We start from the raw sequence: 229,318 nt of genomic DNA on the forward strand, positions 1-229,318 counted from the left end.
TTCCTACTCACAGTAATTTATTTCTGTATTCATTTGGATTGTCAAAGCACCCAATCACATCACTTGAAAATATTGAGTTTTGTTCCTTTATTCCTAATTTATTTACTTTTCCTTCTAACTCTGCTATATGGCTAGTACTCCAGATCAGTGTTGGAAAAGAAGTAGTATTAGCAGGCTTACTGTCCTGTTCCCAGTCTCAAAATAAGGACTTTCTATGTTTCACCACTATATGTAGTGTTTATGACAGATATTTTTGTTTCTTATACTGTTTACTTGCTCATAATATCCTCTTGTGTTTTTAATGTATGTCAGATTTGTACTGCTGATTCTCCTTTCATTCTTGATTTCAATTATTCGTACCTTCTCTCTTTTTTAGATCAGACCTCACCAGAGTATTTTATCAATTACATTAGACCTTTTAAAGGACAAATATTAGTTTTATTCTTAGTTTCTATTATATTTTTTTCTATTTCTTTTTTTATTATTTCCTTCTTTTTTATTTTGCTGTTTTACTAACTTCTTTACAAAAAAGGGAATTAGAACCTGTATATTTCCTTATGGATACTGTTTTGCCTGCACCCACAAGTCTTAATATGTGTTATTCTTATTATCATTGAGGTCAAAATATTATCTAAATTCCCTCAGGATTATTATTGATGCATAATTATTTAGGTGTCCATTTCTTAATTTTCAAATATATGCAGATGATCTGTTACCCTTATTGATTTCCAACAGATTTGCTCTGTTGTTACAGAAATATATATTTAAATCCTTTAAAATTTACTGAGGTTTGCTTTTGAGCGAAGAACATGTTTGATTTTCATTTTAAAGAAAGGGGATACATGTGCGAGCTGAGAAAGGGGCAAAGGGAGAGAGAATCTCAAACAGATTACTGCCAAGCATGGAGCAGGAGGAGGGGCTTGATCTCACGACCCTGACACCATGACCTGAGTCCAGTGCTTAACTGACTGAGCCACCCAGGTGCCCCTAACATGGTTGATTTTGAAAAATATTCTATGTTTAAAAACAGTTCATATTCTCCTTTTAGGTTAGTATTCTATTTATGTATATTGGGTCCTATTAACTGTGCTGTTCACATTTATGTATCTTCACAGACTTTTTGTCTGCATGTTAAGTTAAAATATCCTACACAGGCTTATAAATTTGTTTATTTCTCCTTTTCATTCTGTCCATTTTTGCTTTACATACGTTGAGACCATGTTATTTAGTTGACACAAATTTAGAATTGTTATATGAACCGGGAACTGAATATTTCAGCGTTCTGAAATGACCTTCTTTATCTCTGTAATGGTTTTAGCCTTAAATTCTATTTTGTCTGGCTGGTATTAATATAGTTACACCACCTGCTTTTTACTTAGTGTTTGCATGATATTCAACTGGCCCTTAAACAATTGTGGGCTTTAGGCGTACCATACCCCCCATGCAGTCAAAAAGCCAGGTATAACTTTTGACTCCCCCAAAACTTTACCTTATCAGTAACATAAACAACTGATTAATGCATATTTTGTATGTTATATATGCTATACAGGGTATTCTTACAGTAGAGTAAACTGAAGAAAAAAATGTTACTAAGAAAATTATAAAGAAGAAAAAATACATTTACAGTACTATACTGTAAAAAAAAAGTCTCCATATAATTGGACCTGTGAAGTTCAAACCCATGTTGTTCAAGGATCAACCAAATTTTTCCATCTTTTTACTCTCAGCCTTTCTGTATTTTGATAACTTAAAAGTGTCTGTAGGACACATGATTTTGCATTAAAAAAAATCTAGTCTAGTAATCTTTGTGTCTTAACTAGGACATTTTGTCTATTTCTAGTTATGAATTACTAATATACTTGGGTTTAAACCTACTATTCATAATCTTTTGTGCTTTCTATTTTTTGTACCTACACTGTTTGTTTTATTTTCCTTTTAGGGTATTTTAAAATAGTTCAGTTTCCTTGAAATTAGTTTGGAAGTTATAAATTCTTTTTCTATTCTTCTGATCCTAAAATGTATAACATACATCCTTACTTTTTTAAAGTCCAATATTAATCTTTACTTTACTTTGCTGTTCTTTAATTAATTAATTAGTCTTTACTTTTCTTTCCACAAAGTACAAGATTCTTTTGAGGGTGATGTCTTCCCCCAGCTTCTTTTAAGTTTTTCTCTTGGATTTTCTGTGGTTTCACTTCAGTAATATACTTTTTATTTTAGAAGAATCCTGTTGTACTTCACTAGGCTTCTCAAATTATAGATGAATATTTTAATCACTTTTCAGAAATTCTCAGCCATTATCTCTTCACACATAATTTCTGTTCTCATGGCATTTCTGGAAATCCAATATATATTAAGCCATCCCACTGTATCCTCTATGTCTCTTGCTTTGTCTTCAATATTTTTTATTTTACTTTTCCTTCCCTCATTGGGGACTGTTTCTTTTAGCCTACCTTCTCTTTAGGTATGCCAAATCTGCTCTAGGATTCACCCATAATTTTTATACTTTTAGTTATCCTCTTCATTTTATAATTTATCTTTGCTTAAAATGTATCACTTTCTGTAGTTTCTAGTTCCTTGACAGAATTTATAAGCCTGACTCTTACTTCCATGACCATAGCAAACAGAGTGATTTTTAGATTATGTTTGTCTTTTGTCTGGTGTTTCTACTGGTGTTGGCTCATACTCGATTCTTCTTGCATTGTATTATCTTTGATTGTTTGCTCTGGATGTTATTTTAAAAATTAATGATAGAAATAATATGAAGCATTGGATACTGTTAGATCCCTCCAGAGAAGAGTTTCATTTCCTTCTCTCATCTCCATAAAAAGGGTGCCAGTAGTCCCAAATCAATGCTGGAGGATTTCTGATCCAACCAAATGATTCCAGTCCATATCCTCACTTTTGGGCTGTTTCTTAGGGTCCTGTCGCAGGGTGGGAGTGTTTCACTAGGGTTAATACATCCTGGACTCCAGCCCTATGTCCAACTGACTGCCAAATGCTCAGTTTTTCCTCTCACCTTTGTTAAGTTGCCTGGTTATAACTAATACTGTTTATGTTAAAATAACATTCACATTCTGATACTGTCTGGAGTGTAATATTTTGGTTGTCATATCTCTGCTTCTTCCACTGTGATTTTCCTCTCATCAGAATGTGAAGCATATAAAAATCAATGTAGTACCCAGAAAATGCTGGAGCTTGCTCTGAGTAGAAAACTATCTGTGGCTGATCACCAAGATGCAATGATATTAACCATCAAAAAGAATCTGAACATAGCTTTAAATCCCCAGGATCAGAAAAGCATTCTTGGGACATCCCCTCATCCATAATCCAATAAGATCCTCTCAAATGTTCCTGTACAATGTTTTAGTTGTGTGGGTTCAGGAAGAATAGTTCACTAAAAATTCTCTTTTAAACATAGCAGAAGAAAGTGCTGCTTCTCTCTGAGCTGCTTCCATTAAATTTTTTTTTCTTCATTGTATGCCTCAGATGTTTTTTCATTAAAACTACTTTGTTGCATTACTTCTGTACATAATCTTAATGTCATAGCAGATGTGAACATCTAAATAATCAGCTCAATTTGGCTACTGACAACTATAAAATTTTGTTCATTATCTGAAGCCAGTAATCTTTCAGAGAATTTCTTCATATCTTTTGGAAACGTGGGAGAAAAATTAAGTATATTAGCATTCTGTAAGAATACAGGGTCTGTTTAGTCCTAAACTTTTTCATTCATTTTCCATTGACTGATTGAGAGCAAAAAGGAGAATGGAAATAAATTCAAAGAAACTGTATTTTCAGCAAGCAGTTGACTAAGAAAATCCCCCAAACTCCAAAATCACATGTGAGTGCTACAGTAGGCAACTGAGACCAGAAGCACTGGGCAGGAAGCCCATACTGGAAATCAAGAGAACATTTTGAGAAAGAACGGAGACTGCACAGAGTCCAAACACTGACAAGGGAGAGAGAGAGAAGGATAGAAAGTGACTAATCAGAGATAGCAGACCTTAGAATGCACCAGAGTAAAGTAACTTTCTAAAAGAAATAGTATCTTTGAAGGCAAATTGTGTCTCCCTGTGGCCTGTGCATAAATCAGGAAGTCCAGGATGCTGTGTATAATCTCTTCAGAACTAGGTTAGGTAATGAGAAGCAGAGTAAGTGTGGCTTCATAGAGTTGCCATATTTTAAAGAAGTAATCTTTTGCTATAGCAACAGAGGAGAACCCATGAGAGATGAATTCTGTAAAGCTACCCTGGCCTTTCTACTCCTGGTCCTAGTCCAGGAAAATTCAACTCATTCAAATATGAAGATTAGAAAGTCATATGTACAACGTCCACTCAAAAATATAGTGAGAAAACTGAAATTGGGTAGATAATATTCCTATGGAAGATGAAAAAAAATTTTTTTAAAGATTCCATTCATTTATTTGAAGAGATCATAAGTAGGCAGAGAGGCAGGCAGAGAGAGAGAGGAGGAAGCACACTCTCTGCTGAGCAGAGAGCCCGATGCGGAGCTTGATCCCAGGACCCTTGGATCATGACCCGAGCTGAAGGCAGAGACTAACTCACTGAGCCACCCAGGCACCCCTGGAAGATAAAAATTTAACAAAAAATTGTTATCATAAATGAAACTTGTGATTCTGCATCCCAACATGAATTTGAGAAACTTAACTGAAGCAATCATCCCATGAATTAAAAATCAAAAAAGTAGTATAAGAGGTAGCAGGGAGCCAGAAAACAAGTTATTAATGTTTACCTTTCATAAGAATGCAATCAGAGAATTGATGATTGTGACATTTTAGGAATGCACGGTAAAGAATTAACCTTACCCAAAGAGAGGTCTGGTCTTTGCCTTCACGTTCTAGGAGGTGATCTCCAAGAGGGTGGCTTTATTTACTTGGAGGCTTTGGGCCACACTGGACAGTCTAACAATGTGATCCAAGACCACATGGATTCATCTCTACTCACAGATGGGTTGGGTGCTAAAACCGCCAGAAGGGCAGCCAACCATGCCTACATAGTTGGGTCCCAATAAAAACTCTGGAAACCAAGGCTCAGATAAGCTTCCCTCGTTAGCAGTGTTTCTTGTGTATTGTTGCACATAAGTTCTGGGATGGTAACAATGTCCACAACTGGACAAGGACATGACAACTGGAAGCTCCGTGTATGGAACTTTCCCGGACTCTACCCTGTGCACCAATTCCCTTGGCTGATTTTATCTGTATTCTTTTGCTATAACCATAACTGTGAGTATAACAGCCTTCAGTGAACCCTTTGAGTAAATTATTAAATCTAAGGGTGATCCTGGGAACCTTTAAACTGTGAAGTTGGTGTCAAAGTGAGGTTGATCTCATAAGGACTGCTTCCCTAATTTTGCAGGAAAGCTTTGAAGTTTGGCCATAAAACACATTAGATATTGTAAGTCATGCCTAGCGATGGGGTATATTTTGTGTTTATACAGAAAAACCCTGTTGGAGTGCCTGGATGGATCAGTCAGTTAAGCATCTGCCTTCGGCTCAGGTAATGATCCCAGGGTCCTGGGATCGAGTCCTGCATTGGCCTCCCTGCTCAGTGGGGAGTCTTCTTCTCCCTCTCCTGGTCATCCTGCTTGTGCTCTCTCTCTCTCTGTCAAGTGAATAAATAAAATCATAAAAAGAAAAAAAAACCCTGATGGGTTTATGTGTGGACTATTTGTGTACCTCTGTGAATTTCTGCTTGTAATACCTATAGTTCTTGCTCCATTTATTTTAATCCTATATTATATTTAATTTAGGTAATATATTTGGTCCATAGAAAAGCCTCTTTTCCTGTTTTAAAAAAAATGAGGGCAAATTGATACTATTTTGATAAGTGAAAGACAAAATAATTATGTCTGTTTTTGCCATTAGTATGTAAAATATACAATTCAGAACAACTAGAGAAAGTTATTCCTATACCTAGCAACAGTGATTTCGGGATATGGACATAATGAGAAAGTAACATTCTTCAGGTTTTTCTCCTATTCTTACCCTGTGTTCTCTCACTTTAGCCACTTTCAGTATCTTCAGTTCCCTTGAAAACTTCCCTTCTCACCTGCTAAGCAAAAATCAACCCTATTTCCATCTAATCTTAGTTGACTGCAGAGTCCTTCCCCCAGAGTGCTTCACTGTAGGTCCTTCTTCTGCCCATCTCTAGTTAATACTGAATTGACAGTACTTTATCTGACCTCCCATCCCACCATCTCCCCTCTTATTTTAACCCAAAGACCAGTCTGCTATTTTACAAAGAAAAATGATGCTGTCAGAAATTCCCTAGTTGTCTTGTGCCTACCAACAAAACAATCTGCATTCTCAACAAAACTCACAAAGACTTCTTTGTTTTATTTTATTTTGTTTATTACCTCTTGTCTCCCAAATTTTTTTGTTCCATTAATTATCTTTCCCTCCTTCCTATATCTTCAGCCTCTTTCTACAAGCTGCAAGTTTCTCCCTTATTAAAACAAACACCTCATACAAGACAATACCCTCCTTTAACTCTAGATACTTATCTAAGCTCTGATTTCCTTAATAGTCAAGCTCCTTAAAGAGTGGTGTATGTACACTTACTATATCCACATCTTTGCCTTCGATCACTTCCCATGCTTCAAACTCTTCTCCCCACCCCCATTATTTCCCATGACCTACAGCATAAAGTCTGAACCCTTTATATACTCGCCCCTGTCTCTGTAGCTTCTTTGATACCATTTCTCACATTACACAATGTTTCTATATTGGCCAGCCACCCAGAACAAATCATACTGTTTAAAGCATCTGTGCTGTTCACCTACCATATCCATCTTATGTCTGAAACCATCCTTTTAGAATTTGAGGGACCTAAGAAAACAGTGCTAGGGCTCCTCACTATGAAACCCTGCTGGGAATTATATTGCCATTGTGTTGAATCTACAAATCAATTTGGATTTTTTTAAGGTTTTATTTATTTATTTGACAGAGAGACCACAAGTAGGCAGAGAGGCAGGTAGAGAGAGAGAGAGAGAGAGGAGAAAGCAGGCTCCCTACCAAGCAGAGAGCATGATGCAGGACTCAATCCCAGGACCCTGAGATCATGACCTGAGCTGAAGGCAGAGGTTTAACCCACTGAGCCACCCAGGCGCCCTCAATTTGGATTTTTAAACAATATTTAAAATTATTTTATACATTACATGTTAGATTTGTTTCTAGTTCTTTTACTTTTTTTTTTTTCCAACATTAAACTCATCTTGTATTTGTGGAAGAATGCCAAATTGATCAGGACATGGTCCTTTTTATGTGTTGCTAGATTTAATTTGTCAGTATTTTGTTTAGGATTGCTGCCTGTATATTCATGAGATACTGACCTATAATTTACTTTTCTTGGAAAGCCCTTATCAAGTACTGTTACCAATAGAGTTGCCAGATTTAGCAAATAAAATATGGGACATTCAGTTAAATTTGAATTTCAAATAAACAATATATATTTTTTTAGTTTGTGTATATCCTGTGCAATATTTTACACTAAAACATCATTCATTGTTTATCTGAAATTTGGATTAACTCGGGAGCCCTAGCTATCAAGGTTTTGTTTACTTCACAAGTTCAAAAATGTTTCCTCTTTTTGTATTCTTTGGAGGAATTTGTGAACTTCCTAAATGCCTGATAAACTTTACTGGTGAAACAATATGTGCCAGGAGTTTTCTTCATGGGAAGGTTAAATACAGACTAAGGTTATTTAATAGATAAACGTTTGGATATTCTATTTCTTCTCCTGTCAGTTTTGTTAGGATGTTTACAAAGAATGTGTCCATTTCATATAAATTTTCAAGTTGATTGGCCATGCAGTTTCTCTTTCTTTCTTTCTTTCTTTTTTTTTTTTTTTTTAAGATTTTACTTATTTATTTTACAGAGAGAGAGAGAGAGAGAACATGAGCAGGGAGTTGGGGGAGCAAGGGGAGAGAGAGGGAGAGGGAGGCTCCCCACAGAGCAAGGAGGCTGATGCAGGACTCCATCCTAGGACCCCGGGATCATGACCTGAGTGCAAGGCAGATGCTTAATGGATCCACGTGCCCTGGCCATCTGTTTCTTATATTTTAATATGTAGGATCATTATAATCTCTTGATAAGGCAATTCTTATGTTCTTTTTACTTCTAGTAATATTAACACAAATTTGACTTTTGGCATTTGAGTAGCTATACTAGATTTCTTTGGTTAATGTTTTTATGATATATCTTTTTCCATCCTTTTACTTTCATTTTTTATGTGCCATACTTACGGTGTCTGTTTAAGCTATATGATTAGGTTTTGCTTTTGTAATCAGTCTGACAATCTTTGTGTTGTAACTGAAACATTTAGTACATTTCCTAAGTGTTTCTGAGTTTAAAACTACCATCTTATCTTTATTTATATTTGTTCCATCTGTTCTATGCTACCATTCTTCTTTCTTGCCTTTTTCTAACCAATTTAATATTTATAATTCCATTTCCCCCTCCATTAGCTTATTATAGCTTTTAAAATGAAGTTGTTTTATTTTGAGGTAATTTTAGATTGTGGTACAGTTGTAAGATCTATCACAGAGAGATTCTGTGTGCCCTTTACCCAGTTTCCTCTTGCAAAACTGTAGTACAACCTTGCCACTGGAATTGACATTGTTGCAGTCAGATTCAGAATGTTTCCATCACCATTACCACAGGAATCTCTCATCTTGTCCTTTATAACCACATACTTCTTGACCCCTGGCAACCACCAAGCTTTTCCCCATTTCTATAATTTTATCTTTTCAAAACAAAATATACAAAAATACATGGAAGTATACAGATGTGACACTTGGAATTTTTTTTTTTAAGATTTTATTTATTTGACAGAGATCACAAGTAGGCAGAGAGGCAGACAGAGAGAGAGGGGGAAACAGGCTCCTTGCTGAGCAGAGAGCCTGATCCCAGGTCCCTGTGATCATGACCTGAGCCGAAGGCAGAGGCCCAACCCACTGAGCCACCCAGGTGCCCCCGAATTTTTTTTTTTTAATTCAACACGATACTCTGGAAATTCATTCAGGTTGTTGCATATATCAATAATTTGTTCCCCTTTTTTGCTGAGTACTATAGTATGGATGTAGAACAGTTTGTTTAGCCCTTCACCAGATGAGGGACCTCTGGGTTCTTTATAGTTTGGGGCTATTATAAATAAAGCTGCTATAAACGTTTGTGTATAGGTTTTTTGTGAACACAAGTCATTTTTCTGGGCCAAAGTCATTTCTGTGTAATAGGCTGTATGTAGTTTCATATTTAGGTTTTTAACAACTACAGCTGTTTTTCAGAGTGGCTGTACGATTTTACATTGTCACCAACAATGTGTGAGTGATCCAGCTTCTCCATATTCTTATGAACATTGGGTGTTTTCACAATTTTTATATTAGCCATTCTGATAGGTGTGTAGTGTGATCTGTCATTATGGTTTTAATTTGCATTTCCCTAATGGCTAATCATGTTGAACATCTCTTTTCATTTGCTTGTACACCATCCAAATACCTGCTTTGATGAGTTCCTGTTCATCTTTCATTTTCTACCTGGATTTTTAAAAAAAAATTGGTGGGGTTTGAGAGGTCTTTATGTGATATAGATATTAGTCTTTTGTCAGATACATGGTTTGCAGATATTTTCTCCCAGTGTGTAACTTGCCTTTCATCCTGTCTTTATGTTCTCCACTGAGTAAATTTTTTAGTTTTGATGAGGTTCAGTTGATCTTTTTTTTTTTTTTAAGATTTTATTTATTTATTTGGCAGACAGAGATCACAAGTAGACAGAGAGGCAGCAAGAGAGAGAGGAAGAAGCAGGTTCCCTGCCGAGCAGAGAGCCTGATACAGGGCTGGATTCCAGGACCCTGGGATTATGACCTTAGCCAAAGGCAGAGGCTTTGAACCACTGAGCCACCCAGGCGCCTGATCAGGTTATCCTTTAATGGATTGTGCTTTTGGTGTTAACTCTAAGAACATTTAGCTTTAGATCCCAAAGATTTTCTTGTGCCTTTTTTTTTTTTTTCTTAAGTTTTATGGTTTCACATTTTGCATTTAATTCTGTTATCCAAAATGAATTAATTTTTCTGTAAGGGTGTAAGGTGGGGCACTTAGGTTGAAGTTCATTCTTTTTCTTAAACCTATATGGGTGTCTTTTATCAGTTGTGCAAATTCTTGACTACTATGTCTTTAGATGTACCTTTCCCCCATTTTCTGTCTTCACCTTCCAAGACTAGAGTTATATGAATGTTAGCTTTTTCACTTTGTTACATTTATCTCTCATGCTCTTTTCTGTTTTACATTTTCCCTTGTTTCTCTCTGTGCTCCCAACTGGTTATTTTCTTCTTATCTTCCTTTTCTCATACTGGCAACTCTGTTCATCCCCCTTTTTTTAATTCTCATTATATTTTCTTGTATTCATACTGTATCTTTGGGATTATTTTCCTTCTTCTTATGGTAGATACTTTAGAAGTCCATTTAGAGCTAGTCTACTGATTCCACAATTTTCTTTAACCTTAAAATATTTTTATTTGCCCTTATCTTGAAACTTAAGTTGCTGGTTGTGCAGTTCTAGGATGAGTCATTCTCTGAGCACTTGACAGGTGTTAGTTCACTGTCTTCCATTGTTATTATTGAGAACTGCTATCAGTCTTTGTAGGTAAGCTGTCTTTCCTCTCTTGTTTCTTTCAAAATTTTTAATCTTTGATATTATACAGTATCTTTTTATTAAACTACTTGAGTTACCTTATGCTTCCTAATTTTAAGTTCATGTCATTTATTGTTTAAAACTTCAGCCACTAAATTAAAATAATACCATTCTGTGATTTACTCTCCCTCCCCTACCCAGGACTAACCATATTGGAATATTGATGAGCACTGTTATATTTTCAAACTTTATCAGTTTCGTAATTTATATTTTCCTCTCATTCTTCTGTGCTTCATTCTAAGTAATTTCAATAATAACTTCCAGTTTGTTAATTTTGTTTTCAGCTCTCTCTAATCTGTTTAGCCCGATGTGGGACTCAATCCCAGGGTCTGGGGATCATGGCCCAAGCTGAAGGCAGACGCTTAACTGAGCCACCCAGGTGCCTGGGCAGTGACTTTATATTGAAGCTTAAACCAGCTATGATGAAAAAAAAGGTCAGGACATTCTAGACAGAAAGAACAGCTTGTGCATGGGCCTTGAGGCAAAAAATACTTTGTTATGTTTGAGGAACTGAAAGATTGTCTATACAGCTATAGCATAGTGAGTGAGAGGGAGCGTGGTAGTAGCTGAAGGTAAAGAGATGGGGAGAGGGCCAATCATACAGAACAATGTGTGCAATGATAAGCTGTTAGATTTTCTCTTATGTAAATGATAAGTCATCAAAAGGTTTTATGCTGGGAAGTAATTGATCTGATTTATATTTTGAGAAGATCATTCTTACAATTCCATGGAGGATCGGTTGTTAAGGGCAAGAATTCCTGGAATTGGGAACACTAATTCAGAGTCTGTTGCTATATTCTAGGTAAGAAATTACTTTGTTTGAACTTGAACTTGTGAACTTGTGTGATGATAATAGAGGTAGAAATAGAGAGATTCAGAATATATTCTGAAGGGAGAAAAGCGAATGTGTTTTTTTTAAATATAGCTGAGCAAGCAACGTCGCTGTGTAGGAGGAGATCATGCATAAATGGTTATGCTATATTACGTCATATCTGAAAGGCCATCATCTCATGACAACTTTCTCAGTGATACAGCCCTCCTGAGCTTCTTTAAATGTAAGCTTTAAAACATCAAAGTTAATATTGAAGGGTAGAGCTCAGGTAGAGAGCTGTGAGGAATACCAAGATCCTTCCTTAGAGGGGAATCCAGAAGAATTAAAACTAGTGTGCCCAAATACCTGCTGCTCTTTTGGGTTTTCTGATGAGTTACTATCTTAAATAATTTACTCAAGAAATAAAATGACTTTGTCTTGGGGTTGCTATGCAAAAGGGAAAAAAATTGCTATTTAAACAGTTATGAATCACTAGCTATGTGTAACAGATTGCCGGTTTAGCAGTATTTTTTAAAATATATTTTTAAAGATTTTATTTATTTATTTGACAGAGAGAGACAAAACAAGAGAGGGAACACAGCAGAGGAGTGGGAGAGGGAGAAGCAGGCTTCCCACTGAGCAGGGAGCCTGATGCGGGGCTCGATCCTAGGACTCCGGGATCATGACCTTAGCTGAAGGCAGACGCTTAAGGACTGAGCCACCCAGGCACCCCTGTTTAACATTATTAATAGGAGTTTATTTTTCTGATGTAATAAGAAAGGCTGAAGGAAGATTGCTGTTGGTATCACTTCAGTAGTTCAACAGTGTCAGGGTTGGCATCTCTGGTTTTCTTGCCTTTCGTCATACTAATCAGAGTAGCTTTCTCATGATTGGTTTGAACCAGCAATATCAATACCCTTTTTGTAATCAAGATATTTTTTTAAAGGAAGATGGAAGAAGAAAATGGTTATTGGGTAGACAATTAACAGATTATCTACAATGGTCTAGACTTAAGAAGAATGATAGAAGAAGGAACAGAACAAATTCTTGAAACAGACGAAAATGTGACTTTTTGATCATAATGACAGTTTAAAAATAATTCTACCTTCGTAAACCTACAAAGTAATATGTTCAGGTAGTAATTAAATTGACAAATCCATTCAGTGACTATTTAAGCCTAGGACATATATATAGCAGTGTGCTAGGTTCTATGAGAGCTATAAAACATGATACCCATTCCCAGTCTTCAGGAAACTTCTAAACAATAATTCTTGGTATTATACTTTCTTCATTATAACTCTTGCACAGGCATTATTTCTTTTGAAGTCAGAACTACTATGTACAAGGAAAATTTTTATCTGATGAAAAAATGAAGAGTAGTAGGCCTTGTAGACTCCCACCTATACCTCTCTGGCTTTTACCACTACAGCATTCACAGGCAGATTTCTAGCTACCAGTACTTGCACCTCTTTTCTCCCAAGCATGGGAGGCAGCTCTGGCCCTGTGTAGTCAGCGCAATTTACAAATGCCTGAGAATTATTAACTTCCCATCTCAACAGCACTCACCAAAGGACTGATGGGATTTATTATATAGATACCCCAGCCCTCTTGACCCTCGGGTGGTTAACTTTGGGGTATGTGTTTCATATCATCTCCTAAAGTTTTCCCATGGGATTATGCTCCAGTCATTACCAGTGTGGTTGCTGGCTTGATAAGGCACCTTTTATTTACTGCCTTCCCTTCTTTGTCTTACTTTCCCACCTCTTACCGATGTTTCCTGAATCCTCCAGATAAACTACCTGCACTCAAATCCTTGTCTCAGGATTATAGTGGGCATTTCCACCCCGTTATTTCCCCAATACCCACGCCTCAGCTAAAATGCTTAGTTCAATGCATGGGCACATGATTCAAGCCAAGCCAGTTGGAATCCTTCCCAGGGAATTTCGTTCAGTCTGAAACAGGGAGAAAGGAGCTTTCTTCCCCCTTTTCTTTCTTTCTTTTTTTTGTCCTCTCCATCATTGTATTTTCAGAATAGTGCCTGGCATAAAGTAGGATCTTGCTAAATATTTGTTGAATATTTAATAAATAAAATTCCTATAACTTCTTTGCTGCCAACTGTATTTATGAGCAGATCTTAATTTTAAGACATATAAAATACTCTTAGTATAGTAGATCACAGTGCTACAGCATGGTATAGCAGTTGAGAGCATGGACTCAGAAGCCAGACTACCTGAGATTTAAGCTCTGCCAGTTGCCAATTGTTTGACTATGCTAATTATGTCCACTGCCTCCCAGCTCCTTCTACCCTCTCCTCTGTATCATAAGGGTTCTGGAGTCATAAAAATCATTTCCTAGATTCACTTGCCAAGTGGTCACCAGTTCCTAATGGGAAATTAAAAAGAAAGAAGGGGATGGGAGGCATTTTTCCTTTCTTTAGGCTCCAGTGGCCTGGGCACACTGTGCTCCTCTACTCAGGCTCCAGGAGTAGGGGGGAGGGGGGCCTCTGAAGGCTGCTGGCTTCTTGCAAAACAGGTAGCAGTAATAGTTCTAATAATGCAATAGTTAAGTTCCAAAAGCTTCTGATGCACAGTGTTTGTGGGTTTTGGATAACACTGCTTTCTCTTTTGTTCCTCCAGTGCTAGGACGCTGGCTCTGCTTGCAGTTCCCTTTGGATTATACCTTCCTCCTTTTTGCTCCTCCAGATAAGGATTCCCTCAGCAATAGAGGTGATACATTATCTCTGAAATACCCAAAGTGGTTTTCTTTTCCTGACTGGACACTGACTAATAATAATGTGACCTTGAGCAAGTAATTTTTGCATCAGTAACTTCCTCTATAAAATGAAGATAGATGAAAATAGTAATCTGTCTCATTGGCATTATTAAGATTAAATGAGCTAATGTTTTTAGAGTACTTAGAACAGTGCCTGGCACAAAGCAGACACTATGTTTGCTGAGTAAGTGGTATCATGTATCATATTCTGTTGTTAAATACATATGGTGTTAGCCATTAAGTTTATAAAATCTGATGTCCCTCTCCATACATCTGTCACATTCTGTTACCTGCCTCCCCCACCATTTCTTGTCCTTACTGCTTATTGCTATCATTTCTCTGCCTGTGACCTCTATGCCGTATCTTCTTTTGCATCTCTTCTGTCATTAAATCAGCATGTATGTTTTTCAGTGTCCTTTTCTCTCGTTTGTTTTAGACACAGACATTTTGGAGACCCAAAGGTTTCAATGTTTTTATGAAGTTTTGTATTGTAGGATGTGCAGTGGTGAGTGTGGGTATGCAGGGTAGGAAGCAGCACTGGCAGTGGAAGACTAGCATGAGAACCTGAAGACAAATCCTGAATCTACAGAGTGGGATGTCAGGGACCTTGTATACCAGAAATGTTGAGAAATACAGATTCTTTTGGCTAAATCTTGTCCACAGTAAGATTATTTTACATTTGTATGGAATTCTTTCATTGGTTACAATTTAGGGATTTGAGAACAGTGTTGTTTTTTATTTCATACTCAATAAGGAAAGCCGATTCAGATTTTCGGGTTACAGTTACTCCATTCCCAAGATCCTAGAGACCAAAACCTTGCAGAAAACAAAACAAAACAAAAAATGTAGGAATGAGTTAGACCTGGAATACTGAATAAATTATTCAGTTTACTGAAAAAAGAGAATACTGTGGTGTCTATATAAGTGTTGGATCATTGTTCAGAGAACTGGTCACAGAAACTCCTAGAATGATTGTTGAAGTTCTCCACAAACTAAGATCATGTCAATTTTTACAGTCCTGTACACTTTCAGCTTGTCCTACTAGGCACATGTTATATACAGGTATCCCTCAGTTTCCAAAAAGTTGGTTACACGACTTTGCTTTTAGGAAAGAACTGGATCAGTACCTGTTTTCACTGAGCAAAAGAAACCCAAAGAGGATTTTTGCTTCACAAAAAAGCCATTACTATACCATAGGCCTTTCATAAAAGTGAAGTGTAACTTGAATTTTCAGAAAGTCAGGGATACTCTTCCCAGTATGCCTTTTCAACTTATGTAAGGTCTTATAGAAATGTTTTACTTTTGGACAATAGGGAAATCTGTACTTCTTTTTCTTTATAAGTCCAACTTTCAACTATGCGTAAGTGCATTTTTTAGCCTAATTAGAATTCTAGGCTTTAAATTTAGATGGGTATTTGTAAAAGTCCATCTGAAAATCTCATATTGCTTTTGAATATCTTTCCCTCCTCCCTCCCTTCTTTCCTTCCTTCCTTTCTTATCTGTCTCTCTGTCTATCTAAAGTAGGCTCCATGCCCAGCATGAAGCTCAGTGTGGGCCTTGAACTCACAACACAAGACCTGAGCCGAAATCAAGAAATGGACACTTAACTGCCTGAGCTTCCCAGGTGTCCCTCGAATTTTTTTTTTTAAATACAAACTACTAAGCATAATAACAAAATTATTTAGAGGACAAAGTTATGTCACCTTTATATTCATATTAATATTTACATCAGAGTTTGAAATTTTTAGTCATTACCAAAATTAAAACTATCTTTGGCTATATATAAGATCAGTATAGTATTAATATACCACGGATTTACTCTAAGTGGAAAAACCTACAAAAAAATTGGATAATTTGAAAAGAATCTACAAAAGGATTATTTTTTTACTGCATGAGAACAATAGATACTCAACCAAATATGGTTCAAGCAATGTGATTACAATTCAAGAGCTGCTTAACTACCATTTCCTAAAATAGAAAAGTCATACTCACTTCCTCTCAAGTGATCCCTATATTTTCATATCGTATTCTGCAGCTCTCACTGTTAAAGTCTAATTTGTTGACCATTTTGATACAGTGCTCTCCAACTGGAAAAATAAGTCACTGGCTTTAGAACATTTCCATTACCTGAAGACTTTCCATCATGCTTCTATACAGTCAGTCCTGCTCCCACCTCTAGCCCTAGAGCAAAACACTTCTGCTTTGATTCTATATATTTGCTTTTTCTAGAAATGTCATATAGATAGAATCATAAAATATGTTGTCTTCTGTGTCTGGCTTCTTTTACTTAGCATGCTTTTAAGGTTCATCTGTATTATAGCTTGTATCAGTGTTCATTTCTTTTTTTCTCCCTACACTCCTTTTTATTAATAGATGGCATTCTAATATATGGGTATATCCACATTTTTGTTTATTGATTCATCAGCCAGTGGACATTTAGTTTGTTTCTAGTTTTTGGCTATTAGAAATAAAACTCCTGTAAAACCTCACATACAAGTTTTTTGGTTTTTTTTGTTTTATGCTTTTTTGTGGACATAGGTATTCATCTCTCTTGGGAAGATGCCTAGGGGTAGAATTGCTGGGTAAATACATGTTTCAATTTTTTAAAAAAAGATTTTATTTATTTGACAGACAGAGATCACAAGTAGGCAGAGAGGCAGGGGGGAAGCAGGCTCCCTGCTGAGCAGAGAGCCCAATTCGGGGCTTGATCCTAGGATCCTGAGATCATGACCTGAGCCAAAGGCAGAGGCTTAACCCACTGAGTCACATAGGCACCCCTATATGTTTCAGTTTTAGAAACTGCCAAACTATTTTATATAGTGACTTTACTATTTTATATTCCCATCAGTAATGAATGAATGTTCCACTTTTTCCACATCTTCAACACTTGCTATTTTCTTTTTAAATTATAGCCATCCTAATGAGTATGAAATGGTAATCTTATTGTGGTTTTAGTTTGCATTTTCTTAATGATTAATGATGTTAAATATATTTCATATGCTTAGTAGCCATTCATCATTGAGTTTTTTATCATAGACTAATTTAAGAACTGGTAGCCTATGTGCAGAAGGGTGAGTTTTTGCACACACACACATACGTACATATCTCATATGTAGGTATATATATAAACATACCTATAAAACTAGCACCCCAAAATATAGCATGCAAGGCATACAGTTTAATACATATTATTAACTTTTATCACTTTCTGAACAATGAACTTTCTCAACAATCACTTTCTTACCATTTGCTGTTGTTATATATTCTACTTATACATTATAAAAACCCACAAGACAGTATTATTATTGTAATTTTAAACAAATAATAGTCATTTTAAATGTACATAATTACCCTGGCTTTTATTCTTTTTTCCTTCTGCAGATTTAGGATCATTTTCCTTTATCAGGACTGCCGACCATGACTTCATTCAGCTTTTGTTTGTCCAAAAACATCTTTATTTTACCTTGATCCTGAAAGCTTTTCCCCTGGATATAAAACTCAAGGTTAGCAGTTTTGTTTTTGTTTTTTCTTTAGCAATTTAAAGATGTCATTCTTGGGATGCTTGGGTGGCTCAGTGGGTTAAGGCCTCTGCCTTCAGCTTGGGTCATAATCCCAGAGTCCTGGGATCCAGCCCTGCATGGACTCTCTGCTCAGCAGGGAGCCTGCTTCCAACTCTCTCTGCCTGTTGAATAAATAAATAAAATCTTAAAAAAAAAAAAAAAAGATGTCATTCTTTGGCCTTCTGGATTTCATATTTCTATTGAAGGGTCAGCATTCACTTACTGCTTTTTAAAATTTACCATGTCTTTTTTCTCTGGTCCTTTTATGATTTTCTTTATCTTTAGTTTTCAAATTTTTGTATTATGATGTGTTCCAGATGATATATTATACCAGAGAGGACTTGACCTTTCCTCTATTAGGCAGAATCAACCCCTTTTTAATAGGTAGAAGGATAAGGACTTATCTTAATCCAATGAAGGAGTGAGCTGTGTGTATACAGGCTGGGCTGTAAAATTTCAGTAAGACCCAGTTCACCTCTGGCTCATTCCTGTTCTTCAGAGACTGTTTGATGGGTTTTTGATTGAGGGCTTGATGGTCTGTCTCTGTCTCCTTAGACCAGAAAGATTATAGAAGATTCATTTCAGCGTTTTGATCGTTTTGAGCTCGTTTCTCTACATTTCCATCTACACAGCTTCAAAAAATGGGAAATATCTTCAGGAAGCGATCAGTCTTATGTTTGTGACAGACCCTCTCCCTCCAGCCAGACTTTGTCCACTCAGCACCATGAAACCCTGGGAGATTTCACTTTGTTTTTAGACTTTTCTGGCACAATTTTCTGTCCTTTTATACCATCTCAGAATTCAGTCCATGTAGGTGGAAAATAGATCATTATGTATATCTAGTGGGTCCCCTAGTTTCCAACTGGTTGTTTTAACCCCGCACAATTACCAAAAGCTTGCTGATTCTCTTTCCCTTAGTGAAGGTCCTTTTACCTGGGACAAAACTGATCCTCCATTCCTCACCTAAAATCTATAAATTCTTCTCAAATATCATCAGCACACCTAGGGTAGACAGCACACCTGTCCAGAATTTCAGTTTGAATTATTTTGATTGCTTTAATAGAACTATAGTGTATTTAAAAACATGATTTTTGCAGTTTGTCATTTTCTTAATCCTGATTGTGGCAGTGGAGGCTTTTAAAAAGTAAATAACTTTTTGGTGGACATTTAGTTCAAATTGAGTCACAAAAATAGTTTTTTTGAAGAAAAACAGAATAACTTTTTCTTACTATTTTTCATTGGAATTGCTAGCAGTAGAATGAAAGGTTTTTGTTTTTTCTTAATCTGCATTTTCATTTCTTCAGAAACATATTGTTGAGGGGTGCCTGGGTGGCTCAGTTGGTTAAGTATCTACCTTTGGTTCAGGTCATGATCCTAGGATCCTGGGATCCAGCCCCTCATCCAGCTTCCTGCACAAGGAGCCTACTTCTCCCCTCCCTGCCAATCCCCCTGCGTGTGCCCTCTCTCTGTCAAATGAATAAAATCCTAAAAAAGAAAAGAAATGTACTGTTGAACTATATCACTAATTATATCACTAAGTACAATACTACTACACCACATTGAATCTCTGGAGTTAGTATATAGTTAGGCCTCAGAACCAGTGGTCTCCCCACAAGTGGATGTGCCTATTTGATAATGCTCTAGTATGGTTATCCTTCCCCTCCTACGCCTTTAAAAACAACCTAAAAATATTAAATCTCAATATAAGACTAATATTTGAGAAACTAATATGTGTGTAGGGTAGTGGTTTTCAGTTTTTAATTTATTTTTTACAGATTTTATTTATTTGACAGATAGAGATCACAAGTAGGCAGAGAGGCAGGCAAAGACAGGAAGGGAAGCAGGCTTCCCGATCCCGGGACCCTGAGATCATGACCTGAGCCGAAGGCGGAAGCTTTAACCCACTGAGTCACCCGGGTGCCCCGGTTTTCAGTTTTTTACATTAACTAGGCAACTTGAAAGAAAAAGAATGATCTTATATGTACCTAATCTTATGTAGAGTATCTTAGCTAACTATAGGAGTTAATCAAGAAATTAAAAAAAAATTACTGAGTTTATTATTTATTGCTTTGTGTGTGGGGGGGTAGTTTACCAAAAAAAGGATATATAATATACTCTTTCATCAGGATTTTCCAATGTGGTTTGATGATCAGATTACAAAAAGTCCAAATTTTTAGGATAACTGAATGAAAAAAATAATAAGAATTGCATTAGTTGATACAACTAAGATCATTTCTACCCAATCCTGCCAGATTGACATTATAAATTCCAGTTTATCTGCAGAATAACTATTCATACATGTAGGATGAGGACCTACTTTGGAAACAACTTCAGTCCTAACCCAGAATTAGCTTATTGCTAAATATTTGCATTGCTACAATTTGTGAGAAGCTGAATTTAGGCAAAGTTTGACAAATCAAATTTTATTTTGATATCATCTAGGGGGAATCCCCTGATTAAATCATTTTATTAGAAGACTAAGATTGAGTAATATTGTGTAATCTAAAGTTTGGTCTATATAATTTATTACATGTGAACCGCTATAAACTCTTACTTCAACAAATACTATTTGAAACAAGTAGGCTCACAACTAATTGGTATTCTTAAAACCAAAGGATTTCCTAGATCTTGAAATATTTATCTTTTAAAATTTTAATTATAATCTCTTGACCACCTAACAATAGCAAAAGTTAACATTTATTTTCTCACATTATGAACAAATATTCACAGAATTATAAAATCATACAGTTTAAGAGCTGAATGTTACCTTAGAGATTGTCCCCCAAATCTCATTTTATAGTTTGTCAGTCAAAAGCCTAGAAATAAATATTAAGTGTACTGTTCAAAACCACAAGCCCTTGCTGGATTATAATTTATATATTCTTTTCTTTTTTAAAGACTAATTTATTTATTTTAGAGAGAGTGTGAAGGAGTAGGGGGAGGGACAGAGGGAGAGAATCCTCAAGTGGACTCCCCAAGTGCAGGGCCAAACACAGGGCTGGATCCCTGAGATCATGATTAGAGCCAAAACTAAGAAGTCTGATGTTCAAGAGATTGGGCCACCCAGGTGCCCCTCAATTTATACATTCTTTATGAAGAACATAAACACTTTATTTTTCATCATCTTTTAGGAAGATACATCGTATTAGTAATAAATTTGGATAATCATTTTTAGAATATATGAAATTGATGTGTTCCTGAAAAGGTTAAGTTTTAGAAAACAATCATATTTTCCCATTTAAAACCATAACAATAGTAGACACAAGAGAAACAGCTTTAGGGATACCTGGGTGGCTCAGTCAGTTGAGCATCCATCTCTTGAGCATTTGATGCTTGATTTTGGCTCAGGTCTTGATCTCAGGGTCTTTGGGATTGGCACTCGGGCCCAGGACCGTGCTCAGCAGAGAATGTGCTTGAGGATTCTCTCTCTCTTCCTTTCCCTCTACCCCCCCCCCCACCGTCTCTTTCTCAAATAAATAAATAATGTGGTGTTTTTTTTTTTTTAAGTGTCCTATTCTTTTTTTTTTTTTTAATTTTTAATTTTTTATAAACATATATTTTTATCCCCAGGGGTACAGGTCTGTGAATCACCAGGTTTACACACTTCACAGCACTCACCAAAGCACATACCCTCCCCAATGTCCATAATCCCACCCCCTTCTCCCAAACCCCCTCCCCCCAGCAACCCTCAGTTTGTTTTGTGAGATTAAGAGTCACTTATAGGACATTTTAGTTTTCTGATAAACTTATAACAGTATGCCAGGTAATTTATAATAGTGAACCAAACCTCTTCTGTATTTAACCCATCTTTACAGAACCAGATTTGGTACTAGATTTTTTATGTGTGCTACCAGATTCTGCGTATGGTTTTTATTCCCAAAAGGAAAAAACGTGGTACTATAACCAACAATTGCCTAGATCTCATTTAAATTTTATCACTTCACTGTGCTTTTTTTTTTTAAGATTTTATTTTATTTATTTGACAGACAGAGATCACAAGTAGGCAGAGAAACAGGCAGAGAGAGGAGGAAGCAGGCTCCCTGCTGAGCAGAGAGCCCGATGTGGGGCTCCATGCGGGGCTTGATCCCAGGACACTGGGATCATGACTTGAGCCGAGGGCAGAGGCTTTAACCCACTAAGCCACCCAGGCGCCCCTTCACTGTGCTTTTTGATGTTACTTCTAGGCCAGGAATTACAGCCTAAGAGTGAAGTCTTAGCATCCATGGTAAAAGCAGATTAAATACAGAAATGTATTCCTATTCACTGTGATGCAGTAAAGAATGGAAATTGAAATGGAAAGGGTTGGTTTCTTCTGAGGGCTATGAGAGAAGATTCCAGGCCTCTCTCCTTACCCTGTAGATGGCTGACTTCTCTGTGTGTCTTTTCATTGTCTAACCTCTGTGCCTTTCTCTGTGTCCAAATTCCCCTATTAATTTTGTAAGGACACCAATCATTGGATTGGGGGCCTACCCAACTCCATATGAGCTCATCCTAACTGATTACATCTGTAATGACCCTATTTTCAAATAAGGTCACAGTTGTAACTGTGCTATAAACAGCATATTAAAAACCCAAATTGACAAATCATACTATATTATTGAAATAGCAATAAACCTACTTTTAAAATTTATTATTAAATTCAGTGGCATTAGTATATGCACAATTTGGGCAGCCAATATCCATTTCCAAAAAAAATCATTATTATTATTATTATTTTTAAAGATTTTATTTATTTATTTGACAGACAAAGATCATAAGTAGGCAGAGAGAGAGAGGAAGAGGCAGGCTTCCTGCCAAGCAGAGAGCCCAATTTGGGGACCATCCCAGGACTCTGGGATCATGACCTGAGCCGAAGGCAGAGGCTTTAATCCACTGAGCCACCCAGGCGGCCCAGAAAGATTTTTTTTTTTTTTTAAAGATTTTTATTTATTTATTTGACAGAGAGAGAGAGCTCAAGTAGGCAGAGAAGCAGGTGTGGGGTGGGGGCGCAGCGGGGAGAAGCAGGCTCCCGGCTGAACAGAGAGCCCAATGCGGGGGCGGGGGGGCTGGATCCCAGGAGCCTGGGATCATGACCCTAACCGAAGGCAGAGGCTTAACCCACTGAGCCACCCAGGCGCCCCACCAGAAAGATCATTTTTAAAAATCTTGCTTTTATTAGTAAATCTAGATAAAGAGCTGCCGGTTTGAGTTATTATTGGTCAGGGTTACTGAATACAAACCAAACAGGCACACACAGTCGAACAAATGCTGAGAAAATAAGACAATATTAAATTTACTGAGAAAATAAGACAATATTAAAATCTGTTGACGCTGTAAGCGCAATACATGGAAAAAACAGACCTTAAAACTAAATACAACAACACAGAAATAGCATAATAAGATGTCAGTGAAAGTCCTTCTACTTTGGGAAAAGCAGCCTGCGATGCTAGTAAGCAGTTAAGGTAGCTTTGGTGTGCTCTTACTAAACACTAAAATGAAGGTTCTTAACTTGGGTCTGGAGGGGTGTGTAAATGCAATATGCACTTGGCGAATATAAGCAGCTGGGGGGTGCGAAGCATTCATTCCTTTTATGGGGGTCTCAGAAAGATCTTTGATTTAAAAGTTTTTACATTATGATGTAAGGGAGACGAGACAGTAAATAGATAAGATAGCCAAAGGTGGGCGGTGGCGGGAAATCCTACTTTTCGCGCAGCAGCTGTTCGAGGGTGAGCCAGAGCCCAGCCAGGAGGTCGCAACCAGGAATCCGGAGCCGGGGGAGGGGGCGGAGCCAGGGAAGACAACACCCGCCCCCCCCCCCTTCGGGACCCCAGGGGCGCCCTTGTTTACCTCGCGACATTGGACACCCGAGACAAAGAGGGAAGGGAGGGAGGGGACCTTCTGAGGGAAACTCCACGGGCGGGAAACGCCTTACTGAAATATCGTTTGGTAACACCACCCGAAAGGCGGGAACAATCGCCCTCCCGCGCCCCCCCGCGCCCCTTCCCAGGTTCCCCGCCACCTCCAGTCTTCCTGAGCTTCTGTCCTAGCCCCAGCGACAGCGGGCGGAGCGGGGCAATCGGCCCGCAGGGCAAGCTCCTTAGCTTCTATTTGTTATTCTTCGGACCGGACAGAGGACGCCCTGTAGGGTTACACGGCCGAACGACTACAGCTTCCAGGAGACAAGCCTGTGGGGCCGAATTGGGGCGGAAGAGAGACACGACCCGGACAGTGGTCAGAGAGAGGGTAGGGCAGTCTGCTTGTAACCTCAGTACCTGTAAACTGCCGCCGCCGACCCCCCAACAACCTTGTTTGTCGACTCAGTATTTTTAAATCTGGCGGGGCTTTCCCTTTCAGGCCAACCACTCCCCCCGTTTACCGCCCCAGCCAGTCAGCGCCAGGCCCGCCATTTTTCAAACCCTTTTCCTGCCGCCAATCAGGATCGAGCAGTACATTCCTCTCCTGACCGGTTCTAACGGGTCTGGGAGTTAACGACCTGGGCGACCCACCGAACCTGCTAGGCTGGGGCTGGAGGGACGGGCCTGGCGAGACACCGACCAATCGGAGGGCTTCGTGGTGGTAGGGCGTGGCCTACGGGAGTTTGAATAATCATCAGACCCAATCAGAGAGGCGGGGGTGTGGCCTGTGGCCAGGCTCGTCAAGTTGCCGTGGCGCGGAGAACTCTGCAAAACAAGAGGCTGAGGATTGCGTTAGCGATAAACCAGTTCACGCCGGAGCCCTGGGAAGGAAGCGCCTCTGTTAGATCCGGCCTCTTCGCGGGACTCTCAGAAAAGCTACCACCAGGCAAGAATCCCCTTTAGCCCCTTCGAGTTCGTGGGCCTGTCGTTCCCCCTTTCCTCATAGCCTTCTAGCCGGGCCTGGCACTATGGCTCTCGGGGTTCGACCTGGCGAGCGGAATCTGGGGTGCGGGCCGGTGAGGGCCGGGGGCTGTGGCGGGAGGGCGGTCGGGGCCGGCGGGAGGGCGGGAAGCTCGTCCGGGCCCGGTTTCAGTCGTTTTTTGAATGTCGGTCGCGAAGCGACAACTCTTTGAGTGCGGCCAGCGGCGTGGAAGCCGGGGAAGCATTTCTGTCAGGAAAAAGGTTTCGACGGCGCGCCCGGCGTTCCCTTCCCCAGCCCGGGCCTAGGCGGAGGGCGGGCGGCGGGTGGCGGCCTCTCGGGCCTTCGGGAGCGACGTGGTGATCGCGCGTGAGTCGGCTCGGCCGCGGCTCTTCTGCTGGGTGCCGGGAGGAGGGTGTGTGAGCGGAGGCGGCCGCCCGGGGCGGGCTGGCGGGGGAGCCTGGCGCGGGCCGCCTTCCTTCCGAGAGGGGGCGGGCGTGTATTTGGGCGGGAAGCTGAGCCCAGCCAGCGTCCACCCACCGCTTCTCTCCCCGCTACGTAGACGCCGCCTGTCACCATGGGTAAAGGAGACCCCAACAAGCCGCGGGGCAAGATGTCCTCGTACGCCTTCTTCGTGCAGACCTGCCGGGAAGAGCACAAGAAGAAACACCCGGACTCTTCCGTCAATTTCGCCGAATTTTCCAAGAAATGTTCGGAGAGATGGAAGGTGAGACCGGAATTCGGACAGAGCTAAGGGTTTTTTCAGGTGTTGTTTGTTTGTTTGTTTTTGGCTAGAACCTTAAACGGGTAGGTGACTTGTAACCTTCAACTTGGTTACGGTCGTGACTCGTCCACATATTTTATTTTGAGTTTGGGGCAGACGACCTTAGGTTTTCGTTTACTTCCATACTAAAGGTAAAATGCTGCTAACCACGGAAAATGTAGCCCTTAAGGATGACCATGATCTTTTGGATGCGTGTAGCTTATAGTTTTGCTGTACTTTATTCCTTATTTCATACCCATAGACCATGTCTGCAAAGGAGAAGTCGAAATTTGAAGATATGGCAAAAAGTGACAAAGCTCGGTATGACAGGGAGATGAAAAATTATGTGCCTCCCAAAGGTGACAAGAAAGGAAAGAAAAAAGATCCCAATGCTCCTAAAAGGCCTCCGTAAGTTGATTTTCAAATCAGTCAAATTGCCCCATAATTTTCCACACAGTTGATTAACTCCGTTGCTTCCTTTCAGGTCTGCTTTCTTCCTGTTTTGCTCTGAACATCGCCCAAAGATCAAAAGTGAACACCCTGGTTTATCCATTGGGGATACTGCAAAAAAATTGGGTGAAATGTGGTCTGAACAGTCAGCCAAAGATAAACAACCGTATGAACAGAAAGCAGCAAAGCTAAAGGAGAAGTATGAAAAGGTACATTGTCTTTTTTAAGCCCAAGATATTTTCTAAATAAAGATGTTAGAAATAGGTATGAACTGTAGAGTTGGAAAGTTTAGTTCCTCTTGAATTATGGTTGTCAGCTGTATTTGGAGAAGATCTAGTGAAAACTGTACATTTAAGACTTAGCTATTTGAAACTTCCTTCTTTTGACTGAAACCAGTGTTGGTAGCATTGGTAGATTCCTGCATAGAGACTCATTTGCAGTTCTGAGTCTCTTAGTTTTAAGAAATGGAGGGCTAAATACTTTGTTTTATGTAGATGTACCTAAAATAAGTGGGGGTGGGCAATATGAGGTAAATTGGACAGTGATAGTGAAAGTTTTGACATTTCCAACCCCCTCATTTTACATCATTAGCTTTCTAAATCCTCTGAAAGCTGGGTTATTAGACTTTGAATACCTCTTTGGATAGTCATCAGGGTTATTGGTCAATAAGCTTAGAATGTTTACAGCTTAGTGGTTTTCACAGTTGAGTAATGACACCGGATGCTGATTTTATTTTTTGACCATATTTCAGGATATTGCTGCATATCGCGCCAAGGGCAAAAGTGAAGCTGGAAAGAAGGGCCCTGGCAGGCCAACAGGTTCAAAGAAGAAGAATGAACCAGAGGATGAAGAGGAAGAGGAAGAGGAGGAAGAAGATGAAGATGATGAGGAAGAAGAGGAAGATGAAGAATAAATGGCTATCCTGTAATGATATGTGTGGAGTGTGTGTGTGTGCTCAGGCAATTGTTTTGCTAAGAATGTGAATTCAAGTGCAGCTCAATATTAGCTTCAGTATAAAAACTGTACAGATTTTTGTATAGCTGATAAGATTCTTTGTAGAGAAAATACTTTTTTAAAAATGCAGGTTGTAGCTTTTTGAGGGGCTACTACATACAGTTAGATTTTAAAGCTTCTGATGTTGAATGTTTCTAAATATTTAATGGTTTTCTTAATTTCTTGACTTGTGTATTGTAGCACAGCAAACTTGTAGGAATTAGTATCAATAGTAAATTTTGGGTTTTTTAGAATGTTGCATTTTTTTTTTAATTTTTGTAATAAAATTATGTATATTATTTCTTTTGTCTTTGTCTTAATCTGCTACGTTAATTTTCACTTTAAAAATGCTCCAGGTCTGGAACCACATCAGCTTTTTCTTGTATTTGTGCCTAATTCTCAGACACAGTTGATTTAGTAAAATGTTTGGTTAAAAAACTTAAAACATGCCCATATTCTGAATTACAAGTATTTAAAAAATAGATCTGAAATTTAATGAACTTCTAAAATTGGTGCTGTTTTGACAAAATGAGTGTTTTTTTCTTTTTTCTTGATGCTGTTTATTACTAACTTGTCCCTTGACACTATCTTTAGGGAAACTTTCTCTTTAATATGAGGCAGAGGAGCTAATACAGTGAGTACATCCCTGAAAACCTAAACCTTTAAAAACATCATTAGTAAGAGGTTAAATTTTCTTTTCTTTCTTTCTTTTCTTTTCTTTTTTTTTTTAAGATTTTATTTATTTATTTATTTGACAGAGAGAGAGATCACAAGTAGGCAGAGAGGCAGGCAGAGAGAGAGGAGGAAGCAGGCTCCCTGCCGAGCAGAGAGCCCGATGTGGTACTCGATCCCAGGACCTGAGATCATGACCTGAGCCGAAGGCAGCGGCTTAACCCACTGAGCCACCCAGGCGCCCCTAAATTTTCTTTTGATTATAAACTAGTTCCAAGTAGAATAGCAGAATGAATTTTCAGTTATATCTTTAAAAATTTATGGTTTTAAGCTTTAGAATTTTGGTAACCTTAAAAAACCATTTGAGGTTCACAATAACTTGTGATCCTGCCATGACTAAATTTCACTAGGAATTTTATTGGGGGAAAGCAGTTGAGAAATGCTCCTTTGAGGGAGCAATTTCTTCTGAGTTAAGATTACTATTTTGAACTGTTACCAGAGGCTTCTAGTGAAAGTCAACCTGTTTGGCCAAGTTAGAAATAGGTATGAATGTGTAGAGTTGGTGAGAGAACAAACCCGTTTGTTAGTTGATTGTTTCCTTATTACCTACCAAGTTTTAAAATAGTCAAAATTCTTACTACCCAACCATGGGAGTTTTGGTTGTCTGTCTTATGCCATATTTGAGTAAGTATCTGGTAAGGATTATATCTTTAAATAGGAAACACTGAAGTTTTGTTAAATGGAAAGTGAGGTATTAGCATAATTACCAAAATTTGCAGACCTTTGATTGCCTTCTTAATCTTAACCTCAGTAGTTGCACATTTAAATTTGGAGCTTTTGCTGATGAAAATGAAAACATTGATAATTAAAAAAAATAATTACTGATGTTAAGTGGCTTAATAGTGCCTGAAATTAGTGTAATGTATTTTATTAATTTATTTATTTTTTTAGTGTAATGTATTTTAGAGATACAACTTAGGTCTGGATCCCAGTTTCCCTGCTGTATAAATACTAGCTTTATGAACTTAATTTTTGACCTTCTGTCTCCCCATTTGTAATATGGGGTCAGTACTCAGTTCACAGTGCTTTCATGTTAAAGGAGAAAGTTAAAATTACCCGAAATACTTCCTAGTGCTTAAGAGATTTTATTTTAAAAAGGAGTTTCTAAAACTGAAATAGGGTAAAAGTCTTGTTTCTTTCAGGATATTTCTAAATTTTAAGACCCGTGAGGCAGACGTGTCCGATTTCTTGTCATCTTTTTGGAAGTTTTTGTGACTACTTTACTTCTGTTTTTTTATATAAAACTTTACATGTCTAAGCTAAGAGCGACTCATTCTTTTAATTAGAAGCTGCTCTAGAATAAGTTCAGGATTTAGGGTGAGTCATCATCCATTAAGTGTGGATCAAGATTTCAAATCTCTGAAAGATTCAGTAAATTTTCAAGATTAGGTTACTTCAAGGAGTGGTTCTGTTGGAAACTGAAATAGGGATAAGAATTAGGTTTCATTCCAGATCAGGTGGTATATGGAGGTGTTTATGAAAAGTCCCTTTTTTTTCTTTTAAGCAATAAGTTATATCTCAGTGATACAAAATGTAGAAGAGCCATGTAGTGAGTAGTCTATATCCTTGATTCCCAACTACCTGGTTCTCCCATGAGACAACCACAATAATTCATCCTTCAAGAAAGGCAAAGCATCATATATATTTATATATATGTATTTATGTTTATATATTCATATGTATTTATATATATGTTGTAAGTATATATAAATATATGATGCTTTCTGCTTAAATACACATTTATACATATGCATATATATATATATATACACACATATATATAAACATTAAACCAATGGAAGCTTTCTATATGTACGCTTTGCCCCTTGTTCTCATTTTAGGGAATGTTCTATCAGTACAAGAGCTAACGCTTCAATTTGAGTAGCTAGCTGCATAGTATCCCATTGGATAGATCATAATTTAGTTCATATTTATGAACAGTATTGCCATGACTACCCTTGTATGTGGTTTCAAAAAAATAGTAACAAAAATTTTAAGTTTGTACATTTTAAGATTTGATGATTATAATCACTAAAACCTGTATAGTTGACCCTTGACCCTTGAAACAACATGGGGGTTATGGGAGCTAAACTGCCCCTCACACTGTTGAAAATCTGCGTGTAACTTCTGACTTTCTCAAAAACTTTACTAGCCTTTAATAGCCTGTTGATGAGAACCTGTACTGGTAATATGGTCAGTCAACACATACTTTTCATGTTATATTTTATACTGTATTTTTAAAGTAAGTTGGAGAAAACATGTTAGTAGAAAATCATAAGAGGAAATACATTTACAGTACTGTACTGTAAAAAATCCACATCTCGGACCTATTATTAATCTGGATTTGCATTGACTATGTTTTAGTGTATTTATAAATGGTGAACACAGTTTCTGAAATTAAACTTTTTATTTGCAATTTTCAAAAAAAAAAAATCCACATCTAAGTCGACAGTGCACAGTTCAAACCTGCTTTGTTCAAGGGTCAACTGTACCTGGTATATGGTGGAAACCTCTTGTTTTAACTTAGTAAAGGCTGCCAAAATTGTTCTCAGTAGTTGTACTAATACATAGTCCATAGCAATGAATGTTTTAGAGTGTCTATTTCCTCATCTCAGCAACATAATAGTTATCAAACTTTTAATCTTTGCTATTTTGATTTAGAAAAAGTGGTTCCTCTTGCTAAAAGTTGAGCATGTTTTTATGTTTCACAGCCATTTGTTTCCTGTGGTCTTCTGTCTCATGGGTCTCTGTATTAGTAATCTGTGGAGATTAAGGAAAGTGACCCTTTATGACTTGAATTGTAAATGTTTTTCTCCTTATCAATTTCCTTTTGACTTGATGCTGTTTTCTTTATGCAAAGATTTATGTAGGCAATTTTATTAAATCTTCAGTGGTTTTGGGAGGTCTTTCCCACTCAAAGATTATATAAAATTATCTGTTTTATTATTTAATTCTTTAATCCTTCTGGAATTTATTTTGGTCAAGGACTCAGGTAGGGGGTTAAATTTCTTTCTTTCCAGATGGCAGCTACTAATTTGGGTCTTTTTATTTGTAAAAGCTGGGTTAGAAGATCCTATGGAGCAGTCAATTGCAAACTTGCCCAATAGATGACAGTATGCCTTTTTGTAAGTATTTTTTTAACAGCAGTATTTACTGTAAGTAGTAAATCATAAGCTTGTCTTAGACTAGTACAAATATAGCATTATCTTAAACCTATTACTACATATGCCACTAAAAATGTCTTACAAAACAGCAATGATTTTATTTCTTGGGGTGCTGAAGAACGATAAAGGAGCTGTTAGGCCACCACATAAGATCCAGTCCTTTTTAAAATAAAACATCTCTAGAAATAAGTTTTTTGGACTCATTCTCATGAGATTCCTATTGAGAATTGTGGCATTTTCAGAGAAAGGTAAGATATAGGGCAGAAAATAGAGTGCAGACAGGAAAAAGGGCTGTATGTGGTAAAGTGATGAGCATACAAGAAAGTAAGCTCTATGAGAGCAATGATTTTTTTTAAGGATTTTATTTATTTATTTGACAGAGATCACAAGTAGGCAGAGAATGAGGAAGGGAAGTAGGCTCCCTGCCAAGCAGAGAGCCCAACTCAGGACTCGATCCCAGAATCCTGGGATCACAACCTGAGCCGAAGGCAGAGGCCCTAACCCACAGAGCCACCCAGGTGCCCCATTTTTAAAAAATTTTTGTATAATTCTCTATACCTTGTGCCAGAAATTTAGTAGGTGCTCTATAAACAAATATGCTGAGGATAAAGAGGGCAGCTCCTACTTAGCTCAGTCCTGTTGTTGGATGGAAATGTGGGTCCAGGATCTCCAAATATCCCAAATTTTCAAGAATCAGAAATCTAGATATTTTTTTAAAAAGTGAAATCTGGGGGCACCTGGGTGGCTCAGTGGATTAAGCCTCTGCCTTTGGCTCAGGTCATTGTCTAGGGTTCTGGGATCGAGCCCCGCATCAGGCTCCCTGCTCAGTGGGGAGCCTGCTTCCCTCCTCTCTCTCTGCCTACTTGTGATCTCTCTTTCTGTCAAATAAATAAATAAAAGCTTAAAAAAAAAGTGAAATCTGAATCATAAATGTTGGCAATGAATTCAAATGTCGGGTTCAAAGGAAATGTCTACAGGTAAGGTTCTACCCAAGGGTTACCAATTTGCCAATTCTGTAAATTAAATAGGTAAATATAAGATTATTAACAATATTTGAGTTAGGACTGTTAAGTTTATGTACGCTTTCCAGTTGAGCATTGTTTTTACAGTTGTATAAGCAACTTTTCACTCTGACTGGAAACTCCTCTGACTTCTTATCCTGTAGTAAATGTACAGATAGACATTGTTTCTGAGGTCTGAGGTCTTAATGGAATTTCACTTAATGGAATTTCCTAGGCTTCTTTTCAGGATTTACAGTGCTAACTTTTCCCTCAGTGAGCTTCATCCTAACAGTTACCATATCTGTAGAATAATGGACTCAGAAGCACAGTTAGAGTGTCACATTTAAAGAAAAGTAAAATAACTTTCAAGCAATGTGGAACAGCAAACTTCAGAACTGGAAATGGTCTTTATATCAACGGATCCAGTTTCCTCCCTTCAGGAAGACATGGCAGTTCAACTCAGACAATATTCTAGGGCAGCAGGTAAGATAATAAAACACTAATTCATTTACATTTGTTATGTTATTCTTTGATTCTTTACATTATTCTAATAAAGAGGAGATGGCTTATGCAAGGGATTTATTAAAGTAATGGGTACTTGGCTGGCTCAGTTGGTAGAGCATGAGGCGCTTGATTCTGGGGTCATGAGTTTGAGCCCCATGTTGGCATAGAGATCACTTAAGATAAAATACAAACAGACAAAGGAAGAAGCAAGGTTATGAAGGAGATTAAGGGTGAGGAGATGAGCTTACACTTGGAACTTGGAACTTGGAGTTTGAATAGGTCTCTTTCTTACTGATTTGGTAACCTCAGACAAGTTAAATAACCTTTCAATTTCCTCACCTATAAAATTAAGAAATTTTGAGGATTAAATGAGGCAATATATTTAAGACACTTTTCTGGGGGGCAAGTGATAGTAAATAACATTAGCTAAAGATATATGGGTTATATTGGTAACCCAATATATATGGGTTAAGATAGTTGCTATGGTAAGAGTATCAGATTCAGTTCTGAGATTTTTTTAAATCATCCTCATCTCATATCATCCATCCCTCTACCCATCTCCCCTCTGGTAACCTTTAGTTTGTTTCTTGGTTTGTCTCTCATTTTTTTTTTTTTTTGGTTGTTGTTGTTTGTTTGTTTCCTTAGCTCATTAGTTTAAGTTCCACATACAAGTGAGATCATATGGTATGTATCTTTCTCTGACTTATTTTGCTTAGCATTATATTCTCTAGTTCTGTCCATGTTGTTGCAAATGGCAAGATTTCTTTTCTTTTTTTTTTTTTTTTTTTTTTTTAATGGCTGTGTGCTCATTGCTGTGTAATATTGATGAGTATTTAGGTTCTTGGGGGTTTTGCTATTGTAAATGGCAGTGCTATAAAAATTCCTGTACCAATTTCCTGGTATTCAGGTACACTCCCCTCCAGTATCCTTCCCTATAAAGTCCAGCTGTCTCAGAAGTACCAAACTCTATTCTCGTTCTCCATAGCTCACCAATATCATCATTGAGCTTCATTTTCCTGTACCATGATCATGAAAGTTCTCCCAGACAGACATGGTAAACCTGAGGTTTACCTGCATGTTTCCTTTTTTTCAAGTATCACAGTCTGCTTTGCCTATTATCCATTTCCTCAAAACAGCCCATATATTTTATCCAGGTTATAGTTGTTTAAGAACAGCAGCCTAAGTCCAATACCAACTACTATGTCATGGCCAGACATGGAAGTCAATTCAGTTCAATTTTCTACTAAAAGTTCTAGTTTTCTTTGTACATTTAGACATTAATACAGTTGGAATTTATTTGTCCGTATTAAAAACCTACGAAATTTCATTTAGAAATAACTTAAAGACATTATCTTAAACATCTGTTAAGATGTGCTTGGTTCTATCCAAGCGTTAAATTAGACCACTAAAAACTATTTTACACATGCTATAAATGATGTGAGGTAGAAATTATTTATTCTCTTATGGATAAACATTTCACCTCCAATTTAAGAAGCATCATTACTTCTGAGTTTCATTTCTCCATTTGTAAAGTGTGGGTAATGTTATCTTGTATATGAAACATAGGTACACACACATAACCTTTATATAGGGCTTCCAGTGTAGGTGTCTTCTGATTAAAAACGAATTTTTTAAAATATTTTTATTTATTTATTTGACAGAGAAAGAGATCACAAGCAGGCAGAGGGAGAAGCAGACTCTCTGATGAGCAGAGAGCCCACTGTGGAGCTCCATCCCATGACCCTGAGATCATGATCTGAGTCAAAGGCAGACGTTTTAACCGACTGAGCCACCCATCACCATGATTAAAAACAAATTTAAAGTCTCTGAAACCAGAGAATCATAGCTAATACTTATATTATCCTGACTATATGCCAGCTAATACTTATATTATCCTGACTATATGCCTGGCTATATATATATATATATATATATATCCTGACTATATGACATATGACTATATATCAGGAGCTATAGTACTTCATGTATATTCATACAATCCTAATACAATCTGTGAAATAGGCACTATTACTTTTCCTAATTTACAAATGGGAAAATTGAGGCACAGAGTTTAAATAACTTCCCAGGGTTATATGAGTAATTTGTAGTGGAACAGAGATTCAAAACAGATTGGTCCACCATACTATATTCATTCAGATGAGTAGACTATAACATTTTATTAGGAAAATAAGGAGCCCTCCCCATCCCACCTCTGCTCAGACTCAATTATGGGCATTTCAAAATCTTAAATATGAGAATTGCTATACAATTATTGGATTTAGCTTAGAATCCGTCCTTCCTTTAATCTCAATTCCAGGGAATAGTGGTCCACAAAAACCATTCTCTGTCCATTTTCCTGCAACTCACTGATTCTAATGAATGATACGCATTTTCATAATGCTTGGTACTTTTTAAACTCTGCTTTCACATGGATTAATTTTCATGTCCCCAAATGACTGGCCTACTGGGGCTCTGGCTCAGATCAAGTACTTACCATGTTTTCCACTGAATTATAAGTGGATTTTTAAAAAAAAAGATAGATTCCATCCAGAAATGAAGTATATTCCAAGATCCCTGTGAGACTGTATCTTAAGAAATAAGTGAGCCCCCGTTTACTCCAGTCTGGTCCTAGATGACTTTTTCAAATTTCTTTGATACAGTAGCTGAGAATTAGCGGATGTGACAATAGCCAAGTCAACTGAAAGTTTCCCAAATCAACACTGCCATGTATTGGAGTGTTGGTAGCTGTATCTTCTCTTGAGATGTCGCACATTGTGCCACAAGGTCCTATGGCCTGTTTCTCTTTTTTTTGGTAGGCTTCCTTTCTCTCTACTCACTTGACCTCAGGTTGTAAAGAGTTTTGACTTAAAGAAATTTTTGCTTTCAATAGGCAATTCTATAGTAGAATACACTGCCAAGAAAAATATATGTTGCTGGGGTGGTTTTTTATACTTGGATAAGTTACTTCAAAAAAAATTGCTATATATAAGGAACTAGACACCAAAATAAAACTTTTATGTTTCCTTCCTACAGATACGCTCCAAGTATTCCAAGCATATTCTAAGCATAATTATAACCAATATTCAAGCACATACTCAACATATAACTATAGTATATGATATTTTAGCTATTATGTTAGTGTATCTTATAGACGAAATTCAAGCATGCAGTGTTTGGATTTAGAAATGATTACAAGTACTGAAAAAACCCATGGATTAAAATATTTTATTTTTTTCTCACCTAAAAAACAAGCAACCCAGAATTAAGATATACATAAACTTCTCAAATTTATCCCTAATAAAATTTGAATATTTATACAATTTCTACAGAAACATACAGTGTATCAAAATCTGCATAAATCAAATTTATAAAATATGTAGAAATGCATAGTGATATTATCAACTTACAAAGCAAGGATATGGGAATTATTTCCAAAGCAGCCTACAGTAGAAAATAGTCATATGGCAGCAGCTTCTGATGTTTTTCTTGTTTGGTAAGGTTTCTGATTTCAATATATAGAATCATTTTCATAGAGTATCAACGAATTGCACAAAATACCCATTTAAAATTTACATGCACAGTTTATGTGCCACCTTTCTTAGGCCTATGCATAGTTAACAAGGTTATAAGCTATTCAACAAGGAAAATGGAGCCTATTTGCAAAGACACAAGTAATTAATGTACCAATTCTCTTAGTTTCCTTTTTATAGATGATTTATTTTGCAGTGGTATAAGCATATATAAATGTATTCCTTTTAAACATCCCTAGAGATGAATGAAAGTTAAAATGGTTGATCACAGATCAGTAGCAAAATATAAATTGACAATTCAAAATTATAAATAAGACTCTGTTCAGGATGTTTAACTCTGACTCTCCAAATTTAAGAGCTAAGCTTGGAAGAAACAAATTTGTAGGCTTTTCTTCTAAACAAATGTAGATTTTTTTCTTTCCTTTTTTAAGCTTTAATTAAAAATAGTTCCCTGTGGCAGTAGTTTGTGAAATTCCTTTCATTGTAATGATATCATGATTACAGGATCAAAAATGCATCATTTACTTGCCATTCCCCACTTCATCAGTTTTTTCCTTTTTTTTTTTTTTCCCACTCAGTGTAGCATTTTAATCTTTTGGGTAACAAAAGACTCTTATTTAGAAATTAGAATTTAATTCACTATTTGCACTATTTGGTTTTCCTCTAGTAGGTACCATCTTAATAAATGTTAAATCCAAACACGTCTTCTTTTCACTGGAAAAATACTAATAGAAATATGCTTCCTAAAACAAAACAAAACAGAAACACTAGGGAACTAACACCTAACCTAACAGAAGTTCATATTTGTTAATGAACTGTATTTTTAAATAGTCTTTTTTTTTTTTTTTTAATTTAAAACAATGTGCAGGGGATTTCATTTGGATGAAGACATACATGAAACATCCGTTCACTCTTGGCTTCCGGGTTCCACAGCTTAGGGTTGTAACACACATGGGTTTTGTAAGGCTTAGTCTAACAAGGGCTTGGAAATTTTTAACATGGTCAGAATGAGCCCTGGACGTTTTGACAGTGGTATTTTGTTGTTTTTGTTACTCCCACACTTCAGGGTTTCAAAACAGAATTAATTTTCTGTAGTGATAGGTATTGGGGAAAAGTGAATACCAGATGTCAGTGGACAACTTTTCCCTAGTTGGTAGACCCCCTCTGTTATCTTCGGAGTCACTATCAGCGGAGAACGTTGGGCATGCCAGGGAGTGAGGGAGTTAATGTCACAGTCTTCAACCCTATGAAATAGCGTTGGATGTTCTATACTGTCTTTTCTTTTTCAAACCATACACCATTCCATTTCAGAGCAAATGCTAGCACATAAATTCATTTTTGAGTAGTGAAAGTATTTCTCATCCAGATGACAATTCCATCACTACCATCCTATAAATTTCATCAAAAGCTCTTGAAATATATACTGAGAAATGAAAGAGGCACTAAATGTGTTGAAATTCACCTTTCAATAAAGCAGCATGACTGTGAAGGAAGGCCACCTTGGCTAAGAACCTGTGGCAGTGCTTCATAAAGATGTAAAATTAAATAAAGACACAATAGGTTGATAATCACCAAGTTATATATGAAAGTCTGGTTACTCCAACCTTGTTTTCAAGTGTGTTTAAAAAAAAAAAAAAATCAAACTGCCTTTCAGACCCCTGAGTGTAATCCCAAAGAAGACAATGATGCTTTTAACTCTGTTCTAAATAAAACAGAGCTAAATGCACAAATTACCAACATCATCTTGAAACAAAACAAAAAAGATGTAAACATCTACAAAGTTTAAGGTAAAAGCAGTTTTGTAAACAGTAACTGCAGATGATAATGTTATTGTAAAATCACAGTTTATCAACGTCCTTCAAACTGATCAGGAGGTTCTGGGTTTGGAGCTGTACAGAGTTAACAATAGTTGCAGCAGGTTTCAGGCGGTTTTCAGTCCTAGATAAGTTTATGTGTCAGTAGGTAGGTTATTGGTTTCTTTCATTCTTTCTAAACACTATGGATGTTGTTCATTTCCCACTTTTGAGTCATTTTACTGGAGTCACAGTCGGAGATGAACACTTGGTGGAGGACATCTGAACGATCTAAGCACTTTCCTGAAGGAATATGAGTAAATCTGTACAGGCTCTGGAAAACAAGAGGACAAGGGAACTTTAAATTTGTACTTCTTTTGGTATCATTGACATTCGAAGTCATTATCTGGCTTTCGCAAGAAGAGAATTCCAGCAAACCGGACAGGCTTAAATCAACCATACCTCGGACTTTGGATTTTTCGCAATTGTCAGTCTTCTAAGTCCTTTTATTGTTAAGTCACAATGTACAAATGCAATGGTATACAAACTTCAATTCACTGTCTTCCCCTCCCAACCTACTTCTTCAGTTCCCATCCTGGCTAATGGCAGTACCATCCTTCCAGGGCCCAAGACAGGCCTTTCATGCTCCACGTTCCTTCCTTCCCTTCAAACTGTCGCAATCACTGAGGACTGATGTTTGCAATTTCTCTGATCTGAATCCTTTCCCAGACCCACTGCATGTACCTGTTTAGCACTCGTCCTCTGTTGTAAATTTCCTCAAGAGAGCTCACGGCTTCTCATACTGTAGTTCTCGGACTATCTGAGATTGGGTCTGTAAGGCCAAAACTACCTTTGTAATAATACAAAGACCCTATTTGCCTTTTTCATTGCATGGACATTTATACTGATGGTGCAAAAGCAATGGAAGGTCAAAATGCTGGGGCCTTTGCATAAATCAAACAGTGATGTAATTGGGCTAGTCTCAGTATTCGTGGCTATATACCCACAGCTAAAAAAGAAAACACTGGTTTTACTCAAAGGTGTCTGTGATGAAACCATAAAACTTACTGGTTTTATTAGGTCTTGACCCTTGAGTATACTTTTTTCTTAAAGATTTATTTATTTTAGAGACGGAGAGAGAGAGAGCAAGAAACAGTGTTCAAGTGCGGGGTTGGGGGTGGGAGGGCAGAGGGACTCTCCCAACTCCCTGCTGAATGTGGAGCCCTATGCGGGGCTTGGTCCGACAACCCATGAGAACATGACTTGAGCTGAAACCAAGACCAGACACTTAATCAACTGAGCCATCCAGGTGTCCCTACCCTTTTAAAAATATTCTGAGATGAGATGGATAGTATGGATAAAGCACTTCCATATAGTGAAGTACAGTGGCTATCCAGAAGGAAAACACGTGTACATTTGTTTGACCTGAGAGTCCAACTAGCTTCTTTTTTCAAGTAATGTCATTTTGACTTCAAAGGATAACTCTAGACAAACTATGATTATTCCAGCTTGGGACTGGGCATACTTTTTCTAGAAAATGAAGTAAGTCCGTCACTTACAAAACCAGCAATGATAATCTGACAGTATTGTTTGCCACTGATAGATAGAATCTGACTTTTCAAGCAAAAACTAGAGTGGTGGAAAACTTGTACCCACCACCATGAACCTGACAGCTTTACCATGAAATCAGTGCTTATATTTGTGATTTTTGGACACTGTTTAATGAAATGTGTCAACATTTGGAAGACCTACTTCACTGAGTGAGCCAATATTTTCCAAACAACCAACGCATGATGTTACAAAAGCAGACATGAGTAAAAGATCCTTTCAGAGTATAAGACAGACCAATGGATTTTAATGTAACATAGGACCAAATGCTCACTGATATGGTTTCAGATTCTACACTGCAAATAACTTTTAAGAAACTACCATTTACTTAGCTGTGGTGTAGCATCAAAGAAGAATACAATTATCTGAAAAGGCTATTGAATTAATCCTCTCTTTTTTAACTGCATGTTTGAGGCTAGATTTTCCTCATATACTTCAACTAAAACAACATATTGCATCAAATTGAATGTAGAAGCAGTATGAGAATCCAGCTGTCTTCCATTAAACCATGCATTTAAAGGGATTTGAAAAATCATGAAACAATGCCATTCTTCTCACTTTTTTTTTTAAAAATAGTAATTTGTTATTAAAAATGTTATTTTTATTAACATGTAGAAGGGTTATTAACTTTTAACATGAATTAATATATAAATACAAATATAAAACAACACAAATACATGCTTACAAAACTTCTCAGGTTTAATTTGCAACTCAGAAAACATTTTTAGCTCTGACGTAGATAAACAAAATCTGTCGTTGTGGGGAGGTTCTCAGTAATTTTCAAGAGTGCAGAGAGAATCTAGAGACCGGAAGTTTGAGAACTGTAGACTGAACTGATCTGCTCATCAGTCCGTACTTCACAATATTCCTGGAGTTACTTTCCTGAAGTATCCACTGTTCCCTCTCACTGGGTTCCTCACTTGCAAAATGAAGTTCAATGTTCTTCCACGTGGACTACAACTTAAGGACACCAAACTCAACAAGAGTCCTAGACTCTACTACACACTTTTACTCCATGTCTTTGCTCCTCCAGTTTTCTTATTTACCCTCTACAAAAAGCCTTTTTCTACCTCAAGATCTGGTACGATGATACTTCCTCTATGAAACTCATGATAAACAATTCCTCCTATTAATCGATCCTTTGTTAACCTATTGCATTTTACTTACTTGCATTTCTGCAGTTTTTTCTTTTCTGCCATTAGAGTATGATGTGCTTTGGCTTCTTTTTGAAGTTACCACGTCATCGGGCCCCAAGGAATATTTAGTAATGTCTGATGCACAAATGCATATTCAATGCTGTGGCCTTTAAAATAGCTAAAATATGTATATTCCATTTTTTGTCCATTAAACTAATTCTGGATGGTAGTTTCTGGTCTGCCTTAGCTGCCTTTTAATATTTTTAGTTACTAATACTGTTCTCACTGAACCCATCATTTATTGCTATTACTCATCTTTCTTTGTAGAAACAAAGGCTCTGTTCTTCAAGGTTTATATTAACCTTCTCCTAACTTGTTACAGGAAAAAAAATAGGCAACTGACACATACCACTTGATAGTAATTATTCATGAATGATGATAACTGGGAATATTAAGCTGGGTCATAACGATGTCACTACATAGCAAGTAAGTGCTGGTGTGACAGACATGGTATGATCATGACCACTAGATGCATAAATAAAGGGGAGGACTGCCAAGTTCTTTCAGTTTGGGGCAGCTTTCCCAACTTCGTGTTTCACAATAAATTGATTTAGTCAAGTCTAGACACAGAAAATTATACATAAATACATTAATATGTTGGGATCTTCAACTTGGCAAAGAACCTGGAAGAGTCACATCTGGGGGAAAAACAAACAAACAAACAAACAAACACCCATTCCTGTGGTGTCAAGTGATTAACTAAACATGACTTTTAAAGTAGTATTTCTCCCATTGTTAATAATAAGTCGTGAAGACCCAGACTTCTAAGTGTTATTTGTTTGTCTATAGCTCCACCTGCTGGACAACATGAACTATAAATGCAATTTATGCATCTTGAAACTTGATATATATGTACGTATATAAACACACACATATATATTTTAAGATTTATATATCTTAATTCCAGATGGTAGGTATTATTAAAGTGAAATAGCAAATAATATTATTTTACAATAATGCACAAAAATGTTGAAATGCTTAATACCTTGAAGTATTGCCATTCCTTGAATTCATTTAGATTACAGTGTGTAATCATAACTTTGGATCCATCAGGCCCTTTTGTCAAACACTGGTCATACTGCATGAGCTGATTAGCTTCATTGATTCGAAAAAGCTATTAAAAAAAAAAAAAGAAAGTATCAAGGCACCTTCTCTGCTGATCTGCATTATTTAAAAAAAAGAAAAAAGAAACTTAACTCATAATCTCAATGACTTTATTTTTCTATAACTTTTCTGTATGTTCAGAGTTCTATGTCCAAAGATAGAAACTATATTCATTTTTATATTAGTGAAGACTCCTGCTAACACTTTAAGGATTGTGTTCTTTAGCCTTTTAGGCACAGAATGGATCATCAACACATATTTCTTATGCACCAACAGTGTGAGAAGATGAAAAAGTGGAAACAGAGCTGATGATATCTGACAATCTAAATTAGAGGCAAGAAAAACACCCACATAAGGAAGTAAGAAAATATATTAGTGAAATGTTATCTTACTGGCAGTAACATCCTAGCTAATTTATTAGTGGGAAATGAGGAATAATGAACACAATTTACAAATAAAATTACTACAGAGCTAGGCTTACATGGCTAGATACTCACATAGGAACATATTCTAATCTCTCATATCAGACATAAACTCTAGATTCGGATTGCTTGTGTGAAAACTCAACACCGTTCTCATCCCCTTCATCTAAGTAAATGCTTTAATGCTGTCAGTTTTTTCACAGAATGTTTTATTTTACCCAAACAAAATTATCAAATTAAAAAGTAAATGAAACCCCATGATCAGTAAGACTAGCTGCCGCAATGCAGCCGAATATGAAAACATGCAAGTATGGTTATTTACCTGATTCCCTCCCAACCTGTGGCAGGGCCCTAGTTCAACAAAGCCTCCGTTTGTCTTCCCCATGCTATCAATGCAGTAAACAGTCTCAAGGCCTCTGATCTATAAAAATGAACAAAGAACCAAAAAGCAGGCAACAGTTTAGTTTCGATGAGCTCTAGCATCAGGTTAAGAGAGTTTCATGCTAAATACTGCAGTTCACAGTAGAAATCTGGGTGTGTAATGTTAGGTGATGACGGTCTTGTCTGTCTTGGAGTAGCTCAGGGAATACCAGTCACCTCTGAAATCATTTACAGTCTTGAAGCCCACACTGGAATGGGCTTATTACTCCAACTGAGGGCACTGGTCCATAGATTTTTATAAAATACCACAGAAGAAAAAAACAAGATACCATGAAATACAATTCCAGGTTCATGAGAATTCATGCGGATGAGAAGCAAACAGAGCACAGCTACCCAGTGCTAACAGACACTGGCCCTAGATGTCTAAACCAGAATTAAAGACAAAAGAGAACTCCTCCAAATGGCTGTGCGACCATTTTGGCAGATGTCTCTAAGAGGCTTGGGAGGCAAAAGTCATGGCAAATGGGCCAGGCAGTGAGATTTTTCTCTGAGCATGAATAATGTAGGAGAGAAGCAACCACAGGGTTTCATCTTTGGAATGCCCATTTTGTATAAAGCTCACCTTTTCCCTTCTCTGGAAATACTATATATTTGTATTGCAATTATGAATTTTACAGTATTTGGATAAAATGTTTATCCTTTCATTTGGTCAGCAAATACTGATTGAGCACCTACAATGATTAATGCTTTAGAAGATACAATGAGAATCAAGTCACGTGCTGGGGCCCTTGTGTCCGTGACGTCCAGCAGGATGGAGGGACAGGCATGTGGAGAAAGGAGCCTCTTGTCCTGCTTGGAGGGACGCTGAAGACTGTCCTCAGGGAGACATGGGGCTCAAACTGATAGGGGTTCCCCGCAATGTGCAAGGGAACACTGAGGAGTGAGGCTTAATGTATAGGAGCCAAAGCGGGGACAGAGCTTAAAGTGAGGATATATTCAGGGGTGGCTTAAAAAGGGAGAACAGAAAATTCCACCTATTCACTCATTCACGACTTTATTTATTCATCAAATATTTGGTGAGTAAATACTGTGTCAGGCATGTTGTAAGGCTCTGTTATGCTAGGGAACAAAATGGATAAAAGATCCTTGCCCCAGCAAGCTTACATTCTAGGGAGGGAAAGACAGAAAATAAGCAGAAAACATAACAAACATGTTTGAAGTGGTAAGCGCCATGGAGAAAAGAAAAAGAAGAGCAAGTTCAAGGTGGGGACTGAGAGGGTTAGGGGACAGCAGGGCAGATTCTCACTGAGAAGGTAACATCTGAGCAGTCTTGACCGGATATACAATTGACCCTTGAACAACGCAGGGATTAGGGGAGACAACCTCCTGCACAGTCAAAAATCTGCGTATATATAGCTTTTGGTTTCGCCAAAACTTCACTACTAACAGCCTACTGTTGACCGGAAGCCTTACCAGTAACAAACAGTCACTTAACACATACTCTGCATGTTATATGTATTATGTACTGTGTTATTACAATAAAGCCAGCAAGAGAAAAGAAAAATCATAAAGAAGAGGGGGCGCCTGGGTGGCTCAGTTGGTTAAGGGTCTGCCTTCGGCTCAGGTCATGATCCCAGAGTCCTGGGATGGAGCCCCGCATTAGGGACCCTGTTCAGCAGGGAGCCTGCTTCTGCTTCTCCTTCTCCCTCTGCTCCCCCCCCAGGCCCCACTCCGGCCCAAGCTCTCTCTCTCAAATAAAATCTTAGAAAGAAAGAAAGAAAGAAAGAAAGAAAGAAAGAAAGAAAGAAAGAAAGAAAGAAAGAAAGAAAGAAAAAGAAAAAATTGTAAGGAAGAAAAAATACATTCCCTATATTAAAAAAAAAAAAAAAAATGCTTGTGTAAGTGGACCTGGGCAGTTCAAACCTGTGTTGTTCAAGGGTCAACTGTATAAACGTCAGGCCTGCGTGAAGAGGCAGGCTTTGTTTTCGGGCAGAGGGAACAGCAAAGGCAGGTGCATGCCTGCCCCCCACTGAACACCAGGAGGGACGGCGGCGGAGCTGACCCGGAACGGAGAGAGTAGCGGCAGGAGAGGCACGAGAACAGTGGGGCCAGACTGCATATTGGCCTCGAGCCCACTAGGAGGGCCTCTGCCTTCACTCCACTGCAGGTTTCTAACGGAAGAGCTCTGTGACGGGACTCACATTTTCAAAAGAGCACTCGGCCTGCTGGCTGAGAACAGGCCACACGAAGGCAAAGTTAATCTCAGAGATATAGTGGCTTAAAGCACAGTAAGAAAGGCTCAGACTTGGGAACTGGATGTGACGTATGAGAGAAGAGATTTCAAAGGAGAAGCCGAAGTTTTGTCCTGAGCAATCAGCAAAGACAGGCTGGGGAGGGGACACAAGGAGTTCAGTTTTGAATACATTGAGTTTGACGTGTCTGTTAGATAATCTGCTGGAGATTGCAAGCAGCATGTTGGAAGGACTTGTCTGGGCTCTGGGAGAGAGATTTGGGCTAGAGATATAAAGCCAGAGTCATCAGCGTGTAGATGGTTTCAGAGTCAGGAGACCCAACGAGATCACCAAGAGGATTCATTCCTTTTATGAAGAAGGCACTATATTAATCAGGTGTTCCTGGAGATTAAAAGAGAACCGAAATCTGGTCTGGACTTCCAGCGGCTCACGGTCTAGCTGGGAGTCAAACCCAGTTTGCTATAATAGAACATGGGGTACGGGAGGGTGGGGGGAAAGGTATTACACCAAGAGGTGGACAGCATAAGTTTTGGCTTCTTTTATTTCCAAACTCTATGTGCTGGAATCCCTCAGGGCTGGATCCCAACTTCTTTTATCTATCTCTATATTCTCCCTACGTGAGTTCACGCTGTGTCATGAAACAATCTACCTGCCGATGGCTCCAAATGCACATCGCTCTTTTCTGGCCTTCAATTTCCCGGCTGCACCTGGCTGTCTAACGTCCAGGCGCTTCACCCAACCAGAACGCCAATAAAGAACCTGCCATTCCCAACCCTTCCCCTGCTTCCCCTCCACCAACCTCCCCATCTCAGCTGCCACCTCAGCGGCTACTCAGAGAAAAAACAGAACTAGTCATCTTGGCCCATATCCTTCACATCCCCATCCATCGGCGACCTGCCTCCAGATAAAATACGTATCTCACATTGGTCTGCTCACCTCCATTCCATTTTTGACTTCCTGGTCTCCGCTACCATCGCTTCTCACCGGAACTACCCTACCAGGCTTCCTAACTGGCATCCCTGTTTCCACTCTAAACCTTCACAGCAGGGTGACTAAAAAGCAAAGCTTAAATCATTTTTGTTACCTCCTTAAAACCCTCCCATGGCCTCCTACCCCCACAGGATAAAGGCCTCCCTCCTCATTAATTTCCTCTCTTCTCAGTATCACAAAGGCAAAGCACTTCCTGACTCAGAGCCTCCAACCTCACCATTTTCTTCTTGGAACACTCTCTCCTGGCTCTCTGGTATATCACTGACATCTCAGATTAAATGTCACCTCTTCCAAGAAAGCTTCCATAATCTGTCCCTCTGTCCTCCTGAACATCACCTGTTTAGTTCCTTTGTAGGCCCCACCACCATCTGCCATTACCTTCCTCGTCTTCCCTTTTGTTGTCTCTTTCCCCCACTAACCCCAGGGGAGAGCCTTTCCCTGATGAAAAGGGCCTGCCTGTCTTATTTCATGTATAGGAAAGTGACTGGGACATAGCAAATCCTTGACCAGTAGTTGCTGAATACGTAACTAAGCAACACTACCCAGGTTTAAAAGTTCATGGCACATTTAATACACCCATGAGGTAGCAGCATGAAGGCTCACGTGTGCACAAAATCAGAAATGAGGTTACAAAGGGAAGTCTGAAAAAAACAAATGACAACACCAATCAATGCCTTGGCCTGCTTTACTTGTTTTCAGTTATCATTCATTCGTTTGACAAGCACTGTTTGAGTGCCTATTGTATATGGGGATGTCTAATTAGTCCACAAATGGTGAACCAGGTCCTGAACACGGAGACTAGCTGAGAGATAGGCAATTTTGAGTGTTACGAGAACCCATGGGAAGATCAAGAACTCAGTCTTTCTGATGGATTGAGGAAGAATAAGAAAGGCTTTGTAGAACTGGTACTTTCTAAATTGAGAGCAACAGGATAAGTTAGAATTAGTCAGGAAAAGGACTTGGGAAGGAGAGGCAGGGAAGGGGCAGGAGGAGCTGCAGGGAGTGTACGGCATTCCAGGTTGGAGAGCCGTAAGTCCAAGACCTGAGAGCAGGGGACATGGTGGTTGGGCCAGGGTTCAGGGTGTCAAGGGAGGTGTCATGGTCTGGTGGAAAGGTAGAGGAGAAACTTTACTCCAAGAATTCTTTCCTTTAACTCACATATTTCCACCTCCCTCTGCCTTCTCCTAAACTCAGTCTCCAAACATTTTGAGATCGGAATACCTGCCAGTACTTACTTCTCCCCATTCGACATTTTTGGGTGGCAAAGGGTAGTGTGAAGTTATGTCATAAGCTATTTCTTCCATGAACCATTTGAAACTTTTGCAGTTGTGATCTTCCCGAAATTTTTTCAGCTCAGATATATCTCCATATGGTAAGGCCTTTGATTCAGGACGACTAGCATAGAAGTAGTCTTTGTATTCATCCCACCAAACTTCAACAACTCTAACATAATTCTGTGAAAAAGAAGACAACATTAAGAAAAAGAAAAATATCACAATGCCATAAACAGCCATCTTAGACACACGGAATATGACCAACATATAACAAACTCATTTTGATAAGACCTGATATTTAAACAAATGCAAGTCAGTTAACGACCCGAATATGTCAATTGCTAAAGATAAAATGTCATAAACGTTCAACTAAGAAGTGATGGACACAGAATCTGACATTACTGAGCTGTAAAAATCATATATTCTAAGATCGTATGTTCTGTCCACCTTCTAGAGGAAGAAGGTGAAGTTCAGGGAGGGCTTAGGAGAGGGCTTCTGGACACAGATGCTCCTTCACCCAGAATGATCTCTTTCTATTAGAACCACACTACTAGCATGTGTAGGGAAAAGGCTCATTTCAGAAACCATCACAAAAAACAATAGCTGTGTTGAATAAAACACTTTTTTTTTTTTTGCGAGTGGCTTTTCTGGGTCATGGTACGACTATAATAGAACCATTTTGCTACCACCCAGAATTAACCGGCTAGTTTCCCCAACTGATGCACTCTGAGGAACAGCATTTAAGGAACAATAAAATAAGCTGATGTTGTGAAAACTGACAAAGACCTATCTTGTAAGGTTTAATGGAATGAATGCATGTGGGCGTGAATATTATGACAGATGGAATACATACTCAATCTAGTCCCTTGGTCTCCAACATCGTTCATCAGCAAATTTTCTCTATAAAAGGCCAGAGGGTAAGGATCTTTGGCAACAGTGGGCCACACAGTCTCTGCAGCAACTACTGAGCTCTGCTGTTGTCATGAGAAGGTAGTTTACACAACATGCAGACAGATGGGTGTGCTGGTGCTTCCCTATTACCTTATTTACTAAAAAGGGCTGGATCTGGTCTAAAGGCCATCGTTGCTGAGCCCTGTTTTACATCAGGAGTAGAAAATAGCTTGTGCATTGGAAACTAATGGCATATTTGATGTTGGTTAATTGAATTTAAATTAAAAAAAAAAAAAAAAGGAAAACACCTTGTGTTCAGGTTAAGATTGTCCTAGGCTATGACTACCACGGGTGAACGTAGATGTGCTGTTGCCAAAAGCCCCTGGATTCCAAGAATGTTGTATGTGGTAATATCGTAACGTAACACAAAATGTTACTGCTAAATTGTCTTAACTTTTGCAAAGTCACCCAAAATTGGATACAGCTCATGTCTTCTAGATACGAATGCACGGGAAGAATTCAGGGCACACACATATGGTTACAGTGATGAAAAGAAGGGGCATTTCATTGTTTGGGAAGGAGAAGGCTAGAGAGGCAGCTTGGAGGAGCAAGGGACAGCTCAGCCTCGAAGGAGTGGTTCATTATGTGCAAATGGTATTCAGGGCAAAGAGAAACCCAAAAGAAGTGTGACTTATCATGGTGCCTTTGGAATCCTGCAAGTAGTTTTTCACACCATAGCTTGTTGTGCTTTGTGAAAATTAAAAAGCATTTAGGGTCTGGTTTAAGAGCGCTTAAAAAGTGTTAGCTATTATTATTATTATTCTTTTTTAAGGACTTTGAATTTTATCCTTTAGCTGAGAGCCATCAAAAGGCTTTAAGCAGGTATAGACATCGAATTTAATGTTGAGGGGAGTGACACTGGTGGTGAGTGGGAGATGGACCGAAGGGGGTTTCAGCTGATGGCAGAGAACCAAGTAGGAGGCTATTTAATATGCATGGGATTCGAGGACCTGCGCAAAGCATAGAAAGGAAGGATTTCATAGATATGTATGAGGCAGAATCTTCAGGGATCAGGAAGGTGGAGGGAAGGGAGGAAGACTACACTAACATCCCCTCGCAAAGTTTCATTCACGGGCAAACAGAGGATGCAGGAAAAGGACTACTTTTGCAAAAAAGTTAAAATGTTCAGCTTTGACTATATGGAGTCTGAAATGCCTGAGGGTCATCTAAGAAGATAATTCTAGGAGACAACTGCCTATCAGCAGCTCAGAGACGACAGACAAGCTGGATAAACAGATGGAAGCCATTGGCACACGGTGGCTGAAGCGGATGATGGAGGGAAAAAGGGCCTGGCACATTCCAGGCACTCACGGAATGTAAAAGGGATATTACATTTATCAGGTCGTTTTCCCAATATGTACAGTTAATTTTTAGAGCGGATAAAGATTTCCCTCTCATCGTTTTTCCTTTTCCTTGTAGCACAGGCCTTCATGAGTCAATGTGACTTTCCATTAATTCTTTGTGATTATGGGTCCAGCTCCAAGGGCAGGCTCTTTTCCTGCAATGCCAGTGAGCCCTGGTGTTAATTTGGTGCTCTTTGTCTTATTGGGGATATTTTAGTCTCATCTCCTCTGGTAGCTGGGGCTCCATTTGGCCATTTCTATGATAAACTGGCTAGTTAGAAAGCTGTGTTCGTTTCTTAAGACCTTTCCATCTCTGCTTTTATTATCTACTTCCCTTTAAGGAACTGTTCCCAGTTGCATCTACAGCCAATAATAAACTTCCTTCTGCTTTTGACTTGCTTAAGGGCTCCAGAAAATGAATGGAATCAGACTCCTATGCACTTAGAATTTATGAAAGCAGCCCAACTAGAGAAACTTCAAAGTTGCTCGGTCAAGAATAGAGGACTTCATCTTCCTAGCAGTGGGATATTTGGCCTCTGTGTGAAGCTTTTCTGCTTTATTCCTGGTTTGAGAGACAAAAGACATTAATCTTTTGCAAGCATTGTTCAAAAACCTGATTTTATTTACTGCACAAACTCTTAATAGGATTAATTATTTTAGAACAAACAAAAATATTTTATTTGTGTGAAAATAGTAGAAGCTGACATTTTCCTTTCAACTATTTTCTGACAGAGTGGCAGGTTTTTTTTTTTTTTTTTTTAATTTTTCTGAGATGTCTTCTCATGGAGAACGTTCAATATAAAAATCTTAATCAGAATAGGATACAAAGAATAATCTTAAAAAATAATACGATCCCTGATAAACACAGATGCAAAAAATCTTCAACAGAATATCAGTAAGGTGAATTCAACAATACACTGAAAGGATTATACACCATGATCAACTGGGATTATTTCAGGGATGCAAGGATGGTTCAATGTTCACAAATCAATCAACGTGATACACCACTTTAATAAAAAGAATAACAAAAATCAGGTAACTTTCTCGATGCAGAAAGAGCATTTGATAAAAGTCAAGATCCATTTATGACAAAAATTCTCTACAAAGTGAATACAGAGGGAACCTACTTCAACATAATGGAGGCTATGTATGACAAGCCCATGAGCTAACATCACACTCAATGATGAAAAGCCAAAAGATATCCATCTAAGATCTGGGACAAGGATGCCCACTCTTGCCACTTTTATTCAACTTAGTGTTGGAAGTCCTAGCCATGGCAATCAGACAAGAAGATAAATAAAAAGCATTCAAATTGGGAAAGAAGAAGTAAAACGGTCACTTTTTGCAGATGACATGACACTTTACATGGAAAACCCTAAAGACTCTACCAAAAAAGCTATTAGAACAAATAGATGAATTCAGTAAAGTTATAGGATACAAAATTAATATACATAAGTCTGTTGTATTTCTATATACTAATAATAAGCTATCAGAAAAAGAAATTAAGAAAATAATCCATTTATAATTGCATCAAAAACATTGAGCAATAAATTTAACTAAGGAGGCAAAAGACCCATACTCCAAAAACTATAAGACACTGATGAAAGAAATTGAAGATAACACATAAAAAAATGGAAAGATATACCACATTCATGGACTGGAAAAAAATCAATATTATTAAAATGTCCATACTATCCAAAACAATTTAAAGACTTAGTGCAATATCTATCAAAATACCTATAGTATTTTTCATAGAATGAGAACAAATAATCCAAAAATTTGTGTGGAACCACAAAACCCTGAATAGCCAAAGCAATCTTGAGAAGGAAGAACAAATCTGGAAGTATCATGCTCCCTGATTTGAAATTATATCACGCAGTTATAGTAATCAAAACAGTATGTATACCTCAATGGATACATACCTCAGATAAAAAAACAGATTAAAAACAGATACATACCTCAATGGAACAGAATAGACAGTCCAGAAATAAACCCAAGCTCATGTGGTTAATTAATCTTTGACAAATGAAGCCAAGGGGAAAAGGCAGTTTCCTCAATAAATGTTGGGAAAACTGGACAGCCCCTTGCAAAAGAATCAAACTAGACCACTTTCTCATTAACCATTATACAAAATAAACTCAAAATGGACTAAAGACTTGACTTAAATATAAGACCTGAAACCATAAAACTCCTAAGAAAACATGGGAAGCAAGCTCTTGAACAACATTTTTTTGGATCTATCTCCTCAGGCAAGTACAACAAAAGAAAAATAAACACATGGGTCTACATCAAACTAAAAAGCTTTTGTATAGTGAAAGAAACCATCAACAAAATGAAAAGGCATCCTTCTGAATGGGAGGATACTTGCAAATGATCCAACCAGACAGGAATTAATATCCAAAATGATAAAGAACCCATATGACTCAATATAAAAGTGCAAAAAAAAAAAAAAAAAACCAAACAATCAAATAATGGGCAGATGACCTGAATGGACATCTCTCCAAAGAAGACAGACACGTAGCCAACAGATACATGAAAAGCTACTTAATCTCACTAATCATCAGTGAAACACAAATCAAAACCACAAGGAGATATCACCTCATACCTGTCAGAATGGCTATTGTCAAAACAACAAGAAATAAGTGTTGGTGAAGATAAGAGGAAAAGGGAACCATTGTATGCTGCTTTTGAAAATTGGTGCAGCCACTATGGAAAACAGTATGGTGATTCCTCAAAAAATTAAAAAACAGAATTAGCCTACAACCGAGGAATTCTAATTCTGAGTATTTACACAAAGAGCACAAAAACACTAATTCAAAAAGATCTATGTGTCCCTATGTTCACTGCAGCATTAGTTATAATACAATTTACAATCATAACAGCCAAGCTATGGAAGCAACTTAAGTGTCCACTGATAATACTGATAGATAAAGAAGATGTGGGATATATAAATATATACACACTCACACACACACACACACACACACACACACACACAGTGCAATTTTACTCAGTCACAAAAAAGATGAAATCTTGCCATTTGTTAGAACATGGATGGACCCAGATGGACAACATGGCTGGTATTAAGGTAAGTGAAATAAGTAAGGCAGAGAAAGACGAATACCGTATGATTTCACTTCTACGTGGAATCTAAAAGACAAAACAAACAAACAAGCAAACAAAGCAAAGCGAGCAGATGGGTGACACAGGGGAAGGGGAGGCAATGCCCAGCATAGGGACCAGAGTTAATAACACTGTAACCGCTTCAATGGTGACGGATGGTAGCGAGATTTATTGCGATCACTTCCCAATGTATATATGTGTTGAATACCTGTGTACACCTGTAATCTAACACCTATAATACTGCATGTCAGCTCTACTTCAAATAAAAACAAAACAAAACAAAAATGATAAGGTGTTTCATGAGTAAGTCCAGCTTAAGCTAGAAGGGAGAACCAGCATTGACTGCTTCGATGATTTATTGCACTCAGTGAGCTGCCGTTGAAATGACTTCAACATATGGGCTATCAATGGAGCGGCGTGTGGTACAGAGGTCCCCAGGCTACTCTCCTGGTATCCAAAGACTCACCTTCAGAGTTGGGGAAGAGCCGACATAAAGGGGAGGAGGATTCCCTTGCCAGCCCTCAAGTCGGTAGATGTGTCCAACGCGAGAGCAGGGGACAAACAGCAATTTGCCGCCACACTGCCATATCTATCGGGGGAAAACACATGTGGAAGTTGCTTCAAATATCAAAATAAATTATACTTGAAAATTTGTCTTATAAATGTAAATGTAAAATCTAAATTAGATACAGTGTCCATGGGGAATTCATAGATGAAACGAATCCTAAAATAGCGTTTTCAAACTCCTAGGATACCAAGCAAGGCAGTATGGAATGCAGTAATATTCCACTCCTCAGGGCCCCTTGTGTACTTGTAGCTTTAAACAACCTTCACCCAGTGTAACCTTGCAAAGGCACACAGATTCTTCATTCCTGATATCACTCGCCGTTTCCAAGGCTAATGGATTTCCCACCTGGGTGATTATTATAGTAACCTCCAAACTGGCTTCTTCACTTCCTGCTTCTCTCAACTCTATGCTATCCTTATTTATAGTAAGATTATTCCAGCTGAAGGGCAGCTCTGGGTCATGTTATTCTCTTGCTTAATAGCTCCAATAGGTTGCCCCTGGCTTATTAAATTCAGTAAAAATCTCTTGGCTCAGCATCGGAGTGCCTCCTCTATACAAGCGCAACATACGTGTCCACTTCCCCTTCTTGGATGTCTTTCTTACTCAGGCCATCAGGTTCTGCTAAACTGTGCTCTCGCTGTTTGCTGAACGTATTCTTCTTGTTCCCACCTTTGTACCTGCTAACCCAGTCTACCTGCCCTGGGGTCTCCTTCCCCCCCTTTATCTCGGCCTATCGATATGATGCCCACTTTCCTAGTCGGCCTCAAATCCTCCCTCCAGGATGATGCTGTTTCTTAATCACACCAACTGAATGCCATCTACCTTCTTATTGTGTTATGAATTTAATTCTAATCTCTCCTTAGGAACTCTAACTTCCTTGAGAGCAGGGAGTTATTCTTCTTTCGTCTCTGGACTTTTAAGACAAGAGCTAAGTATCTGTTTAACTCCAACTGTGATATAGTTCTCTTTCTTATTGACAGTGGGAGGGCAGGGTGGGAGCATGGACGTATTATTGTCCAAGGACTGCCTCAGCAACAGGGTGGGTGCTGCAGGAACGCAGCTCCAGGGTCAGTCTGAGGACGCACAGTCATGGCTGGGGTCTGCTTCTGTCCTGAATCACCATGTCCTACAGTGATAAAGGGCAACAACAGTGTCAGTGGATGGTCAAATGTGGCCCCCACACATGCAGATTCCCTAAAGGGCTTTTATAACAAAAAGCTTCAAGGCACAGAAAGCCTGGAGGGTAAGGTGGGGAGTGGGGCAAGGAGGTACTTTCATTTTTTTAAAAAGATTTATTTATCTATTTCAGAGAAAGAGAGGGAGAGAGAGTGAGTATGTGTGTGCAAGCAGGAGGAGGGACAGAGCGAGAGGGAAAGAGAAAATCCTCAAGCAGATTCCCCACTGAGTGCATATCCTGACACGGGGTTTGATCCCAGAACCCCGAGATGGTGACCCGAGCTGAAACCAAGAGTCGGACACTTGACTAAGCCACCCAGGTGCCCTGGAACTTTCATTTTTGAAGTTTGCTGGCTTCAGTGTTGCGATGAGCCATATAAACATAGAAGAAGTTGGGAGTTGGCATTTTGCCCTATTTTTTCCCCAAAGGCATGAATTTTTGTTAGTTGTTCTTTATAATTTAGAGAAATGCATTAAACATCCCCCCCCCCCCAAAAGAAACAAGCCTTATCTGAAAGTCACAAAAGTCGGTAACGACTTAGAAAACTGCGTTTGTTTAAATGAAATGCTGGGGCGCCTGGGTGGCTCAGTGGATTAAGCCGCTGCCTTCTGCTCAGGTCACGATCCCAGTGTCCTGGGATCGAGCCCCACATCGGGCTCTCTGCTCAGCAGGGAGCCTGCTTCCTCCTCTCTCTCTCTGCCTGCCTCTCTGCCTACTTGTGATCTCTCTCTCTGTCAAATAAAATAAATAAAATCTTAAAAAAAAAAATTAAAAAATAAATGAAATGTTACCTTGTATGAGATCTCAAAGTTTTCACCACCCCAGATCTGGAGGCCTGGATCATACAGACCCAGTTCAAAGAAGAACTCTCGTTCAATGGCAAATAATCCGCCAGCCATGGCAGGGGACCTAAGGGAAGAAACACTGCAGTAACTATTAAAGATAAACCCCCAGTCCCCCTTCACCAACAGACAACAGCCTGTTTGGAACACAATCTAAGTAATGCACAGAAGAGACAACACTGATGGCCAAACATTAAGAAATTACAAAGCCTTCACAAAACAATCTGTTTATAATTCTTTACTGAATTTACTGATTTCTATCTGAAATCCAATTTGCAGTTCATTATGAAGTAGCGCATTGCACCATTCTGCCAGGAGAGGGCGCCTTAGTTCCCTTGTTGGTTTGAAAATTTAAGCCTTGAGAGTTAGTTAAGATAGAATTTTCTCTTTCACTCCTAAAAATACTGAGCCATACAGCCATGGTCTGCTAACTGCTCCTACAATGATTTATGAGTCATTCTAGGATGAGTGAAACCATAGACCATGGAAGTAGTCTGTCATTTTTTAATTTTATAGCTCAGGGGCATGCCAAATAAGGGTGTAAATCATGGCTGAACAGTCACAGTTCATTCAGAGTTTGCAAATGTAGCACGGAAACGACACAGGAGAATTAGACATTAGCTATTTACTGTGTCGGGAGGTAGAAATGCAAAGGGGCGATCTGCGGGCTTCCTGAATGGAATCTTGAATTGGGTCCTTTCTGGGGACAAGCCACTCACATCTCTAGAGGAAGAAATTTTCATCCTGCGCCCCCAAAATTAATGATCAATGCGTCTTGATTCCTAAGTAGATTCCTCCATCTCAGAACCTTTTTCATCACTACACCTAACATTCAATTTGTCACTAATTCCTACTGATTTCACCTTGAAAAGGTATCTGGATCTTGTCCCTGCTGCTTCCATCCCAAACCAAGTTCCCGTCACGTGCACTGCTATGGTGACACCCCTGACTGTCTCTTCTTCTGTTCTGCCCTCATCCACATCGAATCTCACAGCAGGCACCGCAGACTCAGTGTGGGCCCAGGGATGCCAGCCTCTCTCCCTGCTCTCCATGAGCAGCAGGCTTTCTCCCGAGTTCTTCACTGCTCTGCTCACACCTCCAACATGACAAATGCTCCTCTCTCTCAGGGTTTCACCTCGACTATTCGCTCTCCTGAAAAGTTCTTCCTCCCTGTCCACAGGACCAACTCCTGGCCTTTCGGGCTCCTCCCAACTGGATGAGGTTCTCTCCCCGCTAAGCTCCATGTACACTGTGGCTTGCCTTCGTGCCGCTTTTGGCGGTTGCTATTCCAGAGTTATTCGTGTACTGATCGGTTTCATTTCTGTCTCACCCCTTATATTTTAAGAGCCACAAGAGAACATTTCTTTGAAAAATTTATCCCCAGGAAACAATGCCTCGCACATAATAAGCATTCATTAAATATTTGTTGAGAGGATAAATAATAAATCAAGTAATACCTTCAATATTAAAGGAAATCACATCAAGCGAAGCGATTCTCTTAAGGTATGCTGCCTGACTTGGTAAGCAGAGCTATTACATTCTTGGTTATTTTCATGGCACATTTATTTAACTCATTTAAAATTACTCCACTGTAACCATGCCTTTTTGATCTTTAAATGTATTCATGTTTACAGGGTGCCTGGGTGGCTCAGTTGGTTAAGCGACTGCCTTCAGCTCAGGTCATGAACCTGGAGTCCTAGGATTGAGTCCCACATCGGGCTCCCTGCTCCACAGGGAGTCTGCTTCTCCCTCTAACCTTCTCCTTGCTCATGCTCTCTCTCTCACTGTCTCTCTCTCTCAAATAAATAAATAAAAATAAAATATTTAAATGTATTCCTGTTTATCTCAGTGTGTATTTTAAGATTCATCTTAACATGAAAACCGGTGAGTTATTTAAAGGGATACCCCCATGAATTTTTCTAGCCTGCTTAAAAAAATTCCTTTACTAGCCATGCCCATGGAATTGGCAGAAATATAATCATTACCCTTTATTTTGTACACCAAGAAGTTCTTGTCAAATCAAGTATGTAAGCAGTATATTCTTGGACTGTTTCAAAAAAAGAACTTCAAAGGGAAATCTGGAAATTGTCAAAGCTTAAAATTCTATAATTTCCTTATGTTTGCCATCTCAGTATTTGAATATCATGACCCACCCAGATCCCGCCAGCATTTGCGTGACATTGGAAGCAACTTCCCAAAACAGGGTTCTAACATTATCAGTAGGATAACAAGGAGAGAGAGACCAAAAGCAGAACCATAAGATCTGAAAAAATTAGACACATTTAGAAGCTATACTAACATAAGACAAAAAAGTTTCATTTGGAGTCACTCTTGAAAGGCAGTGAATGTTTCAGCTAAACAACCAAAAGAATAGGGTAGGATAAACTATTCTATTTGTCCCATAAGAAGGGACAAAAGCTGACTTTGGAATAAAGTTTCCTTTTAATCAAATGTTCTTCTGAGAAGGAAGTAATAAAGGGTTCTATGTAATATTTTCCAAAGTCATGTATTTCTATGCACCAAACCTAACCTGGTACAAAAGTATTATTTATGAGTTAGCATACAAAACAAAAAGAAGAAAAAGACAAGAATTCTCTTCTATTTGCCTTTCATCGTTAACACTACGGCCAAGGGATCAAAGTGGACATGAAACTTGGACTGGAAATGATTTATGCCTTTTTAATTTACAGAATGAAACTATGGCCAAAAGAATACAATTTGATGTCTACTCTACTAGGACGGAAGGGCAAAGATTTTTTCTACTTCTATTTGAAACCAATGCCATATAACCCCATCCCTAGATTCCCCCCCCTCCACCCAACAAATGAAGCTTGCATTTAGGGAAAAAAACAATTACAAAGAAGCAAATGTGAATTCAAACCTCGGAAATAATGCAAGGGAAAAAAACTCTTACAGAATCTGCGATAGCAACTACAGTTCTAATAACAAACTTTTTAGCTTGGCAAGAGGTTAATATGTTAGCAGCCACTGGAGAAAAGAAAAACATGGAAGTGATTTAGTGATTACCGATATGGTTCAGTTTTTGTCTTTCTCATTCTCTTCTCGCGAGGGGTCAGAGGCACCCGTTTCCAGAGCATACTCCAATCCCATGCTCCTCGGGCATACCCATCTTCGTCACCACCCCCTTGGGGTACAATTTCATATGTGTTGCCATTTATGACATCTATAATCGGCACAGTGCAAATGGTTCTGTATTGTGTTGATGATGGCAGCAAAGATGAAATGCAAGGGTATGTATGGACCCACATATTTATACAAGCACATGGGGAAGGAAAAAAAAAAAAAGTACTTAGATAGACATTCCACATAAGAACATAAAGTAGCAATCTTTACCGATAAGGTTCAGTTTTATGTTTTCTTTTGGCCTTTTCCTTGTGGCTTAGAGGGATACGTTTCCATAGTAAACTCCAGTCCCAGGCCCCTCTGGCAAAACCATCTTCATCCCCACCTTGCTGCGGTTCAATGGAATAATCATTCCCATCTATGTAATCTATTAGAGGCACAGTACATGTAGTTCTGAAACATTTACAGAAAATGAAAAAGCGTTTAAGAACCCAGAACTGACTAGTTTAGCATGCCTAACTATATTGTCTCTTTTTATTATTGATTTTTTTTTTTTTTTGCATTGGAAGATTTTAATACCTAATGGAAAATTGAATGAATGTCTTTAAAAGTCAAGGAGCCCTTTTTTTGTGGAGGAAAGATGCAGCAGACTGTTCCCTTGGCTTACAGACAAATGTCAGGGACAAAGAGCCATGTCTTTGAACTTGATAGCGCTTTCTCATTTTTACTTTGGTCCTATAAGCAATTTTCTCCTGGTAATTTTTGCATTATTTACAAGATTTTCCTGGCTGTTATTTTCCCTCCTTATTTCTCCATTAAATAAAAATGAATATGCATATAAATGTAAATGTGCGTGAATGTGCGTGTGACCATGTGTGAGTGTGTGTGTGTGTACAGAAATAATACCAGCTACATACTCATACTATATACATTCCTTTGGAAAAACTTATTATGAAAATCTGTCTCTGTTCCTTGAGTGCATCAGGATCTTTTCCTGTTCCTTTAATTGCAATAAACAGCTGTCACAGCAAAAAAAAAAAAAAGTACAGTATTGTATTCCTGTTTTTTAAAAAGAGAAAAACAATCACTCAAAACCTGCTGAAGAACTTAAGTAGTGGCCTGAGAATGCAAAGCAAAAAATACCTCTTATTTGGGCTTCATAAAATGCTACTCCTATAAGACCAGTTATGATTAAGCCTGCAAAGATAATTTTGCACCCAGCTTGTTTTAATGGTCATCTTTGTCAGACAGGATTTTAAAATGCATTTCCTGAAACAGAGACTGCAGCTTTCATAACCATGTTAAGGTGCTTTTTAGAGGCTTAGAAACCAAAGAGAAGAGAAAAACCTCCAGGGCTTAGAATTCTGATGTGGGGGGACTAGATTCAAGCCAGCTGCTTTATTCTCTGCAGATGGTGGATTCCCAGGGGACAGTGGGGGCGGGGGTCACTGTGGGGTAGATGTGGGATTGCTGTGGACCCTGCAGAAAACCACTTCCTCACCGTGCCTGGAGACTGCCAGTTTTCACCTGGAGAGGGAAGGTGTGTTATCTTTCTTCACTTCTCATGATTCTCAGATTTCTAAATAAATAGTGTAAAGTGTCCTAGAGAGATCTCAGTTTGATAGTTTATTAGCTGCTTGAATCAGGGCAAATCAATTAATTTCTCTAGGCTTCAATATCCTCTTCAGTACCATGGAGCTAATAATATTTACCTTGCAGGGCTGCCGTGAGGATTAAAACAGCGTGTGAAAAATGTTTATGACTGGCCTTCACACCAAACCCTCTGATGCTTAAATCCCCCAAAGTTCACCCTTTGACTCATATTATTCACCACAGGGACATATCCCCCCCCCCCCCCCCGAATTCTGAAATAGTCAGAATTCTGGACTAAAAGCAGGAAAGGCTTCTGGAACTGGGAGACTGATGCTGCCTTCCACTGTTCAGACATTTAGACATTTCAGACATGTAAATGTAACGGCGACTGACACATTCCATGGGGTAGCTGTCGATTTCTAAACTTTAGAGTTTCCATAGGAACCCGAAGCCTTGACATGTGTCACAGCTGGTCTGAAGTAATAATTCAAAAGGGCATAAAAAACCAATAAGTGTAATTTCAGAGCGTGCGCCTTCAGGCTTTAGAACCGTTACCACAGGGTAGAGGGAGCCATTAATGTTACTCTTTGAGAAGGCTTCTTGGAGCTAGAGGATGTCTGTTCAATAACCTGACCACAAGACCATTCTTGAGTGAGACCCCCTTGGCTTTTCATCCCAAATGCCTGACTGCCTGCGTCTGAGTCACCCCCAAGGCTGGGCGGGCCCCAACCCCTGGACACAACGAGCTGAAGGAGCACTTATGCTCCTCCTCAATGCTTGAGGCGCTGAGGGAAACGAATCAGAAGAATGAGAAGATGATTTGTCCTTCTACGACAAGGTTTACTGTTCCCCCAGGAAAGAAAAGAAAGCAAGGTAATGTTACCTGTCCTTGGAAATGGGAGCTACCAGTGGTGCATACCAGTTAACGGCCACCTCACAGTGGGCATCAAGGTATATCAAAACCTTAAAGAAAAGAGGCAGGTGAAAGAACATTCCTCATATTTGGCACATCGTGTGTCACACACAATTTAAAACTAGATGGAAATATAAATCAGCATGAGAGTCCTTCTGATATACAAGTTATCTGTTTAATCTAGCCAGCATTTTCATTTCAATTAAAAAAAAAAAAAACCCAACATCCGAAGGGTACTTTAAAACATACATGATCGTTTACTTAGCAAATCCAAGATGATGAAAAGGTAAATATCCGACGTTTCCTACCTGTCCAAGTTTGGCCTTCTGGGCGCCAATACTTCGTGCTTGAATCAAACCTTCTCTTCTCTCATTTCGAAATACCTTCACTAAGCCATTCCACAGCTTAATATAGTCATCTAGTTTTCCTTTTAAGTGTTCTATGAATAAAAAAATTCAATCAACATTACAAATTACATTGATGTCTATAAACCAGTCATACTATAATTTTTTTCAAGGAACAGGAATCGGCAACAGGTCCTTTGGGCAGTCAATTTGAAACAGACTGAACGTTTGTGGGAAACTCAGGTAATGTGCATTATTTGAATTAATATTTGAGCTTAATACACCTACAGAGAACTGGTTAGCCTGAGAGTTATCAAAGATTTCTCCAAACATTAAATATATGATGACTAGGCTAGCTGACATGGAAACCGTTTTTATAAAAAATTCACAATTTTTTAATGTCATATCTAAAAGCTTTAAGGCAAACATTTTGTTTGCTTCGGCAGAAGAGAAGTCTCCAGATTTCTGAAGATACACTGACTATAAGTAACATTATGTGACTTTACTGGCGTCTACACAAGGTATAGGTTAACATTTGTTTCTTGGCCATCTTCCTCCCACTGTGATCAGCATTCAGGGTTGCAGTCTTGGTGTTATATAGTTCACATCAAGTTATCAAATAATAATCAAAGAATACAATTTTCTCTTTATTTTGGGTATCGACGAGAGTATGTATGTATGTATGTATGTATATACATATATATGGATATACATATAAAAATATATATGCATAAGTGAATATTTAAATGTAATATTTAGATATAACGAATAAACATACATGTATTTATTTACAATCTGGTGGAGAAAACTGTTAGAAAAATAAGACTCATTTGCCAAAATTTCTACCTTGGTTTTCCAGGTGCTAGAGTAGTTTTTATTTGTGTCACTATGAGCCCCTGAAATTGACCCATCATAGCCACAGCTAGCTCTTGGATCTCTAAAGATGTTTCTTGGGGACACAAAAAATATTTTTAAGTTGTTTAAAATTTTGGACCATGAATACATAAACAACAACAACAAAGGCTTTATTTATTTATTTTTTAAAGATTTATTTGAGAGCGACTGAGTGAGACAGAGCATGTGCAGGGGGAAGGGACGGCATGCGGAAGGGAGGAGAGAAACTGAAGCAGACTCCGCCCTGAGTGCAGAGCCCAGTGTGGGGCTCGATCCCAGGACCCCAAGATCATACCTGAGCCAAAACCAAGAGTTGGAAGCTAAACTGACTGTGCCACCCAGGTGCCCCATTAGCTCGACTGCATGATGTGCTGGTGCTTAAGTAGTCAAATCAGGCTATATACTTAATACTTGACTCATTTTTAGGGAGCTTATAATTAGAAATACATCTATATACAGGTATTTAGAATTGAGAAGAAAAAAAATCCACCTTTTTCTATTTTGGCATCCAGTTTTAATGAGTATTACAAATAAAATTCTTATGCTGAATTATATTTTTTTCCTAGAGAAATCTGGGTACTTTTCTCATCAATTTAAGTGATTTTTTTTGTTTTGTTTTTAAATCTTACCTTCTGATTTTTTTTCATCTCAGTAACAATCCTAAATTACTTTTTTGAAAGATTTTATTTATTTATTTGAGAGAGAGAGAGAAAACAGGGAGAGGGGCAGAGGGTGAGGAGGAGAGAGAATCTCAAGCAAACCCCCCACTGACGGGGAGCCCGGCACGGGGCTTGAACTCGCAATCCTGAGATCCCCGTCACAGCTGAAATCATGAGTTGGACTCTTGACTGACTGACCCACCCAGGTGTCCCAATCCTAAACTGCTTTTTAGAAAGTCTTTCTGAATTGCATTTTGGTGTTCTTTGGGCTATGCAATCTACATAAATCTAAAATAAACTGCTATGGCCAGAAATGAGCTGATAGCCTATTTTCCAAATGTAGATTCTTAGTTCAGGTGAGCCAACAGATCGGTTGGTCAATCAAATGACTTCTGGCTTCTTTGGGATCCGCCCTGTGGTAGATTCTAAGAATGCTCACAATTGGGGATTATTTATTCTTTCCAACCTGCTGGGCGCAAGCCAGACTATATACCTCGCCACGGTCCGTGAGATGGGGACAAAATGACGTGAGGCACTTGTGAGCACAAGGACTAAAATCCCACTAGTGCTTCACCATTAGCTTCTCCCTGCACAAGGCAGGAAATGTCTGAGATCAGGCTGCCATGCAATGGTGATGTGGGGCAGAGCTGGGCTGACCCACAGAAAAGACGCAATAGGAGCCAGGGAATGATACAGTCCTTGTGGTTGGTTACAAGCCACTGAGAGTGTGGAGCCCATTTGACCTCAGCTTCACTTAGCCTCAAGCTGCCTGACATACACGCATGCAGGAACATGCTCTATTTCAAGGTCCCACACCTTGTTTAGAGAGGACACTGTATTTTCCAGAAACCCAGATAGTATGAGCACCCAGCTCCTCTACAAGGTATTATCCTAGTATTTTGTCATTTAAAAAAAAATTATAACTCAAAGAACAAACCATGTTCCCACTCACAGGCCAGGACTGACAAATTTTAAGGTTGTTTTGAAATTGGGAAAGTTATAGACTTTCTGTAGCTCTGTTCAAGAGTATAACCCCAACAAATGCTTTACTGTACTCTGTAAGTGAAGCGGGCCGTGCACTTGATTGCTGTTAAAATGTGTTATAAGAGCCTGAATATTAGAGGTTTACAACAACAGAAACACTGATCACCAAAATACTAAGGTAAAATGGACAATAACCTGAAGTCTAAATTTTGTGCTCCTTTTCGAAGCCAAACAGCTATTTTAGGATGGGAAACATACTTTAGTATTTCTTCACTTTTTTTTTTAAGGATATGCTAAGCTTCTATTTGTATTAATAACATAGGGCTTCTTAAAAACAGCATAACCACATACATGAGATTTCTCAGTTATTTTTGTAGATGTAGGTTTTCCTAAATCTAAAATATTGTCGATACCAAGAGGATTACTTTAAAACCTATTTTCAAATATTTAGCTTGAGACAGGAATGTGTCTCAATGATTGTGTTCCTTAATGAACATACTCCTATCATAGAAAATTGCAACCAAGATAAGATGTCTAAGTGAAAGGGCATTTGACAGGACTAAGAAGTTTAAAGTTTACATTCTTTAGTGTAATTAAAGGTGATTAGTTAGAAAAAAGTGATTAGTTGTATAAAAATGACTGGGAAAGGAAATCGGCCATATTTCTATTTCTTCTCTGTGCTAACGCATGTATACAAGATCAAGATTCTGGTCATGTCCTTGCCAAAACAGCAGAGGTTTATCTAGACTGCAAGAGTTACAAATGAAGTTTTGGAGAAAGCTTTTTTGTAAAGCTGTTCTGAATGGTATTTTCATGCTACCCATGTTCTGTCTGCGCTGAATATATTCAGTGGTATCACTACTTGTACACAAAAACTCTCTGCAAAACTTAGTTGTCAAAAAGCAAATATCCTGCTGTTATCGAGTAGCCTGAGCTCTTTGGTCAATATTCAAAGAATTCAACTCAGTTTTATGACAGGCGAAGAGGAGTAAGTAAATATCCAGATCTGGGTTTCTGCAGCACAATTACATTTTTTACTTAGCATGCTGATTTGGATGTGAACTATAGCATTATCTATCTTCTCATACTTGTGCCATTAAGAAGATACATTCAGCTTACAATAATGGATCTACTTAAAGAAAAAAATGTTAATTTAAAAAACCCACTTATCTGGAAAACCACCGCTCAATCTCTGTCTTGCCAAGTTGAACCAAGACTATGCAATACCTCCCTAATGATAAGAGCTGACTCCTTAAAAAGAATAAAAAATAAAATACAATTTCCTTTTAGTCAATGTACTACATCAAATATAGAACAAAATAAGCTCCAGTAGCTACTTTGTATTATAAATAACAATGGCCCACGGTTTCTGGTCAAATTCCATATTTGCATCACTGTTCAAGTGCAAAATACAGACTATTAAACAGGTATGTGGGTGTCACTTTGACAACCACGAATGGAACATCAGGTGGCATTGCAACATACACACACTTACACTTTTTTGATCTTTCAGTAAATCATCTCCAAAACCAAATTTTTATAAAATCCAAGACCCGGAAAATTGGTAACATGTAAGATGGTACCTAAGCACACAGATTTATGAGCCTGTAGATTTGGATGCATCTGTTAACTACTATCTCTGTGGTGTTTGGCAAGTTACTTAACATCTCTGAGCCTCGTGTGTAAAATAAGGATGATAACAACTTCCGCCTCAAGGATTATTGTCAGGATTAAACAAAATAATCCATACACAATGCTTGGCACATGGCCAACTTGCTGGTAACAGATGCTGTCAAGGGATGCTGATTATTAATTTTTAAAGGCTAATTAATTTTAAAATTACATTTTATAATTGTTCCTAATTAACTTATTTCATAGACAAAATGTCAATTTTCTATAGCCATTACCTTTATTACTGAAATCATCAATTAACACAATTTCTGCTAAATATTTCCTTGGAGTCCTTTTAATTACACTGTGGACTGTTCTCATGAGGGTTGACCATCCTTCGTTATGGAAGACAATGACAACACTGGAAGTGAGCAGGTTTTCATCATAATGCCAATACTTGCACCTGCAAAAGGAAAATTTCACCGTGTTTACTTAGAGGAAATGTATAACGCAGGGTACCACACCTACTATGATTATGTTTTCTGATTGAATTAAATATCATTGACTTAACCGACCTTAGTGAATGAGACACAACCTTTTGTGTCTTAAGAGAAGCACAAAACAGAAGAGAGAAGATGCTATGAGATGCAGAGACTCATCGATAGAGCTCCTTCCTAACCAACTGACACTTGCTGCGTGGATAAAGAGAATTAATTTCTGGGTATGTGCTTCCCAGCTGGGGATGTGTCAGATATTATTTACAGCTATCAGGGCTGAGTTGTTTTTTTCCATGACTTAGATCTCAGTTTATTTTTCTTTTTTAAAACTTGAGTTTCTAGTGCAAAGGATTTGTTTCACTTGCCGTGTACAAACCACTAGGTAGCTGTGTTTGAAAGCTGTACCACTCTAATACGGTTAAAACATTCAGAACAAAACAACAACAAAACCCGTTAAATAGGCTGACTTGTGGCATATAGCAGAATAGCAGACATTAAAAAAATTAGTGTTGGATGAATTTTAAAGGTTCTAGTAAGGTTTAGTTATTAGATTAGCTAAAGGATATTTAGCTATTTTATTGTTTTATTTTTATTTTTTTAATTTAAATTCAATTAGTGAACATGGAGTGGCTCATTAGTTTCTGATGTAGTGCTCAACGATTCATTCGTTGCATGGAACACCCAGTGCTCATCTCATCACGTGCCCTCCTTAGTGCCCATCACCTGGTTCCCACATCCTCCCACCCCCCTCCCTTTCTGCAACCCTCAGTTTGTTCCCAGAGTCCAGAGTCTCTCATGGTTTGTCTCCCTTCTGATTTCTTCCCATTCAATTCTGCCTCCCTTCCCCTATAATCCTCTGTGCTATTTCTTATATTCCACAGATGAGTGAAACCATGTAATAATTATCTTTCTTTGATTGACCTATTTCACTTAGCATAATACCCTCAGTTCCATCCATGGTGATGCAAATGGTGGGTGTTCATCCTTTCTGATCGCTGAGTGATATTTCACTGTTTATATGAACTACATGTTCATTATCCATTCATCTGTTGAAGGACAAACTTGGCTCCTTCCACAGTTTGGCTATTATGGACATAATGCTGCTATGAACATTGGGGTGCATGTGCCCCTTCTTTTCATCACATCTGTATCTTTGGGGTAAATACCCAGTAGTGCAGTTGCTGGGTCATAGGATAGCTTTATTTTTAACTTCTCGAGGAGCTTCCATACTGTTTCCCAGAGTGGCTGCACCAGCTTGCATTCCCCCCACCAGTGTAAGAGGGTTCCCCTTTCTCCACATCCTCGCCAACACCTGTTTCCTGTCTTTTAATTTTAGCCATCCTAACTGACATAAGGTGGTATCTCATTGTGGTTTTGATTTGTATTTCCCCAATGACACTGATGTGAAGTATTTTTTCATGTGTCTACACAAAATTATTTGAAACAACTGTAGTAGGAATAAAGTTCCCAAAAGCCTTTTTCTAATTGAAAGGAGAGTCCAACCAGGGCCTGATAAATATTCAAGGAGCAAGAGAAGGTTCAATGAGTTTCACAAAATATCTATATATTATACAGATATATACATACATGTGTATATATTAATGCACATTTATTTTTGTTTATTTTTTAACCCCAAAGCTTTTCTTGAAGTAAATAAGCTTGTTTCCAAGATTAAATTTAAAACCATGAGAGCAATAATTAACATTATCAGCCTGATAACCTATCCCAGCATTTAGAATAGTAACTGTTTTTTAAAATGGGGCCTGACCCAATACAGATGGAAACAGCCTTTTCTTAGGTGTTTATTTTCCTTTCAAAATTGTTCTAAATTATCTATGTTTTTAGAGGTTTCTGTAGAAATGCAGACTGAGTCTGGTAATCCATTTAAGTCCAATTTCCTACATCTGCATTTTCTCATTAAACAAGTATTAATTACCTATTACGCCCATGCTCTCTAAGCGAGGCCCCAGGGCTATCGCATTGAGGGGGTTCCCCATGGTTTCTGCCCTTCCGAAGCCATGGTCCTACAGGGGAATCAAGATGCAAAACAAATACCTGTATTTTCCCTGAGTGTGTTGGTGCAAAAACCAGGGTATATATGACAGATGGACCTCACCTAGCCTCAACACATATGGTCAGGGAGGGCTCCTACAGTCAGTGATTTGAGGGTGAGACCAGAAAGATGATTAAAAAAAAAAAAAAAAAGTACTGACCCTCAAAAAGTGGGGAGAGAGTAAGGAGGAAAGATAAAAGCACAAGAATGAATCATGCGCATATGATATAGATACTATAAGAAGTTGGACGAGTGGGGAGCCTGGATGGCTCAGTTCTTAAGCGTCTGCCTCTGGTTCAGGTCATGATCCCAGGGTCCCATAGAGCCCCACGTCATCCCACTCCCTGCTCAGCAGGGAGCCTGCTTCTCCCTCTCCCACCTCCCTTGCTTGTGTTCCCTCTCTCACTGTGCCTCTCTCTGTCAAATGAATAAATAAAATCTTAAAAAAAAAAAAAAAGAACTTGGAAGATCTGTATCATTAATTAAAATATGAAAGATAAACACAAGTTAAAGAGGAAAAGTTACCAAAAAGGGCATTTGCAGTATAACAAATATCAACTTCTTATATGCCTGGAAATGTTCTACGTGCTTTACTTTTATTAATTTATTTAATCTCCCAATACCACTCACTCTGAGGTCAGAATTATAAATGTCTCTGTTTTACAGACGAGGGGACTGAAACTCAGAAATGATTTATCTAAGATCATACAGCTAGTAAGTAATGAAGCCAGGAAATAAACCTAGGCTATCTTGAATTTAGAAGAATCTTGTTAAGCATAAAACAAATGAAAAAAAAAAAAAAAAAACTAGCTGTACCTATGTATGAATGGCTAAAAACTGACCTAAGATCTAAGAACTGAGGATGAAACCAAGTATCATCTCCATACAAGGCACCCATGGAACATACTGTTAGGTGATGGGAACTATTTTCCCTCCCCTCTGCAGCGAGGAGATGGCCCCAGAAATACGGAAGGAGTAGTGCAGTGTGGCAGCATCTAGCAACAGATTAAACCAAGAGGGCTCTAGTGTAACCCAAAGTTGAGATGGGCGAATGCTCTTTCAGAATGAGTTAAAAAATACAGTAGTGGAAGAATGCGTATCTTGAAAGATGTGATGAGCGTTTCTGGAGAGAAACCAATCTGGGCACATAGGTTTAATTTAATTTTTTAAAAAACATTTTATTTATTTGACAGAGAGAGAGAAAGAGTGTGTGTGAGTGCACAAGCAGTGGGAGGAGCAGAGGGAGAGGGAAAAGCAGGGAACCCGATGTGGGGCTCAATCCCAGGACGCCCAGGATCATGACCTGAGCCGAAGGCAGACACTTAACTGACTGAGACACTTAACTGACTGAGCGATTTAAAATTAAACCTGTGGCGCCCCACAGGTTTAATTTTAAATGGGTAGGGATAACAGTCCCCCAAACAAATTCTAACCCCGATGTAAGTTCAGGCAACCTTTTTCTTTCTCTGAGTAGAACCACTGAGTTTAAAGCAACAGAACCGGAGAGCACAGACAGCAGTTTTGATTTGTAACAGACACCAGAGATGTGAAAATATTTAAGACATGGTAGGACATTTGGGACTTGCTGATTTCTAAGGCAGAAGATGACAACTTGGGGGACACCAGGGTGTCACAGTTTACTCTCTGATTCCTTGATTTCGGCTGTGGTGGGGATCTCAGGGTCATGGGACTGGGCCCCAGGTCAGTCCCTGTGCTCGGTGCAGAGTCAGCTTCAGATTCTCTCTCTCTCTCCCTCTGCCCCTCCCCCTGCCCACGCTGTTCTCTCTCTAAACCAAATAAATAAAATCTTTAAAAATGGATGACAACTTGGGGAAACGAGCAGATGGGGGCTTTGAATGGAAGAGAAAGGAGCTGAAAACACAGAGGGACTGAAGGGGAACGGGGAGAGGTAGAGTGAAGTCAGGAGTCAGCGTACGTTGAGGGACACCATCACTGTCCTGGGGAGAGCTGCACGTGGAGACAGTTTAAAGGTCTGGGCACGCTACCTTGCCTTCCTCCATAGGACAAGGGGACAAGAGAGCTGGAATAGAGTGTGCTGTCTCATCTTTTCATCCCCTCTTGCCTACATACAGTTCAGAAATAACTCCAAAGATGTTTAGATTGTGTGACAGTTAACAACTCTTGGTGTTTATTTTCCCTGTCCGTCTCAAAAATAACCAAAGCAAAAAAAAAAAAAAAAAAAATAACCAAAGCAATATACAACTTGTACAATACAGAAGTGTACGAAGGTGAAAGCTCCCTCCTTTACCTCTCCCCATCTATGTCAAATCTCACCTCTTAGGAGAAATCATTGCTAATAGTTGGCTGTGTATTTTTTTTTTTTAAGATTTTATTTATTTATTTATTTATTTGACCGTGATCATAAGTAGGCAGAGAGGCAGGCAGAGGGGGAGAAAGAGAGAGAGAGAGGAGGAAGCAGGCTCCCCACTGAGCAGAGAGCCTGATGCCCCTGGGATCATGACCTGAGCCCAAGACAGAGGCTTTAACCCACTGAGCCACCCAGGCACCCCTGGCTGTGTATTTTTGAAATTTTCTTATACTCACTCAGACGTATAAATGTGTATGTGTATATATACACAACACACAACATATATTCAGATAAGTAGGTATAAATTCTTCTTTCATGTGATTATGTACAGATTTATCTTATTATCTCTTTTTAACTTTTTAACTACTGCATAATATTCCACAGTATGGCTGGCCCATAATTCACTTAACCATTTCCTTATTGATGGACATTTCAGTTGACTCTAAAATTAATGTTACAATGATCATCCTTGTGCATATACCTCCATGCCTTTGCTTAGGCATCTTTCCTATAAAATGCTCAAGGGTGTATGCTCATTAAAGGACAGGAGTCTCATCTGTTTTGCTCACCATAATCTAACACAAAATAGTTGCTCCATAAATATTTATTCAGTTGCTCTGGGGATATTTTTGGAAGACCTCTGGATGCATTCTCTTTTCTCGGTCATGTCCAACCTCCCCCCTACAACCCTTCTAATTTGAGGTAGCCTCAAGAACAAGTCCACATGGCCAGTGGAGGAGGGGACATTCCTCTTCCACAGAAAGGGGAAGGAAAAGCATTATTAGTAGCGAGGGATAGAAAAACTGGAGGGAACAAGATGGGAATGAAAGCAGATAGAAGAAAGGATGTGTGCTTGGCCTCCATTTCTGAACCTGAGCAGGAGATCACCAGCAGGGTATGGTTGTGGCACAGAACAGAAATAATGTTGAGGTGTACTAAGGCAGAGAGGGTTAAACACAATCCCCTTTCCCACCTCTTCTTTGCAGTCTCCCTTGGCTCTAGGATGGAACCGGAGAGCTTGGTATTTCCACATGCTTCCAGTGGGAGCACAGAAGGCAGACGAGCGTTAAGATCTAGGGGCCTGCCAAGAATCACTATGGGAAGGGGTAAGATGATATGTAGCAGAGCTATGGGGTAGAAGACTTAAGCTAGGGACTGGCCCTCAGGGTTCAGAGGATCCACAGTGCCAGTGAAAGCCAAAATGGAGATGAGTCCCTGGAGTGGGGCACGTGGGGAAGGGGCCATCCATCCCAAGGAGAGCAGGAGAACTGACAAGAAGTGACTACAACAGGGGTTCCTTCAGCAGCAAATGAAAAAAGAGGTCAATACACCTGGGAAGACAGGAGGAGGCAGCAGGGATGGAGGGTCAACAGTCTAGAGCTGCCCACAACACCTCAAGAATGCAAAACTGTCCTATCACCTGGATGTGACAGAAGAAAGGAAAGGAAGAGATGAGACACTGTGGAGAAGAAACAGCCCAGAGAGGGAATATGAACTTCAGGCTGACAGGACACTAGCCCAAAGGAGACCTTTACGCCAATTCAGATTGGGTTTCCTTTAATGACTAGCTTTCATTGGCCACCATCAGCCTGAATGCAGGTTCAAGAGGAAGTTTAGCTCTTGGGCAGCTTCTCTGACTTCCCATTGTGAGGTAAGTCCACTGCCTGGAGCATACGGAAAGAGAGCTCATAATATACATAAGCCTTAGTATTGAAAGAAGCACCCAAGGTATTGAGGTAAAACCCCCTATTTTGCATCATTCCCCTCACTTTACTGGTGTAGAGTTTATAAGTTCGAATGAGAAGCAAGGTCAGCTGAACCAAGAATGCCACATTTAAAGGGGTGGGTTTTGTTATAGACTTTTGGCTAATTTCTGCTCTCCGGCGCTTCATTTTCCAAGACAGCTTATAAATCCTCTAACGTCAAGGACAAATCAAGGTCACAAATAATTCATATTCAGATTACAGGTTTGCAGTGATTAAAGCTACTCTTATTCTTAAAGTTATTTAACAAAGTATGATCATAGCGACAATGTGGGCCAGGTCCTGGGGATCAGAAGAAAGGATGGGAATAAAAATTCTCATGGCTGTTATTCTATAACTTAAAAAAGTAGATTTCAAAACCAAAAGTGAAATACCTATGTATAATTCACTTGTATTCTCTGTACCAGCTATGTTTTTAAGGTCTGTAACATGATATATGGCTTTGTTGTACTTAGACTTTATCAATAAATAATATCTAATTCAGCAGAGTATGAAAAACACAACATTCTTAGGCTGCCAACCCCTGTAATCCACATAGACTATCATTGATCTATGGTAGAGTGTACGTGTGTGTGTTCACACATGCATCCACATGCTTTTTTAGGCATGGGAAACAAACCCTCAATTTGGGGAACACTTTTTAAAATTATCTACTTTTACTTTTAAATAAATTAGGGATATTTCCTGTCTCCATCTAAAACCTTTTTTGCTCATTCCCATGATAAAGTAGAAAATTGCTTATGATTTACATGAAACAGTGCTGACACCCAACGGCTGAATAAATTAGTAATGTAGAATATAAAATTTAACTTAGCATTCAGAAACCAATATACATTTTCAATGAAAGGAGAATTACCACTGTTAAACTAAATCGCTCAAGTCAACAGACTGGGGGGAGTGGATTTTACCCCGGTATTCAGGATCCATGCACTTTGACTGAAATGACACGAAGTAAGCTCCTTGAGAACATGCTACGGTAGAATGTCTTCCTACAGTTCATTACACACACCGAGATGAAGAACGAAAGCATCAAAGAAATTTATAAATTACGCTTCCTGATCACCATTCTCTGAATATGCTCCTTTCTGTCGATGCCGTTCCCCGAAAAGCCTGCTATAATCCAGATTTGGACTTGCTACCATAAAGATGCACTATTACAACCCTTACTCTGGATAAGAATCCTTTACAAAAGCAATTTAAAATTACACTGGCACTGGATATATTTTTCTGCGACCATATCATACTGCTAGATCACAAACCCCTACAACTTTTCTCGCCTGATTAGCATTAAGTCTAATGTTTTTCATTTCATTCATTCTAATGTTTCTCATTTTCATTCTGTGTTTCTGCAGCTGAATGCCACATAAAGCACCGTGTTTACACCTATCACATTTTACATTTTTGGCTTGGGTACATGTTCCAGCAGGATCTGCTCTCTTTGAGGATTTTGTCAATTGGTGTATACAACCGTTCCTCCTGTTTTTTTATGTGGAAGACTGAAATTAGTATGATTTCTATCTCTGTATCCACTGTTTATATGGACAAATATGAGAAGGTCAAATACAGTGCCTGAAAGCTATGTGTAATCCTTGAGAGGCTGCTATCACTCTACCCATCAATTTCATCTAACTGCACAATATTTCACACTACATTTCTTTACCTGGTCCACAAGGATCTGAAAACTTGACTCAGATATGCAGCTACATCAAGATGAATTAGGTATCACACAGTCTCCTGGTCCACTGGTATAAATTCTTTTTTTTTTTTTTTAAGATATAATTGCTGTTAGTTTGATTCCTTTTCATAAACCCAAGCTGGTACCTAGTGAAGGTTACTTTCTAAGTATGCATAAGTGATCGCTCCTGGGATCTTTTTTGGGGTGGGGGGACAGATGCCTTTTATTGGTCTAAGCAACGTACAGAGTAATAGGCTTGGGCAGAGCTCCCCTGTCTGTCCTGGCTCCCATCTTCCCTCTCCTGGGAGTTAGTGATTCACCCCTAGGGGAGAAGAGTGTTCTGGGTAGGGGTGACAGACAGAGCCAGGATAAATACAGAGCTGGGATCTGAAAGGGAATCAGGGTGAAGAAGAAAATATAGGTTTACCAGATCATCCAAATAAAAAGTCCGTCAGGGTAGAAGAGAGGCTGTTTCCCCACATGGGCCCCTCTGCCCTTGCCAGGAATGGGAGGGGGCAGGAAGCTTCTGCTAGAGATTTCCTACTGTGCCCTTCGTGCCATCAGCATCTCCCGGATGTTGTCCTCAGCTTCCTTCACACTCCGCTCTAGGTAGGATTTCTTCTGCTCTAATTCTTTAATTTTTTCCTCTGCTATTTTCTGTTTCTCTAACAGCTGACTGTGAATTACCTCCTTGGACTGAAGAATAAACATTCTTCCTACACCTTCATACATGTTAGTCTCATCTACCAAAGTCATAATCTCTGTATCTGTAAGATATGCATGCTTTTTCATTCTGTTTAGCGGTTCAACCTGTATGTCTGCAAGCTTCACCTTCTGTTGAATGTTAATTACTTTGGCTTGAAACTCTGTGAAGGCCTTCTTTAACTCCAGATCCATGGGAGCCACCATCTTGGTTCCCGTTCCTGGGATCTTAACAGTAGTATATCAGTGCCAAGTTTCCAGAAGCAAACTTTCTCTCTCCTCTCTGGAAAGTGCAAGGAACTATTTTCCCACCTCCAGCTTTCTTCACAATACTTCCGGATTATTATTATTATTATTATCATTATTTTTAAAGATTTTATTTATTTATTTGACAGAGAGAGATCACAACAAGTAGGCAGAGAGGTAGGCAGAGAGGAGTTAGCAGGCTTCCCACCCAGCAGAGTCCGATGTGGGGCTCAATCCCAGGACCCCGAGATCATGACCTGAGCTAAGGTAGAGGCTTAACCCACTGAGCCACCCAGGCACCCCAATACTTCTGGATTATTGACAGCACTTCCTCTCAAACTCATGGGGTAAGTTCCTCAGTAACTGGTGCTACAAGAGATTTATTTATTTATTAAAGATTTATTTATTTTAGAGAGAGTAAGAGAGCACGCGAGCGAGTGGGGGGGAGGAGCAGAGGAAGAGCGAGAGACAATATTAAGCAGACTCCTCACTGAGCACAGAGTCTGCCACGGGCTAGATCTCATGACCCTGAGATCATGACCCGAGCCAAAATCAAGAGTTGGATGCTTAAACAACTGAGCCACCCAGACGCCCCTAGAAGAGGCTATTAAAAGCCTCAAAAATTTAATGTATTTAGGTGCTTCCTTATTCCATGCGCACTGTTTTGGAATTTAATTCCCTCTTTACCATGTTGTTATAAAACTTTCAATATGGAGATCACTCATGCATCTAAGAAAGAAATAAGAGTACGCACATGTCTCTTTTTTCTCATATGTAAAACCACATAATATGCCTGAATCATCTGGCTACTCTTTGTTTTTGTTTTTTTTATTTATTTTACTCCAAACAGATTTTTAAAATTATTTTTGTTTAGTTATCTTCGGCAGACACCACTGGGGATGCATTTCTGGAATGTCTCCTGCTTCTCTGAAAGCTGCCCATCACTCAATCCTGCCCAAGGTCCACTTCTTTGAAAATCTCCCTAAATAACAGTTACTGAGTAGAAGTATCCTGGCACAGGAGGATGGCCTAACAGGGAACACTTGGCCAAGCTGGGCCAAAGGCACCCCCACCCCTTGAACTTTAAGCTTCTGAGATTCCAGTTGGTTTCCATTAAGCTCTTGAATGATCCTGTGAGGCATGGGCTGAGCAGAGAAAAAAAGAAGTAGAGATTAGAGTCTATGAACCGCAAAAAAGGAAGAGCATATGACTTTGGTTCTCAACTTTTCATTTCCTGGTCCAGTCAAGTACACTTCCTGACCTTAGGTTCCATGAGATACTCCTACATCCTTTCAGTTAATTGCTTGCCACCCCACACTTCCAAACTTCTACTTCTTCTTCTTCTTCTTCTTCTTCTTATTATTATTATTATTATTTTTTTTTTTTTTAAGATTTAGCTAGTTGAGAAGAATCATTCCTGCTAAATAATCCATATTTAACATGTGACTCTTGATATTTTGGTAAACTTCAGTTCATTACACATATGTCTCCACAGAATTAAACTTAGAGATTTTCATGATCATTTGATCAATCAAACTATCTATCACTTAAAATTTGAGATTACTGGAGATATTCCTCAATGGTCACTGCTGAAGCTACAAAAAGATGAAGAGGTGGCCTTACCAGAGGCCAGTATTACTTGGAAGGTCCTAAAAATAATTTTTATGAATGTACAAAATTGAGCTTAAAAGAGAATTACATAAGCTAACCAAATAGGAGGCTGATACATTAAACTGATGTGAAAAAACAATCCACAAATTTTCATGTAGCCTAGTCATGACTAGAAAAAGCTGCCTACAAATTCTGATTACAATAGGAATGTTGCTTGGTGATCGTGGAATCTTGACAGTCTTACTGGTTTTGAGAGCTCTGTGCATCTTCGTCCCCAGCAGGGTTTGCTGAACAGAGTAAATTCAAATTGGCTGACTCAAGTCCCCTCTCTCGTGGACAGCTGCGGGTACAATGATCACAGAGTTTCTTTGGCTCCTCTATTCTCATCCCCATGTAGACAATTTCCTTCTTGATAATATATTCTTTCTTTTACTAGGCACAATAAAATGGAAGCTTTTTAAAAAATTTAATGATTTTATCAAAATTCTACTTTAATGTTTTTAAGAGTTTATGCTCCTTTCCACAATTATTAGAAGCCCTAAGATGATTTTAGTTCTTTTTCCTCAATGTTCTTATCAATTGCTCTGATTAGTCAGTCTTCCCTTGAAGGTCAAAATAAGTCTATAGTAACAGAACTCATTCCTCCTTAACCACCTACAAGATGAAAACACCATAGCTGATTGCCAGAAGTCTTGCTCTTAGCCAGAAGAGAATTTTCCTTTATTATGTTAATACCCAATACATATTGGTTGATTTGATCTCAAAAACTTTTCTGGGAATACTCCTCTTCTCAGTGTTGTATTGTATCAAAGAGTACCACATATTCTCTTCGTTAACGAATTAAGTATCAATGACAAAGAGAATAATAAGCCTTTAGCTTCTCTATTAAGGTTAAAAGTCAAAATCAATGAACACAGAATTAATGGTTGGGTCTACAAAAGTTTTTCAAGTACGCCATCTTTCAGGATTAAACTAGGTAAGTGAAAACATATAGCTTTGCCATACTTGTTTTGGAGTATGGTATATGGTGCCATAATCCGAAGGTGGGATACCAGGATGGGCACGAAGGAATGGAAAATGGGTTGCTTAGCTCCTCATACCCATACCCTCCATCAGGCCCAGCCTCCCAGTCAGCTTGATCTAAATAAAACACAAATGCTTGCTATGTGTGTCAGGTTTTAGGACAAGTGCCCCCCATTCTATCCAAGTAGCTGCATTGAAACTTTTCCTGGGATGGATTTCATTTTCTGAGGCAGAGCTGAGGTGCACAAGTTTATTTCATGTCCAAACAATTAATGTATTAGAGGAAGGGGGGTGGAATTCTTGGCAGAGCATAATAACAAGGACCAGAAACTCTTTAGTTCACCACAGCTGATTCCTAAGGCAAGAAGCCACAAAAAGAGCTAGTAAATACCACTGCTTTGTGTAGTTTATGTAACAAAGAGGAGGCCCAGATGATCTGCCCGGACCACTTGTGACCTGTCACCCAGGGTGTTCCGAAAAGCATGTATCCGTGTTCATTCCCATTCTCTCCAACCTCCTCTGAGGTAGCCAGTTTCCTGGCACCCCCACAGTTCGTGGGAGACTGCTGTCTAGTCATTAGCCATGACAGCTCATCTGCCAGTGATCTTCAAAACACAGCCGCGGGATGGTGAGAACGCACAGCTCCAAAACAGCCGGAGCCTGCCTGAAAGGGACAGTATCTTCAGGCCCCTCAGCCTGCGGTCTCTGTGGCAACCTGAGATAATGTGTACAGAGTCTGGGACAGAGACCGTCAAGTCAGGTCTGGCTTTAGAGAATGCCTCCCTCTCAGCCATCCTGCTGATACTCCTCCTCATTCAGTGTCCTGACAAGCCAACCGGGTGTGAAAGGCATTTTCTCCATTTTGAGATACTCTGAGAAATGACGTAGGCGAGAACTTGACAGTTGACAGGTGTCAAAAGTGGTTACACAGGGATGACGACGTTCCTTTGGTGAAGACACTACTGGCCTCAAGGGCCTCTGGCCAAGGATTTAGCGAGGCTACGAGCTGTGTGAGCGGCTATGGAAAGTCTCTCACCTCAGTGAGCCACAGAGAAGGAACTCAAATGCCCCTGAGGAACCCAAGCATGTGTTCAACAAGCCCAGAGGACTTCCAGAACCAGGTGGGAGGAATCTGAAGGAGGCAAAATTCTAGCAGAACGGACAGTATCTGAGCCAAATAAATAGTGTTTTTGCTATTAGTTATTCTGATCTCATTTCATCCCAGAGTGGGGAAATGCACTTCTAACAGCTCTGACGGTTTCCAAAGCACTTACGCACGCACTGTCTCCTCTGAGTACCATAGGAGCCCTCTGGCGTAGGTGGGACAGGCATTGGTGCTACTCATTTTCTACATCAGGGGACCAAGACTCTATCAGGGTGTACAATTTGCTCATAGTAATGGAGGCAAGATTTAAAAATGAATCCTTTGACTCTAACTTCAAGGTTCTTTCCCTTAAACCAAAGATTTACTAAGAATTACACATGATATATGCCTTAAAAAGGGGGGGGGGGCACCTGGGTGGCTCAGTGGGTTAAAGCCTCTGCCTTCGGCTTAGGTCATGATCTCAGGGTCCTGGGATCGAGCCCCACATTGGGCTTTCTGCTCAGCGGGAAGCCTACTTCCTCCTCCCTCTCTCTGCCTGCCTCCCTGCCTACTTGTGATTTCTCTCTCTTAAATAAATAAAATCTTTTTTAAAAAAGGGGGGGAGGGGGGAATGAATTTCTTACTTTCACTTAATACCCAGGGACTATGCGGACACTAACAGAATGACTGCAAACAGTTCTGTCAATTTCCGCCTGATTTTAAAGGTTGAGAATACTAAAGAATACATACATCAGGGCAAGTGAAGAATGCTGAGCTATGTCATTGGATAAATGTTCTCAATTTTTTTTTTTTTTGAAAAGGAAAACATATGCAGACAGATGTGTCCACTTAATGATCTGAAATGTCAAACCGTAATTTAAGAAAAAAACCTGGCAGGGAATCCTATGACTGGACATATGTTCATGTGCATTTCTTCAGAACTCCCTGGGAAGGGAAAATGAACATTTCATAGTGTGAGCCATATGTTTACAGCTATATTGGACTCTCACTTCACATATGAGCTTACATGCCATATTCTGACTTTACAGAGGCACCAGCTCATCAAAAAACCATATATCTGAGCCAAAACAACCGCCTCAACAGGAGTTAAGGATCCGGTGAGGTGTCAGGGCAGGGATAAGGACAGTAACGACATGAACGCAGGTTTGCGCCTCTTCATTTCTGCCGCACCTCTTTCCACAGAGGACTCTGGGCAGCTTATATACAATCAGAGAATGTGACACTGTTATGAAAATTAAAAACAGGGGGAGAAGATGGGTAAAGAAAGAATGAGGTGTTAAAAGTACCTACCAGTGGGCACAAGGGCTCCTGTGGGCACAGTCCGGAGGCACCAGTCACAAAGAACATACTATTAATAGCACTGCCTTGAGTCAGGCAATATGGTGGCCTTGGTTGCTGTCGCCCCTCTTGTTAATGGAGAGGCCACAGTTTGGCTTGAATTGCCTAGCAGGGAAACCTGGTCTGATCTGTGTTTAACAAACCAGTTGTTCTGAAGAAGTACAATAATCTTGGTGTGAAGACCAGATGGGATTTTTTTTTTTTTCCTAGAGGTCCTCCTTATGGCAAATGCGGCAGTGAGTTTCACTGGGCTGTTATTCATGAAGGCTGTCAATGGAGACCAATGGCATTCTACCAAAACACAACTTAGTAAAAACAGTTGTGCAGAGACCAAGTTGGGAATTTCAGTTCAACACAGATTTGAAAATCACACTTTGCAAACATTCTTTAAAATGTTTATTGAGTCATCTCCTATTCCATGTTTCATCACTCAGCGAGTGAGTGTGTGCCTTCTCTACTCTCATTACAAGAAGGAAATCACATCGACCATATGGAGGGCTCATATTTCTAAGAGCAAATTTCAACACTGCTAATGACGAAAGAGGTGTAAGCTTGCGATGGTAGCATGGTAACTTTAGATTGGAGTTAGTAAAAAATTACACAACAGAGAGAAGTGTGAGATATTGAGAGAGTTATCGATATAGGCTGTATAATATTTACTCATGGAAGTCTTCAACACTGACTGATCCTAACACTCCTACAGCAAAATGAGGAGATGCACTAGACCATTTTTAAAAGATTCCCAACTAGAAAACTATGATTACAGATGTGGAAAAGAGTCCAAGAGTTAATATTTATTAACTCACAGAGCAGGCAATTTCTGAAGCTAAAAAGAATATATGAACTGTTGAGTAATTTATCTTGTTTAAGGTATTAGGAAGCCAGGTTATTCATTTAGCATGTAATATAATTGACACATACAAGATGTTTAATAAATACTGTGGTGAAGAAATCTGGTAATACTATTTCAAGAAATCATTTAATCAGTCTACCTCTTTTCCTGCATTAACTGAATTACCTTTACCTCTCTCTCAAATCTTTGCTTCATTGTAATTTTCCAGAAAATCAGATCCTCTACTGGGAGGCTGAGGAGTCCCCGAAAGTAAGTTGAAGTTCGTTATTAAAAGCTTTATGGCTCAAAGAGGAGATGGAATTTCTAAGGTAAGAACTGAAAGGATATGCCAACACCCCCTCTGAAGAAGGCGGAGGACAGGAAACCTCAAGCCATAATTTCGGAAAACATTTTAGTTCATTAAAAGCTGGCAGGAAACCCAAGAACTGAGCACATTGTGAGCACCAGCAGTGACATACAGTCAGTTGTCAGCTGAAGACAGTATACGATCAATGGTTACCTTCTCTCCTCGAAGCCCCTGTGTTTCTCATAGGTCTATAGATAGGCCACGAACAAGGGAAGCCAAATAGCAACACAAAACAAAACGAATCTGTTCTGTGAGGTGGAGACTGACAGAGCAGTGGAGACAGGGAAACAGAAGACAGTGGAAGGGGGAATCCAGTGCGAAAAAAACACTACCAAGGTGCGCCTGGGTGGCTCAGTGGATTAAGCCGCTGCCTTCGGCTCTGGTCATGATCTCAGGGTCCTGGGATCGGGTCCCGCATCGGGCTCTCTGCTCAGCAGGGAGCTTGCTTCCCTCTCTCTCTCTCTCTGGCTGCCTCTCTGTCTACTTGTGATTTCTCTCTGTCAAATAAATAAATCTTTAAAAAAAAAAAAAAACACTACCAAGTAAAATGAAACGGGTATTAAACCTTTGATTGAGGGATTGCACTAAGACATATGTCCTACTGAAGTCCGCAACAGTGGACACGATGATGGGGCCACAACCTGTTCATCTCAGCATTGTTTAGAGAAACTGGAAACAACCCAAATATCCCCAAATGAAGGACTGGGGACATAAATTCTGGTCATCTATGCAGTGGACTATCTTTGTTTAAAAAAGTGAAAATTTCCAGCCTGGTGGTAGGTGATTCTTATTTCCTTCTTTTATATTTTCTTTTAAGCATATGCTTTCCTCTTTTGGAACCTTTAAACTGGCTACTTCAGACTACTGAAAGTGAAAAGAACATCATTGGGCAGCTTCCTAATCAGCAACCCCTGGGCAACAGGTCCATCCTAACTCTTTTCTTATGAGAACTATCACATTAAGGCTTTCCCTGGAGTTAGAACTTTTTTTAAAAAAAATTTGTTTTTTTCAGTGTTCCAAGAGTCATTGTTTATGCACACCCAGTGCTCCATGCAGTAAGTACCCTCCTTAATGCCCACCACCAGGCTCACCCAACCACCCACCCCCTTCCCTCCAAAACCCTCAGTTTGTTTCTCAGAGTCCACAGTCTCTCCTGGTTTGTCTCCCGCTCAGATTTCCCCCAACTCACTTCTCCTCTCCAACTCCCAATGTCATCCGCGTTATTCCTTATGCCCCGCTGTGGGGCCAGAACTTTACCTTAATAACGGAATTAGAACAAACTTTGGCATTTGCTTCGTAGATGGCTGGGCTGGAATTCATGTAAGACGTGAGGACACGTTTTTCAAAAACATTCCTATTTAGACCCATTTGCATTTTGATTCAATATGAAGATATTTGAGGGATTCACAAATCATACTTAAGGTTTCTCTCTGCATTTCATTTCTGCCAGTCTTTTCCTTCCTGACGCTAGCTGGTTACTCCACTTCATCTCATCTGACTGCAAAGCCATCCTGTCAGGGTGGAAAGAAGTCCCCTCAGAACAGAGCTGCTAAGAAGACTACTGTTGCTCAGAAATGCTGGACCAGCTAGAAAAAAAGACAAATGTGCCGAAGTGGGAAAGGTGTAAGAGCTCTGTTGGAAGAAATCTTTTATGAAGACCAGCTGCTAACTTTTGGAAGTTTATAAATCCAAATGAGAAAACCAGTTCTTCTGAGTTCCAATACAATGTTTCAAATATCACTGGCTAAGTGTGTTTAATTATCACCATTTCAGAAATAAAGTATCCCGTGCGGTGGAAAAATCATACCTCTTTAAAATCTACCAAAAGCCTTAGAAATCCTCAATGTTCTGAAGCAATTCAGGGTGCTTCAGAGATGTCCAATTATGTTTCTCAAGAGGAAGAAAGTCCGACTTGTGAATTCCTTTACAGAGAGCTCTGAGTGGACATCAAGTCAGTTATCTAAAGACCTGTATTGATTTAATAGATGAACTGACTACTTAGCCCCTCCATTCCTCGAGGGTCCTTTGGACCCGCTATGTCATTTGCTGCCAGCTTGCTTGTGTCTGCCAGCCCCAGATTACAGTCAGAGTGCCGGCTGCCATGGCCAGCTTTTATACTAAAAAGTCTTCAAGATAGAAAGGAAGTTTCTTCTGCAGCTTCCTCATTACCTGAGGTACCGGAACACGATTTCTCCCCTAAAATTTTTATTCATGAAACACTTGTCACCAAAATAAAAAGCATTCTTTTTTCAACTTGATAAACCCAAGACCTCACAGGAGCAATTTAATTCAATCTCTGTACACCTAAACTCGTTTTCTGAGGCGGACCCTAATCCATTACAGCTTTATTCTGGGGAGAACAAGCAATGAACCATAAGGGTCACTGTCACAATCTAAAGGGGAGAAAAAAGTAGGCTTCTATTTACCCTCTAAATTATCCTCACTTTTAAAAAAATTTCTCGAGGTAATTATCCATATCTTCACCATTGGCAGTGACATCGGCTCTGTACCTCCGCACAACTGTTAAATCTCGTGGCTCAATTTCAAAGCGCATTTTATGAGCATTTTATATGTTCGGGTTCTAGAAGTATGCACACATTTGTGTTGTCTTGCTCTTTTAGTCACAGGACTTTCGTAAACAACTTCCCCACAACCAGCTGTGCGACGAGGCCTCTCGTTTTACTGGACGCAGGAGCATAGGAACTCTCCCAGCCCTGTGCCCACAACTTCTGAGCCTCAAAAGCCACATTTCTTCTCCTGTCATTATTGTGTAATGGAACTTCGTGGCCATGGTCTAGAAGACTCTGTTGTTTATTCCTCTGAGACCAAGACTGAATTAACAGGTGTGATGTTCTTTTATTGAAGTACTACCCGGAATGAACTTAAATCATTGCTCTTGAGGTGGGGAGATAAAAATCTAAAATTAATAAGTATTCCTGAGAAAAGTCTAGGCTAGTTATAGGAAATTAAACAGATTCACTACAGCATCTAACCATTTAGTTAAGGTGACATACTTGGGGCCTGGAAGCAAGACACCATCACATGAAATGGTCATCAGTACCTCTGAAATTCGGATTAGGTGTGCTAATCAAAGAGGTGATTTCATCACTGAATCTAATACATATTCCAAACAGTGCAGAAAACCTCCTGCGTCTCACTGCCCGGGCCCCTGCTGGCAGCAGCCCCTGTTGAGCACATCCTGGCACGATTCCAAATTCGTCCCAAGATCATTTTAGTAGTAAGATGTAGTAAAGGAGGTGGGCGTGATGTAGGGAAGGAGGGGTGGGAAGGAGAAAAGAAAGATTAATTATGGAGGTATACTTTGAATAGAAAAACTTAATATTCTACACTTTTGGTCTTGACATTTTTAAAAGCCATTATTGCCTTATCTTTTTGGCATAAACTAGCAGGTAAAAAAATACTTGGTTTACTAAAACTGCCAGTGTTCCTGAAATTTGCACTTACCATAATGGGGCATTGGGCATGATGTTCATTAACTATATACTATTTTTTTTTAAAGATTTAATTTACTTGACAGAGATCACAAGTAGGCAGAGAGGCAGGCAGAGATTGAGGAAGGGAAGTAGGCTCCCCGCTGAGCAGAGATCAAGGAAGGGAAGTAGACTCCCCGCTGAGCAGAGATCCAGAAGCAGGGATCCGATCCCAGGATCCTTGGATCATGATCCAAGCCGAAGGCAGAGGCTTTAACCCACTGAGCCACCCAGGTGCCCCTATACTAAATGTTTCTGTGATTAACCCGAGTTCCATATTCAAATACACAAAAATGCAACAGATCCTTACTCATCCTAGAGTCTGTGTGTGTTAACCTGCGCACTCCCTAAAATTTATTTGTAACCCCCAAATCGATACCGGGACACTTTTACAGTCATTTGAGAACATATACAAGGCAGGAAAAAAAAAAAAAAAAAAAAGTGAATTGCAACTTGAGTTGCCTACAGGCAGACACAGGAGGATACTCTTGTCTTCAGTTTCCTCTCTGAGAACCGTAAACAGTGTACTTTTCATAGTCTATGTAGGGCCATCTTCTCCTTAGTTCTATGTTTGTTTTTTTATTTTAACATATAATGTATTATTTGTCCCAGGGGTACAGGTCTGTGAATCATCAGGCTTACACATTTCATAGCACTCACCATAGCACATACCCTCCCCAATGCCCCTAACCCAGCCACTCCATAGCTCCCCACAACCCAGCAACCCTGTTTGTTTCCTGAGATTAAGAGTCTCTTTCGGTTTTTGGTGGTGATTTCACTGTCTGCAATGGCTCCCAAGCCTGGTGCTGAAGGCTGTCTAGCATTCCTAAGTGTGAGAAGGCAGTGTTGTGCTTTCTGGAGAACATAATACATGTGTTTGATTTCTTCCTCCAGGCATGATGAGTTCAATGTTACGGTTCAACAATACATGTTAAACAGGGTGTTCGTAGACAGAACCACACATATATCCAGGCTACATAATGATCAGTGAGGCTCACAAGAACCTAACCCTGAGTTTCCCCTAGGAGCAATGTTTCTGCATTCCTAACCCCGTGTTCATAGTGACTTGATAGAACACAACTACCTTGATAACAAGGATCGCCCGCATAGCAAAATACACATGGACAGAAATTCAATTCTGCCAATAAGGACAGCTACAAAAAGTCAGTTACAAAGTTTGTCATTCCTTTGCCCTGCCCACTGTACAGGGGAAGTGTGATGGGTGGATGAATTTCTGTTCTCGAGCGCACTCATGAACTCAGTCCTACTCTCAGGTACCCTTTGTTCCCTCTAGCTCAGGATCACTGGGGGTGAGGGCGCCCCACTGCAAAGGGGCCTTGGCTTCCGTGAAGCGGGTCCCACTGCTGCACCTGCTATAAGGCAGGGCAATGCTGGAGACATTTGCTGATCTGTGCCAAGGCCATAGTTTCTTGTCACTGCAGAACCCACTGGATGGTGATATGCTCCTAGCTTTGACATACCCCAAGTGTGGGAATCTGCTGTTCTGCAGATATTCCAGTAAAAACTTCCCTCATAGTATCTCTGTGGTGTTTGGGTTTGAATGAGCTCAGGGGGCAGGCAGGGCGTATGACCTAAGTGAGAGGCACTGTACCAATGCTAACACTGCCCCTCTGACCACACTCGAGGGCCTCTCTGCCCTCTCCCTATGATGGCTTCTTCCAACTTAGATTGAAGAAGAGACCCATGCTGCGAACAGCTGGGACTTGAAATGCCTACACTGAAAGACAGAGTCATTGATAACACTGCTCCCTTTTGTTTGACAACATAATTGATAACCTAAACTCCTCTTTTGTTTCTAAGAAAGAAATGCTATTACTATAAAAAATGTCTCAAGTTTAAAATGACTGCTCTGATAACAGACTTTTCTGATCTTTTACCTGGTGTGGAGAAATATCCCAACGATGTGGTGACACCCCTGGTAGCACACCATCCTGGGTAATAGCTGACTTTGCAGACTTCTGGTACTTTATCCATAAAATGAGGAAACAGTGAGCTCTCTGGCTCCACTCAGCTCTAGGATTTTGAGTCTCTGAAATATTTAATGTATTATGAGCAAGGTTCTTGGGGTATCCAAGCCTTTAGAAGTGGCCACCTTGGGTGTCCAAGCCATAGCCTTTACAAGTGGCCACACGGCTCCAAAAGTGCAATCTTGTGCCCTTGGCTCCCACCTGTCATAACTGGCAGTTTATCTGGGCCATGTGAGGCATGAGAGAGAAGCAGAGATTTGGCCGCAGGATGGCATCAGATGAGGCATAACCACAGAGGGGAGCGTGCGGGGACACACGGTAAGCCGTCTGTGTGAGAGAAGGAGTAGGAGAAATCAGGGCCACCCCCTCTCACTCCTGCCTGGGACGGTCCCCATTGGTGCCAGTAGGATGCTAACCATGACACAAGCCTCAGATCACATAGCAAAGGCTGCTGAGGTCAAAGCAGAAGGAAGCATAGGGAGTGATGTACAGCGGTACAGAAGGAAGTATAGGGAGTGATGAGCAAGTTTAGTTCTAATAAGTGTGGCTATAGGTGTAAAAATGGATGGGAAAAGAACTTGACAAATTATTTAAACAGCAGCTGCCCCTGCAATGGGAGAATGGGGACTTTCAGTTCTTGGTCAAGGTGCCAGAACGGGTTTCGTCCCCTCCCTGGAGCGGATGAGTACAACTGGGTAACAAGAGGAGATGTTCTCACAGCAGGATTCTATCCAAGGGACACCAGCAGGGTTGAACTTGGCAATATAAAGTAGCTGATTGTCTTCTACCCGATCTATTCTGTTTCCCTTCCTGCTCCTGGGGAAACGAAAGAAGGGGGGAGCCTGGTTTCCTGGCAGCCAGTCTGATGTTCTCTCTGCCAGGATGGGCACAGCGTCGAGGAGCTGAACATCAAGGGCAAGTTTTGCCAAACGGTGCAAATTGCTAACGGGCTGGAATCAAAGCAGTGCCTGTCTCTGCTGGGATACAGCACAGCTAAGTTAACAGATACTGGATCTATTGTTACTTTCCAAGAAGAGCTGTCAAGCCTGGCACTGGTCCAAAAGCTGCCAGGCTCCTCAGCTCTTCCAGGAAGAGAAGGCAGGGCCAGAACAGAAAGCGCTCTGCTAAGCTAGAGTGGTAACAGCTGCACACCAGCTGCTCACTGGCTGGGTCTGTTCAGCTTTCAGATCTAGAGAAACATTGTGGAAAACCCAGGGGAGGGTGGAGAAACATAGAAAAAAGTAATTTTCAGATGGAAGAGCCCTTGGAAGATGTCTGGAGGTTTCCACACTGAATTAAGGAGTCCGGAGTTTCAAGGAGGTGCACAGATCCAAAGCACAAAGTCAATAAGGAAGGCATTTGAAGAAAGGATTCTGGGGATGGTGTGGCCAAACAAGTTAAACACAATTAAAATTCCTTCTTTTTATGGATGCCGAAATTGAGACTCAGAGAGGGCTATGAGGAGTATTTTCCCCAAGAAGTCATACTCTGAAGATAGAGACATGAGAATCAACAAAGTGTGAACACAATGTACGTCATAACGGATACTGATGGGAAATAAAAGACAAACCGACAGTCTTGTAGAGTTGGCTTTTTCTGATTTTACTGTGTATCTGTTTTGTTTTACAATCATTAGGATTGAAATAAGAAGTGCCTTCTGACGACTCAGGTATTATACAGATCTTTTTCTTTTGAGAATGAAAGGGTGGGCTGGACCAAAAAAAAATCAAAGCATCCCAAGTTGCTATATTTTCCTTATTAAAAATCTGGTTCCAAGATCAATTTTAGCTTTAGAACTTAATTACTTTGCTATACAAACAATATATATGATAAAATACCAATAAAAGAACATGGGTGGGGGTGGGGGGGGCGGCATCTAGTGATTTGCTAAAGAGCAAAAGAGTATTGCAGGGACGCCTGGGTGGCTTAGTTGGTTAAGCAGCTGCCTTTGGCTCAGGTCATGATTCCTGCGTCTTGGGATCGAGTCCCACATCGGGCTCCTTGCTTGGCGGGGAAGCCTGCTTCTCCTTCTGCCTGCCGCTCTGCCTGTGCTCATTCTTTCGCTCTCTCGCTCTCTCTCACAAATAAAATCTTAAAAAAAAAAAAAAAAAAAAAAAAAAGAAAGAGCTTTGCAGATGTCCCAAATGAGCTAACAGTTTGGAAGCTAACTTAGGTTATCTGTATAATGTCTTATCAATTTGTCATGTTAATACTACTGGTCTCATTTTATGATGTACCTGCATGATATATTTGATATTCTAGTACTATTTCTAAACTTCAGAAAATAGCTTTTGGGCACTCTGTTGTGAATTCCTAAAATATCAAAAATGATCAATACAAAAACATTAGTATAATAAAGTACCTGGCCAATAAATTATTGAACTTTGAATCCTTGGGTTTGAATCCCTTTTTACTACCGCAAGACCCTTTCTGGATAATTTAAATTATTAGGATAAGAATAAACTACTCCAAATTTGGAGGCTGGTTGCGTCACACCATTTAAAAACATGTCTTTCCCAGGAATATTAAAACTGGACTATTTTTTTTAATTGTTTTACCCATCAGTCCTATTAATTAGACTATGATAGGATCTCAGACTATCAGGTCATCTACCCTTCTGCAGATGTTCCGGCACTTTTCATAATCTAAAGTTTATCAGTTAATTAAAATAGGGTCCAATTAAATTTTGGACCAGGATGGCATCTTAATGATCTAAATCATCACTAACCATGGAATCCGGTGAAATTACCAATGAATCAGGTATAAGAATTCTAACTTAACTTTATAATATTATAATTTGTTGGTGACCAAACTGGAAGACTGCTTTTTTCTGAAGTCTATTTTCATTATTTATCTAATTTATTCTAAAATCTATAACAGTGGTGCCCCAAGTATGATCTACAGATCCCTGGGATCCCTAAGACCCTTTCAGGAGCTTGGTTAGATCAAAATTATTTTCATGGTATTAAGAGCTTAACATCTTTTTCACTGTGTTGATATTTACTCTGAGGGGGAAAAGCAGTGGTGGGTAAAACTGTTGGTGCCCTTGGACAAATCAAGGTAATAGCACCAAAAGGTACTTGTGTTTGATGGTATGTGTCCCTCATTGTCACACTCACAGTAAAAACAATGCCATCTACACTAAATGTCCCTGAAGAAGCAACTAATTTTTTAAATTAAATCCTGCCCTTGAGTACATGACTTTTTAATACTGTATGAGACAAAATGGGAAGTATGCAAAGAGGGCTTCTGCTCCATTATGATGGTTGTCTCAAGGAAAAGCGCTGTATAACTGAATTCCCCGTTGAACTTGACAATTTTTTCATAGAACGAAAGTTTTGGTTATTTGGCATTTTCTCAAGTGTGGATGAAGGGAGCATATGTCACTTTTAAGGAAAACAGCTGACATCATTTGTTTCTGATGATAAAACCTGAGCTTTCAAGCAAAACTTAGAATTCTGGAATTAGGACAGCTTCCCAGGAGTTAAAACCCTTTCTGATGAGATCTGATGATGACATATGTAATGAAACTGTCAATATTTGGAAGCTCTGCATTACTTGGGGTATGAACAGGTGATGTTGCATCATTCACCGGGAAAAGACTAAAGTGCGAGACAGACAAACAACAGAGTATTCAAGGCTCATTGGTATAGCTGCAGATTCTACATTACAACTACCTTTCAAAAACTACTATGGCTATGTTTTGGCACAGTATCAAGGAAGAATATCGACAATTATCTGAAAGGGCTATTAGAAATACTCTCTTTTCCAATTACATATCTGTATGAGGCCAGATTTTCTTCATATATTTCAACCAAAACAACATATGTGCATAGACTGAATGGAGAAATAGATATTGGAATCTAGATACCTTCTGTAAGCCAGACATTAAAGAAACTGGTAAAAATGCAAAATAATTTTACTCTTACCAAACATTTTTTTTTCATTTTGGAAATTTTACTTTTGATAAAAATGTAAATGGGTTTATTATTATTAACTGAATAATTTAAAACATTTTTAGTTTCAATATGGTAAATTTTGATAGATATATCCCATATAAACCAAAGTCTAGTAATCTGGGGCTCTTAATAATTTCTAAGCGTTGGGCACCTGGGTGGCTCTGTGGATTAAAGCCTCTGCCTTCGGCTTGGGTCATGATCTCAGGGTCCTGGGATCAAGCCCCACATGGGGCTCTCTGCTCGGCAGGGAGCCTGCTACCCACCCCCTCACCTGCCTTTCTGCCTACTTGTGATCTCTTTCAAATAAATAAATAAAATCTTAAAAAATAATAATAATAATTTCTAAGCGTTGAAGGGAGGCCTGAGACCAAAAGGTAAAGAACTGCTGGTCCAGAGAATCTGAACAGGCCAAGGCACCAGATATTTTATTACAGGTTTTACCTTTACATAATACATTCTGATACTTGCTGATACATAACTAAAATATCACTGCCTTACAATGGTACTAATGAGCATAAATTGTCTTTGCAGGTTAATAACACAAGCACTGTCAATATTTATTTCTTAGAATAATTTCCCTCCCCAACAAGTAGTTGTCCAGATTTAAAAAGGTGGGGGTGGAATAGAAATAGGAGATAATTCGAGAGATGAATGATTTGAATAACTTAGGATCAAGTTCAGACAAAATGCACTCACTTTTGAAAATGTCATCAGTGGCCAGCACGGACTGAAAGGTGAAATTAAATAAAAAACAGGATTGGTCCCTTTTTTGTTTTTCCCCAACTGTGGAATAAAGTGTGGCTCTGTGCTTTGTACTCCCAGTATTTGTTACATGGAAAAAAAGCACAAGAGATATCCATGGATCTGTGAATGATTACTGTAACGTCACTGATACTCTGCCTCAAGGTAGCCTAAGACCCGTGATGACATCTTCACCTCTAATAACTAACTTCATTCTACCACAGATCAGGCCTTCCTATTTATTTGACTCATTCGGTCAATATGTGCTTATTCTTTCCCACAATGAAATCTCATCTCTGTTCTTTCCACTGTATTACCACCGCCACCGCCCGCACTCTACCCACCAAAACATTCCCTTGACTTCTTAGAACAGTGGTTCTTAATCAGGGGAGATTTTGCCCCACTTGGAACACGTGGCAAACTCTGGAGAGATCTGCGGTTGCCGTCACAACAACCAGGGCCAGGGTACGTGTGCCCCTGGCATCTAGCAGGTAGACTGCAGAGATTCTGAGAAACACCCTACCATGCACAGGACAGCCCCCATGACAAAGAATGTGACAGTGCTGAGACTGAGAAACCCTCTCTTAGGGGCAGAAAAAAAACTCTGCAATTATGAGATAAAAAGTCTTTGCCTGGGGCATCTGGGGGGCTCAGTCCGGGTTTAGTGTCTCTCTCTTCGGCTCAGGTCATAATCCCAGAGTCCGGGATCAAACCCCTCATTGGGCTCCCTGCTGGGCAGGGAGCTTACCTCTCCCTCTCCTTCCCACTGGTATTCTCTCTCCCTATCTCTGTCTCTCTTTCTCAAATAAATAAAATCTTTAAAAAAAGTCTTTGCCTTTTACCTTTTCCTAACTTTCTGTGTTTTTCTTTTTAAGAAAGTTAGCACACTGTAGTGTCCCGTAACATAAACCCCTTGGCCATTAGTTCAGCATCACTGACAAGGCAACGTGCTCTAGAAGCCAGATTTTGAATCCCAGGGCCACCATCTTACAGTTATGTGACCTTCAAATTACCTACCTCTCTGAGCCCCAGGTACATCCCCAAAAAACACAGTGCAAAAAATATGTAGTTTCAATATGGTTGTAAAGATTGGAGACAGTTCAGTCAAAAAGTCCCTGGCACACTGCCAGACATACAACAGGTGCTCAATAAAATGGACAATGACGTTATTGATCCTGTCACTTACAGAGGACCCTCTGTCTTCATGACCTGCTGTATGGGAGAAATACGGAAGCAAAGCGCCATCACAGTGACAGAGTTAATTCTGCCGAAGTGGTAAACATAGCTTATACTGCATTTAATGTGACTGAGAAGGGGCACCTGGGCAGCTGAGGCAGTTAAGCATCTGTCTTCGGCTCAGGTCATGATCCCAAGGTCCTGGGATGGAGCCTCGTGTCAGGCTCCCTGCTCAGCTGGAAGCCTGCTCCTACCTGCCACTCTGCCTGTTTGTGTTTGCTGTCAAAATCTTTTTTAAAAAAATAGTGACTGAGAAATATTTTCCCCAAAACCATATAAAAAAGTATAAATAAATGCCCTAGGGCTGGAACCTGCCTTTCTGTGTCTTTCCAGGTCTGTGGCACATGTCCCCTAACAGACCCTTAACTCCAACCCGTACTGCACCTAGCGCTAATGTCCAGCGTCTGAGGACTGTGGAGGCAGAGCTGAGCACATAGGACAGAAGCCAGAGAAGGTTACGAAGCAGTCAGACCCAATCTAGGCTGTTTCATGTCTGCCTCCAAAACAGACTCTTCTTTGCTTGCTTTTATTTTTCTAAAAGACTATTTACTTATTTATTTGGGAAAGAAAGCAAGAGAAAGAGACAGAACAAGTGGAGAGGAGACGCAGAGGCAGAGGGAGAAGCAAGCTTCCTGAAGAGCAGGGAGCCCAATGCCCCAGGACCCCGGGATCATGACCTGAGCCAAAGGCAGATGCTCAACTGACCAAGCTGCCCCGGCGTCCCCTCTTTGGTCTTAAGTAAGACTGACTACTTGATGCTATATTCCCAGGAAGTGGTGCATCCCACGTGTATCAACAAAAACTTTTAGGAGTTTGTCTTCCTCCATTGCTCCCTCCCTACTCTCTATGTGAGAAGAAGGAGCGTGATCTTCCTAGGGAGGGACCCAAGCCAGCAGGCCTGGAGCGAGTCTCTTGTGGCTCTGGGGGGAGCTCCTGCCTCACAAAAGATGAAACACAGCGTTCCGCTGGTCTGCTCTTCACTCACGTCCGCTTTTGCTGAAGATTTTCCAACTCCCTCCTTTAAAGTGACAGTAGTGCATCTCCAGGGTCTAAGAATACACAGTGTAGATTCTCTAATTGTTCCCCAGAGCCCTTTATCCCGCTTTTTGATTTGCTCACTGGAACCTGCTATTTTGGAGAAGGAGCAGAGATCTTCCTTTTGATTAAAATGGCACAGCTCATTCTAAAATAAGTTACTAGGTTATTAAAAATGTGATTTTCCTCCTACACATTGACTACATTTTGGAAAGTGGAAGCTCACCGCAGGGATGTCGTGAAGAGGAGAGCAAAAACTACAGGCCGTTTCCTAGATGTTACTGAACTGACACTGTATTTTAACACATGCAATTCGCTTGACCTTCTGACTTTTTTAGCATGCTCCCCTTCTATGTTGCAAGAGTGATAATTCTATTTGCAACATACCAAGCGCATTTTTTAACATACTCAGCTTAAAGTGGGCCAAGATAAGTAATTTACAAGTGCACTCAAGAAGTTGTACAGCAAATTATTCATCTCACTACTTCTACAATACATGCTTATGAAAAAGAGTTGGTACGAATGATCCTGCTTTACAGTCCCCCCCCAACCGCTCCCCCGGCCCTCCGCCACCAAGGACTTGTCTCTGCCATGGGTGGGCTGTCACAATTGGCCCACAGACTGAGGAGTGGATGTCAGCCTGAAACTCACCCAATCAAGAGGAAGGAAGGCTTTGACCCGGTACAACCACTTTTAAAAGACTGCCATCTCTCCCACAGCCTACTTTTTGCTTTTCTCCCAAACTAGTCCTTTCTACCAGCTATCCCAGAGGTAACCGCACGGGTCTCTGTGGAAGGGGTGAGGCTGTCACCTCCGGCTTTTACAGCCCAACATGACAGTAGCGAGACCTGGCTCTCAACTGGCCAAAGTTTCTCCCTAGTGTGTGGCTCAACACGAGCACTCCCTTACAGATCACAACCTCCCAGAGTGGTTGCAGGGGCTTCTGGAATAAATAAGGGGCAGAGTTCTCCCTTTCCTTAAAGGTTCGTTCATGCTTGGCTTAACAGTTAACCAGTTCCACGTAGAGAATTCATCTTAAATGTGGAAAACACCCTATATTATGACTTTGCAGTCACACTATGATGATCCTATGTCCGCAAGTTTGGCTTTGACTACCCCTGAGGTACAATACAAACACTTCTGCTACAAGGTCATAGAGAGATGGATAGATAATATCCAGGTAAAACTCTGTTTTGCAAAATCATGTATTTCAAAAAAGAAAGAGAAGCAAATAGGACCTAAAACAGAGATAGGACCAGACCACTCCAAGGGTAGGAAACGTTGGGATGAGAGCCCCGAGAGTAAAATCTTAACTAAAATCCACACTGACATTCATGGACCATCTTTCAGCCTTTAAACCCCAGGGGCTTGTGTTTTCCTTCCTGTAGGTCCTGGGGGACATTTGGTTCTAATATAGAGCAGCTTCGCCAAAATTAAAAGTCTGATCCAGAGACACCCTTCTTCCCCAGTCCATTTCCTCTCAGCGTCTCTGGATCTACTGGAAGCTTCCCAAGACAGCTTAACACAGTAGCGAGTGTAGCTGGTGCCTCTAGCATCTCTCTTATTCACCACACACACACAAGCCCATACGCACTAAGGGAATTAACAGGCTGTACCTAATAGCCTGGCTGCCTCTACTCATCTGAGCTGTTCAACTGCCACAGAGGGTCGTGAAACCCTCCCAGGGGAGAGACAGGTGTTCGGCACCCATACCGCGCACTATGGCCTGCCTGGGTCTGCATCTGGAACTCTCCCCGCAGGGGGGGGGGGGGAGAATCTGATAATCTTATAGCAGAGGACAAGGAGACTAAACTCGGTGAAATGATCATTATTTCCAAAACTCAGAGTCTCTAGTAGGAGTGGGCACAAAAAACATCCCTTAACCTCCATGGCAGTGCTCCTCATGGGTGGGAAACTTAGCCTAAAGCGGGGGGGAAGAAGAGTCAAGATTTTCAGGGCACCTGGGTGGCTCAGTGGATTAAAACCTCAGCCTTCGGCTCAGGTCATGATCCCAGGGTACTGGGTTCGAGTCCCGCTAGGGCTCTCTGCTCAGTGGGGAGCCTGCTTCCTCCTCTCTCTCTGCCTGCCTCTCTACCTACTTGTGATCTGTCAAATAAATAAATAAAAATCTTTAAAAAAAAAAAAGTCAAGATTTTCTTTTGCTGAAATTGTCTGTCTCTGGGGTAGAATGTTATGGGTTATCCAGTGGTGCCTCTCTACGTATTTCTCTTATTCTAAATTCTAAAATTGGGAGTGGAGGGTTTGAAAAAACAAAAATGAGTCACCTGATTTACTGTTTTTCGTCAGGCATTTCTTACACTTCTGTAATGCCAGTGGTGAGGATGCAGGGGAAATGGAGCAAAGTCCCTTTCAACAGAGCAACTTGGATAGTGACTAGAGAGTGGGAAGGACTTTATCAACCAAATGAAGTCTTGGCAGGAGAAGAAAGTTTTTGCCAAGGGAAGGGAGCCATCCCAGAATAAGATTAAGGGGAGAGTGGCACTCAAGATTGCTACTCTGCTCGTGGTGGCTTAGAGCGAATTCCCTCTATCTCGTTTTTGTAGGCTCACTTTATGAACATGGGACCCTCCTCAACTGCTGTAAAAAGTGGGATGACCTAACTTACCCCCAATCTGTAAAAATTCCACTTTGGCTAAATAACATCTCCAGTTGTCAGCCAGGACCTTAAACAAAAATCAGCTGTGCACCGCATTGAGAAAACACCAACGTGCGAAGTGTGCACCTGTGTGTGTGCTCGTGTGTGTGCCTGTGTGTGTGTGCTCATGCTCGTGTGTGTGCACGTGTGTGTATGTGGGTTTAGAGGAAAAGGAAAAAGAGAAACCAAGTGTTAGAATGCTATTTTTAGTCTGGAAAACGTCTGAACTCACAAAAAGTGGCTTCTAAGAGTAAGAATTTTCAAGCCAGTTAGAAAGTAATACCTTTGAAGACAAAAAAGAAGCAATATGTCCATCATGGGTCATCTGAAACCAATTTCAAATGTGTTTCCTGCAGATCAGACCTAGGGTTCCCAAACTGTAGTTTGAAAAATGAGACACATCTTGGGCCATTCATGAGAGAAAATGACCAGGTGTTGGTAGCTGTGAACGGTACAGTTTGGATGGGGTCTGCCATATATTCTAACAGAAACTGGGACATAGTGTTGAAATCCATACGCACGTACATGATTCACATATGTATGTGTAGATCGGGTTTATACATTCTAATAATTTGTTTTAACTTTTGATGTCCGGCTCAGAGTTTTAGGTAGCTCTAACTGAAAACTATGGGTCATTGGTAGAAACTGAGATTTAAAAGGAACCCTATACCATTTCAACAAAATAAATGCTTTGAAAATGGTATGTTCTATAAATTATAGCACTATATTCCAAACAAATGTATTAAAGAAAGCCTTTAACACAAATAGAAAAAGAAAAAAAAATCTCATGATCACAATTCACCTTCAATAAGAGTATAAACATGAATATTTTGGTATCAGGTAAGAAGAGAATTGTCTAGTATATAGGCATGAGTGTAAGTGAAAATTTCTTATAAAAAAAACACCAACAAAACCTTCAATTTCCCATAGACAAGCTTAAGGAAGTTATTAACAATTAATCATATTAACATTTGCATAGCTCTTAGAATTTTTGGAGCACTTTAACATCTATTATTTCACTTTGTAATGCAACGAAGATAGCTCTCTACAAAATAAAAATGCAATTGGTACGTAGGTAGGAGGAAAGGTTAAATATTAGAAGCAGATGAATTTGCTCAACCAGTCAAAATATTTAATTCATTTGTTTGAAACAAAATAGCTTGGATTATATACCTCTGATTGTCTATCTTCTTGGGCAGAAAAAGGGCAAGAATAATTTCCATGTATTTGCATCGGCAGTTAGTTCCCAGCAGGGGAAATAAAATCTGGAGCTTTAATTGAAGGAAATCTAACATATTCACAAACAGACCATGCCACCTTTTCCCATACGTGGCCTCCCCATCCTGCTGGGCTCTGCAGGAATTCACCTACATCTGGGAGAAAAGTGGTTCAGGCCACTGACGTTTGGGCAGAGTAGCCTGCTCCACTCCAACCACGTTTCCCTGCTAAGGCGCCATTCTTCGTGCTGCTGCCTGTCCAAGAACTGGGTTTCTCTTTGATTCCTCCTTCCACTCCATCAAGCTGCCAAGGCCTACTGATTTCTGTTCTCTTACAGAGTCTCCTTTTTCTGATTCTATACCCTTCACTGAAGCTCCTGGTCTAGAGCTCCGAACCCTCCAACTGGTCTCCACCCCGTAATCCATTCTCAACAACTTTACCCATCTGATATTCCTAAGATTCTCTGTGTAACCTTTGGTGGGTCTTTCCTGACCACCAACCCATGACTTTGTGCGTGACCCTACAGTCTCCCAAATGTGAAGCTACTTATCCTACAAGTATCTCTATACCTATTTCCTGACCCAAGTATATATTACACCACTTGTTTTTTTTTCCTAGTCACTGGCTGTCTTGAAGTCTTCTAAACCTGGAACTCTTCCTGGGGAGACCCTACCCAACTCCCAGACTTCAGCCCTGGTGTTCCCCCTCCCTCCATCTTGTTCCGACTCCTGTCAAGTACCCCTCCCCGCTCTGAACCACATCATTTGGCTCACCCCTTTCCTAGGACTCTTACATTATGGATTTCTTTCCCTTCCCCCAGAGGCAGATGGGGAGCTGTCTAAAGGCAGGGACTGTGTCTTGTCAACCAATGGGTTAGCACAATGCAGTGCTTATTGGAGATACTCAATAACTGTCGAACTGTCAAAAAAACCACTGTGTTTTTCATAGGATATTTGTGTGAAGGCAGGTGAAGTCATTCTTGGATCAAGTTTCTAAAAAAGAAGTAGGCCTCCAGTTCACTCAAAATACAGTTACTCACTCTTAACAAGCAATCAACAGCCAGTAAATTACTCAGCCAGTGCATGTAATTCAAAGCTGTAACATACATAAGTATGAGTCACGTTGGCAGCTGGGCAGTTCTGTCTTGCTTCTAAGGTAGAGAACAGTCATCTGAAAAGACGACGGAACAGCCACAAGAACAAGCAAGTTAAGCACAGTGTCAGATGTCACAGCTGGACAAATAGCCCCAAAGACCGTTTCCAAGCTTGGCAGCTGGCTCATTTAAATGTCTGATGGAGGGGCGCCTAGGTGGCTCAGTTGGCTAAGTGGCTGCCCTTGGCTCAGATCATGATCCCGGGGTTCTGGGATCAAGCCCCACAGCAGGCTGTGTGCTCAGCGGGGAGGCTGCTTCTCCCTCTTCCTGCTGCCCCCTGCTCGTGGTCTCTCTACCTCTCTCTCTCTCTCTGAAATAAATGAACTCTTTAAAAAAAAAAAAAAAAAGAATAAATGTCTGATGGATGCAAGAGAACAGTGCTGAGAAGGCCTATAGTCCAAAGCTGCAGAAAGTCAGCAACACCAAGTCAGTCTCTGGTGGGCTCTATGTAGCATACTCTCCATGTGGGATGAGCATGAGGGAGGTTGAATGTGTGATATGGATGCAGGTTTGTTTTCAATATATTTTCCAGAAAAGGAGAAAAGTGCTAATTTGCATATTGGATAATATGTAAAAAATTAGGGATGTTTTATTTATTGCCGGCCTTTTAATTTTACATTAAATTCTTAAGACGATCCACATCCTAATTTATGAATAACTCTACTTAGAATTTATTTTTCTACATTGAATTTTCAGTGTTCAAAGAGGAATGAAGCCTATCTCTTTCTCTCTTTTTTTAAGTTTGAGAAAGAATCAAGTTTAAAAAGTAATCTGGATTTGGGGCACCTGGGTGGCTCAGTCAGTCAAGTGACTCTTGGTTTTGGCTCAGGTCATGATAGGACCGAGCCAATGATGGGCTCTGCACTCTGCACGGAGTCTACTGGAGATTCCCTCTATCTTCCTCCCTGCTCTGCTCGAGTACGCTCTCTCTCTAAAATAAATCAAATCTTGCCAGCGGGGGGTGATCTGGGTTCAGTTTAGAAAAAATTGGGGGGACTACCTGGGTGGCGCAGCATCCAACTCTTGATTTTTGGCTCAGGTCATGGTCTCGGGGTCATGAGATCAAGATCTGCCTGGGCCCCGCACTGGGCTTGATACCTGGTTAAGAATCTCTCTCTCTCTCTCTCTTCTCCCCCGACAAGCTTGCTTGCATGCTCTCTCTCTCTCTCTCAAAAACAAAAAAAAAGCTTCTGGGGTTTATAATGTTTGAGTACTTTGAAGCATAAAAGAGAGAGTTTTCTCACCAGCATAGAAGTTTAAAGAGGGGCTTAGGAGCATTTGCTAAGATAGTATTGGGTCCTTCTGTTTGACTGAGGACAATGTACTTAAAAGAATGATACATAGAAACATGCAATATCCAATTTCTAAGTACTTATGCAAGAGAAAAGAACACAGGAAGTGATCAGCCTATGTGAGGCATGGAAGAAGGAAGGAAGGGAGAGGAAAGATGGGGGGAAAGAGGGATGCAAGGAAGTTATATGAGAGCAAAGAGTACTCAGAGAGATTGGAGGTTTAGGTGGCAATAATCGGTATGTCTAAAAAACTTACCACAGAAGAGGGGAAGGCATTGCCATCATGGAAGGTAACAAGTAGAAGCAAAATGATGAAGATAAGGGAGTGTGTGACATTTACATCTTCCAAAAAGCAACAGAGGGCCTCAAAGTTAAACAGAACTGAAAACATGAAAATTTTGACAAGAGGGTATATGACCTGAAGAAAGTGCTGCAATAATAATAATAATTATTATTATTATATCATATATATTATACTTATATATGTATATGTATAATATATGTATAATAGATAATATATTATACTTATAATAATATGATATAATAATTTATTATTACATCATATAATATATTATACATATATTATATATTATAAGTATAATATATTGTATATGATATAATAATAATGATATATTTATAATAATAATGATAATAATATATAATAATAATAATTATTATTATTAAAATTCAAGAACACTTGAGTGCCACCAGGCCTGTGACAGAAGACTTTTAGCCTATTATATCATTTAATTCCAATGCCAACCCATGGAGATAAGTATTGTTAGACTAATTTTAAGGATTAGGTAACAGAGTATAAGTAACTGATTAAAGATCTCACATCTGGTAATGAAGTCAAGGTTTGAACCCTAGCAGATTCCATTCATTCACTCATTCTCTCAACAGATATTTACCAACTGCCTGTCAGCTATTGGAAGTAGCTGGTGAAGAAAGCAAGCAAACTCCTTGCTCTTGGGACTTTATCATGCAGTAAGAAAGATGGTCAATAAACAACTAAATAAACCAATACTATATAAATTTGATAAATTATAAAACTGGATATGCACTATGAATGAAATGGCCGGAGAGCAGTATTAAAAATAAAGCAGGGTATTACCAAATTAGACAGCATGGTTAGAGAACTTCTACTAAGACCTAAAGAATGGGAAGGAGCCAGCCACAGTATTCATAGAGGAGGGAAGAGCACAGGCAAAGAGACCGGGAAGGCCAGCCCAGCTAGAGCACTCTGAGCCAGAGCACAGTAACAAGAGGAGGTTGTCAAGACAAGGAAGGGTTGCGGCTGCCACTTAGGAGTTTGGATTTTATTTAAGTGCACTGGGAAGGCAAAGAATCGTAGATAAGCTAGAGTTGTGTGGTTCAGACACCATACTGGCTTCTGTGGGAAAAGGTAGGAGGCAGAAGCTGAAATGGAGAAACCATAAAGGAGATTCTTGCAGGATTTCAAGAGAGATGATGGTGGCCTGGACTTGGGTGGTGGCAGTGGGAATGAAAGAACTTGTCTCCGAAGTAATTGGAGACGTGTTTTGGTGGCAGAAGCTAGAGGCCTGCAGACAGAATGGATGTGTGGAGTGAAGGAGAGGGAGACAGGCGTGTACTTCTCTGTCTTGTAGGTCATTTCGCTTTTTAGTCTATTTCTTATGTCAAAAAGTGAGCCAGATTTATATTGGTGTTATTAATGATCTTTTACAAATTGCCCAAGTGCTAAAAACCTCCGTTTCTACACTAAGCTCACCCACAGACTGTAACATGGCACTGAGGCACGTCACCTGGGCAAGACCTACCTTGAGGTAATGACATATGGTGGAAAGATAGGGCTTTCACACCAAACCACCCTGGCTTGAACCACAACTCTGCCATTTTTCTGGGCAAACACACAGAAGTCAGAGCTCCAAGCTTCAGACTACCTATACAGGTAAAAACTCTCAAGGTTTGGTTGTAAGAATTTAAGTAAGAGAACCTGTAGTAAGTCCTGGCATGTAGTGGGAAGTCAATCCATGTTACTCTCCCCTTCCCTTCTCAGTGATGAGAATGCCATTGATAGGTTCTCAGAGAACCTTCTGTCACAGAGATAAACAGTATGTTTAAGTGCTGTATTTTAGATAACCAGGACACACTCCAGATAAGGGACTGCAGAGCCTCATATGGGTCTTAAAGGATACTCACGTGGCAGTTCTAGCTCCAGAACCACCACCCTCCGCCCCTGACTGGAGGGGTAAGGGACACCCGGTTATGTTCAGGTTTCAGAGAAACAACTATTTTCTAAAGTATAAATATGTCCCATACACCATTTGGGATATATTTATACTTAATGTTCTTCATTATTCATCTGAAATTCAAATCTAACCGAGTGTCCTCTGTTTTTATTTGCTAAATCTGGCAACCTTGTGACCAGGCAAGCCTCTACTTTGACTTAGAATCAATTGCTCCAGGATTCCTCCTTCACTGTCCCTTGAGATGCTCTAACTCCTCTCACCGTCATGGTTCTGTACTTCTATTCCTCTGCTTTCTTTGCATATTTCATTCACCCCCTCTCACTCTTACCAATTAATAGATGAATGTCCAAAGTCTTGAAATTTAAGAAACAAAACAGATGAACGTATGGGATGGGGAAAAGATAAAGAGAGAGGCAAACCATGTGAGACTCTCAACTATAAAGAACTGAGGGCCACTGGAGGGGAGGTGGGGGGGATGGGCTAGATGGGGGATGGGGATTAAGGAGGGCACTTGTGATGGGCACTGGGTATTGTATGGAAGTGACGAGTCCCTGAATTCTACTCCTGAAACGAATACTGCACTGTATGTTAACTTAACTATAATTTAAACAAAAATTTAAAAAGGAAAAAAGTCTATTGAGTAGCACTATATTAAGTAAAGAATCTTTCTTAACGGTCATAAGGAACACTGCAACGGGGTCTCTGTGTGTGAGCATAAATGTGTTAACCTTTTAGGACAAAGATTACATTAGCAATCCATCATCAGAACACATTTTGAGAGTTTTCTAGTCGTACAGAATTAAATTGGTGCCATGTTAACAGAGGCTATTTAGATACTACAGAAGCAGAACAGGTTATTAAATAAACTGAAAGAGAAAAGCTTTGAGTTTAATCAGTAACCACTGTCTATCAAGTTAGGAGTTGGGGATCCTTTGATCCTTTATTTTAAATCAAACTACATGAAAATAATTTGGAAGTTTAGGCCATAGTTTTATCTGCTGAGGACTCCTTTTGCATTAGACCCAGAGTTCTGATTTCCAGGTGCAGGACTAAGAAAAAAACTTAAGGGAAACTTCAACATCTAGGTAATTACAGGAGATAGCTAGAATAGCGTTACTATTTGTTATTATTCCAACAAGACAAGGGGCTTGATCCATAATGAAAATCAATGCATCGAGAAAGTTTTGTTATTAAAAGATTGTCATTTGTCCTAAACAAATTATTTACTGGTTGGTTTACACTCTGGCACAAATTCACGTTTTCACTGTGGACTGGTAACAAAAAATTCATACACTGGTGCCAGTCCAGGGACCACAAGTGAGGAGCACTGATGTAAAACCCCCAGAATTTTATAGGTCATACCTTTAATCTAACGGCATAAATGGAGCGATCTCCTCCTTCTGGCCATTTTGCAGACCGAAGAGCCTTTTATTTCCTTGGAATAAAGGCAAAGATATTTTCTCCAGTCTAACAATCTAACTAAATATCTATCAGAACAATAGCTGCCCCAATTTTAGAAAGAAGAGGATGTGTGCTTACTCTTCTTGTCGCAAGTCATTGACGCTGCGGTCCAGCGAGATCATGTCACTTGCCACCATGTTAAATCCAAACTCTTTAATGCTGGCTTGAACTGCATGTTTGAATTCTGGTCCCAAAACCAATGGCTTGGCGTTCTCTCCGGGGCCACCAACCACTCCATGAGGCTCAGGTTCTTTGGGTTCAAAGTTACCGAGGATCCCTGGACGTAGCACAGGATCTCGGTAGGTGAATGTCTGAGGCTTAAATGTGAGATACTGCCTCTGCATTATGTCTTTCTGCTTATCTCCTCCAGCATGGCGCTCTTGTTCATTTTTCGCCTTGTTTTTTCTTCTAATAGACTCTAAGTCCACTTCTACTCCTTCAACATGAGGCCATGGTACCACAGGTTTGAATCTGTCATCCCCAGGAGCTAATCCATTGCCTCCTCGGTTAGGCATGGGGTTATTGACATCTCTGTCTTCCTATACAAAAGGGAGGGGGATATACAATGAGTGCATGAAGGCAATCACAGCAGAGTTTATGATACGAATTTTCATGTTTAATAAAAGGCTGAGGCAACAATACAATGATTTAAAATGTTAAACAGAAGCAGGCTATTCATCAGGACTTCCTATTAAAAAGACATCTTTTGGGCAAGGGGAGGACAGCCCAAGAAATACACTCTTTCCACCTTACCATTCCAAAATAAATGAATGGATACATGCTCTTTAACCTCTTCCCTTCTAAAACTAACTCTCCCATCAAAGACCTCTTACTAAAGTACACTGTTATGGGTGAAAGCAATGGGGTTCGAGGAGCTTTGACAAAAACAGACATTTAATAGGTCATGTACAGTATGTGGTTTTCCCAGACGTCTGGTGTGTGATAAATATAAGTATTTGTCAGGAATGCAGCCATATGGTGGCAGTGGTATTAGATGTCACTCACCACGAGGCTGGCTTCATGCCTCTCACGGCAGAGGAAAAGGGGAAATGCACTCAACAGTCTGTATTTTCTACTCAGAGGTTAGCTGAATTCAGAACTATTTTTTTTTTTTTTAAGCAAACAAAAACAAATGCTAAAGAATGACCAAGTCACTTCAGGCTTTTAAACCACACCAAATACCTAGTCTGCCCCATTCCAGAAGTAGCCTAAGTTAAAACAGATTTGGTGCATATGGATATTCTGGAAGGGCCATCTCCCGTGTCCGTGTGGACCTTCCTCACCACCTGCACAGATCTTTCGGTCAGAAATCCTGACTGCTTTTGCTGCTGAGGTATTCTATGTGAAGTTTTTGCTAAATCAGTACCATTCATTGCACAGGACAGTGTTTTCCAATATTAGCATCACCTCAGTGACTTTAAGAAATACTGATGTCTGTGTCCCACCCCCAGACTTTGTGATTTAATTGGTCTGGGCATTTCCATTTTTAAAAGCTCCCCCAAGCGATTTTAATATGCATCCAAGCTTGAGAACCTTTAGCTTAGAGGAAGAGCTGCTGGCTATAATTAGACAAGAGGATTATTGAATATGCACAGCTGGGGAAGAAGCAAGGTGAACTTCAAACTGCAAAATAGGCGAAAGGGTATGCCGCTCCCCTCCACACTGAGACTATCGGAGCCCTTCATAGATTCATAATAGAATTAGGGCTATCGGACCAAAATGTGGCTACAGTGTTAGAGCTATCTTGAAGAGGAAAGTTTAAAACTTGATTTTAAAGAGTACAGAAGTGCAGTGCTAGGTATGACACTGAGATGTAGGTTGCTCTCTGTTGGGAGTTTATTGAGAAAGATCTCTTTAGAAAGCCAGTTCATTAAGTTATTTTTAGTATTAAAATCTTTATCTTTATTCACATATAATATATTATTTGGTTCAGGGGTACAGGTCTATAATTCACCAGTCTTATATAGTACAAAGCGCTCCCCACAACACATACCGTCCCCAGGGTCCATCACCCAGCCAGTTAATTTAAATGTGAATTTACTTGAAGTTTTGGTAAGGGCTAGCTAAGGATTGATTTGGGGGAGTTCAAAAAGGAATTTTAAAAATTTATTTGTTTAGGTAATATAAGCATATGATAGAATATTCCAAGGACCCAAAAGGGCATCTAATGAAAAGCACGTTGTCTGGCTTCCTCTCCTACAGAGGCCATCACAGGCAGCACTTTGGGAATCTTTCTAGAGATGTTATATGCACATATAAACACACGTGTGTAGGTAACAAAACAATTGTTTTTAGCATGGGACACAGAATTTAATTAACTCGTTATTTAAAAAGGAAACCGGTAGGATGTTACAAGTGGTTCGAAGGTGAATCCAAAGAACAAATATCTAAACATCAATGATACTGCAGAGGGTTTATAAACAGATGCACGACTGGTAATGTTGGTCAATACCTACAAGGCAATAACCCACTGCACTCACTGTATACAATTTCAATGGACGAGCATCTTTCGCATTGTCTCAGTATTCTGCTGTTTCTAGCCACTGTCAAATAGCTCAAAGATAAGGAAAGGGCAAGATAACCTAGAAGCCAAGCCAGAGAGTATACCTAATAATCATTTTGGTCCACTTTGAAGTTTTTCCATAATTTTCCTCCTATAACACAAAACCAAATTTAAAATGCAACACTCAGCCTGATTATATAAATGCGATACCTTTCTTCAGGCATGTGTGATAAGGGAGATAAGGCTTCTGGATCAGGCTTCTATCATCACACATCTCAGTAGCAAGGATTAGCTGGAGCCTAACCTGTGAGCCCTACTGCCTCGGAGGATGGAAAAAGTATATGGTGCTCCAACTTATCTCCCAGCTCTTTCTAAAAGAAAATTGTTGTGGCAGTGTTATAGGCAAATTAAAACAGAAAAATCTTAAAACTCTAAGATACTGGACCTATGATATTGATGCTGAACCAAGTATAACACATAAAGAAGACCATCTCCCCCACTTCAATATTTCACATCAAGGCTCCAGTGAATGTGTAACTGGGGAGGTTAATAAAAGAAAAAAAAAAAGGGGGGGGTAGGAAACATCAAACACAGAAAAGCAGAACGAATAGGTCATCAGATGTCAGCATCTGTAACCACAGCAAGCACTCTACCGTTGCCTAAAATTCCGTAAAGGGCATGGTGTATACTGGAAGAGAATGGAATATGGCGGTACATGAAATTGTAGTACATGAAAGACCCACACTGTGAAATACACACTATGGTTTAGATTGGCCTATACAAATGCAAAACTTGCAAATTTAAATATTTTTCAAATTCACCTGCCTCAATAAGAGAATATTTAATGGGTTTAAACTTCATGCTTATCTTCCTCCAAATTAGATTTTTTCTTGACTTAAGGGTTCTTTGTCTGATCTTCCGCTGCTGGTGTTCCTCATAGTTCTCTTAGACATCCACCTATCAGTCCAGCTTCATTCTGGGTTATTTCCTTTTTTTCGAAGCATTATGACCAGACTTACATCAACCAATCCTACATCCCTCTCCTTAGCCCATCACACTCCTCTAATCCTTACTGTTGGCTTCTTCCCAAATTTCTGCTTATATCAATCTTTATCAATCGATCTTACATCTACATAGATATTAATCTAGTCCCATGTTAGACTTCTACTTATATCAGCCTAGTACCCAAACTTAAGATACCCCAAACTGAACTTCTATTTACCTCACATCACAAACCTGTTTTGATTATGGTCTTTCTTGGCTTTGGGGACAGGAACCACCATCTACACCACTGATCAAATCCAACACCTGCATTTCTTCCTCAACTTCTTGTTCTCTTTGATCTTGCCTACTGATGTCCAATCAATCCCTGATACCTGTCAATTCTATTGACTTTGTAGTGCCTGAATTTGACCACTTCCACCACTGCCCCACAGTTCAGACCACCCTCACCCCTTAACAGGATTACTACAATAGTGATAATAGTAATGATTGTAAATATTATGTTCTAAGTGCTTTGTATATATCCATTTATTTATGTATTTTGCCAAGAGTTAGGGTCTGTGATTACTGTTCCTGTTTTATCAGTAGAAAATCTGACAGAAAGTTATTCAACATCAGAATCAGTACATGGTAGGGCCAAAATTTGCATATCGGCATACTGGCTCAAGAGTGCATGCTCTTGGGGCACCCGGATGGCTCAGTGGATTAAGCGTCTGCCTTTGGCTCAGGTCATGATCCCAGGGTCCTGGGATCAGCCCCACATTGGGCTCCCTGCTCATCGAGGATCCTGCTTTCCCCTCTTTCTCTCTGCCTGCCTCTCTGCCTACTTGTGATCTCTGTCAGTTAAATAAATAAATACAATCCTTAAAAAAAAAAAAGAAGAGTCCATGCTCTTACTGGGTGTTATACACAACTAATGAATCATTGAACACTACATCAAAAAGTAATGATGTACTATATGTTGGCTAATTGAACATTTATTAAAAAGAGTCCATGCTCTTAACCACTACACTGAGTGCTTCTCCTTCTAATGCATGCATGTACTCTTGCTTTCATTGTTTTTTCTACATAGCAACCATAGTGACTTTTCTTTTTTTTTTTTTTTTAATCCCCAGAGGTACAGGTCTGTGAATCACCAGGTTTACACATTTCACAGCACTCATCATAGCATATACCCTCCCCAATGTCCATCTCCCCACCACCCTCTCCTGTCCCCCCACCCAGCAACCCTCAGTCTGTTTTTTGAGATTGAGTCTTTTCATAGTGACTTTTCTAAAATTCAAATATGAACACGTTACATTCCCTGCTTACAACATTCCACCGCTGGTCCACTTCCCTCAGGAGCGTTTATATTCTTTTTTTAAAGATTTTATTTGTTTATTTGACAGACAGAGATCATAAGCAGGCAGAGAGAGGAGGAAGCAGGCTCCCTGCTGAGCAGAGAGCCCAATGCGGGGCTCGATCCCAGGATCCTGAGATCATGACCTGAGCCGAAGGCAGAGGCTTAACCCACCGAGCCACCCAGGCGCCCCCATTTATATTCTTTAACAAGGAGAGTTTATACTCTTTTCACCATATCCCTAGAAAAAGCATTAGTTAGCTTTATCTGTAAAGGTCAAGGGTAAATATTTTAGGCCCTGCACACCACAGGGTCTCCATTGCAATCATTCAAGTCTGCCATTATAGTGCAAAAGCAGCCACCAATAATATGTAAATGAATGGGTAAGGTTGTGTTCCAATAAAGCTCTTCACAAAGACAGACAACAGGCTGGATCTGTGACTACCACCCCTCCCAACCCCTGCACTAGACTGTCAGTTCTGTGAAAAAGTAGGTGCCATGTCTATCATATGAACCACTGCATTCCCCATGTTTATCCTGGTGCTAATTCCTCCATAAATATTTACTGAATAAATGAATGACCCCTAAAATTTCTGCTTTGGTTATGAGAGAAGAAAAGGAAAAGAGAGAATGGAGAATATAGACTGGGAATGGGAAGAGGGGCTTGGATAAGATAGTACATTGGGCAATACTTGACAAAACTGTCAAGAGAACAGGATATAACTTAATACTCTCTCCACAGTAGTGTACTCTTAATAATGCTATACTAGTCACCAGAAAAACTGAATTTGCTCACTTCTCAAAGCCTGTATGGCATTAAATCTGAAAGCAAAACCAAATATGAGAACTGTTTAACCTCAAGTCAATTAAAATTAATCATGTCAAATCTTAATGTTACGAGATTCAAAGAATGGCTACAAAGCCGTAGAATACTCAACTCCCCTGAGAAGGAAAACTACACACTCCATCCTGAGAGTGAATGAGAATCAGGAGATGCCTTTGTGACTCACTGGTACTATAATATCTTCATAAGTACCAGCTGATTTACTCTGCAGTCAAGAGTCAATGAATCACTGTTGACTAGAAATGGAAAAGACAATTGGTAGATAACTGCTTAAGATCACCATGTTCATAAAGGTGGAAATATACTGGAAAGCAGAATCACTTACCAGCAGATGGAAATATGGTATGATCAGAAATCAGGTCAGACTATTCACTTTCTATCTTACAAAGCTCCCCTTTCACCCTTAGATTCTACTTAAGTATGGTATATTCCCAGATGATCATGCCTTGGTAGAAACGATAGGAATACAAAAGGATTTAGAAAAATAGTCTTTAGATAGAGGCTTGTCTATATTTGAAATTATAGGTGAACCTAGAAAACTTAAGCTCTTAATCATGAGCTCCTAGAGTCAATGATTTCTACAGAAATTACAATTTAGTTTTAGAAAGTGGCCACGGCTAACAATATTCACACTATTTGGTTATCATGCTACATGAGCCACAGAACTTAAAAACATAAGTCAAATTTAATACCATGATTTAAAAACCCTCTCGATAAGAAACACCTTAAAAAAAAAAAAGATTTTATTTATTTTGGGGGTGGAGGGGCAGAGGAAGAGGGAGGAGAGAATCTCAAAAACAGTCTGTTAAGCATGGAGCCCTATGGGGGCTCGATCCCATGACCCCAAGATCATGACCTGAGTCAAAATTATGAGTCCAAGCCTTAACCAACTGAGCCACCCAGACGCCCCAAGGAACACCTTTAATTAGAAGAATGACACCAGCATGTTTTTTCTAGCTCCACTTTCTTCTGTTCCTAGGTGAGTGAGCAACAGGAACAAAGATCACGGAGGGAGATAGTTACAACAAGGAGGCCCCAGAAGAAACTGCGTGTGCTTACAAGGCTGGACCTCCCCAGACTCCAATCCACCTGTGGCAGAAGGTGGGTGGGAAAGTGGGTGCTCCACCCTCGGTACCCTTGTTTCTCTCTGCTTAGCTAGAGCTGGATTCTCAGCTAACCCGTCCGTGCTGGCATTTTGTGCTGACTGAAGACCATTCACTCTAGCTCCTTTCAGAGGACTGATAGGGACTGCATGGGGGAGGGGGGGTGTCAGTGGCCTCTGCTGGTCATGAGAGGAGGGGCAGGGGTCAAGTGACTTTTCTGTGTTTAAGTAGAGCAGAAAATGGAAAAACCCAAGATTAAACAGAGACCTTATCGGTCCTTGAATATCTAAGATGGTCTCCCTTAAGGAGAGAGACCTATCCCAACTACCAGTAAAGACTCATGAACTAGAAAGCGATTGAAGACCCACGGCCAGGCCTCTGTTAGCAACTAGGGCAGAACTGAACATGAAGAAGGGTGTGCCTTATCAGTATTACATTCTGATAGAAGAATTATCTTCTGAAAGAAATAGACTGCCATGGGACGCCCGGGTGGCTCAGTTCGTTAAGCATCCACCTTTGGCTAAGGTCATGAGATCGAGTCCCGCATCAGACTCACTGTTTAGCAGGGAGTCTGCTTCTCCCTCTGCCTGCCTCTGTGTGTGTGTGTGTGTGTGTGTGTGTGTGTGTGTGTGTGTGTAATGAATAAATAAAATCTTTAAAAAAAAAAAAAAAGAAAGAAAAGAAAGGAAAAAAAGAAGAGAAAAGAAATAAACTCCCATTGCAGGGATTTCAATTCTTCTTTTCCCCCTTGATCCCCGAGGCCAGGTTATAAAACAAAAGGTAACAGAATGGAGAAAACCGCATGGTTGGCATCACAATAAGTGCCCCACCAAAAGAAATCTGGGTCAGCATTTCTAGTACTAGAAATTGGACTTCGGCAGGGTAGCCACTAGTCACAGTAAGCCAGATTGAGCCAGACTTCTTCTAGAGACTACAATACTGACACTGGACTGTGGAGAGCTGCCTATTACATAATAGCTAATGACTGGTCCTTTTATTTTCTTTTAAAACTTATGATACACTATGGCAACCATAGTTACAAATGCGTAAGTTAGTGCTGTAGTATTAACCACCCACTGGAAAGATTTTACTAGGTTCATATGGGGGTATTCTGAGTCAATTAAATGCCACCTCTCCTTAACCAAACAAGCAAAACACAGTATTTAATACAGATCTACCCAGTACTATCGTGAATACCACTTGAAATTAATAGGTGTCTTCCTAAAAAGTTAGCTATATTACATTGTGAACATTTAATCATGTTAACAGAAGAAAGATTTCCATTATAAAAGAGTCTCCCAACAAATCCCATAATTGTGCAACTAGTCAGTTTTTGTAGATTTGGATCTTCATGCATATCATATGGTATCCTTAAGAGAAGTATCCATCTGCACTGACAATTTTCTGCACATCTTGAATAATCATGGTCAACTATAGAATATCTAGATATGGCAAATTTTAAGTCTTGGGCTCTTTTCAAAATTCAAAACAAAATTTAGTTCAACCAAAGTAAATGTCTGAATTGGTTAAAGTTATAAAATTTAGGGGCACCTGCGTGGCTCAGTTGTTAAGTGGCTGCCTTCGGCTCAGGTCATGATTCCAGCATCCTGGGATCGAGCCCCATTCAGGTTCTCTACTCTGCAGGAAGCCTGCTTCTCCCTCTCTCACTCCCCTGCTGGTGTTCCCTCTCTCACTGTCTCTGTCAAGTAAAATCTAAAAAAAAAAAAAAATTATAAAATCTATTCTTTTGAAGAATTTATTATTTATTCAAGAGAGAGAAAGAGAGCGAGAACAAGCCAGGGAGAGGGGCAGAAGGAGAGGCATAAGTAGCCTCACCGCTGACCAGAGAGCCGGACAGAGGGCTCAATCCCAGGACCCCAAGATCAAAACCTGAGTGGAAGGCAGATACTTAAACCAAATGAGCCACCCAGGCGTCCCCCCTCCCACAATAGATACTTTTTCAAAAACCATATCAATACATTGCATTTTTAAAGGTATCAGACTAAACTACAAACTCCTCAGTAATCAACATTTTCAATTTTCAACAGCAAAGTTAAAACTATAATTGAAAACAGGGAGATTTCATGCAAAATCTTTCTCTGTTTTAATACCATTATCTCCAATGTTCTGTTTTGTAAATGTGAAATTACCATGAAGCACCAGTAGTTCAAGCGAGCAGTTCTAGACTCAGCAATTGGCTCCGGGTATATTTCCCCACAGTCCCATGAATATTTCTGATACTGCTCTTCCTGAATTGCCCTAGTATCTGTGTACATGCTTCTCCCCAGTCAGACTAAGGGCTCTCTGAAGACAGTGAGTGTGTGTCTGTGTGTCCCTACACAGTGGCTGGGAGTGGGGGGGGCAGGTGGAGGGCAGGTACTCAGCACATGTTTCTTCACAGACGACTAAGTGGAGACCACCTAGCTGCGGGTCATCTCTTATTATGTTGCTGGAATATAAACGGACTTTGGAGCCCCTGTCTTATCTCACTGCTTGGCTTGATTTAAGCTAGCATTTTGAGAATCTAAATGAAATAACTAAAAACATTATTTTATCTGCGAACAACATTGCTTTCCCTACCAATCCAAAACTCGAATAATCCTTTTTTTAGTTTCTTCTCTTCTTCAGATTTGGATAAATCGTGTCTGCAAGTGAAATTTGTTACTTCATGGAAAATGAGTACTTTATTTAAACACGAGAAAGTATATGTGCTGGTGTTCATCTCAGTCCTCTAAGCCAATTCATCTTGCAAATGGTTTCCTGCTAAATTTGGGGCTTGTTTTAAAACAGTAATAAGATAGAGATTCTAAATCAGGTCAGGAAAGTATCAGATAATACTCAAGGGGGAATAAATTAAAAGAAATAAGCAAGTAAAGGACCAAAATGTAGGTTAATGTCTACAATAGTAAAGTAACAAATTGGTTATTCCTTTACAAAAAAACTTTTATTTGTACTACTGCTTAATGGCCCGGATCAAAGTTAATATCACACACAACTAACCAAGTCTATGAAACATGAAATTTAAACATATTTCTGTAATCCAAATAATTTTTATTTTCCAGAAACCTTATGAAAAATGCATGCTTTAGCTCATGAACTGAGTCATAGATATACTGCACAGGCATAAAAAATATTTATTATGAATATTTAATATTAAATCCTTAACTGACTTGAACTGAATTTTAAGAATCAAACATGATTATGAAGCAATGGCCAATAAATCATTTTGTAGTAGGTTTCAAAAGGTGACGAAGCTATAGTTGTCAAAGCCTATGCCAGCATTTCAGTGGTAAGAGCACCGACGTCAAGACTAGGCTATAAATACAAGGCGCACCAATGCCATTTAAAAGCTCCAGCTCCCATGGGTACTAAAAGGCAGATTATAATACCTCTTAGAAATTGTAAAAGGATATAGTGGGTAGATTTTTAACTCTCTCTGTTTGGGAGCTAAGCAATTACTGAGTTTTAAAAAGAAAGCTCCTAAGAGGCATTTTCATTCTAAAAATAGCATGTGGTAAGTTATGCAAAATATTTTAATAAGATTGTTGGTATTTTACAATAAATATTCTACTACATTATTCCTACAAAATGACCTGTCTAAAAATAAGGTATTAAAGAGGAGAGGAAAATGAAAGCAAAGCAAGGAGAGGAAGATTATAAAATAAAATCTGTGAAGATTTTTTAGCACATGAATAATTTATGTATGCATACATATGATATATGCACATGGAGAGAGGAAATACACATTTAAAAACCAAATAGCTTACCAGGATAAGAAATAAGAAATTAACCCAGCTGAATGGACCCTTCAAAGGAACAATTATGGCATTTCATCAGGTGGAGAAATGAGGAACTACTTAAAAGCTGAATTGATTGAAAATGAGGTCCCATCTGCTCCTCTTCTGCCCACTCACATGATGCTCTGGAACCTTCTTTTGCTTTATGCCAATCAATTCTACTTTTTTACCTAGAAGAGCTAGAAACCTCTTCACTCTCTTTCCTAGATCATCTTTTAAATATTTCAAAAGAGCAATCCAGGCACCAATCCTTGGGGAATGACACTGTTAACACTTTTTCTTAAACCCAGGACAAGTGTTTATTCAGTCCTATCCTTTGATTTTCGTTCCCGGTACAACAATGCACTTCATAATCTAATACCTGCCAAAAGCAGACAGTTTAATTCCTAATTCTCCTTCACATCTGGCAATGCCGGTGAAAGCATGAAGTGATTTCCAAATCTTCCTGAAAACTTTATTGGAAATTATGTCACCAACACAACCATGAATAATTCTTATGACACTAAAGAAAACATTTTACTGAGTGAAAGAAGAATGAGGTCAAATGTGGTATTTGTGTTGGGAGAGAATGTTTGTAATACCCTTTGAAAGCTGAAAAAGCAATGTCCTATTATCCCTCTAGGGGAGAAATTCTAGAATGAATACAGCACTCCCACATGAAGTGCTACTACTTTGTGCAGCTGGAAATGCATACAACAGCCTTTCCTCTAGTGCTTCCTTGCTTTGCCCTGAAGCTTGGCTTTCATAACAGCTCACGAGAAAGCACTGTAACGTGCAGCTTCAGAACACATACATTTTGACTGGTGTATAAGAAACTCCTCTTGTCAATCTTAAAAAAAAAAATCACCTCAAGAAAAAAAGTATCTCAAAGTTTTCAGGGCGAAGCTGTCATCTTAAAGTGGGGGACAACATTTTACTACCATGTCAGGACTAGAAATCCATTTTAGGAGGGTGTGTCAAGGAAATGTAACTGTGGGAGAGAGAAAAAACATACTCAGGGTGGATGGAGGCCATTTACATAAATAAATGTTTGGACATTTTACTTTTCGACCATCAGCAGGTTCGATTTCAAGAGGGAATGCTTATCCAGGGATAGTCTAGTTTACCATAATTGTTCTTTGGCATTCGGATTAGTATTTCAATGTATCATTAAAGGTAAAAGAGCCGTCCTTTCAGTTTTCCAAATATTCCAGGTCTGCTACCCGCCAGGCACTGACGCGCCCTACCATGAAAGGACACACTGACTGGGAAAAGGGATGTCTGAATGGGCTGGAAGTGACTGAATCCTTGCTTTGAAGCAGCAGACACTCCCCTGCGTGAGATGGGGAATGGTTGGTAGGTAAAGGAGGTGGGGGTGGGAAAGTGGAGTTTGGCAGCTGAGGCAAAGGCACAGAAGCATAAAAGAAAAAATGGTTTGATGTAACGAGTGCAGGGGACATATGGGGCGGTGGCAGGAGATGAGACTTGAGATGCTGGCAAGTGCCTCTTAAGAAACACCAGTAAGTTCAGACTTTATGGGAGCCATGAGAGGGGTGCATGCCAGATCAAAGCTGAATTTTGGAATGAGTTTGCCGATGGAGCAAATGAATGGGAAGAGGTGCCAAGATGTTTGCAGTGGGATAAGAAAAAAAAATGTAGAAAATATGGGAAAAAGCAATACAGGAGAGAATTTCAAGAGGTGGACAAGAGGACTAAAAACTGCAGGCAAGATGTTAAATTGGTGAGAATTCCAAGGTCTGAAGGTACAGGCAAGGGAGGGATTTTAGTCCCGGTCCTGCAGCATGACTCACTACAACGTTGGCAGAGGCCCCAGGAGGGTGGATCTAGAGTGGACTCAGGACTCCTCACCATTATCTCCTACTCAGCTGCAGATGGAAGTATCCTATTTTCTCTCACCTAGAAGGCTAGAGGCATTTCTGTGATCCTCTTGTTCAGCCCACGACATTTCTTTGAAATAGTCTAATTGATGGGTGACAAGTACGTGTTGAGCACTTATGCTGCTCCAGGGCTTCCGGGACACCTGATGAGCAAACCCATCCCTGCTCTTGTGGAGCTCTCTGTCCAGTGAGGGAGACATGTAATCCGACAGTCATACAGAATTGGTGCTCTAAGAGCCTTTTGGGAAGAGTCAATTTAATCTAAGATGCTAAAAAAAGGCTTCCTTGAGAATGGAGGACTGCTGAGGTAGAAGTTTGAGGGATGAGGAGAAGCTAAGTTGGTAAAAAGAGGAAAGAGGGGCACCTGGGTGGCTCAGTCAGTTTAGAGTCCAACTCTTGGTTTTGGCTCTGGTCATGCTCTCATGGGACTGACCCCTGAGTCAGGTGGTCAGCAGGAAGTCTACTTGAAAGATTCTCTCTCTCCACTCCTTTCCCCTACTCTCTCTCTTTCAAATATATAAATCTTTTAAAAATTTTATTTATTCAAGAATGAGAGAACCAGAAAGAGCATGCACGTGTGTCTGAGCGCAGAGGAGAGGCAGTGGGAGAGGGAGAGGCAGACTCCCTGCTGAGTGGGGAACCTGACATGGGGCTCCATGCCAGGACCCTGAGATCATGACCTGAGCCAGAAGCAGACACTTAACCAAGGCACCCAGGTACTCCTAAAATAAGTATTAGTATTTATACTAATAAAAAAGTATTCAGAGAGAACATGTGCAGAGTCTCTACAGCAAGAAGTTCTACGGTAAATAGGGAGAACTAACTAGGGCTGGAGTGCCAGGAGCTGGCGAAGCCTGGTGGCAGACGAGGCAGAGGAAAGTAGTGGCCAGAACAAGTGGGGCTCTTGTATGATGGTCATGACTTTGGCTGTAATATAGGAGCCTGAGCAGCCAGTCAATAGTTTCAATGCTCCTACCAGAGACAGGAATACTCTGATAAGAGCCCACTGGCTGGGGAGCGAGAGAATGGAAAGGGGCCAGAGTGGATGAGGGTTAATTAGGAAATGGAGATATTTAATGGGGAGCCTCAGAGATGGCTCTAAGGCATGACTGGATACTATTCACTGAGAGGGAAAGCACTGAAAAAGATTGAAAATGAAGTTGACTATGAGGCCCTTCTTGGGTATGTGGACTCCGCAGTGCCTCTGAAACATTCAAAAGAAGATTGAAACATAGAATTTGTATCTCAGTGACTAGACTAGAGAAGATAAAAATTTGGTAGATACCTTAAATAGATCAAAACTGATATAAGGACCCAGATGCTATTTATGAGTTGACCATAAAGTGAAAAGAGGAGAGGACCCCTTGACCCCACCTTGAGGAAGCCAACCCTTAGAAGCCTGGTGGAGGAGGAGGAGACAGAGGACTAGCCCAGTATGAAGGAAGAAAGCCAAAACCAAGACAGCACATGTGGGACAGCAGGAATGGTCAACGGTGTTAAATGCTGCTTAAAGGCCGTGTGAGAGGAGGACTGGATTCAGCGAGAGCCATTCCAGTGGCAGGAAGTGTCAAGAGCCCAGGGCCAGTGGCGTTGAGGTGTGGAGTTGGAAGGTATGGAAATGGTGCAAGCAAAAGTAGGTACCTTTGTGAAGGCCCTGCCTGTAAAGAGAACAGCAATGGAGAGGGAGCTGGAGGAAAGGAGGTTGGGTGAGGGGTTTGGGTTCGTTTTGTTTTTAATGGGAAAGTTCTGAGCAGCTTTAAAAAGAAAGGCAAGGATAAGGTATTCAAATATATGTGAGAGGAGGAATAATTAAAAGTGAGGCATTCCTGAGAATGGGGACTGGTGGGAGCCAAAGCAGAGGTGGGGTTAGCCAGGTCAGGAGGAGGGCAGCCTCTCTGCGGTAACGGGAACATGCAACTGGGGCAGACACATGTACTTTGCTCCTCCTTGGGATCCAAACCCTCACTACTGCTGTCTGAATTACTCCAACAGTAATTTAACCCGTTCTGATTTAACCTATTCTACTTCCTGCAATCAGATTTACCTATGTTAATGCTCTCACAGTGCATGTCAGAGAGTTCTTAAAAAAAAAAAACAAAAACAAAAACTGGGGCACTTGGGTGGCTCAGTGGGTTAAAGCCTCTGCCTTCAGCTCAGGTCATGGTCCCGGGGTCCTGGGATCGAGCCCCACATCGGGCTCTCTGCTTGGCGGGGAGCCTGCTTCCTCCTCTCTCTCTGCCTGCCTCTCTACCTACTTGTGATCTCTCTGTCAAATAAATAAATAAAATCTTAAAAAAAAAAAAATTGAAAGTCTTCCCATCTTTTTCTAACATGTCAGTTCAAAATCCTTTGCCTGGCCTTCTGTCATCCCTGGTTACTCACTCAAGCTGTCCCCATACTCTAGTCAGCTGGACCCTTCATGAGATCATAGAAACACATTGTCAGCCTGGCCTCTAGTTTGGCTCCTGCTAGCAAGCCTTAGCCTACAGCACTGCCCTGTTGCCCGCCTCTTTCTTTCTAGGTTCAGTTCCAAGTCCTTTGATAAGATCCAGCCCTGCCATCTGTTCTAGCTCCAGTGATATTTTCCCTCGCATGAATTTCTACTCCTTCACACTTTGATAATTCCCTATCTATCCCATGTGCTCGTCTTCTCCCCCCGCCCCCGACTAAAAGTTCTAGCTGAGGAGGGTCTTAGTCTTTTACTCCTTTTGTGCAGTAGGAGTTTGTATTATGTATCTTCCTTTCTTCTCAATTCTGACATTTCTATTTCCCTTATTCTTATCCCCCTATGTAAAATAACACCTATTCAATAGAAATGTGATGTCCCCTGAGCTCCATGTTTCTAGAGGGGGGTGTGCCATATGGTGTTTAGATGGATCTTGGGGGAACAGCAATGAAAAGTCTGATTAAAAAAATAAAATAGCCAGATACTGGTAAGTAGGTTTCATTCTCCAGGGCTTACAGTGATCCTAAGTATGACAGGTCCTGTAATTTTATTTTCACATTTTATAGTTGAGGAAATCAAAGATTAGAGAGACTAACACATCCAATGTCACGTAATTCAGAAGGGACTCCCTGGTACTTGAACCCTGCGTAACTCAGACTCCTGAGCATTTAGCCCCAATGCTGAGCCACCTGACTTACAACTGCTTGATGACTTCTACTCTCTAGAAATATACCAAAAAATTTGAGAGGCCTTTAAAAATGCTCAACTAATATATACTTTCATGTCTCTTTATTCTGCTTCTTTATCACATTTTATACAGTTTGTCTTTGGCAACTTACTTACACCGAAGAAATGGCCCATTCTGACACTCTAAACAATGAGATGTGCCTTGTCAACGGTTTGTTCGCTCCTTTAATGTGTTAGACGATGATTTCCCCTGACAGCATGTGAAATAAGGGAAAGACATTTTGAACTAATTTTACACAAAGAATTAAATCAGCCTCTCTCATAAGTAAGAACTAAAGTATTTTTGGTCCTGTTAAGCTGACTCTTCTGACTGATGTACTACATCTTTAAATTCTGAGCTGTTCAAAATCCTGCTAAAAAATACTGTTGCCTTTTTATGACTAAAAGCATCGCTGAAGCCATGGAATAAAACCAAATTATTCATAAGCCCACGACTATGGCTTCGCTAATATTCCACTTTAACCAAAAACTTATCCAAAAATGGCTCCATAATAGAAAAGAATTATACCATCACAGGGAGCTTACTACACTTTTCAGGATGGGCTGCCTATATATGAGACCATGAAAGGATAAAAAAGACCATTTCTTGGTGTAAAAGGGATCACCCAGGGAGAGGAGAAGAAAGCCTCACAGAGTAGGTATCCACAGATACCACAGTCTGTTTTCTGGGATACACGAGGATGTGCCCTGTGAAATCCAAAGGCAGGTTAGGAGTCACATATCAAGACACTGCTTTCATGGAGAATAAGACACAGTCATCTCCTAATCCATTCTGATACATCACGGGATAAGGAGCTTATATTGACATTAGAACGTTAACAATGTGATGCCGTTCACGTTAACTTTCCAGTTCTTTCCAGTTCCATTTCTTAATCATGCTAAACACCACTTTCTGGAAATTAAAAGTAGTGTCCTAATTTTATCACAGCAATGTTTATAATACTTAACACCTCTTTCTAGAACACCTTAAGATGATAAGCTGAAGAAACGCTGGGGAGAAGGAAGAGCAGCAGTCGCTGAGCCATGGAAAGTGGCTCTATTGGTCAGCAAAGGCGAGGGTCAGTCAGGAACATGCTACGTTTAGCTGCTCGGAACACATTCCAGCCAACTCCACTGGGTCTCACATAAGCTACCAAAGTAGAAAACTGAAATCTGAGATCCCTTTGCAACTAAAGGCGAAATTCCAGCAAAAACATGCACAGTGCTTGGAACAGTCAAGTCTCACAGAACACCTCAGTGTAATTTTGACATCATCTTCTGATGACCCTAAGTCATTTAAAAGTATTTTTGTTTTTCTGTGAAAAAGAGTTCCTTTTTCACCTGGCACAATTAAGGTAAGCAAGACAGTTATTTTTCTATCTATGAATGAATGGAAAAACGAGGCTCACTGTTACTTCACAGCATATGCCAAAGACAGCCTGCCAAGGTGTCACTCAAAGCTTTGTCAACATTAGCAAAATTAGCAAAGAACCTCCAAAGGCTTCAACAAGGAAACCGGAACAGATTTTTAAAACAGAGGCAAATCAGTTTGTCACTGGAAGTATTTTACTGAGTGCTGATTCTGTTCAGAGTGTTGATGACGACGATGATGATGGTAGGGTGAGAGCAGGTAGAAGAGCCCTTACAATGTCACCAGCACTATTCCAAGTGCATTCTACCTGGCTCTTTTCATCCTTGAAATAACCATTTGAGCTGGGAACCATCATTTACCCCATCCTGCAGATGAGGAAAATAGAGGCACAGAGTTTAAGTAACTTGCCAAAAGCCATACCCTCCGGAGGTGGCAGGGATTCAAATCCAGGGTCTCGGGCTCCACAAGGTTCTCAAAACTTTTAGCTATATAAATTGATAGCTTTCTTTCAGATTTTTTCTTAAAAGATTTTGTTTATTTATTTGACAGACAGAGATCACAAGTAGGCAGAGGCAGGCAGAAAGAGAGGAGGAAGCAGGCTCCCTGCTGAGCAAAGAGCCAGATGTTGGGCTCGATCCCAGGACCCTGGGATCATGACCTGAGCTGAAGGCAGAGGCTTTAACTAACCACTGAGCCACCCAGGCGCCCCTTTCTTTCAGATTTTTAAAATATCAAAACCTAAATATATTCCTTAGAATCTGTTCATTTCAGAAGTTCATTTTAATAAAAATCCCTTTTTTGTAAAACCAGTATAATGCTATTAATAAGATAATTCAGAAAGGGCTATTTTCAAAGAAGTGAATTTCCGGAAATCCAATTCATACTTCAAAAAGGAGTAATAACTTACTATGAGGGCCACTAGGCGAGGTGAGTATCAGAATATTAGAATGATACACTCATATGATTTTACTTCTACTGAGAAAAACAGAAATTATTTTCAGTTAGTCAGTTGGGCACATAAGGCCCACAAGAGCTGCTATGCTTGCTCTTCTGATTTCACAGAAACATGGAATTGTTTTCAAATATCTTCTATTTGTCTGCCACTGACAAACAGGAAGTAAATAAAAGAGGACTTTTCGAATTAATGCGAAGAAGAGTTACCACCACTTCTACTCCCTGAAGTCCAGAGTATTCCTGAAAGGAATCCTCAGTCTGATCACTTGCAGGTCTCACTGAGATCATATTTTCAACAAATTTCTTGCACAGCTTCTTTAGGCTATGCTTGTGCTAGCCTTCTAGAAAGCTAAAAGTCAGTAATGACCTCAAGAACCATAAAATCTTAATTCCATAAAATTTTAATAAACCTATCAGTGGTTTTCAACCTTTTTAGGGTCATGAAGATCCTGGAACTGCTCTTTAAAAAATAAAAAAAAATATGAATAGTACAATGTTGGTAGAGTTCTTGGCAGAGCCACCTGGCTGTAGGTATCAACATCCTTAAAAACATTCATTTTTTTCTGACTACAAAATTTCAGAGCTGGGTATATATTCTAGGGAGATAATTCTAATTACAGAAAAAGACATTATGCATAAATGTTCCACTGCAGCATATACTAGCAATAGACTAGAAACAAATAGAATGTTTCTAACAAGAGAACGAATGGCCAAGAATGTTACCCTTATACAGCTGGATTGTCCATAACTATAAAAATGTTTAAGAGAAATAATTCCTGGGGAAAATCCTTATGATGTTTTTTAAAATTAGAATACATGCACTGAATATACATACTGCTTATATCATATAATCTCAAATATGGAAAGAGAAAAAAACAACCAGAAATGACTAGCAACAAAGTTAAAAGTAGTAGTTGTGTCTGGTGGGGAGATTTTAGATATATTTTCTCATCCCTTGGTTCCTATCTTGAGCATATGCTTATATAAAGTTTTTAAAAAGATCATTACCTTTCTCTCAAACTTGTTTTAAGATTTACTGATGAAAATCCATTAGAAAACAGTCTATTAACAGTAACTCGAGATTTTGTTTTCCTCTAGGAGGTTCTACAACAATAAATTGTGAAGTTGGTTGACTGCCAAAGAGGTCATCATAAGTAATTTGGGGATAAAGAGAATACCCACCAAGCACAGCTGATGGAAGGCTCAGAGAACAGTACTTGTGATCACAAAAAGACTGAGCTGAAAGTTCACACATAGGTCATAGGTAGGAATATTTTTCATTTGAGTATACTACCGAAAATTTAAGGTAGCATTAAGAAAACAAAACAATAAGACTTTCAGTAAGTTTTTAAAAAGTACAAAAAACAGAGTGAATTCAATGACGCATCACCTGGTCAGTCATCAGTTATCAATTACTTAAAAGCACAGAGGAGACATTATGTCATAGGACATCCTCTAAAATGAGGCATTCACGAGGCAGAAGCCCAAGGGCTTTATGCAAAGATGCATACACTTTTTTCAAACAGAATACTTTATCACACTCTTGTTCTCCACTGATATCTCCCTCTTATACTTGCTTCCAGTTCATCCTCAAGACATTTCTTTAAAGGCAGGTAAATTTTAAAAATTTGTATTTAAATCAAAAAATTAAAGAGGTTAAAATTAAAAGCATTTCTTGTGTGTGTTGTGTGTGTGTGTGTGTGTGTGTGTTTTGTTCTGTCTGGTAGGCAGCAAAGCAAGGTTAACTGAGTGATAGCAAAGCTCCCAAGGAGGGAGAGAACCCGAGAGTGCTGCCTAATTTAATTAGAAATATCAACAGGATGATTAAAAGAAGAAAACATACTTCCTTGCCCACTTGCTGAAAGGGCCTGAAAGCAGTGATACATTTCATTTGTAGGTTAGAGAACATTATAAAGCAAAGAACTGTGTTGTTGGGTGCTCAAGTTCAGTAAAAGGAAAAATGACTATGTTTTAAAATGTACAGAACATAATAAAAGTATTTTGAGATCCTCCCAATAAAAATGAAGACTAGATACACCCCTAATGTAAGATAACCAGCAGTGCATTTACAATATGCAGGCTAACCTAATTCAAATACTCAAAATCAAGCATTTCTTTTGCTGAGAACACTTATTCCCCACCCTCCCCAAGAAGGGAGCCGAAGTACACCTCAGGTAGGAGGTATGTGGCAGTCAGCTGTCAGTGACACCATATTCCAGCCCTCGCCATCCACAGATCTAAACCAACAGGTGGACGTGGATCTTTGTGAAACAAGCTGCCTTCCTACCTCCAACTTCACAGGGACAGTGAGGTGGGACAGATGGGGAGCAGGCAAGTCACTTTCTTCACCAGAAAATCATGGGATGATGGGGCACCTGGGTGGTTCAGTGGGTTAAAGCCTCTGCTTTCGGCTCAGGTTGTGATTTCAGGGTCCTGGGATCGAGCCCCCAATCAGGCTCTCTGCTCAGCAGGGAGCCTGTTTCCCCCTCCCTCTCTGTCTGCCTTTCTGCCTACTTGTGATCTCTGTCTGTCAAATAAATAAAGAGAATCCTTAAAAAAAAAGATAAGAAAATCATGGGATGAAGGGTGCATGTTGAGTGTCAAAGAGAGTGCTTTAACAAAGAAGGGTTTGAAATTCAGGAGACCTGAAGCTTGAGCTAACATAAAAACTACCTCTTGAATAGACTTTTTTGAGAACTTCTCAAGTGTGGTTACAAAGTGAAATAGAGTAAAATTCTGGTGACTGGATTAGAGATGATAAACCTGTGATATCTAAAAACAGTGTAAAAGTTACCTACATGTGAAAATTTTGGCCCCATCAACATCATACAAGGCAGGGAGCTAAAAGCTGATTAAACTGTGTTAAAAAGGAAGAGTTTAGGTTTATGATAAAAGGCAATGAGAACAAACTTCCTTGAACATGGATTCTTTAACAGAAAAAATAAGAAGATAACCAATGGGGAAAAAATGTTTTTTGTCAAGAACAATTTGTTTTGGAGAAACTATAGCAAATCCATAGAAGAGGTTGTGGGCACCATGGTAACCTCCCATAACCCCTCCATGACTAAAGGACTTACACCCCCAGCTGCTGGTGGAGACTGCTGTCAGCCCTTGCTGGGATCACCTTTGCTAAAGAAACTGCCTTGCCCAAAGTCAAGCCTCCTTCAGGGACAGTCTGTTGTACACAATCACTGGTCACTGCAGAGGTAAAAAAGGCCCAGCTTCTCCATTCCAAACTGGAACAACTCTGAAGAACCATCCTAGCGCCAGGCCTCCTGCTTCCCCGCCCCACGGTGGGGTCAGCTAAGGACTTCATAGAGACAGTTCGCATCAACTTTTTTTTTTTTTTTTTTTAACCAGTGTATTGCTTTGTTGAGGGTGGAGGTCGGTGGGGAGGTTCGACTTCTCTGTGCATTTATGTTTTCAACCTCTCCTTTCAGAGGTGTTGATCCAGAACCCTCTCCCCCCAACCAATAGAACCTGCAACCACACCTCTATCTCAGAGTCAGCTTTCCTAGATAACCCATAGATAACCTTCCTAGATAACCCTACCTGTGGCGGAAGGTAGGACGTGTATTTCCCTGAAAAGTCATCCCATAAGCAGACACTACATATATTTAAAATCAATGTCCTCACTTATAAAACTGAATATATGAATGCAAAGATTAAATGAGGTAATGTATAAAACACTGAGTGCCTAGCAACACCAAATATGCAACATAATGTTATGCCATTATTAAATAAATATTAAAATGTTTTTCAAGTCAGGATTACTGTTTAAAACCTCCTGAAGGAATGTAGGGAAGATACTGTAGAGAATGAGACTCTGAAAATGTGAAAAGTTATTGTTCATTTTTTGCTCCCCAGTCAACCCTTTTCCCATTTGTTTACATTTTTCTCTCTGTGCCAATTACTCAACATTATAATCAAACTATGAAAGTGTCTTAGGAGGAGAAAAAGAAGGTGGGAATATTACCCAAAGCAAAACAGATCTCACACATTCCAGCAATCCCGAGACTGACTACGGCAGTAGGTCATGGATTTGTTATTTGAAAATACAAACCTGTGAGCTGACACCAATTTCTCCTCCAAGAGTCTCATGCAAAAGGTCTGGGGGTAAAGGAATTTGTAAGTTTAAAAACTCCCCAGGTATAAGAAAAACTGCAAAGAAATCTTAAACTTCAGAGTTTTATTTTTAGTAGCAGTAATATTGATAGCATAACTTTAAACATACATATATATGAAGGAAATAAGCAAATATTTAAATAAGAACCAAGATTTTCAGAATAAGAAACACAGATGTATTCAAAAAGCTAAACTTAATTTAATTAGAAATATCAACATGATGATTAAAAGAAGAAAACATACTTCCTGGCCCCACCTGCAAAAAGGGCCTGAAAGCAGTAATACAAAAGAATAAATATGCCCAACCCTTAGATCTTGATTTCTAAATACCATGCCCCACTAAAAGGAGCTCATCTCCTTGGAGAAGTGGCTGATTCCAGATGTGAAGTGGAAATCACAAGGTGAGCCAATTTGGTTGTGTCAGAAGGAAAGCAGCACTGGAAAAAAAAGGTGGGGGTGGGATTTGATTTAGTGAAATCTACTCCAAACAGGGTAATTAAAAGGGAAGAATTAAGCATTTACCCTGATTTTTAGCATGAACTACAGTCCATCTACTGTTAAAGGCGAGGGAATGCTCACCTTTAGAGAAGAACGAACAGCTAACCATGTGGATGAAATAACTCAATCCTGATTGAACACTAGTCTCAGGCAGGGGCCAAATGATGCTGAAACCTTTGGTTGAAAGGCTGTTGGGAGAACAGGACATGCACATGGTACCAAAGTTGTACTGACACACATTTGTTATTTACAAAAAAGAGATCTGGCAGTTTACCACTATATACAAATGATTAAAGAACATCATTAATAATGGAATAATCTGACATCATTTGCCTCCTGATGTGATGCAATATAAAGTCCACACATCAAAAAGGTATTTTTAATAATCAATCATGTTTTACCTAAATCAAGTCAAGACCTATATAAGGGGAGAGGGAAGAAGAGAAGGAAAGCAAATTTGTCAAAATATTAACTGTGAATCCAAGAGGTGTTCACATGGATGTTCACTGTACTGTTCTCTCAAAGTGTGTGTGTGTATGTGTGTGTGTGTATCTTATTGAAGATGACATAGTGTTACATTAGTTCATGTGTACAACATAGTGAAAAGACAAGTCTATACACTATGTTATGTTCACAAGTGTAGATACCATCTGTCACCATACAATGCTGTTACAATACCACTGACTGTGTTCCCTGTGCTGTGGCTTTCATCCCTGTGACTGATTCATTCCATAACAGAATCTGTAGCTCCCACTCCCCTTCACCCATTTGCCTAACCCCCACCCCCTATTTGTATATTTGAAGAAAATTTCCATTATAAAATGCTTAAGAGCAAAATGGTTTTTTAAGTTGTTTGAACGACTGGACACATTTTGGATGAGTGAGGTAAGGGTATTCCTAAAGAAAGCAAATACAATACTGTGCAATTCTTTTTAATTCAGTAATAACATTTTCGTTATTGAACAGATATATTCAAGAACTATAGAACTGTTTTATCAGAACTAGTATGATCTGTTTTTCTTGGGTCAGAGTTAAACTAATAGAATGCAAGCTTAGAAATCTTGCTGTACTAATTTTTAAAAACTCCACTAAATTTATGCAGTGACTTATTTGACACTTAACATAGTTTAAAACAAGGCAGGATGTAATATTAAAACGGGACGGGAAGGACTAGTGCACTTAAAATGCAACGAAAGGAATCCTAAGCAGAATACAGAGACTATCTGATTCGACTTTTATTATTTTTTAAACCATGAACTGATTTTACTTTTTATTAAAGTAAACTCTACCCCCAACGTGGGACCAAACTCACAACCCCAAGATCAAGAGTCTCATGCTGTAATGACAGAGCCAGCCGGGTGCCCCTGACTTGATTTTTAAATGATTAGAGCAAGTATCAGTGGTCAAAATTCTCAAAATCATTTATCAGACACCTCTGAAGGGGTCCTCTTTTGTTAAAAATGAAAGACTGCTTATCTTTAGGAGCCCCATCTAAGTACAAGTGGCTCCCAGAACTGATTCCGAGAAGTGCTGATGGAATTTTTTTTTCCTCTAAAGGATAAGTCTCTCAAGAAGAAAATTATACTACTATTGACAAAAAGATCCAGAGCCAGAAACTAACAGTCCGGTGCTTTGACCTTAATAGCAATTTTATTTCAAACACTGATAGAGGTCAATGATGAAGGAGTTCAATCTCAGCTCTAAAACTGAGCTGATGTCAGGAATTCTAGTTTTCAGCCCACATCTTCCACTCATTAGCTATATAATCTCAGTTAAACTGCAGTTAAGTTGTCGGTAATACGGGGAAAATAGTTAAGTGTCCAACTTCACAGAGCTGTCACAAGTATCACACGAGCTAAGGTGTGGGAAAGCACTTTACATAAAGTCCTATTTAAATGTATCTAATCTAGAAGAGGTAGGAACGATTTAAAATTTCTAAAAGAAGTAATCGGAATATAAAAATCTTTGTTTCATATGCATAACTTTTAAAAATCGCCTATTTAAAGGCAAAGCAACACCAAATGTACAGATTATTAAATAATGTTGAGATCTTCTCTGTGCAATGAGCACTCCATTCATGCGAATGTTTACTAAGGGGCTCCTAAGGATGCACTGATGCTGCGGAAGAGCAGTCCTCAGGGACTGGTCAGCACTCCCTAAGGACGCAGGTACAAAGGTAAAAGGCAGCTTTTACAATCTTTAAGGCAATCAGACAGCTTCATTTTATGTCTACTCAATCTAATGCAGGCTCATATTTTGCATCTTCCTTTTAAAATTGTCATTTTTCTCTCAGTTCACTTTTACTGATCTAGAGTATTGGTTTGTGACCTGATAAAATTAAAAAAAAAAAAAAAACAAACAAACACAGCCCTTCAACACAGACTGTTTCGGGAGCAGTACTGGAGAGCGTGAAGTGATGACAGTGCCTCGCCCCTTTTGACTCATGCTAAAATTTAAGTATAACTCTCACTAGATCAATCCCCCCGAACAGTGGTGATTAAAGAGTGGACAGAGTCAAATAAATCTGACTGACGCACCAGTGAGGTAACTGCAATTTATCTCCTTGCATATTTAATCAAGTCTGATGTGACAGCCAAACTTGCCAACATTTGAGTCAGAGCTGGGTTTTAAAACTGGTACCCGCCTTTCACCTTTTTCCAAATAAAATTAAATTAAGAATAGTTAATACTAGTGAAATATTACTGAAATATTAAAGTTCTCAATGACTCAAATGCTAAGTAAACAATCTCCCAAGCCTATGTCTAAAGACTCTATTTTAGATTTGTGATTTTGCTCTACCAGTGGGGCCGTAACTTCACTTAGTCACTTAAAAAATAACACTCCCCAATTTCCAAAATTGGGCTAACGACCTCATCCTCACCAAAGATGATGTACAGATGGCAAATAAGCACATGAAAAGATGCTCTGCAATCTATGTCATCAAGGCAAGGCAAACTGTAAAAATGAGACACTGCTACACACCCACAAGAAGAATCAAAATCCAGGACACTGACTATACCAGTGGCTGACAACGCTGGGAAGCAACAGGAACTCTCCTTCGCTGTGCAGGGAATGCAAAATGGTACAGCTATTTTGGAAGACAGTTTGGCAGCTTCTTACGAAATGAAACCTACTCTTACCATGCAATCCAGCAATCGTGCCACTTGGTATTTACCCCGAGGAATGGGAAACTTAACGTCCCCATGAAGCTGCACATTTACAGCAGCTTTATTTGTAACTGCCCAAACTTGGCAACAACCCAGATGTCCTTCAGTAGATGAGTGGATAAACAAACTTTGGTACAACCAAACAATGGAATCTTACTCAACACCATAAAAGAAATAAGTTATCAAGCCACGAAAAGACATGGAAGAATTTTAAACACCTATTACTTAGTAAAAGAAACCGGTATGAAAAGGCTACATGTTATATGATTGCAATTTAGGACACTCTGGAAAAGGCAAAACCACAGAGACAGGAAAAAATCAGTGGTGAAGGATGCTGATGGTAGAGGCTGGGCATGAATGGGGGCAGGGAGTATATGAGAAATCTCTGTCCCTTCCTCTTAATTTTGCTGTGAACCTAAGACTGTTCTAAAAAATAAAGTCTATTAAAAAAAATGCTCTGGGGGCGCCTGGGTGGCTCAGTGGGTTAAGCCGCTGCCTTCGGCTCAGGTCATGATCTCAGAGTCCTGGGATCGAGTCCCACATCGGGCTCTCTGCTCAGCGGAGAGCCTGCTTCCCTCTCTCTCTCTCTGCCTGCCTCTCCATCTACTTGTGATTTCTCTCTGTCAAATAAATAAATAAAATCTTTAAAAAAAAATGCTGATATTATTTCATTAATTAAACTATCATCAAAGGATTGTCTCTATTTTTTTTAAATATTTTATTTATTTTACAGAGACACAGTGAGAGAGGGAACACAAGCAGGAGGAGTGGAGAGGGAGAAGCAGGCTTCCAGCTGAGCAGGGAGCCCGATGCGGGGCTCCATCCCAGGACCCTGAGATCATGACTGGAACCGAAGGCAGCCGTTTAATGACTGAGCCACCCAGGCACCCCCCAAGGATTGTCTCTATATTAGTATGATTGGTAGCTCACTCTCTATGAACAGGTTCGGCTCAGTACTGGTTGGTTTGTTATTTCATTCATGTTGACTTATGACTGGGCTAGAGAACAATCCCATAAAGAAAGAGAGTGTTCCTGTCTTTTTTTTTCTGCTACATCTCCAGTACTAAGCAGATCTCCAGGAAGATGGATATTGATGAAAAGAAATAAAAATAAAACAATCAAATAGCCAAGCATTTGGAAGCTGGTGGCTCCTTGTGATGGGGGATCATAACTCATTCATCTTTGCACATTGAGCAACTAGCTAGTGCTAGAAACAACAGGGGTTGGTAAATGCTTGTTGAATAAAATGAAGGAATGAATGAATGAATGGGACCATGAGGCAACTGCCAACATTTAAAAGAATATGCTTTTCACTCTCTACATAAGATATTTAATATTTACTTTCTAATTCTGAGCAGAAATTGTATTTTTGTACTATTTATGCTGGATACTATCCATCCTTCTACAATTCACAATGTGAATAGTAATGCTCCAACTAAAAAGAAACACAAAATCTTAGTGATTGAGAAACTGCTGAAATTGCTCTTTTTAGAGTATATGTATATGATTCCCTTCAAAGAGCACTTAAAATCTACTAATATACACATACCCTTTCTAAATAGCCACTGCTTGGATGTTGTTTCTAAAGCCAAGGACACAAAATATTCGGGAGAATTGAGGGAACTGTGATAGTATCTTGATCTCCAAGATTAAAAAACAAAACAAGAAAAAGTCCTCTCAAATTTAAAATAAAGCTTTTTAGCTTTCAGAAAACATCTCACATTAGAAAAGAATTAAAATAAAACTCCTCACCCAACCTCCGAATTCCAACAATTGCTTCTAAGCCTGGATTTGCATAAGACTCATTTTGTTCTATAAGATGCCATATTTCATTCACAAATGAGATGACTTCCAATCTACATAAAACATCTATGCTAAGATTTGAGGATAAACCAATCTGTTAATCTACATTATCATTTAAACTTTTAAAAGAAACACTGCAGGCCCAACAAATAGCTTAAGGTATTGGAATTTAATCTGTTTTCTTCCTAACCTGTCTCCAGAAGCCAGGAGAAAAATGTACTGAGGTGATTCAGCCAGAGAAATTAAGGCTATTATGAAATGTAATCAGAACTCTCTGGAGCCTGATGGCTTTATGATGGTATTTTATAAACAACTGTCAGCCGCCTTAGCATTGTTTCAAATTAAGACAGTATCTAATAGAAGGGACTATCTTCAGTAAGCAAGGTTGAAGTTTATCAGCCCCACCTTCACTAACAGAGGGAAGGAAGTCAGGCTGCAAATTATCTCTGCCTCAGGTCTAAGAAAAAATACAAACGTCAAAACCACCATCTCCTGTCATTTAGGTAAAGAAACAGAAGACTAAGGCCAGAATCTCTGGGCAATACAGATGCTAACCCCACTTTAAATAAGAAGGCGGGGCGGGGGGGGGGGATTTGGGCCTTTTCCTTTGTGCATTTTAAAACAATTTTCTGTAAAACTAAAACATGAATTCCCTTCAACCTTATGTTCTTGTAGATGTCAGATCCAAGTATACCTGTTTTACTGTACTTCACAGATACCCCATTTTTGTAAAAACACAAACTGACGGTTTATGGCAACCCAGTGACAAACAAGTCTATCGGTGTCATTTTTCTAAGAGCACTCGCTCGCTTTGCGTCTCCCTGTAATATTTTGGTAATCCTTACAACACTTCAGACTTTTTCACTGTATCTGTTATGGCGATATGCAATCAGTCATCTTTGATTATTATTGTAATTGTTCGGGAGCACCATGAACTGCACCCATCTAAGGGCAAACTTAATAAATGTGTGTCTTCTGACTGCTCCACTGACCAGCCATTCCTCTCTCCCCCTCTCCTCAGATCTCCCTATTCCCTTAAACACTACAATACTGAAATTAGATCATTTAGTTACCTAATCCTAAAAGGCCCCTAAGTGCTCAGGTGAAAGGAAACATTCCTCTTTAAATCAAGAAATGACCAAGCTTAGTGAGAAAGACATGCTGAAAAGACAGGCTGAAAGCTGTCTCTTGCACCAAATAGACTTTTTTTTTTTTTAAAGAATTTATTTATTTATTTATTTGACAGAGATCACAAGTAGGCAGAGAGGCAGGCAGAGAGAGAGGAGGAAGCAAGCTCCCCGTTGAGCAGAGAGCCCGATGCGGGGCTTGATCCCAGGACCCTGAGACCGTGAACCAGAGCCGAAGGCAGAGAGGCTTTAACTCAATGACCCACCCAGGCACCCCCAAATAGACTTTTGAATGCAAAGGAAAAGCTCTTGAAGAAAACTAAAACTAAGAGCTCCTCTAGGGAACACATGAATAAGAAAGTTAAAGAGCCTTATTGCTGATGTAGAGACAATTTCAGTGGTCTGTACAGAAGATCAAACCAGCCATCACATTCCGCTCATCCAAAGCCTGATCCCAAGCAAGGCTCTAGTTCTTTCCAATTCCATGAAGACTGAAAGGTGAGGAGGCCTCAAAAGAAAAGTTGGAAATTAGCAGAGGTTGGTTCAGGAGATTTAAGGAAAGAAGCATCAAAGGGAAGCAGCATGTGCAGATGGAGAAGCTGCAGCAAGTTCTCCAGAAGATCCAGGTAAGAGAATTCATGAAGGGGGCTACACTAAACCAATTTTCAATGTAGATAAAATAGGCTTCTGTTGGAAGAAGAGGTCATCTAGGACTTTCCTAGCTGGAGAGGAGAGGTCAATGCTCGACTTAAAAGCTTCAAAGCATTGGCTGACTCTCTTGTGAGGGGCCACTCCAAAAATCCTAGGACACTTAAGAATTATACTGGATCTCAGGCACCTGGGTGACTCAGTGGGTTAAGCCTCTGCCCTCAGCTCAGGTCTTGATTTCAGCGTCCTGGGATCGAGCCTCAGCAGGAAGCCTGCTTCCCCCTCTCTCTCTGCCTGCCTCTCTATTTACTTGTGATCTCTATCCAATAAATAAATAAATAAAATCTTAAAAAAAAAAATAATTATACTGGATTTACTCTGGCTGTGCTCTATAAATGGAACAAAGCCTGGGTGACCATACATCTGTTACAACATGATTTACTGAACATTTTAAGCCCACTGTTGAGAATGACTCAGAAAAAAAGATTCCTTTGAAAATATGACTGCCCGTTAACAATGTACCTGGTTACCCAAGAACTCTGATGGAAATGGACAACGAGATTAATGTTTTCATGCCTGCTAATGCAATGTCCATTCTGTAGCCCACAGATCAAGAAGTCTTATTATAAATGCCTTTCATAAAGCTCCAACTGCCATAGTGATTCCTCTGATGGATCTGGGCAAAGTAAACGGAAAACCTTCTGGAAAAGATTCACTATCCTAGGCACCATTTAGAACATCTGTGACTCCTGGGAAGAGGTCAAAATAGCAACATTTAGAGAAGTTTGTAAGTATTTGATTCTAACGCCTGTGAATGACTTTGAGGGGTTCAAGGCTTCAGTGGAGGAAGTAACTGCAGACATGGTGGAAAGAGCGAGAACTAGAATTAGAAATGGAGCCTGAAGATATAAGTAAATTGCTACAATTCCCATGACAAAACCTGAATGGATGAGGAATTGCTTCGTATGGATGAGCAAAGAAAGTGGTTTAAGATGGTAATCTATTCCTGATGAAGATGCTGTGAAGATTGGTTAAACGACAACAGAGAAACCGTTCATGAAAGGATGTGTCAATTGGTGTAGCAAATTTCATCGCTGTCATTTCACGCCTATATTTACTAGTTATTAGTAGACGCACTAAAGGACTATTGCCACATGATATAAGAATGATATTTCTGACGAAAGTAGGATGGATAAAACACTTCATTAGATTCTACTGATCTGGAATTGTTGATTAGCTACAAGTTCTACCTTTGAATTTTTTTTACAAAGAAAGTGTTTGCTAAAGTAAATCAGTGGTTGAAAAAATATTAAAGGAGGAAAACCATCTTAGAAACAGCATAGGGACATCATTCTCTGTAATCACTAAAGCCAGTTTTAAATATCTGAATGTCAGTCAAAATGCAGTCGATATTGTCTATCTCAAACCTACATACTACAACAGCTTCAAAATAATTGACAAGATAAACTGTAGTTTTTAGATGGTTCTGTAATTCTAACATTTCATTAAGCAGAAATGAGCTTCTTAGTTAAATTTAAAAGGTAGAGCTTTATTGTCACATAATTGAAGAATTGAGACTGATACTCTGTCAAGATATTTAAACCTGGGGCACCTGGGTGGCTCAGTCAGTTAAGTGTCTACCTTTGGCTTAGGTCATGAACTGGGGATCCTGGGATGGAGTCCCACATTCGGTTCCCTGCTCAGCCGAGTCTGCTTGTTCCTTGCCCTCTGCCCCTTCCCCACCCTACCGGTGTACTCCCTCTCTTCTCTCAAGTAAATAAAAATCTTAAAAAAAAAAAAAAAGTTAAACCTCAAGCAGTATTAAATTTTCTATAATTAAGTGACCCTACTTCCTGAATTTCCTCATATCAATTTCAGTGGCATGTAATTTTATCCTTCTCATAAGTGAAAACATAGGCTTTTTCGTTTTAATTTCGTTTTAATTTCGTTTTAATTTAATTAATGTTTTAATTTCGTGCCTTTGTAAGACTGTCCAGAAAAACAGATTCACACATTTTTTTGTTTGTTTTTTTAAATATAAAATTACTTCACTCACAGCTAAAGAAAGATACTTATATCACTGCCACTGGAATTGTGATCCCAGTATGCTCCTTGAAAGGCTTCTTTGAGCCCAAAGACTTCTCAGGTACTCAGGTCAGCAACCAGCCCTTCCCTGGCTAGCAGCTCTGATCCTTACTTAATTCAGTTCCCCTAGTATATGAGTGTATTAAAAAGAGAAAAACAGACTTGAAGGGGCTAATTCAGAACCTCTTGGATAGCTGAATTTGCTCCTTCAACTAACCTCCTTTGTACATCCACCATTTTCCTGGAGGTAACAGAGAGAAAAGTCATGGCATCCGCCTTCTAGGAGCTTAGATTCCGGTGGGGGGGAGAAAGCAAGCCGGCAATTCTGATAGGGTTACAGAAAGGAATGGGTCCACGTGTCCAAACCACAACTTGGCTACATGAGTTGGCACTTGGCCATCACCAGGGCAGCTGGGTATTCCTGAAGTACGAACATGGGCGAGGTGCCAGGATGCGTTGGTACTGCCTCTGGTATTAGAGAAGTGTTGAATGACACTTTGGAAAATGCTGACCAGCTCCTGGGGCTGGCAGGAACAGAACAGGAAAAAAAAAAAATCCATAAAACTGCAAATTTGGGAATAAGTAAAAGGCCAGGGTAACAGGTTACTACTTACTGCCGGATTCCACCAAGGAATTCTACAAACTCTCTACTGCCAAGGGCTGGTGATCTAACTCTCTACGGGGCTTGAGAACCTGGATTTGGATTCTTGGTCAGAACAGTTCTGCTGAGTGTGTACATAAGGTGAACCTGCACCAAATACTTCACTTTTCCTTAGGGCTCATCTGGGCTTGTGTTTCTTTTCTGTTTGAAGATTTCTTAAACTCTGGTGTTTTCTTGGGTGCCTCTGGTCCCTTACAGACTCAATTTAATCACATAGAGACCTTGCTCTTTCTCTTGGAACACACTCTGTGTCCCAGCGGAGAGGGCTACTTAGAGATAAGAAGCCTGAAGCCATCATGACCTTACAGAGTGATGTGGGTCAAATCACAAGTTAATGACTTCTCTAAAGAAAGTTTCTTAGGTTATCAAAATCCAACGGCTGAAATACCTGTCACAAAGGTGGACTCCGTAAGAGTTTTTAAAGAGCTTTGTACTCAATCTCTCAAATTGAACTTTGTTGTTTAAAGGAAACACCTGATCATCCCTGATCATCTATTAAAACATCAAAATTAAAGGTTATTATTTAATGATCATATCTTAGCTAGGTCTTCCAAAATATAAACAACATTCAGTTGTGTATTATTTTCAGAGGTATCCTGATTTCCAACCCCCCCCCCCCAAATCAGAGACTGAGGTTTACCAAATTTGCCTGGAGCAATATAAAAGCCCATATGTTAGTTAATTTTATAAAGTAAAATATATATTAGTCAAGTGCAGTGGTCAACATTTCTGAAAACGTATAGAAGAATACATTTAAATTTCCCTAAAACTGAGTCCAAAGTCAAAGTTACTATGAAAAATTATGATGAATCCTTCGCAGTAATAATGAGAAAGGATGTTCATATAATTCACTTAATGAAAAAAGACTTTTAAAACCAAAGTTGGTGAAAACAACTGCATTTGAGTGCTTTAGGCATAGCAGTGCTTTAATATTTATTGAAACAGCTGCATTTTTGTCATTTAATCTTTAATTTCATAAGACTGAATTTTATTACAAATTTTAGGTTGGCAGACCTTCAAAAATTACTAAGAAGTAACCACCATATACTTATCAAATTATAGTTTTCAGGTTATGTGCAAACAGGCTCCTTTATTTGATTGTGAAGTATAGTGCATAATAAAAATATCAATCCAGGACTCCTCTAAGACAATGTATGATTACTCATATTTGTTCATCACAACTCAATTGTGTTAAAGATTACTGCTCATTGCCTGATCAGTTTTTACAAATGCTGCCAGAAAAGTAACAATTCCTTTTCTCTTACTGGCTTTCAGTCTAGATCTTCTTAATATGCTCAAATGGCAAATGCTTCACTTCTAACAAATTCCCAGGTTTATGGGGAACAGTTCCTCACTGAAGCAGCTTGAATAGCACAGAGTAGAAGATCAGGTTTATCAGCTTTAATTTTGCAGTAAAAACACTGTCCAGCATTAAAAAGAAAAATACCACTGAGTAAGTAAAAAGAGAATGTAAAAAGAGAAATCATGTTTTTCTTATTTAGCTTAAGCATCTTGAATACTAAGAATACAACAGAGCACTTAAACAAGGAGTCATCCATTTTTTCATTTGGTCAACTGAAAATTAGTAATAGGTAAATTTTCTCACTTAATACATTAAAAGTCAATTAGGCAACCTGTATGTCCTAGTACCTTATATATACAATTATACCCAGTTGCCTAACGTAAAATTTTTTCCTGACGTGATCGAGAATGTTAAAAAAGAAAAGCAGGGTTGCAGATTCAAGTTTTAGTATTTTCCATAAAAAGGATTTTAAAACTTCGGTTACTGTACTCAGTCTTAAGAAACCTATTTTTGGAGAAATAATCATTCTCTACTTAATGCCCAATGATGAACAGAAGGAAATACAGATGTAATTTTCAAACACTGAAGTCATGCTATTATCTTCATCGTATTGTGTTTGTAAGTCCAATTGATCTCAAAATAGTTTTCATCATTTTGTTATAGCAAATCACACCTTAATAAACTATTACATTCCAACAAAAGAGGTCATCATAGTCAATAAAAAAGACAAATCAGTGAAGTGAATCAGAAGGCAGTGGCAGACCAGAGGACTTTCTGTGTGACCTGGAGTTAACCCACTGATCTCTTTGGATCTCAGTTTGAACTGTTCATTTGTAAAAAGAGAGAGGCAAAACTAGACGGTGGGGTTGGGGGAATCAGTGGCTGCGAGGGATTGGATGGGGATGAACAGGTAGAGTACAGAGAATTTTTAGGGCAGTGAAAATACTCTGTAGTATACTATAATGACGGATGGGTGTCATTACACAGTTGACCCCTGAATAACAAGGTTTTAAACTGTGCAGGTCCACAAATACGTGGATATTTTTTTTAAGTAAATACAATACAGAGCTGTGTAGGATTTTTTTTTAACATTTTCTTTTCCCTAGCTTATTTTATTGTAAGAATACAGTATATAATACATAAAACATACAAAAACATGTTGATAAAGTGTTTATTATCAGTAAGGCTCTGGTCAACAGTATGCTATTAGCAGTTAAGTATTTGGGGAGTCAAAGTTATACACAGATTTTTAACTGTACAGGGATTGGGGCCCTTAACCCCGGGTTTTTCAAGAATCAGTTGTACATTGCATACTGTCCAAATCCAAAGAATGTATAACACCAAGAGCGAATCCTAATGCACGATGCACGCTATGTACTTTGGTCCACGATGTGTCAATGGGGTGGGGGGTTCATCAATTGTAACAATGTACAACTCTGGTGGGGGATGTTGATAATAGGGGAGGCTGTATAAGTGTGGGGGCAGGGGGTATAGGAGAAATCTGTACCTTCTCAATTTGGCTGTGAACCTAAAACTGCTCTAAAAAAGTCTTTAAAAAGAAATTAAAAGAATATATATTATCTAGACTATGTAAATTATCTAGACCATATAAAATAGTCTAGATACTCTAAACTCAAGACTCTCAACTGGGAGCCATATAACCATTCTGACCACTGTTTAAAAAAAAAAAAAAAAAAAAATTTGTTTAAACAGACTTTAAACGATCCGGAACTTTAAGATGCTTTTTTAAAATCTAGTAGTTATTAGGAGGGCACTATGGATACCATTCCTTTATTTAATAGGCCTTGTGCTTGTACTCTCTGAAAACTTAAAATGATTTTTAAGAAAAATATTATTAAATAACTTGAAAATATTTAGTTGTTAAATTCACTTGCCTAAGATTTATCTAACTTCAAAGTTTAGTCACAACTAGTGTTAAAAAGCAAACATTTTTCTTGTCTTCAACTAATCTAAAATAATCCTGGCATTACCTTTGGATGACCTCTCAGATTTATTTTTCAGTGTAGTACTTGTGCTGCCCTTGTCAGCTCTACGTAAAAGAAAGAAGAAAGCCATTGTGATTTACCCTATAAAGAATTCCCATAAAATTACAGAGCAGTCAACCATACTGCCTGCTGAGATGTGGCAGTCTTGTCATTAAAGATGAAATTTTAACCTGAAAGCGCAAGAGTTGAATGTGTTTTTCACACTTTGAAAATTGATAGGCTGAAGAACCTATATATTAGATCATGATGTCCAGAGATACATTAAAATAATTACAATAAACCCAACTGCTATTTTGATACAGATTTTGAAAAGGAGTTTTAAAATAGCAGCCCATGGTGCTCTGTTGACTAACTCTAATATCTAAAAGACATGGAGAATGGAAGTACACATAAAATCTGGTCATGCCCATCACAATGAAATTTCAATCAGTAAGAGTATTTAGGCGATGTGTTTGTGTACACACCTGCACGTTACCAGTGTGGTATTCTACACTTAATTTCCTCAAAAACTGAAGATTAATCTGAAAATCCATTTTGTTGCCAATCCCTTTTGTTACTGAAAATCCACCCAGGGACACCTGGATGGCTCAGTCAGTTAAGCATCCTCTGGCTCTTGGGCTCTTGATTTCTCCTCAGGTCACGACCTCTGGGTTGTGAGATTGAGCCCCTGGACGGCTTCTGGGCTGGACATGGAGTCTGCTTGAGATTCTTTCTCTGCCCCTCCCTCCACCTTTTTAAAAAATCCACAGGGGCGCCTGGGTGGCTCAGTGCATTAAAGCCTCTGCCTTCGGCTCAGGTCATGATCCCGGGGTCCTGGGATAGAGCCCCGCATCGGGCTCTCTGCTCAGTGGGGAGTCTGCTTCCCCCTCTCTCTCTGCCTGCCTCTCTGCCTACTTGAGATCTCTGTCAAATAAATAAATAAAATCTTTTAAAAAATTATTTATAAAAAAATCCATATAGAATATTAGTCTACATTCTTATCCACTATGGTAAAAAGGACAAGCAGTGTAATGTAATAAAAAGGGTACCAGATTTGTCATTGAAAGATTCAGGTCTGTATCATTACCCTGTGGAAAAAGCTCATTATACTGGGTATGTTTAGTCATAGGTAAAAATGAATAAATGGGACTAGCTTGGTTTTTAAAGGTACTTGTTTTAGTCACCTATGTTTTGTGTGTGTGTGTGTGTGTGCGTGTGTGTGTGTGTGTGTTTTAAGATTTTATTTGACAGAGAGAGAGCACAAGTAAGGGGAGCAGCAGACACAGGCTCCCAGTTGAGCAGGGAGCCCAAGACCCTGGGATTATGACCCAAGCTGAAGGTAGCCACTTAATCGACTGAGCCACCATGGCACCCCACACCTATGTATCTTTTGCATGCCCAGAGTCATAGATTTTTACCTCAGCAGATCTAATGGTGGTACAGACAGGAATGCATAATTTGAAATTCTGAGGTGTTTCTAGACAAGCATCCTCAGATTAAGAACCCCTAGAATTGGTTAGTTTCAATACAAGGACAAAGTAAAACACAACAAATTTAGAAAACGATCTGTGATTACTGAACACTTAAAATATAGGCTAGTCCAACTTAAGATGAGCTGTAATTATAAAATACATACCTTTCAATGGAAAAAAATTTGAAGGATCTCAATTTTTTTTTTTTTTTACATTGAATACCTGCTGAACAGGACACTGGATATATTAAGCTAAATAAAGTATGCTAAAATTAATTTCAGCTGGGTTTTCAAAACTTTTCAATGTGTCTACTAGAAACTTTGAATTGTGTGACCTGCATTTGTTTTTCTGTTGGACAGCATCAGAATAAAGTTTCAATGAAGTATGTTCTACAAAAAATATTTAATTTTTAACATTTCAATTTTTGTTGAAGAATCAAAAAGAATGAGACTAACAAAACAAATATAAAAGGAAAAAGAATAAAGGTGATTTTCTGCTCTCCTTGGCTCCTGATAAAGATTTGGGCACAGGTTACCATTTTTCATTTTGCTCTAGGTAGGTTTATGAAAGAGTCCGTGTAGGTGAGTTTTCCAGCCGTTGAAATTCTATCTACCTCAAACACATGCTCCATGCCCACAGGGACTCCAAAGTATAGGTTTCCTGGCATCCTTCCTGCCAGGAAACAACTGCTCATTCTTCTGGCTGGAATGAGTCATGTTGATGCTGCAATGTTTCTGTGTAAGGATAATTAAATATTTCTTGTCAGGTGCCCAGTTCTGCCTGAGCACAGAGGTATGCAAGGTCAGGAACTTTCTGTGCTGGTCCCCTATGGGGGAATGCTGAGGATGGGTTGGCAGATGGGGTGAGAAAGGAACCTGATGAAATGGCCCCAGGGCATCTACACATTCCTGAAGTGAAGGAGGCTGGGTGAGACTGCCAGAGATGGGGAGAGCAAGTGAGGTGTGGGGAGGGGGGGTGGAAGGAGGGGGTCTATTGGCAGGTACCAGAGAGGGGAAGCCCACCTGTAGTATTGACAGTGAAATTGGCTACGTGATTATTTTCCTTTTGGCTCCAAGTAACTACACAAACACTGGTCAGTGAGATATATATGTTCACAGAATCAGAGCGGAGTTAAGGGTTACTGGCAATGTACTGCATTTTCCAATTCTAGTCTTGGGAGCAAGTGAGACTCGTTCTGGACAAGGAACTAATGTAACACAGAAGTTCTACTTCTCCAGTTCAGCTAGGAAAAAAAAAAAAATACCAAAGAGTCCTAAGAGCTAAGAAATGGGTTGACCAAAGCAACTTCATTCAAAATGTATAATAATATGGCCCACTTTTCTTCTTACTGAAGGAAAGACAAAACATATCAGCTAAGAATATATTTCAAAAGAAGAACAATGATGTTACGGTATGTGGGGGGAGAACTGCCCTCCAGATATTAAAATAAATTTTGAAATAAAGAAGTTTGGCACCAGTATAGATAAAGATTAATGAATCAAAGTTCACAAAGAGACACAAATGTATAAAAGAAACTAAGTATTTAGGGACACCTGGGTGGCTCAGTCAGTTAAGCATCTGGTTCTTGATCTTGGCTCAGGTTAAGATGGCAGTGTCCTGGGATTGAGCCCTACATTGGGTTCCACGTTGCACGCAGAGCCTGCCTAAGATTTTCTCTCTCCCCCTCTCTCTGCTCTGCTCCCTGCTCACGTTCTCGCACTCTCTTAAAAACAAACAAACAAAACAAAACAAAAAATAAAAAGTACTTAATAAAAGCTGGTACTTCAAAACTTTATTATTTAATAAATGATACTGGAGGAACTGGCTAACCATTTGGACAAAAGATAGATTTCTAAACCATTCCACCACCAAAATAAATTCTAGAAATTAATAAAGATTTAAATGTAAGAAAGAATTTATAGAAATACTGAAAGGAAACAATCCTAAATTGAAAAAGGACTTCCTACACATGGCACCAAAGGTAGAAACCAAAAGAAATCATTTGTAGGTTTGATTATAGAAAAAAAAAATGTTTAATTCTCTGTCCAAAGCCACTGTAAAATAAGGTGGAGATGGCAGGCTAGCTAGGCATGTTCTCATCTTTCTGAGAACTCCATTTAATCAAAAGATATAAGGAAGGAAACTTGTAACCGGCAAGAGAAAGGCCTAAGCAGAAACAGAGTCTTTCTAGAAGACAGGAAGCAAAGGAGAGCGGGCTAGGAGATGAACCAGGCTGAGAGAGAGACAGTAGAGATGGATGCCAGTCCTGTGAGGACTACAGAGGAGAGGGAAACTTCTGGAAAAGCTCTGGTCTCAGAATCCCTAGGTGTAGATGGGGAAAGACAGTAGGCCCATAGGGTAGAGATGCTAATATTCTTATTTTATAAAGTGGGGGTCAAGAGAGGCGGATAATGGAATATAAAATGAGGAGAGTTATTTTGAGGGCACCTGGGTGGCTCAGTCGTTAAGCATCTGCCTTTGTCTTAGGTCATGATCTCAGGGTCCTGGGATCAAGGCCCACATCAGGCTCCCTGCTCGGCGGGAAGCCTACTTCTCCCTCTCTGCTCCTCCCCCTGCTTGTGTTCCCACTCTCTGTCTCTGTCAAATAAGAAAATAAAATCTTAAAAAAAAAAAAAAAGAATAAGAGGAGTTATTTTGAGTCATAAAGCTAAAGAGGAGAACACCTAAAAATCCCAACTTTTGGTAGAATGAGAGGTAAACAGAAAAGGACAGGCCAAATTTGCATCTTTTATATCAAGGAGCAAATAGAGATTTTCCATTGTTAAATCAAAAATGGGAAAAACTGCCTATTTTCTAGTGCTATTAGAGAAACAATATAGACCGTACTTTTTCACTTTTACCTATTTATATCTTTAACCATGATAATACTTTAAATTTAAAATACCAAAACAAAAAAAATGAAAGACAAAAAGCTGGGGAAATATTTATAATATAGCAACAAATATTTATAATATGGCAACCAAAGTGTTAATATTCTTAAATCCTAGCCACCCCATCCCACCCACACAAAACAAACAAACAAAAAACCTCTTGCACATTTTTAGGAAAAAATAAACACCTATAGAAAGGAATGGGGAAAAACATAAGCAGGAAAGTTTTAAAAGATAACATTCAAATTTTAAAAAGATGATATTCAAATGGTTAATAAAAATGATGCTTGATCATATTAGTATTTTAAAAACACTAAGATTTCATTACCTATAAAATTGACAAAATATGAAATAATATCCAGCGTCAATGAGGTTTTCATTTATTAGTAAGAGTAAACTTATACAGTATAACCTTTGCAAAAGGCATACCTTTGGACCCAACAATTAAAATTCTAGAAATCTGGAGTGCCTGGATGGCTCAGCTGGTAGAGCATGCGACTCTTGATCCCAGGGTTGTGAGCTCAAGCCCCATGCTGGGAGTGGAGCCTATTTTATTTCTTTTTTAAAGGTTTTACTTATTTTAGAGAGAGGGAGCATGGGGTGGTGGGGCAGTGGAGGAGGGAGATGGACAAGCACATTCCACACTGAGCACAAAGCCATACACAGCGCTCGATCCCACAACCCTGAGACCACAGCCTAAGGTGAAATCAAGAGCTGGACACTCAACCAGCTGAACCACCCAGGCACCCCAAGCCTATTTTTAAAAAAAAAAAAAAGAAAAGAAAAGAAAGAGAGATGGCTGGGTGGCTCAGTCAGTTGAGCACCTGCCTTTGGCTCCAGTCATGATCCCAGGGTCCTGGTATCCAGTCCCACGTTAGGCTCCTTGCCCAGCGGGAAGCCTGCTTCTCCCTCTGCCTGCCACTCCCTCTGCTTGTGTTCTCTAATAAATAAACAAAATCTTTAAAAGAAAGAAAAAGACAATTCTAAATATCTATGCTGAGGAAATCATAAGGTGATGGATGGAAGCTACTCTTCTCATGTATTACTTTGAAGATAAAGAAACCAGGAAGAAAGGGTGAAAACACAGTATTAAGAATTTGTGTACAAAATTAGCTACAACTCTTACCACTGAACTATTTACAAGAGCAGAGAGGTGGGAAACAACCCAAATAGAGGTTTGAGTTAATAACTTTACTTTTACTTCTAAATAATTTAGTAAGTATAATGATATGGAAGATACAGTTTTAAGAGAAAAACCCTGAGGAACTACAGATGTAAAATGAGCCACACACCCTTTTTTGATAGTGTTTATATATTCTGCATGAAAAAATATATACACTGATGTGGGAAATGTTAGAGTATATATCAAAATTTAGCAAGTTATCCTTGGGGGGTTAAGTCATTCTTATTTTATTCTTCTTTGTATTTTCTACAAAAATTTATTCTTTTGAACTGAGAAAAAAAAACCTTTATGATGGGACAACTCTCCTGTCAAGATCACTTTCATTTTGGGGTAGGAGGCCCATGAACAGCCCCAGTGACAAAGACAGGGGATCCCCTTTGGAGAAACTCGAGTCCACTACAGTGGTACTGAAAACAGTTGTAACTGACACAGCTGTAAGAAAGAAGGAAAAGGCAAGTCACATTCTAGACTCAAGGACCCATATGAGGCAACACAGAAAGACGGCAGACACTGAGTCCATTTGGTAAACCCCAGCAGTGAGGGGTAGTTGCTGTAAACGGGGAAGCTGGCGATGGCCACAGTGATAGACAGCAAAGCACCCCCTTCCACAGGGCCACAACAGCAGTTTCCAATGCACCGGAGAGGCTGTGTCACATCTTGGCTGCAAACTGAGTTTTCTAAATCCGGAACTACTTAGTGGGAGGGAGACCTTGGACTGGAAACTAAGGACAATCTGTGTTCACCCCACCCACCCCTCTAGCCACAGGCCTCCTGGGGCCAGTGTGCGCTGCACAGATGGAAGAAGCAAAACTCCCCCTCATTCTTCCGTACTCTTTTCTACTTCCCATTTCTTAGAACATCAGAGAGGCAGAAAATTCTTGAACCTGAAGATGAGTCTGAGAGTCCAGGTCCACACAGTGGAAGGAAGCAGACTTTGAATCAGAAAGATGAGGTCTCAAACTTGGCTCTAGTGCTGCAAGGTTTTCTGACTGGCAACAGAGGCCATCTACCTTCATCTGTCAGTTTGGGATCATGACGGTACCTATCTCAACGGGATGCCAGGAAATAAAAACAAGCTCCTCCCTGGTTCGTATCCAACACAAGGACAACCTTTACTTGGAAATACCAGGCAGGAGCCAAGTCAAGGGTCCCATCAGACTGTGCAACAAAAGCTGTAACTAGCCAGGAAAAAAGTTGTTGGGAGCTGGAACGGGTGGGGCAGCCTTCCCAGAAGAAGAGGATTTGAACTAGACTTTGACAGCAAGGTAAGGACTGAAGAGGTAGGAAACAAAGAAGGGGTAGTCCCAGAAAACACGACTGCAGGATCAAGGGCAGGAAGACAGACCCAATCCCTCTGTACATTATTTTTCAGGCTCTAATCACTGTAGATCTGTACTAGGCTTAGGAACTCACCGGCTAAGGAAGAAGCTACTTCTGCCTGCCATGAATGTCTGGTGCAGGGCTAGACCCACAATGATCTGAGCTTCTCTTCCAGAGAGAATGCTCATTCACGCCAGCAGTCTGTGTAGCCCAGCAGTAAGGATGAACCAGGAAAAGCCCTTTTAAAAGGCTTTCTTCTCAAGGTTTTGGAAATATAGGAGTGTTTCCCTTTGGCAAAAATGAAAACAGTTGATATCGTACAGTATCAAGTTTGCTATGAAAGAGCAATATCACCATCAGAAAGAAGAAAGAAAAATCAATGCATATTATGAACTTGAAAATCAGACTTCCTAATAAACAATTCATAAAGACAGGATCTGCTGTTTTCTTTCAGAAAGATCTTCCTCTCTTCCTCTCTTTAGAAGTGTAAGATCAGACATCCACTTACAATAGGATTGTCACTTTTCTCCAAACATCAAAACCCACTAAGAGACACAGAAGTCTGGAAATTCTCTGCCTTCCTATTAAGGAAAGGCTGAGAGTGGCATCCTAATGAGAGCTGATGAAAAGATCTTTGCAGGGTTCTGGACAACCTGGCTAAAGCATGACGAGGCACTCTAAGCCAATTAACATGGAAGGTTGTAGGACACAATCAGCAATTACCAGAAAAAGGGTACTCTTGCTAAGATGTCCTATTTGATATCACTTGTTGGTCATATCCCCTGAATGCGAGCTGGCATTTTCATTAAGTTAATACAATGTTGAATTGAATCCTATAGAATGAAGATGACTTACTAGTTGGGCTCAATATAGAAATAGAATATAACCCAGTTCTCTTTGCTCAAAATAGATTGCATTCTAGTCATACAAATAGCTGTGAATTCGTTCAGAGCACTTAAGTTTTCTTCTTTATTTTTATCTGGATTCCGTAAGGCAGCAAAGGTGCATTTGGAACAGCATGCACTCTGCAATCAATCATAGGAGGGTTTGTATTAATATTTGGCTCTTCAGTTCCTAGGTGGGTAAATTTGGTCAGGTTTGTAATTATTTAATTAAATAATTCTACCACATACTGAAAAGAATATGAGGTAGTCCATCTAAAAACATGCCCTAAAAATACAATTTTTAAAATATTAAGCAAAAAGGCGAAATGAGGCAAGAAAGTGAGGGGAAAAAAGAAATAGAAAATGCCTTCTAGGGGAACGTGGCAGCTGGAACATGCAAAGCTTGGTCTTGGGGTTATGAGCTTGTACCCCAAGCTGGCTATAGAGATTACTTAAAAATGAAACCTTAATTTTTTTTTTCATTCTAATAGGTGTTACACCATTGTTAAGAGTAAGCAAAAACTTTAGCTTTGAACTTTAAAAACATTAAAACCAAGTCAAAATAGTAATTCAAAAAGCCATCAGGCAACTACTCAATCTGAACAAATTTGGAATGGATCACAGATCTTGAAGTTTTATGTTAAGAATCATATCCTCTATGAAAACACCTACCATATAGTTATCTGTCTCATAAATGTTCTTCCTTTGTTTTCACTTAAGATTTTCTGTGATACATCTATTTTAAGCTGAGGTTCAAAAATGGTATTTGAGAAATGCTCCTCTAATCTCTCTCTCATTTGGAATATTACTTTTGTTTCACTGAAAAAAAAGTAGCACTCAATATTCTACCATACAGACTTTTGGGACTCTAGAATCTTGTACTTAAAAAAAAATGGAAATAACTGTATCCTACAAGATCTATTTCCTGCAACATCCTTTATGAGTACATATTTACCTCCCACTCCTTAGCATACTCTAAAGACCAGATAGACATAAATAAAAAAGGAATACATAAAACTGCTATTAGCAAGCTATGGAGAATATATGCTATTCAAATAGCTAGAATATCACAGTCTTGCACATGGAATCCTAAAATAATATGTAGGAGGTTGTCAGCTCTTTGATATTAGTGTGTTAATTAGGATTCCCTGGAATAAAATGGTATGTCAAGTGAGATATTCATTTTTTTCTTTTATTTTTTAAAGAATAGAAACCTACAGATTTTAGAAAGCAGTATCCAAGAACAAAGTGGTCTTAGAACATGGGAGCATGTTTTAAAAATAGTTTTAAAACAGATTAATCTCACTGGCTTTCTTTCTGCCTTAAATAATCAAGGGAAAAATCTGGCTCTCTGTAATGGAAAGACCTGACATTTTCGTTCTCCTGGCATAAAACTGTCATGTTGCAAAAGGTGAGTGACTTTCAATGAACGCAATTAGATTAATTCCAAAGGGCTGCTACGGAAGTTAGATATATAACTGGTTAGCTAAATCGCTTCTTCCGTGTACAAAATAGAAGTTTAATAATTTCTTTAGCTTTATAAAAATCTCTCATTTTATCTAAATGGTTAGGGAATGAATTATTCAGGTTATGAATGTTTGCAGCCACTGGGCCTTTCTTCTTTTATACAGGGATTGCTAATTTTTTAAGAATTAGAAATCAATATAATGCTAGGATGCCTGGGGTGGCTCAGTCAGTTAAGCATCTGCCTTTGGCCCAGGTCATGATCCCGGGGCCTGGGATCAAGTCCTGCATCAGGCTCCCTGCTCTAGTGGGGAGCCTGCTTGTGCACTCGCACTCTCTGACAAATAAAATCAAAGAAACCAATAAAATGCTAAAATTATTACAAATAAATTTTAACTTTTATTTATTTAGAAGGAACACGGTGAATCTTATAGTGCCTTGTCACTTGTGATGATCCATTACTATTCTAGAACTATGATTCTCATCTAACCTAATCCAAGAAGTGGTGGACTGCAGATTCTGATTTGTTCCTTCCTACCCTTCACCCTTGCCCAAAATGAAAGACAATCTGACTGAAGGCTTACAAACCCTTAGAAAACATTTCATTGTTAAAAAAGGTAACTTGGATAGAAAGTAGACAAATGGCGCCTGGGTGCTTCAGTTGGTTAAGTGACTGACTCTTGGTTTCAGCTCAGGTCATGGTCTCATGGTGGGGGTGAGATCCAGCCCTGTGTATGGGAGCCACATGCAGCAGGAAATCTGCGTGAAGATTCTCTCCCTCTGCCCCTTCCCCACTCACGAGGGCTAACTCTCTCAAATACATAAATCAATATGAAAAAGGAAAGAAAGAAAAGTCAATGAAGCAACTTTTAATCTCCTTTGCTGGGTAAGGACAGTTCATACGTGGTGGGTGATCACTATAGGATTCTCATGGGCAAGCCTGGGCCCTATTAGGAGGGGACGAAAGCTATCCAGGCATCTGGACTGTGCCATGTGGGGCACTAGGTAGTCTACTATAATGATGTCACCATTACCTTCTGATGATGGGGACAGCAACATGACAATGACTGTGCTAGGAATAGCACACCATCGTCATCTATTTTAGCAAGTGGGCCTACATTACAGGCACTATTCTAAGAATACTGCAGATACTAATGGCCCGCTGAAAGAAACACCACAGGGTTCCTAATATGCCATCACAGAGGCTCAGTAACTTATGGGAGGCTTTAAAGCGAGTGTGAGGCAGAGCTGAGATTTGAACCTAGGCAGTCGGACTCCCTCTTGCCTCAGCCACAATATGCTGCCTCCATTGTACAACCTAGCCCTTGTCCCCTAAATGTTGAATCCTTCTCCTTTGAAAGACTCTCTTCTTTAAAACAGAACTGTGCGGGTGCCTGGGTGGCTCAGTGGGTTAAGCTGCTGCCTTCGGCTCAGGTCGAGATCTCAGGATCCTGGGATCGAGTCCAGCATCGGGCTCTCTGCTCAACAGGGAGCCTGCTTCCCTCTCTCTCTCTCTCTCTCTCTGCCTGCCTCTCTGTCTACTGTGATCTCTGTCTGTCAAATAAAATCTTAAAAAAATAAATAAATAAAACAGAACTGTGCTCTCTGTGTCTGTAGCACAGAGTACCTAGCACACAATGCTCAACAGAGATTAAATATATATCATGCACGTAAAATCGGGATTACAAAATCCTTCTTACATGTATTTCTTTGCCTTTATTCTCCTCAAAATGTGCTCCAGAAAACACGAATCCCTTTTCGGATTCTCTGCCTAGAAGATCCTACCCTCCAAGATTTTTGCAAGTCTACTTCTGTTGCCTCACCCCATTTACCTTTCAGACTCTGGCTCAAACAGCCCCTTTCTAGAGACCTTTTATGACCATCGATCAAAAGGAGTTCTCACCTCTCACCCACGGCACTCACACGGCTTTAAGATGTCCAGAGTATTCATCGTTATCTGAAATCATCATTTCACTCTTTACCTGTCTCTTCCCTAGCCCTCCCAGAGGCAGCCTACGACAGGGTCTGAACGCAGCAAGTTCTCAAACAGTATTTACTGAACTAACAGGGCTAAAGTTAAGTAAATTTCTTCAAGACTTTTCAGACTTGTGACTCCTTAAAGGGGTGGGGGACTAGTAAACAGTTTTTGCTACACTTATCTGGCCATGGGAATTTATTTTTTATTATTTTTTATTAAAAAAATTTTTTTATTCATTTATTTGACACAGAGAGGGAGATCACAAGTAGGCAGAGAAGCAGGCAGAGAGAGAGGGGGAAGCAGGCTCTGCACCAAGCAGAGAGCCCAATGCAGGGCTCGATCCCAGGACCCTGAGATCATGACCTGAGCTGAAGGCAGAGGCTTTAACCCACTGAGCCACCCAGGTGCCCCGGGAATTTTTTATTTTTAACGGAGCCCCTCACAGGGGGACACTCCAGGAAGCACCACAGAGAGAGATCTACTCTATGAGAGATTCTGGATGCTGCTTTAAGAAGTGGCCTTCTCCCCAAGCCTTTTTTCACTAAAGGAACGGGTTCAGTAAGGTCACTGAAGCAAGTCAGCAGCAATGTAAAGAAGAGAATTTGGGGTCACAAAGCTGAAAACTAACTTATTTATGTATCTCCCACTTGATAAACTTCCCACCTAACCTTGATGAACCTCCCCTTTCTCACATTTTTATTAATCTGAAAACTCAAAACCAAGCAAAGAAAGGAGGGCTTTCCCTTTAGATAATTTTCTGAAGGGGGAGAACAAATAATAGTAGCCAAAGGCAGGGAAGAAGATTTTATTCTTGACTAAAAGTATTGGCTCGTACATGCCACATCCTTGCATTATTTTCCATCATTGTGAAGTTATGACAACTAGGGTTAAGTTAGGGTTTATATTCCTGGAGACCACTTCTCACTTTCATCCTGTAATTCTTCACATGCACAGAGCCCTGGGCTTCTGCTACACCCAACTATATCTGCTTCCTTCCCCCAGCCACTCCCCAGAATGGAAGGGAGGCCAGGAACCATAACACGGAAACATGCATTAAGCAGTGTTTAATCCTCTTGGCAGCTCTGGGAGATGGGACAATCTCCATTTTACAGATCATGAGGGTAAGGCTCTGAAAGATTAAGTCACATACTCTATTACACCTGAGAACTAAGATAAACCAGGGCTCAAATTCAGAACTTTCTGGCTCCAAAGCCCATCCATCCCCCACTGTTGAACACTGATGTGCAATATCATCTCCCAGCTTCTCTTCAACCAGAGCCTGAACATGCCTAGGGCCTGGGCTTTGGGATGACCCCGAGCGAGATGTGGCCAGCCAAGATGGAGCACAGGGAGAGGATCACGCATTCCCCCTCGTGCTTATACTGCAGGGTGTACAAGACCCATATAACAATAAACTGTGTCCAGAGTGTATTATGTGACACCATTAGGTCCTATGAATTGAAGCTCAAAACAAACAAGCAAAACAACAACAAAAAACCCTTTGCAAGTAATACAACCATTTTTCATCCCTTTAGGAGATAAGACTGGAGAAAAAAGAGAAAGGTCTTCTCCATATTTCTGATTAAAGGTGATTAGGAAATGAATTACTTTTATCATAAAAGTCTGGTCCATGGCTTATCGAAGCCACTCCTATGCTTTCTTTTCCCCCACACACATAAAATTTCTTTATTGTTCTAAGAGAACATGTTATAATGGGCTCCAGATGCAACATAAATTTATAAAAGCTTGAATTACAGAAATCCTGCAGAGCAGTACTATTTGGTTTAAGACAAGAATACAATTTCAGTGATAAGAGTCTGAAACTCTGGGGTTACTTTCCAGAGTTTGTAAAAAGGCAGCATTCACGGAATTAGATCCCTACTATCCATATCATCTTGATAATACCGAATGATGGGGTTCCTTCTGTTTCCCTTCCCTCCCCAAAAAAGGATCTAAAAATTTCACCTTCTTTGAAACACATATACCTCTCAAATGTACCTCTGACTGTCCCAGCAAAGAACCCAACTTTGATATGCCTCTATCTGATATTTAAACAAACGGAATAAAGGACAATAATGTTCAAGAAGCAAAGCAAAGTACAAACATGGAAAGGGCTCAGAGGTTAAGCCCATTACACAATGGCACCATAATCACCAAATTTGTTTTCATGAAACCAAACAACAATCTTCATAGTACCAACTAGTAATGCCTATACCTGCTCCAAAATCCAAGTTCTTTTAATTTTTTTTTTTAAAGGGAGAGAGAACGAGCGAGCACAGGCAGGCAGACAGGAAGGCAGAGGCAGAGGGAGAAGCAGGCTCCCTGCCGAGCAAGGAGCCCGATGTGGGACTGGATCCCAGGACCCTGGGATCATGACCTGAGCCAAAGGCAGCTGCTTAACCAACTAAGCCACCCAGGCATCCCAAGTTCTTTTAAAAGGTCATGTGGAACACCTAAAATGTTTTCACTTTAAACAACAGCTTGAACATTTTTCAACTTTGGATTCTCTCCATCAGTAAAATGTGAACTAGGAAACTGTAATCTAGCTTTATATAATTTGATGTAATGCACTAAGGGTTAATTTTTTTCCTATTAATTAGGGAATTAACAAGAAGTATCTCATTCACACTTGAAAACAGTTATTCATAACTTCCATTACCAATTTGAAGGCAGTTTCAGTTACTCTTTGTACAACATCAGTAAGAGGTGTGTTTTAGTATTAGGGCTTAAATTAAAACATCAATCGAAGCCACATGGTGATGTGTATTCTTTTCCCTCATTAAGTCCCATGTGACATTTTTGAAAGCTTCTTTGGATTCCATGCCAGATCTAGTGTCTACTGTCTAAAAGACTACACATCCAGGAAACCAAACATAAGTTCTTTACCTATCTCATCCAAGTAATCAATTTAATTTAAACAGCTGTTTAAGAGGAACAACTTTCATAGAAAGCATGGAACAGAAATTCTTAATGGTCATTACAGATTGTCCAAAGAGATTCATCAGGATAAGGACAACTCTGCTCCTACACTGAGAAATTGTCTTCAGGATCCAATGTTTCTAGAGAAGAAAATATGTTTTTGGACTACACTCCCGATACTGAAGGCAAAGGGAAGGGGGTGTTTTTATGCCACTCTCGTTCCTTTGTAGAATGATGCTAGGATCCTGGAAGAGTTATCAAGTTTACCCCAGAGAAGGTGGAGAACCAATTCAAGCACTTAAATGCCTGCTGGAATGGAAAGGTATTAAGTTCAGAGTACAGTTCCAAATACGAAATTCACTTCAAAGTTAGCCTAGAACGAAAACCAATCACAGATCCCCTTCCATTTTTGGAAGATCGTTCTGTCTATCCATGCTATAGATCATTTCAGTATGCTTCAAGAAAAAAAAACAATTTTAATTACAAATACTCCGAGATGAGTCTGAACAAGTAAAAATAATTAAAGTTTAAGAGGTATGACACACTTGTTGAATGACACTTTATTAAATCCACACTCAACTCCAAATCTCAAAGACAGCCTTTGTATTTTGGTCTTGAAATTAAAGGAAATAAGTGGCTTTATAAATACTTTGTGTGTTATGAAACCGAATTTTATGAACAAGTAAGAGTTTTCGTTACTCAGCCAGCACTAAAAATCAACCTCTGCTACTTAGCCACTGATTCTAGGTTGAAAGTTAGCTAAGGGGATCTAAGCTAGAAGTTCCCGGGTTTACAAAACCTTTTGTTGATCTCTTCAATCGCAACAAAAAATGGAGAGAATGTTCTCAGGGTTCAGATTAGATGCTCCTATGGCTAAAAGCCAGATTATACTTATCTCCTGTAAAATAAAATCTTAATCAAAGACTCACATGAAACCACCTCCCAAAAAGTAATTAGATTCAAAACCTGATATTAGTTTCATTTTATCATCAGCAAACATCATCTCTCCCTGTTTCTGAAAATAATGAAACCTTAAATTTACCCTCAAAGCTATGGAATATTACTGGGATTGTGAAAGTGTTGGCAAACAAAATTCCCAACAGCTTTCCAGTTCTTAAAAGTTGCAATGCGCTGTATACTAACCCTAGGGCAATAAGACTGGCTTTTCACATTGATAAGAAAATTGCCTACTTTAAATTTAAATGCCCCTTAAAACAACCCAAGGCTTCTATAAATACTGTATATTAACATACTATATTAAATCTGACAATAAGAACTCCAATTAGTTTACATCATAAGTCTCTTTAACATTCTATTATCTCTTAATGCTTTTAACATTCTGTAAAGTGAATACAGTAAAATAATGAAGTCATGAAGCAATTAGTTGAGCCATTAAGGAAATATTTAATTGGTTCCTAGACTATCAAAAAGAACTTAAATCCATTTACAAATAGGAAAGTTGAAAACTAAGTCTAATTGCTTTCATAGTACAATTCTATAACTATCTAGCATATGAACAAAATTTATATGAACCCAAAACTCAGAGTAAACAGCAATAAATTATTACTATTGTTAACTACTGAACATGTTTAGTCTTTTTTTTTTTTAACTTAATGGTCTACAGTTTTTAGTCCAATCATCTATTTCATAAGCCACTCAGATACCTCCCTAGTAAATGACTAAATTTATTTCAAAGAAATCAAGTTAAAATGATATTTTTCCTTAGCAAGGAAAAAAATGCATATATATGTAAACTTTTACATATATAATTATATATATATAAAGTTTAGGGATTTTGATTAAAGAAAATGTACTCATCAGGAATAGACTAAAAGCTAACAAATTTGGGGAGTTATGAATTCCTTTTTTCTATTTTGTTTGCCCTCTGGGTTATCATTCATTTACACAGAAATTTCTCCAAATTTCATATTATACATACTACAGAGAGTCATACTATGTATCATAGTTAATGATTTTTTGTCAAAAAAAAAAAAAAAAAGGATAAAAAGGCAGACATCATAAATTCCAAAACAAGTTTTCCTCTTGTACAAAAACACGTTTCATCTTCCTTTATCACCACTCCTCAAAACAAATTCGAGGTGGGGGAAAAAAGACAGTGGTAGCAATAGACATAAGGCCCTGGGGAAAACAACTTCCTCTATGTGACTTGAGGGCCCTACTCAAAATCTTCCCCTCTGGTTTATCTATGAAATGTCTATGATGGTAATTCCTTTAGGTTCAAGCAGGAGATTATTTCCATATGTTACTCTAACAATTTGTTATGCAAGATGCAGAAACCTACTTAAGTAAAAGGGCACTTACTGTAAGGATTCACGCAAAGGTCACAGAACTTAATCTGCAGTTAGAATAGGCAGTCTCATGAAATTAGAAGGTCTTAAGGCAGAAGTAGTCCTTTTGTCTATCCCTCTCCAAATCTTTCTTCTCTGCTTCTAGAAACAAAGTCTACTTCATTCTTTTCTCTGATACTGGCCTCCTCAGCAAACTTTCAGGTTTCCCTCCCCCTTAATTTTACTTTGTATGGGACTTTGATGCTTAATGAGTTGACCATGGTGCAGTGCCTACAGACCAGCTCTGCATCATCTCTAGTAGACAACACCACATGACTCAAAAATCCCAGGACCAAAAATGTAGTTGATCTAGGTTAGATACCCCTGTTCCAATTACCTGTGTCTGTGGGACAGACCTCTCCTTTCCATGCCACGGATACAGACAGAGAACTGAGACCAGGACCTGCCTTAAGATGTTATGTCTTGGGGGCGCCTGGGTGGCTCAGTGGGTTAAACCGCTGCCTTTGGCTCAGGTCATGATCTCAGGGTCCTGGGATCGAGTCCCCATCGGGCTCTCTGCTCAGCAGGGAGCCTGCTTCCTCCTCTCTCTCTGTCTGCCTCTCTGCCTACTTGTAATCTCGCTCTGTCAAATAAATAAAATCTTTAAAAAAAAAAAAAGATGTTATGTCTTGAATTATGTTTTACAGAGGATATAATATTAACCACTGGCACAAACAGGAACATTGAGGGAGACAGGCTCAAGCAGGTGAATTTTTATTCTTTCTCTACAATTCTCTTCCCTATTTTTTTTTTTTTTTAGATTTATTTACTTTAGAGACAGAGTGCAAGCAGGACGGAGTGGGGGGTGGTAGAGGGAGAGATAAAGAGATAAAGAGAATCTCAAGCAGACGCCCCACAAAGTGTGGAGCCCAACATGGGGCTTGAGTCCATCTCCCTCAGAAACCAAGAGTCTGGACGTTTAACTGACTAAGCCACCCAGATGCTCCAACTATGCTTCCTTTCAAGACAATGACAACAATTCAAGAACCTAACTGTGCACATAAAAGGGATATGGTAGCCGGGGCCAATCTTTCATTGCTTAGAGATTCTGATACTCAAGACAGCCTTTCCTAGGTAGGGAGGCTCACATACAGAAACTTGAAACTATTTTGTGAGGAACAACTAATATAAAAACAAATGAGCCAGCTTTGATTTGAAAGTAAAGTAAAATGGGAATTTTTATCTTATAAAGGTGACTGTCTCAGGAAGAACATGGCTAAAGTACAGAAAGTCACAATAGAGGGGGGCAGGAGGGAGGATCCCTATCAAATTCAAAATTCTGGAATAAGGAGAATCCCTCGAAGCCAAAACAAGGGCCTCCGTACAGCTAACTGAATAATATTACTTCATACAGGAACTGGCAAATGTATGCCAAATGCCATTATAATAATTATTTCCTTCTTTCCCCTCAAATGTATAGTTTCTACTTGCTGCCCTCCCCCACAACACACACTTACACACCCTCAGCCGACTTTTGAGGATGAGCCAAAAGTTAATTCTCTTCCATGGGCCTGCTCTTTTCCACTTTCCAGGTACAATTCATTCTATCTTACTATTTAACGTATAATAATTCCCATTTGCCTTGTACCACAAACGAGGTTGTCACATCCCCGAGGACACAGACGATACCTTTAGCCATTTTTGCATCCTCCAAGGCCCAACACAATGCAAGACACCTAAAAAGTTGTATGTAGTTTTTAGTGAGTCACAGATACTAGAAATAAACTCAAAAAAGCCTCAAAAAAATGTGTAACAGTTTCATAACAGGCTTCCAAAGGAAAGAAAGGAAAATCTAAGCTGCATCCTTAACCCATAAGGATAAAAGAATGAAAGTCATGCACTCTTGCATAAACACAGCTCTGGTACTTTGGTAAGAGTATCAGACTGGACAGACCACGGTTCGACTTAGTATACAAGTTAAGTGGCCCTCCTCAAAGAAAGCCTATGCTTGTCCATATTAAGAAGTCATATCTGTATAGCATCCAGTCCAGATCTAATTTTTCTCACAATATTATTTCACCCTAAAGCTTCCCACATGAACTTTCTAAAGTTCTAAAGTTTAAAGTTCTAAAGACTATGTCCACACAAACACCCCATTTTGTTTTCCTTCTATATTCTGCTTTGTGGTCTGGAACTCTGCAAACATCTCTCCTTTGCCAACTGCCTCTGTTACGCTTCACCAACAGGGGTCGTGAGAGAGACAGAAAGGCAGGCAGAACGGATTGCTTCTTTGTTTGCTGTCAAAGTTAGGGCACTGTGCCGGGGCAGCTGGAGTGATTCTAGCCTCTAGCACTGATCCAACCCAGCTTCGTTACAGATTCCCCCAAAGCAGCCTCATTATATTCTGGAGATCCAACAGGCAGCTGGACAGGGTCCCACCATGCTTCACCCAGAGATCTGAACCCCAGCTTGCTGGGCTTCCTGTGAGCTTCTAAACTCTGACAATCCCAACCTCTTCCTTTTTACCATGCCCTCACCGCTTGACCTCCCCTACGTATGGCAGCTCTTTCAATCACTACCCCTGTGTTTTACTCTATATCCGAATTTTCCTTTTTCAGTTCTCTAATACATCCTGCTCGCTGTAAGACCTACCTCTTTATACTATTATGCAAAAGCACAGATTTTTGCTAACTCCTCCAATGACATACACCCCTTCCGTGAATCCCTGACTGCCAACAGTAAAGTTTGGGGTCCAAGAGTGACTTTTTGGTAACACATCTTCATCAATCCCAAAACTCCATACCTTTTCTGTCTTTCTGATAGTGGACAGGGAGTTCAATGCAAAGAGTAGGGACTGTTACAGTTGGGGCGGGAGGAGACAAGAAACCACTGAATCTATTGTCAAATAAGCAAAAGAGGCAAAATTTTAATAATGATTCGATGTGATTTAAGTTTACTGAACATCTATAGCACAATCTGGTGATAATGGGTACAGAAGAGAAACTTAAAACCTAGTCCTGTTGATGTGAGTTTAGCAGACAAGTCTGAAAAGAATCTGGGATCAACAATTAAGTAATTCAAAAATAAATTTTGTGCTTGAGTGAGAAGACCAAACTTATTCCAGATACCAAGACCATGCTGATTTTTCTAGGGAAGGAGTTGGGTACGACTAAAAGTTAAGCTACAAGGGACTTTTCACCCCTGCTTTTACACTTTATTGAGAGAGACTTTTACAAACCTTATTTTAAACACTTACACACTATCAAGTTGTGGCGAAGACTTCTCTAACTCCCCCACACTCTTCCTCGCCTCTCCTCTCATATTAATCACCTCCTCCAACCTCTGACTCTTAGCTATGCAGATGTCTCCCAGAATAAGGAGACATTTCCAATTTTCTTTTGACTACCTTTTGACCAGTGGAATGTGGCTGAACAGGATATGTACCTATGGAGAGAAGGAAACAAACTCCCCTTTCAGTTTCTTTCCTTCCTATTGCTAGAAAGTGGACAGGGTGGTGTAATCTCAGACCATGTAGAGGAGGGCAGCTCTCTAGGAATAACAGAAGAACAAGGGAGAAGGGGCATGGATCCCTGATGAGGTCACACAGGTCTATGAAGAGTTGCCAGATTCGTTTGGCTACTTACATCAGAGGGAAAAAAAAATCTAACTTTCTGGATTTCTGCAATAGTCCAATCTATATTCTAATGGATATAAACCCCAAATATATAGTTACCACCCCTTAAAATTCACAGAGAGCCCACAAAACCAACTGATAACTGAACCATTGGTTTGCCCTTTTCATATTTCCCCAAAGAAGTTTGGGGGAGGGTGGTAGAAATCGCCATTTCCCAGCAGGTACCATTCAAAGACTTCCAGAGGCAGTTAGGCACTAAATAGAGTGAAAATAGTCAAAATAGATGATGTTAATTTTGTATACAATAGTGCCTTGGAGCAAAGAAAGACTATCCATAATTACTATAGGGAGTTTCTAAAAGAAAAGGTGGTGCTTTCGGTGCAAACCCTATTAAACTCATATTTTAAGCAGCATCACTCTATCTTGCCTATGCAGAAAAATTTATCCACATAACATACATGATACGGCTTTGGTTTTATGTGCCTGCAAAATATTTATAAAAGCATTTATTTGGTTTAGGGGACCTGTTTTGATATTTTGATGATGTGAAAGGAGTTTCTAGTAACTGAAACACAAATTATGCACTGGACACCTATTTCCATACCAACAGCAACCTGATATGAGTTATACTTAAAACCATTTGTCTTGCAACCAAAGTCAAGGAACCACTTATACTGGGATTCCCTGTATTAAAAAAATTCCTCAGTATATGGGCACCTGGGTGGCTCAGTGGGTTAAAGCCTCTGCCTTCGACTCAGGTCATGATCCCAGAGCCCTGGGATCGAGTCCCACGTCGGGCTCTCTGCTCAGCAGGGGGCCTGCTTCCTCCTCTCTCTCTCTCTGCCTGCCTCTCTGCCTATTTGTGATCTCTGTCAAAAATGTTTAAAAAAAAAAAATTCCTCAGTATAAATACTTGTCAGAGTCACTGGACTGCTAAAGCAATGGAGAAAGATGTAGGTGACTCCAATGCAGGGGCTGTTGTAAGAAACCTATGATAACTCATCAGTAGGATTTTTCTGCCTTGTAAAGTGCTCACTGTGTCTGAAAATCTACAACAGAACTAAAGTCATTTTTGATAAACAGAGCAAGATCAGTGAGTTTGTGTCCCACTGGAAAGCAACACAGGGAGCAGGATTGCCAATGTCAGTATGAAATGATTACATGAGTTCAAGTTTGAGGATTAAGAATGAATGCAGGTCTCAGTAGGGGTTATGACCAGGAGACAATGAGTATTTATCAACTGAACAAACCACTACTAGAACAACTTGGATCTCTTTTCTAGGACAACAGGACCGGCAGCTAATTAGCAGAGAACCAAGAGAGCACTACAGAACAGGGCCTACCCTCAAGAAGCTGAAGACCAACTAGGAAAGCAGCTATGTACTAAAGAGTATTACACTCATTTACAGTCCTGTCCCATAATGATGAATCTATCTGAGCCTGGAGAGATCCGAGTGGACTAAAGTACTTAAGGAAAGCTTCAGAGAGGCTAAACCTGGATCGACCTTGAAGGATGGTATGATTTAGAACGTTGCATGAGGCCATGCCAACCGTGAACACATAAGTAACAGTCCAGCAGCAGAATTCAGCAGGTCCAGGCAGTTAGAGCCTTCCTCTGACATAGGTGCACCTACCCACAGGCATGAACCAGTAACATCACTCAAATAGCTCCCTTACTTTGATTCAGCTATTAGCCAACCATTCTCTCAGGATGCTGGAGCTCTTTACAGACCCAATCGGAGGCCAGGTCAATTTGGGAAAGATGAGCTAAAAAAAAAAAAATCTTAAAATTTTATTTCCTGCAGGACTTTTCAGGGCTTCTAGCATACTTATGTGCCCTGTGGATCTCTGAGGGGGTGATAAGACATGCAACATTTCTCAACCCTACCGGCCCAAGAGCCCTTTGTAAAGGAACCCCCGTGGTTCACAGAGTATGGTAGTGGTACTGAATCCAGCCTGAGAGGGTGGGCTCTGCTGCCAGCCTGGGTTTGAACTCTGGCCAGGTGACAGGCAAGGCACTGAACTTTCCTATTTCCCAAGCCACAAGGTTTCTCATCTATAAAATGTCAGAAGGCTAAATTGAGAATTTAAACACACCTAGCAGAGGGCATAGCAAGAATTCAATAAAAGTTCCTTATTAGTATTTGATGTTCAATTTTCACACTAGAATTTTGCTCCCACAGTGCTGACCTATTATGTTGCTAAATACAAGTTTAAACAAACAGACAGTGTGTGCTTAAAAGAAGATTCAAGGAAAATAAAAAGCCCCATCGCTGCACAGTGACATAGTATAGTCCAACAACACAATGACTAAAAAGAATACACAATGACTAAAAAGAAAGGGCATAATTTTCATCTTTAAATATGAAAATGGAACACAATATTTAAGAAAAATCCAGGAATGGCTGAGTTGAATTTGCAAGATGAAAACTTCTTTTTCACAACACAGAGACAAAAGAAACAAAATTAATAAAATCAAGAAAACAATGTATTTGCCACACCTCATAATTAACCCGATGGCAGTGACTTGGATTTCTTAGTACTTACTAAGTAGAAGTTTAAAAGCTCTGGAATGTTCCACAATCACAACTCAACATTAGGTTGGGGACTAGACTTCTGGGAAAAATAAGGAAGAGAGTGAAAATAAGTAGCTTCAATAGTTGCTCTCCCAGTTTTGTTCTCCCTCAGATCACTTGTTTAACTCCATTTAATGGGTATGTCAGCCAGAGGTACCCAAAATTATTTTAAACAGCAAAACTTGGAGTCAGACCTATTTTTTTTTTTTTAAAGAGGCAGGTGGGAAAACAATTTTGCACATATGGTGTACACAACAATTTGGAATCTGTAATTCTCAGCACACCAGTACTTTTTTTTTTTCCTTCCTAAAATCCTCTTCCCTTAAACCATCTCCATGACTAATCAACCAGACGCTAAAAGGTGAGTTTACAAGACAATGTAGGTCCTAAAAATAATATATAAATTAAGATATTTCTAGAGTAAAATAAAAAAGGCAACCCACAAAGTCATGTATATGTAGTCTAGATCTACCCTTAAATTTGGACAAAAAATACACCAAACAGATTATAATTAGCTTTGAGTAAAATAAATTACAGTGGATTTAGTTTAATTGTTTACTTTTTTAAAAACTATTTTATTTATTTATTTAACAGAGAGAGAGAGAGATCCCAAGCAGAGAAGGAAAGGGAAGCAGGCTCCCCACCGAGCAGAGAGCCCGACACGGGGCTTGATCCCAGGACCCTGAGACCATGACCTGAGCCAAGGCAGAGGCTTAACCCACTGCCACCCAGGTGCCCCTGTTTTTTACTTTTTAACATTTTCTACAATGAATACATATTTATATACAGGAAAAAAGTATATTTTAAAATAGATTATTTATTTGGAAGAGTGAGATGGCACACATGAGTGGGGACAGAGGCAAAGAGAGAAGAGAGAATCAGAGCCCACCATGGGGCTCAATTCCAGGACCCTGAGACTATGACTTGAGCCAAAATGAAGAGTCACCGACTTAACTGACTGAGCCACCCAAGCAACCCCCAAAAGAGTATATTTTTAAAGTAAATAAACAATAGCATTTTCCTCTTTCCCTGTTTTAGAACATTGGTTCCTCGAAAAGACATAACTTTTAAGGCAAAAGTCAGTCTAGGAGAAAGACTCAGCCCCTTTCCATGAATTCATAACAAATTTGTGTAAGTATTTTTATTCTTTTAAGCACTCTTGAAACTATGTACAAATCGTTATACTCATCCAAGAAGGAAGAGAAATAAGGGGCAACAACAGGTGTAAAACTGCAAGTCAAATGCTTTCCCAGGAGCTCTGGTAACCTCACCCTAAGGCAAACACAGGAACAGTGCCTTGTCTCCTTTACAGAAGAGGGAAAGGGGGCTCAGGGACGTCAAGTCACTAGGCCAAGCTCACTGAACAGTATTTATAACAGGACTCCAACTCCTGACAGAGTCCATGTGGACTCTTACTACACAAGGACATCAGTTGTTTTTTTTTTTTTTTAAATCCACCTTGTTCTTGAGGAGCTACATGCCACAAAGTAATTTTAAACATAATAAAATATCCCCAGGATATTTCGTTATTTATGGGGATTACTATTCAGTTATCAACCCGATTACTTTTTTAAAAGAAAAAACACGTACGTGGTTTAAATCCCTGTCTTTCCTACTCCCCACTGCCAACATGAATGACTGGTCCAAACCATGACCTTGTACTGTACAAGGCTCCTCGTCCTTTTATGCAGCACACCTTCCTTCCTCCCACACCTTCAAGCTCAAACTCCCTGCCCTTCCTAGTAAGGAGTACTGTAATCAACTTGACTGTACCTTCTCTAGGAATCTTGATTAATTATGGACTTAGGCATTGGCGTAGGTTTTCCAAAATCTCCATGAGACAGTGACAAAAAAAACACCACTAAAATATCAGATTATTCCAAAACCTTGAGGGTGCTGAATCTCTCAAACCTAAACAGAGTTTCTGCCTCTTACTTGACTAGCAGGCAATTTATAGAACAACAAAAACTATTACAGTTCACAAAACAGCAAAATCAAAGATGGGCAGGCTCTAAGGCTCACTCAAGGAAATAAAAAACTTTCCCAGGCAGCAGATATGACCTCTACTACTTCCTGATACCTGGCCTACAGGATGAAATGCTACATTGCGTATTCCTGAGTTCTATCATGTGTTAAATATCTGTGCATTTTAATTCATTACACTGTCTGGGACAGGAAGCACTGAAGTAATTATAAAATCATACAAATGTAGTATTCTTAGAAGATTAAGGAATTCTCTCAGTGAAGACACTGTAGTAATCCAAATCCTAGAGGACATTAGCTACCCCTCCCCAAAAGGAATTTTTTCCATTTTTCTTTTTGAGACTTACTCATCTTCACTCTTAGCAATAAATTAAGCATATAAGAGACACTGTCCTTTCAAGATTCCAGGTGCCACTAAGTGTACCACTCTCTAAATGTATTTCATGAAGACATGCTTTCACAGAACAGGGAAGAGAATTCAGCCAATCTGCGTCTTTTCTGGGCAAGGCAAAGGTGATTTCCAAGCGATGATGAGCAGACTGAAACACAGCAAATTTCTCATGCTTTCTGCTTCACCATAAACCAGCTAAAACACGACAGTTTGGGTTATGTTTATTGTTTTACTTTTTTGAGTGTCAGCCATCTATTACAACTGTCTTTAAGTGTTTTTATTTAAGATATCCCAAGAGTACAACTATGAATATCAGAACTGGCCCATGAATTTAGGAAACAAGTAAATCAAATCTGTATCTAAATGGAAGATACTAGAAATAAACAGGAACCTGACTTCATAAGGCATTGCATATTTTCTGATTTTTTTTTTTTAACCATTAAACTCTGACAAATGAACCAGTGTCTACAGTCACCTGACGAGAGATGGAAGGAATGGAAAGGAGGTGGAAACTTCAACTTTATAACAGTAGCATTTCAAAATCTCAACATCACTATCCTAAATCTTTTTCCCAAAAACATTATCAGGAAAATGTTCCACACAGTATTTTAAGTTTGATTTGATTTTCATCACTGCATATAGGAGGCAATTTTAAATTAGGCCCATGCCAACCAAGGAAAATCTGCAGTCTCTGACAGAAAGCAATCTCCTGCAAGAAAACCAAAACTCTAATTTTTCTTCCATTCCTAGTCTGTATTCACAGGATGTAACAGCTTCTTAGAGCATTTTCTTAAAGTGAGATGTATAAGAGGAGTTGTGGGTAGAGGTGTATAGAGATTTACAGAAAGAGTACAAAGTTCTTTTTTAAAAAAGTCCGTTTTATCTCTATTTTAGCAATGAAAATTTTTTTTCATTAGTGCTGATTCACCACAAGAGTTACAGATATGATAAAGGACTATGAAGGTTTAGTTGCCTTTAATGAAAAACAATGGGGGTATATTCAGAAAATGCAACCTCTGTGTTAGAAAGTTAGGAACAAGCTGCTGGCTTCATCATTCGGAGACAATGCACTGCATGCCCAAACGGCAGGCTTGGTTTTTCCAGCTACCTTGAGGTCAATAAACTACGTGACTGACCTTTCTAAACTTGAAGGAATCATTCTCACATTTAGCACCCACTGGGACCCAAAGAAACTGACCAACTGCTCAACAAATGTCTCACAATCAACAAAAGGAATCCCAAGAGAGGAAAAAAACAGATTTCAGTGTTTTTCATGATTTGAAAAAAATAGTAGGAATGTTATCACATTTCATTAGAAAGCACAAAACATATATATATATATACACACACACACACACACACACATATATAAAATACACATATATATATATGTACACACACACACATATATATGTATATATATATATATTGCCTTTACTATTACTGTAAGTTTCTGATATTTTATACTAAAAATCTATTCCTTAATTTCTACTTACGATTTCCTTTAACTCTTTCATTTCATCAGCCCTTCTGAACCATAAATCATTGCACAAAACATACTTGCTTTTGAACACGAGCACCTGTTTAAGCTAGAGAAGTAGAGGCAAATGAGTCCACATTTCAAGCCATTCACTTAATCTTCCGGAAGTGATTTTTTTGCCAAGGTATAATAATGATTTTAACATTTACTTTTCTCTTTGTGTTACCAGTTAATTGAGCAGAGGTCAAGGAGGATACCTGCCTCTTATGAAATGTGACTGTACCACAGTGAAACTATTTATTAGATTCTCTGAGATTTTCTTCAGGTTAGTCACAGGAATAGGCTGCTGGAGCAAAACTCCTCCTGCCGTGCTAATTCATGGAAAGTGAAATGAAGTCCCGGTTCATTGAAACCTTCCTCAGACGTCAAAGAGGACGCTGAAAAACAAAATAATCTGAGAATATCCATGTAGTACAGACGTATTTTGACCATACTGCAGATACCAGTTCTTTTCTTAAACTAAGAGAAGAGCAGGACCTAGGAAGAGGTGCGGTGTTTGGGGTTCTACTACCTTCGCAGGTTTGACAGCACTCTTCAAAATTTTCAGTTAACAACTGTGATCACATGCACGCTACATTTATTTTAAAATAGAAGTTATATGTGCCAGGGTTTGCAGCCTAAATGTTAACCATGGAAAAAAGAATAAGAGTTCTCCTAATTTCATACAGAAAATGTATTTCTTTGAAATACCAAGGCATTTGGAAATTACCGTATTGAGCACATTTTTAGAAGAGAGAATTTCTGAGAACTATTTGCTAGAAGTATTTTTCTCTTCGCCACCCACCAAGATCTCCCTGAACTGTATAAGCAAATTTATTTTAATTGACCATCACAATGCAACACTCTCCTCCAACCTTCTTTTACAAACAGTGGACTTCAAATTTCCTAAGGCCATCACACAGAGAGCAGCAGTAAATGAAACCACATGCCTATATTCCTGCCTTCCACCAATCCTTTGCTTAAATGTTAAAATGTAATTATATATTTTAAATGATCAAAATTTCCAATTTTGACGGTGATCTTTTAGCTTAAACTAAACACTCAACAATAGGAGAAAAATCTGCATGTGCGAAGTAGTAAGATTTCAGTCATTTCCATTCCATTACTCTTAAAAGCACTTTGTAGTCATTTATTCCGTACCATAATTGGGAGCTTATTTGCCAAAAATCTAATGGATTTTTTATTCATTTTAAATCACCCTGGCAAGAGTTAGCAGACTTTTGAACAGGAGGTTTTAAATGCTTTCTTTCAAAAGAAAAGATGTTAAAACCCTGCAAACAGATTGTAAAGGTAACAAATACGGACTTCCATGGAAGACACCTCACTGTATTAGAGATTAAAAGACTAATCTTGTCGGAATAAATTTTAAGAAGCATAATGATTAAATTGTCTAATAAGAATTACAAAACAAAATATTCAATTGCCAAAGGAAATATTGGGGGAAGAGGTTTGGCTATAAGTCCTCCCAAGTAAGCATAATTGAAACCTATAGCTAATAAGTCAACTATTTCAGAAAATATCTTAAGAAAGGTTTTAAATTGGCTATTTAAAGTGAATCTTTGATTTCATAGGTACATGAACTGTTGACAAAAAACTCCAGTTGGTATAATATACTGTATGGCAAATTTTTCTAGGTATGTGTCATAGCTGCATTTAACAATCAACAAATAAAAATTTAATTGATTTAACCCTATTAGATGTTTCCTGAGTCATTTTTGAAATGTTTATACAATTGACTAATAAACTACATATCTCAACAGAAATGGGAGTCTACATTTCCTGCTACTTCCCAGTTTTCTGTATCTGAACATCTTTTTCTCTTATCTATTATATCTGTCTTTGATCTAAGTCTGGCAAAACTAAACTTACATGACTCACTTCAGTATACTGATCATTTTTGGTTTTTTTCCAGGGTTTTAAGGGAACTATTTTTCCAATAACAGATGTTTAAAAAATGCACATAAAATATTTACTTTAAAATTCAACAGGATAAAATTATTAAAATGCAGAAATGCTGACAAATAAAGAACCCTTAGAGCACTTCAAATATCATGACATAAGGACTATTTTATAATATAAATTGCACCCTATTCTATTTTTTTCTCTTTAGCGTTTCTAGAGAATTAAAGAAATTCTCAGAAGCATAAAAATTATATTGAAATTACGATATTACTTCAACAAGTGTTAGTTCTTAAAATTCTATAAAACTGTGCAAAAATGTCTCTTATACTCCACTGTGAACCTGAGCCTACTGTCTCACTTCAATAGCTAGCCTCAATGGCTTGGTTTGAAATCAAGGGTTCCAGCTGGAGGAGTTAGGCATTCACACAGTTGTAAAAGCTATTTGCAAACCTTGCTCACATCAAAGAGTATCGTATCACAGAGTGTGTGTGTGTGTGTGTGTGTGTGCGTGTATAGTGTTTCTATTAAAAGGAAAATCAAGAGTCAAGGATAATTACAGACAGTCTAAAAAACAAATGCTGGCACACCCACCTTCTTGTAAGAGTGATTTAAAAAAAAGCTTTTGCAATTTCTCAGTTAATGTCTATTTAAGACTTACTCTTATTTTATTTAAATTCAATTAACTAACATAGTATATTATTAGTTTCAAAGGTAGAGTTCAGTGATTCATCAGTTGTATAGAACACCCTGTGCTCTTAACTCTTCAACACAATTCTTCTTACAAGATGTACCCTTTACCACTGAATATGCAGTAGCTTTAGAAGTACTTCAATACTGAAGTGCTAACACATATAGCAAAATATTTTATAAAGTACAAATGCTAAAATTACATTTAAGCCAGATAATCATTAAGCATGTAAGTTTACTATTAAAAAAAAGTAGCATACCTCTTGAGGCCCAGATGTATTCTTAAACCCAGGGACTCAATAAGAGATTAAAGATTTAAAAATGATTAGGTCATTTATTTTATTCTCCTACAGAACTGCTCCCACAAGTATGTGATTTAATTTTAATCCATCCAGTTTAAAATATTCTTGGTAATAACAAATTCCAATTGCTTTGCTTGGAAGCCTATTAGCAGACTAGTTGGTATTGATATTATACAGCAGTTAATTGTACCTTCTAGATTTGGGAAACCAGGCTGCTCTGTAGCAGTTCTATAAACCTAATTAGATAATGCAAAGTTAATTTTTTTCCTCAAGTTTCAGAGTACCAGTTCCTATATTCAGTGAACCAAATCAGGTCTCCCGGTTGGCATGTTTAAATGTTTCTTAGGAGTAACGCTTTAAAATGCTACCAAGCCCAGAAGGGAATTTATAATGGAGCAGAAATGAGAACATTTCTCATTTTGAAATATTCAGGACTCTTAGTAAAAGGAAGCACCGGAAGGTAGTCCTTCCCTCTCCCAAACAAACTAAAGGCCTGGAAAACTGCAGTTCACACTGCCTCAGCATTGCTTTCAGGATCCCAGGACTGAGCTAGAATGAAACAGTGGACTCCACTGTCAAAAAACCAACATCACCTGAAATGCTGAGCAGACAATTTTGCTACTCTGGTTCTTCCTGTAATTACACATCAGGCAAATTAATGTGCTAAAAACTAAAATCTGCCTAATATTCTGCGGATAAAGTTTCTTTTCCAACTTCAAATATTAAAATGTTCTGGTCACAGCTTCTTATAAGTTACTGGATTTCAGACCAAGAGAGCGCAAAAGAATGCCTGCCATGAATTCTAATTGTTTTAACAGAACGTATGTATAGCATATGAAGTATATATTACTACACCCACATGATTACAGTTTAGCTTAAAATGTACAGATGCGTCTATATACACACATGGGGAGCGGGTGCAGAGAGGTGCCTAATTAAGGTGGAGCAGATAGAATCCAACATGTGTTAAGTTCCCCTTTGATAGTTAAGTTCTCTAAAACCCTTCCTCTTCTTGTATCTTTCATCTTGTGAAGGTGATTATTCACCACTTGAACTTCTTTTTCTTCTAGCTGGTTCCGCTGGGTTATCCCACTTACAGGGATGCCAGTGAAGATGCCACGGTGTCCCTCTGAGGACCAAGGTGCTATGGGTTCATCTACCAGGCCGGTAAGTGAGCTTCTGCAGCCACTTTCCAGATCCCTAATGGTGATCAACTCTTGCTTAAATGCTGGAACATCCAATACTGCTGATGGCCCTGCCCTTAAATTATCTTTGCCCATGTTTTCTACAGGGCAACAGGCTCCAAATCTTCTCCTTCTGCCTATGCTCCTTTCATCTCTCCCCGACCTGGCACCTGAAAGGAGGCATTTTCCGGGGTTCGGTTTTCCTACCCACACTTTCCTCCTCTATCCATATAGAGTTCCTTCGTTTACCAAGCCAGGCCTCAAGCTTCAGACGTATTCCTGCCAATGATTTGCACACTTTGCATCCAGTACTGATTTGGTTATGAGCTCCACCTACCCAGTAGACATGGTCTATAAAATGTGACATCCACCCCCACACTAAAAAAAAAAATCTACATGCCCAAACCAAGCCAATGTTTTGTTTTACAGCCCCCAAATCTCCCCATCCCCCAGACCAGCACTTCTCAAAGTAGGATCCCTGGACCAGCAACCTGGAAACCAGTTATAAATGCCAATTCTCTGCCCCACCTCAGACCCACTGAATCAGAGATTCAAGGCCTGAGGCTGGAGTACTTTGTTCTAACACACCCTCTAGGTGACTGTGAGGCCTACTGATGTTTGAGAACCTCAGCTTTAAACAGTTCTGTTCCTTCTAAGGCATCAGCATCCTCCCCTTTCAGTTCCATCCAGAGGGTTCCTCCACCTACACTCCACACCAGCTAATTCTACTTTCACAATCTCGTTCTCCTCAAATACACGGTCTTGGTCCTCCTAGCTTTTGGGCCTCGTCATATCCTAGGAGGCATTTCTCTCCTGACTGAAATCCAGCCTGCACTGTTTCCAGATTATTCATGATAGCCCAGCTCTGGCCATTCATAGTATTCAATCTTTCAGGGCTCAGACTCTGTCTTTCTAGGGTTTGCTCTCCCCATCTTCCACCCCCCAATCCCATCTTCCAGCCATGCAGTCCCCGGCATTTGCTGTAATCTTTCATGACTTTGCACATACCGCTCTTCTGTCCTCACACACCTGTCCCTCCAATACATGTTTTCTAAAGAGCTCTTGACAGCACCCAGGCCTTATAGACTAGATGCTGCATTCTCTGTCCCACAGGACCCAGTAGACTTAGCTAATACAGTTCTTGCCTCACACTACAATAGGTCGTCAAAAAAAAAAAAGTCATTACTCATTTTATCTTGGACCCTACATAGACAACTATACAATTTATCATCCAAAGCAGGGCCCCGTTTATATCTGCAAGCTTATCAAGTACTATATTCCCTCCAAACTCACCAGGCTCTAGTCATCCTGGCCCTCTATTTCTCAAACATTATAGCCTTTCATTCCAACATCAGGGGCTTTGCACTTTCTGTTCCCTCTGCTGGGAACATTTATCCTTCAGAATTGCATTACAAGGTTATACTCATTCTTTGGGTCTCAGCTCAACCACCCGCCCTCTGAACTTCCCTGCATGGTCCCCACTGCCCCTTTCTCCTTCATGTTACTCTGCACTGTCTTCAGTGTTATTTGAAATTACTGCTCTATTGCCTCTATGTTCCTTTCAATGTAGCCCGCTTGAGCACACCTACTTGTTAAAATCTACAGTGTTTGGTCAGAGCCAAGTTCAAATCCAAATACAGGAGACAATTCTGGCTCTACCACTTACTATAAGTAAATGACCTCAGGTAAAGAGTTCACCTCATCTATAAAGTGACAATTACATCAGACCTGCATTACAGGGTTGTTGTTACCATTAAACAACATGATACATATATAATGCTTTCGTGGCAAAGAAGAGTCAAGGTATTTTATCTCTTGCATGTTATCTGTTATCATCGCTACTATTATTTACTGCTCTAGAGCATCTCCAATGCCTACAGCAATGGATGGTACTCAGTAGACACTCAAAAAATATTTGAAATACTTGAGCAAATTACTGAATCAAGAGTTGACAATTAATGGATGTCACCACTCCCTCAACTCTATTTCAGAAGCTTCCAAAAATCTTCTCTAAGTGCTGACTTAATAAAACCCCAACCCAGTTCCTTGGCCTACCATTTAATTCCCTTCAAATTGTGGCCCAAGCTTACTTTCTCACTCTTAATTTCCAACACTTTGTTCTAATAAAAAAAGACTTTTTCTGGTCTCACCTTATTCTGTTAGTGTAGACTGTTCTTCCTTGCATCCCTCCCGGATCCCATGGACACTCCAGGTTTAGCCAAATGTCATGCTCTTGCCTCTGAACATCCACCTCCTACAGCTGTGCAAGAACCTCCTTTTTAGGGGCCCTTGGGGGGCTCCATCGGTTAAACATCTGCCTTTGGCTCAGGTCATGATTTCAGGGTCCCAGGATAGAGCCCCTCATCGGGCTCCCTGCTTAGAGGGGAGCCTGCCCCTCCCTCTGCCCCTGTTGGTGCTCTCTTATGTAATTAAATGAAATCTAAAAAACAAACAAAAAAACTCCTTTTTACTACCGTTCTTATTGCCACAGATCATCTCACTTACAGAAGGAGCTCCAAGTCTGTGTCCTTGCCATCTCTGCATCTCCAGTGCCCAGCCCAGTGTCTTGTGGAAAGCAAGCCTCGATACGTTAGTTGGAGCAAATGAAAGGTTGGAGGTTGGGAGGTATTATAAAAAGGGCCAGGTTTATATATCAAAGAAATCTGCAATATGGACACAACACCTACTGTGCAGTTGTTATGATGAAGTCCCAGAACCTAAGTCAGGTTCGGTGGGGTGAGGTTCGGAGCTGACGACTAAAGAAAGAATTCTTAAGACATCTTTGGTGCAAAATGGTGGTTTATTAAAGCACGGGGACAGGACCCGTGGGCAGGAAGAGCTGCTGCTGCCCCAGGTTGTGAGGAGTGGCTGGTTATATACACAGGAGTTGGGTAGGTGAGGACAAAGGGGTGTTCAGAAGGGCTATTGGGGCAAAGAATACTATCAGGATATTGAAGGCTTAGTTGCTATCAAGTAAAGACAATTGGAAGTCTGATGGAATGTTACATTCCTGCTATCAAGCATCCTTGTTAATGAGATTTAGGTTTAGAAGATATTTAATTTTATTTACTTTTCCTTCTACCTCCACCTCCTTCGGAGGTGAGGGGAGGGTGACATTAGGCTTGAGGAACTGAGTTCTGTGTCTTTGGAAAACCTGAGTAACACATTTATTATGTCAACAGTTTTTATCTCTTCCACTGTTCAGTACAGCATCTCCAATGCCTAGAGCCACGGATAGCATAGTAGTAAACACTCATCTGACACCTGTTGAGTAAACAATTCACGCCTTTTTTTTTTCCTTTTTAAAGGTTTTATTTATTTATTTTTGACAGAGAGAGATACAGCAAGAAAAGGAATCAAGCTCGGGGAGTGGGAGAGGGAGAACAGGCTTTCTATTAGCAGGGAGCCCGATGCAGGCCTCAATCCGAGGACTCTGGGATCATGACCTGAACGAAAGGCACCCAGGTGCCCAATGATTCATGCTTTTAATAAAAATACATCTCCAAATTCTTACAAAGAATTTTGTTCACATTGTTAAGGCATAGTTCACCCTCTCACCCATTTCCCTCTTCCACCATGCAAAACCCAAACATAAAATCACTCCTTTCATAAACTCAAGCTATGTCCATTTTACTCTAGAGATTATAAATTCTTAATTTAAACACTTCTCCTTCTGTCAGATTGTACATTCATTCTTCAGCGATAAAAATTAGAATTCAAAACACGAGCAAAGACAATGATCTAGGTTGAAGTCAGATAATCACAATCATTTTCCTACATTCGAGAGCCACTCAAATCTTGCTGACCAACTCTTTTTTTTTTTTTAGAACTCTGGAGTTAGAATTTACAAATATTCTGTTTACAAATGGTCCACACTCAGAATTCTGATTTTCATTCATGTTGCATTATTTTCTCTCTCCTTCTGTCTCCAATTTAGGACTGATTGATCTAACGCAGCTTATACTAAAACCAAATTGTTGTAGCCCACACCTTATCTCCTATTCCATGCAGCCAGCCTCGATCACAAAATAGTTATCCAAATTCAACCTGCTCTTGAACAGCTTTCATTCCTTCCTTATGAACAATTGTGCACTCCCTGAATGGCTATTCTCCACCTATGGATTTGGCTCTTGACAAAACATTCTGTGACAGCTCTCAGTGTTTCCTTATTACTACTTGGATTAAGGAAGAAAGGAATGAACCCCATGCCCTGTAAGTATTGCATCTCTTCAACTAGGATGAGATCCCTTTAAAGCAGGGACTTCTACTTGAGGTATTCTTGGTACTCTACAATGGGGTCTTCCTGGGAGGGACGTGAAGAGACATGGTTGTAACAAGTTTGATGCCTTTGACCTTTGACCACGGGATGGGCAACACTTCTGCAAAATCCACAGATTTTGAATTCTTAGGAACCTTTGCATTTCTGGGGTGTCCAGACCTAAGGGGGCGACATGAATGAATGCCTCAGCACCCTGGTAGGTGGAGGAGATAGTCCATGAGCTACTCCAAGAAACCTAAATCCTGCCTTCAAAGGACTCAGTCAGTGGCTTACAGTGAAATGAGAAAGCTTCTGATTCTCTCCCCCCAAGAAAGCACATAAACGTACAAGTCTGCATTAATTTCAGGGGATCTGTAACGCCCAGAGTTCATAGACATGGGAGTTTTTCATTACAGGCGTGAGGGAGGACAGCAATACATAACAAAAACAAGTCCCAAGGCTTTTCAACCAGGGAAGTGAGACAACAGTGACCACTTAAGACACTACGCTTTTGATAAGTGATAGCTCTTATTCCTAATATCAATGGAGCTTCCATTTGAAATAAAGTCTTAAGGTCAAGGGCAAAGTCTTTCAGGTTGCAATCAATCATCACAGAGATAAAAGGGTTTGGTAAGGTGGAATTTGACTGTGATAGGGTAATAATTCACTCACTCAGCCTCATTTAAGCAATATTCCTTTCAACGGGTCTTAGCTTATCACTTAAAACCTCTCTGCCTAGGACTGATTCCTGAGTTAGCCCTGCTATGCATGCTCTAAACCTAAGTGGCAGTAATGGCTTGACTAAGGTAGTATCTGCACATACAAAGAATCATCCATTTACCAGCAGCTTCTCATCAGTACTGGATTAGCTATAATAAAACCACGGAAGACCTCAACATTTCCATTACAAACCTTTATTGTCAGGAGCTTATTGTTCAATTTTAAATTCAGGGCTAGGGGCGCCTGGGTGGCTCGGTTGTTAAGTGTCTGCCTTTGGCTCAATTCATGATCTCAGGGTCTGGGGATAGGGCTCCCACATCTGGCTCCCTGCTCAGTGGGGAGCCTGCTTCTCCCTCTCCTGTTCCCTTCTCCTGTTTCCTCTGTCTCTCTCTAATAAATAAAATCTTTAAAAAATTTAAAAATTTAAAAACTCAAGGCTGAAACTTGGAATGTATGGTTTGGAAGATACTATATTTAATTAAAGGAACTTTCTGCACTTCTCAAGTACTAAACAGATGGTCTTAATAAATGCTGACCTCAAAATATCCAGAGGACAAAGCCTAAAAAAGTAAACCTTCCCATAAGCATAAAATAGAACAGAAAATGTATGTTTGTCTTCAGAACTTTCAATGTGACAAATAATCTATCAGCCTAAACCTCCTGACACCTTCTCTACACCCACATCCAATCACTAGTTGTGATACCATTGCATCTTTAATAGCTCTTGAATCAATTCTTTACTTCTATTGTTACCCTGCAACATCTTGTCCCACCCGAACCATTATAATCTCCAACAGGACTCCTACACTCTGCTCTGGCTCTAAATTAATTCATACCTCCTGCAGGCAATCAGAATCCTTCCAAAAGACTAATCAACAAATCTAATCAAGTCCCCCCTTCCCCCTCTTAAAAATCCTTCCATGGCTTCTGCTGTTCTAAAGAGATCATCTTTAGCCTAGTCTACAAACATTTACATACTCATTCTACCTCTCCTCTCATTCTCCCTGTTCTAATTATATTGGTCTTCTTCTAGTTCCTCAGTTCACCATACTACTTCCTACCTCAGGCCCTTTGCACATACTTCTCCCTCTCTGGAGTGCCTTCCCCCCACATCCGTATCAACTATCTGTATTCAGATCTTCAGATTTCAACTCACTATGTCATTTCTTCAGGGGCTTTTATGACCAAATTTCTGTTCCCTTATCCCTTTTTCAAAGCATGTAGCATAATTTTTATTTGCAGATTTGTGGAGTTTTGATTAAAGTGGGGTGCTTTTTTCCCTCACAAAGCTGTAAGATCCAGGGTTAGTGGTAAGGAGTACTTCCTCGATAACTAGCATTAGTATATAGTAGGCACTCAAAAATGTTTAATTAAATCCCATCATATACAACAGAGTACAATTTGAACGGTAAGATCATCTTTCACATCATTTACCTAAGAAAAACAGTGAGAGGCCCTGAATGAGGAAGGAGATAAGAAATGTTTCTCATCTTGACCATGGGTATTATGTTTTGTAATAGTGACCTCCACAGCTGGGCAGATATGAAGTAGTCCAGGTTTTTAAAAACAAAACAAACAAAAAAAGAAAACAAAAAACGAGGTTGCTACAGACTTTATTGCCTGGCAGGCACACTGAAAGTGCAAGACAAACAATGGCACAGGGTGGAACCACAAGTACAAGCTTGCCAGAGTAGAGGCAGAACCTTTATTTGGTAGATTGTTCTAGCCTATTTCAAGACATTTACAGGGATTTAAAGAGATCCAAAAAAAAGCCTACAGGTGGATCAGCATTAAAGAAAAGGCAGGTGCGACACAGTGTGGGGAGGTGTCTACCATGATAATCAAAGGAAAAGAACTAGAAGGCAGAAGGGAAATTCAAGAGTCAGAATTTATGTGTTGGTCAGAAATGTTCTTCTAGTGCCAGATCTCAGAAGTGCTCAGACTAGTTTTTAATAAAAGCAGGCAAAAGTCCTTTATTTATGCCCGTAATGATTCACAAGCTATACCTTAAATTGCAGTTAACAACTGCCTGTTATTTTGTTTTCCCGATACAGAAGGATTCTTTTCAGTGTTAATTTACATTTAAAAGTCTTAAAAAGCTAGCTTCTGTCTTTGGCAAATGATAGCAATGACCGTGGACCCAGTGACAAACTATCAAATAAGTTGAACCAAAAATCAAGATATCACCTGCTATTGAATGACTAGCCTTGTGGCTGGGTAGTTACTATAGAACCACTTTAATACTTATTACAAAAGAGATGGGTATTGGTGTGGATGTTCCATCACCTCTTTAAAAGACTTGTCATGTGAACTACAGGACATTCTGAATATGGTTAGTTTTGTCAGGCTTTCCTCAGTTTCTCTCTCAGAAAATGGGGTTTTAACATTCCTAGCTCTCTGGGAAAGGCCATTTAATGACTTAAACACTCTCAATTGCGATATTCAGTTATCCTCTGTCAATCATTTTGAAAGCAAAAATCATAAAGAGGTCACCATCAGCCCACGAGATCTGAGAGGCTTAGAATCACAAACACACTAAAAGGAAAACTTGGGGACTTTTTATTAGTAGTACTCAGATAACTTAGATGGGAACCCACCCCAGATATTATAAAGAAATTCCACTTCAGTCCAGACTTCAAATACTAAAACGTAAGAGTAATCTAATTTTACCACATAGACGGCAACTGCTAAGGAAATCTCTTCCTAGGATTCTCATTCTTAAAAGGAAGCCTAGTCAGTCATTCAACCTCCTGATGCTAAGTTAAGGCTAAGGAAAGTTAATAAAGGAGATCACACAGACGCAGTGTGGGTAATATTTGCAAAAGGCACTTTACTGGAGAGCCTAACTCCTCCCAAGGCCCCTGGGCCACTCCGTGGCCCTGAACTCCTCACGCCCTCCGTCACCCTCAAGGGCAGCGGGCCCAGCGGGCTACCCCGGGCTCCTGGATGAGGAAGGAGAGGGGTGCGGCGGCTCATTTTCTGGGGGAGCGGAATCCGGGCGGGGGGGTTGGGAGAAGCCGGTATGCAGCCAACCAACTGGGTCAGCGAAGCTGCAGTCGCGGCGGCCCCCTCCCGGCGCGGCTCACGGTAACTAACGTTCCGAGGCGCCTGACTAAACCCTCAAAGGCAAGGGAGTGTCAAAGCTAACACTCGCGCCTTGGGCGGCAGACAAATGCGTCCCAGCGGAGGCGCGGGGAGCTCCGCTCCGCGGCGCCCCTCGGCGTCGGGCTGGGCGAGCCGGCGGCCAAAACCAAACGGCGGGGCGCCGGTACAAGTTAGTTTTCCGGCCCGAACAGCCCTGCCACAGCCGGGTTAGAGGAACCGGCCCCACATCCCCTCGGACAGAGCCGCCGGGAGCAGGCGGGCGGGCGAGAGACGCGGCTCTGGAAAAAGGGACTTCCCCCGCGCTGTGCGGACTGCGGCCGAGGGGCTCGCGAGCCGGGCGGGGACGCCCCTCCGCCACCTCGGGCCAACCGCCCCTCCCCTCACCCGGGAAGGGAGGAAGGGCCGGTCCAGGGCGAGGCCGCGGCCGCACATCGCACCCCGTCTCCCGGCCGCCAGAGCTGGGGTGGGCGGGGGGTGGGGGGTGGCAGGGAGGCGGCGCTCTCCGTACGAGCCGGAGGCGGGGCGCCATCTCCCTCCCACTCCCGGCAGGCAGGCGGGCCGGGGGAGCCGGGGGCTGCGAGCATCCCCGGACGGGTGGTGGCGGGAGGAAAGGCTGCACCGAGGGGCCTGGTCCCGAACGGCGGTGATGGCAGCGGCAGCATCTCGCCTCCTTCAGGCCTGCACGCGCCACAGGCCGCAGCCTGGACCAAACCCGCGGCCCCCAGCCGCGACCGCGGCGGTCCCGGCACGGAGGACTCGGGGGGCTGGGCGGCCGCGGCCCCGGCTCTCCTCCCGCTCCGCCCCGCAGTCCCGGCGTGGAGCGCGGCCGCCGGCAGCGGCGGCGGCGGCGCCCCAGGAGGGGGAGCGCGGGAGGAAGGGGAGGCGAGGGGGCGGGCCGGTGGCTGGTGGCCGGGACCGGGTGCTCGGGGCTCGGCGCCCCCGATCGGCCCGCGCTCCGCCAGCACCACCTGCGGAGCTGCGGCGCAGCGCCGCGCCCCGACCCCGCCGCCCCTTCTCCCGCCACGCGCGCGCGCAAACAAAACAAGTTGCAGGTCGCAGCCGCCGGAGGGGGCGGGCGGGTCACTCACCCTCATCTTGCTCAGCGGGCTTGGGTCGTCCGGCCGCGGGGACAGGGAAGACCAGAGGACTACTAGCCCCAGGAAGCTTCCCACCACCAGTAAACTGCGTAAGATGAACCCAATCTTCAGCCTCATCTTCCTCCGGCGGCGAGAGACACAGAGCCCGGCGCAGCCGCCGCCACAGCTCTCCCCTCCCTCCTTCCCCCTCCTCCGGCTCTCCACCTCCTCCCTCCCCCACCCCTACCGCTTCGGCTGCCGCCCTCTTCGCCGCCTGCCCTTTCGAGCTCCAGATCCGGAACTCCCCTTGGCTCTACCTTCCCCCGGGCTCTTCCCTCCGCCCCCCTCCCCGCGGCTCGTCGGCTCGGACAGCGCTCCGCCGCCGCGCCCCCCCACCCCCCACCGTCGGCCTCCGCAGAGCTCCAACCGACCCGTGTGCCTCGCTCTTCCAAGCTTCCTCTCTTGTCTCCCTACCCTCTTCCCAGCCCGCAGCCCTCTTCTTTCCCCACTATGTCCAAGAATCCTCTTGGCAATTCCCTGTTACCTTGTAACTAACTTACACTTTCCCCGGGTCTGGTCCTTAGCCTTTGCCCCACTGCTCAGCTCTGAAAGCTTCCAGATTCCCAAACTTTTGTTTTAATTATGGGCCATAACTCTGTCCTTAACGGCCGTACCCTCCGGGATCCCCCGGCCCGCCACCCCCCTCCCGGCGGACCTGGAGCGGTTCCTGGCTGCCCCTCCCTTTCTTACTCCCACTACCCGGAGCCCCCAGCCGCAAGGCTTGCAGGAAGCAAACCAGGAAGTCAGGGCTACCGCTGCCGCAGCAGCAGCTCCACGTGGCTGATTTATAGCTGGGAGGATTTTTTCTTATTGATTGTTCTTGCTTTTTCACACGGCTCCTTAAGGAGGTGAATTTGTAACTGAAGGGCCCAGGTGTGATGGGCACGTATCACTGGACTGGAGGGGTTCACCTGCAAAGCCAATATTCACTTTCTCTGGAGCTAATTAGAAGAATGCTTGTCTCGTGCTAATAATATCAACCTTGTTCAGGAGCTGTTTCTATTTGGAGGACCGAGGACTGGGGATTTATTAAACAATGCTCTACCTTCATTGCCTCTCTCAGACCTGATTTTTACCACTTGATGGACGTTCCTTGATTTCTATTTTTCTACCCTTTTCTGCCTATGAGACCTAAATTATACATGGAAGGTTATCGACAAACGTGTACCAAATACTTCACCCTGAGGGAGGAGTAATTTTAGTCCATATCTCCCAACAAAGATGACAGTCACTTTATTGCCAAGCCTATGTGATTACATTATCAGTGGACCATATCTTAAACTGCCTAATTTAAGTTAAACAGAATGTTTAGTATCTTATCCTAATATTTAGGATGGTGAAAGTTCATCCTTTTTCCTAATGCCTCATATCTAAAATGACTTTTAAAAAAGTAAAAACTGTTTATTTAAATTTTTAAAAAATGAAATAAGGAATTTGAATCATGCAGATAAAGAACTGTACCAACATAACTTCATGTACTTCCTAATTTGGGTTACATTACCTATATATTGAGGAATTCCACAGATGTCATAATTTCAGAATTTCCACAAAATATTTGAAGTGATGTCCTTGTGAACAACATAGGGAAATGTAGAATGGATGACAATATAGTTAGGCATATTCTTGTTTGGCTGAATGAATAATTACACAGTTACAATATAAGCCATTATAATACACAGATCACCTGGAGAAGGGGTATCAGGTGTTGAACACAAATCACTACCCAACCCACCATTTTTATCAGCCACTTAAGAGCTAGTTGTTTTTAGTATAAAATGAGGGAGATTTTTTAAAAAGATTTTATTTATTTATTTGACAGAGAGAAAAATTACAAGTAGGCAGGGAGAGGAAGGGAAGCAGGCTCCCTGCCTAGCAGAGAGATAGATGTGGGGCTCCATCCCAGGACCCTGGGATCATGACCTGAGCTGAAGATGAGGGAGATTTTGCTGAAGACTTTCTTGGTGAAAAAGACCTGAATATTTAATTGCTTACATATGAACCTGCTGGGTAATATAGAAAAATAATGCCCCACTGTTGGGTCAATTCAGGTCCATGTTGGGACCCAGAAATCACCTGCTAGTAAGTACCCAGGTGATTCGGATCCAGATAAGTTGTGCACCACCTTTGGAGAAACAGTGACAGGGAAGGGGTGCTTGGGGAAAGATTTATTTAGGTATTCTTGGGAGGCAGGAATAGGATCATTTGTGGACTCAACTTGAGCTGCACATAAGGGAGGAAGACACCTTTGGGATGACAGTTCCCTAGACAAAGACAGGGCTTAGAATAAGGGACCTTTAAGGGATCTTATTCTGATCACATGAGGGAATAATTCTGTTTGAAATCAGCTGCTGAAGTTGAATCTCTCATTTGTGCTCTCACTTTCACAGAGAAGACAGCTTTTTATTATTAAGAAAATAGGAAGCTTTATTTTTACTATTAGCATAGTTGCACAGGTATGCAAATTTTAAGTGGTACTTATTACTCACTAAGTAATGGGAATGATTCTTGTGCAGAAATAGGATTCAGAGATCCAGCCATCCCCCTTTAGTTTTTACACAGAACTTAAAATTTGCGTGGAAAGATACAAAGTTAGAAATTGACAAATGGGTGTAGAGTTGTAAAACCCCATGTTTCTCTGAGTCCTCACAGTGTTTAAAAGAAATGAAAAGTATGCTTTAAAAATATATGCCCATTGCAATATTTGCTGGGAAGCAGCCTGGGAGACACAACTCTGTTTAGAACATGAGCTACATGCAAAGCTTACATCACTTAACCTCTCCGAACCCAGGGCTCTTACCTGCCGAATAATGATTACAACGCTCATTTCACAATATTATCAAAGGAATAATGGAGATTAAGGACATAAGCCATAAAGCGTATGTAAAGATATAAAATGTAAATATATGGTGGTAGAACAAGGCTGAGTTGTGTAAGGGCATATATATATATTTTTTTTAATGGATGCTACTTTTATATGACAGAGATTTGTGTAATCTTTCCAGTTTGTCTAATCCTGGGGTCACCGAAGAAGAGGGTAGGGACTAGAACTGCATTGGGGGGACAGAGAGGATCACCAAGGGAGCACTGCCCTCTGTCAGGCATGCAGTTGAGGTGGTGCGCCTTGACACGATGTCTTTGGCTAGGAGGCCGGCAGAGGACTCAGAAGCAAGGTAATGGGATGGGGTGGAAGAGAAAATTTTTGAATGCCTAGTGTGTGCAAGATGCCTCACATTTGTTAACTTAATCTTTTTTTTTTTTAAGATTTTATTTATTTATTTGACAGAGAAAGATCACAAGTAGGCAGAGAGGCAGGCAGAGAGAGAGGAGGAAGCAGGCTCCCTGCTGCGCAGAGAGCCCGATGCGGGGCTCGATCCCAGGACCCTGGGATCATGACCTGAGCCGAAGGCAGAGGCTTTAACCCACTGAGCCACCCAGACGCCTAACTTCACTTAATCTTGACACAACCTGAGTGAGGGTGGTAATTCTGCTGTTTTCAAGCTGGGATTCAAAGCAGATCTTTCTAGCCTCAGATTCTTGCCACCACATGCATACTCCTCACCAAGCCGGGCTAGCCTTCTGGGCCTAGAATAAAAATAAGTGTTCTCCGAGGGGATGCAAAAGGTCAAGGCCTAAAGATCTGTTAGGTTTTTAAATTCTTCCTGGTGCCTGCCCTTTTAAAGGAGAACCCACCGAAAGGAATTGTGGCCAAGCTTGGGTTGCAGCCTTTTCTTTTTTTCTTTTTAAGATTTATTTATTTGAGAGAGAGAGAGAGAGAGAATGAATGAGTGGGAGGGGCAGAGGGAGAGGGAGAGTCTCACCCCTCCTTTCTGTTTTATGGTGCAACCAAGCTGAACCCAAGAGTCTCTAAGTGTATCTTGATCTGCCTTGCCTTCAGGCCTTTGTAAAGGGTGTTCTTTTGGCCTGAAACAATACCTTAACAACAACAACAACAAAAAGCTTTTCCACACTCCTGCTCACATCACTCCCCACCACTCCACCATCTCCACCCCCACCCCCCCCACCCCCGTCCCTGCCTAACTAATATCGTTCCTAGGTACCCTCCCTAGGTGCTACCACTGCACCCCACACTTTTCCTTCTCTACTAATTACCACTACGTTGTAATTGCTTAATTTCTTTTCCCACTCCCCGATAAAGAGGTACAGGAGAGTGGAGTTTGGTCTACTTGGTTCATGATTACATTCCTGTGTCTAGAGTGTAGGAAGGGTTCAGTAACTATTTTTTCGATGAAATGTTGAATGAATAATCGGATGGAGACTGTACAGTGAAGACGAAAGGTAGACGAGGGGTCAGAACTCTGTCAACTGCTCTTCTTCCTTACCTGGAGGTTCTCCTTCTGAGGATAAAACTTTAGAGGTTTCAGCTAATTAGAAAAGTGATTATTTTGCAAGTTGTCATCAACAGCGGCAGCTGGCAGACTATTGTTTCCCCTTTACTCCGCATCCTACTAGGGCAACTCAAGACAAGAGGAAAGGGATAGTTTTAATTAAAATTGAGACTTTTGTATCTACTGAGAATCCACTCCCCCCCCCCCACCCACAGCAAAGAAAGACATTAAGTTGTATTGAAATGGGAACATGTAGCCATGGGCAATTACTATCTGCAACGAAATTTCAATTTTAACTATGTTTGGCTGCCAAGAACTCAAGTTAAGTCAGAATCAGTGACCAATAAATTACTGGGCAAATCTCCTATTACCTATTCTGTAAACATTTAATCACCTCTTTTCAAAGAACCCCAGTGGTAGTACTTTCAAGTCAAAGATATATTTTACCTATTAGAAAAGAACTTCTATTTAGATATGTTTAAAGTGTTGATAGTTTGTTTGTTAAGAATATATTAATTCGTGGGGCGCCTGGGTGGTTCAGTGGATTAAAGCCTCTGCCTTCGGCTCAGGTCATGATCCCAGGGTCCTGGGATCCAGCCTCATTGCATTTGGCTCTCTGCTCAGCAAGGAGCCTGCTTCCTCCCCCCCCCCCCCCCTCTCTGCCTGCCTCTCTGCCTACTTGTGATCTCTGTCTGTCAAATAAATAAATAAAATCTTTTTTAAAAAGAATATATTAATTTGTGCGATGTTTATTAGTTATCTCTTACTTAATAACAAACTACCCCCAAATTTAGCATTTTAAAACAACAAACTGAACTCACACAGTTTCTGAGGGTCAGGAATTCAGGAGTGGTTTAGTTGGATGGTTCTGGCTCAAAGTCTTTCACGAGGTTGTTGCCAGGCCACAAGCTGGGGCGATAATCATCTCATGGTTCTACTGGACTTAGAGAATCGGCTTCCGAGTTCACTCATAAAGCCAACAGGCAGGCCTCACTTCCTCACAGGCTTTGGGTGGGAAACTTTAGTTCCTCATCACAAGGGCCTCTCCAGAGAGCTGCTTATGACATAGCAGCTGTCTTCCTCCAGAAGAAAAGATCTGAGGGCAAGAGAAAGCCCAAAGCTGAAGTCATAGTTTGGTACAGTGTAGAGGCAAACTAGACAAGGGTGTGGATACTAAGAGGTAGGGGACCGTGGGGGCTTAAGAAAAACAATGGGAATCAAGTATCTGGGTCAGAATACTAGTTTTTCATTTATTGTTTGTGTTAACTCAGTTGTGTAGTATTCATTATCATATGCTGAAATCGTTTAGAAAGAATTCAGATCTTAAATAATTACTTATTTCTGGTTATCTCGCAAAGAAATACTCTGTGTACTGTTGTCAACTATAAAATGAAGGAATTAGACCAAATGATCTTAATTCCTTTCAATACTGAAATTCTAAGACTGCCCTGTGATGTTGATGCGTGGTTGACACTTTTAAATTTATACTGCAGCGTGGAATCCGGTAAACTGAAATTCTGCCTTTACACTTTTCTTCCGGACATGGATTATTGTTTCTAGCATAAGTTTATGAGCCGGATAATTCCTAAATTGTGCTCATCTGGAATAAAAGACTATTGTCCCTAGGGCTTCCATTTGATGAGGTTAATCGTATCCTACAGTGTTTCGAAGGCAAAAATGCTTATTTAAAAGCCCTCTTAGATTTAACACTGTAGAGCACTACCTCCTCATAGTTCGGCACTGTTTTCGGACTCCCACAATTCAGAAGCACTCTTCGGATTTTAACCGTTTACTTAAGAGGTGATTAAAAGCAAATTTTATCTCTTACCACTCTTGCATGGAACCTGTTTCCCAGTGTCCCACTGCTTTTAGCATTAAATCCAAATTTCTCACTGTATTACAGAGACTTTTGTGAGCTTGCTTCTGCTTTCCTCCACAGCTTCAAGGCTGGTCCATGAGCCCTTCCAACTCAAACTATAGCTACACTGACCTCTCCATTTCTGGAACAGGCCATGGTCTCTCGCTTCTAGGCCTTCTTGCATGGTATTCCCTTACCTGGTACACTGTTTCAGCACTAAATCCCTTCTGCCAAACTCCTGATCATCTTCAGTTCAATTTATACATCAGTTCTTTCAGAAACCTCTCGAATGTTCTCTTCCGACCCCACCCTTGGCGATGCTCTCAGAGCACCCCGGGCCCACTCTGTTGTACCACATAGCGTTCTACATTTGTTACTGCTTCTTCAGTGGTCTGTCACCCCCACTGGGCCAAATTTCTTAAGGGTAAGGGCCACATTCTTGTCATCTGTGATTCTATTCCTAGATGTCCATCGTGCCTGCCTCACGGGAGATGGTCAGAGTTTAAGAGTAAACGAGGGTAAGTAGCTTTCATATGTTCACTGGATCACATGTTCTCTCTGTGTTTTAAGCACAGAGAAGTTTGGAAGCATAGTGTAGTAAAAGACCTATTGCATGCATGCCCATAAAGAAAAAATATACTTGTTCATTGCTCAGTTGTTAGAAAATAACAGAAGAAAAGATGAAATTTCTAGGCCTCAGAAAGATGCAGTAAAGCACAGTGGGGAAATGTAAGGTCTGGAATTAATTACTGGGAATGGAGTCTTGTCCAGCCTCTCCTCCTGGATCATTTCCGGTGATGTCTCTGCATAATCTCTCTGCAGGCTGTACCTCAGTTTCTTCTTTAGTGTGTGTAACTCTGCTTATCTCCTCCAGGATGTCTGAAAAGGCTTCTAGATATAGACCATCACTAAAAATAACCTAATCTTATAACTAATTTAAAAATGTGTCAGGTCGTTCTGTCACTAAAAAATAAAAATCTTAGGAACCAAAGCTCCCTTCTTGCTACACACTGCCCCCACTCCGCCTCAGCGATGAAGTTCTTTACCTCAGTTTTCTGTCATCTCTATGAGCTTCGGTGTCTTTCTAGAGCTTGATAATGTGTGTAGAAATCTCCATTTTCTTCCCCCATGCTTTAATAATTTCTAATTAACAGATCTTAAGAGGGGATAATAGCTAAATGTTTTGCATAAGTATTCTAGAGTTGAGTGGCTTTGCCCTTTTTTAGGAGCTGGGATAGGAGGGTACAGTGTTCTACATTTTTATCTTACAAAAATGAGTACTTTGATTCCCAGATAATAAACTGATAGCCGTTTGAAACTACCCATCTGCTCGCTGATGCAGAGGTTTATATGCACAAACTGTAATAGGACTTAGAGTAATTCCTTGACAAATTTCAGTTTTAAAGACTTTTCATGTCTTTTAACCACACTCGGCTGAGAACTTGAGTCTTTCTTCAGTGGATTTCGTATTTTAATTTCATGAAATTTTAGCACTTCAAGGAAAATTAGAGTCTAGCCAAATCTCTCATTTTACATTTGACAGGTGGGGTTCTCTGTCCCTCTTCTGACACCATTTCTTTTCATTATACCCCTGTTGCCATCAAACTGATGCTCTGAGAGATTATCAGTATGACAAAAACAGGATCGTTTGTCTTGAAGATATCAGATTCCCACATTAAAGAAGGTGAGATTCTGGGCGATATGTTTTTGCTGAATCTCTCTGGCCTGACCGTGGTAGGTGTAGCTGGATAAACAGGATCTCTAGAAGGATGTGAAGACGTGTAGACCAGGAGGAAGGAGCATTTTGCTGCTTGTTCAAGGCAAACTACAGCCTAAAAGGCACATGACGGGAACCACACAGAAGTTCTCCGCACCGTTTTCTGAATGTTTTTTGGATTAATTATAAGTGGGTTATTTTTAGTAATGGACTGTGCCTCGAAGCTGTTTCAGACATTTCAAAGGAGATAAACCAAAGTGCATGCAAATAAAGAAACTGAGGTATAGATTCTCACATGTGCAGGAAGATTATCCTGAATGATCCACGAATCAGGGGCCAGGCAGGGAGTAATTCCAAACCTTCTATTTCCCCACTGGGCCATACTACATCTTGCTGAGACCTGATAACTTTCTCTTTCCTTCACTTATTTTCTAACAACTGAGCAATGAACAGGTGCATTTTCTTTTTATCTGGATGTGTGGTCCTACGTTAAATGAGTATTTGGAGAACTACACCAGGGAGTTGTGAGCCGAGAGTGCTGATCTTCGGAGAAGCTCAAAATACTGTCACTTAGATAAATGTACCTTTTGGCTATTGCAAAGAGTTTTGAAATTTGAATTTTAATTATATTTCTTTTTGGAGAATGGTCTTTGAGGACTTGGTCTCATAGGATGTCATCTATTTCTCAGACTGCATAAAATGATTTTTAACAAATTGAATCATTTTCTATAATCTCTTATTGTATATACATAACTATTTCTATTCAACTTTTTAAAAACATGTATCATGCGAGGCATTGTTTTAGATGATGGGATATAACAGTCAACTAAAAGAACAGATATCTCTGTTCTTGTGGAATCAGACAATAAATGAGATATGTAAAGCATTATCTCTTATTACCAAATAAACTGGAATATCATGGGCCAAGCAAGCATTGGTCTAAGAGTTTACAAGCTTAACTCATTTATTTACATAGTATATCAGAAGATAAATGCTAGGGAGAAAAATAAAGCAGGAAAGTGGGATTTGGAATGCTGGGTAGGAGTGAGGGAAGGTTTCAGTATGCAGTAGTCTGAGGTCTCATTGAGAAGACAATACTGGAACAAGACCTGAAGGGATGAAGGAACAAGCCAAATGGATATCTGAGGGAGATGCCTCTAGGCCTAAAATGCAGCAAGTGCAAAGTCCCTTCTTGGTTTAGGAAAAGCAAGGACAAACGGAGAGTTACAGCTGAGAAAGTAAGAGGAGAGTATCAGGGCACAGTAGTGACTATGGCTTTAATTTAGAGTGAGATGGGAAGCCATTGACTGTGCAGAGGGGTGGTGAGATCTAATTAACATCTAAATAGGATCACAGCCTCTTGCTTCTGGATTTAATATGACAAGGAACAAAGATAAAGGCAAGAATCAGTGAGGAGGTTGTTTTTAATAATCCAGATGGGAGATCATGGTAGCATGAACTAGGATTAGGACAGCGGGATTGGTGAAAATAGGTCAGAATATGAATATATTTTGATTATTCTTCAACTATTATGGTTCCATATAATCGAACTTGTTGTTTTGCTTCCAGACTCTCTGTAAGTAGTTAAATTAATTGTCTGTGAAACAAACTCTTTAAATGTTCTGGCAGCATGCATTATTTTAAGAAGCTATGTAAGCAATTACTTGGTAATTTGTTCTAGATTTTCATATATGCAGTATATTTTCAAATGGAACAACTTCTATTTGGAAATAAAATCTCCCATGCAACAATGCCAGAATCAACTGATGTGATGAGTAAAATATTTTTTAAATCTTTCTAAATGCATCCATGGGTAACAAGAAAATAGAGAACACTAAGACCATACATGAGGTAGAGACGGTCAGTTAAACACCAACGCTGACTTTTTTCCTTAAGGGCTTTGTCCAAACCCTGTATGAGTATCACTTATATTCTGAGTTCAAGGAACAGATTTAGGAGCAGAAAACAAATTCAGGATGCACCCAAAAAGGAAAGTCTAATAGTACCTCAAAAACTAGATCACCAGGGGAGCCTGGGTGGCTCAGTTGGTTAAGTGTCTACCTTCAGCTCTGGTCATGATCTCAGGGTGCTGGGATCCAGCACCTCATCGGGCTCTCCACATAGCTGTGAATCTGTTTCTCCCTCTTCCTCTGTGATCTCTCTCACTTTCGCTCTCTTGAATAAATAAGTGTAAAAAACCAAAAAAAAAAAAACCCCAAAAAACTAGGATACCCAAAATGTTTCATCCCCAAGGCAAAAGAGAACTAAAATTAAACCCATTCCCCTCATCCCCTAAAGAGAAACCTTCCTCTGCACATACCCCATACCATCTATCTAAGAAATTAGTCATTATAAATTGGCCATCATGCTGATTTGCAACCAGAATCCACACCACCCGGATGGCTAGAAAACCTTCAAACCAAGAACTTAGTTTAAAGTGATCCCAGATGAATCATCTCACAAGGCTTCTGAAAATAAATACACTCCTTTTTGGTTTTCATTTTTTGTCTTTTTTTTAAGATTTTATTTGTTTGTTTGAGAGAGAGAGAGAGTATGAGCAGGGGAGGGGCAAAGGGAGAGGGAGAAGCAGACACCCTGCTGACCAGGGAGCCTTATGTGGGTCTCAATCCCAGGACACTGAGATCATACCTGAGCCAAAGGGAGATGCCTAACTGAGCCACCCAGGTGCCCCATTTTTTTTTTAACAACTCCTTTTTGAAAGAACCCTCTGTCCTTCATGCTTTGAAAAACTTTCTGTTCCTGTGGCCCCTAAGAAAATGAGTTGCTCACAGTAGAAAATCACTGAACACCAATGTCTGTGAGGGCAGTTTAGCAGAAAAAATACACTGCAAAACACACAGTTAATGAATTTAGCAGTTGGAATCATTGGACACTATAAATTAATCATATTTAATATATTTCAGACATGAAAAGAGCTCTGAAAATATGAGTAAAATTGAGAAGAGACCTCATGTCCAGAAACAAAAAAATATAGATAAAAATTTTTAAGTTAATGGATGGATTAAAGAGCATATTAGAATTGTTATTGACATTCTCTCATCCCTTGGTTTCTGGGCTCTTAGTTCTCTTTCCATCTTTCAGCCACTCATTCTCAGTCTTGGTCACTAATCCTATAATCTAAATTAAAGGCAGCATCACTTATTTATTTAAAAATTTTTTTAAAGATTTTTTAATCTATTTGTTAAAGAGCATAAGTGGGGGGAGGGTCAGAGGGATAAGCAGACTCCCTGCTGAGCAAGAAGCCTGATGTGGGGCTCCATCCCAGGACCCCAGGATCATTACCTGAGCTAAAGACAGATGCTTAACTAACTGAACCACACAGGTATCCCAGCAGCATCACTTAGAACTCCATTCTAGTTTGTTTTCTTTTCCTTCATTTTTAATATTTGCATAGACTGACCCATTCACAAGGTTTCATTTATGTTAATAATTGTCACACCTAAGCTTTCAGCACAGACTTGTTTTCTGAGCATTAGACCACAGGACACTTCCTACTTGGAAGTTTCAAGTCAGCATTTCCAGAGCATACTTTGTGTCTTATAAGGTGAAATCATTCACAGAATCTACTCTTTCTGCTTTGGATTTGAGAAGTGGCAGAAAGTGAAATCAAGTACATTCACAACCAGCTGACCACTAGACAGTTGACTTCACCTGGGATTAAGTAAACTGAAAAAGTCAAGATAAGGCCCAGAGAAAAAAGTGCCACAAAATGAGGAAACACAAGTTTGGAAGTCTTTAAGGGGAATAAAAATACACACACACACACACACACACACACGTATATATATATATATATACACATATATAAAAATATATACACACATATACATTTTTATATATTAAAATATATATTTATATATATATTTTAAAAATTTGTAAAGGAAGTTTTCAAGAGTTAGAGGAAGAACATAAATGAATTAGGGTAGGCTGATTACTATGACAAACAATTTCAAAGTTTCAGGGGTTCCATGCAATCAAAATGGACCCTCCTCTCTGTGCATTGGTTGAGGGGCAGGAAAAGAACTCTGTCCCCAAGCAGATCTCCCTTCTAGAGGCATGCTATTCCCATTCAGTTTCTCTACCATCCCCTGAGCAATCCAAGCTCTCTACTGTGTTCTTTGCTTCGAGCTGGTAATTTTGGGGAAAAAAAAAAAAAAAAAGAGCACATACAGGATGCCCAGGAGGTGTTTCTAACAGTCAGGTTTGGGGTGGTGAACAGTCATTCTGCCCGATTTTATTGACTAAAACTCAGTCACATGTCTACTGGTAGATGAATAGCATACCTGATCCTTCAAGCCATGTTTTGGAAAATATTTGGTAATATGGGAAAATGGAAAAAATAGAAAATAAAGTGGGGAAAAAAACATAAGAAAAAAGTAAGTGTACTCTTGTTCTGACTCTGTTAATAAGAGAAATATTATATTTTTACTTTTGAAAGACTATAAGGAGGTCATCTTGGTGGCTCAGTTGGTTAAGCACCTGCCTTTGGCTAGGCTAGTGACCCCAGGGTCCTGGGATCGAGCCCTGCATCAGGCTTCCTGCTGAGTGGGGAGTCTGCTTCTCCCTCTCCCTCAGCCCTTTCCCACCCCACCCCCAGCTTGTGCTCTTTCTCTCACTCAAATAAATCAACAAAATCTTTTTTAAAAAAATAATATAATATATAAGCAGATAAGTCATTAGCATTTGATCTCTATCTGAATAGAAGGATTGATGGGAATCTTCTCAACATTTTTCTGTCTTATCTAAATTATTAATAATAAAAGTGTTACTTTGTTTATTTATTTTTAATTAGCATATAATGTATTATTTGCGCCAGGGGTACAGGTCTGTGAATCGTCAAGCTTACACACTTCATAACACTCACCATAGCACATACCCTCCCCAATATCTATAACCCAACCACCCTCTCCCTACAAAAGAAATATTAATTTCTCCTTTTAAAAGAAACATTATCAAAAATATTTAAAGAAGGAAAATGGTAACAATTTCTTTATTCCTGAAAATTGCCTATCAGAAGCCTTGTACATAGCAGATACTTAATACATATTTATTGATTGAACCAGTACAACTCACTAGAATAATTAAATGTAAGTCTAAGAACAAAATGTTAAGAGCAGTTATTTCCCTAATGATGCTATTTAAATGTGGCAACTGATTAGCCAAATTATCATACTTTTTTTTTTTAGGATAGCTTGACTTTAGTTTTATGACTTAAATCATATACTAGATATAATACCAATACTAGGGAATAACCTGTGTTAGTGTTTCCTGAACCTTATTCATCTTGGTACTTTTTACACTATTCTTAGTCATACCTGGAGTAACATATATTATTGCTTTAATATTTTTCACTAAAATTACATACTTTTATAAGCCTAAATTTAGCTTCATACTAAGCAATACCAGTAAAATCACAGGATTGTGGTATTAGTTTTTCTATGCTTATTAAAATAAATACATAATTTTAAAAATCAAAAATATATGGCACTCCTGACTGGCTCAGTCAGTAGAGCATATGACTCTTGATCGCAGGGTTGTGAGTTCAAGCCCCATGTTGGGTATAGAGATTACATAAAAATGAAATCTTTAAAAAAAAATGTGTGTTCTACTTAATCATCCCTTTTACCCCCAAGCTTACTACCCTTCAGAAATAACTGATCTATCATATGTTATATTTACCAGTTGCATGTTTTAGTTTCAAGCTTCTATGTGTTTGGGGACCATGACTCACACAGGTTTTTCCCACCAGGTAAACTATCTAGTTTTATGATTTATGACCTAATTTTGTGACTCTGTTCATAGATAAGTACCAAAAAGCAAATGTTTAATAAGTCATACATATGTTAACTTTTTAAAACATTTTTTAAAGATTTTATTTATATTTATTTGACAGAAATCACAAGTAGGCAGAGAGGCAGGCAGAAAGAGAAGGGGAAGGCAGGCTCCCTGCTGAGCAGAGAGCTATGTGGGACTCCATCCCAAGACCCTGAGATCATGACCTGAGCTGAAGGCAGAGGCTTTAACCCACTGAGCCACCCAGGCGCCGAACAATTTTTTTAAACAGTGAATACTCTCTCTTCCATCTACCCACCCCATTTTCAATGGATGCCCACTGATATAACATAGAATATTTCTTTTATCTTTTTCCTGGGATCATGAACTGAGTTGAAGGCAGATGTCAACCAACCAAGGCACCCAGGCATCCCATGGCAAACAGAATAAGATAGTTAATATACAGAATAATTTTAAGAAGTATTTATTTGTTTAAGTAATCTCTACACCCAACCTGGGGCTCACACTCACTACCCCAAGATCAAGAGTCACTCATTCTGGGAGAAGATATTTGCAAACGACATATCAGATAAAGGGCTAGTGTCCAAAATCTATAAAGAACTTAGCAAACTCAACACCCAAAGAACAAATAATCCAATCAAGAAATGAGCAGAGGACATGAACAGACATTTCTGCAAAGAAGACATCCAGATGGTCAACAGACACATGAAAAAGTGCTCCATATTACTCGGCATCAGGGAAATACAAATCAAAACCACAATGAGATATCACCTCACACCAGTCAGAATGGCTAAAATAAACAAGTCAGGGAATGACAGATGCTGGCGAGGATGTGGAGAAAGGGGAACCCTCCTACACTGTTTGGTGGGAATGCAAGCTGGTGCAACCACTCCGGAAAACAGTATGGAGGTTCCTCAAAATATTGAAAATAGAACTACCCTATGACCCGGCAATTGCACTACTGGGTATTTACCCTAAAGATACAAATGTAGTGATCTGAAGGGGCACGTGCATCCGAATGTTTAAAGCAGCAATGTCCACAATAGCCAAACTATGGAAAGAACCAAGATGTCCATCAACAGGTGAATGGATAAAGAAGATGTGGTATATATACACAATGGAATACTATGTAGCCATCAAAAGAAATGAAATCTTGCCATTTGCAATGAGGTGGATGAAACTAGAGGGTATCAGGCTTAGAGAAATAAGTCAAGCGGAGAAAGACAACTATCATATGATCTCCCTGATATGAGGAAGTGGAGATGCAACATGGGGGGTTAAGGAGGTAGGAGAAGAATAAATGAAACAAGATGGGATTGGGAGGGAAACAAACTATAAGTGACTCTTAATCTCACAAAATAAACTGAGGGTTGCTGGGGGGAGGGGGGTTGGGGGAAGAGGGGCTTATGGACATTGGGGAGGGTATGTGCTATGGTGAGTGCTGTGAAGTGTGTAAACCTGGGGATTCACATACCTGTACCCCGGGGGATAAAAATATATTATATGTTTATAAAAAATAATTAAAAAAAAAAAAAAAGAGTCACTTTACCAACTGAGCCAGCCAGGCATCCTCTCTAGGGAACATTTTGTAAAGACCAGAATTCTTTGTTTTGCACCTAGCCAAAATGAGTAAGATAAAGAGGTATCTACTGTTTCTTGAGGTCATAATCCTACTCTCAGAGATGATAAGTAACAACAACAAGGGCCACAAAAGCTGGTCGTCAATTTTTACACTTTATATAAGGTTTCCTTTTGAATGACAAAGAAAAGACAAGCTGGAAGTTTTGACACTTAAATAAAAAATACAGAGGGAATTGTAGAATCTACGTCTGGGGAAATCCTTACCATAGAGACCTACCTGGAATGTTTTATGTGTTGTCCAAAAGTAAGGATGTGGTCTCTATTATTTCTGGCTTCGGGGTCGTTATTACTAAGTCTCAGTTTGGGGAAGTTTTTTGTGTTTTTTTTGGTGTGTGTGTGTGTGTGTGTTTTGTCTTGTTTTGTTTTGTTTTTGAAGCCAAGTGTTAAGAAATGGATGGGATCAAGTCAGGGCAGGGCAAAGTCAGGAAAATTAGAGTTGAGATGCATAGCCAAGCAGAATGACTTTACAGGTTACGTTAGGTGAGTTAAGGTGAAAATTCTACATTTTCTTTTCCTGCGTTGTTAAGGGAAAATGAGAATCTTCAGCAAAAACCCCACCTACAAAGACTTTGGAGGATTTTGTAGAACAACAGCTGACTGATGAACATTAGCATTCTTGTGAAGCACAGACTTCTGGAATGAGGGCTCTCCTGAATATTGATGGCCATAACACACTAGCTGGGCTATTTGTTATTATTACGAATTAGATGTGACAGAGTTTCTATTATACATAACTCATTCCATCATGTGATTTGACCATTGGGTGTATTTTACTTATTGAGCCAAGAAGTGAATAATTGGAAAGGAGGACACCTAAGAAGAAATACCAATTCTTCTGGATTGTCCTGCCAGTGAGGAGCTATAAATTGTTTATCCCCCCTCTTGTTATCTTAAAAAAAAAAAAATTCATACCTCTGTAAGACAAAGGTAAAGAGCAAGAACCTGGAGGGATGACACACTCTGGATTGAGGGTCCACAGTAAATTTCCCATGTACCCCATGTGTTACATGCTTGGACTCTCACTCCTATTCTATATAGGTAGCTCCAGTGATCACATGTCCTGGTGCACCATTCTCCCTCTCCTCTAACAGTATCTCACCTTTTCTGTTCTTACGGCATCATTTAAACAGCCTGTTTCATGTGTTGCTCTGAATTGCTTTGTCTTTTTTTTTTTTTCAAATTGGATGTAGATTGTAAATAATAAATGATTTGGCCTTCGTGTTGACTGGTCTCATTAGACTTGAGATGGGAATCACAGAGGCCTACAAATGTACATTACAGTTGTTTGGTGCCGGGGAGTGATTCCCAGGACGCAGAGCTGCAGACCCGCCGCTAACATGGAGCAGGTCCAACTGCATAACTGAGGGCAGTCCTCACACTGCCCTGTGGGAAAAACTACTGTTTGACTGTTGGTCTCTGTAGCCGCATTGCACTGAAGTACCTCCCCTCTACCCATCATGGTGCAAGATTCTCCTAGCTTCATGAACCGTGATGCGAGCACATAAACTAAGCTCTTTTACTTGCTTTGTTGAAGAGGGGGCCCAGGGTCACAGTGGCTCTGAGAGCACATTGGGCTGGAAATAAGGATTTGATCCCCTTTCTACAAATTTCCAGCCCAGGGTTCCCTTTTCTCAAGTTGGACACATGATTCATTTGTTCAATTTCATTAAGTAGCTGAAAACTGAACTTGGATGCTGGAGATAAAATGGTGGACAGAATAGAAAAAAATCCTCGGCTCTCCCGAAGCTTATGTGCCCAGAGCGAAGGTATGCTTTAAATTGTATAATGTGCATTATGATAAGAAATACTTCAGATCCAGTACCTGCTGCCACGGAGGCACTTCCATCAGTACCTAACCCAGTGTATCCAGAAAGGCCTGAAAGATGAGCTGTTTACGAGAAGGCTGACGGACGAACAGGTGCTGCCCAGTCACGGAGGTGGTGTGGGACGGAGAACATCCGGAATGCCTAAGATGAGGTAAAGGAAGGTAAGTCTTCACAGCTGCTGTGAGTGTTCCAGGATGGGCAATAGCTAAACCAAACCAAGGATTCTAGAAGCAATCCTGAAGGCAATGGGAAAGGGAGGGAAACTGATTACCAGTGAGTATGGATGGAGAGTCACAGAGAGCCTTAGCATCATTAGCTCAATACCTAGAATATACCTCAGCCTCGAGTGCCTGCCTCATTTTACCAATAATGTGAAGAATGTGCAGATATTTATTTTCCTAAGCGTGGACTGGAGGAAAGAGAAGCCAGTGCTCTCCTACTTGATGCTATCCTTCAGTTTATTCAATAGATGTCCATGAATAACTGCTGTATTCAAAGGCACACACACCTGTTGTACCAGAGTCAGTGGGCACGGGAATAGGAGTTGAGTGTCTGCCCATACGTGACACTCTCAGATTTGTGGCTGTGGGGGAGGGCTTGTCTACAGTAATCTGATGGGGTAAAAAGGAAAAACAGAATGAGATGGCCTACTGGCAGACATTATACAGATGGCTTAATGTTTTTAATAAATGACCAAGTTGATCTTGGGATTATATCTAAGGATAAGAGAATTTTGGGGTTTCAGTTTCTAAAAAAGGATTAACCACAAATTTTAGTTTTTATGCTACCAAATTACTTTCTGTTGAAAGATCTGAGTGCAAACCATATGCCAGGTCATATACCAGCGATACAGATGGAGGTCTTTGTGTCTGGCTGGTGGGGAGATTACAGACTAGTGGGACCTATAGACAGATGAGCAAATAGATTATAGTTAGATAATAACTCCTACTAAAAAGGAGTTAAGGTAACATGGACAACTTTGTACCAAATTAACTTGTTTCTTCACTCTGCAAAAATGAGAAGGATGCCTTTCCAGAGTTTTTTCTATTAACACAATTTTAAGTAAAATGGTTGAAATTCTAAAGTCTTCCAAAGAGAATAAGATGTATAATAAAATTATAAAAGTGATAAACCATTTCCTGTTTGGGGAATTAATGTTTTGTTAATCAGAGAAGGAACAGGTAGTAAATTGCACTCTACAAATGAAATTGTTTTAGTCACAAGGAGACATTTTCAGTGTGATGAGACAGTTTTCTTTCAGTACAGACTAAAGAAAATAAACCAATGGATGAAGGCCCAGAAAACTTTATAAGAATGCCCAGTTTGCTTTCCTTTTTAAAAAGACTTAATAACCTATTCATATTATTAAGTAAATTTGTAGAGCTTTCTTCTTACATGCTATACACTAGTTTTCATATCTCAAAATAAACAGGTTTCTGGTTGTATTTGAAATATTCAAAGGTATCCTGTCTTACCATTCATATATGATTTCATTGACATATTCATTCAATAAATATTGAGTGCCTAGATGAGATGTACCAGACTGAGGATAACAAAGGCCTGCTCTCAAGAAGTTTGCAGCCTGGAAAATCTGAATAAAATGATTAATGGCAAAAAAAAAAAAAAAAAAAGCATTTTTAGCCATTCTTCTCAATACCATCTCTAATAAAAAATTTAAGGTTATATTTTATATACATTTTCACATCTCTCTTTTTTTCTGTTAGGATTGTGTGAAAGTGCTCTTTTTCTGGGCATTATTTAGTGTTGTGCCATAAAAGCTCACATCATTAATTTATCAAGGAGATTGATACACTGCCATGATTCACATTTGTTAATACCTTATATTTAAAAAGAGAGGAAGGGAAGAAGGGGGGGGGGAGGAAAGGTGCAAAAGAGAGAAAGAAACTGCAAAATAAAGAGAAAGAAAGAAAGAAAGAATGAGAAGTAAAGAAGGAAGAAGGAAAGAGGGAGGAAGGAAAGAAGGAAGGAAGGAAAGAAGGAAGAAAAAAAGCTAATGCTAGTAAGCATAGCCATCCATGATGCCCTTTACAGATAACAGACAACAAGAAAAGGAAAAAAAAATTAAGCACATTTTTGGGGGAACAGCAATTTGGGAGCATAGAAGGAGGACAAATGAAATGTAATAAGTAGAATTGTACAACAAATCAGGGTTATTGTTAACCAAAGTTGGGAAAACAGGTGGTTAAAAATCTGTCAATATAATCTAAAGAAAATTTTCAATTACATAAGTTATGGAATGAGAAGATCTTAAATCAGATGTCATCAAGAGGAAACAACTTATTGCAATTCCTTAATTCAGCACTAAATAATATTTCAGCCACCAATTGCCCTTGTGAAATCTACCAAGTGACTAGAACTGTATCTCTTGCCTAGAAATAGGTCAATTGAATAACTCATTGCAAACAAATACACGATGTCTGATTTTGTAAGTCATTTAATGCTTAATAACACAAGCAAATCAATCAAGGGAAAAATAGTTCAAATCTATTGAAGTTTTAGATTTTATTTACTGCTTTACTTTTTGAAATCTCAGCATTACAAATCAGAATTTTTCATTACTTTTGTTTCTCTTTTCTTCATTCTCAAGTACCAATTTATTGAAATCATTGTATTACATATATAAATGTTAAAGTGCAAATTGTTTTACTTCATAGGCTTTTAAAAACGTTGATTGCACAGATAGAAAGTGCTATGAATAAGAGTTCATACCTGTAGACAAGGAGGCATTTTTAAAAACTGTATGTCTTTTTAAATATGCATCCACATACTTCAGGATTAGTGCATTAAAAGAGGAACTTTACCATTTAGTTTCCATAAACTTGCATTTACTGATCACCCAGAGTTTAAGCACAACCACACTCAGTGAGACGGTGGCTCCAGAATAGTCCTTTGCCTCCATTTGGAACCTATCGACCACTACCCAGCTCAGAGTTTATTATAGTTTTAACCAAGATTCAGCAAAGTCCTTTTTATTTCTATAAATTTGAAGAATAATTGTTTCAAAGCCTAAAATACAAGACAAGTATAAATCAAAGGGCTGAATATTCGAGTTTTGTGGGGAGTTTCATCAAAGCACACATTCACATCCCGCAGAGAGGCTAAAGGCAGTGATACACAGAGACCCCTCCATCCGTTTTTCCTACTGGGTGCACAGCTTTAGCACATTTCCCAGATTCTCTCATCCAGGGGATGTATAATACAGCTGGTAAAAGGGAGGTAATGGGTAGGAGATGAGAAAACAAATATCCTCGCTTTATAGTTTGTCACTCTATGCTTTATTGCTAGTGGAAGTGAATAAAGTAATAGCAAACCACATGATACAAGCACCAGCCACAAACAAAAAGTTACCAAGCCAATATATTAAGATTCAAATATAGTTGAGCTTCTTGCTATCATCTGTTTTTTGTTTTTTGTTTTTTTTTTTCCTTCAACCAAGTTCTGCATATCGGCGTCACATCTCCCCAAACATATTATAGCTGCTGACTTGCCCTTGGGAACCAGTCGTTCATTTCTTCCACTCACAACATTCCCCCCTTGATTATGGAACTTCATTACCCTACATTCCTTTTCCAAGTTGCTCAAATTATTTTGTTTTTTATAAATTGTTGATAACTGCTTTTTTGAACTTCATGAACTCGTAAAGTGGGGGGGAAATAGAATCAATTATTTCAGTGTAAAAATAGAAACCAGTTTTTTAAAAATCTTATTTTTTATTGTTAAAAATTAACATTTCCTTCTGTTGTTTTTTTTTTCCCCCCTACCAGAAATTTCAGTATGTTACAATGCTATGGTATCAAAACCAGAACAGTGATGATGGGGAAAGACCTAGAGGCATATTCAAGGAAATATAAACGTCACTCTTCTGTATACTGTATATATACAAAAACATATATATGTGTGTGTATGTTTGAGCCTTCTGAGTTAACATCTCTTGTTCCCTATCTTCTGTTTTATTCTCTTTTGTACAGATATATTTTAAAACCACAGTGCCATGGCAAAGTCTCCAGAAAGGCTCCCAGTACTCCCCAGCTCCCAGTTCACACTCTGGGCTCTTGGATCACTTGTTCTGGGGAAGGAGGCTGAGGCAGGAGAGGATGCTGGGAGCAGCCTCTGGCGAAGCCCACGTGACTAGGAACTGAGAACCCTAGCTGACAGCCAGCTCGTCAGTGAGGACTGCCAGCAAATGTGTGAGTGAGCTTGGAAGTGGATCTTCCCGCAGCTGAGTCTTCAGAGGGCCGCAGTTCAAGCGACCCAGAACCGCTCCGCTCTGCCACTCCCATAGGCCTGCCTCTCAGAAACCCTGTGAGATTAGTGTTTGTTGTTTTAAGCTGCTCTGCTAAGTTTTGGGTTAAGTCGTTACTCAATAGATAATTAAAACACATGGTGAATAAATAGAATCAATGAGACCAATGCGGGTCAATGATTAGAGTGTTAGGTGCTTTGACAGGTTCTGACATGTTCTGTTTCATCTTAATTGTTTTGCCTCAAAACTAATCCCTTCGGGCAAAACATGTTAAGAGCGGTTCCCAACAGGATGTTAGAAAAATTAACTGTTAGCTTTGGGAACTAAAGTGTAACCACAGCATTATTTTCCATTTTATTAAACTCATTAAATGGTATTGCAGTATATTTATTTCTGTTAAAAAACACGATATTAGAGTCTGGGAGAAAACCTCTTGCAAATTAGTCTGAAACTATCGTTTCTTTCTAACAGTGTATAATAATATTATAATTGCTTAGCGGAAGATCCTAAGAGATGGACTGACTTTAACACATATTTAAACCTAATATTTAGACAAAAAAGTTCCTTTGCAGTATTTGAAGACAACTTTTTCCTGTGTACCTCCTCCTTTCTACGGCTAAGACGGTTTGCAATCTCTGTCATTATTCTTGGTAGAAGATGAAACTTCAGTAGAGTACCTATGTGAATTCTAACAATTTCTGAACTAGTGAAGCCCCACATAATGAAGATTTATCATGTGTAAGGGAACTGGAAAACGCTAAAATCCCAAGTTATGACTCAAGGCAATTGTTCCAAGCAGCCTGTGTCCCTGCCAGGATTACGCCACGAGCGTTCTCCATGCTCCACTAAGGTTGGAATTCAGCTTTAGTACTAACTTGTCTCAGTCTTGGACACAATGGTAATTTCATTTTCCTATTTGTTCTCCCTCAACTAGAATGACTAGGAGTAATTGATTTTTCCATGTAGAAAAAGAAGCAAATTGGGGACACCTGGGTGGCTCAGTGGGTTAAGCTTCTGCCTTCAGCTCAGGTCATGATCTCAGGGTCCTGGATCAAGCCCTGCATTGGGCTGTCTGCTCAGGGGGGGAGCCTGCTTCCCCCTCTCCCCCGCCTGCCTCTCTGCCTACATGTGATCTCTGTGATCTTAAAAAAAAAAAAAAAAATTCCACATGAATCGAGGACTTATATATGAAAGGCAGAACCTTAAGAAATTTTTTTTTTTAAAGATTTTTATTTATTTGACAGACAGAGATCACAAGTAGGCGGAGAGTCAGGCAGAGAGAGGGAGAGGGAAGCAGGCTCCCTGCTGAGCAGAGAGCCCGATGCAGGGCTCAATCCCAGGACCCTGAGATCATGACCCGAGCCAAAGGCAGAGGCTTTAACCCACTGAGCCACCCAGGCGCCCCAGAACCTTAAGAAATTTTAAAAGCAAATGTAAAAGTTATCTTTATGACCCTTGAAAAATTTCTTCATCAAAAAAAATTACAAATCACAAAGGAAAAGATTAGAAAATTTACATCACGAACTATTCTCTCTCTCTCTTTTTTACTTTTAAATATTATATTACAAGAGTTTTAGGGGGAGCAAAGTGATTTAATATGTGTCATAATTTATGCAATTTGTAATAATTTGCAATTAGTAATACAGAGTTTGGGATTAGGCTCCAAGATCAATTTGCATGCATGTCTGTGTGTGTGTGAGAGAGAGAGAGCAAGCGAGAGAGAGATTCTTAGTTGCTATGACTGCTCTGGCCTTATTTTCCTCCTTCATATTTTACTCAATTATTTTCTGAATTTTCTTAATTACTGTTTTATTTTTGTACCATAATATCTTTGTAAGTTACATCAAAACTAATAATAAGTACAGAATAAATAACTAAGTTGAACAAATCATCATCAGATTCAATTTATGCTCCCAACAAATAAGCATTTATAACTCAAGCCCTCAAAAAATTATAACAATTTCATAATGAACAATGGATAATTTATGGATACTTTATGGCAGCAGTGAACACGATTATGGGTAAATTGTCTCCAACAAACTGAATTCTGGACTATCCGAATTCCCTGTAATCTCAGAAATGGAATACCAAAGCTATCTGTAAGAAATAATATTTTCTAATCGTCTAAGGATTCAACTTGTTAGGTTATCTCATTAATTGTATCAGATTTTGTCTTCTATTGCATTTTCTAAATGGAATAGTAACTACTCGGGCTTCACCTGAGGTTCCCATAAGCCTTCTCAGAATACAGAGAAGGATGAGGGACCAACTTTTGTTCTTCACAATTCAGTTTTGTTAGACGATGCAGAAGTCGGCGCAAAGCTTTCATCAACAATTACTGACTACTTTCATTGTCATCCCCATGTGGGAGTTCTGAAAGACTGTTTGAAATCCGTTCAAGTAACAGAGGAGAGTGCACAGAGCAGCCTTCTGTATTAAACAAAGAATAAGAGAAAAATATTCACTTTCATCAAAGGTGCAAGCAAAAGTGCATCAACACAAACAAAGCAGGCATAAGCCAGAAAGCCTACAGGAAACCATGGAAGGAAGATCAAAATCAGATTCTTTAGAAGGTGAGTGGTATAAAGAAAATGCAGTGTTATTTGCAAAAGCATTTTTATAAAAGAAAGACAAGTCTGAATAGACTATTATTAGCGAGACACTTCTTCACAAACTGAGTTTCAGACAGTGGTTCGAGTTGTAAGGACGCCACCAGTACCACAGGCAATGCTGGGCAGAAGAGTTCACAAGAATATTCTGCTGCTGGCACATTCAGACCAAAGCAAATCATCCTCAACCAGTCAATTCTTGAAACTTAATGTATTGGAAACTCATGAGTATCTCATACTTTCTTCTAAAAAATTATGGTTGAGATGGATTATGGATGAAGGTATGTTAGAAAAAATCCACACTTTGCTTAATAACCACAGTTGTAGTTAGTTAATCAATGTCCTTAGAGCAGTTGAGCAAATCCCAACCCCAGGGTGAAAAGCCCACATCATTGTAGACTTATTTACACCTCTCAGAGGCCTACGTATTTTATATCAATATCATTCTATTTTAAATGTATAAAATGATTTACTTCTTTGACACTGAAAAAGTGAAATGTCTAATTAGAGACTATATTCAAGATTTATGATGACACCTGACAGATAATACAAGAACTTCCTAAACGTAATGCACTATTATAAATTGTATCAATTGATCATTTTAGCATAAATGTCAAAGTAAGATTCTGAATACCTGAAAGCAATTTTACCCTGGGAGGGAAGAATATAATTAATAAATAGCACTCCTGTGATCATCATGGTGGTGGTTTGCATATACCAGGCTGTCTCTCTTTCACAACACATGGTAGGGCTGTTATTTCCCTGTGTGCTCAGAATTAGGTGTGCCAAGGGATTTCTCTGGCTAGAGAAAGTACAAGAGGCAGTGTCTCCTTCACCACATCCATTTTTCCCTCCGGCTCTGTGACTGACAATATTTAAGATAGCAGCTCCTCCGTGAGCTGGGAGGCCTGAGAGTGTATCAAAGGCAGAGTCCTACTTCCAGCCAGCAATAGGAATAGAGCAAAAGCAAGAAATAAGTAAAATGTATGCTTTAAGCCACAACGATTTTGGAGTTTGTGTCTGTGTCACAACCTAACCAATCTTGATACGATACCATAAACAAAAGCCTACAAGAGCATCATTATCAAGAGTGAAATAAAGAGGACTTGGCCTTTATTCTGTTGGAAGACTCACTAGGAGTTGTGAGGAGAAAGAGATTCCAAATTGTGTCAATTTGTTGGAAGATAACAAAGATGTGGCTGGTGAAGCAGGGGACAGATGGTGCATATTGTGAGACACAATAGAAGGAAAATAATTAGCCGTGTCAGGCAGGCTCTTGTGCATTCTTTTGCATTTATTTTATTAAATGAATAGGAAAAAAATATGAAGAGTTTACTTTTTAAAGGAATGATTCCCAGTCCTTTAGGGCTCTGATATTTATCCACCTGACTAGAAATGAGCCAGGGTAGCAATTTATCTATTTATGGTTGTCAAATGATCCTTTATTGAAATATTTTCCTTTGTAGTTCATAACTAGCTGGGTATTTCCCTGCACCACTGTTGATGTCATCTATGATATCATGAGGATGGTCACACCAACATCGCAGCCCACAGACTGGGCAACTCCCACAATCTTTCTCTTTCTCTCTCTTTTTAAAGATTTTGTTTATTTGAGAGAGAGACAGAGAGAGACAGAGAGAGAGTGCGTGTGCATGAGTGGAGAGGGGAGAGGCAGATTGAGAAGCAGACTCCATGTTGAGCACAGAGCCTGATGTGAGGCTCCATCCCAGGACCCTGAGATCATGACTTGAGCTGAAGGCAGAGGCTTAACCAACTAAGCCACCCAGGTGCCCCCCTCTTTTAAAAGATTTTATTTATTTGAAAGAGCGTGTGAGCATGCGTGGGAGGGAGGGGCAGAGGGAGAGGGAGAAGCAGAATGCCTCCCACTGAGCAGGGAGCCTGACTTGGAGCTTGATCCGTTGTCCTTGAGATCAGGATCTAAGCCAAAGGCAAAGCTTAACCAACTGAGCCACCCAGGAACCCCCCTCCTAATCTCTTCAATGATTCCAGAGGGTTCTCTGGATAAAGATCAGTCCCAAATCTGTCGGCAATGTTGGCAATCTCATCAAAAGTGCTATTTCCAGGGACACTTAGGTGGCTCAGTCGGTTGGGCTGCTGCCTTTGGCTCAGGTCATGATCCCAGAGTCCTGGGATCAAGTCCTACATGGGGCTCCTTGCTCAACAGGGAGCCTGCTTCTCCCTCTGCCTGTTCTACCTGCCACTCCCCTGCTTGTGCGTGCTCTAATAAATAAATAAAATATTTTTTTAAAAAAGTGATATTTCCACTGTGCTTAATGTTTTTCTGCTTCTTTCTGTGTCTTGGCAGTTCCTTGAGGGCTTTGATAATCAGGGCAGAGGCAGAAGGTACCACTTCAATCTGAAACTGTCTGTTCCAAATGGTCAGTTCACTGTCATCCACAGACCCTTCCCATCACGGGTTACCTTGGCAATATCATCATCAGACATTTTTGGAGACAGACCCAGCCCGCCCATCTTTGGGGCCAAGGCAGACATAGCACCGAGCTCCCCACCAGTGCAACTCAGGCATTAGACTTTGATCTCATTGCGGGTGGAACTTACGCGGCATGGCAGAGGCGGCGGCTGTCCAACGAACCCGGATTGGATGAACCCAGACGACTGAAGACCATTGCACCATCGCCTCCTCCGAGCTGAAAGCCAAAAGCACTTACTTATTTTTAAAACTCAAACCATGTTGTAGATACCATTGACTTTAAGGGTTTATTATTATTATTATTATTATATTAATTTTATGAGGGAAGGAACCTTGTTATCCTGTTCAAAGCTCTGTCCCCAGTATCTAGAATAGTACACAAACTAGACTTAAAATGTTTTTTGAATGAATGAATGAATCTGCATTTTTGCTAGCAGTTTTTATGAACTGCAAGGTCAATGTTAGATAAGGGTCGAAGTGGCTCTCCCCAAACCCAAATGCCATTTTAAACTTCAAGCAAAGAAGTACAGGAATCCTCCGCTTTTTGAAAGTTCATGTTCCACTACTTCTCCTTTATGAAATACCTCCATTAATAGTACCGGATGCGGAAAAAGAAATAGTACCGGGTGTGTTTTCAGTAACTGAACGAAACCTGAAGATTTTACAAAAACTTCGGAAAGCAAAGACAGTGTTGTCATTTGTTTTGCAGCGAGCTATTAAAGAGGCTGCAAGCTGTCAGAGCTAGGAGAATTGCACCCCCTCCACCCCCGGCTCCTTCCCGGGGCTCTACACTGCGCACCCCCACCGCAGCATCCAGTGGCAGTATCTTTGAACTGTGTATGGGGGCATCTGGGCTTTTTCTCGATTTATTTTGGGCATCCATTAGCAATGTGTGTCCTAAGGAATCAGAAAACCTTGAGCGCCTGGGTGGTTGAGTTGGTGAAGCGTCTGCTTTTGGCTCAGGTCATGATCCCAGGGTCCTGGCATCCAGCCCCGGTTCAGGTTCCTTGCTCAGCAGGGAGCCTGCTTCTCCCTCTCTCCCTCTGCCTGCTGCTCCCCCTACTTGTGCTGTATCTTTCTCTGTCAAATAAATAAAAATCTTACAACAACAACAAAACCTTAAGAAAGATTAATTTTTGGATCTGGGAGTGCTCAAAAAACATTATCCATATAAATTAATGGTAATTGCTTCTCCACTTCCTGTCATTTCAGATAATGAAAGGTTTCAGGGGTACACTCTACTTTTGTAGAGCAGAGGAACGTGGATCGTGTCTAGAACAAATGAAGACTATAATTCATCCTACTCTTCTTAACCTTCTGGAGTATAAGGTTGAGTTAAATTTGAGTACCACACACCAAGACAACATTAATAAACACTACTGTGGTCTTGCCCTAACTTTTTTACACCACACTGACCCCAGAAAATGACATTTTCTGGATACAGGTGGAGGATACAGGTGGAGGGGGGAAAGCCTTGCTGGGTCACACTTAAGACTGAGAGACTAATACATGTCAAGAACTACCCTATTTTCTTAGAGAATCTTTTATTTCTAGGAAAAGTTGCTGCTCAAATGTTGATCATGAAAGAATATTTACAGTGCGAGGGAGAGAGACTTTTTTTTAAAGGACAATTTTTTATTTTTGTAGGATACAGGTGGAGGATACATTTGTAGGATACAGGTGGAGGGGGGAAAGCCTTGCTGGGTCACACTTAAGACTGAGAGACTAATACATGTCAAGAACTACCCTATTTTCTTAGAGAATCTTTTATTTCTAGGAAAAGTTGCTGCTCAAATGTTGATCATGAAAGAATATTTACAGTGCGAGGGAGAGAGACTTTTTTTTAAAGGACAATTTTTTATTTTTTTTTTTTACAGATTTTATTTATTTGACAGAGAGAGAGAGAGAGAAACAGCGAGAGAGGGAACACAAGCAGGGGGAGTGGGACAGGTTCCTATTGAGCAGGGAGCCTGATGTGGGGCTTCATCATGGACCCTGGGATCATGACCTGAGCCAAGGTAGCTGCTTAACAACTAGATCGCTCCAGTAGGGGGAAGAACATAAAAACGAATAGGGTGCTTCTCTCACCTACACCCCAAGGTTATGGCACCCACAGAAAAATGATAATATTTTGGCACACCTGTGATACAGTGTTTACGAAGCTCTGTTCTGTTGCATCAGGAGAGAAAATGGGGTGGAAGGAGAGGATTTGAGGCCACAGTATTAATAATTATACTAGCCACAATTAATTAAGTACCACTAATAAAAGAAATTCTCAACTAATGCATACATTAGTTTATTTAACACACTTAACGACTAACTACATGAGACGGGTGTTATTTCTTCTCCTTTCCATTAAAGAATGTTGAGGTTTAGTGTTTTTTGTTTGTTTGTTTTTTGTTTTTAAGATTTATTTTACAGAGAGAGAGAGACAGTGAGAGAGGGCACACAGTAGAGGGAGAGGGAAAAGCAGACTTTCCACTGAACAGGGAGCCCGATGCGGGCCTTGATCCCAAGACCCTAGGATTGTGACCTGAGCTGAAGGCAGATGCTTAACCACTGAGTCATCCAAGCACCCTGAGGTTTAGAGACATTTAATGTCATATCCAAGTCCTTGTAAGTGGTAAATTTTAGGGTCAGGTTTTGAATCTAGGACCCTAGATCCCATGTTCTGTTCTCTATAAACAGCAAGACACAAGAGCTTATGTATACGTAAGCAGACTTTTATGGGACAGAAAGAGTAGAAATTTCTAATACTCTAAGAGGTAAAGCTAGAGCCTGTGAGTGGAATCATGAAGACAGGCTTTACTTCAGAATAAGGAAAAGATGATAATCTCATGAAGGTAGAACTTAACCTCAGATGGTATTTAGCAAGTGATTACTTCTTATGGAATTTATGGGAGACTCCCACATCGATGACCTCTACTTTCTTCCGGCTTCGAGAGTATGATATTATAGTAAGTAAAAAGCACGAGAAGATTCTGTTACAAATATTGTTCCTCTTACATGACCTTTCTAAGGAGAGATTTGTATTTTAGACTAACTACATATGGATCAAGAGCTCAGATGAGCTCATTTGAGCTCTTGATCCAAGAGAGAAGGATCGATAATTCTCCGAAGAGCTTGTAAGTACCTTTCTTAGAAGACTGCCCTCTTATCCGGGAGTTTTCTAGGCCTGGTTAGAAATACACTTGTTCTGAAAAATCAAAATACAGTCTGCAACCTCCACCACTGGCAGGATGGGAATAGAGTAGAGCGAAGAGGATCTATGACCTTCCACAAGCCTTCCTGAAAAAGGGAATGGACATCGATGAACAAGAAATCCTGAAATCCATAGATTGCCCTATGTTGAGGAATGGTTTAAGCAATTCTCCGTGTGATCCTGTTGATATGCATAAGAGAAAGCCCTTTTCTTATTTCCAGATTTTCTCCTATTTTTTAAGGATTTTATTTGTTTATTTATTTGAGAGAGAGTGAGTGAGAGACAGAAAGAGAGAATGAGCAGGGAGCAGGGGACAGAGGAGGGGCAAAGGGAGAGGGAGAAGCAGGCTCCCCACTGAGCAGAGAGCCCGATGGGGGGCTCAATACCAGAAACCTAAGATCATGACCTGACCTGAAGGCAGACACTTAACCCAGTAAGCCACCCAGGCACCTCTCTCTCTCTCTCTTTTTTTTCTTACCACTTTTCTAGAGGGAATAATATTTTTGTCATTTCCCCACCATCTCTTTTCATAAACACACTACCAGTTTTTGCTTTAGAATAGCAGCTACTCTAATAAATCAAAGATTCTCTGAGAAGAATATTTTCATCCTTGAGAGAGCACATGGGATTAAAGTCAAGTATTTGCCACTGACGGGTGTAAAGAACATGGAGGGCAAGATAGCATCCCTTCTCTGTGACTTTGTCCCATCTCTCCGTCCTCTTAACTTCCTTTAGGCAAGGATGCTTGGTGCCCTATAGAACCTCCAGTCCCACGAAGAGTCGGAAATGATTCTGGAACCGCAGAGTTTATCCCCTTGATTCTTCATTCTCCCAAACCGCAGGCGATTAAGAGACAAATCTAAATCATCCTGGGGGAAGAAATTCTCAATAAAAATATGACTGCAATTTCAGACAATTTTGTCATTAAAAGCATTTGCTAGTCATTTCTTAAGTGACAGTGAGCACAAAAATATCAATAAAATTTGCTGAATGATGTCTACCTAGATAAAATATCTGTATAATTTATTTCTTGTCCCAATCTTCCTACTATTTTTAAAAAGCTAAGCACATTGTAGGTGATCAAAAAAATGATTGTGGACTAAATAATGATATAGTGTGATTGGGAGATAATGCTACAGATAATTGTAATTATACACGTCATTACGATTTCATAATCCTTGATATCCATATTTACGATAACTTCCTGCTTAAAACTCAAAGTCCTTTCAGTTCAGCAGATCCATTAGTAAGGATCCAAGACACACTCAAAATACTTAACTTTGCTTCAGAACAATAGGACCAGTGATCATTTCTTTAAAAAATTTTATTTATTTATTTATTTTTAGGATTTTATTGACTTATTTGGCAGACAGAGACAGAGCGAGAGAGAGAACACAAGCAAGGGAAGTGGGAGAGGGAGAAGCAGGCTTCCTGCTGAGCAGGAAACCCGGCATGGGGCTCAATCCCAGGGCACTGGGATCATAACCTAAGCGGAAAGCAGATGCTTACCAACTGAGCCACCCAGGTGCCCCTCTTCTTTTCTTAAAGAAAGCAGGGGGAGGTGCAGAAAGAGAGAAAGAGAGAGAGAAAATATCCTAAGGAGACTCCCTGCTGAGCACAGAACCCAAGATGGGTTTTGATCTCAGGACCCTGAGATCATGACCTGAGTCAAAATCAGTCCGGTGCTTAACCGACTGAGCCACCAAGGCTCGCTGACCATTTCTTCTATGATGAGCCCAGAAAAGAACACAGTGTTTAAGAGGATGCATATTCAGGATAGAGACTGCTGGAATCCAGCTCCATCATTTACTAGCTTTATCTCACTGCCTGAGTTTCTTATCTAGGTTCCCTCATCTGTTAACTGTGGATAACTCTGAGGCCTATTAGGAAGATTGAATGGGATAAATCTTGTAAAGTACTTAGCATAGTGTTTGACATATAGTAAATATTAAATAAATGTTAAACATGATTATTATCATTAATCTATCTTATGAAGAATAAAAGGAAACAGGGAAGTATAACACTAAGAAATAAAAAGTAATTTGGCTGCCTTTCATGTCTAGGAATTAAATTTTAGGGGTTTGGATTACTGTATATTCTTATTCTGTATTTGTACATGCTTCATTACTTATGGGAAAATAAGCTATCAAACCCTGCCATGCTACAGGAATATATATAAAAATGGTTGGCTGCTTTGTAAAGTATTCTCAAATCTAAGGCTATTAAATTTTTTTTCTCCTTCAAAGAAACTTATGTTTTAAACACATATACTATCTCTGAAAAGTATCATCAGAGGTTGCTGGCTGGCTTAGCCAGTGGAGTATGAGACTCTTGATCTCAACGTTGTGAGTTCAAGCCCCACATTGAGTGTAGAGATGATTTTAAAAAAAACAAAAAAGAGAAAGAAAGAAAAGAAAGAAAGTGCAGTCACTATCTTTTATTCAGCACCAGAACCTTTGTTATTCTGAATCTGGGGACTTAAGACCATTGAAGTTTGTAAATGGATTGACAAGTGCTTCTAAGAAAGCCTGGGCAGAGTTCAGAATATTATCTTAGAAGGTAAAGAACACTATGTAAATAGAGTTGCAAATCTCTTTGTATTGAGCTGAGCTCACAGTTCAGTACCTTAATAATCTAACAGACACTAAAGTTCCTCAAATTTAAGACAATCCCTAATGAATTAGTTCAATTACTATGATGTGGGCCAAAGAGCAAGGTTACATATATCCTCATGGAGAGAAAGATATCATTTTATATTCGTTTTCAGACACCTTCAGTTAGATTTCCACTGGGTTTTTTGATGTGTGTGTGTGTGTGTGTGTTTTAACAACATTTAAATTTAACTTCTTGTTCACCTTCCTTACTACTTGTTTTTGTCTAGCATGATTTTTATGCCTTCGGGTGCCTATGAATTATTTATGCACCCATATGATTTTCTTTCTACATCTCCTTGCTATGTTTTAAGTGAAAAGTTATGAAGGAATATTAAATAAGATGAGAGCAAAGCCAAGGGAAATGCAATATAGTTATAAGTATGTACTGATAATGCCAGTTGTCAAGTATTACTGGACTCAGCTAAAAAAAAAGGAAAAAAAATATGTAACTGCCTTCACCAGTTGCTCATTTTATATCACCCTAAGGCAAGTTTATTTCCTAGAAGACATCGTTCTGTAATGTAACCCTTTCTCACCTCTAAATCTCCCTAGCCCCCACTCCAAATACTGAGTAATTTTACTAAATCATAATACATTCTGTTAGTAGTACAGGGAAAGGGACTAAATGAACGTTGGATCATCTATTATGCCGGCGGGTAAATTACAAAGTTCCATTTCTCTGGATCAAATGCATTTGCAAATCAAACCCTGTAGCAGCTACAAAAAAAGCAGGCATTGCTAGACTCATATTTTACATTCATTTTAAGTCATAAATCTTTAAAGTGTCGTTTAAGTCCCCAGACACAATTATGTATCTTTCTGCACTATTCACAGAGAGTAAGAAGAATTTGCTACACTTACACCGTCCTAACCTAACAATTCATAGCCTTAACGGGTCTTTGCCGGAGGAGACCCTTTTCTCCCTTAATCTTCTCCCAAAGCCATAACACTCATGCATTTTTCTATGATGGAAAGACAGTTTTAGTCTGAAATCCCCAACTTCGCATTTTCATCTTAAAAATCTCCTCTCTGTAGGGAGTTAGCCCTTTTCTTGACTTTCAACTCAAAAAAAAAAAAAAAAAAAAGAAAGAAAGAAAAGAAAAGAAAAAAAAAATGGAAAACAGGGCTTCAAGTCGAATTTGATCTTCTGTGTCTATCACCTGACACCTGTTTCTTTCTTCTATCCTCACAGTCGGCCATACGATTTCTGTGTTAAAAAAAATATACCTCATCCATCAGAGTTAAGAGATCAGGAAAAGTGCCTATCAAAACTGTTGTGAAAGAAACCATCTGCTAACTTTCAACTGGCTTTCCAAGAAGGTGCTAAGTAGTATCTTTTAGTGGCTCTGCGGCATGGAGCGTTAAGTCAACAACACCACACAATAAATGTTTTTCTCTCTTTAATACCTAAACCTGTTCCAATATATCTAGTGGAATCTTTTATTTCCTTTTCTTTGGCGATGAAAGAAAACATGCTGTCACGTAAAAATCCCCTCTAAAACAACCGTGCGGTAATGGGGTTCGAGTTATGTGTTTGGAGTCTAAAAAGCAAGCATAGCCTCACTGTGTGATTTTTAACAATCTTTTATTCTCTTAGTGTCCTGTGAGTTGATTTCTCTTTCTGTAAGATATACGCTGCCTTTTATCTACTACAGAAAGAATAGAAAAAAAAAAAATCTTGGGAAACTCTCAGCCTGGTGTTTTCTTTTATGAGAATTTTGTCTTTTGTTTTTTGCTTTTTTTTTTTTTTTTTAAGGATTACAAGTTCATTTACTTCCAAATATCAGTTGTGTTGTAGCTTCATGTGTGCAGTCCCTGTGCATCTGCGATTTTAGCTACTGACATCATTCCATATTTTTTTTGTGGTCCAAATTAAAAAAAAAATTAGATCCTAAATGGCCACTGCAGGGCTTTACGTTCCTCTTTAATGTCATACCTCTATTAGGCAGTTTATTTTAACTTCCTTCTTTTCCAGATTATTCGTGTTGGAAGATATACTTTCGAAACTCCCCTCTAATGATGATAAAATGGACTAGACTTGATAAATCTTCCTGCGTATAGATTTTCAAAACTCCTGTTGATCCACTGTGCTTTCATGTTAAAGAAAGAATTGAGACATCAGCTCTAAGACAAAATAACTTCAGCTCCAGAGCAGAGAAGGCCAGCCAGCCCCTGGGTGGTTTTCATACAAGAAGATTTGAAAACTTCCCTCTATAGATGGTCAGTTACACACCCACATCGAGGCATCAAAGTGAAGGTGGTGACCAGTGTGGGGCTGATGGAACTCAGCAGGTCCTGCAGGTCAGTTTGGCTAAAGGAAGTGCTGTCACCAGCCGCGCTGTCACCAGCCTGTGGCTCTACAGTGCCCAGCTGTCAGAGGGAAGGCATTTATGTCCCTCTGGAGATGCATGGGGGAAGAGAACTGAAAGTTGATTGTGTGTTGATCTCTCAGCTATCTCCTGATACATATCTTTTTAATACTGTGATGCGAATGAGCTCCTCTGTGTTACCAGCAAAGAGTATTTTTGCCTTTGACAGCCTGGGCTCTATGGTTAGATCCCATAAACCTCCACTTCAATCAGTAGGAATCAAAATGTGGGTGTACCTTTGCTGCATAAGTTCAGTTTAAACACATTTAGATAAGGACCAGTGTTTTTAGAGAAAGCTCAAGAATATGAAATGGTGATTATTGGAACGCCTGGGTAGCTCAGTCGTTAAGCTTCTGCCTTCGGCTCAGGTCCTGATCCCAGCCAGGGTCCTGGGATGGAGCCCCACATCAAACCCCACATCGGGCTCCCTGCTCAGGAAGCCTCCTTCTCCCTCTCCCACTCCCCCTGCTTGTGTTCCTTCTCTTGCTGTGTCTCTGTCTGTCAAATAAATGAATAAATAATCTAAAAAAGAAGAAGAAGAAGAAGAAGAAGAAGAAGAAGAAGAAGAAGAAGAAGAAGAAAGAAAGAAAGAAAGAAAGAAAGAAAGAAAGAAAGAAAGAAAGAAAGAAAGAAAGAAAGAAAGAAAGAAAGAAAGAAAGATCATCCAAGGCTTTCTTTTTCCAAGCTGCCTGCCAGGTATATACGGGTGGAGGAGATGAATGGATGTGGGTAGGAAAGTGGCTCACTTCTGCTTCCCGCGGTCCCATTTTTTTTTTTAATATTTTATTTATTTGATAGAGAGATCATAAGTAGGCAAAGAGGCAGGCAGAGAGAGAGGGGGAAACAGGCTCCCTGCTGAGCAGAGAGCCTGATGTGGGACTAGATCCCAGGACCCTGGGATCATGACCTGAGCCAAAGGCAGAGGCTTAATCCACTGAGCCACTCAGGTGCCCCCCGAGGCCCCATTTTTATATGACTTTTCAGCCACCCTGTTCTAATCCTTTCATGGGCCATGAGGTTGAACTGGACGCAGGTTTGGCCACATAAGTAGTGTTGGGGGGCAGGCTTTTGAGGAGGTGTGGAGGGTATGTAGTGGGCACAGAGGCAAATCCTCGTCCCCAACAAAAAATCAACCAAGCTGCTTTCTTCTCTTTTCAAGATTTTCATGTAATTGCTTGTGGATTAACTGCGTGATTTTCTTTGTGGTTGTTGTTTTGTTTCCTTTCGTTTTCATACTTTTTGACCTTTGGAGCTCAAACAGCTGGTCTCATCTGTACAACATTAAGTGATCGTTCCCATTGTGTTGTGTGCACGTTCAACAATGTTTTATAGCAAATGTGTATGTGCACTTGACAGAAGTAATAGTCTCATTTTACATTTGTGTTAAGTTTCAGAATACAACAGTAAATGCAAAACAGGTGCTAGAAAGAGCCTGCGGCAATTACAGCAGGGATGACACATCAGTAGTTGTCATAATGACTTAACAATTAAGGGTTAGCTGAAAATCTTGTTGAGCTCAGGAGACTGCTTAGTACCATCATCCTGTAGAAGCACAACAATTAAGGGGATTTGTCCTGCCATGTTGTTACTCAGAACTGAAAACGCCCTCTGGATTCATGTTTCCTCATTTCCCGGCCAGCTCATTCCACCAAATGACATGATTATGTGACTCCGGTGGGTTTTGACTTGCCTTCGGTGGAGAGGTTTCTTTTTCTGTGTTTTCTATTAAATGCCCTTTGCTCTCAGCTTAAGCCGTGAACAAAATTTTACCTTTTGGCAAACTATGCTCAAGTCACAGACGTCTTTATTTCATAAAGTTAAATTGACTTTTATCTAGCGTATTTCTTTTTCTTATCAGCACTGAAAAACTGTTTTGGGGGAGGTCTACAAAACATACTCAGTTGAAAATCCTTTCACAGACCCCCCCAATGCTAACCAAATTTTTACTTATATCAATTTACAGAAGGGTGGACGCTGTCTGATTTCTTCTTCAAAGCTAAAATTCCAGTTCACCTTTATTTTCTTTAAAAAATGGGTCTTGGATAAGATTTCAGTTCCACGTGTACTATTCCCGCTTTGACTTAAAGGCTATAATTAAGTCTTTCATTTGTTCCAACTGCAATTCATTCCTGGCACTGGAATAAGAGCTAAGATGTTGCTTCCGCCCATTCTTCCCGCAATAAAAGTGGAGTTAACAGCACAATGATTACTAGCTTTTCTAATGCGAATTATAATACACATGACAAAACAAATTCGCCTTAATATAAAAACGGAATGTAGAATTTTATTTCATCAGCTACCTGACAAGGAAACCCACTTATAAATCCTAGAATAATATGAGTCTTTGCAATAATGTTTCTTTCTATTTTCATTTTCAAAAAACAGTCACATTTCAAATGACATGCCCATTCTTGGGTCAATGTGTACTTTTACTTTTTAAAAGCAATTAACAAGGGCACCTGGGTGGCTCAGTGGTTAAGCGTCCAATACCTGATTTTGACTCAGGTCATGATCTCAGGGTCATGAGATCAAGCCCTGTATCCTGCTCCCCACTCGGCATGGAGCCTGCTTAAGATTCTCTCTTTCCCTCTCCCTCTATCCCTACTCACCCCACCGCCTGCATGTACACTCTCTTTCTCTCTAAAAAAAAAAATAAAAAATAAATACAAGTAATTAACAGACTATGTTAAAATATTACTTTGTTTCTTCCAGTCTGGTTTTTTAAGGTCAGAGTTAAATTCAGCATGTTTTAGAACTAGGTGCTGGACGAAACACCCTTCTTTCTGGTTCCTCTTATGCAATGTCTAGTCATCTTCTTTATTATGAGGGAACAAAATGGGCACTTGGGAAAGATAAAAAACTGACCTCATAAGTTTAGGCTTAGCAGACGATTAGGTATAGGATAAATATCTAAAAAATACTTAGCTATCTGAAAAACAACAAATCAACAAATATCTTAATCTTCAGATGAATTTTACATATTATTAACTCTTCTGCAAGTAGGCAACTGAGACCTAAAATCTAAGAAACATTTTAAGGTTATAAAAATGGGTTAGGAAATGGGAACGAAAGCCAGCCTTCAGACTCTTTATTCTGTGTTTCATTGACTAGATAAGAAAAAAGGGGGGGAGGGTATAGCTTTAATCTTCTAAAGGATGTGGTCTCACCATTGAGTTTTTCTAGGATTGATCCCACAGACTTCACAGTTCTCTGGCGACTAAAGGCACTTTGCAATGTGACCTTTTCTTACTTATTTGAACCAATTTACCCATAAATGCCTCTATTTTAGTCAGACCTTCCATGAACACACTGTGTTTATTCCTGCTTCCTTGCTAATGCCCCACCCGTTTGCTCACATAATGCCGTCTGTGATTCTGCTCTCCACTGTTTGGCTTTCTGTCCCTTAGAGTTCTCAGCTCTGGTCTTACTTCCTTCATTAAGCCTTCCTTTGATGCCTGCAATTAACATCAATCTCTCTCTCCTCTGACCTCTGCAACTTACTCCTACAGCATTTCATATCTTTATTTTGTTTATATATGGCTTTACATCACAGGTTCCTTATGAACTATATTTTGTTTTCTTACGTCCACCGGCAACATAGTTGTATATACCTTATTTAATTGGATTTAAGGGTTAAAATGGTCAAAGGGTTCCTTTTTTACCCCTGTCCATCACCAGTCCTGGTGATTTGAACTAGAGACTAGATGCTATAAGCTGAATGCTTGTATAACATCCCCCACTCCCAAATTCATATGTTGAAGCCCCAATTTCCAGTGTGATGGTGTTTGAAGGTGGGGCATTGGGAAGTAAATAGGTCATGAGGTTAGAGCATCACGAATGGTGTTAGTGCTCCTATGCAAGGAGACACAAGAGAGGATATCTCCACCATGTGAAGGCACAGCAAGAAGATGGCCATCAATAAGCCAGAAAGAGAGCTCTCACCAGGAACTGTTCCCCCCCGCTGCCCCCACCAACCCAGCACCTTGATCTTAGACATGTAACCTCTAGAACCTGAAGAAAGAAATGTTGTTTAAGTCACTCAGTCTATGGTATTTTTGTAATGGCATTCCAAAATGACTAAAATACTTAGCAAGTGAATCAGTAAACAGAGAATCCAAACCAGGTGGTTTAATTGGAAGGATTTAACCCAGGGAACTTCTTACAAAAAAGTGTTGGAAGAGCTAAAAAGGCAAACAGCAAATGATAAAGCCAGAGGTTAGGAATAGCAAGAAGCTGCCAGCACTTCCAGGGCTGGAGGGATAGATAGAAAGAGGAGAAGCTTTCACCAGACTTCAGGAGCTGGGGCTGCTCAGCTGCTTGTCTTCTGACTTGCGCGCTCTCTCTCTCTCTGTCTGGGCCACCAAGAATAAGGGCTTCTTGCAGGAGGTTGGGACATGGAAGAGACACAAACACTGTCAGAAATACTGGCCAAAGCAAGGAAAGAAGGAGAGGCATACTCTGGCTTCTCCCCACCTTCTATACTCCAAACGCCTGCTAATGACTTTTATTGGCCAAATTAACAGGAAGCCAATTGGCAAAGAAGCCTGGGCAATGTGTTTTGCAGAAACCCAACCTCTTTGGTACAAAGCAGAACAGGAGAAGCAGAGAAAAGAAATCTAAGAGAAAATAGGCAAATGATTAACAATTGCTGGGCTAGAACTGAACAAATCCAAAGCTCTTCTACATGTGATAAAACCACAAAGAGTTCTAAATAACTCTTAAGTAACCTTATTATCTTTATTAGAATTGCTATTTCTGAATGATCACAATTTACTAATTTAGACTTAATAATATATGATTCCTTTTGTTTTCTTATAAGTTGGAAAAGAAATACCAAGTCTTTCTATCTTTGGCCTATTTCAAAAGGGTCACGACTGTTCTGACATCTGTCACCTCTGAAGAAATAAGTTCCAAAATGCATCACTTAATTTAACTTATTTCTCTAAATTCTAGCTGCTCCCTCACTGATAAAATTTCTATCTGTTAACACATTGAAAGCTAATCTCATTCTTTCATTACTAGCTAAAACTTTTTCATTTGAAAGAAATAGAAATCCAACTCTAACTAGCTTCAGCAAAGGAGGAAAGGTATTGGCTTGATCTAATTGAAAATTGGAATCTTGTATTTCAGGCATAGCTAGATCCAGGAACCTAAACGATAATCAGTTAAAATTTGTTTCTCTCTCACTCTCTGTCTCTGGTTTCCTGTCTCTTCTTACTCCACTCTGCTTGCCTTTGTTTAACTTTTTAAAAAAATTTTAATTTAAATTCCAGTTAGTTAACATACAGTATATGGTTAGTTCCAGGTGTGCAGTGATTCAACACTTACAACACCCAGTGCTCATCGCAAGTGTCCTCCTCAATCCCCATCACCTATTTCACCCATTCTTCCACCCCTGCCTCTGCCTCCAGTAACTATCAGTTTATTCTCCAAAGTTAAGAGTCTGTTTCTTGGTTTGCCTCTCTAAGTCTCAGTCAGGCTGGCTTTGTGTGTGACATGGGCATAATTTGGAAAGAACTCTCTTTGGTCGGCTTGGATCACGTGCTCACCTAGAGAACCATTCAGTAGGGCCGACTCTACGGTAGATCCTGATTTACTAGACCTAGATCCAAAGTACCACTTGTAGATGGTTTGGGCGTGTGATCTTTCCCATCCAAATGCCATTATGGTTTGAAGAATAGATTGTTTCCAAAGAAAAGGATATGGAGAAAATAAAAACATATACTCAGGACACCTGGATGGCTCAGTTGGTTAAGCGTCTGCCTTTCACTGGGGTCATGATCCCAGGATTCTGGGATCAAGTCCCACATGAGGATCCTTGCTTAGTGGGAAGACTGCTTCTCCCTCTGCCTCCTGCCCTCCTTGCTTGTGCTCCCTCTCTCTCTCTCTCTCTGACAAATAAATAAATAAAATCTTAAAAAAATAAACAGGAGGAACCTGGGTGGCTCAGTCAATTAGGCCTCTGCCTTCGGCTCAGGTCATGATCTCAGGGTCCTAGGATCGAGCCCCGCATCGGGCTCTCTGCTCAGCCAGGGGGAGCCTGCTTTCCCCTCTCTCTCTGCCTGCCTCCTGCCTAGTTGTGATCTTTGTCAAATAAATAAATAAAATCTTTACAAAAATACATTCATTATAAAACAAACAAGCATATATATACTCATTACACTCTTCCATCCTCCTCCTACTAATTCTTTAAAAAATTTTGTTTTTGCTATTAGATTTTGCCAAGCATGTTTTAAACCACCTAGTCCCTATCTTTTGCTTCCAGACCCAGCCAATCATCAAGCTCTACCTCTTCTCCCTTGAAAATAATTCTATTATCTGTCATTTGCTTTTATTTTCACTGCTACTACTTTAATTTAGACCAGGTTTTCTCCTCCTTGGCGCTATTGACATTAGGGGCCAGATACTCCTGGTTGTAGGGACTCCTGCGCATTCTAAGATGTTTAGCTGCAACCCTGGTCTCTACCCAATGGGTGCCAGAAGGACTCTGCACTGTGTGACCACCAGAAATGTCCCCAGACATCGCAAATATCTCCTAGGGAGTAACATATGCCCTGATAAAGAACCCCTGATATAGAGTGCCTGTGTGGCTCAGTTGGTTAAGTGTCTGCCTTTGGCTCTGGTCAGAATCCTGGGGTCCTGGGACGGAGTCCTGCATCGGGCTCCTTGCTCTGCTCTTGCCAGTCCTCTGGCTTGTGTGTGCATGCTCTCTCTCTCAAATAAATAAAATCTTAAAAAAAAAAAAAAAGAACCTTTAATATAGATATTTGTTATCTTAGACTTGAGTTATCATGATAGTCTTTTAACTAGTGTTTCTCTTCCCAGTATGTATCCTTTCACCTTGTTTCCATACAGTATTACCACAATAGTATCATTAAAGCACACCACTGATCACGAAAATCCTTGAATAAAATTTTTGTCAGTTTTTCTGTACTGTCCACTGCTTAAAGACCAGATTCTTTAATTTGATATCTCTCTTTGAACCCTTAACCTATTACTACTTAGCTCAACGTAAAGGAGTATTTGGCACTCCAACTGGACTGCCCATCCCTATCTCAGCTTGCGTTTGCCAAGTTGTTGGTTTTGCTGCTTTACGGGGCAGCAACATAACCTGTCACACCCCCAAACTTCTACACATTCCCCAAGGCCAACCTCCAGGGCCACCTTCCCTTTTCCTCTAGGAAATCTCCCTTGTGTCTTTCTCCTTGGTCTCCAGTATAGCCTTATCCTCCTCATCAGCTCTCACCTTTACAACACTCTTATTATATTTTACTCTTGTCACTCATTTGACTCTTAGCACATATATCTTGCATTGTTATTTTTTATGTTACTATCTTATCATTCCAACTAGAGGGAAGAGATTGAAGTATGTGATACCCTGGTATCAGCACTTAGATGTTTCCTAGGGCATGTTATAAATTTTCTTGTGTTTCTGTTTCCTGATTAGGTTAATGGAAAAAACCATGCCCTTCCTGCCCAGTTCAGTTTTTTTTCTTTTTTCTTTTTTCTTTTTTTTTTTTTTTTGAGAATAAAATGAATTCCTTTCATAGGGATACTGCAGAGGACAACACAGGTTTTGTTAGAATCCTTGGAAGATTAATTATGACTTGTTATTGATGGGCATTTGGGAATAAACGAGGAAGTAAGAACAGAATCTTTATTCTGGAGAAGAAGTATTTGTGGATGTGAGTGGATTAGGGATCAACCCTGTGTTTTGTACTTTCAATAGTTATGAGGGTGGTAGAAAAGATGAAGGAGTCATGGGAATCTTAACTGGTGCAGCCATCTTGGAAAATGGTAGTTTCTGAATTAGTTAAGCATACAGTTACCATATAATTGAGCAATACCAGTCCTAGGTACGTACCCAGGAGAAATGAAAATATGTGTCCATACAAAAACTTGGACGTGAATGTTTATAGTATTATTTATCTTAGCCAAAATGTGGAAACAACCCAAATGTTCATCAACTGATGAATGGATAAGCAAAATATGATATATCTTTTCAATATTTTGTCATAGAAAAGAATGAAGCACTAATACATGTTACAATGCAGATAAACCTTGAAATCTTACGGTGAAAGAAGATAGTCAGCAACAAATCTTCTATTATATCATTTCATTTACATGAATTGGCCTGAAATGGTAAATCCATATGGACAGAGAATAGATTAGTGTTTGTTTAGGGCTGGGGAGAGGAGAAGACAGGGACAAAGGAGTGATATATGAAGGGTATGGGGTTTCTTTCTGAGATGATAATAATGTTCTAAAATTGTGCTGATGGTTACACTAAGTGTGAATATACTAAAAAACACCCCACAGGATTGTACATTTGAAACTATACACTTGAAATGTATGGTATATGAATTGTATTTCAATGAAGCTGTTATTAAAAAAAAAAAACTTGCAAGCCACCAGCTCTATTAAAAAAAAAAAAAGTCCATAGCCTACCAATGTCTTAGTAAGTTTCTTGAATCAAAACAGGTAAGATAATGAAAGACTAAAATGCTAAGTCCAGGGATGATATCATGCATATTTTTGGTGTCAGTCCTTTGTTTGCTCCCAATTCATTTTTTAAAAAGATTTTATGTATTTATTTGACAGAGAGAGACACAGTGAGAGAGGGAATGCAAGCAAGGGGAGTAGGAGAGGGAATGCTGAGCAGGGAGCCCGATGCAGAGCTCTGGCTCGATGAGTCCCAGGACACTGGGTTCATGACCTGAGCAGAAGGCAGAGGCTTTAACCCACTGAGCCACCCAGGCGCCCTTCCCAATTCATATTTATTCCCCTGGCAGAAACTGTGCAATTCATATTTATTCCCCTGGCAGAAACTGTGTGTTCTGTTGTCTCTGCATCTGCATTCTTACCTGACACTGAACACTAATTAGTGACTCATGGATCCATAGAATGCTATTAACTTGCCAATACTAATTCTCTCTTTTTCACTTAGCTATGTCAGGTTGTCAAACAGGAAGTTTTACCATAAAGGATTATACTTGTGGTGGGATATAGAGAGGAAACTCTGTGCTTCCAAACCATCAAGAACACTTGAGTGGCATCGGTCTCTTCCAACACGTAAGTTGTGGCCCAACAGTTATATAATAGAAAGTGTAGGCAGACTATGACTTTTATTGTTGTCAGAGGTAACCTACGTTCTTCACTCTGTCAGACCCATGGTAGGATCACTACTGATTTGCTGAAGAGTTTTCATTTCTCTGTGTAACATATAGATTATCCTACTTAAACTCAATTTCATTTTTTGGGGTCTATTTCCCCTTTTAAGTATAATAGGAATATGTGGACCTCCCAACCCTTTCCTGGGGATGGATTTTTTAAATCTACATGAGCCAATTGGGAAGTTTGGCTTTGCCATCTCTCTTGCAGACATTCTCTCTGACTTTCTGGGTTTCTTGGTTGACACAATGGCATCTGTGTCTTAGCATGTCTGGAGATGAGGTGACTCTTTCTCTTGGTGCCAGAGATGGGATGGAGAAGACTTTTTTATTCTTCCCCTTGCTCCCTTGACCCTTTAGCCTCTTCAGTAGGAAAACATTAAATGGCATGCCATATATAATATTTAGCAAAACCCAGTGATAGTGATAAATGGAGGATTAATAGTCACATGTATTAAGCACTTACTATTTACCATCCACTATGTTGAATGCTTTATGGAATCTTGACAACTCCATGAATATGTACTACTATTGTGCCTATTTTATAGGTGGATAAACCAAGTCTTAGAAGTGTGGAACAACTTGCCCCAGATCTAGGCAGTCTCACCAATGCTCTTAACCACTGCCAAGATTCAAGTTCTAAATACAGTTGACCTTTGAAAATGTGGGAGTGGAGGCACACCAATTCTGCACCCCTGCGCAATAAAAAATACACGTATCCCCCAAAACATAACTACAAATAGCCCATTATTTACCGGAAGCCTTACTGATAACATGTGCAGTTTATTAGCACATATTTGGTATGTTACAGGTATTATATATCGTATTCTTACAATACAGCAAGCTAAAGAAAAATTATTTTTAAGAAAATCATAAGGAAGAGAAAATACATACATTTTCAGTACTGTGCAGTATTTGTAAAAAAAAAAAAATTAACATGTAAGTACTCGGCAATTCAAACCTGTGTTGTTTAAAGGTCAACTGTAGTTTGGAATTTTCTTTTCTAATTATAAGTAGGCTCTACACCCAATGTGGGGCTTGAATCATGACCCCGAAATCAAGAGTCACATGCTTTATCATTGAGCCAGCCAGGGACCTGGAGTTTGGAATTTCTTTGTGCATTTGGAAGAAATGACCACAAGATGCAGGCTTTCACAGTGTGAGTGTCCACCTGCTGGACACCTTCTGTTTGTCTTCCAGATCTGTACATTTTTCCACTCTGTCTTGTGCATTGGGAGTTGACCCTAAATTATGTTGATGGCACCCTTACCCTTTGGTCCCAAGAGGATCATTAGCAAGAGATTGGAAGGAGAAGAGCAGAGAGGTCAGCTCTCTCCTGCCTTATCACTTCCCCTGGCTGAGTACTGTCACCATAGATGTCAAGCTGTTGTCATATGGCTCTTTCTGCTCAGCATTTTCTGTCTCCAGGTCTGGTAACCATTGTTTCTCTTTGTCTAAGGGCGGTAACACCTGCAGTTCCAGCCCTAGGAGTCACACTAATCCCCTGTGGTTTCTTTACACCCTGCCCACACCTTTGTAAATAGACCTTTCATCAAACTCTCTCTGGATTTCCCTGTTGCGATCGTGCCATTTGTTTCCTGGTGGGACCCCAACTGATCCAGTCTCAATGGGTGTTTTCATTTCCTTGACGTGGTTCTAGCTTCAGGTCACACCTGTGACTCCTGTTAGAGAAGGCTCAACTCCAGTTCTTTCCTGATGCTTGCAGGCTCAAGTAGTTGGGAGGGCAGTGGGCCTTGGGAGAAGGGGAAGGTGCAAATCTTTCCTCTAGTTCTGGTTCAGTCGCCCCACCTAGAACAGTTTCTGGGACTGCTGATGCCTTATTAACTAATTACATCTCTCAAAAACTCAGTGTAATTATTTTGTCAGAGACACCATGGCCTAACCTAAGCTGAAGAAGACTATTTCTCTTACTAACAGGGCTGTGGCCCAGACATGCGGAAATAGTGGGTCTTAATTATTGTCCCTAAAATCACTGGATTCAGATTCCTTTTTTTAAAAAAAGATTTTTAAGTAATCTCTAACCCAACATGGGACGAGGACTTACAACCTGGAGATCAAGAGTCACATGCTCTACTGCCTGAGCCAGCTGGGTGCCCCTTGGTTTCAGATTTTCTTCTGCTGCACCTGGGGCCCTGGCAGGATGCACAAAAACCCTTGATAGCTTTTAGTGGCTTCCTGGAGAATGTTACCAACCATGATAAAAATTACTTTGATTCAGGATTTGGGGGTGAGAGATGCTCACTGATTCTTCCTTGTGCGTTAAGTAATGGAGATAAGCAATCTTGCTTCTTTGGAAAAGAAGCCTTTCTACTTCACATTTTCCCTCTGAATATAAGAGTATATATAGAGTCCTTGGGAAGATCTTCAGGGATGTATTTAATTCAGTTTTTGAAGGGTCGGGAGGTCTTCTGGCAGGAAGTTACAGATGTTGGCTGGGATTTTCTAGGTGGAGAGAACCATTTGTGCAAAGGCACGGAGACAGGAGAAAGCGTGAGAAATTTAGGGAAAAACCAAATACAGGACTCTATGATTCCCAGGGTTCACCTAATTCAAACATCATCAGACATCAAGGATGAGCAATTAGACAGAGCATCTACCAGCCCACACAGGTGGGTATAGCTGATGTCTGTTCAGGTTGGTTAGCGCCCTTGCCTAGGGTGACCAAATATCTTGCCTGCCCAGGGCTATCCCAGGGTTAGTACCAGAAGTTCCATATCCCAGGAAACCCATTAGTTCTAAACAGACTGGGACAGTTGTTTGGAACTAACTGCTGCTAGAGTAGTTCAATATTTTGGACATCATCCCAGCATTAATATTTAAGCACATATATACATTCATGCAGCTAATGTTTACTTTTTTAAGATTTTATTTATTTGTCAGAGAGACAGAGAGGGTGCACAAGCAGGAGGAGAAGCAGGCAGAGGGAGAGGAAGAAGCAGGCTCCCTGCTAAGCAGGGAGCGGGAGGGGGGACTCGATCCCCAGGACCCTGGGATCATGACCTGAGCTGAAGGCAGACGCTTCACTGACTGAGCCACCCAGTCGCCCCATAATATTTTCTGTATATGTATTTATGTTCTTGGGTCCTCACTTTCCAAGTTTAGGCCTTTGATAGCACTCTTGCTCTTTTAGTCTTGAGCAGGATTTCTAACCCAAGACTGTATTAGGTATCATCAAACATGACTTCCTCTCACCCTGACAGTCTAAAGAATTTCCCACGCCTGTAGTCTTCTGAGTCATCTTGAACTTTTCTTTCCTGCCATCAGAGTGAGTTTTCCTCAAGGATCTTTGAAGAACTCTTTTCAGACTTTTCTGCTTAGAGGAAATTCCTTTTGAGCCTCCGAAGATGGCTGGTTGTATTAAAAGAAGCACAGCTATGACGGGAATGTTTGAAGACTGTTCCAGACATTGTGGGCTCATTTTGGTTTTAATTTTAGTCCTTGAATTACGTATTTAATATAGACCAATTTGCAAGAATAGCAGATATCCCAGCTGACTTCTGTGGCAGGCAGAGAGTTCTTCCTCTCTACCGTCCTCTGAGCCAAACAGCTGTGCTCTGAATCAGCTCAGCAGGCAGCTGCTGGGTGCCGCAGTCCTGCTGGAACATTCTCCCGCTTTGAGGCCACACCTGGGAGCCCAGAATGTCACCGGACAAGCCAAGCGAGGTGACTGGTGCTACGGAAAAGTCTGTTACCACTCCTTCCCTTACATGCCCGAAGCTCACAGACATCTGCAAACGATTTGCTGAAAAGTAAAGTTTATGTTGAGTGAGAGGTCTGAGAAGTGCCTGCTTGATGTAAAGACATATTCAGATTTGGAAAAGCTTTTCTTTGTCAGAGGCGAAAGCATTCATCTATGACTCCGTGAGGACGGTAATTATCTCCAATCTTTCAGAGTTATCATCACCATCACTATTATTTTCCATTTGCTGGAAAGCCAGCTTTGGAAACACAGCAGAAGGAACAATTGCCCAAGTTTGTGTACCGAGGAGTGATTTCCGTGCTCCATTCTTGTCCCCATGGTCACGTTTTCTGTGTCTTAGCTTTGGCTAAATCCATACCCATAGGAAAAAGCTGAAAGAGTGTCCTCTGCTCAGGCCTGTTCTGCCATCACTTAGTTATGATTCAACACATATTTACTGAGCCCTTCCCATGTGCCAGATACTGGTGATGGGTCCCCTCTTCTGTCGTCTAATATTGGTGGCAGTTTCAAACCAGCTTGGCAGGGATATTTTGGAGAAGGTGCTAGTCAACGCACATTACATGTTTATAAGTTCTATCCCTCACTGATCAAGAAATTGAAATCCGGAGATGTAGGGGACTAAAGATTCACTGACAAAAACTGTGGGAAGCAGAGCTCAAGAAGACCCTGGATTTGCTCCCCAGCCAAGTTCTCTATCTGCAAAGCTTTAAGATATTGCTCAGGAGATAGTGGCTGCGTAATTTCTGTGGGTACCTCGTTGAGACTTCATTAGGATCACTTAAACCACTTAAAGCCCAAAAGTCAGCCCAACTGAGGTTCTCAGATGGGGTGGGATGCCTGAGTCACACCGACAGATAGATCCAGAAAGACCAGCAGAATTGCTGTGAATTATTGCATCCATATCATGAAAGCACCTGGAAAATTGAGGATTTATGGGTGGAGTTGAATAAAATTGAAAGCAAATGCTTGTCTAATATGAGAAAGAAGCAGGAAGAAGGCTTAGGGAGAGCCTTGGGGAGAAGAATCTTGCTAATCTGATAAAAAAATTTCCTTTTATGGTGCCACTTTTATAGAACAATTAAGCACACATAATAAATTGTGAAAGGGTATATATGCTAAATTCTTAATAGAGGTTGCCTTGAGGGGGTCAAATCAAATTAGGAGGCACTTTAATGCACTGTTTTTTTTTTCAATCAATTCTTCTTTAATTAGTAGAAACAGGAGTGCAAAAAATGATAGATTTATTTAATTTTTCATCTTGTTTGAGAAATTATTCAAATAATTAAAAATTTAAAGGCTTGTATTTAAGCAAACACTTATCGGAGCCTCTATTACGAGCATTACACTCAGCACTGTGTGTGTGTGTGTGGAGGAAGCTTGTCAAAAATGCTTATGTACAAAAAAGGTCTAAATATTGTACTGTGAGAATGTAAGGAAGGAGTCGGGGTGGGCTTAGTGCTAGCTTCCAGTGAAAGGTGACATTGGAGCAAAGACTTGAGGCATGAGGAGAATTTCCTTAAGAAGCAAATGTGGAAGATTTCTCCTTCCAGGTTGAGAGAACAGCATGAGCTCCATGAAAATGTGACAGCACACAGTCCTTTGGGACAGGATAATAGATTTGTGTGACTAAAGCACATTCTCTTGAGGGAGGAAAAGGAGTGTTTGATGTAAAGAGCTTCAAATGTTATGCTAGAAAGTCAGGCTGTTCTGTAGATATTAGAAAGCCATAGGAAGCTTTGTTACCGAGGAAATGATACAGTTTTACTTTTATGTTTGAACATGAAAAAAAAAATTATATACTGTTTTATATATATATTTTTATATACTGTTTTGTAATAATTCCCCCCTCCCATTTATTAACATTTTGTGAATGTCTTTTCATTGTCAATAAATATAAACACATTATTTTTAAATGTAACATGTATGGAAGAACATGGATGGATGTTTAAATTAGTTCACATATTTGGATTTATTTATTATTATATTTTAAAGACTTCATTTATTTATTTGAGAGAGAGAGAGCCCATGCACAAGCAGGGGAGCAGCAGAGGGAGAGGGACAAAACAGAATCCCTGCAGAGCAGGGATGTACTTGCCTGTTCCTTTGGAGGTATCCAATTTTTCTTTCACGTTTCAGAATTTCGTTTCCCTCCTCCAAGATATTAGCAGGATATGCTTGTGTTATTGCTTAACATTGAATGTTTTAATTTTGTATATATAAATCTTTAAGCCATTTTAGATTTATTTTGGAATACAGTATGAGATACAGAATCTAACCGACTTAAAAAATAGTTCCCCCCCAAAAATAGTTTGCCGGTTTCTTGCTGACTATTAAAAAATATGTGTCTGGGGCACTTGGGTGCTTGGTCAGTCAAACAGTCGAGTCTTGATTTCAGCTCAGGTCATGATCTTAGGGTCATGAGATCCAGCCCAGTGCTGGTCTCCGGTGCTGGGCATGGAGCCTGCTTAAGATTCTCTCTCTCCCTCTCCCTCTGCTTCGATAACCTCCAGTCTCTCTCTTTGAAAAAAAAAAAAAAAAAAGACTATGTTTTGTTCCTATTGTTTTGGAGTACTTTCGTAACTATATACTAAATTCTTACTTTGGATTGAATTTTAAACTGGATTTAATTTTTGGATATGGTATTGATTCCATCCATCTCTTCTGAATACAGTGCCACAATGCTTTCATTTTTGTAGCTTTACAACAGACAATACACAATAGGAAAATCTCCCCTTATTCCGGTTAGTTTTAAATAGTTTCCCATATGTGCTAGGGTAATTCCCCTCCATAAGCCTCAACGTTTAATGAGAATCTTCACACTTAACAGCCTTACGTTAATGATACTCCCAGGAATGATGAGATTAGGAGTGTCCATCCTTAAAGAAGGGGATGCAGGAAGAGAGGACTATATGCAGAAGTGGATCATCAATAAAAGGGTGCAATGTTTAGAAAAATTGAAGATATTATTATTTTTTTGAAAGGAAAGTGAATCCAGATGGCTGTAGATGATGAGAACCCAAAGCTTATGTGTTTGTTATGTAACATGTAATATATAAAATCATGTGTTTATCTTTTTAATAGAGTGGTGTCACATTCTACTTACAATTTTATATTCTGCTTGATAAAAATATTCACATTGTTTTAGAGGCATTTTCTTTAAAGACTTTTTTTTCTTTATGAACTTATTTTTATTGGTTGTATAAAGCCCATCTGTTGGATGGCATAGGATCTCATGATGCTTTGTAAAGTTGCATAAGAGTACTTCACTACCAACATCTCATAAAGGTCAACCACAGAGGAAGCATTAGAAGGTGTCAGAAAAAGAGATATTTCTCTCCGTGTCTCTGTCTCTCTGTGCTTGGCTTAAATTGCTGGACTTCATGGTTTTCAGATTCAGCCGGCTTTTTTGTAGATTCACTCTTGAGCATCATGTGCTTGAGTAGCTCTTGCTAATTTACAGATCCAGTCTAGTTATTTACCTTCTGTAATTATTTTTTTTTAACTATCAGCTTATTGTCAGTAATGTTTGATTTCTTATTCTTTTACTTCAGAAATCGTGGCATTCAAGTCTTAGGAGTAGACCT

At 39.8% G+C, this 229,318-nt stretch overlaps 2 protein-coding genes, 3 long non-coding RNA genes and 1 pseudogene across 11 annotated transcripts in view; 3 read left to right on the plus strand and 3 right to left on the minus strand.

Moving 5' to 3' along the window:
* Positions 1-4,400: 4,400 nt before the first annotated feature.
* Positions 4,401-23,599, minus strand: LOC309862749. Of its 2 annotated transcripts, none has more exons than XR_014310691.1 (3): positions 23,533-23,599; positions 19,944-20,033; positions 4,401-4,586 (listed from the first exon to the last, which is right to left on the minus strand). It is a non-coding gene; the product is annotated as an uncharacterized lncRNA (long non-coding RNA). The 2 variants fall into 2 exon arrangements; XR_014310692.1 differs by lacking the exon at positions 4,401-4,586 and adding an exon at positions 17,804-17,973 and having other exon boundaries at positions 23,533-23,598.
* Positions 23,600-24,456: 857 nt separating this feature from the next.
* Positions 24,457-27,169, plus strand: HMGB2 (high mobility group box 2). Of its 3 annotated transcripts, none has more exons than XM_082726950.1 (5): positions 24,457-24,631; positions 25,227-25,391; positions 25,690-25,835; positions 25,912-26,086; positions 26,629-27,169. In XM_082726950.1, the coding sequence occupies exons 2-5, from the start codon at positions 25,242-25,244 to the stop codon at positions 26,788-26,790; spliced, it is 633 nt and encodes a 210-aa protein (XP_082583076.1). In that variant the 5' UTR covers positions 24,457-24,631; positions 25,227-25,241; the 3' UTR covers positions 26,791-27,169. The 3 variants fall into 3 exon arrangements, with proteins under 3 accessions (XP_082583076.1, XP_082583074.1, XP_082583075.1); XM_082726948.1 differs by having other exon boundaries at positions 24,566-24,761; XM_082726949.1 differs by lacking the exon at positions 24,457-24,631 and adding an exon at positions 24,815-25,079.
* Positions 27,170-35,482: 8,313 nt separating this feature from the next.
* GALNT7 (polypeptide N-acetylgalactosaminyltransferase 7) lies at positions 35,483-179,410 on the minus strand. Of its 3 annotated transcripts, XM_082726946.1 has the most exons (13): positions 178,044-179,410; positions 102,988-103,448; positions 65,204-65,370; positions 60,724-60,854; positions 60,386-60,465; positions 58,180-58,362; positions 57,853-58,035; positions 54,775-54,892; positions 52,705-52,827; positions 46,783-47,001; positions 42,247-42,345; positions 41,384-41,512; positions 35,483-37,928 (listed from the first exon to the last, which is right to left on the minus strand). In XM_082726946.1, the coding sequence occupies exons 1-13, from the start codon at positions 178,167-178,169 to the stop codon at positions 37,791-37,793; spliced, it is 2,157 nt and encodes a 718-aa protein (XP_082583072.1). In that variant the 5' UTR covers positions 178,170-179,410; the 3' UTR covers positions 35,483-37,790. The 3 variants fall into 3 exon arrangements, with proteins under 3 accessions (XP_082583072.1, XP_082583071.1, XP_082583070.1); XM_082726945.1 differs by lacking the exon at positions 57,853-58,035 and having other exon boundaries at positions 178,044-179,409; XM_082726944.1 differs by lacking the exon at positions 58,180-58,362 and having other exon boundaries at positions 178,044-179,405.
* LOC309863805 (prefoldin subunit 1 pseudogene) lies at positions 73,495-74,133 on the minus strand (annotated as a pseudogene). Its single transcript has one exon. The product of its transcript is annotated as a prefoldin subunit 1 pseudogene (transcript).
* On the plus strand, positions 80,324-82,188 carry LOC309863166. The gene is made up of 2 exons (XR_014310901.1): positions 80,324-80,410; positions 81,899-82,188. It is a non-coding gene; the product is annotated as an uncharacterized lncRNA (long non-coding RNA).
* A 34,989-nt stretch (positions 179,411-214,399) lies between the features above and the next one.
* Positions 214,400-229,318, plus strand: part of LOC309862751 — a 20,364-nt gene continuing 5,445 nt past the window's right edge. Inside the window, exons 1-2 of the long non-coding RNA XR_014310694.1 lie at positions 214,400-214,517; positions 221,791-221,915. This is a non-coding gene — a long non-coding RNA (uncharacterized lncRNA). The remainder of the gene's footprint in view (positions 214,518-221,790; positions 221,916-229,318) is intronic.

Source organism: Mustela nivalis (assembly GCF_964662115.1).
Source record: "Mustela nivalis genome assembly, chromosome: 4".
Classification (NCBI taxonomy): Eukaryota; Metazoa; Chordata; class Mammalia; order Carnivora; family Mustelidae; genus Mustela; species Mustela nivalis.

Excerpts from the sequence above, each read along its gene's own strand:
- HMGB2 (XM_082726948.1), top strand. The coding sequence starts at position 24,714 with ATGGCTCTCGGGGTTCGACCTGGCGAGCGGAATCTGGGGTGCGGGCCG. Across the intron at positions 25,392-25,689 it reads AATGTTCGGAGAGATGGAAG|ACCATGTCTGCAAAGGAGAA; the intron begins GTGAGACCGGAA and ends TCATACCCATAG. Across the intron at positions 25,836-25,911 it reads AATGCTCCTAAAAGGCCTCC|GTCTGCTTTCTTCCTGTTTT; the intron begins GTAAGTTGATTT and ends GCTTCCTTTCAG.
- GALNT7 (XM_082726946.1), bottom strand. The coding sequence starts at position 178,169 with ATGAGGCTGAAGATTGGGTTCATCTTACGCAGTTTACTGGTGGTGGGA. Across the intron at positions 58,036-58,179 it reads CATAAAACTGAACCTTATCG|AACCATTTGCACTGTGCCGA; the intron begins GTAAAGATTGCT and ends AACACAATACAG. Across the intron at positions 54,893-57,852 it reads ACAAAAACTGAACCATATCG|GTCCCCTGCCATGGCTGGCG; the intron begins GTAATCACTAAA and ends TTCTTCCCTTAG.